The sequence below is a fragment of the Lineus longissimus genome, chromosome 6, assembly GCF_910592395.1.
Source record: "Lineus longissimus chromosome 6, tnLinLong1.2, whole genome shotgun sequence".
NCBI lineage: Eukaryota > Metazoa > Nemertea > Pilidiophora > Heteronemertea > Lineidae > Lineus > Lineus longissimus.
In genome coordinates, this window is record NC_088313.1 from 1,014,077 (window position 1) to 1,299,162 (window position 285,086).

Here is a 285,086-nt window from a genome sequence, read left to right on the forward strand (position 1 = left end):
TGTCAGTTCCGTGTGAATGTCGCGGTTGAATAGTGGACAGGTTATAGGCAATCATCAATGGTCAGGCCCGGACTTAACCGCGGTATTTACTATCATAAAACATGATCTCACCTCCGCGTAATTGGCTGGACGCGAGTTGGTAGGCTGAGTGAGATAAAGCAGGGAGGATTATTTCAGACACGCCTTGGCAACGACCACCAGGAATGTTGCTGATGATACGGTAAATGTTTCAAGTGAAATACCATACGCCTCGAAGATTTGCCCTGATATTCCTCTCATAAGCTAGAACAACGGGCATTTCTAGAGCTTTAACGTGCGAGCGGGCTTTGTATAAATACAAAATATCGTATTGGGCTCGGCCTGAATTCTTTAAACGGCGACGTCCGGGGAAAATAACGTACTGGAAACATCTTTGTTTACATCAGTTACATGAAATATATCATATGATAATACAATTCAGTGAGATAATGTAAAAATAATTCAACATTAGTCAAAATGGTCTGTAAACGGTATGGCTTTCAGTTGCTTTTTTAAGTGTTTGTGCTTATGAGATCACGCAAACTCCTTCGAAAAAGATATTTAAACAAAAAACTAAAACTGACCCCTTTTTCTGGACAACCCTGTATAATAAACTTCATTATCTCTATTGATTACCGATCCTATCCAAGCGTTTGACTACGTGTCGCCACAATATGATACCCGTCAGCACAATAGGTAACACTTCAAATCTAATTAGAAATTACAAACAATCACTAGAATATCACTTGACGATTTTCCGCCAAATGTTCATCAAACTGTTCGCACTTGAACCAGTATCCCGCGGCCTGCCCCGTGAGGTTGGTTCGCGCTGTTGCCCAGAGTCAAGCCTCAAGATGTAAAAGCCCATCCTCCCCGTTAGGCGGCACTGAGGGGCCCATTATGCCCACAATGTAAAACATCGACCAGCCTTTTTTACCTTATTTTGCACGCCCCTTACATGGCAGTTAAAAGAATTCAGGCCTAGCCTAATACACGGTCCATTGTCTGTAAACAAAGCCCGTTCGCACCTACATTTAGGCCTAAATTCCATTGTTCTACTGTCTAATCGAAATGTTGTCAGGAAAGATATTGATAACATCGACCCCGCGAAACAGCTTTCGAGGGGGTCGTTAGGCCTAAAGCGGCAAGAGTTAATCAAGATTTGCCCTGATAACCCGTTAATAAGAAGTGGAACAATGGCCTAGCTGCGAGCGGGCTTTGTATAAAGACAATAGACCGGGTATTGGGCTAGGCCTAAATTCGTCTAACTGCGAGGAAGGGGGCGTACAAAAACGTAATGGAATCCATTGTAATGGTAAACGGTAAGTCCATTCTGTGCGCCATAAACTCACTTTCATGACTGAGGGCTCGAAGCCGTTGATTTCGTCAGTCATTTTTTCTCGTCAAAACAAAGTATGAAGTGATTGACCGTTAGCTTTCGCTCCTCATGGCAGTTGGAACAGGCCCGGGAATGCCCCTGAAACACATAACACGCGGCGGCATTGTCTAACTCAGACAAAACTTGGCCACCATCCCCTATCTTCCCTCGCCTCCCTTAATACGTTTAACAACATAATCTAATTTTAATCAGCATATCCCCAACGACGCATCCTGGTTAAAAATCCCCGAATTTCAAGGCAATGATGTCAGGATAAAATGACGTGTAATTTCAGTACAAACATGACAAATTGTACACTAAAGTTAAGACGTTTTCCTTGGAACGGACAGCCATTTTTCTTTCTTATTTTCATAGATTAGAATTCAATTTCTCGGAGCGTTGATTTAGTATTGTTCTATCGTTGTCTTTGAGGCATATGCTGAGGGTTTTGTGCCCTAAGGGTGACGAGGGGGTATTTCATAATGGCTGATTTAACTAAACTATAGTCTCGCTGCAGTCTGCGCCAGACGGGCTGTTGTTCTTAACGATGAATACCCCTCCCTGCAACCATTGGCCTCGGGGGACGGCCGCGATCACAGTGGTCAAACTTTTCATAGTCTGTCCTTCATTAAACTATTAACTGAAAATATCAATTATCTGAAATGTTAGCTTGAGCGATATAAAATGATCATTACACGGAGAAACATTTCGTTAATGAGTCTATATAAAAAAATGACCAATGCAAAATCAAGTATCTGTAGATTAAAACTCAAATGCATTGATCTATCTGTTTCGCCTCGGATGCTTCTTGCCGAACACCCGATGGCGAATATGTTTGTCATATTTGACGCCAGGGCGCGATCCAACCAATTCTCACACAACTCCAATCATACCAGTGACTCTTCCCCGGTCATCAAGTGCAAACTTGTTGTTATTATTTTTTATGTTTACGTTTCCTCAAAGGTTCCTTATTCCCAATTCTAGTGGCCTTTGTCAAGTTGTGAGTGATATTTAGAGTCGCCGGGGTCACACGGTACACTTTCTTAAGACATGGTATCGAATCTGTCAATCCGTTCTGGAAATCGATGGGGCGTCTTTACACCAACTTCTCTAAACCACAGGCATTCATAATTAATCCTACGCCTAACGCATCTAACTCATCGAAAACAAAGCAGCTTTTCTCCTTGAAGACGTAGGGTGGGACAAAATAGATAACATAATAATGATGGTAATAGTGTTGCGATGTTACTTTTCACAGAAAACAGCATGCACCTTGCCTGCCAGCCAATCAGTGTCAATCAAACTATTCACGTGACCACAATAATAGATTTGCGCTGTCAATCATTCGCGGCGCCACGTCAGGAAGTATGGTCTTCCCGTTTCATTTTAAATGTTGGAATGACTTGTGGGTTTCTAAATCGAGGTCGTGTTTTTGTTTCACGGTAGGGTTTCCGATCTTCGACGGTGGTCGCCAGATGACGGGGAGGGCTCCGCCCAATGGCTGTCATCGAAGACACTCTCAGTGAAAGCATCGCGTGAAAAACAATCGTCACTCATCAAGGAGGAACTTAAGACCAAGACGGTTCCGTCGTGTCGCACTTACATTCTTATCCCAGTGGCCGAAGGAGCGTTACAGGATCACTCAGAAGCAATATTTCTCATGTTCAGTGGAATACAAGGATATCGTGTGTCAACAATACATCACAATTCATGACATTTTTTTACATTATCTGGGTGTAAAATATCGTTTTTTATGACTCGACGGAAACTCTCTGCCTAAATGATAGTCATTCCGAGGAAAGGATCGCTTGTCATACATGCATTTTATAGTTTTTTCGTCTGTTATGTATTTTGACAGATAGCATAGGATAGGAGGTTCCAATATATCACACGAGTTTTCTACTTTGGTCAAAGGTTGATCATATCACACTTAAAGAGACCCTAATCGTTTCTTCACACGGTCTGGGCCTCGTGGCTGCGATCCGATCGAGTGACAGCCCGATCGCTCTCCAATAGCAGGTTGATTTAAACTATCATCATTCGGTTGAAGTGGTGTCATCGGGCGAGACGACACGACACTTCACATAGTTTGAGAGGCGACCGTGACGCTGGAAGACTGATCAAGGCGCCATCGCTGGTGGGAAACTATCGGAAAAACTATCCACGAATAAACAGTTTGAAAGTAAGTCTTTGAGAGGGTCTTCGTAGATATTTTTATCCTATTGAAGTATGGGATGTGGATACACAGGCCGCTGAAACGTATGAATGTTTGTTTAGTATTCCAATTCAAAACCTGGAAAAGGAGGTTGTGTATTTTCTGGATGTTGTAACAAGTTGTCAGGACTTCGATACTCGGGAAAGTTCGATTCCTATCACCAGAATAATACCCGGATGTGATCAAAGGACAGACTTAATGTTATTCAAATATACTTCATCGTCTCTGAAATACAAACTTTTATCACAGCATAACACATCGAAAAGACAAACAATGGCGACGAAACACAATTTCAGAAATAGTACTTAAAAGTGTCAAATCGATTTCTTCGACCAGGTAGACATTCCTCTTGCATGTCAAGTCCCAGAGTGGATTGGCAGTTACACAGGGATAATTGATCATAAAATAAGTCACGATATTGATAAGTTTCCATTACGATTTAAGAAACATTTCGTTAAAAAATGTCCAGAGGAAATATTGAAACGGAGTGCCATAAAGATATGGCAGAGTCAGAAAGCTTTCCTAACTTTATGTTCGGCGTGCGTGGGAGAGTGGGGAATGACGCTGAGGTGATGAAACAGGTGTCTAGGGAAAGACAGGTGAAAGGTTATGATGATGAACTGGCCAAGGACAGCGAGGATAACGAAAACTCCATAGACGCCTCAGACGGCGAGGGTGACAAGAAATACCCTGATTACTGCCGGACGCTTAAAATAACCGGTGAGTATGAAATCCAACGTTTTACCTGTTACCAAGAAAAAATAAAGACTTCCATTTGTTCTGAGAACAGTCTTCATTTACTCTTGATGTTACGTGAAGTGGTTCGTTGAAAACTTAAAACTATCTATACGGATTGACATTACCTTTTCTGTCCCACACAGTCAAAGGAATTCAGGCCTAGCCCACGTTCTATTGTCTCTAAACAAAGCCGGTGTAATGTTTTTGAGTGTTTCTATTTTTGAGTGTTTCCCCTCATTGTTTGGGAACGCTAAAAGATAGATTGACAAGTTTTTCTGTGTTTCCCCCTATTGAAAAGTCATGGTCTCTCTAGCTGCCTATTGTTTGGAAACACTGACACATGGGAAACAACCACAGATGTTACACCGGCTCGCATCCAGGCCTTATTCCCATTGTAATCAAAGGGTGACCACGTCGAATCTGGATTACATCCACGAACCCCACCTAACAACGTCCATGGGGGTCGATTCGATAGGCTTAAACAGGCAAGGGCATGTCATGATCACAAAACTTAGAAAATATCTAAATTAATCACTGCCCTCCCCTCCAAAATAGTCAGATCTTTTAATTTCAGCTCAGTGGCGGTGTGACAGCGGATATAGTCCCCCTGGAGTCATAGTCCGTTGGCATTGTATTTGACCAATTAAGCAGCATGATCTATTGTACCGCTAACCCTAACCAAAACATTTAGCAATGCGGGCTATTGTTACACGGACTATCAGCCCAAGGACTACTATCCCTTGCACAGCGGATTACTTACAATGTATAATTGCCACAAAGAAGAAACGCGGATTTGGGAACACTTAGTTTGTTTGCTGCTGGTCTAAACGATGCTGGTCATCAAGTCATCGACAGGACTGATCATTTAACATTTGCAAATGAGACAAAGTGGGACAAAGTGGGACCTAAGGAAATTTAACAAATCATGAGCAAAAGATCGCCAGATGCATTAATAAAAAACAGTTTCACTATTTCGTCTGGCACTAGGGCTATTAAATAGTTATACTGTCACAAACACGTCAAGAGATGATTGCTCTATGTTATGTGTTATTAATGGTAAAATAGTATTTGCCACACTTCGGTCATTTACTTGGGTCAGGAAGGGGTTAGGTTCCATCAGTCATGTCAGTTCAAAGGAAAAAAACAACATAATCAAAACAAATCTTGGCTTGGGTTGAAGACCACACCGGATCGTCCAAAAAACGCATCGTACTTTAACAATATTGATATTTCAAAAAGCATAAGATGGCAGTGCTTGACATGTTAATATCTACTGGGTATTTATGACAGAAACTATAATCAGATAAGTCAAACAAAACACGAACAAACTGAATTAATTATATTAATCAGCTTAATTCTGTAATGATACTTTATATTGGATGAACTATTTTGAACTATTTACGTGATATAAATTAACTTTACCAACTCCATGATCAAACTTTGCAATATCCTACCATTGATGATGCGCCATTTCATAGTCAATCTAGACAACAAGGCAAGAGATAATGACATTTCTATCTCCAGAACAGGCCAGTCTCCTTCTCAGTTGGTGGTTAATTCGGACAAATCAATCCATTTAAGTCCTCTCTCGTCTGGGATGCTTTAATTGATACATAATTAATCATCTATTGGTGGTTAATTACTAATTAAGGTACTTCCGTCGCGTGTGGAATACACGCCATTTCTGTATTGTAACAAAATAGATAACAAAGAATTCACCATTCGTCCAGGGTGGCCGTCGTAACCGTTAGGTGACCATTTCTTCACATCTAACCTCCTCATATTTTTCGTGAAGCCGTTGACCAAGAAATTGACTATTCAATCTTTCAAACAACTGAACGCCGACATTCCGTTCATTTGCCTTTGTCGGTTTAGGCCTATCAACCCCCGATAAAGCTGTTCGTGGGGTCGATGTTATCAAGATTTATCTTGATACCATTTGATCAGACAGCTGAACAATGGGAATTTAGGCCTAGGTGCGAGCGGGCTTTGTTCAAAGACAATAGACCGTGTATTGGGCTCGGCCTGAATTCTTTTAACTGCGAATTAGGGGCAAGTAAACGTAATGACTTGGATGACGGATCTGAAGCAGTGTTTTCGATCACATTCTTTTTTCATATAAGGTGCTTACATCTCAAATTGTGTTAAGATTTCGCTCAAGATATCCGACAAAACGGTAATGTCCGGGATCAAAGTTGATTATGTTCACCGCGACCTGATCGCCCAGGAAACAATGGCCGACACTTAATGACACGAGAAAACTGACACATCATTTTAAAGGGAGCATGTAAAACAAGGACCGGACAGATGTGGCCGGTCGTCATATCTTGATTTCGCCGACAACTTGATCTCAACAGCCACCGGAAACATATGTTATAACATAGTCTTCCCGATCAAAACACCCGCCCCGAGACGCAGGTAGGCTCTGAATCAATCAAGCCCTTTGTCTTATTGCATCTACATAACCATGATAACCAAAAAGAACACATGGTCCTGGCATCGGTGGCGACAAAAAGCACAATTCGACAATAATGGTAAGATTGTGAGTAATTCAAACCTAAACTTTGGCCCCTGGGAAGACCATACCGTATGGAGCGATCGAAATAATTGTAGGTTTCTATAACTAACGGATCAAGTTTCCTTGTTTCATCCCGCGTGGATCGTTCGGCCGAGGGCAAATCTGGCGCGGACAGTCGTGAATTGGATTGTTTAATTCGACACTAGATCTCCGCCTGACAATGCGGTAAGTGCCGGCCTGGGTCACAGAAAGTGAGGCGCCGTGATTCATGTCATGAAGTGACTTCAGCGGCTGAGTGCTGCACGCTCCACAGTGCCAAAGGCGAAACGGTATCAACTCGCTAAAAGTGGCTCGTTCTGCGAGGAAAAATAACCAGATTATGTTGATACTTCACCCAGCACCATTACTTTTTTTATCCCTTACCTCGCATTCAGGCCTAGCCCCTACACGGTCCATTGTCTTCAAACAAAGCACGCTCGCACCAGGCCTAAATTCCCATTCTTCTACTGTCTTATCAAAGGATTATCGGAGCGAATCTTGCTAACATCGACCCCCGCGAAACAATTTTCATGGCGGTCGATAGGCCGAAACCGACGAAGGGAAAATAAACGTAAGGATTAGGTTTTGTTTGCCAAATGTTTGAAAAGGATTTTGCTCCCCACAAATTCGGCCTGTGTTGCTCAAACAGCCGACTCAAGCTCCAACTATGGTTGTTCTGCTTTAGCGTCTTTGAAACTTTTTAAAACTCTCATCAGGAAAACAATGCATTGGGATGTCAAGTGGCGACAGATGCAAACAGTCGGGTCCTCGAATCGATCTAAGAGATACGACCTTGGCAAATTAAAAAGATCATTTGCATTTTAGCGAATGTTGAAGTCGGTCCCACCAAGTTGATCACCACTGCTGCTGACAGACAGATGTCAGACACGCCGGAGATTTGTTTTGAGTTTTTTAAACATTAAAGCTGACATTCTTGCAAAAAAACCCTGACAGCCAAGTTAGAAAACACAAACGCCCGACCGCCCTGCACTTGAAATATGATAGACACCAGGCGACTGGTCTGACTGGACTGCACAAACAACACGTTCATTGATGAGACAGGTCACAGAGACGCTCTCGTGTAAAGAAAAAATGAAAAATATTTCTCGAGCGGATTCGAACTCGGAACCCTCGACACTAGATCCTTGCCGTCTTACCCACTATGCCATGAAGCCGTTGTTAGAAAACGTGATATTTATCAGTTTTTCATTTCACGTATAAGCTTGACAGAATGGCGTCTTTTTTGCCATCTGTACCATTTTCAGTTTCAAAGTGGCCTTTAAAATTTGCCCTTTCACAATGTTGGCAAAGTGAATTCATAAGATACATAATCAGGAGATGAACATGACACCCTCTGATGATTATAGAAGCACACAACTATTTTTCGAGTTTTAAAGATACAAAACAATTTCCCGCTTTGCTAATATTAAAACCATGCGTGTATTGAGGAACTGTCTGATGAGGTGGCAATGTTCGCGGGATGTCGCAATGGCCACTTTTAGTAAGATTTATGAACTGATGCTCATATCTGTGCTTTGTTTGTGAATACGGTAGCGCCACTGCGGCCTGCTGGTATCATATCTGAGGGCATTTGAAACATGGCTGACCAGTCGTTCAAAACATGGCGGACGAGCGTTAGTGTCTTCTAACTTGGCCTCTGATTAACTAAGCTACACTCATCAGAAACGTTCAAATGTTCCGAGCCCGCATCGTCGGAAAAGTCATTAACTGTACGCAAGTCGCTAATAGCACTAACAAGACCAATAAATGAGTTTGAGGTTGCTTTCTGTGCATACATATATATTTTAATAGCTCTTCCTTTCTTCACCGTGCAAGATAATCATCTGATAACTTTGAGTAATAATTATGATCCCATTCTTCATATATCATTCAAACTCAATTTGTTAAGTGCTACACACCTGCAGGTCTCTAAAGAATCAAAATGGCCGCCAAAGAAGCTATTATCATCAGTTTGTCGTGTGCTTAGTCTGCGAATCATTGACAGATACGATTATTCATGAAAGATGTTGATTATTATCTTAATCAGGAACAAGCAAAAGATTAATTTTTCTGGTAGGTCTGAATAAGCATGGCATGTAAAAATAAAGATATTAATGAAATATTTCCGATTTGTTTTCGTTAGAGTCACGCAGGTTCATCACGCGCAAACGTCTCATCAGTCTAGGCCTTCACCAGCCGAACCCTTCGGTAAAGAAATGGACATTGCGACAAGATTTCAACGCGAATTCACCGAGAATTGCCAAACATCAGTGTGATGGACGTAGACTTGGCTTCAAACAGGGGATCCAACAATATACATTTTTAAGTACTGAACTCGAACAGAAATTTGGTAAATCTATGATTGATGGGAGTTATAATGTATTTAAAATAAAAAATTACGTGTATCTGCCCTTGTCGATTTCGCCCTATCGACCGCCATGAAAGCTGTTCGTGGGGGTCGATGTTGTCAATATTTGTCTTTATACCCTTTGATAAGAGAGTAGAACAATATGAATTTAGGCCTGTTGCGAGCGGGCTTTGTTTAAAGACAATAGACTGTGTATTGGGTGAGCCCTGACTTCTTAAACTGTGAGGTAAAGGGCAAAATAACGTGATGAATAATCTTATTTGTGTCACTTCAAATGGAGTGACTGCGATAATCGAAGGGGAAAATATAGGAACATCACAAAGTTATTCAGTGGATGCAAGTAATCACATTGCGATAAAGTGGGAATTGACTCAATCGTTCGTGTGAGGAGTCAATGGGATATTAATAGGTAGGATGACTCTGATGCGGTCCGGCTATATCGAGACTTCTTGCCTGAAACTCGGCATATGGCCGGTGGTCGGCCGGGGCAGCATTATTCGCCTTAGCTCAGCATCGGTCGCGCATTATCAGTTGCAACTTAAAATAGAGTAACGCATGGCAAACCAATTAGGAGAACTGTATCAAAAACTAATGATTATTTAGGACGGGATGCGTCTTGGACAACAATGCCTCGCGAGCGCTGCTAGCGGGGCTTCAGCCGGAGTCGAACGCCCTCGAAGCGTTCACTCATTTATCAGTAGCCAGCGGCGTTGCCTCCGGTCCTCCGAGTGCCCGCGCTCGCCCGTGGCAGATGATACGTTTGAGGATCCGATAGGGGTCCGCAGCCTCATAGGGCTAAACCAACTCAAGCAAACCCTTCCAGGATACATAACTCCTATTTTGCCCCCGAGCGATGGCGTTTCTTTGGGGGAAATAGCCAATGGTGTATTCAATGGAGAAGGGGATGTTTCTTTAGGCGTAAAAACACCAGACTCGGTATTGTTTTTCAATGGCAACACTTGAACGCGGTGGGCATTACCACCCCCTCGGCTGATTGTCACCGAGAGTGTCGAGGTGCGAGTCAGTGATTGTTTGCCTTCTGTCCACGTCGCTTATAGCAATGTCAAAGCGATCTCAACATGCTTTTAATCTAATCGCATCGCTTAAACAATGATTTCCATCTTATTACTGAAGGAAATTCATCACTGGGCTGATTCTGAAGTGATGTCTTCAGAAGAGCTCGATAAGCGGAAAAAGAATGACCCATTATCATAACGTATAATGAGGCCATTGTTTAGAAATTCAAAATACAAAGATAATGGATTAGAAATGGTTTTGTCGGCGGGTAGGAAATATCTACCTACGTCGCAGTAGCATCATTGATGCGTTACCGCCGTGACACTGGTACACCTTGCTTCCACGAGGCATGGCCCGTCAAGCGTCAAACGTTCGATGTGTGAAAAGACCTAATTCGTTGATTTAAGTCATTATTCCGTTATTTTGCCCTTACCTCACAGTTAGAGAATTCAGGCCGAGCCCATTACACGGTCTATTGTCTTTAAACAAAGCCAACTAGGCCTAAATTCCTATTGTTACAACTGTCTTATCAAAGGGTTATCATAGCAAATCTTGATCACGTCGAATCCACGATCGAGGAAGTTGACTTCACTTCGCTGCGTGGAGAGAGAACTTGGTTAGATGCTGTTGCAAGCAATCCCAACCCCCGATAGACCCGTCACTGTCACGCGATCCGCCTTCTGCAATTAATCATGGATTATTACTCAACTAATGAAGTTACTGATCGATGTCATAAGCCACTGTAGCCACCAAGTCAAGTCGCGTGACCAAAAATCAAAGTTGAATCCAGCAAAGGACCATTTGAACTTTGATTATATTTGGCGGATCTGTGGTCGAGGCCATTTTCAGTCTGACGACACGTACACTAAGCAATCGCAATGTAAAAATGTACAGTGACAACATGTAAGCTGATTTGCTCGAATATTGTTATGTCTGCTTGAGAAAGGAAAACCCAAGACTCATCTTTGCATCTGCTGAGATTATCCATTTGCTCTTTTTCAGACGCCAACGGTGTGATAAAAGAACTAGTCTTCCCAAAAGCCCTCGACTTGGACCGCCCAAAGAGGGCGCGCACAACATTCTCTGCGGAGCAGCTGTACTATCTTGAGCGGGAGTTCCAGCGGAACCAATACCTGGTGGGCCGCGAGAGGACGGACCTCGCTCAGAGACTCAGCTTATCAGAAACACAAGTATGTATGGAGAGAAGCCATTTCAGGATGCTGCATTACGTTTTTACCCTTTACCCCGCAGTCAAAATAGATCAGGCCCAGTCAAATACATGTACATGGTTTTTTGTATTTGAACAAAGCCCGCTCGCACCTAGGCCTAAATTCCCATTGTTTTGCAGTCTTGTCAAAGGGTTATCGGGGCAAATCTTGATAGCACCTAGCCCCACGAAACAGCTTACATGGGGGTCCATTCTGACGCATTACTGCTGAACTCGGAATGGAATAAAACAAAATGAAATGAAATGAAGTTATCGGAATCGACGAAATGATCAAGATTCCTTTGTAGAACACTACATTTCAATGGGTGCACTTCACTCGTTTATATTTCGTTTTGTTTTGTTCCGGATTTCTTCAGTGATCATTCTGGAGTGAGAGAACTAAATTGATAGAATGATTGACAAGTTGGTAATTGTTTTCGGACTTCAATCATTAGTAATTGGATCATATTGAGACGTATGTCAATCACCCTCTGTACGTTCAATGACACTCGCCATATAAGAATTTGAACATCTTGGTAACTGCTATACTATGAGTGATAGGTCCCAGCTAATTTGGTCTCGTGACCCAAGCTGTAGAAGACCTGTTGCATTATTACACATAATACACTTGTCACAGAACACTCTCGAATGTTACGACATATTTAGAGGGGTCATCTGGACATGGTGATTCTATCGAGCAATCGATTAGTGCTTTGAATGAATATATTTGGGCCTATATTGGCCTGTAATATTTTGAAATCCCCTTTCTTTCTCCACTGGAGTTGGGTGCAACATTTGGCGATTGTTAAAATATTTTCAGTTTGTGCCAACCCTCAACATTCAATTGGCAAAAGACAGGTTTCGTACCCTAACGAATGACGTGCGAATTAAGGTACGAAGCATGATAGTTGGAAGAGGCCTGGGCCCGGTTGTTCAAAAGCACAAAAGTCACGTTATCCCTAACGGTTATGTTAAGTATCCTCAAGGACGTTATCTCTTTCAGTAAAACCCACTGAAATGTTCACGTTAAGACTTAACGTCTCATCAAAGCTAACGTGGTTTTGAACAACTCAGCCCTGGTTGATCACAACAAGTTTTACTACTAGCGCTGACGTCAACCTAACTAGGTTTTTCCTTCAGTTAAACCCATTAGACTTGAAACCAAGTGTATGCGTAGTTTAAGTCATTCGTATGCTTTCATGATCGGATGGGCCGATATAAGGTTAAGAACAAGATTGCCTTACAAAGGAAACGCGTATTGGGGGCGAAGAATGCGCCAACAGTTTCGGTCCATTCATGGAATTTACCACAATCTCTACCAAGATCACGTGAGACCAAGACGTCACGTATTGGTCACACAATATCATGATATGATAGTTTGTACCGAATGAACCCGAGAAAGTTGATTCCACCCTAAGCAGACTCAAATATGCGTTCAATATGGATGTAGTTCTAAGCAATTCTGGTGAACCACACTTCATTGTAAGGTCTAGTGTACAATTAAATGCTATTAAAAGAGAAATGATTTTTGCACAGGTGACTCCACAAACTTCTTAGGGATCCCTCAGACAGAGGTCGCGGCCCCGTCATTCAAAACCTGAGGTGGTAAACCGAAGTAAATATCTCATTCAGTAAAACCCGCTCTTGACATGGCCCCCCAGCCTGCGGCAGAATGGCCCCCACTTGTGGATGACATGGCGACATTGTCATCTCAATAGGAGGTGTGAAGCAGTAATATAAATGATTTTAGATCATATCCAAGCGCAGCGGGGAGAGCTTTTTTGTCCGCGTTTGAATTTTCTTGAGACTATCAGGTGGAACACCTCTCAGGGTAACACTTACCTAATGTGTCTCCGCCGTGCCGGGCTCGCACGGGCAGACATTGTTGTCAACACCGGGAGCCGGAGCCTCCCTTCCTGTTTTGGAACTCTCCTGTCACTGGAGTAGAATGTATGGGTTTTGGGGTGAGACTCCGCAGAAGACAAGATAAACAATACATTGAAGACAATCGGATGACAATTATAGAAATAACAGCGGTTTGGGCGGAGATTTTTATTTTGGGAAGATTCGCCTGTTTAACAACAACGGAATGCAAGTAAAAGCACTGTTCAAAGGTCAGTCGGCCAAAGGTATTTTGCTTTACTAAATTTGTTCTTCTACTGTTTCAATAATAGAAACCTATTCATCTATTCATTAAAATGGTGGGCATGACCGATCGTCTCAATTCGTCGTGCTGCCATCTGTGACGCGATTAGGTACCAATCTGATAAACAGGCTCATTTCATGTCTTTTCAGGTCAAAGTTTGGTTCCAAAATCGAAGAACGAAATTCAAGCGGGACAAAGCCAAAGACCAAGAAACAAAGAAAGCAAACGCCGAAAGTTTGGCCACGTGTAACATACTGCGCATGCTCCAACATACATCACCACAGCCGACGTATCTCCCGCCATTTTACCCGCCATTTCCTATGGACAATAACAACGGGACATACGAAAGCTAATACTCTGGTCGCAACAGCCAATAGACAATAGTGAGCTGTAGTTAGGCAAGGACCCCGAATGACGAATTTCGCTAGAAATTCCCATATTTGACCGATTTCACGCAGGTCAGTTGCAGCGCCATCTCATAACATATCTGGTTACTAGCGAAATCGGAAGTATCTGAATCGAAAATAAACTCCCGCAAAACTTTAGCAGTTTGCCGGGCACATTTTAATTTCGCCATTCGCATTATTACTGGTCGATTTGCATTATTACTGGTCGACCATATTCATTGTAAATTACCATTGATGTGTATTCGTTATATTTATATTCTAAACTGAATAAACCTACATGAAATGTGAAAGGTCGTCTCTGATTTAATAACTTAAGGCAGATTTCGCGACAAAGAAGAACGAAACACGACTGTCGCACCGTCAAGTCCTGTGCGAATTCACTTCGGCGAACACTCGTAAGATTATATCTGTAGTGCACATGGAGTAGAACATACAGGTCACAAAGGAATGTATTGTTTCAACATCAAAGCCACCGCTCGTTTCGAAAGACGCGCGTAGGGTCAGCTAGAGCTCTCTCGGGTCACGCATTCACCCAAGCCATTTCCGCACAACTGGCCTGTGGTGTGATTTCCACTCGCCTGTTATTGCACTTGCCTGTGAACGAGGTTTCCAAGAAACTTGCCTCTTGTGTCATGTTTCAGTTCAATGACGATACCAGGTACACTTTCGAAATATGATTATATCAACATGGACCATAGAGTTGATTTAAATGAATTCTTTTCAAACTGAATTAACAGAACTGAGAGACCAATACTCGACAATCAGGGAATTGTAAACCCTACACAACATGTTCATTTTAAGCATGACGTGATACCACGTGGCTTTCCGACCACACCCTCGGCTTACAGGCGAATTCGCTACTGCTCGGAGAGCGCCTGAACGGAGTCTTACGTTATTTCGAGAGACGGCGCTCGCATCTCGCTCGCGGTCGACGCCATGCAAGTCGTGTGAGCTCCGACATAACGGCAAACTATCGCTGTGAACAAATGTGTGAAAACCGGGCGGACTTGAATTCGTAAAGGACGTTTTGATCTGCCCGATGGAAAGACGACACAAGTGCAATGTTGATAACACGGATACCTCTCGATTTTTTTCAAAATAGGATAATACATTAAATTCGTTTTTTGGCGGACCTAATTGTCTACAGGTAAATATTTTATATTTCTTCTTAAAGGGGGCTTCGTATCGCATCCAAATATGCAAGTTCATGGGAATCCAAAGACTTCCTAAGAGTGATATCTCGGTCTCCAATCAAAGACAGAATTATATTATTCGTCCGTGATTTCGCTCAAGCCGAACTGATCGTGATGATTACTTTCGCAGTTGTTCAGGCAGGTAACAGGGGTAACAGCGTCTTATGTAATCACCCGCCAACCCTTCCATTTGCCTGATTAACTGCGAATACGACAACCCAAATTAGTTATGCATGAGCGATATCGCGTACGAATGAGTTTTGTTTTTGTTCGGACACCGTGGGTATCTTTACTTATGGCATTTCATGGTAGTTTCTTGATCGTGGCAGCTCTTTTTAAGACGCTATTTGCAAATCTCTGTTGATTGTAACGATGTTTTCCAAAGGGGTCGCCCGTAGCCCCCAATTCTCCTCCTCTGTCACGCCTATGACTGGGAAAAAATATAGCCACTGCATATTTTATGTGACCTTTACTGTCTCCAACACAATGCAGTGATTAAGAAGTCTCTGCCAATGGCAGTTACAAAAATCTGTAGGCCTATGTATTTTCTATCGGAATTTCCTATATTGATATATTTAAGAAAACTTAATCGATCCTAGATGTTTGTTTTATGAAATAAACTGTGAAGTTTTAAATTATACATTACAACCCTCATAATCTTTATATAGAATCTGTTGTTGAACTTTTATTTATATAGAATTTTTATACGACGATGTTGTGTGAATCATTCTTTCATAGATTTTACAAATGTTTCTAAATACATTATTCATCTAGACGTGTTCGCAAGTGACCCGAGGACATATTTTTTTCTGACAAAGTTCAGCATGAAGCATCAAAGCAGATCAACATTCAGTTTTTTACTTTTCTCCAAAAATGAATCATACCAAAATTCCAATATTGTTTAGACATTTTATAATTCCAAAATCAATTCCTTTATGATATTTAAAAAAGCCTTGAGCTATATCGGTCGCGTGTAGTTGATCTTCCAGAATGTTTCGTTTTCCAAAAATTACCTCAGTTTGAAATATTTCAATAAAATAATTCCTAAAATTAGATAGTTAAAGGTGTGTTTTTCTAATGTAGGCTGACTATCATTCGGTGCGATGCGAAATTCGTTCGGTATATTTACCAGAAAGAAGGTCAGCCGCAACAAATAAATCTATGTTTTTGGTCTATTCTGGAGAAAAAAACAGTGTAAAATATTTTGCACGGGAAGGAAAACATTACGTTATTCTTTCCTTCCTTTCGCATTTAAAGAATTCAGGCTGAGCCCAAAATACGGTCTATTGTCTTTGAACAAAGCCCGCTCGCACCAGGCCTAAATTCCCGGTCCATTGTCTTTGAACAAAGCCCGCTCGCACCAGGCCTAAATTCCCATTGTTCTGCTGTCTGATCGCAATGAGTAATTTGTATTGATTTGAAAACCAAATTGACCTATATTTACAAAGTATTCCCATTTGTATCTTCTTTTCCCTCTTGTCTTTGTTTATGTGTCATTTACCTTTTACGCAATTTTTTTTAATATTTCGTCAGAATTTTGAGTCTTATTGACCCACAATCGACTAGCCTCGTCATTGGTAACGGTTCCTTAGTGATACTAGCACCGTTTATAGCGTATATTATTTGGCATCTTCCGGTCGGTCTTTTGCGGTTTTCGAGAGGCAGCAACTTGGAAGCTCGATTGAAACATCTAGCCCCTCTCGTTTCTGAATTACCCCGACAACAAATGTCATGTTTGGAAAATCAAGCACCTGTAATTTCTATAATGATGACAAGATGTTTGGCTGTTGCGGCGGGAAACTGGCTAACAACATCAAACACGCGATGCACTAGCGCTAAACATCTTCTGTATGAAAAACTGTTAGGTGGTGTCAGCGATGGGGGGGGGGGGGGGGGGGGTGGAGGGTAGAATAGTGCATACTTTGACCCGGCGCAATGCTTCCGTGATGGCCTCTTTGATATTTCTTTTAGATCGAGTTATAACTCAAATGATTTTGATTCAGGCTGATGACTATGTCGAGTGTTTTGGATCATGATTTGATTTATCACCCATTTCCTGTACTTGATGCGGGTGTCAGAATACATGTTCTAATGGAGTAAACCGGTAGCACCTTTGATAATATTTAACCCTGATGACAATATTGATTAGTAAACATGAATCATTTGAATTTGATAAAACTTTAAAATTATAATGCCAAAGGGTATGACAGCTAGATCACAAAGGCTGGGGCTGACGGAAATTCTCAGGGAGAAATTATTCATGAAGATCTCTATCTCGGTGAAGCACTGCCGCATTACTTCGTGTTTAGGGGATGCTCTCAACTACCAGATGCAATCGTATTCAATTTGATATTAACAAATAGCTCATTTTTTAAAGAGAGTCATGCAGATGATTTCACACATCCCTGCAGGAGGATTTCACATATCCCTGCAGGAGGATTTCCCATATCCCTGCAGGAGGAGCCTGTAGTACGACGAGTGGGCATGGCAGTCTATCGTTTAAGGTGATTTACGCGGAATGCGAGAATACCAATTGGCTGGGGTGCTCTATGTACAGTCTTGTCACGCAAAACAGGACAGACAGTTAACAGTATTTACAGAACTCTGAAGGTCTAATTCCATTAGAGCAGACAGGTCAAATACTCCATGTGTACCCAGCGGTGCCTGCAAACAAAGTGCGCGCGCGGTTTCGCCGGGGCGACAACTCATCAATCAAAATTAATCGAACGCACGCGGTTTCCGCGGTCGCCGATAGTTCCCGCTAAAATGGCGGAAAACGAAGTTTTGATCGCCAAATCGGGCCATTTACAAACGTTTCGTCACCACGAATTAAGAATGCGCTGCATCTAAGATAGTTCAATAGATTGGCAAACTCACTTAACTTGTTGAATGACTCTTCACGATAAACTGACGTTGATCAGCTAAATAAACAATGATTGCTCCGTCATTTTCTCTGATAAATAGCAATGCGGAATGCCAAGTAGAATCTTTGCCATCAAAAAAAACAAATATCTGCTTATTTGGGAAGTCTCATTCTCCGCGACAAAAGACGGATTGCAAGTACGCATGCGACAGAAATGGTCCCAGTTAATGAAACCGTAGCAACAGCTGGAAGACGAGGCGCTGATCGGTGTGAAGGTCAGTGCTTCTGTCAAGCCATATACGGCGTACAGTTTATTATTTCCGTAACATTTTGTCACGATCTACATTACCTTCCTGGCCACTTGGCCGTCTTATCTATTTACCCATCAGTCACCTGTCCGGAAGTTCCCGGCGGGGCAGAAAGTGAGGTTGTTAAAGAACACATTCAATGCCCAAATCGATGACTGTCCCATTAGTGTATCGAGCAGGAGGTTGGGGACAGTGCATTCATTACGTGTATTTACCTTGCCAGTTTATGCATATCGACCACCATGAAAACTGTGTTTTTGGGCGTGGATCATTTTGCCCCCTGCCTTGCAGTTAAAAGAATTCAGCCCTCGCTCTATTATCTTTGAACAATGCCCGTTTGCACCTTTAGGCCTAAATTCCCATTGTTCTACAGTCTTATCAACAAAATTATCACGGTATATCTTGATGATAAACATCGACCCCCACGAGGCAGTGTCCCAGGGGGTCGATAAGCCAAAAACGCCAAGGCTAAATAAAGGTAATGATTAAAATTCCTGACGCACCTTACGGTCGGAGGAAATGACATCACTATCAGCTGCAAATTTTCTTGCCGAATTTCCGACATTTCATTTCGAGGGTGTGCATTCCGCAAGTTATATTTCGTTTCGTTTCGTTTCGATGATTTTATTTTGTTCCAGTGATTACATTCCGAGTTATTTCTGGACCCTAAGCTTATTTTTTTAACGCCTTCTTGGTAATCTTAGCATGCAGTGTGTCATTCTTATCACGCTCTCACCTCCTTGGAAAGAAGCCTCCGATAGCAAACAAAAATGGCGCGATAAATGACATTTCTCATTCCGCGGTATAATCTAGCGTGCGGTGTTTCACATGAAGTTTGTTCTCACCTTCTTTGAATGGTTCTTTCGATTGCAAATGCATGTTCCGTGCGTACCTGTCTGGAACGCGCCCCGGCCTCGCAATCGATTGGTTTAATGGGTAATTCTTGTCCCGCGTAATCACTCGACAAAGAGATATTATCCGGGTGGTGTGGGATCAGGAGTTCTTCATCAATTTCAAGAATCGATAAATATCCTATCGGGTCCTAGTAAGCCAAGATAATTGTACGGGTACGTACAGGTATTTGATTATAACTTCGATGCAAGTTGTCGGTTTCGAGGACCGAAAGATAAATTCTGCGAAAGCGGTAAAACTGCGGCGGTGAACTGGTGTAGTGGAGTCATACCGGAATTTCAGGGAAATACAAATAGAGAGTTTTTGCGAAACACCCAAAACGCAAACACGAACGCCTGCAAATCATGCTAACATCGCCCATCGAAACAGATTCGCATGGGGCTCCGCATCACTAATTGACCAATCAGCGTAGATCGCATAGAAAAGTAGTACTTTAAGTAATCAATGCGTGGTCTCACTGTCCAGTAGGGGTGCTATCTGTGCAATCAGAATGTAGTTTCTCTGATATCATGAATTAAAGTTGTTTCTGGCGAACATTCTGATGAACCTCTGAGCCTCATATGTTCACCGGCGTGGATTTGGGGATCGAATTAACCCGCTGAGCCGTGAAACGTGTTGGACGCGTGCAATTAAGACAAAAACGACCCCAAAAACTTCAGACCCCCAAACCCTGAAATTATCATGCTCATGACCTGTCAAAAATTATATGGATCTCTGTCCTGGGTGAGGACTTTCTGCCCTGCAAATATTAGGTTCGAGTGAGATATTGGGAAAAACTTATGGCGGTTGATGTCTAAAGGAAAATGGCTTAAAATCTATTAGTGGTGTGTAGCCATGGTAGTCGGTAGGCCTAAACTGGCAAGGGCAAATGAACGTGACAGACTTCGTACTTGGTCGTTCGTACGGCGGATGGCGAAACTGCTTTTGAGTTCTGGAGCCAAGGGGTTACGACGACGACGCGAACGAGGATGACGCACATCGTCGTTCGCAGCTCTTCGTACAGTTTGCGAATCCTTTCACGTTGATAAACATGGCCAAGTGAGAAATCAAATTCGCCTCACGATTCGGCCACGTTGTGACGCCGAATCTCGTTTGTCCTTGAGGAGGAGGCGATCTACAAGATATGAATTGTTTGCTGAGCGAAATGGAGTAGATAACAGACGATAAGAGGACTAATTAGAGCCAGCGATGTTTGATCAAGGGAGAAAAAACATTATCGCTGGCGAACCCTAGGCCGAAGATCCTCGATGTAGCGATCGTAGCCCGATCAAGCTATCACACACCGATTGCGCCCTGTAATTCTGTTAAGTTCTGTGGCACAGTGGCAGACTTTTGTTCGGAAGGTCGTGGGTTCGAGGCTCAGCCAGTGCCACTCGCATGAAAAAGCCACGTGCAGGGCAGTGGGTTGCTTGGTTTCTGGAATAGGCTGGGGAATGAATGTATCGAATGTTCAGTATAAAGCGCTTAGCCTAAGAGCTTATATCTCATTTCAATAGCTTATCATATCCGGCGCAGATTGATCATCGCCAAACAGCTCGATAGACCAGGGCCGTATGTAAAAACCTTTTGCACAAAAATCGCATCTTTGCATGTTCCTGACGATTTCAGTAACGTTTTCTCGATTGCTCGGTACAGGCGATCAAAAGGAATAGCTTGATTGGCCTTCCACCTGTCGATCGAGGGGAGTAGCTTGATCGCCCTACCACCTGTCGATCAAGAGGAATAGCTTGATTGGCCTACCACCTGTCGACCGAGGGGAATAGCTTGATCGCCCTACCGCCCGTCGCTCGCAGGAATAGCTGGATCGCCCTACCGCCCGTCGCTCGCAGGAATAGCTTGATCGCCCTACCGTCCGTCGCTCGCAGGAATAGCTTGATCGCCCTACCGCCCGTCGCTCGCAGGAATAGCTTGATCGCCCTACCGCCAGTCGCTCGCAGGAATAGCTTGATCGCCCTACCGGCCGTCGCTCGCAGGAATAGCTTGATCGCCCTACCGCCCGTCGCTCGCAGGAATAGCTCGATCAGCCTCCTATCGGGCGATGAAGGATTCTGCCTGACTGGTAACCACTGATGTTTGACAACAAAAGAAAAACAATCTCGCTGGTGAAGTCAGAGAGATTCTTTTCTGTTTTGGGGGAATAATCACGTTTTGGAAAGTAGCCATGGTAATAACAACCGATGGGAACGAATCGGAAGGAACAGATGGCAAATATGTAGAATCAATATTCTGCGGGTATCTGACATGATGAGGATTTTTAATCCATGTCAATCACTCTGATCGTAGTAATAAAACAATACCATGGTTTTGCTCCCAACTCTGGTTACAGTTGTCGAGGAGAAGCATTACTCGCTGGTCTGGTGTTTTTCATATCGTTCTGGCCAAAGGTTCTCAGTTAAACTCAGGAATGTGACCATCACAGTATCACTGGTATGATACTTGCTCCACTTTGATGGTCAGTTATAGGGCCTTTGAGAGTTGATGTTATCACGATTTTCCCTGATAACCCTCTGATAAGACCGCAGAACAATGAGAATTCAGGGCAAGGAGACCGTGTGTTGGGCTAGGCCTGAATTCTTTGAACTGCGAGGTAAGGGGTAAAAAACGCAATGGCAATGTTTTATTTGACGCCCTGTATACATGATATAAGGTTATGAGTGTAACATAGTCGAAAGTCTTTTCACTTGTGCACTGCCCTATTGTCCTGGTATGCCGATCTTTTGTGAGAGCATTTTTATCAAAGCCGCGAACAATGGAAAGTGAGACAACGTAATACTCTCAATCTAAATGGGAACAATGGGGTTCTTCCACTTAGGGCAAGCCTATTGTTGGGGTCATTGATTAGGAATATGACAGAGCTCCATAACACGACAATCGGGTTTTTTTCACTTTCCCCACATCTCACTCTGACCCTTATTCAGTGTAGGCTGATCCTTTGTGTTTCTGTTCTAATCGAATTCGTGGACAATAGGGCGTACCCTCAATGGAAAGACTCCATTGTCCGCTAGTTTTTAGGTCTTCGCCTCTCACGGCATAGCAATGGTTATAAAGCAGAATTTGTTGAAATTGCTGAATTGTAGAATCGGTGGAAACTGCGGCATCTTCGGAAATTGGACCGCGAAATAGTCTACGATAGTAAGAGAATGTCCATATTAAATATACAAGTAAACAAACAAATATTTATAACATTCGCTACATTTTGACTTCCCGATGAGGAAATGTTCTGACAGAAAAAAATACAGACCATTTGTGTTTTTTTTCAGAATGCTTAATATATATCGCGGTTGAAACTATTTGATACTTATGGAGATGTAAATATTTATTACATAGATGTATTCAATATCGATAAATTCGTACTGTTTTTAGACGGTTTCTGCCCCGTTTCGCCAGATTCCGTCATTTCAGCAATTTCTGCTGAGCCGCCCTGGTCTCCTCCACATACCTCATTATTCGTCTTAATGTAGCAGCCACCGACCCACTCCGGGGGGATGTTGATGCTGACTTGTTCCGGCTTTAGATCAATAAAGATGTCTGATGTATTTATTTGCAGGCAGATGATTTTGTAAGCGGAATGAGAAAGGGCGAGGCAATGGGCGAGTGATTCGATCTGTCTTGGCAGAGCAGCCCTATCTGGGGTATTGTGTTCACCAAGGCAAGTCAGTCGCCGCAGCCCCACCACGCTAACATCATATGCTTGCTTATTTACGTGTAATTGATCTGGTGGTCTCTCACTTCTCAGCGTTCGACGACGGCATCAAGTTCTTAAGGATAGCATCCCGCGAAGTTACTATTTATAGCTCACAAGGTCATTTGAATAAGATATTCATGACGTTTTAGTCACGTGACAGTCGGACATCGACACTTATTTCTACGCATTTGAGCTTATTTCAAACTCAATTTATCTTTGAGCCTGCATTGTTTTTAGCATGAATGATACCATAGAGTCAGAGAGAGAAATATTCAGAACAATTATGTAGTATTTCCAACACTCGGACATGTGCCAGATTGAATCTAACTGCCCTAGTTAGAAAGCCTGAATCCATTACGAAACCGCATGTTTGTCCGACATTGCCTGTAATTCAGCGTTAGGGAAATAGAGGGCAGCAGCTGCAGTGACGTCATCTTCGCGGAATGCTATTAGAACTGATTGCCAATTTCGAGGTTGGGAGTCTGTTCTTTGTTTTCCAGCAAACAGCCGTCCATTCTCTTCCTTTAAAAGGAGTGTTAATTGCTTCCAGTCAGACTGGTGGTGCCTACGATCAACCCCTTGCTTTATACTTTCAAGTTGCCTGAAACTGCTACGTGACAGGCGTATGTCGATCTGTGACCTGCTTTGAATATAAGACCTTTGGTGAACAGACACGAAAATACTATTGTGCATGAAAAGTAATATTTGAGATATGATATTCGCCTACGCTATATTGGAGTAACCCCGACAACTTTTGACCTGCTCTGTTGAACGTGTTACATATAAGCTCTTCAGTTAAAAGACACCAACAAATGAATAGTGCATGAACATGTATATGATATTTGATATTTGCCGAAGAGTTGATTGAGTTACAGACATCAGAACACGACATTTTCTTGATTTCATTTTATTTTTTCCTTCGTTTGAGAACTTCGAGTAAAGGCCATTAGTGACACTAATTACATGTCTTACTCGACTTTTATTACCTATCATACAGCTGAAAATCAAGTCAGTCGTACGACTTCATAAATTATTTTTCAAGAATACAAATGTCACAGATTTTGTTTTATTTGGCTCGCACTCTTTCTGTTATAAAAAAATGTCCGCGGATATTGCAGGCAGGGCGAGGCTTCAGGTCCACCCACCAAGTAATTGATACTAAACTCGACCAAAGGAGCAATGACCTTCTTTCGCCGTCATGGCGTGAGACGCATCCGTTCTCCTCCTTGCACTCTGATACATGCCCCAAACGACTCTACCTGTCAATTAAACTATGACAACTCATAATGTCGCTACATGCAGTAAAGTGTTTTTAAGATAGACCTGGCCAATAGTACTTGGCTGACCTCTTGTCAAACTGTAATAATGTGACCACAAATAGTTATGTTATTGTTACACAACCCTGTGCAGCCGGTGTCATAGTTGACTGGATTAAGAGTTGATACTGTGAAAGAACATTAGGATAATGTTGTTTTGTGCAACACCACAATGCTGAACAAGTAGCAATTGCGGTCACCCTGTCACAGGTTTGACCTTACATCAGCCTCGTGACTGGATGACCTTAAAGCCACGTCAATAGCAAAGGTCAGGTCACTCTGGTGGTTGTTTCCATGACTATGACACACGGCGCTGCCCTAGCGGCATGCCACCATAGTGGTAAGAAAGCTGTCGGCATTTACCTCTTAAGCGAACACAATTTATCTTAATGGCGGCGTTATTCTCAGACCAGCCATTCTTAAGAAGGTCGACCGGACACAGACCACAGTCATCGGTCTTCGATATCCTGTTATGCCTTTTATAGGTTTATAGGAAAAAGCAACAGTTGATACGTGCCTCCAGCCATACCAAGTCGACCACCCTGTTAAGTGTAAATAATGCTTAATATCGTATCGGCTTTCACGTGAGCCCCCCCCCCCGCAAAGGAGCATTTTCTGTCGCTGCGACCTGCGATAATTGTAATTATCGCCAAAAACCAATTATAGAAGGATAATATCTTCTGTGGGTAACTCGGTCACCGCTGATTTTGATATTTATGGGCAGGTCGCAGCCACCTGTGATGATCACCGCAAACGAGAGATAATGTCTCCTGCAATAATTATCGCAGATCGCTGCAATAAAACATCTCGTTTGTTGTTTGGCTACAGCAAGTTTGTGAGTAAAGTCTTGCAAGCCGGTCATAATACGTAGTCACACACTTCTTATGGACCTGTCTACTCCACATGATGGTAAAAATGCCGATAATGTCTTTTGTTATTCGGTAGAGTGTGTTTTTACATGTTTTACCTCATCTAATGGAATGAATCGCCAGTTGCAAGAACGAATTCATCGAAACGATACGAAACAAAATCGACGATAAAGTAACCTGGAAAATGGATTCCCCGAAATAAAGTAGTCGCGTCGAAACAGCAATCCATTAATGCTTCTACTGAAATGACAGTCTTTTTTATTTGCTGAGTGCATTGACATTTTAGTTTGCACATGTCACATGAGCATGAGAGATCATTGCAATATCGCAGTCTGCGGACGAGGTTGATTGTCGAGGTTGATTAGCCAACAGGGGTGCGACATTTTGCCCAAACAGCATCTGCACACCTGCGCGTACTGTTGAACCTGATCACAGAGGTTGCACACCGGAAGTTGGGGAGCGCATTGACCCCTGGGAATGGAGGTTGCAGACAAGTGTGCTACTTTGAGCGCCGTCTGGCGAGGCCATGGATTTTTGTAGACGTCTGTGGGATGTGGAATGGATGTCCGGCACATTCACAATAGATTGCGAAAGCTTCCTTCCCGTTCGTAGGAACCTGGTAAAGGTGGATAACAGGTGGTATCAACTATCGGTCTCCATTTCCTCTATGTCAATAAATCTTTCGGTAAAGGCTATGGGCTTACAGTAAAGTCGATTGTTCGTCACAATCTCTGCGCAGCTGAGACAAATTCCGATAGACCATTTACAATGTTTTCCCGGTGTCGCGGACGAAAACGTCTCCCCGGAAAAGGTGTCCGAGAGAGATTAAAAGCGCATATTAGAATACTTTGTTCTCCTGACATTAGAGAGATTAAAAGCGCATATTAGAATACTTTGTTCTCCTGACATTCTATCCTAGTACATGTACAGTTAAACTTTACTTCTGTGTAGCACTCTTAAAGCACCCTCCACATTTAGTCGAGACCTACTCTACTATTCACACGTGATGAATAGCTATGGAAACTGATGACGAATACGATCTTACAATTGTTCAGACCACAGAGTATATCCCAAAGAGTCGGAAGTAAGGCAGACTATGACAGAAGGGGGATCTAACGGTCCATATTCCTGCTTTTAGATATATATGACATTTGCCAATCATAGATGGGACATCAAGCTCGGCATCCAATCAAGTTTTATCAAATTTTAACCATCCAATCCTGAGATACAGCAAATTCAATGTTTTGTTTCTATGTTATACTGACAGTGAGGTATCAATTTCTGTTCTAAAGCGCCTCAAAGTAAACCGTCATTGAAATGTCATTTTGACTGTTGTTCGATACTTCCGTCAATATAATTATGTTGCTTTATACACTGTTAACAGGGATACATACAACCAAGGTGTTTTAGAGTGTCAAACCTACATTATTCTGACTTTCCCGATAACCTCGCCATGAGCGTATGTGATTATTGATCACCATCTACGGGTATCGATCACCAGTGGCATATTACCGATCTATCAAAGTGTTCAATCATCACGACGACATTATCCCTCCTTTACGTGGCAACTTCAATTACCCCAACTTGACAATGGGACGCTGGTCCTCAGAATAGTGGTATTGTCAACACAGTCTCTACTGCCGGATGCCATAATAAGAGGCCCATCAGTCAATGACGCGGACATGGTAAGTATCGTCCTGGTGACGAAGAACGTCAAGGGTTAGAGAAGTGCAAATGGTTTTACATGAAAACTTTTCGTACCGATCGCTGGAGTCACTATACGAGCCGCGGGATCACTGACTAGCAGTCAAGAGGTCCCTAGTGCGATCCCCACTGCCGGTGTGAGACTTAAGGCATGTATCTTTGCGTTACATGCCTTGCTCCAACCAGGGTTTTTAATGGATACCAGTCGGAAATGTTCAGGTTGTAGCGCTGATTGAGCAGCTCATCTGAGATCGGTTGAACGGTTTCAGCATAGACTGGTAAATAAATAGAATTCACTTTGAAAATGATGTACATTATAAAGCTATATAAGAACGTGCATTTATTTATTCATTTACGACGAGGAGTTTGCTTGGAGACAATGCCGCTGCTTGGAGACTGCCGTATTACTCCTCACACAGAAGACATGGGTTAGCCCTCGGAATATTTCGATGATTTCATTGATTTCGCCTTTTCATTTCGTTTCATTCCGGGTTCAATCAATAACCAACGAAGTGGTGTGATGCGGGTCGCATCCGGTGCAGTCATTTACTAATTGTAGCAACGAAACGGGAGACAATGAGAAGTAGGTGTGATATCCGGTCAAGACGAACTTTGCCGGAAGTATGGTCACACTGAAAAGGTACTCGCGTTGCATCCGGCATATCCGGGTGTTGCATGCCCGAGACATCTTACAGTGAGATATTTCTCCATCTCGTTTCTGGCGCGGCGAGGTCAACAAATGTTATAAAACTTCTTCATTCTCTCAGAGCGAATATCCATTGCTTCCTTTATTTTGTTTTATCTAGTCGCGGACAATATCCAGTTATTGCACCCTTAACTCTATCATATATTTTTGCTAAAAGCGGCTGGCTTGATCTAATGGTGTGCGGAGGGCCTGCCTTTGACAATCTTGCCATTACTCAGCCAGCGATGTCAATAACATGCGAACGACGATTGTTGATAAACGACAAAATCATAGCGGGTTATCCAGCGTACTGTCTAGACAATCCTGGCTATATTCTGTACTTTTTGTTTCATGTATTATATAGATAATCCAAAAACTCAGTGACCATCCGTTTGATATGATAGTCGCCTTTAGACTTTATCTAGACAACAGTGGAACCCCGATAACACGACAACTCATGGCACCGAGGCTTTTCAAATGTTCAAAGCCAAAAAATTGGGGGGAGGGGGCTGATGATGTTTCTTCATTTGGAGCAGAAAAAAAACAAGTGAAAAAAATATTTGGACTTAGAAATTTGTTCATCATTCAGAGTTGATTTTTTTTCATAAGTTTAAAATTCTGTTACCGGGGCGCATTCGCAGGCACTTCGTCAAGGTTGCCATTAATTCATCAGAGTTATGCCAGAGGGGCTGCGAGAAAACGGCTGTGACGTGGCGCAACGGATACAGGATCGAAAATATCGGGGAATGAATTAGGTGAAATACAGTAGTGCCATACGAATACCTATATAATTGGCAACTAATTGCAAAGTCAATAGTAGCCGACTGAACTCACAAGTTGCAAAGGTTGACATTAACTATAGCCTTTGGCAAAAATAAATGTCAACTTCATTTCAAGATATCATTCTGATATTAGAAGATCGTTGCTTGCTACATTAGACTTTGAAGATACTTCGCTGGAGTCTGTTGACGATTTGAGGGGTCTGTAATTTATAATACTCCATTGTTGGAACTTTTCCCGTGTTTCCAATTGCTGCGCATTTTATATGATACCATGTCATGCTGAAACCTCATATAATAACGCATGGGTTCCAAAATTAGATTTATCAAAACACAAACTTTGAATTACACACACCTCAGTTGTTTGTTCTCGAGGGCGGATAATAAGGACGTGGCATTTACTTCTGAAGCCGACTATCGCCTGCTCGTCTTCAAATGCCAAGATGGATGAGCTTCTCAGAGATGGCTATGTGTCTTCCTTACTGTGATAGCGGCGTTGTCGCGGAGGACTTGGCCATATTCTCATCCGTCACCAGCTTGTTTGGTGAGATTTCAGACATGATGACAAGTTGATATAGAATATTCTTAGCACAAAGTGTATAGTCTTTTGGATGTTTTTCTAAAATCGAATATTACGTCATTTTGACTCTTACTTCGAAGTTAAAAGAATTCAGGCCTAGTCCAATACGCGGTAACAAAGCCCGCGCCTAGGCCTAATTCCCATTGTTCTACTGTCTTATCTAAGCGTTATCAGAGCGAATCTTGCTAACATCGACCCATCGAAACAGCTTTCATGGCGGTCGATAGGCCGAAACCGACCAAGGCTAATAAACGTAGTAGTTTTCTTCGCATATAATCCCCAAGCATGGTTTCGTCATTCCCATTGCATTGATCGTCTACTCAACGAAGATACCTTTACACGTCACCATGGCACACTGAGTCAAGTGGGTGCAATTCGTTGGAAGGGGATTATATATCGAATCCTGCACGACATTAACAAGTAACATAAAACTAACGGTAAACATAGGTAAGAGCTGTATCAATATTAGGCGAAACAATTCCTTTCCCCGGTAGGTGCAGTATACATATCCCTATACCTGCAGATCATTCCGTGCCTACCTGTCCACCGGAGCAGACATTCTATTAATAAACCGAGCTCAGTTGATCACAGCGCACCAAGCGGTGCAGGAAAACAATACAAACTGCAAGCGCCGATCGCGATGATCGCGTCGGAGATTGAATTTGGCTTCAGGCGGATATCATAGAAGGGTGACGACATGTGACACCCCTGCCCTCACAATCCAAGAGAAACATTCACCTTATCCACACCTGCAGCCATAACTAATTTGCTCTCAGTTTTCCAAGGCGTTTTTCCAGCCGCGTGTTATCCTGCCTCAGCTATGACACTCAATAGACGACGGCAATATGTTTTATCACAGGAATCTGGACGCAATTACATTAATTTGCGGAATGACCGCATGCTGGAAAAAAATGTAGAAATAAGGCAACATCAAAGCAATGCATTTGAGAGATAATAAGGCGGCAGTGGGTGTCGCCTGCCTGGCGCGGTCAGAACAGCACACGCCTGTCTCTGTCAGTGCACTGGGTGGGATAAGCTATAAACAGCCTTCAAATCTAGGTCAACGTGACCAGGACGTCGCACTTGGTGTCAGCAACTTCTGTCGGGTAAGTGAGATCACGGCCACTGTCAATAGAATAGCAAAATGAACAGCAGACCAAAAGCTTGGCATTCCTTTCCTTAGGATTCTCAGTTTTCTCGATACCTTAAAGTCTTCTCACTTTAATTACATATGCCATAATGATTTACAACCAGGAGATTGACATACCTAAACGTTATTATCAGAATCCTGTTTTAGTCGTATCATATTTTAATAGGTTTTCCGATCAGTTTAGAGGTTTCAAAGAAACGCATAATTACTTCCACCGACAACGTATGATGGTATATTTATTGTCTGAATGGCGGATATAAGATTGGGCGGTAACGAAGCTAAAGCAAGGAAGACAGCACAAAGCTGATATCTCTTGACTTTGCATTCTTTGTCATCGTCTGCTTTGGCTATCCGTGTTTTGTTCTGTCTTTGTCTTTGTTTTCCTATGCCTCTGCTTCGCTTTAATTGTCTTTATTTGCGCTAATAATGCCCATACTAATCAGCTACAAAGAGCTCTAATACCCTCTATCACTGACATCAAGATTCTGTTATTGAAAGATCAAACAGATGCCACGTGGACTAGTAGTTAGTGCCGTGTGCACATGAGCTTGGCATTACTGATTCCAGGGCCATATTTTGCCAACAATGAAAAGCCTGTCGTCAATGTTTCGCCAGAATTTAACATTTTCTTCAAAGGCTTTAATTTGAAGTATGAAAAAGTTATACGTTTGACGATTCGCCACTCCGAACAGAAAAATAAGGGACCGGTTCGGAAGATGAAGCTACACCAGGTCGCCGATAGATGTCTCTTCTATCTAATACATTATTTTTTCTGCCCCTTTCTGCCCCTCGCAGTTAAAAGAAAGAATTCAGGTCTAGCCCAATACACGGTCCATTGTCTTTGAACAAAGCCCGCTCGCACCAGGCCTAAATTCCCATTGTTCTGCTGTCTTATCTAAGGGTTATCAGGGCAAATCTTGATAACATCGACCCCCACGAACAGCTTTCATGGCGGTCGATAGGCCTCCACCGACCAGGGCGATAAACGGAATGTAAGTCACGCATGTACGAGGAATCCTTCCGTCACCCATTTTCTCCGCTTATATCGACGTATGAACTTATCCCTGAGCATTAATCAGGCTGACAATTTATTATTAATTGGTGAAATATTTCCGGCTAATTTCAGAGGAAATACATTAATTTTGCGAACAAAATCGGAAACAGACAAATCGATTTCTGTCAATTTATATATAACATCCTCTGGCTGATATTATAGTGTTGCTCTAAAGGTTCTAACGCTGAGTGTCTTCTGCCAGACATAACTGTTAGCAGATGTAGTGGAGTCGAAGTAACGTTCAAGTGAAATCTATCAATTGTAGGGTAAGGGGCAAGATAACGTTATGGTAGCATGGGCATCTTAACCGACATCAAACCTGTATTGACGCCCGTGACAGTAGATTATGCTTGTGATGCTTCAGGCGATAATCGTTCATTATTTTCTACTTTCGGAAGCAATTTCGCTTTCTGACGGAAGTCAGAACATGGAGATTTCAGATATGAAAGGAACACACATATTGAACACTTATACACTGTGTACAGGCTGACCCAGAAAATGCAACCAATGAAAATGATGCCGATATATATCATGTCCATTCAGGATTCAGCCCTGGGTTTCGTGAACATTATATGCCTTGTCAGTGCGAGACCTATAGGAGTATTACTCCCCCTGGATAGGGTGCTAGTCTATCACAGGTTTACTTCCAAGGCAAGCCTGGTACCCATTTACTCCCAGGTGGAGAGAAGCAAGTGGCAATTTAGTTATAAGCAATAGCGTAAGACACACTTCACGGGGTGTTTTGGTAAGCTATCCTAAAAAGCCATGATAGTACATGTACCTTCAATAAAAACAAAACACAGTGTTCCTCTGTCAAGTAATATTGTCTAAGACCTGTACTTTTATTCTTGTGTAAGAGTTATTTGATGAATTGACACTGAAAGGTAGAAATGCCCCAAGGAACAAATCTGAAACTTCCGCCCCACGGGGACGAAGTATTGGTCTACCGCCCCACTCGCTCGTCACGTCTGCTGAACCGTGCTGAATATGTACCGGCTACCGCTCTCTCCATTCCAATTGTACTTTGGTGGCTCAGTGGTCTGAGGCGCTGACCCGATTGGTTATTCTTTTTGCGCTGGTTCGAATCCCACCAGACCCCGACTACGTGAAATCAAGCAACTTCAAAGTGTCAATACACGATTCTGATAAGACCGCCCAGGGATTTTATTATTGATTCCAAACATACATATGAAGTTCAGTTAGTACATGTTCATAGTTTATAAGCAATAGCGAAAGACATACTTGACGGGGTGTTTAGGTAAGCTATCTTAAAAAGCAAGACACTTCTACTTCGATGACAAATGGCATACATTGTCTTTTCATATTGGTGTACACGACTTTATATTGAATGCGTCGGAGTTTTTTTACCTAATAAGAAAATTTCAGATTTCATGTTAAGTTGATTAAATGTCAAATAAAGAACGACAGAAATCCTCCCCGAAGCAATTTTCAACTCAATTTCAACTTTTTATCGTTAAAATTTATTTTGGTATCTTAACTTTATTAACAGTTTAAGGTTATGGTTGACTTGAATTCGCGGGCGGATCAGAGCACGGCACGTTAGTTGATTAGAAAATAAACACTTTTTGTTTCTGACACTTAATTTGACATTAGAATCATATCATCATGACTTGATTCCATCGTCCCATCGCCCAGGTTTGTCTGGTTTTGGTATCTTTACGCACCTGTGCGCTTACCGATGAGCATTTTAATGAAGTTCCTAGCTCTGGTTACTTGATTAATAGATTGACGCCATTTAACACCATAATATTATTCAGATACCACCATAATCCCGCGAGACACGCGAAGTAGGCTGCATCTGCGGGGAGCGGTCCCCATAAACAGTGGGAAATCCAGCAGTAATGGTACTTCAGACACACTGCGCAGGCGGAAGCCAGGCTCCGTAATGTAATGTATGTTGCTATGTGATGTCTGGAGCTTTTTTATGAATGACTGTTTGGGGGGTGGGTCGACGATCACCGTGGTATTTTTGGCGATGACCGTGCGTGGGTGTGAAGTGTCAATTTCGACTTGCCGAATGAAAACTTCAATTCCGGCCTCATCTTTGATCTTATCTTGTAGATAGGGACGGGTTTGGGCGGTCTAGCCACCAATTGGCCGCCAATAATCCCCCTGTGCCAACCTCGTGGCTGACAATACAGGTATCTGATAATAAAGTCAACTAATTACTTATCAATTTAACGTGTGCAACATCCATCCCGGGCGTTCAAAAGATGCGTTAAATATATACCGTTTTATCTTGCTCGTCGGTTCATCGGTGGGTAATTAGAAAATGTGGCACGCCTGTCTATCAGCGATAAACCCGATGTCATTATCTGTCCTTTATTGGCTGGCTTTTAAAGGTGATAAATGTAGTCACGCTATGAACATGGCGAATAAACTCTTAAAGGGAAGCGAGGTGTTCGCATAAAAATTAAAACTACGAAGAACGCCGGTTGCCCGCATGCCATAGGTCCCCTTCGCCTCCCCTCTTTTATATGCCAAATCACTCAGGTGAGAAAAATGACATCAGGCTTTACGAGTCAGGCACCGTATATCAAGGATACTACCTGTACTTCGTGTTCCAAACGTACCCCTTACTCCTGCCTTCACCTCTGATGTGATCATTACAAATTACCCATAATGACTCCGCTACGATATGATCTTGCCATGCACTGTCAGGACATATTCTTGATACTTTATATGATGGGTGCCAAAGGTTGTTTCCCCTCATATGTCGAATCGTAATACGCCAATTTATGATGATGTCAGGTATAGAAGTCAATCCCATCGAGTCTTAAAGAATTGTTTCTACATACAAACGTCCTTTTGTCGCCTGGGAAAGAGACATAAGCCGCGCGTACACCACCTGAAAATGGACCACCAATCTTGGTTCGCGAACCAATGCCGCACCATCGAAAATCCACCAAGCGCGTACACCAGCGCTGCAGCTAGTTATAAAATCCGGCAACAGATGGCGCGCAAACAATAAGCAGAAAGCGCGCCATTTCGAAAGCGCCGCCTGTCGCCGAATCATCTAACTAGCTAATTGCCGATCCATTAGCGCGTACACCACGACAAAGCCGAGCTTTTAACAATTCGCCCGGCAATTTGTACCGGCAATGGATTGCCGAACAAATTTGTCGCGGCAATATTGGTCCACCAATATTTCGTGGTGTACGCGCAACTATAAAAGACGAAGGACAAGCCAGGTTATGTTTATCTGTCAGTTTTGGCCTATCAACCTCATTAAAGTTTTTTCTGGGGGGTCGATGTCATCAAGACTTGCCCTGATTGCCCTCTGATAAGACAGTAGAACAATGGGATTTAAGGTCAAGGTGTGAGCGGACTTTGTTTTAAGACAATAGACAGTGTATTGGGCTAGGCCTGAATCGATGTAAACTCAAAAACGAAACGATCGCATAAAGTTAATTTATCAATTCTGCAGTGTGATTCAATGTTCACGATGTGTATACACGAGGGTAATTACATGTACACGAATTTCGCATTTTCTCGACCAGTGTTTCTCATTTGCTTGTGCATTAATCTTGCAATGTTTGTACAGTTGAGCTTTGATCAAGAAACGAGAAAAATACATTTTTTTCATGAGTGCGTACGTGAACGTTGGGCTGTATGTACACGTACTTATTTCCTAACGTATGATGCTTCAAAGTGCATTATAACATGTCTTATCATACAATATCGAGATGTCACTAAGATAAGCTGGATTATGACAGCCCATGCACTGACTGGAACTTGCCTTAATCTTCCACAGAATTCGTTTTGTGATATTTGTGAATATTCGCCATTTGGTGACAAATTCGTCATCGTATTGTTCATTCACCCAAGGCATACAAGACAATTTAATTTAATCAGACTCAGAAGCCGCCACGAAACAGACGTGGTTATTTTTGAATCGCTTTATTCACTGAGTTAATCTCATGGGAGGTGTCTGCTTGTCATCACTTAGGTACATGTAAAAAAAGCTCTGCGTTTTAAGCTGGGAACGGATTTTACACCGCACTGGCGGGTTTCTACTAAAACAGGGACCGAGCTCCAAACTGAAATGTCTTTTTCAATCAGTTGTCAGCAAAAACCTGCTGAAAGATTTCGTCGGCCATGGCGCCGTTCCGTTCGATGATATCAGAGTCTTTCTAATAAATTTATTTGAAAGACTCTGATGATATCATCCTAGGTTTATCCGTAACCACACGTGACCTTGGAAACAACGATCCATTCTTGCGATCAACCTCTGATTAATTTCCCATCGCAAATTTGTCACCTCAATATCGGCGCGGCCTTTCCAAGTTAGATATGATGGCGTTGTGACGAGTATTCAATGGCAGTCAACAACGTACACATTCATGATTAGGCAGGTTAAGCAACCCATATCAAGAGTACGAACTACGTAAATGTACTTTATTGACAACCTTTGCTTTAAATTTCGCCGATTCCGTGTACAACCCTATGTAGGTTTAGAAGATGATTCACAAGTGTTGCGTACCTGAATTAACGGTGACAGGTCTTGATGACGCAACAGACATCCCTCCTTCGTCTTCGTAGAGTTGCGGAACCTGCCTAATGGCGGCAACTCGGCTTTGATTGGACAATTACCAGTGGCAGTGTTCAATCAGTTGGGAGTCGTGCTCGGGCATGAGATTGAAACAATGAATAAATTTACTCCAATTTTGTGCTCATCATTCACAGTGTTTAATCATATCGTATTAAATGAGGATAAGCATAACTGAGATAACAATGCATTATTCTGATGTCCGCGGTATGTGCACCTTTATGGATGTATCAACAGAATCCATCAATGATAAGCATATAAAGGAAGGATTTGAAAACCAAAAAGGCCAGCGAAGTTTTTTCCTCGGATAACATTTTACTGGCTAAGAGCAGTTATTTTAGTTCATCATTTCACTCCTAGGTGGCCAAACCTGCTTCCTTGAGTCCTATGTGGCAACTCTTGAACTGAAATATTTCTGAAATATATCTGGTTGGGAGCTATCATTTTTGCGGGAACTTTTCTTTTATGTGAAGTAAGGACCTAGATTCTGCCGCGGCCTATAACCTTTAGGCTTTCCAACTTGGCCCTCAGGCTCGCATCACTTTAATCAATGGGTCTTCAACTTGACATCTTATCGCGCTCTTACAGTGCGAGAAAAAGCCATCGTTGAGAACTTTCTCATGGTGCCATTTGTCTTCGCGCGAAGTAATCCTTACTTTGCGTGATACTGAGAAAAATCTATTCCGCTACTCAGAATGTGAACAGGTCTTCTCCATTGGTTTATCGGTAAGCGAATGATATTTCCTTAACCTTTACCATCGGCTGCCCTATTTATCAGATAGATCTGTCCAAAGATACTTGGCTGACCACTTCTCACTATAAACTGTTTATAATAATCCTTAGTTGCGCGGAGCGTGATCGGGAAAGCTTACATTCTTAAAAGGCGGATGGAGACTGTTGATGTTTTTATATCAATTTGATCATCCGGTTCCGTTAATATAATTATCCTGATTGCCACATCCAGCTAATCTGATCAAGTCAGGGTGACATCCTTGTTAGTATGACTTAATCTGTGATAACAGATTATAATAATATTTGTATAGCGCACATTTCAGCTTCATGTGTCTCGTTCAAATGCGCTTTGGAAAAGTTTTACAATAAAAATGCGCGGGGCTGTTATTATGTTGACGTTATAACCCAAACTCCTTACAGTGAATCTTTGCAGGAAAAAAGGAAGTACAATGTACTACTTGGGGCAATAGACTTGATCCTTGCCGACCCGTATCCATTTTAACACTCTGCAACTGCAGGGTACAAATGTCTTGTTCAAGGACACTGAGGCCGAATCCATGCCCCGACGTGGCGCAGAAATTAACAATACAAAACGCGGACACCGAAGGTCGCACGTCGGAGTTTGAATTCGGCTTTAATCAGTTGTTGTGACTTGTGTACAGCACATTCGTCAAATCGTCACCCGCGCATTGATATGGTCCTATAAACAAAGTTTCGAAATCTTTCTGAAGAATTAAGGCGCAGCCACACTCTAGGCCACACACAAGGACATTCAAGGACTGTTGAGATTTGTGCCACCGCGCTCAACCCAGAGTGCTCTTATTCTTTTTCGACTTGGCAGATATACCTCTTGATTTTCGATCGGACACCATCTCGGCTTGTAGCCAGGTCCCAGCTTCCCCTCGGAATGGCCCTGTTGTCCACCACTCCCTCACCGTAATCAAAATCCTGCTCGAAGTGGCGATGGAAATTCGTATAATCCACCGCGGTGTTGTCCGTCCACATCCACAGTCCATCAACACTTTCTCTGAACAACCCGAACCAGAATCTCGCCGGGGTCCGCTGAGTGACAATTCGTGCCAGAAGGCCTGCTTCCTCGGCAGTAGTTACGCAAGCCAAGTTGGGCCTGTAGTAAGGTAGAGAGAGGCAAGATGCCTCTGCAGTTTTCCAGTCAAGTCCAGTTTCATGTTCAAAGGTCTTGTAACACCTGCTAGTACCAGCATCCCGCCATCCTTCGGGGCAGGTGGCACCGTCAACCTTGCTGGGAACTGATTTTGTTTTTAGCGTTGTGTCATTGATCTTTCGTTTGCAGATAAATAATTTTAAGCCCATATCACAATTCAGCATTACTGTTTTGAGAGTAACGTTCTCCTTGCGATGAGACCACCTTTGAATGAACTGTGCGGCACATTTCTTGTTTCGATCACCGAGTCCTAGTTTCGAACCAAATCCTCGAACATCCGTTGTATTATCTGACCATTCCCAGCGGCTGTCATCTTCGAGTCTGTTCATTCCTATCCATACATAACCACCCGCTGAAAGTGCTTTGTCAAACCAACGGTGTCTGAGCCCATAGATTTCCTCACCGGGATACCTTAATGATATCAGATGACCACCATGCGACATGCAACGCCTCTCGCAGTAATGCCAGTGGACCTTTTCTCTGAAAATGAAAGGTAAATATTCGTAACCGGGAACCTTATCAATTAGACGAAACGTGAATGCCGCATCCAAATTTGTAGGAAAACACAAGAAAATGCTAATCACTCCAGCAAGTGCAGCTATCGCCATTGTCTTTCGTACTGCCATGTTCCAGACCGCGTCGAAAACTGATAATGCACACTTATCGATACTGATCATAGAATATTCTAACTAACCCTTATCATTCACGAAAATTTGGGTCAGTATTTAAATCAAACAGTTTAAGTTACACATCCAGTGTACAACCTGGGTCAAAACTTATACAAAATAGGCCAAAGTCAGCCTCGTTCTGGATTGACCTAGTTTGTGTACTATCTAGTGCATTCCAGTTTCAATGCACTATGATCTCAGATAGTGCTTTGATAGCTGGGGTCATTATTTGAAATGACTCTGACACAGCCCAAATCTTTTTTTACCTCAATAAACATGCTTAATATTGTTAGATACATACCACACTACAATCCTAATGCAACATGTATTCCATTTAAGCACTTTTGAGAGCATAAAATGCATTTCATTGTGAGTACTGTCCAACACACACCCCACCCCCAACTTCTAATTGGGATAGAAAAAGTTTATATGTATAAAACAAGAGACCATTGATGGGAGACCTTTGATTGACATCTTGGCTGTGGAATTCAACCACTTTTCTCAATGAATATGCACACCCCTTGATGTATGAGGCTTATGAATGGCTGGAGTCCACCCAGCACAGCCCCCTCCCCCTCAACTAAACTGTCAATAACATTCTTGGTGGTCAACTTGTGTATGGTATCATGATACAGCCTGGTACAGGGACCTTTCTGCTTGATGAATTACACACATTTGGGTTAATTTGTTTATACACTTGTCTGCTATAATCTCTCAAACTCAGCAGGCTGCTTGTTTGCAAGGCGGCATATTCCTTTGATCTTGTAATAGGGATAGATTTTGTTTCTGATACTTCAAGTGCAGAAGGTCAATTCCATGGTGTTGACCATGTCTTACTGTAGTGAATGAGTACAATTTACACCCTTTCTGGTCATCAACGAAGTGGCTATCACATTTTTGATGTTGCTTGTCCAGCTCATTATCAGCCGCTCATTAGCATATTGACCACAGTAACCATGATGAAACACGTGGTGGTGAAGATCAAGTGCTTCCTGCCTTGTCAATTTTGTTACATCTTTCCTGGTTCCAGTTCTTCTGAACAGGTTAAACTTATTTTGTTGTTCCTTTGGTGGATTATATTCTTACTTCTTTTGGATTATCAATGTTTCACCTTTGTAGGCCTATATTCATTCAGTGACCCTTACTTTGACTTATATTTTTCGACCAAAAAAGGAATATGGAATGAAATAATTGTTTGGATATTTGGATATTCTTGATTCAATGGATTAGGGATGTTGAGAGGGTGATTTTATTTATTGTACTGCAATAGTGAATTCAATGCACATTTCAGATGGACAAACTCCACTTTCCATGCATGGCACTATTATTGTTTACATTCCTAATATAGGTAAACTAGGACATATTATGCATGAATCTATGTCAGTGGGCGGCCAAGTTTATGCTAACCAGGTATACTAAACCGAGGCTATAATCTGCCAGCAACTGGGTCACTTTGGATATCAGTTACACTTTGGCTACCCAGAGCACTCACTGATCTGTAACCAGACACGGAAGTACTTAATCAGAAAACCGAGACAAAAGTATTAAATCATTTTTTTCTGGACTAATTGATTATAAGCACTTGACAAGCATGATTTGAATATGAGAACAAAAGTCCTTTATAATTAAGAGTCTAGGTTTTACCCCAACAGTGTGTGGTTAAGTGCTTTCCTCGAGCGTGCATCGTTAGAGAATAGTAATGTTACTTTTATTCCAATTACTGAATTATACTGGATAAAAACAAACACTCAATGAGGATGTGGACGACCAGATATTGGTTTTCTTGACCTCCACTCGAACAGTCTATAATTTCATCTTTTACATAAATCCGATATAAAGATTATTATATAAAATTTGGCTGTATGAAATTTGTATTATGGGATTTTTGGCATTTTAACGTCTTGAGATGACCCCCGAGTTGGCTATATGACAGATCAGGACTTTCTTCTCAAGCACTGTTGGGAAATGAGGGAATGGATATTGGTGTTGGTATCAAAGCTTCAAGTCTCTTCACTATTGCTGAGGCCTCAAAGCAATGCCATGAAATAAATCCATAATGAAGTTCTAACATCACATCACATAGAAACAGATTTAAACGAAAAACAAATGCTCGTTTTTGTATGGATAAAGTGGACCTTAAACTTTTATTCACATTTTCTCGCATCATAGAGTCAATTGGAGTCAGCGCCTTGGGATTTTGGAAAATTCCTTGTTTCTAGATTCCGTAAAATCTATATTGCGAAGATGCAATTGTAGTGATCCCCAACCTGTATGAAGATGAACGCAGTCTTCTCCTGTCTGTTGTGTAAATAGTCAAAGCGAGTCAAATACAAATATTGCTGACTGAGATTTTAATTTCCAATTTCCTATCTCAGTAATGTTATTTCCGAATGTGTTTGTAACAGACAATGAGCACCAGAAACCTGGTCCCGTTGTGTTCGTTATTACATGATTCTCATGTACACACAGCTGTAAGCAGCGGGCGCCTCCATTGTTTTTTTCCTTCATTCCAATACAAACGGGAATTGTTTGAAAACGAGTTTCTTTGCCCGCCGCCTATGTTGCGCTGTGTTTGTCATAATCTGAAAGTGGCCCAATATGGACATAAGGTTCTTTCATCATTGATTGATCAATACTAAGCCTTGTGACTTATTTCCTGATTTGGTGGGATCCCCATATGCAATGTATGTTGTTTGCGGGCATTGTCACGGTGTACACACGTACACTGCTATACCACGCCGGGGTCTATTGTCAATGTATACACACGTACACTGCTATACCACGCCGGGGTCTATTGTCAATGTATACACACGTACACTGCTATACCACGCCGGGGTCTATTGTCAATGTATACACACGTACACTGCTATACCACGCCGGAGTCTATTGTCAATGTATACACACGTACACTGCTATACCACGCCGGGGTCTATTGTCAATGTATACACACGTACACTGCTATACCACGCCGGGGTCTATTGTCAATGTATACACACGTACACTGCTATACCACGCCGGGGTCTATTGTCAATGTATACACACGTACACTGCTATACCACGCCGGAGTCTATTGTCAATGTATACACACGTACACTGCTATACCACGCCGGGGTCTATTGTCAATGTATACATACGTACACTGCTATACCACGCCGGGGTCTATTGTCAATGTATACACTCGTACACTGCTATACCACGCCGGGGTCTATTGTCAATGTATACACACGTACACTGCTATACCACGCCGGAGTCTATTGTCAATGTGTACACACGTATACTGCTACACCACGCCGGAGTATATTGCTATTGTCTATTGTTCCATCTCCACCTCCCATGGAAATTCTTCATCTATATCTAACAGTCTGTTAGCCAGATTTTTGGTTTCTTCTAACCCGTTCACCCTCGGACCTCGCTGGCAGCCTTGCGCAGGTGGCTTTCTTTCACCTGTTACTTGAAGCCGTCTGGTTGAAATCGGTCACCGCTCACCTAGCAGAGTGTGCCGCTGGTTGAAATCAGATGCACACCAAAATTGCCCGCCCATTATAGGCCAGGATTCATTATTCCTTCGACATATGAGGTATCAGCGATCGCCCATGGAATCGGTATCGCAGGGATATGCAAGGGTGTGTGATTGGTATCGTCGCCCAGGAGAAGCAGTTCCCAAGCTGACCGATCGATCGCAAGAATCTTATCTTAATCGTGTGTACTCCATGTAGGCTGTCCAACTTATCGAGCAGCCTGCCCTGGATGTGAAGAAGTTGAGGTGGCAAAAAAGGGATATTTGGAACTGAGGACTTGTTTTTTTCTTCAAAACGACTGAGTACTTGTTTGTTACACCCGCCGCTTTTCTGCGGCAACAACACTGGCAACAGGATGTGTCTGCAGACCAGAATACGCCACATGCAGGAGAGGCGTTTGTGGAGAGCTTCATTCTTGTCGTTTCTGCGTTTCTGTTTCGTTTCTGAGTTTCTTGTTTTGCAGCTACCGGGAGTGGCGTTGAGTGCTTCATTCTTTTCGTTTCTGCGTTTCTGTTTCGTTTCTGAGTTTCTTGTTTTGCAGCTATCGGGAGTGGCGTTGAGTGCTTCATTCTTTTCGTTTCTGCGTTTCTGTTTCGTTTCTGAGTTTCTTGTTTTGCACCTATCGGGAGTGGCGTTGAGTGCTACATTCTTTTCGTTTCTGTTTCGTATCCGTGTTTCTTATTTTGCAGCTACCCGTCATGACTACCTTCAGTTTTCAAATTGTTCAATTAAAGGCCATGTTTTGCACCAGGTGTTGTAAGTCTGCGATCACCATAAGAGGTTCTCATAAGATGTCTCAAAACGCTCTGATTGCTTTTTCGAGGGAAAACTGAAGTGGTGTTGCCTTTACGGATGTGAAGTTGTATAAGATGTGACAAATACACTGGAGCACGATTTTGCAGAGTTTTTTATCGGAGGCCTGAGATTCAAGATATCAAGAAGAGTGTCGCACTGTCATGGAGGATAAGAGGACGTTTCCGAGACGGGCGTTAAAATCTTCATCTTTAAGTATTTTGATGCAAGAGCAACGCGCTGCGCGGAGGCGTGTTATCAAGTCCCGCGTTAATACATTCTCGCAACACTGGGAATCACCACTCCTCTAAGTTGTACGAAGAATCGAGGAAATTTTCAAAAGAATTTTCAATAAAGTATATTTTACTTACTAAAAGTGCATGTACTTTGTACTTCGTCGTTTAAAGCTCTTCATCAAGTTTGCGAAACCTGCCTTGACTGTGAAAGCTTCACCAGGAACAATAAAAATACGACGCGACATGGAAGTCATCACCAGTCAGCAATGGAAGCAACCATCAGTCAGTAAATTGTCACAAAGAAACCTTACTTGTTTTATAGCAGTGATGAAGCTTGGGAGTTCTGCTTACTCAGTTGTGACTTTCATTCCCACTAATTGAATTTAAATCAGTGAATCAAAGGTCACCGAGAATACCCGGAATGAAGCAAAAAGGAATGAAATGAAATCGTCGAAAGGAAAATTGTCGTTTCCAATTGGATCAAAATACCAATCTCCGAATGGAAGTTCGTCGTTGACAAAGATGCTGTTGTGGACCTGATTGATGACGATCGTACTTTCTAATAATGTTAAAACCAGTCAGAGTTCCGAATTTCCTTACTTGCCATTTTCTTCAAGTTTTCCTTTCTCATTTTCAAGTCCCATAAATATTCCGATATCCGAAGTGAAGTTCGTATTTGACAAAGTTGCCGCTGCTCACCCTACGGACTGTACGAGTATCATATCGAAAAAAGTACATAATTGTTAGTTCCGAATTTTCTTACTTACAGTTTATACACTCTTCAGTTCGAGGGGTGCATTTCGTGGCTTCATATTACGTTGCGTTTCTAAGATTTCGTTTCGCTTCGTTGATTGTGTTCCGGAGTTAAACAGTTACCCGAATCCATTAGTATTCTGTCAGTGTTCTTTTGATCAGAGTCTTTCAAAAAATTATTTGAAAGACTCTGTTTTGATGTTGTGGAATGACGCACTGTCTTAGTTTTCAATACAAAAGTCGAACTGGCATGATTGGTTTGTGTCAAAGTTGAATCATTTGAAGAAATTTTCATTTGCAGACTATGATGGGAATAACAAATAACAAATGTGTTTTTAAAACAAAGCTGGTAAAAAAATGCCTTAGTATTTATGAGAATGATCTTTTGCTAATTTTAGATGGGGAAGTGGGTATGTTGTGGCACGATGGAAAAACGTCCAATCCGCGATCGGAAGGTCGTTAGTTCGAGGCCAGACCAGTGCCACTTTGTACTCTGAAACAGCCATTTGAAGACGCCATTTTGAAAGATTTGACATATCGCTACGCTCTTGTGACTAGGTTCATCGGCACGCGCAGGTATACAGGAGTTGTTTGGGAAAATATTGCAGTCCTGCTGACCATCCAACCTCAACAATAAGCCTCGTCCGCAGTCTGCAAGATTGCGATGTCATAAAGGAATGAAAAAAACGTTGTCCAGGTTCATGAGATTTGTATTTTATAATAAACCGGATGTCTTGAGACGGCCATTCAATGAGTGTCTGACAGTGTTTCCGGTAAAAAATGGTAAACTCGTCAAGCTGATAGCTTTTCCAGAACTGATATTGTCTCATATCGCAAAAGCCATGAACCGTTTTGTAATTCATCATCATTCCTGTCATAACATTGCCCTTAAACTGTCAAAGGAGGCTGGTTTATAAGCCGTTAGGAAAGACGAAAGAACTTCGTCCATTAAGTATCCATGAAGGCACAGTGGTCTCTGAGGGTATTATTTTCCTTACGTGATTGGAGGATTCGTATCATTCCAATACGCAGTCTGCAGACGAGGTTTATTGCCGAGGTTAGTTTGCTGACAGGACTGCGATATTTTGCCCGAAGAACTCATGTACACCTGCGCGTACCATTGAACTTGATCACAATGGCGAAACGATATATCAAAAAGATCCTTCAAATCCGGAATGAAATTGCCATCAAGATGATAAATATGGAATCCCAATCTTCTTAACTCACGAAAACAAAACATGTGTGGGTTTTATCCACAGTAATGTGATTTAGATGGCAGTTTTGATTAATTACAATCTCCAGGCAGGGAAAATCGGAGTGAAAATGTCCGTGAAGATACAAGTTTAAACGTTTTTGTTTAGCAATATGTTTTAGCAAAAAGTGCGTATGTAGATGATCGAAGTGCAGTCGCCAACCTGTTGATATCAAAGGTTTTTAAAGCAATATCCTAGCGAAAACATAGTGAGGACGGGGTGCCCTCCTCCCCGTGCTCCTCAGCTCTTGCCACTAAGTCTACTAAGTTTATGGTAAGCGCACGACTGGCTTCCACCAAGCCGATGACATGAAACATTGCATGTTCAATATGTTTAACTTTGAAGCAGCATGCGAGATCCCAATTAGTCTGTGAAGGTCAGGGGGCTTGACTTTCTACAAAGCTCAAAAACCAATATTTCTAAGAATGGTTGCTTCCCTTAATTGATAGCTTGATAGCTGCTTTCCCTCTACCCTCATCAACATTCAAATGGTGTCGTCTCGCACATTAGCTGAATGCGACCGCTGGGAATGAACATGTGATCGGCGTTGTTCCAATAACCACAGCGTCTTGCTGGCGATCACGATTGGGAAAGATTGCTCTCTCTGATCAAAGGCTACCTACTAATCAACTAGTCGTTTTGTTCGAGGATATTGGAGGGCGCCGGAGAAACTCTCCTTTTGTTATAAGCGAATGAGAGTAGAAAAAGTGTGAGATACTGGGCTGCATGGTAAAGTAACTGAGTAACAATCAACGCCTTTCCCTTTTTCATGATTATTTATTCAATTTTACCGGCTGAGTAAAACGTAACCCTTACCCTGGCACAGTCACTCGGGTACAAGGGAAAACGGCGCTTAGGCTAATCTGACAGGCCCTGGCACAGTCACTCGGGTACAAGGGAAAACGGCGCTTAGGCTGACCTGACAGGCCCTGGCACAGTCACTCGGGTACAAGGGAAAACGGCGCTTAGGCTGACCTGACAGGCCCTGGCACAGTCACTCAGGTACAAGGGAAAACGGCGCTTAGGCTGACCTGACAGGCCCTGGCACAGTCACTCAGGTACAAGGGAAAACGGCGCTTAGGCTGACCTGACAGGCCCTGGCACAGTCACTCGGGTACAAGGGAAAACGGCGCTTAGGCTGACCTGACAGGCCCTGGCACAGTCACTCGGGTACAAGGGAAAACGGCGCTTAGGCTGATCTGACAGGCCCTGGCACAGTCACTCGGGTACAAGAGAAAGCGGCGCTTAGGCTGACCTGACAGGCCTTGGCTCAGTCACTCGGGTACAAGGGAAAGCGGCGCTTAGGCTGACCTGACAGGCCTTGGCTCAGTCACTCGGGTACAAGAGAAAGCGGCTTTTAGGCTGACCTGACAGGCCCTGGCACAGTCACTCGGGTACAAGGGAAAACGGCGCTTAGGCTAATCTGACAGGCCCTCATCATTTCATCTTGTTGTGAAGCGCCAGGAATTTCAGTTCCTTGAAATCCTGCCGGGTTCTCCCCGGGATCGATCCCGGACCCTATTGCACGTCAGCTATCAGTGTTAGCCACTGAGCTATGAGGCTCCTCATAAATCGAACCCGGGCCCTATTGAGTGTCAGCCAGCAGAGTGTTGGCCACTAGGCTATGAAGCTCCTCAGAAATCCCGATGAAGAGCCTGCCTTGCGAACATCTATGACCTCGGTGACTGCCATCCCAAAGAGCCAAACAGGAGACTTCGCGACCGGTCATCAATTCACCTTCGAATTGATCTAATTACCTTATCAGTCGAGCAGAGCCATTGGAATATGAGGTTGTGTTGCCTGCCAATTACCGGGCACACAGGATCGACTGTAATTAGATTGCCAGAGTGGTACACGACTCAAAGACTGTCAGAATTCATGGATATGTTTAAACCATCCCTCATTATGACATGCAGATTCCCAGAGTTCATGGATCTGTGTTAACTATGAGAGTTCCCTCATCATGGCAAGCAAACATTAGCGTCGGTTGCCGCCGATTTCGCCCAGGTTCCTTAAGCATATCGATAAAACACTTCACACGTATAAGTTTTCATAGATTATACATCTCTCGATCTGTCGATACGTTTGGATTAGTTGTAGCTGCTGTCTCATCTGTGGCAGCGAGAAAACGTTCATGCTCCAAATCAAGTAGTGCCGAAAGTTGTTCCGTGGGGGTCGATGTGATCAGGGGTTGCCCTGATAACCCTTTGTTAAGACTGTTGAACAATGGGAATTTAGGCCGAGGTGCGAGCGGGCTTTGTTCAAAGACAATAGACCGTGTATTGGGCTCGGCATGAATTCTTTTGACTGCGAGGTCAGGGTAAAAAAAACGTAATAACCGCAAGCATAAATCCCCGAATGTGATAGTTAAGCCATAGTTTCCCGTTACTTAAATACATAACTTCATTTTATACTTTTTTTGTACTGCTAACATCGTTATGGCTGCAAGACACCTAAGTTGATTTGATTTGTGACATTTCTTCGAACGATTACCTGGAAAAGGTATTCTACAACTCTCCCCAGCGGCACATCACTTGAAGCATCCCCCGAATGAACGCGCCAGAACTCGTTAGGCACACACGAAATGAACGCACAAATTCCTGAGATTTCCCAACACGAGTAGAGATCACACGAGATCAGGCCAATCACTCAGCTGAGGTTATTTGTTCAAGAAGGATTCAAGAGAGGTTGAGATGACGTCAAATCCGCCTCAAGGTTCTTTAGTTAGTTTGTACAATGCATGCACACGCGGAGCTTTGGAGATATACACAGTGTGTCTCAAAAATGAAACACTTTTAAAATGGCGGTGTTTACTCACACTGTATACGAGATCTCTCAGCGTTCAGGCGGTATTTAAATGGTGTGTAGCTTGCCAAGGCATTCGCGGCTTGGCCATGGTCGCCGCAAGTCATTTAGAGTCATCACCAAGGGTGATCCATTAATTCAAGACTGTAATTAGTTTAAGAGTTGTTCGCTAAACCAACAACCTTTGTCAAAGATATATTGTTAACCCTCCAATTTTCGCGGATGTTACATTTCGCGAAAAACTCTCATTTGGCATTCGGACACCTTGGTGTCGGCAGTATATTGTAAACACTGTGTACAAGCTCGTCAAGCAGACCCAGTTATACCTATCATCATTATCATTGTTGAGTTCAGAGCCATTTTCGGCACTGGATTCTTCTTATAGGTCACAAACTGAGTGCATAAAGTTATGGGCGGAACCCCAAACTATACCCACAGCTTGTTCCCCGGCAGCAATGTTATTGCACCGGTTTGACGGCAGCCATGGCTTGTTTTGACCAACACCCGACAGGAACATCATTCAGCTCCACCTGCCCTCTCGACTTTAGTACAGAGACCAGCAGTTCGGTGTTAATTCCCCAAACCTAACCTCACTATCATAAAACCATTCTCCCTGCACGCAGTCCAGTTGGGAATAGATTTGGCCTTCTTGACACGTCTTAAAGATGATGGATTGAATAAAAGACGGTAGATTTCAGCAATATATGTATACATACATATCATGTGTCGAACGTTTCGTTCGTTCTTTTGACATGTGTCAAATAAGTCACTTTTAGGTCATCAAATTTCAATTAGATTTTCCAGAACTTTTTCGAGAGAGCAATTTGTCAAATGAAAATTATTACTATTATTATATCACTTTTCGACTTTGAGCGGCAGCCCAGACAGGAAATAGTCTATGCGTTCTAAGATCGGAAGACTCAGATAGAAAGTGAAATGTCACATTACGTTATTTTGCCCGTTGCAGTTAAAAGAATTCATGCCTCACCCAAAACATGGTGCATTGTCTGTGAACAAAGCCCGCTCGCACCAGGCCTAAATTCCCATTGTTCTACTGTCTTATCAAAGAGTATTAGTGCAATTCTTGCTGACATCGACCCCCACGAACAGCTTTCTCGGGGGTTACCAGGGCAAATCTTAATAACCGGCAAGGGAAAATATGACCATAAGACGCTTTTCCAAACGGCTTTTGGTGAATCCAATGCTTATGGATAACACTTCGTCCTTTGTAGAAAATGTGTTATATATCAGTGTGTCTATAAAACTTTGCCTCATCTCGAATCTTCTCCAATTACCGGGCGACGAGTGTAATTTCCTCCCGGGCGCTGGCGCTGGCGAACGGGATCATTTGTTAGTAACGCGTGATCTCTTCAAACAAGACTCCTTCTTGAAGTGTCCTTATCCCGGTCTTTTGGCTGTGAATATGTCCTCAAAAGACCAATTTTGAATGAATAGAAATTCACACTCTGCTATCTATCAACAGGCAAGGTTGGTATATCAAGCCAAAGTTATATAGAGGTCACGTTGTCACTTGTCATGTTTCACTTGTCACGAGTTAACCGACTTGGGTTTGAATACACGACATGAGGATGAAAAGTGACATCGTGAATCGTATGTAGCCCGCTCTTTGGAAATGACTTGTTCGTTCTCCATATCACTCATAAAAAGTGAACAGTGACACGTTACATGTGAAAACGTGAACCCTATACAATCGTTACGGTCCTTCTGGAAGCCATTTCGTATGAAAGACCAACGTATCTTATGCCAAAGTTGTCCCTTAAATGTTGCGAGCGCAGATTTTCTCAGCAAACGATCGAACGGACAATAATCACACGCTAATATGGCTGCCTTTTGTGCTTGACTGTGTGGATACTTATAAACTCTTGATCTTTTGTGAGGGAAGCATCCCTCGTGATTTGCCATTGAAATTCTGAGAATATGTATGGTTATGAGGAAAGTAGGAAATGGCTTTGATGTTCAGTGGTACAAAATGTCGCCTGCGTTGTAAAAGTGCTTTGGGCAACCTGTATGGAACGCTAAGTTTATATCTTGCGCCACGTTAATAGTTTAAAGCTGGAAGTGCCGTTAACGCTGCATTATCTTATAGGCCAACCCTGTTCGCAAAAGATGTGAAATTTGTAATACTGAATTTGGAAAGTCCCAATTGCGTAGATTCGTGCTAAATATAAATTTCAAGGATGTCTTTGTGTTGACAGATGTACATATGCCATAACTACCAATGGCTGATCGACCGGCGGTAGCTTCATTTGGCTACGATCGCCCGATCGAGGATTATTGTCCGACGGCTGCGGACAAATAGAACTGGCATTGCTACCAGGAGTCAATTGAGTTAGATCCATTATGTTAATGGCTTGATATCCGGATATGTCCACAAAAGACAGGATGTCACACGACAATACTGACAAAAGGTAATACGATACTACCAGCCAGATAAAAATCAAGTTCTTAGAGGAGCTCAGCCAGGAGAAGAAGGGTTTAGTTTTGTCTGGTAACGCCACGCTTGGGTTTTTGATGAGGATTTTGTGAGGATGGACTCATGTCAGATTTGAAGTCGACGAGTGATAATCAGAAGTAGCAAGAACAAATCCAAATGTTAATTCATTGTACCGGTGTAGAAGTTTAAAATGTCCTAGGATAGAATGCCCGGGAAACAAAGGATTCTATTATGCGCTTCAATCTCTGAGCTATTGACGGTCAGGGTCTCTATAGAACCATATTGCAGAATACAATAAGGCCGGACACTTTTTCCAGGGGGGCATTTGTTACTGTTACAGGGGTACTTTTTCAATCCCTTACAAAAATTCCCTGGGAGCGAAATAACTGGGGGCGAAAAGGTCAGGGAGCAAAACGACCGGATACCAGAGAACGGGATACTCATGTCTTACTATAAGTGGCCAATGCGACCGCGCGCGACTGTTGCCACCTCATCAGACAGTTCCTCAATACACGCATGGTTTTAATACTAGCAAAGCGGGAAATTGTTTTGCATCTTTAAAACTCGAAAAATAGCTGCGTGCTCCTATAATCATCACAGGGTGTCATGTTCATCTCCAGATTATGTATCTTATGAATTCACTTTGCCAATATTGTAAAAGGGCAAATATTAAAGGCCACTCTGAAACTAAATATGGTACAGATGGCACAAAAGACGCCATTCTGTCAAGCTTGTACGTGAAATGAAAACCTGAAAAATATGCCCATTCTCAACAACGGCCTCATGGCATTGTGGATAAGACGGCAAGGATCAAGTGCAAGGGTTCCGAGTTCGAATCCGCTCGAGGAATTCCTTTTCATTTTTTCTTTTCACGAGAGCGTCTCTGTGACCTGTCTCACCAATGAACTTGTTGGATGTGCAGTCCAGTGAGACCAGTCACGGGGTGTCTATCATGTTTCAAGTGCAGTTGGTCGTTTGGTGGTCGGGCGTTGGTGATTCTAACTTGGCCGTTAGGTTTTTATGCATGCATGTCAGCTTTAAGTTGGGCAACCCTGAACCAGGTCCAATTTGTCCTAGGGACGAGCAACAAGGATGGCTCTGACCCTGTCTTTTGTTCGGTTTGTGACAGCAGCCATATTGTTATGAGATCTTAGCAGAATCACCTCGTTCCAAGTGTCTTTAAGCAATAAATAAGTGAGGTTGACGGCAGGCCACTCCGAAGGATTGTTCGAATCGGTGCCTGGGTTCAGACGCCAGGCAAAGTACATTACAAGTGGCGTTAAGATAGACCTACTTTCGCAGACGTAGACTACGTAATTCGGCTCGGCGACTCATGACATGTTGACATCGATCAGCCTTATCGCCCGTGACATTCCCACAGGTCTGACAGAAGGAGTCAAAGATCACCATTCATGAAGCGAACAATCACCTATCCTCTTTTGATTAGGCCGTAAATAGATTGGTAGAATTCCAATTACAAACTGGCGGGAGACTTCATGAGACTCTCGGAGAGTTTGGGGGTTGTATATAAAACAATATTAAGACACGTCCCGAAGCCTCCGCATAAACTGTTAGCGCTGATCGAAATAACTATTAGAGATATACAGAGGTTTGGCGAAAACATCCGAATTACAACATTGATTCTTCACTGACAAAACAGTTAGTTCCCTCCCGTAACTTTGTCATTCACCATTATCTGTAACCAACAAAAAAACCTTTTAGCACTTACAACATCGCAAGGATGGTTCATCTTTCATGAAGAGGATGCCGTGTTCATCACAATACTACCTGTTTTTTCTGTTGCGCGTATCTGTGGATGCATTTAATAACAGTACACACGACAACTCGCTCAAGTTAGGGTGGAAAACATCATGGCAGCCCAGAACAGGATATCAACCCATCAATAATACCTTAGTCTCTCATCAATATACCTTAGTCTCAATGGCCCTTACCCACCATTCTTTGTGATTGATTGATTAATAGGTAATGGCGTTCTTCCGTATATTTGTCATTTCTTCCGCCACTCGAGCATTCTTATTGGTTGTTACTCTCAGTGCAGTGCAGCAGTGATGATTTCCCTATTGTTCAATACGTTGTCAGCCAGATAAGAGGTTGAAACCAAGAGATGATGTTCTGCATGTCGTTCTGCCCAAAGGAACTTAGTTGAATTCGGGAATGTGACCAGATCACATTTACCGAAAGATAGTCATAGTGGTGTTGCCCAACTTACACTAGATTATCCTCAGTCAAATGACAAGAGGTCAGCCAAGCACCGGGCACACTAACCTCGTTTTCAAACCGAGGCTTCGCCCGTTAACAAGTTCGCAGTGATGCGCAATAGGAATTGGTAGAGAAGACCATTGAAGCTGGCAATTTCAAATTGGTGGCCGGTAAGAAAAGAATCTTAGACATTTAGAAATTACTTGAATTTGACATATATTGTGTCGAGATAATGGTGAAAAAGCATTTGGAATTTGAAATTTTGCTTTGTAGAATGTATTCAAAGATAGCTGCCACTTTCAGTCCCGCAACGCTTTGCAAATCTCATCTGCAAACAGTCTGATTGGTTCAGCTCGGTGGATAATAACACGACTTGCTTCATGATTTTACGAGACGCTTTGACTCAAAATGTCACACTTTTAATGAGTCGAATCAGACCGCTTTATGGCATGCTGCTTCCCCAAATCCTTCTTTTGATGGAATTAAACGACTTTGCTAAATGCAATGGCATTGTATCACAGGAACGCAGAAAAAGTGTTACAACCGGTTGAATTGTATTCGATGATTTATGGCTTGGCGATACATGGAACGGTTGTGACGTTCAAAGCGTTTGAAAGGAAATTACACGGGAAGTTTTGCGTAATGCGAGGTAATCTTACCCATTTTGAGGCGCAGAATATCTGAATATCACTTCAGAAACATCTCGATTGGAGCCAGAAGAATATCTGTTGACTATGAGAGATTTTTTGATTTGCTGAAACTCGCTACGAATTAAACGATTTGCAGAGTTAGCGGCATACTGCCGGGGAAACATGGGGACAGTATTCGAATTTATTTCACGCATGTCTTCATTGAAAATATCTTTTTTCGTTACGAAGCGATTCATAAAAATGGATTTTTTGTTTTCAGCTATAAAACTACAAAAAAACATGTTCAGTTTCCAAGGTGGATTATTTGCGCAAAACACATTTCAGTAGTATTGATAATGTGCGCGGTGAGAGCAGCTCGTGCCTGAATCGGCGGCTGAGTGACGGATAAGTCAACATTTCGGTCTGTTGCTATGTCACGTGACGTTCTTCAATAAGCTTCATTTCGGTTTTGCTGACAATTTTCCCGACATGTGTCGTCTTTATGAACGCCCACTTTCTAATCTCCTTTTGCGTCAAAGATTTTTGATATAATCCCATCTATGTAACAAGGCCATAGCTGCCATTTGTAATAGGATCAAGTGTAATACTTTTCTTTTCCTTTTTTCGTTTGTTACACAAAGTGCGCGCACCATTTATGACTCAATTACAACGGCGAAGCTGCAGATCACGTACGCACATATACTGAACCTTTAAGCCATTTTCCATTAGCTCTAGTATTTACACGCTTATAACTTTTTTCCCAGGCGTGAGCGGAAGGAAAGCTTTTGCAGCCAAATTGATCTATCCCGGTCTGTCAAACCATTAAACGGCATTCTTTCGTAAGGAACCTGTCACACTATAATCGTCGTTTTAACAATCAATTAGCACGTAAAATCGACCCATTTACAGAAAATTGAACATTGAATATTCATATGCTTCACAGGAAGACAGCCAATTAATCATCTCCAGGCAGCGATCGTCTCTTTGTGTACCATACAAACCGACCATCGCTGTTTGGAGCTCAGTGAGTTACCTATCCTCATTCCACAATGAAACCTTAGATGAAACGATCCGATGCCAAACTAAGTAGCAATTTATTTATTAATTGCCCAATAATTGTTTATGCATTATTAATGTGAGGATGGTGGTGTGTATAAGGTTTATCCTGAGCGTTCACGTAATTAATTGAGATTGTCTGGAAAGATCGCGGGGCTAACAGTCTGGATGGAGGAACGGCCCCGCAATGTGGCGAAAAGCACTCGCACAGAGGCGCACTCTCATGAAAACTTGATCAACGATTTGCAATTGCCGATAAATACCATGGCATTTTAATGTATATTAAAATATACATGTACATGTACACAAAATAAACTACGCGGAGACTCCGCATAAACTGTTATCATCTGTTAGCTACCATATCATAGTGGGGAAGCAAAACGCGTAATTCAAAGTTCAAACAAAATAAAAAATAAATAAATTTGACTAAAACAACATCAGATACAAATTGTTGATGAAAATTTTGTCAATGAAAGGCGTATACTCTCACACTGCATTACTTTTGCCGTGAAGTCGTGTACTTATTGAAATATAGCCCCAGTCGATTCTGATAGAAGTCACTGAGGTGTCTCCTCAATGCGAGAGTATATCCGGAATCCTTTCTGTGACTTGATCAGCACCTCTATCAGTTGCAGTGTGTGTATAGCTGCCCCCAGCTACTAACGCTAGAGCTTTTCAAGATCTTTCTCGATGAAATTGCTAGTTCACGCGAGAAATGGAGATTATGTACCAGGGCGAGACCAGTCAACCGGTCTCGTCGCCGCGCCACCAGTTCAGGGTTGATGAAAAAAAACCTGTCTTTCCTATAGCATCTTTGGTATAGGCTGGGAATTTGCGAGTACTCTAGAACCTCTCTATTAAGGGCACCCTCGAGACTGACAAGTTGCTGTCCTTAATAATGAGGTGTCCTGATTGGAGAGGTAAAATTGAATGGAAACAACAAATTTGGGACCAAAACTCGAGTCGTTAATTGAGAGATTGTCCTTGATAGTCCTTAGTCGACAACCACGTAATAGCTTCGTGTGGTCCGCGATAGGCACTCGGTTTCATTGATATCTGCTAATGTAACTTGCCAGCGGCATAGGCTGATTGGAGCTTTCATAATGGTGTGTCTAAAAACTTCGTGTGGAGTATGTCGTCATCGTTTACATGTTCGCATCGTTTACGGCGTAAAATCATTCGTTTCGACAACTGGCCATTGTTTGTCAGTGATTCCGAGCGTCTCATATTTCATGCCGTGGTAAATTTGATGATCGGCTGCTAAAAAGTATTTAGTATTCTTAATAAAAAAATAGACGTGGCAGCAAAGGTGCAAAAAAGGTTTAAGCACCTTTCAACACATTCGGTAACTACACCAGTGTGTAAGTCATGTAAGTCTACTATCGTTCATTGCAGGTGCGGGACTCGTGATGGTTAGAGAACCAGTCAATGGAGCAACAGTAATGTCACGTGACCATATCAACATTGGTGACCATGGACAGTAGAATTCGAGATGAAGTGGGTCATAGCTACTTCCGGTATGCTAACGAGTCGAGTGTGGACAACCTCACGGAGTATATTGACGGGTTACGATCGAACCACACTACCGTTGAGAGTACGCCATTTTTCAAATACATCATCGGGTTCATCCTCGCGTTTATGATCCTGACGACTTTAGCCGGGAACTGCTTGGTGGTTCTGGCAGTTGTGAACTACCGACGGTTACGGACGGTGACAAATTGTTTGATAGTTTCCTTGGCAACGGCCGACATTGCTGTGGCTGTATTCGTCATGCCGTATTCCCTGATCTACGAGATGGTGGGCGAATGGAAATTCGGGTGGATATTTTGCTATTTTTGGATATCGTGTGACGTCATGTGTTGTACGGCGTCAATCTTGCATCTGGGGGTAATTTCTTTAGACCGGTATTGGGCAATCACAGAACCTTTGCAATATAAACGCCGAATGTCGAGGTGCCGGACTACATGTTTGATAACAGGCGTGTGGCTATGCAGTTGTACTATATCTTTCATTCCAATTTACCTCGGATGGTTCGCAGACGACGTCAGCATCCTTTACAAAAACCAGCCTAGTTGCGGTTTGGCAGTTAATAAAGTTTACGCGGTTATTTCCTCCGTTACGTCATTCTATGTGCCATTGATAGTGATGGTGTTTGCATATTTACGAATATTCCGAATTGCTCGGTACCAGGCCAAGGAGATTCATCGTATGGAGCGCTCTTTCAGGAATCATTGCGATGTTGGTAATAATGTCGGAGGCAAGAAGAAAAAACCATCTCACAAAGATAGTAAAGCGATCAAGACGCTGGGAACCATTATGGGTATTTTCATCATTTCGTGGCTTCCGTTCTTCCTCATGTACGTCATTTTGCCATTCTGCCAATCATGCTACCTCCCAAAGGAGGTGGAGTCCGCAATCACGTGGCTAGGCTACGCTAACAGCTTCATCAATCCCTGTGTTTACGCTTTCCTGAACAAGGACTTCAACGTGGCGTTTCGACGTCTACTCTCCTGTCCGAATCGGAGCTATGGAGATAAGAAAAAGATAATCATCCGGTACGACCGCCACGGGTGTCTGGATGGTAACTCCCGTTCCAACTCATCCATGAAAACCCCTAAGAGACTCTCGCCCGAAACGCCAGGGAGGTCGCCGGCTAGGTCACCTGTTATTCCAGAACAGCGCCGCAACTCCGTAGAAACAGCCGAGGTACTTTTAACGTCCGACCTTGGAATAAGTAAGACACATTATATCAATCCTAATTGGACACAGTCTGGCAGATAAGAAGAGGCTTAGAAACCAGAACCATGCCTTTATTAGAGAGGTTACGCAGCACGTGGAACATGTCACTTTTAGCTTGTCACGGGTGACGTGCGAAGTCGGGACAAGTAAGGCGTTCACTTCATACCTTTTCACCTTCTTGTCATGACATGTCAAGTCTGTCAAGTCGGTGACAAGTGACATTCGACTCGGGACAACTGACATATGACATCATGAAGTTTATGTAAACCCAGGCAATGCTATTACAGCGTTCAGTAGACTGCCGAATTCCATTTTTGAAATAGTAGTTATAGTTGTACAATAAAAGTCTGTTTTTAGTGATGACACGGTCGTCTTGATTGTCATTTACTATATCGGGGATTGCGCAATATTGGTCGCTGATATAGCCGCACATTGAGATATGGATAACTTGATTTCGTGGTTTATTCCATTCACTCGCATATGCATAAAAGCACGTTCTCGTGTTGACGATTACTCGAAACGGGAAGTTGACTAGAACGGACGGTAACATAACGCGAACTTGACGGGAACGTGTTCATTCTCCAAGCGTCGTCAATGGTGATCATCGTTGTCAAGCCTCACTCGACATACTGGCTTTTCAATCCATGTTACAAGCAGTGCACTGTACACATTGGATCTGTGGCAGAGGGAGTATGTGAGAATTTCAGCGGGTGCGTGTAAAATTCGACTGACGGACCGAAGACCAAGAGATTGGAACGTGTTGTTGGGGGAGCTTGGCGGGATCATAAGGCGAACTTGACGGGAACGCGTTGGGAGCTAGGCGGGAACATGACGGGAGGATCACCGACGACGGTGGAACGACTGGTTAAGAGTTTTCATCATCGCCGTGTTGTCTCCATTATATCAACAGAATCAAACAGCATGGGAACGACATACTCCGGCCCATGTTGATGTTCTTACTGGAGACACCTTGAGCTATATTCAATTCCCATTACGCTGTCAGAATAAGCTGATGTAATACAATCAAAGGCGGATTAGAATAGTAGCGACGAATCAGAAAGCATTTTCATCATCTGAGGCACCAGAGAGAGATCGAATTACAGTTCCGCCGTGTTGAGTGAATTAAACCTGTATAAATTTCATTTCGGGCTTTGAAGTTTGACCGTGCATGTTGTTAGGCTACCACCATTTTGGCGAGAACTTGGAATCCCACAGCAATCAAAACTCCTTCAAAATGAATTGAATGCCAATTTCACAAGGATGGGAGTCTGTTCTTTGTTTTCCAGAGAACCGCCTCCTGACATTGGCTTCGTGCAAATAGCCTCCCGCATAGCCGTCACACCCTATCACAGCCCCAGAGGCCATTTTATTAGCTAATACTTTGTCATACAGCCATCAAAGGGAAAATAACCACAATATCTCGGCCACAGGTGCTGTTATAATTACGCTCATAATTGCCTCCCTCCCGGCAGCCGTATTTGAATATTGCGGTAATGAATTCACCCCGCGTTTTGTTTTCCAAAAGGTTGCCTAGCACCCGAGGGGGTGGCGCTTATTTCCGAGCTTTCAAGTTTCATCACTTCCAAACGCTATACCGTAATTACTCAATTTCCAAACACGGCGACTAGCATCCGCTTGCTTTTGAGATAAACGCATTGTGAATGGCAGCACCCTCTTTCGGCGCATGTGAGTCCAATTGTTGCTTAAAGATGACGGGTCACTTGTACCTTCCCGAGTGCGACCGACGCCGGGCACTAATTAACCAAACTTATTTTAGCTTTGAAATTAGTCAACGAAAAGGTCACTCTAACTTCTTTGGTCTATTATCATCGTTTATTGATTTTGATACTGAAACTTCTCAATGTCAATCCACCAATCCCCTTGATCCCGCCTTTGCTTTGTCCTCACTTACTTTTAGTGGTAATTGCACCAAATTAGTACCCTGGTACTTGCATAGTAGCCTACTATTGTACCATAGTACATACTTTTAAACTCGAGGCGGTATATGTAAACTCGAGTTCTATAGGCCTTTTGCCTATCGGACTTCAGAGAATGCGGATACGTGGGCCTACATAAAGTTATCATAAAGATGAGTGTCTAAAAACAAAATACTTCTAACAGACCATTGATCAGCCCCATGATTTGCAAGCAAGTCATAGGCCTGATCATTGACCTATTAAAAAGGATTTCGGCTATTCACAATCAAATGTGGTAGAATAGAGGCCAAAAGAACGACATATCAACAATGTCGCGTGCGAACCAATCGATGGGATCACATGATAAACACGGAAGCATGCTGGTCATAAGACCAGCTCTATATACACTGCGTAGGCCTATCATTCCTATCTTGGCACTGTGTGAGTCCGGTGTGTGAGCTCCCGATAAGAGAGGATGATTCGGATACTTTTCGCCAGCCTCCTGGCTGTTGTCTCCCACGGAGACTTGGATGCAAGGCTAGGAGTCGCCTGGGACAAGACGACAGCCACACTCCAGACAGCCAAATTCGCCTTCTCCGTCAGTAACGGGAAGGTTCAGTGTTCAGACTGGACGGTTGGGAAAGACTGGTCCACCTGGACTGATGTGGCGAACCCGACGGGTGTGCTGCCGGTGTCTAATCCGTCACTGGTCCATGACCACAAGAACGCCACCCTTGTCTTCATCCAGGGGAATGACGGACAGGTCTACTTCAAGGAGCAAATCAAATCATCGTGCAGCGGCTTCTCCGCTTGGAACAGAGTCAGCCCGAAGACACAACTTCCTTTCAACAAGACAGCGCTGGCGCACATCATCGGGAAAGACAGCGTCACAGCCCTGCGGTCACATCAGGACAACACGCAGATTTACGTCTTCGCCAGGTCCTACGCGTCCCCGTCACAATTCTTCTACACGGTCTTCGATGGCGTGAACTTCACCCCTTGGTACAACCTCGGAGGGAGTCTGCTCTCTGACTTCAGTGTGGTGGGCAACCCCTACTCGCTCTGGTTCGAGGCGTTCTCGGTGCAGACGGACGGATACGTGCATCACATCTGGCAGCACAAGGGCACAATCTGGTCTTCATGGTCGTCATCATTTGGTGAGTTTCTGTTACACCTTATATATCTCCGTCACACCCTGTAGATGCCAGCTAAGATGATAGATCTTTCAAGTTCTCCAAAGGTAACATAAGAGTCACCAACCGTTAAAGGATTTTGACCAGTCCATTGAAAACTCGTCCATGCAGATTTCGATGTTTCCGCTATTTCACCATGGCAACATCGGTGACAACTTTGGGTTATTGATACAATCTTTACATTCACTCTGTGCCATTAGAGAGGTTCCGATTTTCATCCAAGAACAAGGTGGCATTTTGACGGAAGACTCTTGTCTGTTGTCATTCAAAAGACCACCTAGTTCTCGTTTTCTTATCAAAATCTCAACCTCTCTACTATTTTAGGTTCAGGGCAACCCGCAGTGGTACCGACCACCCGCCCAGTGTCGCACGCTATGAGTGGAAGCTTCTTCAATGGGCGGCTGGAAGTGTTCGCACTGGGGAAGGATGGCTTGCTGCATCATATCTGGCAGACGACGTGTGATGCTGTCCCGAATCTCTGGGGCTACTGTACCTGGTGGATCTGGTCCAAGATTGACAAACAGGTGCGTACAAACCCAAAAATCAATCCATCACTATCACCTTATTTTGCCCCTTATCTCGTGGTTAAAGAATTCACATTACGTTTTTCCCATTACCTCGCAGTTAAAGGAATTCACCTCTCGTTTTTTCTTCATTTCGCAGTCAAAAGAATTCAAGCCTAGCCCAATACACGGCAAAGCCCGCTCGCACCTAGGCCCAAATTCTCATTGTCCTACTGTCTTATCAAAGAGTATTTAGTGCAATTCTTGATAACATCGACCCCCACGAACAGCTTTCTCGGGGGTTGATAGGCCTCCACCGACAAGGGAAAATAAACATTAGCAACAGAATGTTGGTTTGATTTGTTGCAGGTGCCAGCGCCCCTGTCCTCAATCAATGGCTTCAGCATCGGTACCAACGTCCACCTTGGAAACGAAGCATTTGTTTTTGCAAAGGATTACAGGTAGGCCTGTTGCAAAATCAATGTGTATCCCCCACAGCGTGGGTTCGAAACCTTTATGTCTTCTTTCTCCATTCTTACTAAAAGGAGCGTACATCCGCGATCAAATGGGCATGTCCATGTGATTGCCAGGCAACGCTAAACAACCTTTTGCGCGCCTAACAACAACCGAAGATAATGATGTAGAATTAACAAGTATCGTGGTTAAGGCAGGTTCGCTCGTTCACACTGTTGACATGTGGCCCACTGGAAACTAGTATAAACATGGCCTCAGTAAACACCAGTGTGATAAAACTTGGAATGTATCATGATGGCGTTGTTTTAGATTACACTGTATCTTGAAATCTACGTTCACATAATCTCAAAATGAAAAAGCTATTTTTTCTCCCAGCGTGCACCACATATACCAGTTAGACCGCGGAGACAACTGGAGCGACTGGGCATCCATCGGCCGACCGCCTTCCTCAGTCGGATCATTGCCAAAAGTAACTGAATACGTAGCAGGATGGTGGGCTGTCAACTTCGCAACATCTTCGAAGGTAAGGTCTTCTTCTTTTTCTTCTCCTTCTTCTTCTTCTTGCTAGATTAGCTATTTTGGGAGAGATTTAAAATCAGGTTAAGGTCTGACGCAGATTTCGTTTCGTTCATATCGGTACTTTTGTCGGCCCCTTATGATAGGCACATTCTTACCTCAGCCATTTCACCACAATCATTCCAAAATTAAAACGATTGCTCCTTTAGAGTAGTGATTATATAGGGTTCACGTTTTCGAATGTAACGTCACTGTTCACGTTTCTTGCGTGACATTAAGAACGAATAGATCTTTTCAAAAGAGCGGGCTACATACGATTCACGATGTCTTTCATCCTCACGCGTCGTGTTCTCAAGCCTCAGTCAGTTATTTTGTGACAAGTGACACATAAATCTCCTATGTAGCTTCAGCCGTGTCAACCTCGACTTCCATTCGAAGCTTGGTGACCATTCAAAAAAGATCAAGGAGAAGTTTGGGCGGGATCTTTGGGAAAACGTTGGTTTTGAGAGAGAAAAAAAGGGACAAGTTTGGCCCTTTTGACTGATTCAGTGATTCAACTATCACCTCCCTTCCAGGTTATAACAATGACACAAAACCGGACCATCCGTCCCTCCGTGGCGAGCTTTCCCTACAAGACCAACACGACCGTGCAGTGGGACGCACCCGTGGACGAGGCAACTCATAAAGATTGGATCGGAGTATACCCCGCCGGAGTGGACAACGAAAGATATATCGACTTCAGGTATGGTATTGAAAAATGAGGAGAATATGTTTTTATTATGTTGTTGAAAGCCGGGCTTGCCAAACAGGTAAAAAATCTACCCCGTTTGGCGAGCTGGAGACTTTACTTTAATATTAATGAGTTCGGCTCTCCATTCAGGACAAGAAAAAGTCGCTGTTTGGTAAGCCGGGCTTGCCAAATAGTCACTTCCTTTATATTTTTCATTCCCGCAGCCTATACTTTTCAGTTTTAATTTATTTCATGTTCTATTTAAGTTTTGCACTTTTACCAATTTTTCTGGCAATCTCTTTCTCCAGATATGTGCAAGGAGGGCAGAACCCGCTGAAGGACCCCGTCCCTAAGGGGAATGTGACATTCAATCTCTTCCTTCCCAAGGGATATTATGATGTTCGATATCTAGTCAATAAGCAGTTTGTTGATGTCATGAGTACAGGTACTTTTTTTTTTTACATTATCGTCAAGACCCTGTAGGAGCACTGGCATATTGCAGTGTCTTCACAAAACTCAGCCTCTGCCTGTCATTTTAAAATCATTTCCCCTCCCTGGTTAATAAATTTCCTGAGAGCTTCTCAAAATAGCATTCCGCGAAGATGACGTCACTGCAGCTGCTGCCCTCTATTTCCCCATCGCTGAATTACAGGCAATGTCGGACAAACATGCGGTTTCGTAATGGATTCAGGCTTTCTTACCAGGGCAGTTGGATTCAATCTGGCACATGTCCGAGTGTTGGAAATACGACATAATTGTTCTGAATATTTCTCTCTCTGACTCTATGGTATCATTCATGCTAAAAACAATGCAGGGTCAAAGATAATTGACTTTGAAATAAGCTCAAATGCGTAGAAATAAGTGTCGATGTCCGACTGGCACGTGACTAAAACGTCATGAATATCTTATTCAAATGACCTTGTGAGCTATAAAAAGTAACGTCGCGGAATGCTATTACATTGCAAAGTAAAAATAACCAGCCTGGAGAAGAGATAACATTGTGTGAAATCTCATTAACTGAACATCACAGCATTATGGTTGTGACTTTGTCTTCAAATGTGATTTGCTCTGTGTATTTAACACAACTATACTAGGAGTCATGTTGGGGTATTCTTTATCTTGACAGAAATCAACATATATAGAGAAAGATAGCCAGGGCTTGGGCACAAAGCTTTAGTGGCCTTGGTAACAAAACAGAAGATAGTCCAAGAGTATTCAATGGCAACAATGGTGTACACTTTAAAAAGCATAATTCACAACAAAAGGAAAAGTGGCAAAATTATAGCCCTCATATTTCCCTAACAGTGTAGAAAACAGCAGGCAGTGCACCTTTATGCACACAGAAACTTATAATTGTAATCGTCCATTTTGTCAACTCTCCAGGTATTTCAAGCACATCGTCTTCCAAAGATCCCGAGTGGATTCAGGTGTTCCAGGGCCTGGTGACGGGGATGGGAAAGGAAGGCCTCAACATCACCGGCTGCGTCAAGGATGGAGAAGCTACAGTGGAGACAATTGAGAAAGCTGTGGATGCATTTGAGAATAGAGACGTACGTATAACTGCTGGGGACTGGTGGCTCCGAATTCCAGCTCACGGTAAAGAGGTCCCATGGTTCGAACCTCACATTACAGTCAATGAGCGACTTGAGGCAGGCCTTCTTTGTCAAACTTGCCTTACTCCACCAAGGTGTATAAATGATTCGCATTTGATTTTGGTCAATACTAACAAGATAACTCCATTTCAGATCTACAAAGGTCTCCAGCTGATAGGGCAAGCGTTAAAGGACTTGTACGATGCGTACATGGCCTGCGGTGAAACGGACATTGCCAACAAACTGATTGCATTCGTCAACGACCTCATTTCCTGCACCGAAGGCTCATGTATGAAGTTCGTCATCGACTTGGCGAAGGAGATCCTGGTCTTATACGAGGACATTTATGAAATCTTTGGCGACATCAAGGCCGCTGTGAACTCGATCAAGATTTTAAAGGCTTACGAGCAAGGCTGCGTTTGTATTGGCCGGGTTGTGGCAGCGTGCATCTCTCTTCCCAGGGTGCAATATTTGGAGACTGAGGCACCGCCAGTTAAGGTGCATGATGGGAAGTTAAGTTGGTGGAATGCATTTGGAAGTGTAACGGAGCATGAGCGCTTGTAAAGCGATTTGTTCAAGGACTAAAACAGCTGAACATGATCATGATTATTTATATGATTCGGTGATAATATGACCTGAAATTGATCTCGTTCTTTTCATTCAAAGGCAGATTCACAAAGAGACAAATTTTTTTGGCCGAGACCAACACTCTCCTGAAATAGGAGGAAGCAACTCGGGAATATCAGTACTTGTAAAGTGATTTTATTAAGGAGTTAAACTGCTGAATCTGCTCATGATCATCCATATGATTCTGTGATATGAAATCAAATGAAGCTCATCATGGTCCATCCTTTCGAAGAAGTGGGCGACAAAGGTGTAACACACGATGTTACTTATGACACATTGTGCCCACTGTCTTGTCATTTGTCAAGTCTGAGCACCGCACAAACATGTTTATGACAAGTGACAGCGGCATAACACACTCTATGTAAACCATGCTTTGACACATCATGAATTATATGTAAACACGGTGTTATTAGACAACTTGAATGATTAACTCAACACACTTCTGTAAACATTTTACATTTTATTTTCCTTCGCATTTGAAGTTCTGGAACGTAGCGTATATGTAAAGGTCATGAAAATAAACCAAACTTTATTGAAAGTGAACAGCTATCAAATAAATTATCAACAGTATCAGTAACAAACAAAATCTATCTACATGCTTTACAGAATATCATCAGATATAACAGTGGTAGACAGGCAATGGCTGCCGTCATAGAATTGATGACCGAGATTGATCATCATAGATTCTACCATGGGTCTTCAATGATTCTACCATGGGTCTTCAATGATTCTACCATGGGTCTTCAATGATTCTACCATGGGTCTTCAATGATTCTACCATGGGTCTTCAATGATTCTACCATGGGTCTTCAATGATTCTACCATGGGTCTTCAATGATTCTACAATAGAAAGTTTGGCCTACTTACAATCCAACTAACATTGGATTGGATATTGGGTGGTATGAATGAAGACAAGTAAACGCTTACTAAAAAACTCCTGTGCAATACACTAAGCTTTTCCGTACAAAACTGAAGTATAAGCATCAGGTGCTTACCAAATTGCAGCGCCAGTAGGCAAACGCGCTATTTGATTGGTAACACTAATGACAAATAACAGTTGGGCAGCAGGGAGAGGGGGTGGTTGCACATGAAAACCTTCCCCTGTCGGACTATAAATGTACTCATAGGTCACAACAACCTATCTGTTACAACCAAACAAGGAGTAAATGAACATTTACAGCAGCACATTAGAATTAGCCTTAGGAATGTTGGACGAAATCATTATCACAGTCAAACAAAACGATGCATATGAAAATATCAAAAATGAATTGAAAATATTGGCAATGAAACTGATGTGGTGGTGCATATTGAAATGACAAATGATGTGACATCCAGATATATAATGGCAGCCCTTTTAACAGAGGCAATTTATAAGTGTACAGAGGTGACATACTGACGACCAAAATGGCAATCCTAATGACGTCACTGACGCCCTCTATAAGCTTCTACATCTTGAGTGTCATGTTGGTCGCTAGCTTAACTCTTCGCTACCGCACCTGGTAAATACCGGGCCCAGACACAGCATTCTACTGCCTCGTAGTCATCCATACTCCTTAATTTTCCCCAATTTCTATCGTTCAAGCGCAGTCCCTGGAAGTTTTTGGTTGGTTACACATGAAAAAACAAGATGGCAGCACTGCACTCATTTCAATGCAGACCTTGTCCATAAGATTGGGTTATCCTAGCTATTTCATAATGAAACTTTTCCGAGGCCAAATTTGGATCCAGGCTGCCTGGTCTATGCGGGTGCGGGCAAGAGGTACGGTACAGCCAAAACCCTGCAGCAGCGAAGAGGGAGCTACAGTGGCAAGACCATTATTGATACTGCCACAAGTTCAAGCAAACATATCGGGGTACTCCTCAGCCTCGATCCTCTGATTGTACGAATCAATAGCTCTGTTCTTCACTGCCAGGAATTCCGAGATGAATGCGTCCAGGTTGGGATGTAGGTCGCTGCGGTCTCCTTCCAAACTGACGAACTGTGTGCCGTTATAGAACCAGCCTTCTGGAAGGGTGTCCAGGTGGTGCTCAGCCTAGAAGGGAGAGGGGATCAGTATAAATGGAGCTTCAACATGCATACACATTGCTTACACTGCAAATCGGTCAGCCTTGACATTAAACTAACAAGTAGGCCTACTCTCTTTCTTAACATATGGAAGGACACTTTCCGCTCTTACGAATGCCACCCTCGGGGCTAAAGGAGAAATATCCGAATTAAAGAGGTCAAATTTAGTGGAAATGACCAATATGACACCAAACTCTGTGTCCTTCATAACAGCATGGGTGTCCTTCATAACAGCATGGGTGTCCTTCATAACAGCATGGGTGTTCTTCATAACAGCATGGGTGTCCTTCATAACAGCATGGGTGTCCTTCATAACAGCATGGGTGTTCTGTTAACAGCATGGGTGTCCTTCATAACAGCATGGGTGTTCTGTTAACAGTGTGTTTGTTCAGTGTTTTGAGGCCAACTCGGGTCAATATGAAATCCACCAGCTGAGACTTACATGTATTTTCATCTTTTCTTCATTGGTCAGATTCTGTTTGGTTCTCCTCTCCTTTGAGGTAGGTTTCTACAAAACAGCGAGAAGATAACGTCATACAAAAGTGTCGCCTAAAATATTTTAGCAGGCAGACTTTGCAGTCCAACCTGCTAGTCTACAAGTAGACAGTAGCCTACAATGGACATCTTGTGCTTTATACTGTACAACTGTGCTGTCTCAAAGCACTTTACATTCAAACCCCATGCTAGTCCAGAAGCCTATCGGTTAAACCACGACGCACACATACACTCGTAAGTTATAATATCAGACCAGCTCAAAGTGATGAGGACACTGGCTGAGCCTCAGACCCACAACTACTTGATCACCAGTCAAGTGCTGTTTTGCTGTGCCACAGCGCATCCCGATCTCCCCGAAGTCAGCGTCACACGGCCAATAACCCCAACAGGCACGCATGCGGTCACACAGTCTATACTCATCCCTCCTGTGAAGAGAAACTCTTGGGAATAACTGCTCCAAGTGCAGAGCAAACAAACTCTTAAGAAGACGGAGGCTGCGCTGTTGATACTAAAGGACTTCAGGGCCAGGTTGTTCAAAGCAATTTGGTGACTAATGCTGGCGTTAACTGTGCGTAAGGTCTCAAGAAAACAACTGAACACTAGCACTAGTGACAAAACCTGTTTTGAACAACCGGGCTGAGGCAACCTGGAATAGAACTACTGTATACCTGTTTGCCACAAGACCTGAGCCAGTTTCTCATCTTGTTCTCATCGAGCCCACAACCAGTGAAGACTGGAATAGAACTACTATCTACCTGTTTGCCACAAGACCTGAGCCAGTTTCTCATCTTGTTCTCATCGAGCCCACAACCAGTGAAGACTGGAATAGAACTACTATCTACCTGTTTGCCACAAGACCTGAGCCAGTTTCTCATCTTGTTCTCATCGAGCCCACAACCAGTGAAGACAGGAATAGAACTACTATATACCTGTTTGCCACAAGACCTGAGCCAGTCTCTCATCTTGTTCTCATCGAGCCCAAAACCAGTGAAGACTGGAATAGAACTACTATCTACCTGTTTGCCACAAGACCTGAGCCAGTCTCTCATCTTGTTCTCATCGAGCCCACAACCAGTGAAGACTGGAATAAAACTACTATATACCTGTTTGCCACAAGACCTGAGCCAGTCTCTCATCTTGTTCTCATCGAGCCCACAACCAGTGAAGACTGGAATAGAACTACTATATACCTGTTTGCCACAAGACCTGAGCCAGTCTCTCATCTTGTTCTCATCGAGCCCACAACCAGTGAAGACTGGAATAGAACTACTATATACCTGTTTGCCACAAGACCTGAGCCAGTCTCTCATCTTGTTCTCATCGAGACCACAACCAGTGAAGACTGGAATAGAACTACTATATACCTGTTTGCCACAAGACCTGAGCCAGTCTCTCATCTTGTTCTCATCGAGCCCACAACCAGTGAAGACTGGAATAGAACTACTATATACCTGTTTGCCACAAGACCTGAGCCAGTCTCTCATCTTGTTCTCATCGAGCCCACAACCAGTGAAGACGACACAATGCTGATGACCATTCAACCTCGATGGTCCATTGCTACCTGGAGCTGAGGGTGGAGTTGGCTGCATGTCTGTCGGAGTGCTGCGGAAAATGCCTGTGTTGGTACAGTAGTCAATTTCAAACATCTTCGGGTTACCTTGAACATGAAATGGGAAGATGGTAGTATTGAGTATTGCAAAAAGCTTGGATTTGTAACATAACTGTCAAAGATAACTCCACCTACCAGTAAACCTGACTTTTCCCTTGATGAAGTAGACATTGCCGATGAAGGGGAACTTGCACAAGGAACTCTTTAGACCTGAGAAGCAAATGAAAACAGTTAGTATGTTTATTTATGATGGTTGGGCTTCAAGGACATCAGGACCTGCAGCTATGCAGCCATTTGGGTGACCCTGAGCTATCACGATGCAGCACCATACAGTTCTGTCCTCAGCAAGGCAGATCATGTCACAGTCTTTCTTCCAGTCCAGTCCACCAAAATTCTCTGGCTCAGCCACACCCGGAGAAAGCCTAGGAACAACATCACCAGGCATCCAAGATGGCAATTGCCAGCATTCCAAACCAAAAACTCTGCAGTGGAATCGGGTCTTATTGCCGCCTTACCTTTCAACCTTGAGACTAGCCTGGACCGTTCTAAGGGAAGAGCAAACTGGAGACAGACCATCTCCATCCTGGGAGTATCGGGCTGCGAGGTGGTGAGCAGGGACGACCATCCTGGACACAGAAGGTGGCGTGATCGGCTCATGTTACTCGATGTGAACGCAGACTCAGAAAGGACGAGATCAACATCTTGGGATCTGAATGTGGACAACGTATCACATGTAATCATTTCATTATCTTACAGATGCATTGAAATTATGAGCACCATTTTTATTATCTGTGCAGCTTTGGTGAGATTATCCCTAACAAATGATGGTGATTGACTCCCTGCGCTGGTTGATGTCTTTAACAGTCTTCACCTCCCATTGTACGCTGGAACTTGGACACTCATGGGCCCCCCTCCCCCCCCCGCAGCTATAAATGACAGCACACCTACCTGAGACTCTCGCCCTTATTCGCCAGAAGGAAGGCAACATCTGAGTTGGTAGCACGGATGAGTTCTTGGATGGAGGCAAGGTCACGGTTCTGGAAACAAGCCAACATCAACAGTTAGATCGCTTACGGCTGTGCCCCCGATTCTTACCAGCGAAGTCACATTCAGTTGTCACGTACGTGGGTGATGTCTCCCCTATGTCATGTTTATACATCGGCGATCAGGACACCCCAGGGTTTAGACATTGTGACGTCATCTATCTTAATCTTTGCTCAAACCTACCGAAATATCTCAACTCACCTTGGCATCTGTGGAGCTGGTGAACATGACGTTGTTGACGAAGCCTTGTGAGCATTGGTCGAGGAGTTTTGGAAAAGTAAACCTGGCAAAAGAAATACACACCATAGATGGATATACATTTCAAAAGGTCTCCCGAATAAGCTTACAGTAGCATCTAGCAAGTTTGCAGGAACTTTTGTAGAGAGCATGTAAACCACTGTCAGTAGATGACAATCAAATACACAATCCACAATATCATTACATTTATTCCTGATTCTCAGCTGAAATCTTTCAGTAGAACTCAGATGAGGCACTAAACCAGCCTTACCACCTGAGCATTTCTGACTGGTACCCATTCATACATCTGGCTGGAGTTAGGTAACGAAAGCAAAGGGGCCGGTTTAGAGTCACGCGATTATGGAGAAAGTCATTTTTGTTGGTCAGTAATACAATTTCAGCTAATCGACTGAAGCAGGCGATGTTTCATGACTCAAAAGTGAGAAAATTGACTGAAATAAAAAAGAAAATCAAGAAAATGATTATAACATCAACTCCACGCACCTGTCAGTCATGTAAACATTGAGAGGATCCACGCAGACGGTCACAGCACCAATTTTCAAATGTTCAGCGACCTCATGGTTAGGATGGCACATGATTGCTTGGACGACCTCGAGGACGTTAGTGAATCTGAAAGGAGATGGAAGGAATCAAGAACTTGCTAACTAGAGATGTTTTGGGGCGCAAAAACCACTCATCGGATTACTTCAAAGGTTGGTTTTCTTGAATCGGATTTGGACTTACCCAGGGGTACAGACTAGTGTTCTGAGCTGTTTGCGACCGACACCGGGACTTACCCAGGGGTACAGACTAGTGTTCTGAGCTGTTTGCGACCGACACCAGGACTTACCCAGGGGTACAGACTAGTGTTCTGAGCTGTTTGCGACCGACACCAGGACTTACCCAGGGGTACAGACTAGTGTTCTGAGCTGTTTGCGACCGACACCGGGACGTTTTCTCTTCTGAGCCTGGAGGGCTACGGCAAGTGAGTTTTGGAGGGATTCGGCGTTAAATGCATCGGTGTTTTCAATTGGCTGCCGGAAAACTAGCCACCTGGAGAAAGAATAGGAAAACCAATTACAAAGATTTCCGGGGGTACGCTAGAGTGATGCGTTGTTTGAAATTGACAAACAGTGGTTTTCTTACCTGCTTTCATCCTTGATCATATTGGTGAGTACATTGCACAGACTCTCCTTGTAGCTGCCAGGAATACCACTAACTATAGTCACCACAATCTGAAATCATTAAGTATTGACAAGTCTATTACAATTATCAACATAGGGCATGTTGGATAGAAAACGGTCAAATATGCAAAACTCCACCCTTTGACAGTAAAGCAGCTGGGGTGACCCTCAGCTAGGGTGACCCTCGCACTCATGGCTGAGGAAGCAAGCAAAATGTCACCTACCTCATCTGCATCTTTATCTTCGTGTATCTCTGCTGGTTGTTGAAGCAGTACCGGCAGGTCACTCGCATCAACAGGGACTCTTCCCACACTACTCACCAGGAAATGCCCAAGGAACCTGCAAGTGAATTCAACGTATGAAATAATCAAAAGCTCCGAAGATGTAACAGCACAGTGATCTTCTTCTTCTTCAGTGTTGCTCAAGTGACAGCTGTACTTACTCCATAAAGTCAGGTAATAATCCGCTCACTTTCTTCAACGGACTAGTTGATAACGGATGGTGGGACGACATCGAGTGATGAAGCTGCAGAAATGCATAGCTGAAAATACAAAAAGAATGGAATTTAGTATTGTAATGCTCCTTTCCAGGTTGCACTGCTTAAGCACTTCAATAATGCCAGAGTTATATTGAGCGTCACATTGTCACTTGTCATGTTTCACTTGTCACGAGTTGACCGACTTAGGCCTGAAAACACGACGTGAGCATGAAAAGTGACCTCGTGAATCGTATGTAGCCCGCTCTTTGGGAATGACTTGTTCGTTCTTCATAAGCCAAAAAGTTGGCTGTACATATTTATCAACTTACAGAGATTCCACATCTGTGTCTAACTTCTCCAGGTGCTTGAGCGAGATTTTCTGGTCCTCCTTCCTCCACAATGGCAACACCTGTACAGAAAATGATATGATATAAATGAAACGGCCAAGGGTGACAGTGGTGATCCTTCCTCACCTCAGTGAGTTCCTACCTTCCCCTAAATATGGTCTTCATGCTGTTTTAGCACTGAAGCTTTCAGATAACCAGCTGGAAGAGGGCTTTCGGTCCACATAGATCTACATGCTTGAGTGTTAAACATATGAATGTCCGCTCACCTCTGAGTAAAATGCTTTGGATGCCTTTGACTTGGGGCTCATCGTGATGACCAGTCTGTTGGTAGGCAGCAGCAGCCAGTCAGGTAGGTACGCTCGCAATGTCACCTCGTAGTTCACTATCATTAGGATCACGTTACTCGGAGAGTCCTGGCAAATAGAAGAAAAGCTTATATTTAAAAAGTTTATGAAATATGTAAGAGTTTTTTAGTGTTTCTTAAAGGAGCATGAATTTTAAAATTGACAAAATAGAAAGGAATAAATTCTATTTTGGTCACTTAACTATCGTCAAATTGAGAGTAGACTCACCCCGTCATAGAACTGCACATCTTTAATCTCATTATGAGGGATGACAACAGTATCGCCGTGGACGAGGTTGAATATGAGGCCGCCATCAAAGGCATACAGAGATCCTGCAAATATACGATTCATAAAAAAGTTTATTTGACGCAGTAGAAAGCCGTAGTAAACAGCATAGCACCACGTAGAGTCCGGTAACGAATGGCGAAACACTTTTTTCGGTGTAATATTTACCTTCTTGTTTTGTTGCGGTTGAATCCGCTCGGACCAGATCAGCAGTGTCTCCATTCATCAATAGGTGGCCAAACGTCTCACCGGTCGGTTCAGACAGGAATGAGTTGATATCAGCCTTCATCTCAACATCAGATTTCTCCATCTGCAAAACATACAAAAATATTTGACTCAGCCTTGCCGGAAATGAGTCAAGAATTTGAGAATTGTTTACCAACAATGCATGATATCCAGACAGGAACTCAAGAACTTCCTGTCAATGGAATGGATTCAGTTAAAAGCGAATGAATGCAGTGAAGAATCCCTTCATTTTGAGCTGATATTTTCTTGTACTTTTATAGCCAGAGGTCACATATTATTGTATATTACTTAAGTGGCTTACCATCCATGTGGCGTGATGAGGCACATGATGCGTGAGAACGGTCAGACTGGCATCACAAGACAACGAGCCGTCTGAAAGAAAGAAAATGCCACGTTTGACACGTTTGACACACTTTTTATTTTACAGATCACCTCGGCATGAAAAAATGAAAATTACAGAAACATTTTTGATGACCAGAAAAACAGAAAGAAACTTGAAATCTAAAAAATACAAATTGTGAATTTTTTTGTTTTTTTCATAAATTTTCACAAATTGCAAAAAATAAACAAATGTTGGAAAATGTAGCAGTTTGCAGTAATAAACAAGTTGTTTTCGTTAGATTGCCTTACCTTTGTTGAGCACTTGGATGTTGGACTCTAAGAATGACTCAGCAAACATGATCGAGCCGAGAGTTTGACCCGAGTGCTCTGTACTCGGCACGTCATAGATGGATATAGTGGCGCTCTTCACCATGGGGACACGCTCTCCATCTTTCAGGGGAATGGGACTGCAAGAAATAGTCAAATTTACAATTCAGGTCTCGTGACAGCAGTGTTTAAAGGGCCTGAAAAAAGTTACTAAATTTCCCCCCCGTATCAACATTAACGTCTGCAGTGACTCTCAAAATAAACAAGAATTCATGTTGATATGCCTCAGATTGCTTGTGGTGCCCCCATTTGACGAGAAGAGAAACAGCTGGAGTCTATCGTAGTTTGGCTGTAGTGACATCCAAAGTGGGAAAAGGCTTAAGTTGAAGTCTGTCCTTTATGCCGTATTGTAAGGATACTTTTCAGTATTAAGAACCACACCATGGATAACCTCGGTAATCCACACTTTTCAAGAGAACTCTCATATGATGACCTAAGACTCTTCCTACTAACCTGCCCAGGTTGTCAAATGCTTCTATCCTGAACTCAACATTATTGCTGGAAAAGAAACAAAGCCTTGTGAGAGGAATGAAGGTTTTTGTAAAACCACATTTTAGAGGTTTCCAGCTTAAACCTAATGGGGTCTATACCTTCACGAGTAGAGGCCAAAGCTGAGCTATCAGGAATATTTGTGATGTGTATTTGGATCTTCTTCTGAATATACCCGATATCCCAGTGTACGAATTGAAAGTGTGGCATTCTCTGCAGATTGTAGGGTGCACTTAGTGAAAGACCACTGGCCTCAGCACTGTGACTTCTCTTCTGTTGCTGCCAGAAATCACTATCAAAGTGTTGCATTTGTTCCAATACGCTCGACTCTCGCCATACCTGTTTGTGATGAAGTTCTTGCCGAGTTGCAGCTTGTGAGCTTCTGCCGCTGTCTGGAGATGGTTCAACACGTGTCGCTCCGCCTGAAAGAGACAACTCGTTCTTCAATGCCCTATACCACACAATGGGTGATATGAATAAAGAGTAGTAAATGCTTTTATCTAAAACTCCATGTACATTTACACTTGGCCTTTCTGTACAAAATTGAAGTAAAAGCATTTGCTAGCCTTTATTCATATCACCCATTGACCACAGAGTAGTTCACTCTGGAAATTATAGATGGCCCCACCATCTCAGATTGTCAGTGCCTCTTGATTCATTGCAGCAACTGAAATGCATATCGCACGGATATGAGAGTCTCTGATTATGACTGTGTCTTCAGGGCTATAGCAGAGATTATTGACAATGTTGATGCTCTCACAAAAAATAGAAGCTCTTCATTTTCTATATCTGTGTTCAAAGCCTTTTCCAGTGCCCTGGAGTTCTTCTGCCTGCCAATGAAGTCATCTCTGGCCAGACTGTTACATGAAGAGAGGACAAGCTGCCAGACTGTTACATGAAGAGAGGACAAGCTGCCAGACTATTACATGAAGAGAGGACAAGCTGCCAGACTGTTACATGAAGAGAGGACAAGCTGCCAGACTGTTACATGAAGAGAGGACAAGCTGCCAGACTGTTACATGAAGAGAGGACAAGCTGCCAGACTGTTACATGAAGAGAGGACAAGCTGCCAGACTGTTACATGAAGAGAGGACAAGCTGCCAGACTATTACATGAAGAGAGGACAAGCTGCCAGACTGTTACATGAAGAGAGGACAAGCTGCCAGACTGTTACATGAAGAGAGGACAAGCTGCCAGACTGTTACATGAAGAGAGGACAAGCTGCCAGACTATTACACGAAGAGAGGACAAGCTGCCAGACTGTTACATGAAGAGAGGACAAGCTGCCAGACTGTTACATGAAGAGAGGACAAGCTGCCAGACTGTTACATGAAGAGAGGACAAGCCCAGGGAGTGTTTAAGACTAGCATTTGGGTGTGGAGAGGGCTACCCCCGCCCTGCGGATGCCATACTTTTCTGATCTCTTTTTTCACTTACCTGTGTCTGACTGAAGGAAGCAGCGTAAACATCAAGGCCTGAGAGAAGGGCATCGACCGCCATCGTGTAGAGGATAGTCAACAACCTGCAGAGAAACATGTATCACAGGAGGTTTTCCAAGTCAAAGATTTATAATAATGCTTATATATTTGAATATCTGAAATCTTAAATCTTCTAATTTCAGTTATCTGCCAGGAAGAATTGAGAATGGAGAATGGAGAAACTGAAGTTCAGAAAAAAATTTCAGAAATTTTCACAAATCGCCAAAAAAAGTTTTTTATCCACTTTGGTCTTGGAGAGGCAAAACTTCTAGACTCAGTCACAAAAATATTTTTGAATCTAATTGATTGTGAGAGATGTGACTTACTTAGTGTCCTTGTGATGATCTTGTGGCTGTCTCATCTTCTCTGTCACTGCAAAACATAAACAAACAAACAAAATCAGCCACAAATGGAACAAACAACCATGACCACTCAAACCTCCCCTAAGACAGTAAAACCAAAACTTTGAACAAATCTGCCCTGTACTTTCTGTACATTCGCTCAAAAGGAAGTACATGTAGATATTCATTTACGACAGTGACTACAGAACTTCATCAGAGCTCCTCATTCTTTTTAGCTAAGAGTACACCGATTGTCTGACCAACCACCCATCAAATACCCGCTGCACTCAAGGATAGCTCTAGCCGTTAAGAATGATCAATATCAACTTGTTCAGTGCACTGACCATCTCATCGGCTGGCAGGATGTCGTTGGTTCATTGGAGATGCCAATGGATTTTCAAGATGCGCATAAATGAATCTGAAGTGGTTGTAATGAAATGTACCCTAGCATTTCTGGATCATAGAAAGAAGATGAGTTATGCAAGTATGTGTTCTATGTTATGGTAGGGTGGGGAAGGGAGCTAGTCTCTTGAGAAACGAGTTACCCTGCTGGTTCCTGGTCTATTATGGCAGGCTGGGGAAGGGAGCTAGTCTCTTGAGAAACGAGTTGCCCTGCTGGTGCCTGGTCTATTATGGCAGGCTGGGGAAGGGAGCTAGTCTCTTGAGAAACGAGTTGCCCTGCTGGTTCCTGGTCTATTATGGCAGGGTGGGGAAGGGAGCTAGTCTCTTGAGAAATGAGTTGCCCTGCTGGTTCCTGGTCTATTATGGCAGGGTGGGGAAGGGAGCTAGTCTCTTGAGAAATGAGTTGCCCTGCTGGTTCCTGGTCTATTATGGCAGGGTGGGGAAGGGAGCTAGTCTCTTGAGAAACGAGTTGCCCTGCTGGTGCCTGGTCTATTATGGCAGGCTGGGGAAGGGAGCTAGTCTCTTGAGAAACGAGTTGCCCTGCTGGTTCCTGGTCTATTATGGCAGGGTGGGGAAGGGAGCTAGTCTCTTGAGAAATGAGTTGCCCTGCTGGTTCCTGGTCTATTATGGCAGGGTGGGGAAGGGAGCTAGTCTCTTGAGAAATGAGTTGCCCTGCTGGTTCCTGGTCTATTATGGCAGGCTGGGGAAGGGAGCTAGTCTCTTGAGAAATGAGTTGCCCTGCTGGTTCCTGGTCTATTATGGCAGGCTGGGGAAGGGAGCTAGTCTCTTGAGAAATGAGTTGCCCTGCTGGTTCCTGGTCTATTATGGCAGGGTGGGGAAGGGAGCTAGTCTCTTGAGAAACGAGTTGCCCTGCTGGTTCCTGGTCTATTCTGGCAGGGTGGGGAAGGGAGCTAGTCTCTTGAGAAATGAGTTGCCCTGCTGGTTCCTGGTCTATTATGGCAGGGTGGGGAAGGGAGCTAGTCTCTTGAGAAACGAGTTGCCCTGCTGGTTCCTGGTCTATTATGGCAGGGTGGGGAAGGGAGCTAGTCTCTTGAGAAATGAGTTGCCCTGCTGGTTCCTGGTCTATTATGGCAGGGTGGGGAAGGGAGCTAGTCTCTTGAGAAACGAGTTGCCCTGCTGGTTCCTGGTCTATTATGGCAGGGTGGGGAAGGGAGCTAGTCTCTTGAGAAATGAGTTGCCCTGCTGGTTCCTTGTCTATTATGGCAGGGTGGGGAAGGGAGCTAGTCTCTTGAGAAACGAGTTGACCTGCTGGTTCCTGGTCTATTATGGCAGGGTGGGGAAGGGAGCTAGTCTCTTGAGAAACGAGTTGCCCTGCTGGTTCCTGGTCTATTCTGGCAGGGTGGGGAAGGGAGCTAGTCTCTTGAGAAATGAGTTGCCCTGTTGGTTCCTGGTCTATTATGGCAGGGTGGGGAAGGGAGCTAGTCTCTTGAGAAACGAGTTGCCCTGCTGGTTCCTGGTCTATTATGGCAGGGTGGGGAAGGGAGCTAGTCTCTTGAGAAACGAGTTGCCCTGCTGGTCCCTGGTCTATTCTGGCAGGCTGGGGAAGGCAGCTAGTCTCTTGAGAAACGAGTTGCCCTGCTGGTCCCTGGTCTATTCTGGCAGGCTGGGGAAGGCAGCTAGTCTCTTGAGAAATGAGTTGCCCTGCTGGTTCCTGGTCTATTATGGCAGGGTGGGGAAGGGAGCTAGTCTCTTGAGAAATGAGTTGCCCTGCTGGTTCCTGGTCTATTATGGCAGGGTGGGGAAGGGAGCTAGTCTCTTGAGAAATGAGTTGCCCTGCTGGTTCCTGGTCTATTATGGCAGGCTGGGGAAGGGAGCTAGTCTCTTGAGAAACGAGTTGCCCTGCTGGTTCCTGGTCTATTATGGCAGGGTGGGGAAGGGAGCTAGTCTCTTGAGAAACGAGTTGCCCTGCTGGTTCCTGGTCTATTATGGCAGGGTGGGGAAGGGAGCTAGTCTCTTGAGAAATGAGTTGCCCTGCTGGTTCCTGGTCTATTATGGCAGGGTGGGGAAGGGAGCTAGTCTCATGAGAAACGAGTTGCCCTGCTGGTCCCTGGTCTATTCTGGCAGGGTGGGGAAGGGAGCTAGTCTCTTGAGAAATGAGTTGCCCTGCTGGTTCCTGGCCTATTATGGCAGGGTGGGGAAGGGAGCTAGTCTCTTGAGAAATGAGTTGCCCTGCTGGTTCCTGGTCTATTATGGCAGGGTGGGGAAGGGAGCTAGTCTCTTGAGAAATGAGTTGCCCTGCTGGTTCCTGGTCTATTATGGCAGGCTGGGGAAGGGAGCTAGTCTCTTGAGAAATGAGTTGCCCTGCTGGTTCCTGGTCTATTATGGCAGGCTGGGGAAGGCAGCTAGTCTCTTGAGAAACGAGTTGCCCTGCTGGTTCCTGGTCTATTATGGCAGGCTGGGGAAGGGAGCTAGTCTCTTGAGAAACGAGTTGCCCTGCTGGTTCCTGGTCTATTATGGCAGGCTGGGGAAGGCAGCTAGTCTCTTGAGAAATGAGTTGCCCTGCTGGTTCCTGGTCTATTATGGCAGGGTGGGAAGGGAGCTAGTCTCTTGAGAAATGAGTTGCCCTGCTGGTTCCTGGTCTATTATGGCAGGCTGGGGAAGGGAGCTAGTCTCTTGAGAAATGAGTTGCCCTGCTGGTTCCTGGTCTATTATGGCAGGCTGGGGAAGGCAGCTAGTCTCTTGAGAAATGAGTTGCCCTGCTGGTTCCTGGTCTATTATGGCAGGGTGGGAAGGGAGCTAGTCTCTTGAGAAATGAGTTGCCCTGCTGGTTCCTGGTCTATTATGGCAGGGTGGGGAAGGGAGCTAGTCTCTTGAGAAACGAGTTGCCCTGCTGGTGCCTGGTCTATTATGGCAGGCTGGGGAAGGGAGCTAGTCTCTTGAGAAACGAGTTGCCCTGCTGGTTCCTGGTCTATTATGGCAGGGTGGGGAAGGGAGCTAGTCTCTTGAGAAACGAGTTGCCCTATTGGTTCCTGGTCTATTATGGCAGGGTGGGGAAGGGAGCTAGTCTCTTGAGAAATGAGTTGCCCTGCTGGTTCCTGGTCTATTATGGCAGGGTGGGGAAGGGAGCTAGTCTCATGAGAAACGAGTTGCCCTGCTGGTCCCTGGTCTATTCTGGCAGGGTGGGGAAGGGAGCTAGTCTCTTGAGAAATGAGTTGCCCTGCTGGTTCCTGGCCTATTATGGCAGGGTGGGGAAGGGAGCTAGTCTCTTGAGAAATGAGTTGCCCTGCTGGTTCCTGGTCTATTATGGCAGGGTGGGGAAGGGAGCTAGTCTCTTGAGAAATGAGTTGCCCTGCTGGTTCCTGGTCTATTATGGCAGGCTGGGGAAGGGAGCTAGTCTCTTGAGAAATGAGTTGCCCTGCTGGTTCCTGGTCTATTATGGCAGGCTGGGGAAGGCAGCTAGTCTCTTGAGAAACGAGTTGCCCTGCTGGTTCCTGGTCTATTATGGCAGGCTGGGGAAGGGAGCTAGTCTCTTGAGAAACGAGTTGCCCTGCTGGTTCCTGGTCTATTATGGCAGGCTGGGGAAGGCAGCTAGTCTCTTGAGAAATGAGTTGCCCTGCTGGTTCCTGGTCTATTATGGCAGGGTGGGAAGGGAGCTAGTCTCTTGAGAAATGAGTTGCCCTGCTGGTTCCTGGTCTATTATGGCAGGCTGGGGAAGGGAGCTAGTCTCTTGAGAAATGAGTTGCCCTGCTGGTTCCTGGTCTATTATGGCAGGCTGGGGAAGGCAGCTAGTCTCTTGAGAAATGAGTTGCCCTGCTGGTTCCTGGTCTATTATGGCAGGGTGGGAAGGGAGCTAGTCTCTTGAGAAATGAGTTGCCCTGCTGGTTCCTGGTCTATTATGGCAGGCTGGGGAAGGGAGCTAGTCTCTTGAGAAATGAGTTGCCCTGCTGGTTCCTGGTCTATTATGGCAGGCTGGGGAAGGGAGCTAGTCTCTTGAGAAACGAGTTGCCCTGCTGGTTCCTGGTCTATTATGGCAGGCTGGGGAAGGCAGCTAGTCTCTTGAGAAACGAGTTGCCCTGCTGGTTCCTGGTCTATTTCAACTATAGTCCATTTGTAAATGTTATGTCTGCATCAGATGGACTTTACTCTTCAGTGACATATCTTAAGTAAATTACCTACAGTAGCTGTTATGATGGCCATTATGAAGTGTTTTGAGCAGCTTAACAACAACAGGTCTAATCCATTTCCTACATCACCCCCCCCCCCCCCCTGTCATTGTTGTCCCACTGTCATGAATGGGGGATTACTCAGAGTCATAATGAATTTCCTAATTAACCACTTATCTCCCTTTGACCTCTTGAAACTGATCCTACCTAAGGACATCAAACAGTGCACACGTAGCCTTTACCTATGGACTAGTATTTTGAATTGAGGTCAAATGAAGAAGTTTTTTGCACCAATGACATCTTCACTACAGTTCAGCTCAATTCTTGGAATCAAATCGAAGTCTCCAATGTTCTCAAGGGGGGTGCTTTGATCCACAGCCGCCTGGGATAACAGGGCTAACAGATCAACTCATCCAGTTTGTTATTTGATCCTACCAAAGAAGACAACCATCCAATCTTCTTGGCTCTGATTTCCTATCAACTCTCTGCTAGATCAAACAAAGGTCAATCATGATGACCCACTGTCTTGTCAACTCATCCCCGACCCCCTGTCTGAGTCCTTCTTCAGACGACTTGGGTCTCTCATGTCAAAGTGACAAGAAAAACATGAGGCCATGTAAAAATTAAACATTGTTTCCAGCACCTCTTTGTGCCAATTTAGGCCACCAATCAAGAAGATCGCCGACACAGCTTGTCAGTGAGAAATGTCCAGAGATTGCTGGGAAAGTCCAGCTCTACCAGTGGTGTGCTTGTCTGTCAGCCTTAAGCGTAATGTAAACCAGCGATATTTAGTCACTTCGACCGATCAGCAGCTACATCTAAATCACAATTATTCCATATGGTTTCGTCACAGGTTGTGGCAACGAAAATCACTGGTTTGTGCACCATTTAGGTTTGTAGGTTTGAATACTGTCCGTAACAAGGTCTTCTCGACCGTAACACAATCAATTGATTTTGCATGGCCTCGGTGACATCCTTCTATGGGTAGGATTACCTTCCTTTGATGATATTGTCCTCATCAGGCCACCCGTTGAGCCAGGATAGATAAAGCGACATCCGTTTGTGAGGGAAATGACAGGGCTCTGAGATGGGAGAGCCTTCATGGATCCTCCACCTACAGGGAAGCAGACGTCAGGCTGTTGTTACAGTTTACCACATGTTAACATTTCATGGAGGTTTTGCGAGAACTCATCACAGCATCACATTCAAGACAAATCAGGGTTGAAAATCATACCAAACCCTAAATAGTAATCAGTGAATAATCAGGCACCTCATGACATTTCCAGATGACCAACTCTATAATCTGAACACCATTAGACCATTTCTGCAACGCACCACATCAAAGTTGTGAGGATTAATAATACTTCCAAAAGGTTTAACGCATCATGGCGTGCCTCACATTGTCGGCCATTGCACAAGATTGATGAGGACCAAGCCCTTTCTCTTCAAATATCACAGACTTTGCAATTATTTGCTGGAAGGATTCTTATCATGCCAGAGCAATATCATTTGAGCGTTCCCCCATTTATAACGAGAGACTTTCGCGGATGAACGCTATCATTTTATAACTTTTAGATCAGCAAACACTGATGACACTTTGTCGCGGCAATGTTTGTGTTTAACCCTTTCACTGCTGAAGTTTTTTCCGCCTGCGCCAGCTGATATGGATCAGTGGATAGCAATGCCAAGCATTCGAAAAATTTCGAAATTTTCATTTTGGCAGACTAGTCATTGCAATGAAACACCTCCACCCATCCACTGCAGAAGTCAGATTTGATTAACATTCTAAAATCCCAATATATACAATGCAACTTGGCCGATTTCGATCAAAACTGTACAAAGCGAGCCGATTGGCAGATCATGAATGAAGACATTCCCGTGGGTGCGATCTTGATGAAGTTGTCAGGTCTATTTCCCGCGGGTGCGATCTTGATGAAGTTGTCAGGTCTATTTCCCGTGGGTGCGATCTTGATGAAGTTGTCAGGTCTATTTCCCGCGGGTGCGATCTTGATGAAGTTGTCAGGCCTATTTCCCGCGGGTGCGATCTTGATGAAGTTGTCTGGTCTATTTCCCGTGGGTGCGATCTTGATGAAGTTGTCAGGTCTATTTCCCGTGGGTGCGATCTTGATGAAGTTGTCAGGTCTATTTCCCGTGGGTGCGATCTTGATGAAGTTGTCAGGTCTATTTCCCGTGGGTGCGATCTTGATGAAGTTGTCAGGTCTATTTCCCGTGGGTGCGATCTTGATGACCTGCCACAGGCGATCATCTGTAATCGCGTCCGGCCTAATCATATCAACATCTTAAAGAGGTACACCGTTCGTAATTACTGGTGGTCCCAGAAAATAGAAATGCGGTCACACTCAGTGCTGCAGTGCAGTTGTTATGCACACGAATTAGCTGAGACTTGGCAATTATGGCTTTTCTATCTGTCTAGACAACATGCTGTATTATTCCATCTGACCATTGATCATAACAAGCCACTGAGCCACAGGAAAGTTTCGAAAAACACGACCAGAGTCGTCTGAGATTAATAGACTCGATACGGAAAGAGACAGCCCAGGAGAATCATGACCGCAGTCACACACACAAGCGATATTTATCACTTTTATCTGGACAGAGTAGGTCGTAAGTCAGGATGAGGATGGCATGACGGCCCAAGTCTCATAGATCGAGACAAATGGTCAGTTTATGTGATCTAGTTTATCAAATGGTTTCAGCATCTGGTTGTCGTGTACACCCGTTGAGCTACCAGGCACGGATCAAAGGGGAAAGGGCACCAGACACACGCCCCCACACCTTGGCTGATCATGAAGAACATGTGGGTATTCAATATCACACCAAGACACATTTCTATTGTGCGATAGTGACACACTCGTATGTTAGGAAGTGCACCTCATCCAGCCGGGCTTACACAAGCTTACCAGAGCCGTCACTGCCACCTGAGTGTTTTGAGAGATCATTCCTATTTGTCATGACAGCTAATCCCAGGGGTGTCATAAACAGTATGATTACTGGGTGGAAGAAAGCTGGCTTTTTTTGTGACCATTTGTTTTTGCTGGATAAGAGCAACAGCGACAGATACCACATCTGGAAGTACAGAAAAGCCTCTGTAGTAAGGACATCATGCGACTGAAAAACGTTGTCCTTAAAGAGAGAGGTGTCCTGATTACAGAGGTCTATATCAATGGAAAATGATCATTTTAGGACAAAAATCAGTGTCTTCAATGTAGAGGGGTCCTGCTAAGAGGGGTGTCTGCTAAGGGAGGTTCCAGTGAATTCCTATTCCAGCTATTTCTTTCTGTTGACTACGCTCCAAGCACAACCAAGATTAATGGGCGTCTCGTGTCAATTAAAGCTCGCTGTCGTCTTCTAATGGATGCCATGATTCATTGGTTTAATCTTCTACGCATCAAAAATAAATAGCCATTTACTATCTTCGATAGTTTTTAACACACCGACTGGAAGCTGAGTTCAGTAGTGTGTGTAGCCCTGAGCTGCTCATGGTAATCAGGAGCAAACTTGCCAAGTGCCATGTTTTGACACCAGGTGTCACTCTCCAGCCAGCTGGGTGGTCTCTGTCGAAGACTCTTGGTGGTCTCCAGCAGTTCTTGCTGACAGCTAAACAAACTTGGTTTAGCATCCCAAACAAGCACTTCAAGTCACCAGATGATGAGAGTACAGTTACACACACGATGAGTACCACAACAGGCCAAGCTCCACCTATATAACTCAAGAAGGGGGGTGTGCAGGAGTTTTACACCAACTACCCAAAATTCATTCAGTTTGAAAGATTTTCTCTAGTGCACCACCCCAGGACCACTGGTGTATTCAAGCCAGGTATGTGGAATAGATGGTAGATGGGGGGGGGGATTTATCTCTGTAAGTGTCACCATTATGCTAATAGGTGGTCCCACTTCAAAATGTTCAAAACACACAAAACAACACACATGGTGTGGTCACAGACAAAGGGTCTTTTGAAATGTGACAAATCCTATATGAGTGAATGAAAGGATTAGATGCAAGGTGACCTTTTTGTGGTATTGGCTGTGTATGTTATGAATGTGCACCAACTAGGTCATCGATTTAATTGACAACAACTGAGGAAACAGTTTGAAACGTAATGAAAAAGAAAACTCCAGAGACTAAGTCACCAAAATAGTTAAATCCACCTCTGAAATGCCAATAAAGCAGTCCACGCAATAAGATGGTCACAATCGCCTTTTAATTCCAGGTAAACTTTAAGATTTTCATCAAAGAATCAGCATAAAGTGATAACAAAAACAAAAAGACAATTGTCAATTATTTCTGCACGGCTCTAACCCCAGCTCACAGCTTCGATCTCAAAACTGGAAATCCACTCCAAAGACAATCGATGAGTGCACACAGCCCACCCACCCCATACAAGTGGAGTAGTCTCCTCTTGAATACACGTTGAGCGGACGATCCATTTCTGCAGCAGACGTCAGCAGAGGTCCACAGCAGACGATCAGTTGAAGCAGACGTGTGGTCTGGACGAGTCTGAACGCGACTCAGGATTATCACAATGAGTCAGTGAGTCATATCGTATTCAAACAGTTTCGATCTACACGTTCATAATCTTCTACAACACGCCATTTCAAGTCAAAAGTAGAGTGATTTTTGTGCATGTTCGCTTGACGTTTACCAAGTTTTTAGCCGAGACAGACGCTCTCTGTTTCTTAAATGTTGCCATCTCGGACATTGGATTACAGTTACATGATCGTGTCATGATAACACGCCAAGGTGAGCTTCTCTCCTATACCTAATTCTTCTCACCAGTAGCCATTATGTTTGAGTGGGTGATATGAATAAAGACTAGGAAATGCTTTTACTTAAAACTTCACGTACATTTACACTGGGCATTTCTGTACAAAATAGAAGTAAAAGCATTTACTAGTCTTTATTCATATCACCCAATGTCTGAGTAACGCTTCCAACAACCGTTTATCCTCAATGCCTTTATTTGTAAAGACATTACCAACATCCATTAATCTAGAATCTCCATTTGTAAAACTTTTTACCAATGCCATTAATCTTGATACTCTTCTATATTACTGAAGCAATTTTCCAACATCCATTTATCTTCAATGTCTATATTTGTGAAGATTATTCCAACAGCAATTAATCTTACATGATATTGATGCACATTTACAATTCTGTTTGAATATTTCATCTGTTTTATTGACTCAGGAGGCAATGAAACCTGGGGGCATATCCATTAAAAAAATGATTAGGTAGTTCCACTTTTTTAAGCGTGCAGTGTCGTAGCTCACCTGATGTAAGACTTGTCTGATTTGCTCTGGGTTTCTCAATGGGTGGACTTCAAAATTGGTTTGCCAAATCAGATAAATCTTTGGTTTGGCGAGAAAAAAAACCAACTTGTGAAATGTGGGTTTGGTGGCAACTGGCCACTGACAGATGTCATTTCCTACTGGTTTCTACGACATCCTTCTCGGCAATGACCTGAAGTCATGCATAGCGTACAAAATCAAACACTGAATTGAAATACTGGGCCATCGTAGAAGAGATTACAGGCCAGGTTTGTCTCCTCAAATCATTCTTTTTTTTGGAAGTTTGGAAATCATAACTCAAAACTATTCAGTTCCTCTGCTGACCAGCATAAGATGAATCGGAGAGTAAAAGTGAACCAGAACTGATGCAAGACTTCATGAATAATATCATTTCTTGAGCGCTCTTCACACATATGCGCCTGGGGAAGCTGCCAATTCCTGCCTCTCAATACCACCAGAATATCAACACCAAGAAAATGTGTTGACATATTCAATGAGTGCTAAATCAATTGTGGCACTATGTCAACTATTGGAGTTACATTATGTCAACATGAGGACGTTGGATGCTGCCGGCTGCTCTGCTGTGATGACTGGTGTATAAGTCAGGGGAGACTGTGAGCAGCTTGGCACTGCCCAAGCCAGTCCTGCTGGGGTGGGCACCAGATTGCTGCCAAGCTTATGTGGGGTTCAGGCAGAGTGCTGACCTCAGCAGTTTGGGGCCTCAAATAAGTCTTTGACTTCCCAATCACATTGTTACCATCAAGTGCATGGTAAAAGAGTATAAACATCATGAGTCCACTTCAGCCTCAAAATCTCCCTAATTAGGGCTAAATAGTGCAAACAATCTATCCCTAAAAGCAATCATGGATTAATCTAAAATCTACTGAAAACAGTCCAGCATTCGACAACAAAAGGAGATTATCCATTCATGAGTAACCTGAGTCCACCCAATTCATTGTATTCACCAAAGCCTCATTGATTACTCTTATGTTACGTCATAATCCATGTCAAGTCATAAGCATTTTCGTGCATGGGTCAAGTTTGATTTGACTGACAAATTGAGGGATTATTCGGATACATGCATTCGGTCACTTCTTGAACATAACCCCTGTACGCAGCTGGCTTTGGCAACAACAACTCATCTGACTGAGTGCGTACTTTACATCCAGCCCTAACTGGCACACCCTGCAGGCAATCAAACTGTAGACTGCAGCAGAGGCAAGCTGAGAGTAAATATTTGTCTATCTTTGCCAGCCAACTTAAACAGGCCTAAACAACTCAGGAGTGGGGTCAAAAGCTATATAAGTATTTACAGTAGCAACTCAAGGTATATACACCAGGATACAGGGTGGTCCAAAAAAAGCCAAAAATAAAATGTCGGTAAAAGTTCACAATCACTTCTAGTTTTTGTGTGCATGAACTTGAGTGTATGCATGGCCCATCTTTATAACGGGACGTTAGAAAAGGTACCCCCTTCTCCCTCCTCTATGTTCGTACACCAATGCAGAATGAGAGGAGACCTAACCTATCAATAACAATTTGCATTGAAATACCACCCAAACCTGAGACACTTGTGCCAGCACTTCAAAACTCTCATCACAAAAGAATATTTTGACACAAATCTTTCGAGAGATGCCCATCCATAAACCCATTCAATCTCGGAGAAGTGTTTGAAATGAAACTGAAGTAGGCCTAGTCATTTCTCGAATGATAAATGGATGAATAATGCGATGACGTTTGCGTGATCTGGGGGGACAGCGAATGATCATGTGACCCAGCTGATGCCTCAGACCAGACAAACTCCACCAAATCCAAGAGAACCAAACCAAACGACAGGTTGTACAAACTGCTTTTGCATATTTGATGAATGATCTGATGACGTCTGCATGATGTTGCATTTGGCGTCTACCAGAACGGCAAATGATCAGCAGCCTGCTGGGAAATCAGAATCGGCAGATGGAACAAAAACCGAGGAGCGTGTATTAAAAGAGATACGGAACAATACACATACATGTACCGTATATAAAGATGTGCTCAGTAATACTCTTTACAGCTGGGGAGTGTATCACTGTGCGAGTGATTTGGTGCCCATTATGGTAGCCCATCCCCAGGCTTGGGTGCCTTTTGAAACCAATTTCGAGGCCAGAATTGGCAATCATAACTTTTCAACCTTTCCTATAAAGAGTTTGACACCATCCACCATCAGATTGACGTTGATGGCCACTTGTTGATTTCATGATGACCACTACTGCTCCCACAGAAGGAGCATCATGATATCAGTATCGCCAAGGGACGAACCGCCACACATGGTTTAAGAGGTATGAGCCACGTAAATCAACCTGACACATCTTATCAGTGTCGGACAGTGTCACAACATCTTATTGACTAAGCATTCACAAAGATTCAACATGTCTGGAGATTGCAAATGACCAAACTTGTTACTGAAGTCACTGTCCACTGGCCACACAATCGGATTAAACCCCTCTGAATCAGTCCTATGACATGTTATCAACATCAACCTCTCCGCGTGATAGATGACATCAGCGCCCGTCTGTTCCCTATGGTTTCGCTCGCCGTCAATGCACATATCGATGTGATGGGCCGGTCAGCCAAATATTACAGAATGAGAGCTGTCGTTACTCTGACATTGAGGACCCTTCAGTGAGCTCTTGTACCAGCCCAAGGAGCACATACTACAAGTGGCTGGGTTATCCATTCACTCAGGGCCATACGTGACATACAACATTCGGGCAACACCTCACTGCAATGCTAATCAAATTTTCACTGAAAAACACGATAATACAACAAAAAGGTGATTTTCATTGCAGTCTGCTAAAGCCCAAATAGTCTGCTAAAGCCAAAAGTCTGCTAAAGCCAAATGGTCTCTTCATCTTGTTGCTGAAGGTTTGTATATAGATAAACAACCTTTCCGATCTTGGTCCCTTCTCCGACCTCAGCACTTCTGAAACACCAAGTACAGCCTCATCCAACCATCCGATACATCTGGATCTTTAGTGCCACAATTCGCCTCGAGCTATCATTATTACAACAATAGACACCACCGATGGTAATCTATGCAATGCCTTTTTTCTTCCGAAGACAGAAGAACTCCAGGACTAAGTAACTCAGGTTCTAGATTCAAATCATGTCTCAGGTGGAGCCATTTTTGGGCCATATACATGTAGGGGGTACACCGTTCGTACTGGTGGTCCAGCTCCTAAAACATGGCCTCCTACCCATCTGTATCTAAGAAATATCTGATTGAAATTCGGTTGCCTGGTGACCCTAATATGTAGAACACGCTGCAGGCTATCTGGGAGACCATTACAGCTGAGGAAACTGCTGGTAAATTTCATTCTGGAATGTGTTGGCCCAGGAGGTCAGTGCTAAACTACACTATTTCTGTTTTGCATTTTGCTCACTAGCATGGAACAATAGACATTTACAAATTGACATGGGTGAAATAATTATTCTTTTATCCTTACAAATACAATCAGCTCTTATCTGACAATTCTCAAGAGGACGGCCACTACACTCAACCATTTCGATTGATTTACTGATGGTGTGCTAAAACTGTGCTCCCAATCCACTGCCCCTAAAAATGATGAATCATTGAATCATAACTTAGAGTTTTCTTCATATTCGTCATCATAACGACCAGTATCCTGCTAAGCATTACAGATGGTATCACTGCCTGTGCTCAGTATCTGTATTTGGTGATCGTGGTCAATACAGTCATCAACTACCAGGCAGACTGGTGTCCTGACAGGACGCAGATCCCTGATCGATCGTGAGTGAGATCATCGCCAATCGAGTATGAAATCGAGTTAATCGTTCTTTACACAACCAAGTGAGTCGCGATAGACCTAATAGCTTTATGAGTTAGTCATTATAACAGAGAATCAAATCTGTAGAATTAGGGCCCAGAAATCTTCTTCTCGGACTCAGATGAGGTGTTTCAAATAGAGAAGAGCTCGTGAGCTAACTTGGCTCATTATTGGCTCTTCAGCTCTATCGGCACCAATCCCACAACTCTGACAGAAAACCACTGCTTTTTGGTGAGGGAATCGCCCAGAATGTGCTGAGCTGTGCAACACCGCTATGACAAAACACTCAAGTATTGAGTATTGTTAACACCAGAATGTTGCAAACGGTATATCGTTTTCATATATCATGAGCTGATTTGAAAAGCAGTCAAGTGAGTATTGCCATTAAATATACATGTACATGTACTTTAACTGTGAGGCATGTTCAGTTGACAGCAGTTGACAGGAGTGGTGCGGGAAACCTTTGAGGTGGAGTGGCCACCAATGGAATAATCAATAAACAGATGCAACTGCCGGACTTCAAAACGTACATAGAGGGGGAGGGTCGATAAAAACAGTGCTAGCTGTGCCTGTGGTATTATGTTCCATTAAAATTGTGCAGAAGACTTTTGTCCGGAGTCCCGTACCGTCAAAAACCGACGTGACCTTACTGTCAGTCACCACCTGATCTTATCCCAACTCGATCAGTGATTAGTTTTAGAATTATCAAGTAAGGAATTTGAAAAAGTGCCATGCTTTCATCCTGTTACTTGTCCGACAGGATATTACAGCTACAAGCACTACGAAATCTACAAAATCTTAATTTCCCTCTCCTAACACAATATCCATACACCACTTTGATGTTGTGTACATATAAGACGACTGTATCCCCACTCAATATTCTCAACGGGAGGCTCCTCAACGCCCCGCGACAACGCTGCAGAATATCTCACAAGTTTGCAGTCGCTACAATGTTCTTTTATCATGTTTATGGAGGCTTGTTCTTGGCTCATTAGTGGCAAACACGTGTTGTGGGTTTGCTGAGAAGAGCACCATGGATTAACTCGATGTGCCCGATAGTTTAAGATAGTCTACATGTTTTATCTCATCGTGACCAGGAAGACAATCACATTTTCAATGGTAGGACTGTCCGTCTTGGATGCAGATTGACCTTAAACCTTTTGGTGCCTCGGACCCACACCGTGGAACATAAAATAACACAACCACCCCTTTTAGATTTAGTTCTCAGTTAGAGAGGATTGAAACCTGGTACGCATAGTTGGATTCATTTCATGGAGCAAAGCTTTTTAAACCTTGGACAATTAATAAGCTCCTCTGCTTGTTGCTGACATGGTTTTCATTATTTATACGGTTCATAAGACTAACACAGCCCTGTTATATCGTATATCATTCATACCTCATTAGCAACCACCCGGATATAATGTCAGGGGTTATCTTGAAGTTTAGCATCCGTTTTCTCATGGGGTCCTTGCTCGAATAGCAAGTTAGCTAGCTACCGTATCTATTATGGATGGTGAGGATACAAATGGACTGATAGCGACTATAACGTCTAAACTCAGGCTCCCTGGGATTCGTATCAGTATTATTCTATTGATAGTAGGAGCACATGGAACTTCTTGCCATGTCGAAGATTGCGTGGTCAAGATGAACGTCCAGTGACCAAGACTAAAGGCTAAATATCAAAAGGCATCTTCGTATTATATTAGCCCATCACTGTGAATGAGCAACAGTAAAGCTGAAAGGGTGGATGTCGTTCTGGGTGCCGACAAATGGTACCCAGGTTCGAGATCGACTGGACATAAGCACCCTGGGTGCCATTACACTAGACAAATAGCACCCAGCTTCTTTTTTGCCTGGCTTACGGATCTTAGGGACGACATTTCTGTACTGCCACTGGGTGCTGTTAGTCTAGTGTAATGGCACCCAGGGTGCTTATTGTCCAGTCGATCTCGAACCTGGGTACCATTTGTCGGCACCCAGGACGACATCCACCCTTTCAGCAACAGTAAAGGCCACAAGTGCCAAAGGTCTTTGTCCGTTTTTGTCCAGAGACAAAATCCAAGATGGTTGATCTGGCAGCGATGTGGCAGCCTGCTCGGCCTCCCACCATTCTATAGAGGATACTTGACTGGCTGATAGATGTAGGTGAGGCTCAGTGATTAAGAATTGATCACCTATGGGTAGCAGCAGCAAGATAGACTAATCAGCATCCCTCTCCACCTCAGGATACAGGTACTGATGATGATCATAGTGATAGAAAATGTGGTCTAAATTACTATTCTCATTGATCGGAAAGCTTTTTATTTTTTATGGCAGACGCGGCTGTCATTGATGGAGGTTAACAAGAGATGGATTGGGTGGAATCAGAGAAGGAAACAGTATCGCATGTTCTTATAGCAGGGGAACTTCAACGTTAACAGACCGGCCATCAAGCACTTCAGGCTGGCAGAAACCGCAGACCCCTCTACACTATGCAAGCATCAGGGGAACATCCAGGAGCCAGAAAAAGAGGGGCGTGCACTATATTTCTCATCAAAATTCCTGGTGTGTTCATGAAAAAGAGGGGCATGCGTCTGGTGCACCCCCCCCCCCCCCCTCTCCCCCATTGGATCAGCATCTGAGCATTGTCATGAAGGAAGGCTAAGTCTCGTTTACGACACACGCTATCACACAGAGGTTGCACACCATTTCCTCTCCAACCCAATTTCATCTCACAGGTTGATTCAAGTCATCTAGCGATATATTCCTCGCATCAGACCAACTGCAATGAAGACTCCAAACCCATCGACATGCTTTCTAGGTGTTCAATTCCTCGCATCAAACCAACTGCAATGAAGACTCCAAACCCATCGACATGCTTTCTAGGTGTTCAATTCCTCGCATCAAACCAACTGCAATGAAGACTCCAAACCCCTCGACATGCTTTCTAGGTGTTCAATTCCTCGCATCAAACCAACTGCAATGAAGACTCCAAACCCATCGACATGCTTTCTAGGTGTTCAATTCCTCGCATCAAACCAACTGCAATGAAGACTCCAAACCCATCGACATGCTTTCTAGGTGTTCAATTCCTCGCATCAAACCAACTGCAATGAAGACTCCAAACCCATCGACATGCTTTCTAGGTGTTCAATTCCTCGCATCAAACCAACTGCAATGAAGATTCCAAACCCATCGACATGCTTTCTAGGTGTTCAATTCCTCGCATCAAACCAACTGCAATGAAGACTCCAAACCCATCGACATGCTTTCTAGGTGTTCAATTCCTCGCATCAAACCAACTGCAATGAAGACTCCAAACCCATCGACATGCTTTCTAGGTGTTCAATTCCTCACATCAAACCACTTGACGCCAGGAGATTGGTTCATGTTTCACCCCTCATTCGCTAATTATCGCAGCTCGTTAATTGATTCGCCCAATCTTCAGCCATTGTTAATTCCCTCGCCCAATTGGTTTCCATGGCGATGATGCCATTCACCGATTGCAAAGGAGGCTGTCATAGGAACCGGACCTACCCTCATTATTCAAAAAACAGTGCACAACAATGACGGCCGTTCTCGAGAGGTAACATGTAGTTCTGATTAAAGACCAGTAGAGTGCCTGAATGAACATGCAGATTGATCCCATTCTCTTGAGAGACGACCGAAACTGAAGCTTAATGTGAACAAATAAAGAGTGCGGAACTACACATGCGCCCTGATAACTAAACTGAAAACTCACTACATTGTACAGGGTGTCCCAGATCTTAAAGTGCAATCATTATCAGGCTTGGACTCTTGGCGCTGCAGTTTTTTCTAACTTGTGTCATGTGACATGTTCAAATATAATGTTCCTTCACAAATTTTATTCTCAGTTTCTTAACTGTTTCCTTCATTTCTAAAATGTATCAACCGTTCTCCAAGACAGGTTACCATGGCGACCAGACAAATTTGTCACTGGATCACCTGCAGATGTAAAGTTGGGTCATGAATATTTTAAAGATCTTGATATGTGAAATATTACAACATAATGTCTTAACGATGTTGAGACTAAAGAACATTAAACAAAACTTGCTAACATAATACAATAATTTACCTAAAGGCTCAGGCTGTCTATACATGTAGTATTTATTAGTGGCTCAAGAAAGCAGAAAGGCAGTTATACCGATAAACAACCACGACAAAAAGTTGAACTTATGAAACGTTTAACCCATCAATGCAGACAACCTTAAACTACAACAGAACTATTGACGATGACTGATCAAGGGCAATAATTAACCTGATCTGCGCGAATAAACCCACCTCTCTTTGGTGAACACATCGTCGCTGACTCATTATCCTTCCGACATGGGTCTTAGCCTCATCATTATCTCCCAGCTACCGAGGAGAAAGGTTGCATTCAGCATCTCCTGGATATGGACTTAATATCTTGACGCGTAGTATGGACTTATCGCACACTGACGCTTCTATTTTAAAGTGTGATATCACTCGGACTATACTGCAAATTTCATTGGCACAAGTAAGTTTTAATCAAGCATTCTTCTTCATCACATCTTCTTGCTTAGAAACTACAGAAGTCTATACAAGTTATGAGTTAGAGATGTCCTCGGTTGAACTGGCACTTTCTGCAGTCTTTTTTACAACCATATTGCATATCTCATTTTGTCTGCGAATTATTCCCTCACCCAATATATTCAGGTTGCTGTTTAAAGACACAGCCTTTCCAAGCAATCACGTCAGGCAGCCGTATGATTCTGATAACAACCAACTCAGCAGCTCCTGATGTAACTTGAGCACTAACCCTGCCTAACCTCTCTCTCCCTGAATCAACTACTCCACTTCCAGCTTGAGCCTTTAGACTCAGTTCAAGATTTGTGCAAACCAAATGGAAAAAATGTGCTTGGTCTATTAGGGTAATGTTGCGCCCTGCGAGATAAATGAGAAAAAACCGCCAAGAAAACTAGCAATATAATGAAATTGAGAATGCGAGATGTGCCGTTGGGACTGGGGTGGTTTGGAATTGAATCATGGGATACATCGGGAATACTGATCATCTGACGCTTATACCAATTTGATTTTTACTCGGATTTCAGAATAGTTCACCATTCAGGGCTCATGTGACTGGATGTCGCTTCTTTGAACTTTTGGTAAAATGTGCTCAGGAATTTCACTGTTTAGGTATAAAATGCTATCGTGCCAAAGTGTTTTCTATGTAAATGATTAAAGAAGATTTGAATGGACAATGTGATGGACTTGGACTGTATGGAAATGGAAGAAATACCAGAGACTTGATCGACCTGAACCCAGCGGCACCAGAAACCACCTAGGGGGCTGCAAATTGTTCAGGTTTTTGACTCCCCAACAACATCACATATAGACATAAAACTGGTCTATTTCAGCCCAAATAGTGGCCATTCAATCTTTCCCTAAATGTGAGTAAGGCCATCACAGTTTTTTTGCATTACATCAGAGACCTTCACCAAGGAGCTGAGTCAAAGAGAAGTTGTAAGGCCCTGTACACCATACAATACACTAACAAGCCAAACAGTTCCTGTGTTACATCATAGGATCAAGCCCACAAGAGAAGTAGGAGCTAATTAAAGGAGTAATTAATCTCTTTAACAGAGTAATTAACATTGTTCTTCTGCAATCAGATTCCTTAGTGGTGCCAGAAACACGCAAGAATTTCCTGTTTATTCAAATATTTTCTCACTGCATGAATGTAGTGGTTGTACCATATCAACATTGTTGATGAAGGATTCCCAAGTGCAGTTGAGACATGTAATTTGTTTTTATACTCGCTATCAGATACCAGTTGGTCTGGGCTCAGGCTCAGCCTCCTCTGGAAATCAATTTGTTAATCACAGCTTACAACTATTACCTCAGGCGTGTTGGGCTAGAATAAACCTTGGTTATATCACACTCTACTCTGCTCAAGGCTTGGGTCTTCGCCAACAGACTATCTGTTGATGTAAGTTTGGCCATCTCTCTCATCGAGTTAGGGCTAGAATAAACCTTGGTTATATCACACTCTAGTCTGCTCGAGGCTTGCGACTATCTGTTGGTGAAAGTTTGGCCATCTCTCTCATCGAGATAGGTAGTTATATCACGCTGTAGTCTGCTCAAGGCTTCGGTCTCGTCCAACAGACTGCATGTTGGTGGAAGTTTCAGTGTTCTCCAATGAGAATTGCTCTGTAAAAACACGGCATTGCGTCGTGTGAAATCATGTCACCCGAAATGCCACCTTCAGCCAAATCATTGCTACTGCCAATCTTACAGTCTTCTCATACATTATCTTTGATGAAATTTCAAGGAGAAATGAACAAATGCTCCTCCCAGTGGAGCATGAAGACAAATAGTGATTGCCCTGTCTCTTTCTCTAATCTCCCAAGTGCCAATAGCGTTAGAGAGCTACAAATGTAATAGTGCCATTCTGATGGCCACGCTTAGACGCTTAGACCACGCTTCCATGACAATTCAATTTTCGAATCAAAGTGCCAGGAAAATTTATTGAGCAATGTGTTACTGTTATTGTATGTTGGATTTCCTCTACTGAACATAACAGCCAATGCTTAACCCGTGATCATAATCGCTGCAATGTGCAACAAAGAGATCTCCCATCTGCGGGATGGAACTTCGGTTGGAAACCTAACTTTTTTGTTTTTATTGATACTGAAAGGGTGAATTTGATTTGGTTATCAATGGATCCTGAACGTGTGATAGCCTATGTCGACCCAGTAACTCGATTGTATCAAATCTTGATGAATATTTATGATGGCAAGCTCCTTTTTGTAGTCTGCCACAGCTGACGATGATGCAGTGGCATGATGGGATTGATGAAGCGCTCCGATAATCACGTCTGCCATTCTCGTGTGGTGTCAAATGCAAGATTTGAAAGTCATAATGAACTGAAAGTGAATTTTCATTGAAAAGGTTGATGATTTCGATAGGTGCTTCACCGTAGTGGCATTCAAAAGTCAACAAATGCCACTATGGAGGAGGAAAAACTCTCAATAACCATCAATATCTGTAGAAAATTTGAAATCTTTAATTTGAAATCTAGACGCACTGAGAGGTGGTTCAGATCATTTTAGGTCATCAAATATCACTGGTGCAGACTACATTTAACAAAAACAATGAGAAGTTTTAAATTTTGGTTTTAAAAGATGCAATTGCAGGCCATTCCCGATGATAGAAATGGTGGAAACTTTATGGAGTTTGACCCCGCCTCCCCCGAACAACTCTCCTGTATCCAACCCTGAGCTATATTGAGCAGACATTGCTATATCGATTGACCACAAGGAGAATGATAACAGGTGTCCAGGCTCTTTAGCTGCGCGATAGCCGCCTGATCAAACATTGTATACTGTGGAGATGACCCGACCTGTGTCAATGGACGGAGATTCTATCGGGAGGTGGAGGAGCATGGTGCCGTTGAGCCGGAGTGGGGCAATTACCATGGTCATCTACAGATATAGCCAGATTGAATCAATGGAAAGTATCGTGCTGAAGTGGAGGTGACCAAGTCTTCTAACACGCCTGGTCTAACACCAGCATATATACAAGTGAATACATTGGCTTGGAATGGGATTGGGGATGCAATTACCATGGCCATTTACACTAAATAACAGATACAGCCAGATTGAATCATAGAACGTAGGTCTGCTCAGGTCCCAGTGACCAGTGTATTATATTTGTGTGCAAGGGATAAATATGGTATTGTTTTGGCCAATAGTGTCAGCAGTATTGAAGTTATACAATACAATAAAACCTCTCTAATAAGGACACCCTTGGGACTGACAAATGCTTTTCTTAATAGAGAGGTGTCCTGATTGGAGAGGTCAAATTGAATAGTAACAACCAGTTTGGGACCAAAACTAGCGTCCTTGATAGAGAGGTTGTCCTTAATAGAGAGGTGTCCGCTAAGGGAGGTTCTACTGTACAATACTGGTCTATTAAGTATGATACTGACATGGGACTGGCAGCTCCACTTTTTTCAATGGTGTTTGCAATGGCAACACCTGCTAATCCACAATGGCAAACAGAGAGTTCGTACAAAGTGGACTGAAGACCTGTTCTGGCATTATACAAGTGTTACATAAGGCTTGGGCTGAGCATAACGTGAAATATATAGCTTGCTGACTTTGAATAATGCAGAAATAGGAGCTTCATTGTCCAAGTGGCAAGGTTTTCAAATGAGCTGGGTGTGACATTCAAAAAGCTAACACTGTGGCCATTTTCAGGCATGGGCTAAAGACCCACCTTATAGATTTTTGAACAGTCGATCGAGACAAGGTGATACTTCCATCAAGGCCGTGCTAGTCAACACATTATTCTGGCGAACCGAAGTATCACTCTCAAGTCTCACTTATTGACAACAGCAATTGAAGTGTTGTTGTGGGACGCTACAAGTTTGATAACTCCGGCAGAAAGGCGCTGGGTAAACTTGCCATGTTTGCTCAGCTAATGGGCAAACTAGCTCTTCATGATTGTGCAGACGTGGGAATTGAACAGGATTTCCTCTCGGTAGTTGCTAAACTAGCAGCAGCACTGTATGCTAATGTGAATGTAGCTGATGTTGGAAAGGTACATGAGATCAGGAACGGTGATTTTACAAATGAGCTTTATGAAAAACATAAGACGTCTTTATTCTTATTTGATCATTGCCACAAAACCCCAGGCCAAATTGTTACAACAACTCCCTGAATGAAGGCAGGAGATACCAGAATGTCTCATTCATTCGGGCATGTTGGGGAGAAAATTGAGTTAGTATTTCCTTTTTCAGGTCAGCCTCAGAAGTGCTAAGGAGTGTAGACAGAGATGATCAGGTCGCATTCGCCAATCGCATTCCATCTGATTATCTGTTGTCACATTCTACCAATTCTCTCGTTTCAGACTGCAAGACATGCGTCACCAGCTTGCATCAGAGACATTCCAATGAGGAATCGCCCCCTCGTCTCAAGACAGATGAGCACTTTGTCTTCAGCATTATGAACCAGACTCAAAGGAACTTGAAGACTGCTCGCTGTGTTGAGTGTTCATACATGGAACCGTGACTTTGAATCACGGCCTGAGGAATAGACAGGATCGTATTTCAAAAGCAGATTGTTGTCTGTCTATCGCAGACTTGGTGATTTATAATAGTCTTAGAAACAAGGAGACACAACAATTTTGGAAAAGTTGGCAGGACTTTGTGATTTGCAACTATTTTGAAAACAAGGAGATACCATGATTTGAGAAAAGTGTAATTTGGACTATTCTGGGCAGAGAATATTTCACGAGAGGAGTACACTTAGAACGCTTCATTCTCTAATTGCTCATGTTGTAGTGCGACCTCGGGACTAAATCACGCAAAATCTGCCAATCGAAAAAATTCATGCAAATATTTTTTCTCAAAACGGATAAAACAGAAATATATTACGTGAGATTGATTGCGATTTGTCCAGGAGTGAATCAGGAAGTGTTTTGTGATTTGTTTGAATAAACTTAATCCAATTTCATTAAACATGTTCAGTGTTAATTAGATTGGCGCTCTTTTAAGCTCGTTAACGAGATCAGATACAGGATTATAGGATTACTGTCGCTCTTTGCAACAGACACAGGAGTCTGGTTTTTTTGTTTGAAGACAGGGAGGAAAGATAGCCAAGATGTTGGATTATCGGCTGCACGCCTCACACTGCCTTGGATGCGGCGAGAAGGCCATCTCACTAAAGTCTGCATCGACTTGGATGGAGATGCTACAACTGGTTCTTTACTACGCGTACCCGAGTATCTGTGGATTCGGAATATTGACGGGTTTACTAAACATTCTAATCATCGCCCGTCAAGTGAAAAGTTCCAACGATAGCTATTTGTTGGGTTTGATAGTCTCGAGCACGATGCTGATTATGTGCGGGATGTTCTTATGGCTGCCGTTATACATCGGCCATTACGACATCTATGAACAGATGCATGGATATTTCGTCAGCATCAATGATTGGTTCTGGTTTACGTCGCTATGGTTGATTCTCGTCATGAGTCTCGAGCGCTGCCTCTCGCTGACGCAGAATCGCACGCGCTCCATGTGCACGCCGATCCAAGCATGCGTCTGTACGGTCATGGTATACTGTGTATGCCTAGTCAGCGCTTTGCCGCGCTTCTGGGAATTCACCGTCACCGAGGTTGTCCATCCAGAGAACAAGAACAAAACAATCGTGATCTCTGAAACATCCGACACGGCCAGAACGCCTGAATACCGCGTCATGTATTTCTGGTACATCACCAGTATAACTGTGTTCTTGCCGCTGCCAGTATTACTCGTATTAACCTGCCTCCTAAGTCAGGCAACGAAAAACTCGCATCAGGTGAAAACAAAGCGCCGCCTGGCGGTGAACTCTTACACAAACCAGGGGACGAGTCAAGTTTTAACGCGCAAGGCGTGCGAAGAAATCAACCTCTCCCATCTGTTCATCGCATTCATCGTGTCTTACCTCCTATTCACCTGTCCGAAAGTGTTGGTGGAACTCATCCCCAGGATTACGGTAGGAATATTAGATACAGACACTGCTTTGTACCACACGTTACATGATCTCTTCGATCTGATATTTTATTTAAACTTTTCCATATATTTCTTGCTGTTTCTGGCATACCATGCCAAGTATAGGAAAGCCCTCAAGATCATCTGCTGCTGCCAGTGTAACAAATCAAAGAAGAAGAACTATTACGGATAGATTGATATCAATTACCTTGTTTGAAATGTAGCATTGTTTTCTATGTGACATTGCACCTCGTTTTGGCCCAAGCCGTTCAGGTGTCCCAACCGTATTGGCCCGGGTAAAGAAATGAGTAATTCATTGACTGATTGATTATTTGAAGGTTATAAAATGACTGATTCAGACCCCATAGGAACGAGGTCTTCACTGAACAGAAACTGGCATCTCATTTTGTTCAGGTGTAACCAACCTCGAACTTAAAGGGACTGTGCCTAATGATTATAGAACAAAGGGAAAATTGAACAGAAGGAATAAGTGGGCACCAATAGCATGCAGTGTACAATCGGTTACATCCCTGGTGTGGCAGCAAAAGGGTTAAGTTTAAACATTGGCTTTCTATTCATTCCTGCTTTCAAGAGCAGCCTGATGCTGATGACGACACCTCTCGTTAGCTGCAAGCGACCACAGAACTTTCCTGTCGTCGCGCATACTCCATCAGCAACATCAACAGCCTGATAGCCCACAGCAGAGTCTCTGATCAATGCACCAATTAAAGAACACAAATTCTCCATTTGAGTCAATTAAGACGCACAAGAGATATAAAACATTACAAGCTGCCCAACAACTCATGTACAGTAGAACCTCTCTATAAAGAACACCCTCTGGACTGTCCTTAGAGTTGGAGAGGTGTCCTGGGCCCGGTTGTTCAAAAGCACAAAAATCACGTTATCCCTAACAGTCACGTGAAGTATCATTGAGGACGTTATCTCTTTCAGTTAAATCCATTAAAATTTTCACGTCAAGACTTAACGTCTCCGTTAAAGCTAACAATACATTTGAACAACTCAGCCCTGATTAGAGAGGTCAAATTGAATGGAAACAACCAATTTTGGACCAAAACTAGTGTCCTTAATCGAGGTTGTCCTTAATAGAGAGGTGTCTGCTTTATATCTATTTAGCGTAAAGCTGATTTATTTATAAATGGTATTAAGCCAACTTTGTATTTATGGTGAAGCTGGTTTACGTGTCTTTTATATTACTTCCAATAAAATACCAAATATGAAAGTAACTGTCATCCCTTCTTTTGTTATGCATTTTGAAACTTCAAGTGTCAAAATTCACAAGTGTCAATCAAATTACTACAAACTGCCTGCGAATACTCATCTGTGTGCAACCTAACGCATCGCTAAACATCACATTCTCATGAAAACAAGGCACAGGAGCTAAAGGGTCAATACCCCAAAGTGAGACTCATAGCGGCAAATTCATTAATGCAACAAACTCGTTTTCCAAGTGGATAGCGAATCCTTAATATCGCGATATTAAATCTGTCACTTCAGATTCAAGAGAGTCCTTGACGAACCGACCTAATTGTTGTGCTGGTATCCTGGGTTGAATTTGCAGCATCGTATATGAAATATTGGAAAAATTGTAATGAAATTGTTTATCTACGTAATCATATACATGTATGACATGACTTAACCCTCTGTCACTCGACAACTGTCCAATGAAACGGAGACGGATTTTACGTGCTTTGTCGTCAAAGGATAATACCGTTGTGACTGACGGGGGCGTCAGATCGGGCGGAGTACCGTTGCAAAGTCCTTTACTTCCTGACGTCTCCACCTTGTTGGAGAGACGTATGGTGTCCCTCATGTCGTCACCTGTGGTGGTTGTGACGACCCCTTTGTTAACCTTGTTTGGTTATCAAGTGAGACCTGGAGCAGGGTGTTTTTGCGCTAAAATGGCATTGGGGTGTCATTTAGGTTCGGGAGAGGTTTTGGCAGTGCTTATACTGTCAAAATGAAACGGTTTCGGTGTAGTGATGACCTCATCAGTTATGTTTATTTGACTTTAGACGGAGTGGAGTAGGGCTGTGTGCCTACTTGGTCCTCGACGGCTGACTTTAGGGAGAGCCCAGTTCTCTCTGTGTGGTAAGAGAGAGCTGTGATGCGCCTGTGCGGACGAATAGCGAGGGGTTGTGGCTGTTTGGCTCGGCAATGTGAAATAAAATGGTTTCTAATTATTTCAGCATAGATGGACGTGGAGAGGTGGTTTGATGGACTGGGGTTCTGTGAGATACCCCTGCTGTGAGCGTGGTAACGGTACTTCATGATTAGTGACAACAGCAAGTGGTGTATTGATGCGAGAGTGGAGGTGACCTGGGCTCATACGGAAAATGAAATGATGGAAACGCCAGAAGAGTATGAGAGAGGTTACCAGGACGGGTTGTCCTTGATGTTGAGTCCTAACGGCGACATGGTGCGCAGCCGATGGATCCAGGAAGACTCTCTGGAGAGTCTTGTGGCCTTAGCGGTTGTGCCATCTGGAGCGATGTGCATAAAGTCAAGGACGTGGATGGAGATGTCCTGGAGGCCATGGTGGTCTGGGAGGTTGAAGTGGCCTCCAGGACATCTCCATCCACGTTCTTGACTTTATGCACATCGCTCTAGATGGCACAACCGCTAAGGCCACAAGACTCTCCAGAGAGTCTTCCTGGATCCATCGGCTGCGCACCATGTCGCCGTTAGGACTCATCATCAAGGACAACACATCCTGGTAACCTCCCTCATACTCTTGGCGTTTCCATCACAACTGTCCAATGACACAATGACAGGGCAACTGTCCAATGACTCGATGAGAAACTTAATTGCTAAAAGGTGGCAGTGATGTTTCGCAGTCCAATACAGTACAGAACCTTTGCGGATGAAATTGACAAGGGCTGTGAACCTACTGCCGCCTACTGGTAATATACCACACAGTATGGAGAACTTGCCCTGCAGGTAGCCGGGCAGAAAACCATAATATAACAACAACCACATACCTGGATAGGGGTTATGTCCACTCTGAAGGAAGTAAGTCCTTGTGCAGCTGAGAGGTCCACGGGGAGAGACAGACTGGCAAATCTGAAGAGGAGAGAATATCGGTCTGATCAGAGACATGATTGAGAAAACGTTCCCAATGGAACCAGATAAGGGATCATCTCAAAATAGATTCAAGTGAAACAGAACTAAATCTAAGCTCAACTTTCAGGGGCTGCTTTCTCGGGTCAGAGCGATGTATTCACTTACCATGTGGCTGGCTAGTTTCCCTCTGATTCCAGTCTCTTGAGGTGTATTCACTTACCATGTGGCTGGCTAGTTTCCCTCTGATTCCAGTCTCTTGAGGTGTATTCACTTACCATGTGGCTGGCTAGTTTCCCTCTGATTCCAGTCTCTTGAGGTGTATTCACTTCACTGATCAGCCCAGTAGAAGCAGCAGCTTTCAGAGGCCGCCTTCTCGTGTCCGTGCCGAAAAGCACAAACGGGTACCGGCTGACCTTCTTATCCTGCCCGACTCGGCCGTGGCTAAAGTAGCTTTTCAATGGCTGAAAAAGAAAAACAAACATCAAAGATCAGTGAAATGAGAGCAATGGGCTGATAATCAGGAGGTCATAGGTTCACCTCTTGAAAGGATCACCGCTTTCTAAGTGTCCTTGAGCAAGACACTCAATACTAATTTGCACAGCATTTGGAAAGGTTGAGTCTGTCTGATGTGGCGCAGACTTTCTCGTCTTTTTGACTGATGTCTCTTCTTCTTCTTGTGTTTGATAGACTGACGATGTCTCAATCTGTAACTCACCTCACAAGCCCTTTTCTCTGTCATATTGACCATGCCTGTAGCGCCCTCATTATCCATTGTATTCATCATCGTGTTGAACTGCCGTTCGAATAGTGGCAAATGCTGTAAAACAAGGGGATGTAGTGATTTGGGCAGCGAACTCCTAACCTGGAAGTCATTAGTTAGACTCTTGGAAGGAGCGACAATTATTCACTTTAGCGGGAAACAAACGTCAGAGGGAAACGCTATGCCGATTACTTTGCTGGACATTGGTGATATTGCTCATAGATTTTCTGTGCCCTTCATCCGACATAATGAATAGCAATGATTTACCCAGTGATGTGAGATTGGATAGATCAGCCTACCTCTGTTACTAGCCCTTCAACAGTGACGGGGTCCACAATGCTGTAGATCCGCTTCAACTGCTCACTCACATCAATGGTTTCATGCTGGAGCGTGAAGAACCCAAGCCTGAAATATATATACGCATACTTCATAACAAGTAGCAAGTGTTCAAGGCAGTTGACATCCCACAGCTGCAATCAGTCTTTCACGTCCTTGGCCAACTTGAGCGGTTAAATTGAACGCATTACCGGAGACAATGGGTTGTTTTGCTTCAGTGGTCAGTAGCCGGGCAGTCTGACTTTCTAAGTGAGCCAGTATGTGTGCGGGCCAAGTCTGGGGTCTTCTGAGCAAGTGTCTCAGAGCCCAGACAAAGGTGCTGACACATACCTGTAAGTGACGAGGTTGAGGCTGTGAAGGACACCCTCGTCAGTCTTTAAATCTGAATGTGAAAATGAGCTCGCAATCTTGTCAAATAGATAGCAGTGACCAGTACTGTACTCACTCCCCATATTCATCCAACGCATAGGCTTGTATTATCGGCCACTTCTCAATGGCCATCTTGTCAAACGGATAGCTGTGACAAGTACTGCTGAATGACACACCTACTCTCTTGCAGTCTCCAACCATCGCGATAAAGCTCTTGATCTTAAATTCTTCGGCGCTCTCTTCGTCTGCGTACTGAAAGAAATGAAAAGGAAACACTTGAAGAATTTCATCACGAAACGGGATAAATCTGTGTTTGTAATTCTGAGAAAAATAGCTTCAAGGTTGACTGAATATGCACTGAAAACTTGTTGACATTTTTTATCATGAAATTTGGAGGACAGATGCAGTCTTCATGTGGGGAACGAATGGAAACAGGACCTACATCATCTTCATTGAGGCAGTGGATGCGGAGGTTTGGCCAGCTGCCAATATAAGGTAGAAGGAATAGATAGTTGACTGGGTTACAATAGACGTGAACACTCCCTTTCTTCACCAACAACATCAGGTCTGAAAGATAAAACTATAATATAATTAAGGACGCGGGTGTATTTGGTGAAACTAGCTGACAACAAATTATCCAAACCAGCCACTTTCAACTGAGCCAGGCCTGGGAACAACCGTCCAAGTCATAGTACCATACATGTGGTAGTAGTTGATGCTCGAGTTTAAAGGGAACTGGAACCGCCAAGCGATTTATTCAACTTTTCGACTTTCACCGCCCGAGAAAGTCAAACTTCCAACTTCCTATTCGAGTTCAGATTTGTAGCCCCGCCCCCAGTGCCCGAGCATGCGCAGTTCAATTTGTTATTATTGAAAATCATGTGAGAATCACATGAGTCATGCGATCTTTCATTCATGAGTTTTCGTAGTAAATTCCATAGTAGTGACGTCACTCAATGATTGACAGCTAGGCGCCATGTTTCATTCATGCCTCGTTCTGATCACCCGATACGCGGGAAATGAAAACGAGGTCATACGAACTGGCTTGGCGGTTTCAGTTCCCTTTAAATCCAATCTTCTCCGTCCATTTCTTACCATCGATGACTTCCTCATCATAGCCCGACTTCTCAATCTCACTCTTCCTCGATTGGAACAAGTCAAACAGGAGATAGTTGATGAACTCGCCACTTCCTTCGTGGTATCTGCTGTCAATGCCTGTTAAAAATAAATACAAGTAAAACTACAATACTGGTATCGAAGCTCAATATATGTTCATTTGTTGTGAATAAAACCAAAACAACATCCACCGCTAAATCACCAATAGATTTGATGGTAAACAATAGGCCATGGATGGGAAGAAGGATTGGATCAATTGAACTGTGGTGGCCATATTGGATGCTCAACGATGCAGATTTTCTACAGCAACTCAACTGTCCCTAAGTTCATCAACACCTGACATGAAAAAATCATTCACCTCTAACGGATGACAACAACATTGCTGAGGATTGGAGACATATTACTAGTATTAGATACATGAACATGCTGATGGCGTGATGCCCATTTCTGATCCAACTTTCCCCTTATCCATGCATACCTGCTTGTGACCCTACTACACAAGAGTGGAGGTACTCTTTGACACTTTTCTTTTGTTCTGTTTACCTGATATTCCCAAGACTGCATCCGGACCATCCTCCCCGTCGGTAAGGATTGACTGCACCAGCCGAAGACGACTGCAACTGAAAACAAACAATTAGATGAGTAGAGTATGAGTTGAGTGACCCCTTCACCCATGGCCATGGGCTTTCAGCTGAGACTCACTCACTCTGTCGGTCAGTGACACTCCGCATGCTCAGCCTGCTCAGGAGTCAGGCAGCAGGCCCACACCCACATCACACTACCACTATCATTACCGGCGTCGTAACCCTATTTTGGATTTTTGCCAGAGGTATGGAGTCAACTCCAGTCCAGACTACTGTCGACCTGTCAACCAAATGCATGGAGAATGTGAACGGCGTCGTAGGCAACGCAACATTGAAGGGGCTTTTTGGCAAATATGAACTAATTTGCACCGTAATGTACCTCACAAACGGAGAAAACGTTTCCTGTCTTATACTTCTCCGACCGGAAGAAGGTCTTGTCAACTTTCTGTAACTCATTTTTCGGACACTTTGACACCAGCAGAGGACAAAATTCTGCTATGCAGCGGCCATACTGGTTCAGTCGAATTGCGGTTGTTTCGCTCCCTGATCTTTTCGCCCCCAGTCATTTCGCTCCCTTGGACTTTTGTTGAAAAGTGGTCATCTGCTGTGTGATCTTTGGCAGGTCACTTGCCTTTCATTATTTATCATTCGTCGGTCATCAAAAGTAGTGTGATCTTGGGAAAATCTATCTTCTCTTGCAGTCCCATCATGAGTGAGATCTGGGTTTTATTTTGGGAGTTGTTTTGACGTCTAGACATCAGTCATAAGCATCCATCTTTTGAAGAAAAAAAGGTTGAAGAAATCAGCTCAGTATTCTTTCACACTGCATTTTTTCAGACAGGCCCGGGTGTCAACAGTGTGGCAGCAAGGCTGTGACACTGTCTTCTCTGTGGGTACGTCGAGGTGTCTCAACCTCAGATAAGCCAGGTGTCAACATCTGTGGCAGCAAGGCTGTGACACTGTCTTCTCTGTGGTTACGTCGAGGTGTCTCAACCTCAGATAAGCCAGGTGTCAACATCTGTGGCAGCAAGGCTGTGACACTGTCTTCTCTGTGGGTACGTCGAGGTGTCTCACCCTCAGATAAGCCAGGTGTCAACATCTGTGGCAGCAAGGCTGTGACACTGTCTTCTCTGTGGTTACGTCGAGGTGTCTCAACCTCAGATAATTTAGCCGGGTGTCAACATCTGTGGCAGCAAGGCTGTGACACTCTCTTCTCTGTGGGTACGTCGAGGTGTCTCAACCTCAGATAAGCCAGGTGTCAACATCTGTGGCAGCAAGGCTGTGACACTGTCTTCTCTGTGGGTACGTCGAGGTCTCTCACCCTCAGATAGGCCAGGTGTCAACATCTGTGGCAGCAAGGCTGTGACACTCTCTTCTCTGTGGGTACGTCGAGGTGTCTCAACCTCAGATAAGCCAGGTGTCAACATCTGTGGCAGCAAGGCTGTGACACTGTCTTCTCTGTGGTTACGTCGAGGTGTCTCACCCTCAGATAAGCCAGGTGTCAACATCTGTGGCAGCAAGGCTGTGACACTGTCTTCTCTGTGGGTACGTCGAGGTCTCTCACCCTCAGATAAGCCAGGTGTCAACATCTGTGGCAGCAAGGCTGTGACACTGTCTTCTCTGTGGTTACGTCGAGGTGTCTCAACCTCAGATAATTTAGCCGGGTGTAAACATCTGTGGCAGCAAGGCTGTGACACTGTCTTCTCTGTGGGTACGTCGAGGTCTCTCACCCTCAGATAAGCCAGGTGTCAACATCTGTGGCAGCAAGGCTGTGACACTGTCTTCTCTGTGGGTACGTCGAGGTCTCTCACCCTCAGATAGGCCAGGTGTCAACATCTGTGGCAGCAAGGCTGTGACACTGTCTTCTCTGTGGTTACGTCGAGGTGTCTCAACCTCAGATAATTTAGCCGGGTGTCAACATCTGTGGCAGCAAGGCTGTGACACTCTCTTCTCTGTGGGTACGTCGAGGTGTCTCAACCTCAGATAAGCCAGGTGTCAACATCTGTGGCAGCAAGGCTGTGACACTGTCTTCTCTGTGGTTACGTCGAGGTGTCTCACCCTCAGATAAGCCAGGTGTCAACATCTGTGGCAGCAAGGCTGTGACACTGTCTTCTCTGTGGGTACGTCGAGGTGTCTCACCCTCAGATAAGCCAGGTGTCAACATCTGTGGCAGCAAGGCTGTGACACTGTCTTCTCTGTGGTTACGTCGAGGTGTCTCACCCTCAGATAGGCCAGGTGTCAACATCTGTGGCAGCAAGGCTGTGACACTGTCTTCTCTGTGGTTACGTCGAGGTGTCTCACCCTCAGATAGGCCAGGTGTCAACATCTGTGGCAGCAAGGCTGTGACACTGTCTTCTCTGTGGGTACGTCGAGGTCTCTCACCCTCAGATAAGCCGGGTGTAAACATATGTGGCAGCAAGGCTGTGACACTGTCTTCTCTGTGGGTACGTCGAGGTGTCTCAACCTCAGATAAGCCAGGTGTCAACATCTGTGGCAGCAAGGCTGTGACACTGTCTTCTCTGTGGGTACGTCGAGGTGTCTCACCCTCAGATAGGCCAGGTGTCAACATCTGTGGCAGCAAGGCTGTGACACTGTCTTCTCTGTGGTTACGTCGAGGTCTCTCACCCTCAGGTAGGCCAGGTTGTAACCTAATTGTCACAATGATAGTCAGGCTAAAAAACAAAAATGTCGGATAGGTGGGAGACAGACGTGCAAATAAACACAAGAATCTTTCAAACACACAAGACTCGATCTGAAGAAGACATACATCAACTGTCTTCTGTGGCAGAGTCGAGCTGTTGGGTCAGATCTACATTACACGTTTCTAGGATGTGACGGAGAATTCGATCGACCATGTTCTTATATTGAGTGTTGACTGGTTCGAGATATCAGAGTCTACTTGCTGACTTTGAGCTGGTAATCTGTGGGTCGGTCTCCGGTCATGTAATAATGAAGCAAAATACAATTTGAAGTGTCTCCTCCAGGGTTGTGACTGTCTTCGGAGTGTGTGTGACTGTGCAGACATAAGTTCGTCATAAAGATCTCCCCGATTTTCATGATCAAGACCCTAGCAGCGAACCCCCCCCCCCCCCCCCCCCGCTTGATGAGATGCAAACGTACTTAAGTTATGACCCAATTCAGTATTAGTGTCTTATTGACAGAGGTCATTTCTGAAGGACACGCCGGTACGTCCTCCAAGCTGATATATCCGTACGACACTCATCTTCTCTGGTGCTGCCATCTGAGCTAAGAAAATGGAACTAGGCAATGATGAAAAATTAAAAATATCGCCCGTTTTTAGGGCGGGGGACGATTTACAGCTGGAACCCCTGAACCAGCTCCCTCAGATCCGTCATTCATCAAGTCAAAGCAAGCATGAACCTGGTTTAATCTGTGGTTTATCTTATTAATACACTACCTAGCAAGACCGTTATATACTGTGCAAATTCTCTCGGCATTACATCCATGGTGTTAACCCCACTTACGTAGCAGGTGCGTTGCAGGTCAATGGTCTATGCTGCCACCTCATAGTGAGGACAATAACTAGTAGTCCCTGAGTAACAGTAACAAATGCCCCCCTGGAAAAAGTGTCCGGCCCTATTGTATTCTGCAATATGGTTCTATAGAGACCCTGACCGTCAATAGCTCAGAGATTGAAGCGCATAATAGAATGCTTTGTTTCCCGGGCATTCTATCCTAGGACATTTTAAACTTCTACACCGGCAAGAAATGTGGAAAATATTGACGTTGTTACTTCTTCACACATTTTGTACACGTTGTTGTGTCAGATCTCTATTGCTCGATTCTAGGATGAGACGGAGAATTCAACGACCATGTTCTTATTTTGAGTGTTGACTGGTTCAATATATCAGATCCTACTAGCTGACTTTGAGCTGGTGATCTGTGGGTCAGTTTCCTGTCATGTAATGATGAAGCAAAATGAAGCAAAATTTGTAGTGTCTCCTCCAGGGTTGTGACTGTCTTCGGAGAGTGTGTGACTAACAGATATAAAATTAGTTGGTCAATTTGACACATACATGTACAAATCTTTCCGATGAAACATGTCAGAATGCCGGTGACATAATGGGGCCGTGTATCCTGCCTGTGAGAGATTATCGGAAGGGATTTGCTGATTGATAAGTACAAGAGGACTGTCAATTCCAGAATCCCCGTGGCCTGATGGTAAAGGCACCTGCCTTCGATGCGAGCGTCCCGGGTTCGAATCTCGGTGTGATGGTTTTTTTATATTCTGATTCTTGTGCCCGTGGTTCTTATAATTTTCGAGGAAATATATATGCTATATATACATGTATTGCCGAATAATAACTGACTAATTACGGTCATAGCCAAGCCTCAAGGACAATTAAAATATGACAACTTTTTCCACAGTTAGGCCTATGATATCCAAACTACCCGATAGTCAAGTGGTGCGCACACAATCTCTCTCCAGCTCCAGATGACAATAGGCCTTCACCTCTGTTCACTGGGATAAAAGTTAACTTGCCTGAGATTTTATTTGATTATACAAGTATAAACACAGGTATCAATCTTGTGCCAATTCAGAATGCCAGCAAAACATTAAGATAGACAAGTGAATTGCCCAAGGTCTTGATCACAAAACAGACAAATGACCAGCTCAAGATGACCCATGTAACCAACAAATAGGTAGCCAAATCACTTGCCCGAGGTCGCACTGTAGACCACTCGTAGAAACTTAGACAATACTGATTGCCCAAAGTCACACACTAGATGACCAATCAATGAACTGGACAATTAGTGACCTGCCCAAGATCACAAATTCTTTGAAGCCCATTAACAATGTGTCAAGATTGAATGCCACAGGGCCACAAGAGGCTTCACTTTCTCGGTCAATCCCAACAAAAGTCCCTGGGAGCGAAACCACTGGCGGCGAAAAGGTCAGGGAGCGAAAGCCCTTCAGTCACGCGGTATGTGTTGCTGGATTTTGATTGGCCAGTTTTTTGTGTTTACATTTACCACGTGCTTTGGAGCTAAAAATAAATATTCATACTATTCACTTTTAACGATAAGAGGACAATAAAAATTTCACAACTAATGGGCAAATGAAAGTAAATTCAGTATTCAAAGTGTCTTTACCTCATTCGGTATAATATTAGCTTGTAGTTTTAAAACTGAGGACACCGAAATTGGCGGCTAAGGTGGAATTTGACAAGCGACATCAACAACGAGCAATGTCAACAAAAATCCAGAAAAGGTCTTCCAGGAATGTTGTCAAATGTATGTGAAATAAACCATCTTAGAAAGGTCTCACCGCTTGAAAACAGCGTTCATGCAATTCTGTTAACCTGTGTGATGTTTTAAAGTGTAAAGTTGGAACTTTTTCTTGACGTGAAATGGTGCAAAAGTAAGTGAGAAGTTTATATTATATAAAAACACACAATAAGGTCAGGATTACACAAACATGCTAATAAAATGTGAACTACTAGGCCTCTGCATCATTTGACATGATTGTGTAATCAATATAATCATCTACTTTTCCAGACTGTGATAACATCTGATAATACTCAACAAAGCAATCTTGTGATATGGCTCAGAACAAGAACACCAGTGAATTCATTCAGGAGTCGTCAAATATGACTATTGGATCAAGAGCAGAAGGAGTCGCCATGTCGGAGCCAAAAAAAGACAATTTCCGGATGGTTTTTATTGTGTTTATCTCGCTCTTGATTGACCTGCTGGGCTTCACAATGATTCTCCCGTTGCTGCCTTCCCTTCTTGAGTACTATGGAAGAGATGCAAATGTAAGTCAGTAGTTTGTCAATTTCTTTCATGTAATCATGCAATGGACATGTACATGTAATCATGCAATGTACATGTACATGTACATGTAATCATGCAATGTACATGTAATCATGCAATGTACATGTACATGTAATTTGGCAATTTTTGTGTTGTCTTCTTATTTCAGGATGTCACATATAACACTCTTCAACAATCTGTCCAAGGCTTCCGAGAGTTTGTGGGTGCCCCCGATACACCGCGATGGAACTCAGTCCTTTTTGGGGGGCTGATTGGCTCGCTGTTTTCCCTGCTGCAGTTCCTCTCATCACCACTAGTGGGCGCTGCATCAGACACATATGGAAGGAAATCTATGTTACTGCTTAGCTTGGTAAGTAATCCGTTTGTGCGAAGATGGTTCATCAAAAGAAATCTCAATGTCACCTGTATGTTGACTATCCAGCTGCAGCCAATTTCAAATGGCGAAGATTCCAAGAATGTCTGTAAAAAATGCACAACTCTCAAATCGCATTAACACTGAGTTGACTGTTGTAAGGATCTAATGCCCAAAGGTACTCAAACTCAAATTAGTGGTCACCTCTTTATTAAGGACACCCTCTCTCTTAAAGACATTGATTCAGTATAAACCTGTCATTTCCATTCAATCTGATCTATTTAATCAATAGAACCTCTATATTATGGACACCCTTGGGTCTGACCGATTCTGTCCTTAATAGAGAGGTGTCCTGATTCCAGAGGTCAATTTGGATCACCTCTTTACCGGATGTGTACATCCCTACCAAATAGATGTTAAGTGCAGAACCTCGTTCCCATCTCCTCAACGGTTTTAGTCCCAATCTTCACCTAATGAGGACATTTTTTCCATTTCAGTCTGGCCTGTGTGTTTCGTACATATTATGGGCTGTCTCCAGTAACTTTACATTGTTCGTGATAGCACGAATCATTGGGGGTATCAGTAAGGGTAATGTTAGCGTTAGCACCGCTGTCATTGCTGATGTCACCTCCAAGAAAAATCGTGGAAAAGGAATGGTATGTTTGTAATAATAGCCTTGACAACATCCTTTATATTAGGCCGCACGAAAAATATCATCTTCTTTTGATTATGTATGGGAAAGGTCTTGGTGGATCTAACGATTAGGGAGCAACCATCTATGTTACATAATCACGGCTAGAAGTTGAATCTGTAAAGAGCATCTACTGTGGAACCTCCCTCTATTAAGGACAGCATCTCTATTAAGAACTCTAGTTTTGGATCCAGATTAGTTGTTTCCATTCACAATCATGCTGACCTCTCTAATCAGGACGCCTCTCTATTGTGGGCAGAACTTTTCAGTCCTGTGGGTGTTCGTAATAGAGAGGTTCAACTGTAGTTTAACAGCAAAGAAGAAGATGAGAGGTTGTAAGTTAACTTAAGTCTTAATTGATCATTCTTATAATACGTCTTTTTCTTCTTAAGGCGACGGTTGGAATTGCTTTCTCAGTAGCGTTCATCATCGGGCCGATCCTTGGCGCAGGCTTTGCCAAGTTGGTACGCAGTGATCAAGACCTGTTCTTCCAGGCGCCAGCTCTTCTTGCCCTCACCCTCGCACTGGTTGATATCTTCGTCATCGTCGCTTTCTTCAAGGAGACTTTACCGCTGGAGAAACGGGTGAGTCTTTTTCCGTTGTTTCCATGTCATGTTTGGTAGCGATGCTTTTGAAAAGAATTGGTTGGAATACTTTCATTTCACCTTACCGTACCTACTGTATGTTAAGTGAAAAGTCAGCAAAATTGACCAGAAAAATTCAGCAGAGTGAAAAGTCTGCAAAGTGAAGAAGTCAGCAAAATGGTGATCAAAAAAATTCAGCAGAGTGAAAAGTCAGCAAAGTGAAGAAGTCAGCAAAATGGTGATAAAAAAATGCAGCAGAGTGAAAAGTCAGCAAAGTGAAGAAGTCGATCAGCAATATTGATCAAAAAAAATTCAACGGAGTGAAAAGTCAGCAAAGTGAAAAAGTCAGCAAAATTGGCCCAAAAAATTCAGCAGAGTGAAAAAGTAGGCAAAGTGAAAAGTCAGCATAATTGACCAAAAAAATTCAGCAGAGTGAAAAAGTCAGCAAAGTGAAGAAGTCAGCAAAATTGGCCCAAAAAATTCAGCAGAGTGAAAAAGTCAGCAAAGTGAAATAGTCAGCAAAGTGAAAAAGTCAGCAAAGTGAAAAAGTCAGCTAAATTGGCCCAAAAAATTCAGCAGAGTGAAAAAGTCAGCAAAATTGGCCAAATAGGCATGAAACCCAATAAGTTACAGTCAGACAGACATGTTGTCACCTAAGAAATGTACCCCTGCGATTACAGGTCGCAGCAATGACTTATTCTTCTCATCAACACAAGAGATGACCACTGCAGACAAGAGGTTTTTGTCGCAAGTGATCATTACAGGACATGGTGACAAAATATGTCATATAATGGATTCCCTTCTGAGCATTTCTCATTGGTTTTAAACTTCTCTAAATGTTGGTTGATTTTCAGGCTCCCTCGCTTGTGACAGGTTTAAGTGATTCAATGAAGTTCATCAATCCAGTGTCGCTATTCAAGTTTGCCGCTGTCAATAATATTGATACAAAAGGTATGTCATTGATATGCAGTTGAAGCCCCCCAAGAGACAAATGTCTGGCGTGGACGCAGTGAAATCACGGTTAGCTCAAATTAAGGACAGCTGGTTATGTCCCAAATGTTTTAAGTGAGAGGCCTGGTGTTGCAGAGCTCTGAATAGAGGTACATCATACCCCCTAAACCCTACAACAAACCAACCATCTCAAGGAAGGATTTGAAATATCACCTCTTTGTTTCTATTTCAGATCTGTCCTCCTTGAGGCGGTACGGCCTTGTCTATTTCCTCTACCTGTTTTTCTACTCGGGTCTTGAATTCACACTCACGTTCTTAGTCCACAATCGATTTCAATATGATAGGTAAGATTATTCATAGTTTGTTTGTTTACATTGGTTGTTCAAGGCTGTTGTCCTGTAACGAGTCATATTTTCCATTATAAACACAGATATCCAGGCCTCTGTGGAGACCGTCGAAGACCACCCGTAATTACAAACCGCATACCTCTTTAAATGTTAACCAACAGTTTCTGTTCCTGATTGTAGCATGCAACAAGGCAAGATGTTTTTCTACATCGGAGTGATCATGGTTCTGGTACAGGGTGGCTACGTGCGGCGACTCCCGCCGGGCAACGAGAGAAAGATCGCCTTCCAAGGAATGATGCTCCTCATACCCTCGTTCATTGTGATTGGCTGCACAACCAATACAATCGTATTTTACATCGGTTTACTCTTCTTTGCTTTCGGTAAGATTATCAGACGTATCAGGATAACTTACAATCTACCGGCAGTACTGAGCTAGTGGCTTATCAAGTCCCCAGTGGCTTATCGAGTCCCCAGTGGCTTATCGAGTCCCCAGTGGCTTATCAAGTCCCCAGTGGCTTATCGAGTCCCCAGTGGCTTATCAAGTCCCTAGTGGCTTATCAAGTCCCCAGTGGCTTATCAAGTCCCCAGTGGCTTATCAAGTCCCCAGTGGCTTATCAAGTCCCCAGTGGCTTATCAAGTCCCCAGTGGCTTATCGAGACCCCAGTGGCTTATCGAGTCCCCAGTGGCTTATCAAGTCCCCAGTGGCTTATCAAGTCCCCAGTGGCTTATCAAGACCCCAGTGGCTTATCGAGTCCCCAGTGGCTTATCAAGTCCCCAGTGGCTTATCAAGTCCCCAGTGGCTTATCGAGTCCCCAGTGGCTTATCGAGTCCCCAGTGGCTTATCAAGTCCCCAGTGGCTTATCAAGTCCCCAGTGGCTTATCGAGTCCCCAGTGGCTTATCGAGTCCCCAGTGGCTTATCAAGTCCCCAGTGGCTTATCAAGTCCCCAGTGGCTTATCGAGTCCCCAGTGGCTTATCGAGTCCCCAGTGGCTTATCAAGACCCCAGTGGCTTATCAAGTCCCCAGTGGCTTATCGAGTCCCCAGTGGCTTATCAAGTCCCCAGTGGCTTATCAAGTCCCCAGTGGCTTATCAAGTCCCCAGTGGCTTATCAAGTCCCCAGTGGCTTATCGAGTCCCCAGTGGCTTATCGAGTCCCCAGTGGCTTATCAAGTCCCCAGTGGCTTATCAAGACCCCAGTGGCTTATCAAGTCCCCAGTGGCTTATCAAGTCCCCAGTGGCTTATCGAGTCCCCAGTGGCTTATCAAGTCCCCAGTGGCTTATCGAGTCCCCAGTGGCTTATCAAGTCCCCAGTGGCTTATCAAGTCCCCAGTGGCTTATCGAGTCCCCAGTGGCTTATCAAGACCCCAGGGGCTTATCGAGACCCCCGCAGGCACTCCTACATCTGTTTTTACATATGTTCTCTGTAACTTGAAAAGCCCTGGAATCTTTCCGACTGTTATTTCCACCCATTGCAGCATCAGCCACGGTAGTGCCATGTCTCACGACGCTGGTCTCCTCGTTCGGTGATGAGAAACAGAAGGGCACCGTGCTTGGTATCTTCCGATCTCTTGGTGCTTTGGCAAGAGCCGCTGGGCCTGTGGTGGCATCTACAGGTAAGTGAGAAGTCTTCTGTCAGGAATGGAAACCAAGTGTCCTTTGTATTAGCAGTGATCTTTCCGAACCCATAAACTCGCCGATCTCACCTATGAAGTCAGGACACCTCTCCATTAAGAACAACAGGATGTCCTTTTAGAGAGGTTCGATTGTAGATACAAGACTGTGGCAAGGTGGTTCGTTTTAGAGTTTTAATGGCTGCTCATTTTGTTTTCAGTTTTCTGGAGTTTTGGTGCCGTGCCATGCTACATGATGGGAAGTGTCTTCCTCCTGCTCCCACTCGTCCTCCTGCAGAAGATGAAACCAACAACAATGAAAGAAAATTAGAAGAAATCTGTGAAAATATGCAGCAATCATTTAATATAGACCCTTGATAAGGTTTAATATGAGGTTGTGATGAAGTAGTTTTGTCTTAGAAGTATTATATTTCTAATATTTTATAACCTCTCTAGCTCATGCTTATTGTTAGTAGTTAGTTGTTTTAGTAATAGATGAAGGGATGCAAGGGAAAACGGCCCCAGTCAGAATAGACTTCGGTGGTTTTGCCCGGGACCCCTTCAAATGTAATACTCAATCCATTAGGGTGCTCCAGAGGCCATTCTAGCAATGGCTATTGTCTCTGAAAGTTGGTGCAACTGTTAACCCAAATATTGGGTCTCTGTAGCTGATTTGAAAATATTGTCAAATAAAGAACTCTGTATTTTATTGATATGATAAATGTAATATTTCTCTACTAAAAGCAGACACAATCTGTTTAATGATGACTATGATGTTAAAATAAGTTGTTACATTTTACTAAAGGTTATTGACAAGACAAGCTTCCATTGGGAACATTTATGATTTTGTAAACAAACTGATACGAGAGCTCAACGAATCAAATGTATGTTCTTATATTTGTCTATTTATCAAAATAAACGCATCCATATTTTCCTCAGATTATTTGGTTATGATTTCTTCTTCAGCACTTGCTCTGCACTAATTGGAGGAGTAATTCTCCAGGGCGTGTTCCTCCAAGGCAGAATGAGGGTCTTACATGCCACTACTGCGCCAATTGAGGTCGCAAGCCTAATGGCCAGGTTTTCTAATAAGGGAGATCAGGCAGTAACCCATCAAAACATCCCAGACATACGAGTCAAGACAGACCCACTTCATATTCTATCTGGAGCAGGGGGAGGGACGTCATGACTCCTGCTAATCCTGGGACGTAGTGACTGCTCTCTTTGGTCAGACAGTTTGGAGGGTTGGTTGGTCTAGACTCCATGCAGTGATTGTGACTGCTCCCTTTGGTCAGACAGTTTGGAGGGTTGGTTGGTCTAGACTCCATGCAGTGATTTGAACTGCTGTCTTTGGTCAGACAGTTTGGAGGGTTGGTTGGTCTAGACTCCATGCAGTGATTGTGACTGCTCTCTTTGGTCAGTTTGGAGGGTTGGTTGGTCTAGACTCCATGCAGTGATTGTAACTGCTCTCTTTGGTCAGTTTGGAGGGTTGGTTGGTCTAGACTCCATGCAGTGATTGTGACTGCTCTCTTTGGTCAGTTTGGAGGGTTGGTTGGTCTAGACTCCATGCAGTGATTGTGACTGCTCTCTTTGGTCAGGCGGTGTATCTAGACTCCATGCAGTGATTGTGACTGCTCTCTTTGGTCAGGCGGTGTATCTAGACTCCATGCAGTGATTGTAACTGCTCTCTTTGGTCAGACAGTTTGGAGGGTTGGTTGGTCTAGACTCCATGCAGTGATTGTAACTGCTCTCTTTGGTCAGACAGTTTGGAGGGTTGGGTGTATCTAGCTTGACTCCATGCAGTGATTGTAACTGCTCTCTTTGGTCAGACAGTTTGGAGGGTTGGTTGGTCTAGACTCCATGCAGTGATCGTGACTGCTGTTCCTAGACACAATGCAAATACCACAGTATCAGATGACATCTCTCAGCCAATCATATTCACAAAATCTCACCAGAGGTACGAGATGAGTGACAACCACATCACATGGTTTGCTGGCAGACGTCATAAAACTTGAAGAACAAAATCCTGTAATTGCAATACTCTATATTTGTAGAATGAATTTATTGATAGTTCATAGTTCTTGAACGCATACCAAGGTGTGATAGCGTTCAAATAAATATGATTATATATACATGTATATATAATCTAATACATTCATGAAAGGTGCATACGTAAGACATTAGTAATTTAAAAGGAGCATATCCACTAACATACTAGAGAAATAAACAACTCAGTCCTTGAGCAGACGATGGCTGATCGCCTGTCACAGACGATGGCTGACCTGCCTGTCACTACCTCCCCCTTACTGTACATATGCTAGAGCCCACACCACCAGCTGGTAACAAACGGAAAATGACTGTCAGTCAATACTGGTATTGTAAACAATGGCATCATTGAACGAAGCAGCCAAGCTGTATCAAACACAATGAAACCTCCTTACACTTAAATGATATTTCATCTAAAGTGTCATCAATTCTAACCTGAACACCTCATCTCTTTGTGACACGTTTGATAAAAATATTCAAATCATCTTTTTAACCCCTCCCGATATCAGATACACAATGATTATAAATGTAAAGAGAGAAAACACCTGGCTGTTTCAAAATCAAAATCCTGTTTTTCACCAAATAAACAATGTTGACGACAAAGATAAAGTAAGATGCATTATACATGTAACTTAATAAATCTAAGATCAGAAATGAATACTACTGATAGTATGAAACTGCCAAAAAAATGAAAGCTCTTGAAGTGGATAGTAACCAAGTAACCAAGTACTGTATTCTGCAGAGTGCGAACTGTACTTCACTGGTTTACCCATCAAATCACGTATAAACCATAGCCGAAGGTAGAAAACTGAGAGAAACAACTTGAGGAATTATATACAGTGAAGACAAAGTAGGTCGGCAAAATACTCCTTGAACGATTCTACAGTACGTGCACATGTACATACTGACCACCTGCACTACATGCTCCAAGTTGGCAGTATACCTCTTTCAATGCCCATTTCCACTTCAAAAGTTTGAGGGGAAGTTCCCATAGTAACCATACTGCATATACAACATACTGTTTGCTGCTGTGATGTATTCATGCTCAATAGGGGGTGGGGGTTGCGGCTGGGCGTTGGTCGTAACGACAGCCATCATCGGTGCCGGTGACTGGGTCTCTGAATGATGGGAGTTGGGGCTCGGTATATGAGGGGCAGTACTTTCTAACGCTTGCTTGAAGTCTATTGGGTTTGACTTGAAGTCAATGGGGTGAGTCAGATGATGAGGTAGTGATGGTGGTAACGGTGGGGGTGTTAGATCGGGTGGTGGCATGACCATATTCCGCTCCATGTTACGCTGGTGCTCCATGACCTGTTGTTCCATACTGTGTTGTTGAATGTTACGCTGCTTCGGTTGCGCAATCTGTTTCTTTTGAGACTGTAAAAGTTCCATGCCAATTTTAGATATCGTGCCACTGTCACCGTGTGTTTTCATATGAACACGTAAATTATCTGATCGAGAACACGCCTTACCACAAACATTGCATACAAATCGTTTGATGTCAGTATGGACTGTTCTCTTGTGTTTCGTTAACCCTCCTTTGTCCGGGAAGCAACGTGAACAGATTTCACAAGAAAATGGTTTCAAGCCCGAGTGGCGCTTCTCATGGGCTGCTAAGCGCTCCTTACTTTTGAATCCCTTATTACAAATGCAACAATTAAACGGTGTGTCCGTCTTGTGAACTAACTGATGCGAGTAGAGCGTGGCATTCGTCTTGAACGACTTACCACACGTGCTACACTGGTACTTACGATCGTCACCATGGGTCGCTGCGTGTGCGTCTAGATTGCTACGATACATAAACGTATGACCACAGATATCGCACATGAATCGCGCCCCATCGTCTGTATGGCGACGCCGATGTGCCCGTAACAACATCTCTGTTTTGTACGTCTTTTGACAGATGTCACATTGATACATCTTGCCGTACGTATGGGCTGATGCCTCATGTGTTTTGAGAGCACTCTTGCTAACGAACCCACGCTGACACACCTCACAGCTGTACGGCCGTTTGCCACTATGTAACATCATATGCATTTTCAAACTATTCTCGTATGGAAACGACTTGCCACACGTCGAGCAGGAGTATCGTTTATCCTGACGATGCACAGCTTCAACGTGACTGCGGAGATGGGTCGACGTGAGGTAGGTTTTGGAGCACTGCTGGCATTTGAACGGCCGTATGCCTTTGTGGCGGAGTATGTGAAGTTTGAGACTGTGGTGGAAATTGAATCCCATGCCACACTGCTCGCATTCGTACGGTTTCACGTCACCGTGGACACCGCGGCGATGATGATACAGAGTGCTCTGTGCAGTGAACGACTTGCCACAGATTTCACACTGGTGACGATTAGTGTCATTATGGCGATGGATATGCTTCCGCAGGGCAGATTTCGTTGGGCATTTCCGCCCACAGATCGTACAATTCAACGTTTCTTGCAAATGGACTGAGTTCCTGTGCTGTTTCAGCTTCATAATCTTTGAGAAGGATTCACCACAAATTGAACAAATATGATTATGTGCATCCTGGACGTGTTGGCGCATGTCTTGACGCGACTTGAAATACTGCTTGCACACTTCACACGGAATCAACTTCTTCTGATGAACAGTTCTGAAGTGCGATTTTAACTCAGATGTTTTAGCGAAGTCCTCGTCACATATGTCACAGTGTTGTTTCATGCCGTGACTCTTCATGTGACGTTTCAGATCGTCCTGGCGAACAAAACACTTGTCACATTTCAGACATTTGTGCTGCTTGTTTCCAGAATGGCGGTTTTTATGATCGCGGAAATGACCGCTATGGTTTGTACGATATGGACAGTCGGGACATTTGTGTTTTGCATCTTCTATTTTCACATCATCTTGATCTTTGTCCGAATCCATTTCCTCCTTAACCTTTTTAGTTTTGTTGGCTTTTTTAGTTGAAAGCCGAGTCACACGTCTTGAACCTGAAAAGGAAACAAAATTTGTTGATTTTCAACATATTGGGCTTTCCAACTCTATGCTGTCTGTTTGGGCTCAGGGGCCACCAGAAATCCGCCCATTTGTAAATGGGATTAATAAACATCAAGTTTCCCACTGTCTCTCGAGTTTTACGGCGAAGGTGCCGATTGGTTCCTGCTGCTGAGATGCTGGTACCAACCTTTGAGTTTCTTTTTGACAGGCTCCACTTCCTCTGCCACGTAATCTTCATCCTTGTCATCATCGTCAATCTCTGTGTCCCCCTCATCAATTTCATCACCAAGCAGATCTGCTTCCAAGTCTGATTCAACCTAAAATATTAAACACACTACGAGTTTGAAAACGAATCTGTGGTCTCGAGCTTTCAGGCAATAGAAAATCATCTTGTGCAATCTGGATACTCGGATCAGTCAATCTGGATACTTAGTTCAGCCAATCTGGATACTTAGTTCAGCCAATCTGGATACTTAGTTCAGCCAATCTGGATACTCTGATCAGCCAATCTGGATACTCTGATCAGCCAATCTGGATACTCTGATCAGTCAATCTGGATACTAAGTTCAGCCAATCTGGATACTCTGATCAGTCAATCTGGATGCTCAGATCAGCCAATCTGGATGCTTAGATCAGCCAATCGGCATACTTAGATCAGCCAATCGGCATACTTAGATCAGCCAATCTGGATACTCTGATCAGCCAATCTGGATGCTCAGATCAGCCAATCTGGATACTTAGATCAGCCAATCTGCATACTTAGATCAGCCAATCTGGATACTTAGATCAGCCAATTTGGATACTCTGATCAGTCAATCTGGATGCTCAGATCGGCCAATCTGGATAATTTTGCTGATAATTTGGAAACATTTTGTGGCCAGAGACACCGCAAAAACCACAGGATCAAAGTGGTACAAACCTGTGACGGTTCTGCTTCCTCATCATCTTTCTCCTCCTCTTCCCCATCATCACCATCCTCTTTCTTCATCGCGATACCAATTTTTTTCGACATCGTCGACATTGTCATCTTGACCTTTTCATAAAGTTCAGGGAACACGGACACATTCTCTCCACTTGAGTCAAGATCTGCTGATACATCGAGACCAGCAACAACAGAAACACCAAGATCGGCCGTGGTATTTGGCAGACCAGCCGAGGCATTTGGTTGACTCACGTCTGGCGTCCCAACAGCAACATTCTGATTCTGATGATTATCCTGATTCAAAGTCTGTTGGACGTCGGTCGCACTGACCGTCTTTAATGGATCTCCACACATATACTGTTGAACTAACTCGTGACCGATTTGTGACGTCAAAAAACTCGTGCCCTGCATGTTGACGTTATTGTCCGGTTGATTTGTCACAGTCGATGATTGAGGTAGACCAATGTTGTTTTGTGTCTCTGCTGTCTGATTATGATAGTTACCAACGCTCGGAGGGCGGCCTTTCCGACTGAGGGTCACATTTGGAGGAATATGATCCACAGAGTTATTGAGGTCAATCTTGACGTAGTCCTTATTATCAATGTTTAATTTGATGCTCCCGGTCACGTGAACAAAATGAATGAACTTGACATAATCACGACATAGTTTGGATATGTTCCTGATTAGAAGCTTCTGCAGTATATCCGAGAGATTAGGTTGAGATACGACATGGAGGCTTGTCCCGGTGTTCTGTGCCGGCAGGAGCGGCATCTGCGGTATTTGGAGATCCATCTGAAATGACACAATACAGTTAGTTTGTGCACTGAACGGATGTAACAATTTCGGACTCACCAGTCACCACTGACCGCATCGTATGTTTTCAAAGTTGTGACATGCTTGCCGACAGGCGATACGCTGAAGAAAAGCCTACGTCTACGACACTTTCGTTCCTGTTTAGAGTCTGAACACAAGCCCACATCACATGAAAATTGATATACGAAAAGTCCGACTTTGTTTGTGATATCTGTACGTGAGCCTTCGCATACCAGTCGGTCAGACTCAGAGCATGCATGCATGTGGCTGTGCTGTGCATGCATGCATGGATGTACAGGAGGTATGTACATTGATTGTCACCGATTGTGTTTTGTTTTGGAAATGGACAGTATGAAGACCCATCTCTTGGCCCGATTATTGTCCTTTGGCGGGATAAAAATTACAAACAACTCTAATATTTTGGTAGTTAGATATCTTTTTATACGTAAGAATTGATTTAAATGAAAATCGCACTTCAGTAAAGTACCTTATGAGTTGAACCAAGCAGTTGAAAATACGAAAATTCCTTGTGCACCGGCAGCCATTGAGGATCCCTGCGCATGCGCATTCACAGCGAAATTGGGAAAATGACGTCACGTATCAAAATGGAGGTCGTTGTGTTGACATTTCTTGTTTTGCTCTAAAAAGGTCCAGCAAAACCCCAATAATTCTCGGATTCTAGATGTAATAAGGGTTTATTTTGTATTTCATTACTTAGTACACTTGTTAATTGTTGTGCATGTTAAGTTTCAGGCGGAATTAACTATCCCAAATGGTGCAAGTTTGTCCTTGAATGTTGTGTTTATATTTTGCTGGATTAGAAATTTTCTCATGAAAAATCAATCATGCATAACAAAACAAGACCTGAACATTATTTTGGATGGGCAGAGTCAAGCCTTTTAGTTCTGCTGGAATCTGGTAATTAGCTAAATTGTGCCGTTAATGAATGAAGAATAAACAAGAAGAAGTGTGGACTGCAGATTGATCGATGATCGAGGTCTCTGAACCGTAAACCTCTCATGCGACCTTTCAAGAATCAGTCATGAACGTTTTCATGTTATCATTTTAACGTCCTCTGTTTGTGACGCACAATGTCGTCTTGCATCGTGAGCAATGACGTGTCATGAACCAGGACCCAAACGGCCGAACAAAACAAATGCGCATTGTCGGACAGAACACGTCAGAAGGCCTAAGCCAACAATGCAATAAGCCGCTGCCATGATGCAAACCATGGGAAAGGAAAGCAAGAAAATAGCCAATGAGTGGCAACATTTATGTAAACGTCGTTGTTCTCAATTAAGAGTGTGGACCTTTCGTAGTAAAGGACGTCCTTGCGAACTAGTAGATAAAACTAAATTTTGTTTTCTATCCTTTCATTCGGTCAACAGGACTCAGTCATGATGTTGTCTGTTAATTTTCAGGGTGAATAACTGGAACATTTTGAATACAGATCAATGACATTGAACAATTTGAATACAGATCTATGACATTGATCAGGCAGTCAAGGACTTGTAAATCTTGACACAGAATTTGGCTGCACCATTCAAGGCTGGTGCTGAGGATTAACCAGGTAGGTGAAGTCTCAATTACGCTACACACCGTTTAACAGTCATGCTGTTTATGGTGTATGTAGTGGGCGCCCAATACAGGATCGAGTCGAGACTTGTTCTTGTTTGGTTGGTGTTTGACCCTTCTGCAGCATTTTCTGGAGGTTAGGATTGCCAAGTATGCTCCTTAACATCTTTAAATGATGTTCAGAGATTAAGTTACTCACTGATTATACCAAATAGTCTGATTTTTGGCGGCAAAGACTGTTTTTTTGCACAATCTCGATGAAATCACAGTTGGATACGGATTAGTCTTTTGAGCACAAATTAAGGAAAGCAGGGTTCAAAATCTTCCTTTCCTTTTTTGCAGGTGGTGCAGTCAATGATATCAAGATTTCAAAGTGATAAGATAGGAGATTGTGACTGTTCTTCATTGCGACCAGTCGTCTAAATCAGCTAAACTAGCGCAGGAGAAGAACTCTCAAAATGGAACCAGAAGGTGAAAAGTGGTCATGCGATTATTGCACGTATGAAAATTGGCCGGCATCGAAGAAATGTGTGCTTTGTCAGGCGCCGAGGCCACCAAAGTTGATTTCGCAGGCCGCCATGGATAGTGATAAGGACATCTATAAGATGGCGCCATTGGTTAGTCCGGCAGCTTCTAGTAGTTCATCCAGGGCGTCTCCAACGAGCGGCACGTCATCTCCGACTGGGTGCTCGACGAGTTCTAGTGCGATACCTTCGTGTAATAGCTTTGATCCGACTCGCAAGTGGTCATGTTCGGTTTGTACATACCTAAACTGGCCAAGGACACAGCGATGTGTCCAATGCATGACGCCAAGATTAAAGATGTCGCCGATGGCATCGCCCTCTCAGGAGCGCCAGCTGTCTCCCTTGAGTGTGAATGTGAACATCGCTGAGGGGTCGCACAAAGCTTCGGCAAGAAAACCCTCGCCAACGTCACCAGAGTCGGCGAAGGAAATTAACAATGGGAAAAATCGTATTGTCGCCAGTAAACAGGGCAAATGGACCTGTAAGTCTTGCACTTACGACAACTGGCCTAAATCGCAAAAATGTGTCATATGCGCAGCTTCTAAACCCAAACTGTTTGAATTAGGTGCGACGGGAGGCCATAGTCCTCAGATCATTTCACCGGATGATGATAGGAACTCGAACAAACGTGGCAGCACACCTAATTTATCGTCGCCAAGTTCGGCTCACGCGGAAAGCATTGAACAACTGGCAGGGGCGACAGCCTCACTAAAAGGCCATGAAGAGAACAATCGCGTCGGCGACAGAAAGTTAAAACAGATACGTAATCGAATGCGTGAATCTGATTGGCTGTGGCTGAATGCGTGTCAGGGCATCGTGGACGGTGACGCTCGTCCTGTTGAGGCCTACCTGTCGTCGGAGGGTGATACGAGCCGCCAACTCACTCAAGAGGAAGTGATCGTCTTAAATCGCCCGAGCGCATTTGAACGCGGGTATACGTTAGTTCATATCGCAGTGAGATTTCAACGGGAGGATATATTGGCGTTGTTGTTGACACAGACAGAGGCGCCATGTAAAGCCGTCAAGCGAGTGCCATCCCATATTAGTCCTGATCTGGCGGCTGAAGTGCGGCGGGATGTTGCCGCGTCGATGAGGCAGCGAAAGGGAGACTTCCCGTGTTACTTCCTCACCGAGTGTGTCACGTTTGCACTGCCAGCAGGTGAAGTAGAAACCATATAATAATACAATCTATTCTTGGTGTGGGTGTGTTTTAAAAACATTGGTCAGTTGAAATAACATCCATAGTAAACACAACAGGAGACAAGCAAAGATTTCTTCCCTGAAAATTGATGTGACAGATATGCTATACAATACATGTATGTGGTACTTACTCTTCTCTGTGTTCATTTCAGAAATAGAAGATTTGCCACGACCTGTCCAGAAGCAATTGTTTGATGAGCTGTTGGATGGAGATGTACAGAAAGGCAAGTGTTGGCATCCATATTGCATTCTTCTTTTTGAGCACATACATGTACACTACAATGAGCTGCCTTCAAGTGTTGAACCTAGAACCTCCTGATAATGAGCTTTGCCCTCAAACAACTTTGCCACTTATCTCCCTAATCCCTTACTCTTATCAAGATTGATCCATTATAGATCTCTTATCAAGGCTGATCCATTATAGATCTCATCAAGGCTGATCCATTATAGATCTCTCATCAAGGCTGATCCATTATAGATCTCTTATCAAGGCTGATCCATTATAGATCTCCCTTACCTTTCAGAACTTGAAGTGGAGGAGCCCATCATCAACTGGAGTCATGAGTTGACAACGCGTCTCGGCAGTCGTCTTTATTCACTGTGGAATCGCACGGCCGGAGACTGTTTACTCGACTCGGTCTTCCAGGCCACGTGGGGCATTTTCGACCGTGACAATGCGCTGCGCCGAGCGCTCAGTGACAGTCTCAGCGAGGGCGTAAACATGTAAGTCAACAGCAATCATTCCAGCACCAGTTTCATTCAAAGTTTCACCAAAATGTCTAGACAGAACCTTCCTCAACTGATTCTTCAAGGTGGGGAACTTTCTCTGGCAGGGACCACAGATTTCAAGGAGTTTAACAGAAGATTGATAATTCATCCGTCATCAAGTCAAGTCAGCCAATTTACATTTGTCTCTTTCAGGTTTTATCCTCGATGGAAAGAATTTGAATCTATGCAGGCTCAATCTCTGTATTCACTTGATGAGAGCCAGTGGCAGAAAGACTGGGCCATCCTGCTCAGTCTTGCCAGCCAACCAGGTATATCAATCAGGTTTTTTCATCATTTCCTCTGCTATTGACCTATTGTCCACTTGGATGAGAGTCTTATGTTTGCCTTGGCACTTGCAACTTTCATTTTCTAATGACATCCAGGAAGGACGAAGAGGGTGTCTTGCTCAAGGATTCTTCAGAGTGATCTTTCTGTGATTTGAACCGACGAGCTCCCACTCCTGACACTCTAACCATCATGATATTATCTTCCGATGCATGTTTATACCGAGCAGACACTGTATTCTGACGGTTCTATTCCAGGTGCTTCACTTGAGCAGACGCATATCTTTGCGCTGGCTCACATTCTGCGCCGGCCGATCATAGTCTATGGAGTCAAATTTGTGAAGAGTTTCAGAGGAGAGACTTTGGGGTATGCACGATTTCAAGGTGAGGACAGCAATTCTAAAACACGTTGGTTGTAATTGAGTTTTCTTCTTAATGTCGAACGCATCAGGTGTTGTGGCCTCCCCTGTTTCAGTGTTTCAGCTATCCTGCCTGCTTTAAGCATCCGAAATCTTGATGTCATCGAGAGTGATGGTATGTCTCTCCGACTGTCAATGGAGGTGACTGGAGACCTCTGAAGGGACAAAACTCAGTTTGTGTTGTTCACAGGAGAGGTGCCTTAGAAAGTTGAAAACGAATGTTAATCTGAATGTCCAGAACTTTTATCAAATGTATGTGTTTGTATTGCAGGTGTCTATTTGCCATTACTCTGGGAGGCAAGCTTCTGTTACAAGTCTCCCATCGCTCTTGGCTACACCAGGGGTCACTTCTCTGCCCTTGTTCCCATGGAGACGGACAACGACCGGAACATCGGGGCTAGCTCCAACATCGAGAGCAGCAACGATACACAGATCACCTATCTACCACTCATCGACAGCGAGGGGAAACTACTGCCTGTCAACTTCCTGTCTCCAGCTCAGGTAAGATTCACACATCGCCTCGGCAAGTCAAATACTGAAACATGCAGACCACTTGCTAAACGCCTGGTCAAACACCAATAGGACCCAAAATCAGCAGCCGATGAAAACAAAATAACAGGTGACATTCAGTCTATTGGGTTGAAGTCATAATACTAAACATACGATTAGAAAAAGACTGATTGAGGCTGTACACATGAAGATTAGGCCTCTCTGAACTCATACCAACAGCTTACCTGTACTTTGACCTTACCTTTGATTAATGCAAGTATCAATTCGTTTCTTGTCCCCCCCCCCCCCCCCTCCTCAAGGGTAGTTAAGCTATCACCACTAATCTTTGCCGATGCTTGAGTAGTATTTATTTTTCCTTTAGTGAAAATTTGGCGAAGCTGGAAAGAATAAGGATGCTAATGTGTCGATGTCTTGTCGAACATACAGCCTTACCCAGTAAAATTAGTTCGGTTACTTTATATGACAGTGATAACTGATATATTGTTGATGGTGATGTCTTGACGAAAGAAAAAGTAGCATTGGTGAAAAAAGGGTGATGCTTGAGCCTTAAGATGTCGTTATAGGGTGATAAGGTGTCGTACCCTTTAGGAGGGGGGGGTACAAGACACGAATTGATACTTGCATAACTCTCAACATTGAGGTGTTCTGTGTCAATGACTAATTCCTTCTTTGTGTGATACTTGTATGTCCTCAGGACTGTGGATCATTTAGACACTTGACAAAGTATAGTGTAGACTGAAACGTCATGAACAAAGACGATTGGCACGAGCTACTGTTCAGAGTACATTGTATATAACAACTTGTTTTCTTCCTCTCCAGATTGGAAAGGAGGAAGCGATTCTCAAAGAATGGTTAGACTGTTGCGTGACAGACGGTGGCCACCTAGTGGCCAAGATGAAGATTGCACGGCGCCCAGTCCTCGTACGACAAATGGTCGATGAGTGGTTGGACTTCTATCGGCGCATGGCGCAGAATATGCGCAGCAGCCCACCGCATCCCGTGCAGGCTCTCGACAGCGACGGTGAATCAGATGAGGACTGAGGCGTATCTATTGACAATCTCCGTTTAAGAAACTGGTCAAAAGACAATGCTGTGTTGGGAAACATCTGGTGGACATCTGTTTGACATCTGGCTGGTTCAGGATCTGGGATGTGTTATACAATATGAATAGAGTGGATTAGATGTATCCTGAGTGTGAACCTGTTTTCTGATTTTGGAATGAGTTTCCCCGATCTCCGCCGAAAAAAGGTCATCAAACGTAAGTGCCATTGTTCAATGGATTTATGGTTGAATTCGATCAAACTACAGTAGAACCTCTCTATTAAGGACACCCTCGGGACTGACAAGTGCTGTCCTCAATAGAGAGGTGTCCTGATTAGAGAGGTCAAGTTGAATGGAAACAACCTATTTTGGACCAAAACTAGTGTCCTTAATTGAGAGGTTGTCCTTAATAGAGAGGTGTCCGCTAAGGGAGGTTCCACTGTACATTATTTCTGATCGGGAAGGGTAAACTTTAAACCCGATTTTGTTGAAAAACTTTCTCCTCTCCCAAGGTGGACAAGAAAAGGCCAACTCGTCAACTTGGAAGGCCAGTCTGATTCTTGGCAAGTTGGGAAACAGAGTCAAAGTGTGATGTGTCTGATCCATTCTAATACTATCAGGTATTAATCACTGTTGATAAACTATGTCATATTTTCAAATTATAATTCCCAGGGTTATAATTATATACGTGTATATTATAAATCTCTATATATATCGGTATGTGTATTGTGAATATACGAATGTGTCTTGTGTGAATGTTGGCTGCCAAACAAGTTCCACATCGAGGTTGAATAAACTCACTTCAGACATGCGTACAGTGCCATACAGACAGCAAGAATAGTCCAATGGTATCATTCTGTGTTAGGGTGGACAGGGGACGAGGTTGAGACTAGAGTTCGGGAGCAGTGGCCCACTGCCCTGCTAAATCAACTCTGGACCCGTATTGAAAGAATTCAAAATAGAGTATATTACTTCTCAGTAGTGAGTGGCCATGATATTGGGATAAATAAATGCCTATGATCTAGTGCTAGTTTGGTGCAGTAGCTCCGTGTGATAGTGTGTACAGCTGGGGGTTTTAACTTGGAACCCATGATGGCCCAGTGTATAAAGTTCTGTTGCAAAACAAATACGACAATAACTTTCATCCGTGCGAAAAAGTGTTGCCAATTTGTTTTGCTGCAAAGTTTCATTTGGTCGTGTCTGATTGTATTGTAGAGAAGTTTTATGAATGTAATTGGACCTGTGTCAGTAGATCTTTGACTGAAAATTTCATTTCTCAGATGTCTACATGTTATTCATATTCCTTTATGAGGCAGCTCTATAGTGCTCATGAAATAATCACTCACAATATATCTGTAGTATTGGAGTATGAAATGTGAAAGCAGCTGTCAGTTGAATTCTGTACCCCACGACTGAAGTGTGGCCATCAATTTTGGGTGAAATCTGGACGAACAGTTTCTCTCTGCTGTTGAGTGTCTGATGTTAAAGGGGATTTCGCACAACCAGCATCTCGGCTGTCTTTTTACATTTTCTCGGGTGGTGAAGATGAACCTTGTCATTTCCTGTTTATAAGTCTGGTGAAGATCAGTAAGCTGGCCTGATGAACATGTGGGCAATAGGGCCTGTGATGGTTCCTATCAGCACCTCACTTGATGATGCATCAGTTGCTCTGATACCGACTGATGCGGGAGCATTGTATTGCTTGTACAACGTTCACTTTAAGACAAATGTGTCGTATGCCTGTTGTACCCTTCACTATGAGGAGCAGCTCTATATGAGGAAGACTTTAAAATGTTATTTTCGTAAGGCTTGATTCTTCAACAGAGGGCGAATGCTGCTGTACATGGCAATCAAAATATACCAAACTCAAGCGGCAAATCATCGCTTCTTTTACTAAATCACTCTGGTGGAGTTTATAATTGTTGAAGAAAACGTCAGTTTGAGATAAATAAGTTTGTCTGTCCTATAATGATAGAAGCCTCAGTTGTTGACTTTATACAGTTGTTTTAAATATAAACTTCTCAATCATTAGTCAGGTGTAGTAGGCCTCGAGGCAAACGCAGACTGATTGGCTGGCGATAGCTTGATCAGGCTACGATTTCTCTGTCAAGGATGGGTCTTTGCCCGACTGATCACAACATGTATGAAATGTACAAAGATACTGAATGGGATGAATGTATTGGTATGTCACCTGTCCAGTTACAGGTCGGTTATGAAATAGATAGAAGGGAAGTAATATTTGTGGGAACAATTTTAGATATGAAATAGAAGGCCTACGGTATGCCTGTTTAGAAATTATGGTGTGATACAAATGTTGATTTTCAGATAATTCTATTTTGGGTTTCTTATTGCAAAACAGTGAAGTGCTAGAGTGGTGTGATTTTCACCACGAAAACATTTTATTTCAATGTGCAAATCTAGTCAGAACAATTTCAAATAATTTGGGGTGTTTCGTAAATATGTCTTATTTTGACAATTCCCTCCTGGGGCTTATCAATGGATTACTGGTATTTTTCTCTAGATTTTGATATGTATGACGAATGGTATGTGATGTTGTGATGTCACGAGCACGGATCCCAGACGTTGGAGAGGGCGGGGGCGGGGGCATAATGTCAAATACAGTGTTGTTCTTTTACTGAAAAAAACTGTTTGAAAACTTCATCTCTCTGGATCTGTGTCTTGATGATTTTAGCCCCTCGGAAATATGCTGGGGACAACCGGTTCAATGTCCTGTTAGATCCCTTACAGTAGGCTTGCCGGAATGCATTCTCTAAGCCCTTCTTATAAGATCTCTAAGTATTTCTGGGGTAGGCCTATATAGAACTGGGCATTTTTACTGAATGAAGGTAGCATTGTTATGTAAACTATGAATGGTGATATCAATACCAAACGCGCAACCTTTTATTGTTCATCATATAATTGACATTTTGTGTGCTGTTGTACCTTGTGGATTTAGAACATAATTTTGTCTCAAAAAGCTACTTAGCAAGGAGGTAGAATGCAGGCCTTTCGATTACATCATTTTCACACCGCTATACGGTGTAGGAAATTTGGCATGTCCCCAAATTAGGCCCTGAAAATGTCCCAAAAATAGAAAAATGTCCCAAAAATAGAAAAAAAAAAAAAATTTTTTTTTTTTTTTTTAAAGGTGTAATTTGACCCCTGAAGCGTTTTTGACACCTTAAATGACCAAATATCATCCTAAATGGCCTAATTTGATACTTTTCATCCTAAAATTATGAGTTTTCAGGTGCACGTGACAATGTCAGTCAATAAGGACGTCAATGTTCAGGCAAATTGGCACGACGAAATGTCCCCAAATTAAGCTAAAAAGAAATAAAAACATGTCCCCAAAATAGGCTAAAAAAATACAGGGTGTAGAGGTCTCCATGTAATTGAAAGGCTTGGAATGAGTAGGGCATGTTGCTAGATTTGACATTTTTCAGATGTAGCTGTTTTGATTGAGCAACTAGTCTGTATCGAGTAGCGGCAGGGAGGTGGAGAAAGTGGCATAATTAGGCAATCAACTGCGTTGTTTTGTGACATGTACGTCGTGGACGTCGTTGATGTGACTCTGGTGAAAGAGAAGCGCTTGCGAAGTCAGTAACATTGGATTTCTCCACATCTCTAATACCGATTAAAAACATGATCAATCTTAGTGTCAAAAGCAAGCTGCACATAATTTGAGTGAAAAAGATAGCTGGTATTTATTTTATCTTTTTGCGTCTGATTTAGTTAGAGATAAGCACAAAATCAGTAGATTTTATATCGAGGGGTGTTTGATTTTCATATTCTTATATAAAGTTTGCATTGAATTATATGATACTGCGTTTGCTTATCTCAGTTTCTGTCCGTTGTTTCTCCGATGTTCATCTGGAGAAAGCGACATGAAACATTGGTTCCATGCGTGTATTCACTGAGGGAGATAGACCTGTTCGTAAACTGCCCCATATTTCTTCCGCATGAGTTACATTCTGAGAAACAATGGATAGAAAAGAAAGTGACATGCAATGTAGGGTAAAGTGGTACAGTTCTAGCCCTGGTACAATTAGATTCCTTACAGTGTAGGAAACAGCTGGTAGTACAAATTTCTACACACAGATGCTGTAGTTATAGCTCCTATAACGGTGTGAAGAACAGCTGGTAGTACTCATTTCTACACACAGATGCTGTAGTTATAGCTCCTATAACGGTGTGAAGAACAGCTGGTAGTACTCATTTCTACACACAGATGCTGTAGTTATAGCTCCTATAACGGTGTGAAGAACAGCTGGTAGTACACATTTCTACACACAGATGCTGTAGTTATAGCTCCTATAACGGTGTGAAGAACAGCTGGTAGTACACATTTCTACACACAGATGCTGTAGTTATAGCTCCTATAACGGTGTGAAGAACAGCTGGCAGTTTCTGCACATCTAGTCCAGGATTGTACTGGGGCCACTATGTATAACATTACCTTATTTGTTTGCAAAATCTTGTCTTGTAGGCCAGAAATGTTTGAATATTTTGTACAGTAAGTCTTTGCATTTTAGGCTAATAAAGGTACATGTTTGAATATTTATCCAAGAATGTATTTTCCCTAGTAGACATTGAATGTAGTTGGCTAATAGGTTTCGTTTTATTTGAAGAAAATTCTTGTTTCAGTATGATTGATGTATGGGGGAAAACGGGCTAGAATGTCTGAGGAATGTCGCTCTTAAAGACCTAGTTCATTTGTAAGCATTGTTTACGACTCACAGGTAGTTAAACACAGCCATAGAGAGGTTATTATGCATGCAAACTCCATGAAACCTGGCATGAATAGTATTTGTATATCAGTTTACGCAACAGCACTGAAATTTATATTTGGCACATGTTTTCATTAATGGTAATTCTCAAATTCAAGTTTAATTTTCAAACTAACGAAAATAAGCGAGTGTATAGGTTGTCTGCCCGTACGATGCGAGTGTTAGTGAGGTTGTGTGTGGTTAACCCTTTGAGCACACGCTCTTCTTCAAACAGAATATACAATTTTATCAGTTTTGTAAATTATGGCATGAAATAAAGGAGAATAATTAGATGAAGTTTTCTCTTCTTTTATTGTCATCTCACAGGTTTGATTTGATAAGAATACTTCTGTTTGCCAAAAAATATTCATAAGGCCGTTTCTGGACTTTATAGCAATTCTAGTGGACACGGCCGATGCACTGCGAGAACCTCTAGCGCTAGCAGTGATTCTATAGAAGTGAATGATTGTGGAGTACATGTCTTGCCAACTTATCAGCGGTGAATATCAGTCCTAAAGTCTCCTCCATTCACCGCCGACATCAAGGGCCAGGAAATCCATCGAACACACCATCATAAACGAGTGGCCAATCAAATTGCTCGACACAAATAAAATTGAATGACGGCCTGAATTGATCGTGCCAACCTCCGGATCAGGTTACCCTTCTTCTATACAACATGCACTGTGCATTTGGGTCAGGTCAGCATCCCTGGAACCGTTACTCATTGAACACCTGGTCTTCAATTATGATGGCTTTCAGTGCGTGTCTCGTGCGACAACCACGAGTGAGTGTAATGTTAGTGTTGTCGCGTGGGAAAGGAAGGGAATGCAGGGAGACTACCGATAAAGTAACCGCCCTTCTGACGGCCGATCAGGGGGAGTTATCGGCGGTGAAGGATGGATCAACGACGGTGGATCGGTACATGTATGCTAAGCCTCATTTTCCATGGAAGGGCATCCCCTTGCCATATCAACAGCCCTTCTGACGGTAGATCAGGGGGAGTTCATCTCCTTGCCATATCAACAGCCCTTCTGACGGTCGATCAGGGGAGTTCATCCCCTTGCGATATCTATGATCATGAATAGAGAGAACAAAACTACAGCTTCTCTGAGACAAGTTCTTTTATTTAAGAAGTCATGAATCTTATTTACAACGAACAAAATAAATACTAACAAAATGGACACTTTTAATTAAAGTTTAAAATCTATTGTACTAGGAACTGTAAAATGCATTTGCGCTTTAAAGAAAAAGTCTCTCGCTTGGCACCAGAGACGTCAAGACAAAGCATGCACACGTTGTATTCATGCAACCTTGAAATCTGATTCATGCTCTACATTTACTAGCTGTTTCTCATTTTAAAATTGGACTGTGACAACAGTGTACCTTGCCCCCACTTGTCAGAAACATCCAGTAAATAGTCCTGATAAAACAGTCTGCGCGCCCTACAATCCATTGGCATTGAATTGGCTGAATATATCTTTAGTTGGTAAAACTATAATCCTTGGCAATAAATAATAACTACATATTATTTCTACAATCTTTTAACACCTACTCCTGTGTCAAATGACAGTTAGAAGGTTAGGTAGAGCATTTCCCCGTCAATCCCACTCAAAGTGCTTTTGGCATCCCCGAATGATCCAGGGGTGTTAAGAGCATCTACTATACCAAGTCCTCGCTTCACCATCGAACAGGAAGGAAATAAGTGCCCGAGGAGTGATTCGAAACTCACAACCTCTCGGTCAGAAGTCCAGCATTCTAAGCACTACACCACCTACGTGGATCTCTCTAGGACAGGAGATGGACTGACAGTCTCGTGTGCATCTCAAAGATGCTGAACGCAGAACAAGAAGAATGATGATGAGCAACTAATGGTCACGTCTCATCCATGGCACATTTATCAATTGTCCCGTCCCAAGCATCCTGTTTCTGCTTTGCCGCCAGACGTTTCTTTTCCCGCGCATCTTTTAGTTGTTTACGTTCCTGTTCCCGCTGTTCCCTGCTCACGCGTGTGTTCAGACCCAGAGCTCCTGTCACTAGGCGGCGGGCACATGAGGCATTCGTCTCTGGACGTGGCTTATATGGGAGCATGAATTCTGAAATAAGACAGGTTCTTGTTAGAAAACAGGAGAACCAATACAAGTGTCTATTTGTAAACATTATGTCTGTATTGTTTGGGGCTCAGTTTCTTGTTGATCTTCTTGGTCATCTTAGAGAAAGAAACTGGACACTTTCCAAACGAAGTGCCTGAGGAGAATCCGAGGCATCTACTGGCCAAGGACAATCAGTAACGAAGACCTACTGAGAGACGCTAACCTGAAGCCCATATCAGAATTGGTGAAGGAACGAAGATGGCAATGGTTGGGCCATGTGCTCCGAATGCCTGCAAACGCATTGCCAAGGAGAGCACTCACATGGACACCACAAGGGAGACGGAATAGAGGCAGACCAAGAGAGACCTGGCGGCGTTCCATGGCAAAGGAACTTCAAGAGAAGGGCCTAACGTGGGAGGCAGCCAGACAGCGAGCAGCCAACAGACTTGAGTGGAGGACCCTGGGGAACGCCCCATGTGCCACCTAGGGCACGAAGGGTCCTAAGTAAGTAAGTAAGTTTGGGGCTCTCATAGGTGAACTACTGTTCAGTTTTTAAATTTGGGTTTTTATTGATCTATGAAGGTGTTCACGTGAACCAGAAGGTTTCTTATTTACCTGAACATCTCTTAGCTTTGAGCTTGGTCTGGCGAGTGGCCTCGCTGATTGGACGGACTTTGAGTAACGGGTGTTTCAGGGTGAGTGCATCCTTCGCTGCAAAACAAACACGACTTTGAAAACAACTCATCACCGCAAACTTTTGGTCGGGTACATTGATGGCCAAGAACCTCTGGTGGGCACACCAGAGAGCTTTTCAACACGTGCAGATAGCGTCGACAAAATGAAAAGTTTTCAGTTTTTCTAAGAATATAGACGTCTCTCATCTTACCGGCAATGGTACTTGAGAAGACACCAACTGCATGCGTATCATCCACCCACTTAATGTCAAACCCTCGCGACCTGAAAAAGAAAAAGAAATCAATGACTGGTTTCTGGGCCAATACATACATTAATGAGAAGAATCAAGCCAACCCTTTGAAGTACAGTGGAACCTCCCTTAGCGGACACCTCTCTATTAAGGACAACCTCTCTATTAAGGACACTAGTTTTAGTCCCAAATTGGTTGTTTCCATTCAATTTGACCTCTCTTATCAGGACACCTCTCTATTAAGGACATCACTTGTCAGTCCTGAGGGTGTCCGTAATAGAGAGGTTCTACTGTATTTCACCCCAGTTATTACTGACGCACACACCGATCATGGCTTGAATGATCAACTTGGTAAGAAAGTCATCCATAGAAGATGCTGCTCCTCGGCACTGAAACATTGACACGAGAGCTCAGTCACACGACGTGACGATCAACTTACGTGAAATCTCTGAAAATCGCTATCAGATCTCTTGTGAGGAGTTCAGACGGGAAGTCGTAAATCTCAACAAGATGAGTGTACGCTGGAAATAACAATAATAATAATAATGTGACGCATTTATATAGCGCTCCTCAGTAGCGTAACTGTTAAAGCGCTGTGGGATATCAAATTATTACCCCGGTCTCCACAGAAATCAATCAGGGGTTTCAAGGAGCAACCAGAAGGCGCTCACTTGAACTTGACCAGTCGGGGAACCAAGGAGTGACTCGGCCGGGAGTCGAACCCACGACCTCCTGAGGCCGACTCTCTTCCACTGCGCTACCGCTGCCCCAAGTGCAAGAATAACCTATCTTCAGGATGAATAAAGACACTTAGAGGATAGAAAGTCATCTTGCAAATCACCAAACAATTTAAAAAAACATTGGTACCGTTGAAATGTCGTCGTTCATGACAACAGCTTTTTCTTCATAAAGTTCCATTTGAAGTTTGCACTTCTCTACCCACCTTCATAATCTCCATCCAGATCTTTTGGTGAAAATTCACTGTAGTCATGGCCCGGTTTCTCGACTTTCACTTCGCCAACCGCCCGCGCCAGCTGGAAACAAAACGCTGGCCAATTTTAGAACTTTGCAGAACTTTGCATCCGTCAGATCGAGACGGAGATTTGAAAACACACATTAATTGATTCAGCAAAAGCAGACGAGAACTGACCCAGATGAAGGACCAGCTGCAGAATGTGGATTATTCAAAGGACAATCAAAGATCAAATAGTTAAAAAATAGTTACCTCATCCATCAAGTGACTGTCGAGACATTCGCCGCTGTCATCAAACAACGCATCCCAAGAATCCTCGTCATCTGCATTGACGGAGCCAGCATCCTCATCACGAGTTCTACCAACATCAGCAGACTTTCCCCGACTGTTTCGTGTTGCCTTAGAATGCGGATCACACTCAGGCTCAACAGGCATTACATCGTCTCCCTTGACTTTGAGGCGATTTGCCGACATGCCAGAATCACTGAGTTCTCCAATAGAGCCAGCACCTTCGGGTGTTTTGACATTATCAGAATCCTGTGTATTAGGAATCTCTTCTGAATAAGGTGCAGTTTCTGCTCCATCTATCTCAGATACGGACAAGGACACGGGCAAATCCTCACATTCGGGCAAGTCAGATACGGGCAAGTCTGCAGATACGGGCAAATCCTTAGCTTTATCAACTTCCAAAGAAGAATGATCCATAACAGAACTCGTCACTGTATCTATATTTGTGTCAGGCATCGAGACCACATCAGTTACAGTCTGACTGCAACATTGTGTAGCTCCAGCCTTCTCGTCAGTCGTTAAGACTAAATCACTCTGACTTGAACACAAGGTAACTTCATTCTTAATACTATCACAAGCAACAATCTCCGATTTCATCTCAGTAATCAGTTCGTCAGATATTTTGTATTTTTCCTTGAATTCATCGCCAGGAAGATTTTGATTATCATCAGGGACATATTTAATCCCCTTTTGCTCAGATTCAAATTCATCACAGTCAGAATCCAATCTCTTGACCACAGATTCAAGGCCACTGGACCTAGCTTCTGCAGCTTTACTTGACAATACAGACACATTGACAATATCTTCCGAAACCGATTGATCAGAGCTTTGAACTGATTTTTGGACACCTTCAGGGCAGTTTATACCGACAATTTCAGTTTCAGAGCCATCCTTCCTAGGAATTTCAAAGCTCGTTTCAGGACTATTTGGCCCAACCCCTTCAACCAGAGAATTTGTAGTAGAGAAACCTTCCGCACATTTCTCTGCTTTATTCCGTGAACTTTGTGGCAAGATCTCGGACTCCATTTCATGCAAGTCGGCGAGAGCTTCGGGAGATCGTTTAAATTTAACGCCGAATGACTCGGCTGCCATCTCCCATGATGCTTCTTCATCTGAACTTTCGTTTAGTTGAGTTTCATCTTTTAATTCTCTGACAGTTCTGTTCTGGATATCGGTACAAGAATCACTGGCGGGACCTGTACTAGTTGGAGAAGCAGCGTACCTCTCATTTTCTCTAGGACCATTATCAGCAAACATGTCACTTTCTATAAACCCGGTACCAGCACACCTGTCACTTTCTATAGGATCGGCATCATACGCACCTGAGAAATCATCAAACTGTTCACTCTGCAAAACAGATTCATCGTTTCGACTATTTCTAAATTGAGCATCAGTGTTTTCAGGTCTTTGGTCAGAGCGACTGCTTTTTTTTCGTTTGTTCTGAAAAGAGCTTTTGACATTTTCCTTCAACATGAATTCTTCTTGATTGAGCACACTAGACTTATCCCACGAATCAAAGCATTCAGTTTGTTTACAAGAGACGTTGTCTGTTTGTACATCCATCGCCAGAGCATCATTATCATAATGATCACTAGGAGGAGCTGGAGGAGCAATCGCACCAATATCATCGTCATCTGGATTGCCACCACCTTGACTCAACAAAAGCTGCTTGCACATATTTTCATTGTTTTCGTTATCGGCTGCCGACATGTGATACTGCATCCGGCGCGCTCTCGGGACGTAAGGTTCTGCGCCGGCCCGAACACGGCGCCCCCTAGATGTTGATGCAGAACCAGGTCGAGAGCTATTCTCGTCTTGATTCGATGGACTTTCATCACTTCCTCTCCTGGCAGGTTCATCCTCAGTATCCCTCGTCTGTGAAGATCCAGACGCACCCAACTGACGTCTTCCCCTCGGAACGTAGACTTGCATTTCAGGGCGACGTTGCCGCGATCTGAAGACAAAGGAATATAGAAGGACATGAGTCGAAGTGGATTCTACCAATGATTTCTTAGTGAGACACTGAGCTGCAAGGGGGATAAAGAACAAACAATGAACGAATGGAAGCATGGTTGGTTGGTTCATGTCCAACTGGCCTGAACATATGACATTTTAGTTATCTAAGCTGTTGATTACCTTCGGTGACAGCAAGAAACATTTTGATTTAGGCAAAGATCAACAGGGATCAAATTGCTGATGATGATGATAATATTTGAATGATACAAACTTTTTCTTCTCAGAGGTGATCCCACTGTTGTAACTATTGTCACTTGTTCTTGATCGCGATGAGATGGCACTGCCCGATGATGGTCCGTTCCGAGCTGACCTCCCACTCGGCGATACTCTGTCATCTCTCGTCTCATTCAAGTCACCAGGCCTCAGCGGCTGGAACGGTGAACTCCGGCCTTCTCTCCAGTCATGGCAGTCTCCAGACCTTGGCTGCCAGTGTGATGACCTTGGAGGTTGGTAACTGTCTCGTTCTAGAAGAGAAAATATCAAATGAACCACTGTGTAATGCATGCCTACACAAAGTCTTAGTTTGTCTGAGAATGAAACCAATGAGAATATGAGTATGGAATCGTTCATGGGATATAGGGGATATACCTCAGCCACGTTTAAAGGGAGTATATGACTCTGAGGTTAAGGATGCTCAAGCACTGACCTCCATCACAATCTCTGTCCTCGAAAGCATCATATCTCCTTGCGCGTCCCCTTCCTCTTGCCGCCTTAATTTTATTTGGACCATACGACTGGGCCATTTCCTCGTCACTAAACCTGGAAAGCACAAAATAAGGTTTCTACATGTATCACATACAGCTTTAAAAACAGTCTTGGGACTGGCAGGTAAACAGTCTTGAGACTGGCAGGTACCGTCCTTAGTTGAGAGATGTCCAGATTACAGTCTATGTCAATTGAAATGACCAATATGGGACCCAATTAGTGTCCTTAATAGAGAGGTGTCAGCTATGGGAAGTTCCACTGTACATGTATTAAACTTAAAGGCTTCTGCAACAAAAGCTTTTCCTTCTCACCTTAGTATACTCTTCAAGCAAACAGTTGTGCGTCTGCTGTCTCCCTCACCAATAGAGAAACTCTTCAAGCTCGGGAAGTCTTCGATGACCTTGTGGATGAGCAGACGGTGGAAGCTGTCTATCGGCGGAAAGATCAGGACTCTGAAAGGAAATAGATAGTTATAATCACTGTCATCAAATAGAGTCTGTGGAATCTTTTACTAGCCCTGGCATAGACACTCTGGTATATGGGGCCTCAGCTCATCCCAACAGACCCTCATGTTGAGCCTCAAACTTGTTATGTTGTGAAGAGCCAGGAACTTTTGTTCCTTGAATGCCACTCATCCAAAAATACAAACCTGGTTTCTACTGCCTAGTCGTCAGTCGTTTTAACCACTCGGCCACGAGACTCCTCATCCAACTCATTCTACAACTTATTTTCAGTTTGACACGATCAGGCTCATAATTTATCGGGTGGCCATATTGTCTCCTTATTCTTTTTTAACACGGAATCGTGGCCTACCTTTTGGTGAGACTGTTTGACAGGAAGTGCTCTATGTCAAGGGTCACATTAGTCACAAAGTCGATATCCTCAAGGCTGAGGTATCGATCGTCCACGTAGAAAGCCACTGTGCTCAAGATTCACCATCAAAACACAAGGCCTTCAGCGCTTTCAAGCCAACGTCGGTGGCAGTCATTAGGAAGTCTGAAAAAGGAAGGAGACATTCACGAAATGAGAGCAAAAAAGTGGCAGTGCATTCTTCATGAGCATATGAGGCTTGATAGAGTCATGGAGGTATTAATACCTCCATGATAAGAGTGCTGGGCTGAGACCAAGTGGTCAGTGGACAGTTGCGACTTATGGCTGCTTGGCACGCACACTCCATTGCTGATTAAGAAACAGGGCCACATACGATATAGCTACCGTCATTGGACATTTGTTACGTCATTTTCTTTCATCATCCAGCGGCCCTATCATGCCCAAGCCTTTTTCTCGATGGGAATTTTTCTCCTGACTCTCACTCTCAGCATCAAGACTGTAGGCCTATAGGCTAGCATGATGATGATAGGCCTATAATTATAACATTTTGGGACTTGACCTTTTTTAGGTTCACACTCTCATCCGTTTGATCTAATCCAGGCCAACAGTGTGTGACTGACTTTTTCTCATTGAATGTAACTTACAATATAAGCAGACGAAAATTGGAGCAAAAATATCGTAAATTCGGGGAGCAGCGAGGTAGAAATGATGCCCTTTCGAAGAAGATTCTGGTCAGCTGGCTGGCTGCGGTATCCGGTCGTTTCGCTCCCTGGCTTTTTCGCCCCCACTCGTTTCGCTCCCTGGGAGTCTGCTGTTTAGATCAAACCGCAGGGCCAAGTTCCCACACTCCACTCAAAGAGAAGGTCTTACGCAATAACGTTAGTAAGAGCTACCCTTTAAGATGGCACAATCTATCTGAAGTGGAGATCCCACTGCTTTAACTTCAGTGCGACCTACACTCCAAGTTCCCAAACTCCACTCAAAGAGAAGGTCTCACGCAATAATGTTAGTAAGAGCTACCCTTTAAGATGGCACAATCTATCTGAAGTGAAGACCCCACTGCTTTAACTTCAGTGCGACCTACACTCCAAGTTCCCAAACTCCACTCAAAGAGAAGGTCTCACGCAATAACGTTAGTAAGAGCTACCCTTTAAGATGGCACAATCTATCTGAAGTGAAGACCCCACTGCTTTAACTTCAGTGCGACCTGCACTCCAAGTTCCCAAACTCCACTCAAAGAGAAGGTCTCACGCAATAACGTTAGTAAGAGCTACCCTTTAAGATGGCACAATCTATCTGAAGTGAAGACCCCACTGCTTTAACTTCAGTGCGACCTACACTCCAAGTTCCCACACTCCACTCGAAGAGAAGGTCTCACGCAATAACGTTAGTAAGAGCTAGCCTTTAAGATGGCACAATCTATCTGAAGTGAAGACCCCACTGCTTTAACTTCAGTGCGACCTACACTCCAAGTTCCCAAACTCCACTCAAAGAGAAGGTCTCACGCAATAACGTTAGTAAGAGCTACCCTTTAAGATGGCACAATCTACCTGAAGTGAAGACCCCACTGCTTTAACTTCAGTGCGACCTGCACTCCAAGTTCCCAAACTCCACTCAAAGAGAAGGTCTCACGCAATAACGTTAGTAAGAGCTACCCTTTAAGATGGCAAAATCTACCTGAAGTGAAGACTCCACTGCTTTAACTTCAGTACGACCTACACTCCAAGTTCCCAAACTCCACTCAAAGAGAAGGTCTCACGCAATAACGTTAGTAAGAGCTACCCTTTAAGATGGCACAATCTACCTGAAGTGAAGGCTCCACTGCTTTAACTTCAGTACGACCTCACTCGAAGTTCCCAAACTCCACTCAAAGAGAAGGTCTCACGCAATAATGTTAGTAAGAGCTACCTTTTAAGATGGCACAATCTACCTGAAGTGAAGATCCCACTGCGTTAACTTCAGTGCGACCTACACTCCAAGTTCTCAAACTCCACTCAAAGAGAAGGTCTCACGCAATAACGTTAGTAAGAGCTACCCTTTAAGATGGCACAATCTACCTGAAGTGAAGACCCCACTGCTTTAACTTCAGTGCGACCTGCACTCCAAGTTCCCAAACTCCACTGAAAGAGAAGGTCTCACGCAATAACGTTAGTAAGAGCTACCCTTTAAGATGGCAAAATCTACCTGAAGTGAAGACTCCACTGCTTTAACTTCAGTGCGACCTACACTCCAAGTTCCCAAACTCCACTCGAAGAGAAGGTCTCACGCAATAATGTTAGTAAGAGCTACCCTTTAAGATGGCACAATCTACCTGAAGTGAAGGCTCCACTGCTTTAACTTCAGTGCGACCTACACTCCAAGTTCCCAAACTCCACTCAAAGAGAAGGTCTCACGCAATAACGTTAGTAAGAGCTACCCTTTAAGATGGCAAAATCTACCTGAAGTGAAGGCTCCACTGCTTTAACTTCAGTACGACCTCACTCGAAGTTCCCAAACTCCACTCAAAGAGAAGGTCTCACGCAATAATGTTAGTAAGAGCTACCTTTTAAGATGGCACAATCTACCTGAAGTGAAGATCCCACTGCGTTAACTTCAGTGCGACCTACACTCCAAGTTCTCAAACTCCACTCAAAGAGAAGGTCTCACGCAATAACGTTAGTAAGAGCTACCCTTTAAGATGGCACAATCTACCTGAAGTGAAGACCCCACTGCTTTAACTTCAGTGCGACCTGCACTCCAAGTTCCCAAACTCCACTCAAAGAGAAGGTCTCACGCAATAACGTTAGTAAGAGCTACCCTTTAAGATGGCACAATCTACCTGAAGTGAAGACCCCACTGCTTTAACTTCAGTGCGACCTGCACTCCAAGTTCCCAAACTCCACTGAAAGAGAAGGTCTCACGCAATAATGTTAGTAAGAGCTACCCTTTAAGATGGCACAATCTACCTGAAGTGAAGACCCCACTGCTTTAACTTCAGTGCGACCTACACTCCAAGTTCCCAAACTCCACTCAAAGAGAAGGTCTCACGCAATAACGTTAGTAAGAGCTACCCTTTAAGATGACACAATCTACCTGAAGTGAAGACCCCACTGCTTTAACTTCAGTGCGACCTACACTCCAAGTTCCCACACTCCACTCAAAGAGAAGGTCTCACGCAATAATGTTAGTAAGAGCTAACCTATAAGATGGCAAAATCTACCTGAAGTGAAGACTCCACTGCTTTAACTTCAGTACGACCTACACTCCAAGTTCCCAAACTCCACTCAAAGGGAAGGTCTCACGCAATAATGTTAGTAAGAGCTACCCTTTAAGATGGCACAATCTATCTGAAGTGAAGATCCCACTGCTTTAACTTCAGTGCGACCTACACTCCAAGTTCCCACACTCCACTCAAAGAGAAGGTCTCACGCAATAATGTTAGTAAGAGCTAACCTATAAGATGGCACAATCTATCTGAAGTGGAGATCTCATTACAATCTGAAGTGAAACCTAAAATATTAAACGAACTATACATGTACATGTAAATGGGTGATGCCACGTCTGCACAAAGGTTCTGGTCTTGGCATTGCGAGGGCAATGTGGGCCGGCCAAAGGATAATCCGGGGGGTAGGGAATCATTCCGAACTTCAGTTCAACACTCAGCAAAACTGATGAACAAGGGAAGAGCACACGACTGACTCTGGTATTGAGGGGCAATGTGGCTATTCTTACGACTGGTCAAAACGATTAGGGAGATAAGACTAGCGTAAGGAAAGGGTTTGGGTTAGGGTTAGTGCCAGGAATGAGGGTTAGGGTCAGGGTAAGCCTTAGGGTTAGGATTAAGGCTCTGAGGTGAAAATGATCGTCGTAAGAATAGCCAGTAGTTTGAATGTAAAATACATTAAGGATCGTCGTGAGAATAGGCGCGGTCATTGAGGTGCTTCACGATTTTGGCGAACAAAATGAGGGGACGACTTCGTGCCATTGGCAATCGGGACAAAGGCAAATAGTTCTGCGATCTGTTCTGGTCTGGAACGATCATAAGAATAATCATCTTGATCGTACTTATACATCTATTCATGCTCAAATGTAAGTCATCTCGTCACGTGCCGGTCAGCGGAAAAGTCCCAAAGCATTAGCCCCTTTTGGCGCTCCCTTGAAGACCGTGGCGCGTGCCATAATTTAGAAAACAATTGAAGACAAAGCTTTATTCTTATACCACGAGGTGTAAAATATGTTGAGGAGTTTTGTTTGACCTTTTGACATTGGAATATTATGACTTGTTTAAAGGCTTACACTTCTTCTCCTTCAATCTACCTATACTACACGCTAAACTGCCTTTCGAATGGTTTTTCCTCGACATTGATGTCTGCCGGCCAGAATTTCTGTGGTAAATCATCATGGTGCAGGGGACACTGTTGCGGGATTTACCCTGGTGCTTACACAATATTTCGTCTTGGGCAATCTCTGCCACAATCACCAACCAACTTCGCTTTAGATGTGTCTTTCATCGAAAGGCGACCGGGATATTGAAAATAACTGGTGCGAGGATGGTGATATCCAAACCCCAGATGAATAGTCAATGTCGGGATAGTCAAGTGACTAGCCCACAATATCCCTCTAGATGACAAATACACTGGGATAAAAGTTAACTTGCTTGATATTTTATTTGACTAGATACACATGTATAGAGTGACTTGTGCAAATCCAAAATTCAAAATGCCAGCCAATCAATAAAATAGACAAGTGAATTGCCTGAGGTCTTGATCACAAAACAGACAAATGACTTGCCCAATATTCCAAGATGACGCATGTGACCAATTAATAGATAGCCAAATTACTTGCCCGATGTCACACTGTAGGCTTATAGGCCTTATACTAGACGACTTGTAAAAACCAAGACAAGGCTGAATCAAGGACTTATATTCGAGTCGAGTTGGACCCACCAATAAGATGGACAAGTCACTTTAATAGTGCCTGAAGTCACACACTAGATGACCAATCAATGAATTGTACAGTTAGTGACCTACCCGAGATCACAAGTTCTAAAGCCCATTAGATATGTGTCAAGATTGAATGCCCCTGCTGGACCACAAGATAGACAAGAGGCTTTAGGGCCTACCCGGCCCTGATCTCACTCGTAATGACTACAAGAAAATACTTTCTCAAGATCATACTCTTGATGACTGACGAATGATAAAGAAAGACAAGTGACCTGCCAAAGATCACACAGAAGATGGCCAAACGAATTTGACAATAGAAAAGCACATCTCGGCTTTCTTTCCCGGGGTACTTTCTCAATCCAACAAAAAGTCCCAGGCAAGTCCATTTCGTCAACCTATTCATACTGTCTCAAAGGGTGTTGGGGTGAACGGCGTCCGGAGTGTCTGGCACCGCAGCAGCATTCATTCCAAGTTATTTTTTCAGAGTCATTTCAGAGTCTTTCAATAAAGTTATATCAAGAACGAAACGACTGGGGCGAAAGGGTCAGGGAGCGAAACGACCGCTATGAAGTACACCAAGTACACCTGTTTTGATGACGTCATGTGTTTTGGAGTATGAATTCATCATGGCCGACGAAGGTGGGATATTTGACTTTTCTCTCGAAATTTCGCTTGAATATGTCTTAATTATGCATCAATTAGTATTGTTTTCCAGTTCAGTTTATCAGTAATATAGTGTGGAAGAGAAATAGTCTTACTTCGATGGGATATTGGTCTGTGTTAGTTTGTTTTTTTTCCATTTGAATCGCAATTGTCAAATCTAACTCTTCCTGTACATTTTGTACAGTCTAACAGTGTGCATTTGTACAGTGCAATATATGTCTTCGCACAAATCACAGATGTCAGCGCCTCGGTCTGTGGAAGACGTTGAGGATAACAAGAGTCATGATCGAACAGCCACCTCTCGCGCCTCTCTGACTGCAAGGATCTGCAAGTGGCTCCACTGCTTCGCCAGCATCAAAATGGCTCTATTATTATTACACGTAATTGGCCAAAATTGTCTTTGTTTTAGAATTGATCATTTTCCAGGTCAAGGGCCTTCTTCTGTAGTATGGATAAGACCGGGGGTGGGCAAGGGTTGTGTGTCACTCTACCCGATTGGTGATGCCATCAAGCCCTTAAACATTTAAGACCTGTCTGCCTGGTGCTCATGGCACCTCTTCGAACAGAATGGCAGAATGCGAATGGTCTATGAAAGTTGGTAGGACCAGGTGGCACTGTGACTCATATTCAATCATGAGGAGCCACCTTTTTGAATAAAAAAACCCTGTGCGTTGCCACATACTGAATAAAACAGAAATTATTTCCCTTGGCCTGACCAGTGACCACTTTCAATATCATGACCTAATTTCTTTGGTCTATTTTTAGTGCATAGTCCAAGTTCCTTGCTGTTTACATGACTGTTCATCAATGAGGTTTGCCCCAAAATAGTCCTAAGTGTTTCTGACATGCTTGTGTCGATTATTCAACCGTTAAGCCCATACAATTTTGTATCATAGATGTCATACTTTGAGAATTACTGGCATTCTGATAAGTTGTAGCAATGTCAGGCCTACATGTGGGATTGACATCAAGTCTGTGCTATTCCGGTTTAGGATTTATCATAGGGCTCCGACAGCTTTAGGTAGCATGGGACAAACATTTGTAAAGAAGTGTCCTTGTATCTTTCCCAATCATATTCTGCCGGCGCGCGGCCCTGTCTATCTCTCGAGTGATGACATCAAAGCCCTCAACGGGTGTCATCTCGAACATGTGGGTATGTGGAATATCGAAATTCAAAATTCAAAATTGGAGTCCGTATTTAGCGATATGTATTTCTTCTTCCGTATTTGGATTGATTTCATTGTTGCACCTTGTACCATTCAGTGAAGGCCAAGAAAAGGCAACAATCCTAAATAGAGCCCCATAAGTCCACGTGATCTGCAGCCACGCAGTCTTATGTTCCTAGCGAGTTTGTTGTGGGTTTGCAATGCGAATGGTCACCTTTGCTCTGAACGATTTGACCATCCTTGTCTTTTACAAGTATGGCTCTCATTGACTCGCGGTGTGTAGTTAGATTGACTACTCCCTCATTTTAAAGTGTGTTCTTTCTTCAGATGTGGCGGACGACATGTCTGGGACCCTCATTGGTATCAACTTGACCCACGAGACAGGCGCCGCGGCCACACCAGGAATAAACTTAGGCTTCGTTACCGTCAAAGGGGCGACATCCTTGTCGGCTGCAACATTTCGGAGTACGTTAAAATCTGAGTTGATAACAGTGCCGGTGACATATGGATTTCTTACAAAACAAGGGTAAGCTTTTCAGATTCGGCTGTTGATCTTTGATGATTCCTGATCCGATTCCAGTGCTGTTTTCACGGACTGCAGGTGTCTAAAGATTTCGAAGTAGTGGCAAAACCTCCAAGGACATGCAAGTCATGAGTGCACATGATTTGCTTTTGAATTTTTGAGATTGGAAATATTTGATAATTTTGGCACAAACTTCTTTTAATTTTCAAACCAAATACCATTTTACAGTAATATGAATGTTACTTGTACTTACAGATGGCCAGTCTCACTCTCACAAGAATCAACGCTCGATTTAAAACACTTGATACGAGATGATGGCTCGATTTATATTCAAAAACTATATGGTAAGTATCCCTTCTCTCTTGGTGTAAGGCCTTGTGTCAATTACAGTTTCCCTTCTCTCTTGGTGTAAGGCCTTGTGTCAATTACAGTATCCCTTCTCTCTTGGTGTAAGGTCTTGTGTCAATTACAGTATCCCTTCTCTCTTGGTGTAAGGCCTTGTGTCAATTACAGTATCCCTTCTCTCTTGGTGTAAGGCCTTGTATCAATTACAGTATCCCTTCTCTCTTGGTGTAAGGCCTTGTGTCAATTACAGTATCCCTTCTCTCTTGGTGTAAGGCCTTGTGTCAATTACAATTTGCAAATCACATCAAAATTAATGAAGTGCTTGTCACCGCCTGTATCATTTGTCGCTGTACTGTTGTGTAAACTAGCCTTGGCGGGGAGTTGACAGTTCAGCGCCTGTTTGATGTCAACCCCAACCAGACGTTATCATGTTCCATCATGTGGTGTTTGTCTAATGTTGACTTTCTTTCGGGCCGTAAGTGCCTTCGCTGGTGAACATGTATTGCAATGAACAGCTACTATCTGTGATGTCAACTGCTAACACAAATAGCAATTCCACCTCCCAGAGGGAAGGTCTGATTAAAACAACTTTATCATATCCCGATCAGGATGGCCTAGTGGTTGGAGCTAGCGGTGGTATGGTGTAAGGAAGGTAAAGGTTTGAGGTCAGCAGGAAGCCTGTTTTGCTGGGCTAGTTGGTGAGTTGTCAGCTTGTTAAGTAATAGGGTACAAACTCCCTTCTTATCAGGCCCCAAGCATTCAGGGCCCATGTTCATTCAGCCAAGACTGCAGTGACAATGACCACTCATGGTTAATTGTGATGAATAGAATCTATTATAGGATCCCAGTGTAAACATTGTTTGTCATCATGCATTGTGAAGTGTATTCAGATAGATCTTGCCAGAGGTACTAGGCTGATCTCTTGTCACTAATCTGAAACATTGTAATATGACACAGCTTTATATGACACCATGATGAAAGAGCAATACATTGGTTAGGCCTACCCTAATCTAGTGTTGTGCAACACCACTATCTTTTGGTAAATGTGTTATGTCTGGTTACATTCCTGAGTTCAACTTAGTACCTTTCGCCAGAACGCTATGAAAAACAGTATACCATTCATTGCCACTGGCCCGTGAATGATTCTATGAAGGAAAGTTTAGCCTGTGAATGATACTGCCAAGGCTGTGGCATAATGATGATGATTTACCTGTAAACATACCTCAACAACAACTGTTGGTGAACATCTGAACATGATTAGCTCTGACAACAACTTCGTGAATATGTTGTTTAGGTGAGCATCGAGCTTTTGGTATGTTAATGTTTCCTTCAACATGTTAACTCTTTGCTACTAATTGCCCTATTTCGTCCGCTCTATGACATCATAATCAGATATCACGCCTGATGTAAATCGTTGGTCAGGAAAATAGAAATGCAGTTATACACAATGCCGTAGTGCAGTTCTCATGTTTCCAACTTTGCTGGAGTGGACCGTGGCATCTATAGCATGTGTGTATCTGTCTAGACAACGGCAATGTGGACATTATAAGTTAAATAGGATACATTTTTTAGGTCAACTACCATCAAAAAGATATTCAAAATAATCGGGTGAATTTGATACAACCTCGGCCAGGATATTTATACATCAGCTGCCATGACAACCAGCAATATTTAGTATATTGCAATATAAATATCTGTTTTCAATAAAGAGATTGCGCGCAGTGACACTAGAATTACTGATGACAAGTTATTTTTAGCTCCCGTCTGCAAATTTCCATCCAAATACTTTAGCGATATCGCAAACGCGCTGCCAAGGAGCACCGAATAAAAAGCGCTATCATGTGGTATTGTTGTTGAGAGCTAACGTTGAAGAAGAAGAAGCTATGCATGGGACCTCAGGAACTGCCTTCCTAACAGGCTGGTGCCGTCCATCCAACCACACAGTTTGGCATCTTTTCACCCCACAACACATGCCCAAGTGGGGATGTGAACAGTTGGTCTGGTGGAAAGACCAGGCTGGTGTAAACAGTGTTTCTCAGTCAGCCCAATACTTGTCTCTAAACATTAAAACTCCACTGTGTCTCCAGCCAATAATGTTACGAAATATACTGTATTTTCAGATAAACCACGTATTGGAGTTAAAACTGGGAAAGGATTCGCTATCGGATTTGTATTTGTGGAGTACCTTTGTTCCCTGCGGCAAGCAAGGCATGATATACAAGATCAGGTAATGGGTGTCTTTGTTGCTGCCTCATCTATCTTTGTAATGGCCCTATCCACGGGTAGAGAAGGAGGTAATACCTTTGTTCCCTGCGTCACCAATGGTGAAACATACAGGATCGTATGGGAGCGCGTCTATGCTGTGGTCAGTTCGTGGGTGGATGGCAAACAAAAGCAATGTTGGCAGTTGGCTTCCATCTGTGATATAACCCTGTTGTCTGTGTGGTCTGGATATACACTTTGTATCTGGCCATTCATATGGTTCTCCCCTGAGACGACCGTGAATGGAATGGTGAAAACAATAACATACGAGCAGACGCTATGGGTCGTGTATTGATTGATTGATGATGGTGTCTGACATCTCCGTGCTAATTATCTCGGTGGATGATGGGATATCTGTATTCGATGTTTGCATGGCTTACCGGCTGTGTCAATAGCAATGCATTACCAAGCAACAAGTGTATTTCTCAGACACAGTTGAAGCACAGCGCAGAGTTAATACTACTCTTTTCAAGTGCTCCCAAAGGTTCTTTTTGGTGCCTGTGGGGTAGTATAATAAACCAGGCCTTTATTTTAGAACCAGTCAAGCAGTACTTGTGAAAGAAAAGGGCCTAGACACAATCACTGTAAATTCAATCTTCACTGTTCTCACGACAAGATTCCTCAGCACATGCTAATTAATCTCAGACACCAGTGGGTTAATATAGCATTGTTGATGCTGGAATTCATGCAGAGACATGTAACAAGTGTTGAAGGTATAGAGTGGATACCGGATACTCACTGTTGCGTCTCCGGTGTTCAATCAATACTCGTATCCGGTTCTCAGCATTGTGTCATATTCGCGTCTTTTTCATTTTCATCAGAAAAATATCATCTCAGATTCTGATGAATTTGATCATCTTATGAAAATATTTTGTTGCTGCAGTGGAACTTCTCTATCAAGGACACCCCTGGACTGACGTGTGCTGTCCTTAATAGAGAGGTGTCCTGATTAGAGAGGTCAATTGAAGAGAATTCAAACTACGTGTACCACTCTGGGACCGAGATCACTGTCCATGATAGAGAGGGTGTCCTCAACCGAGGTGTCTGCAATAGGGAGGGGGGGGGGTTCCACAGTAAACCTACAAGTGCCAGCAGTGACCAACTTGTGGTTTCCCCAGGATCTCTGTGAGGCACTCATTGAATGTGTGTGATATCGGGTATTCTGTCAGACTTATTGATTGAATTGAAGTGCTTTTCCATCCACTGGCTCAACCCACAGCTACATGAATGAGAGTGTCTGACGAGTGGTCATGAGGTCCCTGGTGTTGGCATGAGGCTCCAGGCGGGTGTCTGTTGTGCATGCCTCAGTCCACCCAGCAGGTGTAGAAATGGGGACCAGTTTGAAAGGGTCACATTGTAAAGTGTTTTTCATGTCATCCTGGCCAAAGGTATCGAGTTGAACTCAGGAATGTGACCGGATCACATTTACCAAAGGATAGTGGTGTGGCACAACAGTTGAGTATCATCAGGGTAGGCCTAACTAATGCTCTTTCACTGTGTCAACTGAAGCCAGTCAACATTACCATTTTGTGATCAGATTATAACATGTAAGATACTAGTGACAAGAGGTCAGCCAAGTACCTTGGGCCAGATCTCTCTGAAAAACACTTTACCACTTATTAAGCAGCTCTTCCAAGCTCACCTGAAAGCTTTCAGTGTAGACTGGGGTCAAAGTCACATACCAATACCACAGTTGATATCAGACGACAAACCAAAACTTTGAACTTTTTATTTTTGACCATTGCAGCTTGGTCACATTGGGGGTAGTATCTACACGTCGTATCAGTTCATCGACAGCAACGGCTGGCCGGTTAGTCTCGAGCAAGAGACCTTACTCATGGTACAGGACATTGTGAAAGACTCTGTGATTCACGTGTGCAGCGAGGTGTTCTCGCTCGAGGATCTCACAAACAGCTCGGATGAAAGCGGAGCAGCGAAAGCATTACAGCCGGGAAAAAAGAAAAGGTATTTTTTAACAACTTGAGAAAAACGTTGCATGAGATATTGTGATTGTGATATTGGAAGTTGACATCAAACGGTCTTTGTGAATTACTGCACGTCTCGTTATTTCAAAGGGCTGCCTGTTCACCCTTTGTTAGTGAATAGACTGTGCCAAAACATTGGGGGAAAGTACCAATATGACATTTAGAGGGGGTGTTGAACTGCATGTCTATGCTCCCATAGCAGTGCTATTGTCAGTGATTTTGTGTACGAAACGTACAGCGTGGTCCAAAAAGATTTTGCCAATAGAAAGACAAAAATGAAATTCAGTCAAAGCTTATTAGGTATGTCTTTTTATTGGTGTTGTTTTTATGGACCACCCTTGATAGTGGTGAATACTGTGGACGGTTTATGTGACACTCAGCCTTACACACCTAAATTATCTAACACTGAACAATTTCTAATCTTAAAATAGATACTAGATAGCCCTGTAATCTGGATGCGTTGTTTTCATTCCGTATTTTAGGCATATTGGGTAAGTTGGTGTGTGTTGTCCCTTAGCCCTTGATGAGGTAATCCAAACTGTGCCATTGTTCAGTAGTCCATTCTCCACCATTGTTCAGTAGTCCATTCTCCACCATGGTTCAGTAGTCCATTCTGCACCATGGTTCAGTAGTCCATTCTGCACCATGGTTCAGTAGTCCATTCTCCACCATGGTTCAGTAGTCCATTCTGCACCATGGTTCAGTAGTCCATTCTCCACCATGGTTCAGTAGTCCATTCTCCACCATGGTTCAGTAGTCCATTCTCCACCATGGTTCAGTAGTCCATTCTCCACCATGGTTCAGTAGTCCATTCTGCACCATGGTTCAGTAGTCCATTCTCCACCATGGTTCAGTAGTCTATTCTCCACCATGGTTCAGTAGTCCATTCTCCACCATGGTTCGGTAGTCTATTCTCCACCATGGTTCGGTAGTCCATTCTCCACCATGGTTCGGTAGTCCATTCTCCACCATGGTTCAGTAGTCCATTCTCCACCATGGTTCAGTAGTCTATTCTCCACCATGGTTCAGTAGTCCATTCTCCACCATGGTTCAGTAGTCTATTCTCCACCATGGTTCAGTAGTCCATTCTCCACCATGGTTCAGTAGTCCATTCTCCACCATGGTTCAGTAGTCCATTCTCCACCATGGTTCGGTAGTCCATTCTCCACCATGGTTCAATAGTCCATTCTCCACCATGGTTCAGTAGTCCATTCTCCACCATGGTTCAGTAGTCCATTCTCCATATTTGGAAATCACTTTGCCATGAGGTGTAGTTTTGACCACAAAAATATAGAAAAATCCATCAATATTTTAGATTTTTTCCAGGCGGATAACCTCATGTGAACAACCTGAGTAAGTTTTTATCTCTGAATTTCATAATTTATAAAATTATTCATTTTAAATTCATGTTATGGTTTTGACTCAGCAAGATGGCGTGCTAGTTGTGAAAAACTAGAAAAATTGCAATTTGATAAATGTTTCTCAGATATGTGACATATGCACCTGTGAGTTACGCCACCCCCCTTTTTCCAAAAAAAGTTCAAAATGGACAAGGACTTTGAGTGAAGTAACAAAGCTCCCTCTTTTTCCGAGTCCTGGATACACCCTTGTATCGAACCCTACTGTAACAATGGCACAGTTTGTCGATATACCAGGATATTTACATCAGCGCTCACATTAACCTTATTTTTAGCTTAGATCGCTCTAATTATGTGTTGAATTTTATATAAAAGCAGAGTTTCTCGGCTTGTTTTGGTTCATAGAGTGATTTCACGGTCAGCCATGTTGGAGGGCAGAACAATGATTTGTATGGTCATTTGTGACTCGCTCTACCAAAACTAGGCGCTTGTCACATCTGAACTTGACAGGTTGATACGGACTTGTTGTTCATTTCCCTATTGTAGACCTTTTGTGAAATCTATTACAAACTGATTTGGTCACATTTCACAAAAGGTCTACAATAGGGAAATGAACAACAAGTCCGTATCAACCTGTCAAGTTCAGATGCGACAAGCGCCTAGTTTTGGTAGAGCGGGTCACATTTGGACTTGCTTTCTTCTGTCTGTCCCTCCAGCATGGCAGATGACGTTGTCACGTGAAACCACTCTATATTTGGTGCCTTCTTACTTTGATTGTGGTCGTTCTCAATGAATGCACTCCTGTGGCTATTCATAAGGGAGCACATGAACATTATTTTGAAGATAGACATCGTTCATCTCTCCCTGTTTGAATCGATCATATATTCATAGGAATTAGAGAACATGGCAATGAGGAACCGGCGTTAAGATAAATGCCAGTGGCGGCGCCACAATCGATCATACCTTCTGACGCCATGACGTCATTTTCTGGTCTGTTGACGTCGCATGAGGTCAATCACGGGAAACCATTGCGTACATTTTTGCACAGGACTTCAACAACAGAAAACGTGCCCAATAACTGGCATCGCGCATATTTTCCGCAAAATTATCTTAAGAAACTGATAGCTCAAAAGATCTAAAACAGGAAGATGCAAACGTTGTCGAAAATAAGCGATCGTTTTCGGCCTCAGAAAAAACATGATAACGCATTGGAAATGGAGAGTTTTGGTATGATCGATTGCAGCGCCACCCGGCGGATAAATCGCGCCGGTTCCTCATTATTTGGCTTCAAAATCATTTTGGCATGCTCCCCAAGTAAGTAGACAAGAAACACATGTGTGTCTATTACAAACGTTTTGCACCTTTTCTTTTTATATAAATTTTTGCAATTCGTGAAAATTTCTAAAAATTTTATTTGGGAAATTTCAGTTTTGATTATTCCAATGAAAAAAAAAAATTTAAATTTTTTTCTCGCAAACTGAGGTTCTTGCAAAATCTGCCAAAATAAAGTGCTGGCCAAAAATTTGGTGGTTTAGGGTAAATACTAATTCTTGACCCATTATCCAAACCTCTGTATTTTGTGGCTTCAACTTTCAAGCAATCTCACAGATTTAAATATTCGACTTTGAACACAGCCTTGCAAAAGATGCTGGTAATATCCTGGGGTAAGTCTTGATAACACTTCCACAAATAAACCTTGAAGCTACCAACCGATCAACTAAAAACCTCTTCATTTATCCCTCGGGTCAGCAGTTGCCTTGGTTTGCTTTTGTGAAGATAGCTTAGGACTTCATGCTACTCACACTGACTGACCAACTGGAACCTGGCTTCTATTCCATAGCTTGTTTTAAGTTTATCTTCATAGCCCCCCCCCCTCCCCCCCGCCCAGAAAAAAACCTGAGTTACATACTCAAAATAGGCCTCAACGATACAACCCCCCCCCACCTTCAGAGCATGGGTACCAGATTAACTGGTCATTATTAGAAGTTGATGTAAACACAGTCACCTTAAGCTCAAGATATAAAATGCATTGGTTTGGATAAGTTTCAAGTTTTGCCAAAATGGTTTACAGTGGGTAGGGTTAGAATGTCCTTCTTTATAAAAGCCCTCTCACATCTTTCACGAAATCTTCTTTTACCTTTTGAAAGACCCTTCAAATGACTCCACCTCCCACCATAACTCTCTGATGACCATTTTGTATACATGTTTGTTGGCTTGGTATAAAACGGTAGCTTAGATCTTGTCCTGCGGTGAAGGGTTCCACACTCCTCCACCAGTTCTTTATCTGACTCACTGTTTCATTACACTCATACTTTATAGGGACGAGACATTTCAAATTTTTTGAGATGAGAATGAACGTTTTTCTCCTTCTCAAGGGGGTTGAATCAGACAGCAGAAATGGCAGGATTGATTCTGTTCTTTCATAAACAATCAAGGTTTGATCTTCGCTGGATGTTTCAAATGCTTGACTGCATGCGCCTCACATAAATATAGTGCCTCACAATGTCTTCATCTATTCTAAATCTATCGATAATTTCAATCAATCGTTTGTTGTCCGTATCCAATTATTTAAAAATCAACTGAAGAGAAAATTGAAAGTTTAACAGCCTTTATAATAGTCCACCTGCAGTTGTATACATGGCAATTGTATTCAGATAGATCTGGACAAAGGTTCTTGGCTGATCTGTTGTCACTAATCTGTAATAGTGTGATCACAAATAGTAATGGGCAGCCAGTGTCACAGTTGGCCGGCTTTAGTTGACACCGTGAGCTAAACATTGATCAAGGCCTGCCCACTCATGTTTTAAAAGTGTCTGGTTTCTATTTCAGGCATTGACTCCTTAAAGGGGGATAATCAGCATTGTTGACTATTTTGCATCAGATTCCTGTTTGTTTTGTAGACCTCCGTTAGTTCGTCAGTTGACGTACCACTCGAGCAAAGATGTCGGTCGGCGCACGAGTCAGGAAGTTGAGGTGGAGAATCATGGGAAAATGCATCAGATACTCATTAGTTATGTGAGGGCTGAGGCAGCACAGCATGCACTCGATCTTAAGAAGGCTTTAACGGATATAGGATACACAGTATACTTGGTAAGGTCATCGATACATCAGATGGCTCTATTTCGCTTGTTCAAAAGATAATGTTGTAGGCACCTTTTCCCGAGACTGGGACTGTTTCCAGTCATCGTGTGTGCAAAGTTCAAAGTAGTTCACTTGATCTTCTCTGTCAGGGTCAGCCTGGGGACTGACAAGTGCTGTCCTTGATAGAGAGGTGTCCTGATTAGAGAGGTGTCCCTTGGAGGTTACAGTGTGGTATCAATCAGTGAATGAAAGATGGCGCTATCTGGACTGTTCCGTAAACGTTTTCATCTAGTTGTAGTGTGTTACGAAACAAACTTGATGTTGACTCTTCTTGGAGTGTTATTATGTGTTTTCACTTTCAGGACATTCATGAGATAAAGACAGGCATTGACTGGCAAGATGCATTGAATTACGCCGTCAGTAATGCAGAGGTATTCGTTCCACTAGTGTCGGCGCGTTATGGACAGACACAGTGGACAAATCGTGAGGTAAGGCACCGTCCTCAGAGCAGTGACACCTGGGAAGGGGGACCAAAACCTGGCAACATGTACAAACCAACCAAAATTAACACAAGATTTCCACATGTTATCCCTTCAAGTTTGAAAAAGCTTGGCAAAGAATCTCTTTCGTTCATTTCACAAAAAATCCTACTCTGATTTTTTGGTCAAAACTGAATAATTGACTGAACACAATGATTGATATTGACTGTTTATCTGTCATAATACTAGGGAGGGGATCGAAGGTCAAAGGTCAAGTTTGCACAAAATTCAGTTCTTTGTTTTTTTCCAGGTGAAATTGGCTGATTTCCTCGGCAAGTTCATCATCCCGGTGAGTTTTCTCGACTTTTGGCCACCGCGGTGCCTGGCCATTCAGTTCGCCACAACACAGTATGTCCAGTGGAAAGCAGACAAGGACATTGAGGAAGGTGAGAAAATAAACAACACCCCCTCCCCTCATCAGTTCAGCTGAGCCATGAGATGAGTTCTAGAAAATGCATTTGTGACCCGTCACACCTAATTAGATGGGTATTCCACTCCCTCCTGCCATGTGACATGTCTGTGTGAGCTGTGCCAGCCCATCCCTCAAGGTATGACGGTCCTGAGCCATCTTGCACAGCGAGACACAACATCTATCCATGTCGGACATCGATTCCTGGTTAGCCCCGATATATTTCCTTCCAAAGCGTAGGTTTTCTCCTACAATACAATACAAGTTTATGAAAATCAACTATCTAAGTATTTCTGCTTTGTTAGTGCCACAGCCTTGGGACTCTGGGACTGGGGAGGTTGATAAGAAAGGTAAGATGTCATCACTCTCTGTGTATGTCATCATCATTAAGTGTTAGTGACATCATCACATTCTGTGTTAGACATCATCACTTGTGGAGTAGGTGCTGTGTTTTTGGTGTGGTAACTTGGATAACTTTACAAAGGGTTATCTGGTCTTGGTTTGTTCTCAATCAATTGCTGGTATTGCCAATGGTGAAAAAACGCTCCTTAAAACATTCCACATCTGCACGTGAGAAAATGCCGCTCATCTCTGGGTGAGAGAAATTGTGATGTCATTCCTGGCATCATGTCAATTGAGTTCAAAACGGAGCAATATCTCAAGGCTATGTATCTTTATTATCAAGAGTTGTTGACCCCTTGTCTATTAAGAGTTGAGACACTAAAGCCACTAAATCTGCTCGAGTTTGAAAAATCTTCCGTTTTTGCAAGAAATAGGAAGCTTATTGAATGAGTTTATGATAAGATCTCACTTGTTTTGCATAGAAATGGTTGGGTGTTTAGATCAAAGGTAGTTTCAAGTGTGTTTAGCCCGGATTACTGGTGTGTTTTCGGACTGGCTTTTTCATCTGAACTCTTCTCTTGCATATGTTGTAAACGGAAAAATAAATGTGTCGTCTTCTTAATCATTCAGGGCATGAGGAATGTTTTCTAACAGGTAATCATCATCATATTTCCCCTATTAGCAGTGACAGAAGACTTATTTTTAGACATTATAGATATTAGATTTGTCAATTGATAACCAATAATCTTTATCAGTTCTAAGATTCGTATATATATAATCCTTTTTGTGTGCTTTTTGTCATACTTTCTCAAAAAACCATGCTCAATTTGCAAACTTTTTAAATTTTTTTTTAGCTTTTTGCACAGTACATTTGTTTAAAATGGAATGTTTAAAACATTTTTTATCTACATGTAAATTTGTTTATTTCCCACCACCATCTATGAGTATAAGTGTACCCCCCCCCACCCCCCTACACCCAGGTGTGTATAACTAAGATGGTCTTCATGCATGTACCCTGGTCTAAACCCTTAACTTCCAGATTCGCACACTGTCTATGTTCTCCAATGGTTTTCATCCGTATTAGTGCAGCAACTGACTCTGTGAAGTGTGCCACTCTAACAGAGGAAAACACTCCATTCTGGTCAAATGTCCTGGTCACCCAGAATAGCTCATTGCAGCTAAAGCCCGCAGCACACTAGCTGCCAACTTTGGCGACAAGAAGTGTTCGGCGGACGCCTCTTGACGCCAAAGTTGGCGGCCAGTGGATCCCGGTCAGAGCACACCTGCCCAAAACTGCCGTCCAGTAGGGTCTTTTCCGCCACTTTAGGCTGCCATTTTGAAATCATGTGACATCAAGACGCAAGCTGATTGGCCATAGCCTCGCCGCCGACGCCAATTCAGGCGGCCATCCGTAGCACACCTGGCTTCTTCTTGCGTTCAAACGCGGCGACACGCGTCAAAAATCAAACGTGTTAGATATTTGGCATTTAGTTGCGGCAAGTGGCGTCAAGTCGCATTCGCCGACGCCGTTCATAGCAGACTAGGGATTTTTCAGGCGTTCAGGACTCTTGTGGCAAAAAATGCCTGTGGACGCCGAAGTTGGCGGCTAGTGTGCTGCGGGCTTAAGGGAGATCTCTATGATTTTCATCGCAAAGATGGACCAGTCAGAATTGAGTTGAAGTAGCATTTCAAGGAATGCGAGAATCACGCTTTCTTTGCAAGTTCCAGAACATCAATCCCAACAATATTTCGGTGAGAACTTGATGGAAATTAACTTATTTTTGGGAGCCAACTCTATCTTTTTGTACCGTGTGTCTTCCAGAGGTGCGACAGGGTCATGGCTCGAAGGTGCGAGACGTCAAGAACTGGGACAAGAAGTATGTGCGCAACGTGGCCAAGGATATCGATGAGAGGTTCAATATGAGGATGAAAAACAATGCGACTCTCTCGAAAAAGGTAAGGCAGCATCCAAACATGGCGAGTTGGGAGATACTCAGCATCTGTTTTCATGACGTCACCATCGCATTGTTGTTCGATGCTCTGTTCTTGAACCATGCTCTTGTTTCTATTTTCACAGTGGGGCTATCACTCATCATTGGCAGCTGAGAAACGGCTCTAGTTGACCAAATATTAGACATCAGTCATGGAGCATTAAACTTAGTTGACTAGGAGCCCATTTGTTGGTTTACAAGTAGCCCATCTACTGAGTTAACACTAACAACTATTTCATCGTTACAGCCATCCATAGGTGCCCGTCTGCGGCCCACATTCAGTGTGCCCGAGGCGGGCGCGTCCTCCACCGATACTGGTCAGGCCATGAACGATGGCAGACAACTCATTGTAATCAGCGTACATCCTAAACAGAAGGACTTTGTAAGTACATGTCTGCTCATGTCGGAGGCAGCCGTCATTAGAGCAGATCTGAGCTCGACCTGGTTTCCCTTCATCCTTGTCATACTGGTCAGGCCAGTCAACCGAAGATTGTCAACACAGCATTTTTTATCAGTGCCTCCCACTGACCTGGTTCTGTACCCAACCACATCACATCAACGCCAGTGGTAGTTTTGACCACTGGGATCAAAAACATGCTTGACCTGATTTTCCTTGAAATGATATTCGTTGATCTCCTTTGTCCAGGGTGCTACAGTGAAAAGCTGGTTTGAAGCAGACGGCTACGAGACTTGGTGCTCGACAGAGATGTTGGATGACCCTGCGGTGATCTCTGCATCTCAAGGCAGTGAGGGGGGAAAGAGTCCCACGTCCACGATCAGTCTAAGTCAGGAGTATGAGAGTATGTATTCACCCTTTGTACACTCACCCTTTTGTTGGCAATCGTCACTCAAGCAGTGATCGATACTCCATGTCCTGTATTGTTACCAGGAGGAAGATCTACCCCTGCATTCATACAGGAGAAATCAGTGGTGTATTTCTCCTGTAGGTCTAATTGATCATACTATGATGTATCGTTTCAGCGTTACTATTATCTCAGATCAGCCAGTCGTCGATGATCGGTGAGGACGGTGGGGGCGCCGCAATGCAACTCAAGCGATTACTTTTCCAGCAGAAGGCAGATGAGGCGACCGTCATCATCTTCATTCTCTCGGAGGTGTTTGCGCATTCCAAGACATGCCAGCAACAGGTAGGGTGTTGAGGATTGAGGGGCAACTGGTGGTATTGGTTGTCTCATGAAATACCGTGAGTGTGGAGCTAACATGAAGGCTAAAACCTAAAGGAGTTTAACTGGTGGTATAAGTGAATGGGTACTGGTCAGACGTTCTCAGGTTGCAGTCCAGATTAGGTTTCAGGATAAGACTTTGGAATAAATGTAGAGCGCTTTGAGAATGGTGCACATTGAACATACTTTGAAATAAAAGAGAAATCTGTTTTTAGGTATACTATTGTGAGCAGAGGAAGAGGTTTGTGCCGCTGAAGTCTGAGGGCTTCTGTATGCCCGGCTGGATGAGTATGCTGATTGGGACGAGCCCGTTTGAGGATGCCCGGAGGGACGGCTACAAGGAGTTGCTAGTGGCGAGAGTGAAGCGGGCGCTGGACCCCGGCGCGGGTGACATGAGTGAGGAGATTAATGAAGCCAAGATCACAATGGCGGTGAGTTGAATGGTATATTCATTTGAGCATGAAAATGCCTTTGCTGAAATATGTGTATGTCTGAATGGCTTGGTAGTAGAGTAAACAATTCCTGATATTCATTTTGTCTCTTTCCCTGCAGGTGTCGTTACTAAAGAAAACCATTCCAAGTGAAGGCTGTGTATACATTTCGGGTAGTACACAGTTCTACTGTGAGAAGTCTGAAGCGCTATGCAGGTAAGGAAAGGCCCGGAACCACTACTTCAGCGAATGTCAGACTGTTTAAATGTTGATGTCAATTATTGGCTCGGCAACTGTAACTGACCACGTATCCTGAAAAATGTGGAAAAACTATGACAGGAAAGTGATGTAGTGGAATCAGAAAGTTGGGTGTGATTTCAGAATGAACTGGTATGATCACAATATTGGGAACTTCAGCAACTGTGGATAAGGTGTTACAGCTGTCAAAATCCGTTGAGAATGTCACAGTTTTGGTCCTTTGTTGATTTTATACTGAAAAGACCCGTATTATATTTGACAGGTCTCTAGCACTCTCCTGTAAACAGAGGCAATGAAGTCAGTTATTGGAGAAGTGTATTCTTCTATTTCAGGGCCATTGGGAAAAGTTTAGCACTGCTTGACTCGGTTACCATAGTCACGGGTGGTTTCTATGGCGTTGGTGACTCTGTTGCTAAGGCTTTCGTGGAAGCAAGAGAAGCGCTGGGGAAACCATCAAATGTTTGGCATATTCTGCCGACGAGGGACGATTTGGTGAGTTGATGAAACGCGCCTGCATTGAGCTGCAAGCCCCGTCATGTTTGGAGTATGTCCTACACAGTGTTTGGCCAGTTCAGACCAGTCTACACTTTCCTTTGGCCATTTTACACGTCAAATGTAGGCATTAAGACTTAATGCACATCTCTGTAGGGATTAGCCTTGAGACATGTATTGTAGCACCATACAATGAGTACAGTGTTATTATGTTATATAAGGCATTCTTGTATGTGTCACGTCTCCATTGTCAACCTGTCAGTCGTACTCACTAATTGCACTGGCACATTTCCCCCAATAAAGAACCACGGCTAATCCAGTTATGGTTGGCAGTTTGATTTGTAAAAAGCTCTCTTTTGTGAAAGTTGGATTAGGTCAGTGAAATGGGTGTTGATGGGTGTTGGTCCTGGGGTTTCATATTTCCCCCCCCCCCCCCCCCTGGTTGGTAACCAGAGGATATTCTTCCAGGATAATCAAACATGCCTGTTGATTTTCCATGACTCTCATTGATAGAGCTGGTCTCTGCTTCCAGGATCGTCAGCATCAAGCACGGCAGAACCGTGACCGAACATTCCAGACGGTGCCGTATGGGATGACGGTATTCAGCGGTGACAGCGTCCGTGAGCGTGAGACCATTGTGTCCCGTGTGATTGACATATGTCTGCTTGTCGAAGGTGCGTATTCACAGAAACACAACATATCATCCGCTCTCATTACGCGTCGGTGTGTTGAGTGTTTCGGTCTACAAGGGTTCCTCTAAGGCCGAAGTTACATAGACCTCATTCGTTCATTTCCCAGGACTCATTTTCCCCTTTTGCTTTCTTTCCCCTGTGAATGCACGGCCTTGTGGAATGCAAGGCGTGCATTCACCGAGGAATGAAAGAAAAACCCGGAAAGTGACTCGTGGTAAATGAACGAATGAGGTCTATGTAACTTCGGCCTTACAGATTCCAAACTGATTGCACAATACACCGGTGTGTGGTAACCAGGGTAATCAGTGAGCCTAAGACAGGTCTCAGATGGACCTGCTGAGTCCCTACATGGCATCTAAGCTAGACCAGTTGGATTGACTTACCATCTAACCTCAAACTTTGAGCCTCGGAAATTCATTTCTAGCCTGTTTTGCAGGAGGGCCTGGTGCAGCACACGAGGTTGAGCAGTTTGCGTGGTGCGATCATCATGTGATTCCAGTCAAGTGTACAGGGGGCGCTGCTGGTGGAAAGTTCAATGTCCCTGACAAGATATTTGAGGTAAGGGAGTTTTTGAAAGCAATTTTTTTTTTCGTTTTGGGGCAAGTCATGTGAAAATAATCAGGTGCCTCATATGCAAGAAAGTTTACGGGTTGTAACTATTATCGCTGCGATGTGCCATAAATAGGTCACTTGTCTGCGGGTAAAACTTGTTTATTTGTGGTTTGGTATTGACTGCAGATGACGGTGATCATCAATTCAAAAACCATACCAACCATATGCGACCTGATATCCTCTCGCAAGTTTTTGGTCATTTCAAATGCTCACTGCGACCACAGAACTGAAGAGCTGTGTCTAATCTAGTAACCCTTATAAGTGAGAAAATGTCCAACTTTATGTCCAGGTGCCGCAGGGTGTCTCAGCAGAGGATTGGTTATTACTTGACAACAAGATGGCAGCACCCGAGGACATCAGCTCTGCCGTGACAAGGATCGTATCCGGTCTCCAGACGACGATCCGCCTGTACAAAGATGGCGCTGCGACCATTCGCAAGAGGAAGTACAGTTCATTGAAGAAGATCAAGAGACGCGGCCAGACACTGCCCACGTATCGCAGTTTCATCATGACAGAATGACTAGTCCGAATCTGGAAGGATAAACTGAAATGATCTCCGTTTCAATCTATGATAGAATCTGCCATCACTGATATAAAGTGAACGGGTTCCTGTAAAAAAGGCATTGGAAAATATTTGTGTACAGTTTTGGATGTAGCCTGGTTCTGCTTGTTTAACTCGACTTTAGTGACGGCTCGACCAGGTGATTCTGACTGAGGTTGAAAGATTTAATGCTTCCTAATACTAATGTGCAAGCGTTTGGTACTTTTAAAGAGGGGCTATAGGCAAGAGCTATGAGGGGCAAATTGTTGTTGTGACTCTGAACTAGTAATGACACCTGTTTGCGACTTCTTGTATCTTAACCACTTAATGTCATGAGACGTATATATACGCGAACTCTATCTGAACCGCTCTGCCGTAAGACGTATATATACGTCAGCCAGCCACAGTATTGTCCCATGTAAAATCCTGTACTCAAACCCCTATTCAAACAATCGTGGGAAACCCCAGCGTAAACTGAAACTGGGGACTCTTCGTTCTTCACAAGAACACCAGCTGGCAGCACTTGATCGATGGCCATTGCGAAGACGAAAAATTACATTTTCCTGCAATTAATTCCGGCAGAGCGGGAAAGCAAGAAAAACTTGATTGCGGCATTAAGTGGTTAATCTGGCCTCCTAGATCTAGCCTGTAGCTTCCTTGCAATAGGTCCTCTGTTTGTTTCATTGATTCTTTTGTTGCCATGGATGTTGTTGTCAACTTTGTCACATTCCTGTCTTGTTACAGATCTGTAAAAGATTAAGTATAAGATATTTGTTATGACGTGACTGCGACTAGATGTATGAGCCAGTCAACTGTGGTGTGGACACCCTACATGATTGTAGCAAATTATGACGTGACTGCGACTATATGTATAAGCCAGTCAATTGTGGTGTGGACACCCTACATGATTGTAGCAAATTATGACGTGACTGCAACTATATGTATAAGCCAGTCAACTGTGGTGTGGACACCCTACATGATTGTAGCAAATTAGCTACTTTACACAAATACTATGGATACACCCAGTGTTAAAGGAGGCTATAGACTTGGATACACCCAGTGTTAAGGGGGCTGTAGACTTGGATACACCCAGTGTTAAAGGAGGCTATAGACTTGGATTCACCCAGTGTTAAAGGAGGCTATAGACTTGGATTCACCCAGTGTTAAAGGAGGCTATAGACTTGGATACACCCAGTGTTAAAGGAGGCTATAGACTTGGATACACCCAGTGTTAAAGGGGGCTATAGACTTGGGCTTGACCTTGGGGTCCAAGTGGTAGTCTCTAGGTAATTGATGTGCACAGTTTAATAACTGTGTCTGGACGGTGTGATTTCACAATGATAATATTTGCTCAATAAGTAAGAGACGTACTGTTAGGTGCAAGAGACATCAATTGGTGACCTCATTAACTTAATCAGGCCTGTCAGTCTCTCATATCTGCCATTTTTGCTGTGTGTTTTGTGAAATTCAGATGCAATTTAAGAGCAATTTGAGTGAAATTGCTGCATTTTGGGAAGAAAGTTAATTGATGATACAATGTAGTGGGGGTGTCCTACTAAGAGAGGTGTCCTACTAAGAGAGATGTCCTACTAAGAGAGGTGTCCTATTAAGAGAGGTGTCCTACTAAGAGAGGTGTCCTATTAAGAGAGGTGTCCTACTAAGAGAGGTGTCCTACTAAGAGAGGTGTCCTGTAGGACGTGCCACTGTCTCTGTTTTGTTAGTTAAAGAAAAGTTTGTCTTCTGTTTGAAGGAGCATTTTTTGTTAGGGAATTGTTTTGATTAAAAATCATGTTGTATAAACCTAAAAACAGTTAGGCTCTTATAGGCCTAATAATTGTGAAAAGTTGAATTAATTATTTTTTGTAAATTTATTATACTGGTGCCAGTAATTGTTTTGTTGTAAAAAATCATCCGAGTGATTGAATTATATGCAGTACAGTTTCGTTGCCAGGGGGCCATCTCAAAATCAATGGAAGCCTCATTCAGCTTTACATGTGATCGTCTACACCAGTACTGGAGTTTTCTCTGTGATTGCCATTTTCACCCAAAAAGGAGGCTATTCAATTCTTGATGTACTTGTAAGGGGTGTCAAATAAACAGAATTTAACCAAATCAGAGCCTGAGGTTTTGGCATTCTGGAATCTGGATGGTATCTTCTTCATGTAGTTTCTGCGTATATGTCTTTATCCTCCTAAATATTGTGTCATATATGCAACCAGCTTCCTGTCATGATGTAAGAATCAAGCCAGAAACACATGCAATTAATTTCCCCAGAAAATTGGACGAAACAAAAGAGTTCTTCAGAATGGAACAACTGCAGTTTTTGCAAGGTGGGGAAAGTGTTGCAGTTGTCACACTTTAAACTCAAATCATGTATTGTGCGCCTGTATAATGCTTATGGTTGAATTAAATCGCTTTGAAATATATTTTTCTGTTGGGTCAATTTTTAGTGCATCTCCAAGATAACTCAGGTGCTCTCGTTCAGAAGTGGTCACTACCTTGTGGATGTTAAGTATGTCGTCTCTTCTTTGATGTAGCAACACATTCACAAAAGTTCTCGGCAGGAACCACAAGACAGTTGGAAGACACGTCACACCCAAGTGCCATGACATTCTAGTCAAAACCTGTGGAGACGTTCAGTCATGTGATGGACTCAAGCTATCAACAGAATGTGTATTCCCACAGCTGGAAGGCCTCCTCGAAACTCTGATGAGGATGATGTTTTAGTTTCTGCTGTGGTGGACAGCGGAGATTTTGCTGGTGGTCACAATTGTCCCTGGAGTGCTCTGCAAACAAGCGAGTTCTGTCGCTGCGGCCTGCAAGCAAGCCATGACATCACGATGACTGATTGCAATCTAGCCATTCACCGACTGCTTTCCAATCACAATTGTCACAAGTCGCACTGCTTGAACAAAATGAATGAACTCGGCATATTACAGACATAAATAGTTATATTTCTAAATCTCTATACATTGCAAATAGTGTCTTCTAACCACAATACACATTCCTCTGATCACTGGCTGTGCTTGTGGATGTCCAGGAGGACACATCACCTATTGAATATGTTTTCTGCTAGATGCAAGTCACACTCTCAAACTATACACATTATACTACCCACAGCTCAAAAAGATGCTCCCCAGTTGATAGCTGGTTCCCTCTTACCACATGACTATTCAATGGTGATGTCGTCTCACAGATACTTGTGTGAGCGAGTTCCACAGATGTAAACACTGCGATAGTAGGTTTGCAACAATAAACAATCAACTTGTGGACGGTGAATTCAACAGATTCGTCAGATCTTTCTCCTCCTGATCACTCACTGATTACTTCAACTTTACAGGTCAACACAATTCATCAGCTGTGGCTGAGGCTAGTCCCATAAAGTTCCATGCCGACTGTCTGAGAAAAGCTGCGTGTCTCGTCAAAATGGAATGTTAGCGAAGCATCGGAATGTGTCGATACGAGTGATAAAGACTGTATGAGGCCAGGATGTCGTCGAGCTGCCGCATGTCACTTGTCACAAGCATGTTTATCCATCTGCTTGAAAAAATAACAAGGGTGAAAAGTGACAAGGTGTACGATCATCCCTCTCTTTGAAAATATCTGATTCGTTATTCATGTTACAAACGACATTTGAAATCTGTCGCATTAACAACGTCAACTCGATGTAAACAAAGCCTCATGTGTAACAAAGGTTTTAAAACAATGCCGTAAAAATACACTTCGAGCTTGCTTTGCCAGAATAACATCACTGTCAGATCATCAACAACCCAATCATATTGACATAACATGAATAAAAGTTTTTGTTTTCTACAAAATCCTGTGCGACGGAGTACGGTATATAGAACAGCTGTGAGTGTACGAGGCAGTTGTAAATGAATAGACTCCATAAAGTCCAGGAACAAACGTCACAATGATCATAAATGCTGCGATCTGGCCCGTTCAGCTGTCAATAACGCTTTCTGTATTATTGGCTGGCACTTTTCTCTCTTTGTAAGTTTGTTTCCATCGAATGTCCCCTCGTTCCTCGGCAAACCGTTTGTTCCATCAGCAAATGTTAGAAGTCCTGAAACAAAACAAAATGCACGAGTACTTTTAAAATGTACCTGACACTTTCCCGATAACCTCTCTTGAGACTGTATCATCTGAGAAGTCATCCTTACAATCGCTGTGCAGCATGAAGAGAGATTCCTTGGTATTTGACTAATTTTTCCATCAACCCCATCGTGGTCTTTTATGAGGACAAAGTCACAACCAGGGGAAGGTCTTTAGATAGGAACTCTTCAACCACGTCGGTGCCAGATGTATTTTGGAGGGGTAATTTTTGTACTTGAATTACTATGTCATTTGCAAGAAATGCATTAGCCAAAGGCAACCAAAAATGCCACCTTAGAAGGCCTCTGGCTCCAAATGGAGACACGAGGACAAATATTCTTAAATGCCCTGCCAAATCAGCATCTCCGAACACCCATTCATTGTGGAAACAATGACCCACGGAGGAACCTAGCTTTTCAAGTTGTTGTCCAATCTGCCTGGCCCATCGTTATCATGGAGAACACCACTCACCAGATCCAAAGATCTTCCCATTCTTAAATTCTCCTTCGAACTTCATGCCGTCACACCTTGTGAACACACCCACACCATTGTACTTTCCCATCATGAATTCACCTTCATATCTGAAAAAGAGAGTCAATCATAAGACAAAGAGACTCCTAGTTCTATAGCGCTATATCGAATGCGGTTCCATCGCTCAAAGTGCTTCACATCATTACCCCAGCTGATAGCCTGTACATTCCAGATTTGAGCTCAACTCCCTTATCTCTGCAAGCTTGGCTCCCAATCAAACCACTATGTCACTGTCACTGACGTTAAGAGAGGGAGTGTCAATCGATCTTTGGCATCAGTATCCCCCCCAAAAACAAGACGTTTGTCTGTTCTCGGGGCATGCTGTGGGGTTCTTACCGTGAACCATCCGCAAACACCATGACACCAAGCCCAGAACATAAGCCAGCATCAAATCGTCCTGTGTACATCGACCCATCGAGGAATGTCATGTGACCGAGACCATGTCGCATGCCGACCTCGCTCCACTCTCCAGCGTATTCACTACCATCAGGGTACTTGTACGTCCCGGTTGTTGTCATGACTGAAAAAGACAACAGACAAGTTTTAAAGTTTTTAAACGGTTCAATTTCAATAAGAGTTTGTTGTGACATTTCAAGATGACTAAGTGAAATAGAGTGAGGTGGCACTGTCAATAACGGGTTCTTGTGCGAACATGACGGGCGGTTATCGGGAACATGACAGTCTTGGGATGACGGGAACATGATGGGAACTTGGTGACGAGAACCTGACAGGAGCTACTCGCCAGTTAGGCAGGAAAATGATGGGTAACGGACAAGTTGGTGGAACGCCTGACTCGAGTCAGTGACAGATGTTGATCAACTTGAACTAATGAACATCATCAATCATCTCATGAATACATGATGATGATGATGAGAGACAGGATCAGGATGAGGCCTACCTCTTCCTGCCAGTGTACCGGTACGGCTTGTATGAACTGCAACCTCTTCTTATATTTCAAGCTAGCTGCTTACCTGCTATGCTATGCGATGATAAACTGCTGCAATGTATTTTGCTACTCCACCCCAAAATTGGGCTTCTTTACTTCCTGGTGCGAACTACGTCATCAGTTTGTGTGTTGACCTGGGTGACGTTTCATTTTCTGAGTGGGCATCATGGTGGATTGTGGCAGTGCCCGATGTGTGCAAGAAAGACGAACATTTAAGAAAGAATTACTGTCATGGAGCAAAAAAGTACCTTACACCGTCGGTGAGTAGCTGCACATTATCATTCTGAGCAATCTGCCCGAGTTTGGACGGAATCGGTGCTCCCGTTTCACCAAAATTCAAGAATTATTATTGTCAAAATTTGCCCCATTTTCGGCTTTTCAACCCAGTGACGTACCCCCTCCGCGATGTATCATTTTACAAAATTAAATTTTGAAAATTTCATTTTTTCACTGTCCTAGAAATGTCATTCTGCACTTTTCCCTGGTTTATTAGATAATGAACCTACTTGTTTTACCTGTCACTGTTTGTCACTGGGTAATAACCAAGTTAAAATTATCGATTTTTTAAGATCGTCGATTTGTAAACAAGTGACAACACGAAAAGTAAATGGAAGAGCCCAAACCATATTGTGTTGAGCATAGAAAATTTTCACTGCATCCACATCGCCATATTTTTCGATGGTTGAAATTATGGTGCTGATATAGGCTTTGTTTCTCTCAACAAAATGATGTCTTAGATAGTGTCTTTGGTTTCATGTCTTAAGAAATGTACATGGCTTGTTGATTTCACCTGGTGGGCGAGTTTTGTGGGCCAGCTTGGCTCTTTAAATTTTCAGCTGGGCCAAAGGTCACATGACCCTCTCTCCACAAAAAGATGCACCCTCATTAGCATTTTGAGCATTAGTAATCACTGTTATTTGATGCTGTTAAGGATGTTATTTTTGATGATGGGAATGAATGAAAGTTCCATTCGCTTGAATAGATGATATGTTTTCATTCAATAGTGTAATAAGTTTGTGTACTTTCATTTTCAGCTGGTGGGGGGGGGATTCTTTATTTTTGTTAACCTTTGATTAATTTAGGCTCCCAGTGATATTGACTTATTGTTTTAATTCATGTGAATTTGACCTCTCTAAATATTTGTCTTCATGTCGGGGGGGGGGGGGGTTGTGACATGACCACCGTCTCCTCCCATACCCATCTTATCTTCATGTCTGAGGGGGGATTGTGACACGACCACCGTCTCCTCCCAACCCATCTTATCTTCATGTCTGAGGGGGGATTGTGACATGACCACCGTCTCCTCCCAAACCCATCTTGTCTTCATGTCTGAGGGGGGATTGTGACATGACCACCGTCTCCTCCCAAACCCATCTTGTCTTCATGTCTGAGGGGGGATTGTGACACGACCACCATCTCCTCCCAAACCCATCTTATCTTCATGTCTGAGGGGGGATTGTGACATGACCACCGTCTCCTCCTGAACCCATCTTGTCTTCATGTCTGAGGGGGGATTGTGACACGACCACCGTCTCCTCCCAAACCCATCTTGTCTTCATGTCTGAGGGGGGATTGTGACACGACCACCGTCTCCTCCTGAACCCATCTTGTCTTCATGTCTGAGGGGGGATTGTGACACGACCACCGTCTCCTCCCGAACCCATCTTATCTTCATGTCTGAGGGGGGATTGTGACACGACCACCGTCTCCTCCCAAACCCATCTTATCTTCATGTCTGAGGGGGGATTGTGACATGACCACCGTCTCCTCCTGAACCCATCTTGTCTTCATGTCTGAGGGGGGATTGTGACACGACCACCGTCTCCTCCTGAACCCATCTTGTCTTCATGTCTGAGGGGGGATTGTGACATGACCACCGTCTCCTCCTGAACCCATCTTGTCTTCATGTCTGAGGGGGGATTGTGACATGACCACCGTCTCCTCCTGAACCCATCTTGTCTTCATGTCTGAGGGGGGATTGTGACATGACCACCGTCTCCTCCTGAACCCATCTTGTCTTCATGTGTGAGGGGGATTGTGACATGACCACCGTCTCCTCCCATACCCATCTTGTCTTCATGTCTGAGGGGGGATTGTGACTCGACCACCATCTCCTCCTAAACCCATCTTGTCTTCATGTCTGAGGGGTGATTGTGACACGACCACCGTCTCCTCACAAACCCATCTTGTCTTCATGTCTGAGGGGTGATTGTGACAAGCGATTATCTGATTTCTCTTTTCAGGGCTGGAACTCATTGCAGAGCAGTTGTTTGGGAAACGCCTCATGGGACATTTACTGGAACCGTACAATAGTAAGTATACGACGTAACAATGATGCCATGTCAGGTGTCAGGTGACGTGGAGAGCTTTTTGAGCACCGAGCACATCAGCAAGTTTAGTTGCTGGGACCAAAAAATGACAACTTAATGAGGCGCATTTCATCAACAATTGTATAGGCATTTTAGGTTGTGAATGCGTGCATACCCGGTTAGACGCCAGTATGGCCGGTGCGCTCCGTCTTCGGTCAGGTTTTATATCAGAGTTTCCGTCTCCTAGTCTGGTTGCCATAACCCGGCTGAAGAGCCCAGACTACCCGGTGCTTTTTGAGCACCGAGCACATCAGCAAGTTTAGTTGCTGGGACCAAAGAATGACAACTTGATGAGGTGCATTTCATCAACTATTGTCATGTCGCGGCAACTTAAATTGCTTGTGCAGCATTCAATAAGGATTGTGCAACATCAAACTGTTCTTACATTGCGTCTTACAAAATGTATCATATACAGTACATCTCTGAATTGTTCCCTTTCTGGTTTCCTTGCACTTGGTTCATGTTTAAAGGGTTAAATTAAACATCTTTCCAAATTTTGCATCAAGCACTGACTGTCAGATGTGAAGCATTCTGTTCTGAAGCACATACCACCCGTTGCCATGGGAACAGGACTATGCAGAGTCAAGAATCAATCATAAAGCTAATTGGATTGCAAAATAAGGGGCAAAATGATGGGATTGTTCCCCGTCGTTAGATGTTGTACCTCCTTTGTTGATGGTGTTTATTATTATTATTTTGCTCAGTATTCTTCCATCTGGCATGAACATAGCGCTCATTGTCACAATTATAGAGTGACTGGCCCTGTAATCATTTCAGCCAAAATATTGGCACTTTTAAAGACGATTGATTGTGACTCCCATTGAGTCGTTAGCATGCCAAGGGAATTCAGGATTCACAGTTTGTGATGTCAGAGATGTTTTCGTAAACTCTTTCACCTTGCATTGAGCCATTGTATGTCATTGTCCTCGGGCGTTTCAGTGGTGGATTTTTTCTCTCGTGTTTTTAGATCTTGAACCCGAAGATGAGGAGGTCAGCGATTGGACACCAGCAAATGAGTGCTTTTACTGCCAAAACAAACTGGTAAGTTCATAAAAAGGTCTTTTACATGAATTGTCAGTAATTCCTCATCAAAGTACTTCACCAGTACTGATTGGGCGCCATCGTGATTCATATCGAGATGACTGCGTCATATTCATATGGACTATAATGTAAATGCGATCACTGTGTTCATTTTAACAGCTGAAAATTTCATCATCTCGACCTCAAGTATCTTCTGTTGCCACGGCAACCACTATTCTTAAGCATACTTTTGTCCGTATGATAAAAATGTAATGAGACGAAGAACAAAACGACTGGTTGATATCGCGGGGCGGAGGTTGATCGCCAGCGTGTTTGTGGTACGTTATTGATTTTATTGCGGAAGTGACATTCATAAAGTTGCCGTGCTGCTTGTGAGAGATTTGATGTCTGTAGTATGCATGAAGTTGAACGTGTGTGCATCAAATTATTTACAAATTGGGTAAGTGTTCATTTGAAAATGTGGCCATTTTCGATTGTATTTTCTCCTTGGTTTATTTCAAAACAGCAGTTTGGAAGTGACCTTAGATTTGTTGAGGTCCGAGGATACCCTCAATATGTGGTGATGTTCAGTCACTATGTGTGTCATTCTCAGCGACACCCCGACTTCGCCAATGGACAATTAGTCTACACTTTTCTTTCTCAAGATTCGAGACTATTCCAACCGAGACTTGGAGATTTTTGGTGCAAATACTCATACAGCCGTACTCTCATCCCTGCTGGCATCAGGAAGATCATTCAGTTGCTAGGGAACAAGTTTTATGAAATGGACCCCAAGCTGCTGGATTTGTGTATGCAAATTAGATAAAGAATGCCGTAAAATGTGGATTATGTCTTGATGATTCATAATCCTTGTTCAAAATGAATCACGCTGCAAGCAACTTGTTGTAGAAGTGAGTGGTTTCTATTGATGATATCACGTGACTTCTGTAAGCACTCTGTGTACATGCGACCTGCAATGAAGCCGTGAGAACAAGATGACATTTTGAGCATTATGTTACGTCTAAATACATAAAAACCTGTCAATTTGATGATTGATTTTAACAATAACAATAGCCATGCTTAATCGGGGCTGCTGTGTCCCCGTAGATGCTCAATGGGCTGTGGTCCAGCTGGACCAATGGCAAGATTCTATCTCGTTCATATCATAGTGAAGTCTACGGCCACTGTGCACAGTGTCAGGTGCCTGTCATCAATGTCCATGGAAGTCACCAATCAGTGGAATCCCTATTTGTATCGTTTCTTCACCGGCCTGGGAGCTGAGCTGAATCACATGGTGTGCATCATTTTCATCATATCGCCAAATATTCTGTCTTACGTTGTGAATTTTAGTTTAGATTACAGATTTCATCGGCATTGCCGCCAATATACCAGCTGGTGCGTGGTTTTAGAAATGCCTAAATCTGACTATCGCAAGGGTGTAGCTATAATACAGACAAAAATCTGAGGCACAAGCCAAAAAGGCTTTTTGGTCGTAATTTGAGGTCCAGCTGAGTGGTTTTGAATGATCATCATTCCAAGTGTTTCATTTCTCCCTTATTTCTGTTTCACAGGGAGATAATTTGACCTTGACCCTTATTGACCTTGAACCTTACCACTGTTTTCTCTCTTCTCCAGGATGGCTCTTCCACAGATACACATGATCACGGTAAGCGTTATTGACCGCCTTCTCCTCAAAATCATAACACGCCCCTGATAGCTGTTGATCTGTTCAAAACAATGTTGTCTTTCACAGCCAACTTGTTCGGTAATCGGCAAACAGTGACTTCTGCTGCTGCGACCACAGCACCCGAGAGAACCCATGATATCGGGCATTGTGCTTGAAAATCGCCCCCTATTGGTTAAATCAAAATCGAAGCAATCGTCATGTTGTCATGGCCGCCGTGTTGCAGGTCAATGCAACACAAATTTCCTCGCCCAGCTTTTATTCCAATATTGCAACAAAATCGTGATTTGTGAAAGTGAAAGGTGTAATGTTTCACATCAGCTGTGCTTGTCCAAACACAGGATACACAATATTTCATTTCAATCTTTATAGAGGTGTCCTTATGAATCCTGCCCATTTTTCTTGTATAGGAAATCAATAAATTTGTCTGTGTGTATTTATAATTTTCATTTAGTTAAATAATCGATGCCTTGGGGCATTGTGTAGATTTGGTTGTATATTACTAGGGAAAGTTTGGTTCTGGAGGGTTAGCAAGGAAAATAATAATCATGATGTTTTAAATACTGGGCTTTATTGGCTAAACCACCAAATTCTTTGGTGACTTTTTTTACAGATTTATTTGCAAAGGTGAGATTTTTTTATTCCTTGGTTAGCATGCTTTTTCATCCAAGGACAAGCTGAGGAGGGTTGAATAAAAATTTAAAAAATTTTTTTTTTGGCTCTGTTGCAGGGAGCGTCCCACCAATATTCTTCCTCGAGAATGGCGATGGCCCATTAGATCTGAGTGCTACTGGATCCCCATTGGTCGATGATGTCAACATCCCACAGCCAAAGGTTCACATTGAACTGAAGGTTCCGCAGATCAAGAAAACAGAGTAGGTCGTCGCGATAACCATGCTCAATACTTCTCTCGACAGACAAGCTTAAGCTTGCCTCAGACCAGCCATTTTTGTGACCTGCAATTACAGTTGCATGCGACATAAATCCCTGTTTCAGTGGTCATGTTCGGTGCCTGCAACAAGAATCTGCAGACAGGATATCTTTTTCTCACAGCGATAATCATCGCAGGTCACCACAGCGACAGATATCACTCATTGTAGTTACTGATCAAAGAAATTTACAAATCGTGGCATTACTTACTTCCGTACACAGGAAGAGAAAGGGTTAATGAAAAGATTATGATAGAGCAAATGGCAATAAATCTCCGGGAAAGTGAAAGTGTGTGAAAAGACATCTACAAAAAAAAAAAAAAAAAAAAAAAAAAAGTTAAAGTGTTTTTCCGTCTTGTTTCCAGGAAGATCAAGCGTGATGGTGGCAAGAGACATTACACAGAAGACGAACTCTACTCAGCAGTGCAGGAGATCCGCGACGGCAAGATCGGCACGCGGCGTGCGGCCGTGCTCTACGGGATTCCACGATCGACACTCAGGAACAAGATCTATAAAATGGACGTCGAAGACGCCAATCCTAACAAGGCCCTAACGATGGGTGACTTACTACAGAACGGACACACCGCACTAGCCTTTGGCCTTACTAATGGAAACTTTATGGAATTTGATTCGTGGGAGCAAAAACTTGAAATGATTCGCCGCAAACACAACTTGCAATCCTTTGGTGGTATAGACTTGGCAGAATATGGATTATTACCCGAGGAAATGGATTTCAGTAAACTGCCATTTGCCAACGAATTGAAATTGCCGTTTTTGCCGGAGTTAGTGCGTAAAATGGCTGAACAACGTATGCAGATGGAGAGAGAGAAAGTCACTAATGATGACAACGTTGATGACGACGACCATTTGGCCGATTTATCCCAGGGTGCATCTGGTAACACGCAGCACGTTAGTCTGAAGATTCCGTCCTATAAACCGTCTCGAGGTGACGATGGTTCGGAGGCAATACCAGCGATGGGTTACAATGATGTGTTGGACAGTAGTCTCGCACAGGATGTGGCTTCATCGAATCGTATCGGTGAAACACTCAAGGAAATAATCACTAAGACTATTACTGAAAAGATTCGCTCGCGTTTCACAATGGGTTCTTACAGCCCATTGGCTGGTTACATGAACGGCCACGAGGAGGCACCAGTTCAGAAATTGCAGCCTCAAGCTACGCCATCCCCTGCCAAACGTATCAGGCCAAAGCCGATGTCGGCCCATAAATCATCGAGTTCCTCATCCAACTCTGGATCGCCGGAAAAACCGGAAAAGAAAACCCGTCCAAAACGTGGACAATATCGAAAATACAACAATCAGTTGTTGATGGAAGCGGTGCGCGCTGTTCAGCGCGGTGAAATGAGTGTTCATCGCGCGGGGAGCTATTTCGGTGTCCCACATTCCACACTGGAGTACAAGGTGAAGGAGCGCCACCTTTTAAGAAAGAAGAAAAAGGAACAGGAGAAACTAGCGCAGATGGGGACAGGTAGCGATGCACCTTCTAGTCAGTCACCCAAGCCGCAAGCCAGCACACCGCCTACAGCCGTAGCTACTCCACATCAAGTGCAATATCACGCATCTAGTCAGGCGGTGTTTCCAAGTCCACTGCCGTTTCTCGCGTGGCCGATGGAGGCCACCACGTTCTTACCAACTCCTAGTCTAGTCATTCAGAACGGTCTGACCTTAGCCGACCAGTCAGACATGATTCAGCAATCAGGTTTCGCCCTCAGTACCCCAGCGTCGGAGTTACTCAAGAAGTTGCAACAGAAGGTCCAGGCTGGTGTCGTGTTCCCCGGGCAAACAGAAAATGGTGAAACGTACAACGAAACTGAGAGCGGCACGAAAGATGAGTGAACGCTCGATGGCATTGTGTCTGGTTGAGATGTATCGTAAGAATGCATGCTTTTATCTGTAGTCGTAGCGTGTGGTTTGGTCGACACTTTTCTATCACCCGTTTTTGTGGTCGAACACTTGTAGGTGCCTTCACATTTTGTAAACAAACCCTTCCATGCCTTCTCGACATCGTCACATTTACCCTGGAGATTTACAAGTATTTTCACAAGACGTCGCTAATATTCTGGTCCCTGTGGATTGTACGTGCGAGGGCCGAGGTCAGGTTTGGTAAATAACTTGTCGCTGGTTGCATTTTCACTAACGTCATTGCTCTTCGTGATAAAGGCTCATATCTAATCAGTGTTCATTGCAAATAATCAAGAGTGGCTCCCTCTGTATGTGGCTCATGAAGCAATTTAGTTGATCCTTTAACTTGGCCCTTGATGTAACGTGGCGTTCTAAGCTTCGGAGGAAAGTTGTAATTTTTTACTAGAAAAGAATGCTTGTTGAAATCTTGTGGGGCTGAACAATGACAAGTGTGTGTTTTTCCATCTGAAATTGGAAATTCTACTTTTGAGGGGTTTAATCAAACGTTTTGTTTTGAAAAGATATTGGATGACCTTTCGTTTTCTAGTCATTTATGCATCAAATGTATGCAAAACATGGAAGAGACAAGCTATTTTCTAAAATATACACATTTTCCATAATTTGTGGAAAATTCCTAAAAAAGCATGACTGATATTGCGTCGTATTTATATGAAAATTCGTACCAATTGTAATATTTGTAATATTTGTGGATGAATATGATGAAGATGATATGATTTTGATTTGATAAGCGATTTATATGGTTCATATTTTTAAAATGCTGTGCTGTCGAAATGTGCATTTCTATGTGCAATACAGGACAAGAATATTGGTGGAAACGTGGTTCCATTTCTATCCTCGTCCCCATCCGTGCTGTAACCTAGTCTATTATTGCCATTTTGAAAATTCACGACATGTAGACTCAGAGACTGATTGGCTGGCAAAATGCATGAAATTGAGAATAACCCGTATAATATGTTAATGAGATATTTGCTCTGCATACATTTTACGTATACAAAGTTTTGATAGTACATGGTGTACCCTCTATGATTGATGAATGTCTTTAAAGGGGTACTATAGGCAGGAACCAGCGGGACCATTCGGTCCTCTTAAGGTAGCTATGTGTGCCTCGTTAGGACACCAGGTGTGGTTTGACTTGGTGATATTGTCATTATAGGACCGTTAGATTGTACAGGCACTTTCTGTGTTGGGGCGACGTCATGTAACGTAATATGGCCGGGCGGGCTCCTGCTTTTAGTCTCCCTTTAAGTTTGCCAAGCCGTGAAGTACTCTTACCCAGTTTTCAGTCCATAATGATCAATGCTAGCAATGGTAATTTATCTATAAGTATCCCTAACGCGCTAATTAGTGGACTATTTTTAGAGATAATTGGAATGGAGGTTTTAGAAATTTGATTAGAATTCAAAAGGCTAAATGTCCATTGACCATCATTACTCATGCTGCTATTTATTATTTTCATATTCTTCATGTTTCCATTTTTTTCTTGCATCTGTGGGGAAGGAGATAAAAATAGATGTTTCGGTTTAAATCTGGATGACTCAAGTCAATGGGAGGTGTATCTATAAAAGGTCAGAGATTTGTATTTAACAACATGTCATCATTTATGGTCTTATAATGACTCATGTGGGATGGATTTAGCAAGATATTTTGATGTTTTCTCACATTGTGTGATGTTTTTTAGTTGCCCTGAGGCATTTGTCGCTGGGCGCTGTATGGTATTTGAACTTGCCGGCGAACAATGGCTTCACAAATTGTTCAAGAAACCATTGCGAGTATAAGCCTAAATTCTTTCTCAAGATATGGCACACTTTGGAAAACGAGATATCGCATCACAATTAAAGAATCATATAATATATAATGTGAAATGTTGCGACAGTGTCGTTCCCGTGATATGAATTACATAACTAACTGCCAACTGGACACTCTCGATCTCTTTTTCTCGGATCTCTAATTATGTTTTCTATCTCTAGCCCCAACTACTTCATGCTTTTTAGCTCAGCTGACAAAGTCAGCGGAGCTAGTAGAATAGCTGTTCAAATGGTGTCCGTCCTGCAATCCATCCATCCATCTAGGGACCCATCTGTGGACAAAATTGGACATTTCTGATTGGGAAGGCCTAGCCACTTCGTTGACGGTGCTAAATTAGGAGTTGCCCAAGGTGAACTCAAAACACGAAAAATCAGCGCGATCCGACCTGTATTAAGAGAATGAGGTCATTTCGCGTTTAGATTTCTTTCCCTTTTTACCTCGGTCCACAGAGCAAATATTGTTTTCAAATGTGGCTGAATATTTTTTAATATTTTTAATTTTTTTACTTTTAATGGAATTAATATAGTTTTCACCGCCAGTTGGCGCTGCAGGCACATTGACTGAATTTTGGCGATTTCAAATTTGGCGGTGGCTCAACTTTTTGCAAGCAGTGCCGCTGATTGGCCGATCGATAGAAGAGATGCCATCATTTAAAAATGGCGGTAGTCGCTGCTTCAATGAAGATGAGTGAACTTTCTCATGTTCAATCAGTTGATACTCTTTTAATCAACATGACCATGTACCTGAAATTTGTTTAGGTACTGAAAAGAGTCTATATAATTCAGATTTATCGATAGTTTTTTATAATATTGCGGAAATTTTGTGCACAAATTAGCGAAAGTTGGTGCTCGTCTCATGTCATTTTAGAGCGAGAAATTTGTTTCCGTCGATCTCTACCACTGAAAAATCGCTTGCATAGCTTCGAATTTTTGTGAAAATAAGTATCTGAACTTGGTTTCAAATAGTCTAGAGAGTTACCTTTGTGGTGATACATATGGTATGTGATAAATATTTGTAGAATTTGTAAAATTCGGTTTTCAAACGTGCCGATGAAGCAAGCGATCTCGCGTGAATTTTGCAAGTCCTGATATGTCGACCGGGTGTCAAAAATCACTCGCCTAAATTCAATTCAAAGATCAAAAATAATATCTGAACTTAGTTTCAAATAGCCTACGCAATTATCATTTCGGTGATATATAATGCATGCATGTAATAATTGATTAATCTGCCTAAAACGCGCAATTAAAACGGCGAAAGATCGTGATAAACACTCTGGTGGCGGTCGCACTAAATAACGACCGGTAGGGCCCGGCGTCTGGCGGAGAAAAAAAGGTAGCGCCCGGAGGTTGAAACGGGATTTTTATGCACTTTTAACTGTATATATATATGTTGTTTGGATGTATTTCTAACAGTTCTGTAACTTTGATGACCAAGCTTGCGCCCAAAGTTGGTAAAATTGATGCTTGTTTATGGACTGCGCTAGCGACCGGAGAATTCGCCGTCGGCCATTTTGGCTACGGTCCCTGAGTTGTTATGGATGGCAATTTTGCAACAAATTTCGCCATTTACGTTTGTTTACAATTATTTTGAAAGTCACATTATGACATCGTAGTATGAATCCCACTGCAGTTTCGTTACGCAGCAATGCTCATGTTTTTGGTTTGCAATCCTGTACTGTCTGTACACTGCGCTGTGCATGGCTGTACTGTAGCTGTAAAAAAGACAAAAACCATAGCCAAGCCCTATAGGACAGGCTTAGAGTATAACTCAACAGGCCCTCATGATTCATTTGATGGACACCTTATTTGATAGTACCTCATCATTAAGTCCACTAGATCCTGTTCTGTCACATGTCGTAGACGATAGACAATTTTCAAAATGTAGTACACCACTCGCTCATCTTTAAGCCCAGCTCTCGGCTCACATCATATGGGCACGGTTGGCTGTTGAGTGTTATGGTTCAGTCTGTGAGACTAATTTAAAGAGGTTACACTTTTATTTTGAATTGGAAAACAGCCCACAGGACTGACTTTTCACTGAGTAATAAGTGTGCCCTTCGAAGGTTAAGTCTCTTTCTGGATTTGCTTCCATAGATGCCTTGTTCAGGATATCATCTGACCGATGCCTGATCAAGCACAGACTGTATCCGGTGGTGTACATTTCCCCGTCTATGTCACCCTTTTTTATTCAGTCAGTGTTAATTTCTCTTCTCTTTTTTTACAGATCAACTGTTGTTGGTTATTGCAAGAGGAGTCGTTGGCACATTTCAAGTCCAGGAAAGCACTTGCTGTTCCCACATTCAGAGTAAGGTGTGCTTACTCGTTTTACTGCTTTCCATTCCCGGAGAGCGTTATCAAATATCTGCCGCAAGGCGCTTCAAATATCTGCCGAAAGGCATCAAATATCTGCCGCACCAATAAAGTTCATTTTGTTAACCAACTCTTTATCTTCTTTTCTTCACATACAAAAAAGACCGTCCCAAACATTTGGCTGCATCCACTTCATAAATGTCCAGACAACAGTCGGTTCATTTGACCATTGTAAAGCACCAGGCCCCACCTCACAAAATACACTGTAATAATTATGTACCTTGTGTCCATGTGCATGTTATTAGTTCCACCTACGCTGCATGAAGACAAGGACTCCACTCTTTGACGTCACCACACAACTCCTTGACGTCATCACACACCCCACTACTGCAACGGCAATAGAAATGACTTTACGTCATAATACCAGGGTGACGTCAACTCAGTACTTCAGCATGCACTGATATAGCAAGAAGGTCTTTCGCATCAGCACTTCTGCGTGCTAGACGTTATAGCTTCACGTTGCCTCATAATAACGGTACCGACACACACTTGGCCCTTGCCTTCACCTATCCATTTCAGCTGAGCGCCAGGCCCTTGGGCCTCTTGTTGCTCGTACCAGTGCTAAACATCTGTTTTTAGCCTCGGTATGCGATCATTGGAATCTCGAGGTGCCGGCCAGGTCTTTTTGGATGTGACATTCTCACATGGGGTTAGTACCATGACTTGCCATCTCAGACATTTAAGAGAAGATTTCCCCAAAAAGAATTCCCATTTATTTTTAATGTGACCAGGCACTCGCATGCGTGATGGCAATGTGTGATGGCCATGCATGTGTGCTCAAATCCTAACTCATCTCACAGACAAGTTTAAATAGTTTTATCTTTATTTCACTGCCAGCAATTTTATGACAAACTATTCGAATCTGATCGTTAAATGGTTTTGTGCAATCTCCAGCATTGATCATGACTGTCCATTGTAGGATTAAGTTCGCTTTTGCCAGGTTTATTTTTGAATTTTCCTTTTAAGGTAAATCAGTGCATTTCTTCGCCTGGCGACGTGATGATATTTATTTACCCCGAATCACTAGTCACAGGCGTCAGTTTTTTATTTGGATTCATTCAACTTGTATCTCTAAATGTCACAGTATTTTCATCACTTCGGCCTGCTTGTCTCCATATCTAGTCCATACTGCGTCATTTTTACCTTTTTTGCTGTCGTTGCTGGAATAAGTGATATTTTTGAACAGTATGTCGTCTGATCTAAGAAAATCAGCACAAAAGAAAATGCAAACATCTATCAACGTCAAAAGATTACGCTGTTGTATCCTCCTTTGAATCTAACGAGCCGCCCAGTTGATGAAGCTACATGTAATTATTCGCCAAGACCGGCAGTAATTCATATTTTATTTGAGACGATAGGGGTTGCCATGGCGACATATTAGATTTAATTCAATTAGTCTAGTTGTGTGGATATGAGATCTGTGGGCTGTATGCAATTCACAAACATTTGCAAGTCATCATATTAGAGATGTGTTATTACAGGGTGAACCCAAAAAATGCTGCACATGAATATGATGATAAAATCCACAATCCCTTAACCCTTTTAGCGCCATTTTTTGGTCACCCTGTATTAAGATGCAGACGGTTTGAATCTTTTTTCTTCTGCTATTTTCATTTTGCAACATGTTTCTGTCAAATTCTATTTGTTTTATTTCAAAGTTTCCTTTTTTTATGTTAGTGCAATAACTTGTATGGATCTAAGTCAACGAAATGATTGTGATAGAAATCATTTAACATTTTTGTTTTTTCTGTCAGGAATACCGGTCTGAAGCGGGATGTTGTAGGCGTGGGTATCCATACCAAAAAGCTAGGTATGGAAATCGATCCCCTTCAAGACTGATTGTCAACAGTCCGTTGAGCATTTTTAAAATCATACAACACTACATTAGGTAGTATTCAGTTTCCATGATGAAATTGTTCAATTAAGCTACGAAGGTTAATCTGTGTTGGTATGTTCATAATTGGGATTACGCAGATCAGGAAAACAAAAAACATACAATTTGAACACTGCAGTTGCTTTCAATGGTGGTTGATTCCAACAGATCTTTGATCTGTCGCTCTTGTGTTTGATTTGAAAACATGGCTATGTTTGTTTCTTTCAAGTGTGTAATTGTCAGAAGCTCTTCCAGTCAAAACATGTTGCAATATCTCCAAGGCCAACGTTTCCTACAACCTCGTTCCCTCTTACACATCTGAACAAGTATCGTTGTACTTCCAGTAACCATGGTGACAGGCCATATTCTCGCCAATTTCTTCGCCTGGACATATCAATCTCAGGCCTTTCACTGACCGTGTTAGATTTTGGTGCAGTCTTTCTCTGTCCATTGCAGTACAGTGATGTCTACCATAACGTGAACCACTCACTGCCAACTTTTCTGCCGAAGTTAGCTGGTGACATCATAATCATTTAGCTCTCGAGCTAACGAAGTCTACAACTTTATGTCAACGCACCCTGAAGTCAGATTTGTTAGTGGAATGTTAACTCGAGGTATTTCTAAGCCAGCTCTTTCATTTGGCGTCTACCTGTTTTAAAGGCCTGGTTCACCTTGTGTCACAAGTCTCTGTTGTGGTGTGTTTCGATGGTTTGCACAGTGTTGCTGTACATAATATGAATATCTGACTATTTATTATTGTGTTTCTGCCGATTATGTTGTGTGATGCAATAGGATGCATGTGCTATTATAAGTTCTCTGACGAGAGAACTGGTGAGGATGTGGACCCACGGAGTGACAAGTCTTCAGACTCTTGGTCAAGGGCGACACGAGGGTGGCACAAAGATAGAAATAGATAATGGAATAATGTAACAATGTTCAACCCAAAGGATACATCTCGTTGTAGACGTTATGTCAGGTCACATCACGATGATGACACAGATGTAAGGCAGAGTCGAAAATGATGTGATTGACATTATGTGTTTTAACGTCTAATGACATAACAAATAATACCTTGGCGCCGCCCTATTGATTCCTTCAGAAATCATAATCCTGTTCGGAATTGGGAACATCTTCATTGGCGATAGTTATCTGAAATGAATTCACGGCATGTGATGTTACGACACAAGTCCCACATATCTTTTGCATTTCCAGCCACCGCTCATCTTAATGAAATTCGAACCAGTGGGTTGACATCTTGTCCAGTTCTCCGTCAACTGTGAAAAATTATAAATATCTTATTTATATGGAGATTGCCCGTGTGTCTTTATAACAGAAAAGAATTAAATGTATGACCTTTCACCCCTGTAATTTATGTAGATTTATGTAGATTTGATGGTATGGGTTGTACCATGTCTGATACAGGGGGGGAATATTATAATGTCCCAAGATCTTGCCACAGTTAGTGGCCTGTTTAGAAACTCTCGCTACGGTTTGGGAGTTGGAAGCATTTATTTGTGGAGAGGATGCATCGATGTGTTTTGAGTGTTGAATCATCTGTTCAGTACCCGTACTTTCTGCTTGTTGTTGTGGTGTTTGTCATGGTTGCCGTGACAACAGCCTTTTGGCCCTCTGTCTAAACGTTCCTGCCACTTTTCTGCGGGAAGTCATCAAGTACGATTGAGAAGTCGTCGATTTTGTACCGGTGTCACTTATCATTGCCAACTGCAGACAACTAAAATCTCTGGTCATTTTTGCATTGAAATGAGCACAAATTAGGTTCATTTTGATGCCAAATTTGTACGGAAATTTTAGTTGTCAGTCGGAAAAATAATAAAGTAGACTGTTGTTGTCTGCAGTTGTCGGTTGTTAGTAGGACCATTTTCTACTGCTGACTCAGCTGTTTGGAGACTTGTTGAAACCTCACAGGAGATTTTGCCGATTCATTTCAATTTTCATCGAATATGGTTAGAAAAGGTACACAATAATTTTTTTTATTATTCAGGTTCAAAGCATTGAAAACATCATAGATAAAATAGTAAAAAATAGAAACCAGGAGATGTAGTAAAAAGTTGAAGGAAATAATATTTGTTGCCTATTAGACTGGGTTTACATAGAGTTAAGCTGGTTTACATACAGTTCACATTGTCACTTGTAACCTATCACTTTCAGATTGAAGAGGTCATTTCCAAAGAGCGGGCTACATAGGCACTTTTTACCCGGGTGTCAAGTCTGTGAATGCTCGGCATGCATAATATGTGACATCGTAAATGGCTGGTTTGGTATTGGTGTTTTTGGTGTTGTGTGTGACATGATGAAAATGATGACGTGAACTCTATGTAAGACCACCTTCTGCTAATCAAAAGCAAGTTTAGAAAACTAGAATGACTGTGTGTGTTGTTAGACCTGCCTCAATTCCTAAAGATTGTCATATTAACCCTTAACATACCTGTAACCTAAGTATGTGACATGTTCAGTTCATCTTACCTAAAATGTTATGCCACTTTTATATTTGTACACAAAATTCATATCAGTGTCTCGTCTATGACATAATGACTACAAATGTTTCATCATTTCCAAACCAGACTGCACCATGGAGAATCTGTTTCCCAGCCTGCTGAGACTAATGTAGTTTCAGTCAGGTGTCCTATCTTACTGAGATGGTCTCCCTTGCTACGTTGTGTGCATCACAATCATAAGCAGCTAAAAGGCGTGCATTTTCTATGGCATCCCAGGTAGGCCTACTCAGTAAGTTGGGATATTTGCCTGATTCTCGGCAAGTTGAGACACTCATTCTCCTCAGTGAGCTGGCAAACTTGTTTGTGTTTTATATGATGTCTCACCCTTGGGTGTCTATGTCCATGCCATGTATTATATACCGGTATATATCAATGTCCTGCACAAAGGCAATCAGTCTCGCACATTATATCAGAAAGTTGTTGTCAAATTGATTTGCCACTCTGTTGGTCACCAAATCTTGGCGACATTTTTTCTATTTGTGGAGTTTTCGGAAAAACTTTTGGATGATTTTTTGGCAAAATTACGAAATTTCTTCCAGTTTGCCTTTCAGAAAATATTTTCGGGATTTTAAATTTCTGTAAATCGGGTTTTTTTGCAAAATGCACAAAACAAAAATTGTCACGGAAATTAGGCGGTTTGCAGTAATAATTAGGCGTTGGAATATTCTCTTGTTTATATCTGACAATTATGAGTTCGCCAATTTGTGCTGGTATTTCATATCATAGAAAATGAGTTGAATTATACAGTTAGGGTTGACAAACTCGACCACTTAAAGGCTGGGGTACATCACGGGGAAGAGTGATTAAATGACTACTTAGTAAGAGCGTTATGAGATTTTCGAATTTGGGGGTGATTTGTGTAGCATACAAAATGACGTAAAGAATGGAAATATCTGTAAAACACTGCTCAAAAGGGAGATTATCATTGCTGCGACCTTTGTGCTGCAATAAGCAATAAAATGATTGCTTGTCTGTAGATTAAACTTGCAGTCACTTTCATGATGAAATGTTACCTCAGCCTCGAGTTGGTTCGGTTCGCTTGGAGTCTGTCGGCATTGACATTTTGGCCTTCACACCTATACGTCCACACTGTGTCTATTAAACCTCTATTTATACTTGGAATTGGTGTGGTTGATTTGACAGAAGCTGCGAGGGTTTGCATTTAATAGAACATGTATTTATCGATGTTAGGCTATTTGATTTCGTTTTGAAACAAGTTGGAGGGTTTTATGAATGCATTTATTATGGTCAATGCACTTGAGTTGAAGTTTTCCTGTTGCATTTGATAGTGCATTTGTAACAAATCTAGGAATCAAAACACTCACGAAATTTCTTGATTTGCAGCAATGTAGACTTAGTGCAGATTCTAGAAGTAATAATCGTCCAAAAATCTACACAAATCCCGGTTCCTAGTTCCTAGTTAGTCTACAAAAAATCTCGTCCCCATATCATTTTAAAAACTTTTCAGACAGTTTTATATGTGAGTTAACTCGAGAAAAGATGGCACCTTTTTCTATTCTTTATAGTTTCCTAAACGTCTTTGTGGATCCGTAAGTTGCTTAACACTCTCAACTTTCTACCATGTCTTGATTTTGAGGCCCAACACTTTGGTTTTCAAGTTTCTCTGCACTTGAAATATCTGAGCAGTTAAAGTTCCATAAATTCATTCCCACTTCAGAAAGGTGGTTAGTTGTTACATGTTAAGCAGTGAATCCTTAAAGTTGCATGAGGTTAGCTAACCTATCCTAGATGATATTCAGCGCTGAATATTATCCCAGTAGCATGCTACCAGTTGGTAACCTTTGCCTACTCTCCAACATTTACGTATATATTTCTGAGCGTCAGAATACGCCTTATTGTTCTGTATTGGGACATTATACAATGTAATCACACCAACTGAAGCCGCTGATTCGCGTGGCGTTAGGCTTGATCACGATCAACTATATTGGTTTTATTGAAAACACAGTTGAGACGACTTGTCAACACAACCCACTGTATTTTGTGTTGCCCTATGTTCATCCCAGTTGCAAACCTTTAGTGACCCCCCCCCCTGACAATGCACCTGTGTGTGAGGAGATTGTCTAAATGTGTATTTATATGTTCAGTATAGAACAGGAACTGCATATCACTGCATGTTATCGGAGTTGTTTCTGTAATAAGTATTGTTTATTTGACATTGGTAGTTACAGTTGAGACCACAAGGTGGCCTGGCTTGTATACCGAAAACGATAGCATATTTTTAGTGTTGTAGTAATGATTGAGTAAGCATGACGACCTTGTTTAAAGTGTCAGACAGAAGGCTGTGTTTATCATTATCGTTTGTGGGAGTGCACAGCTCTTGGTGTTTCATTGGGCTCCATTGGTGAGGATTACATTAGTTCAGTGGTACAAAGGCCAGGAAGTCTCTCCTTTTCAGCCTTATATAAGGTATTGTGTTTTTCCTAATATAGATTCTTTGACAAGGTCACAAAAATAGTCAATGTGCATTTACAATTGAGCATCCTAGTCTCGATTCTGTCAACTACAAGCAGAGGTGCTCCAAAATCTCACTAAATGATACTGCCAATTTCTTTCAACTGGTTCATTGATTTATAAAATCATGCATGACAAACTTTAGTTCTGCTCATATAACTTAGATGGCAGCACCTACATGACCACCTATGGCCCTCTTGTGTCAATCACCTGAACTTGTTTGTGTTTTCAGAACCTTGAGTGTTAAAGGCTTACTCCGTTGTGTTCAAAATTATTAAAACTGAACTCAAATTTGAATATTTATAATAAATTGTGTAAACACGCACTCAATATGAATTTCAACCACACCATTGTGTTGACAGATACAGAAACTCTAAATTGTAAGTTTCAGTGACATTGCTCACATGATATTAACTTCACTATGGCATTGTAGGAGCCACATGTTAGTACAGAGAACACGGACAGTGTTTGCCTTTAAGTATGGTTCTTTTAGATTATATGATTATACTGAATGTGTGACAGCTCTTACTTGGTGGAATTCGACATAAATTTGGATTAATATGCTTGCAAATGACTTTAGCAACACTTGACTCGGTTCCTTTGCGCCATTTCAGTTTTAGAGTCCCCAATTCAAAATGTTTAAAACATGCTGTTATTCAGTATAAACTTAGGTATCTTGAATATATCTCCTATTGCTACACAAGACTGTATAACAAGAATGATGTATATTTTAAAGCGAATTGGTGGCTTGAATATAAATGCAGGTGTCTTTGGAGTTTTTCTCACAAGAGGGCAGCACTGCAGTGAGCTTCATGGACACGTCAATGGCATCGTTTTGGATAGCCTCGCTCCCTCATTTTCTACCCTTTTCGTAGCGTGCACCAAATTAGGTGGATTTTTTAGACTAGAAAATGTCTTAAAGACGCAAGAATTATTTATGCTGGTGTGGTTTTTGGGTATTTTGTGGTTGTTTCTTTAGAAAAATGGACAATTCTCACTGACTCAGTAGTGCAGTAATAATATACATCACAGTCAGGACGTGTGTTTCCTCCATGTTGTCAGTTGGAATAAAATAATATGAAAAAAATCATTCATTGTCGTATTTCCTTTCCATTATCAACTGTTCCAGTGAGACTGCGCCAGTTCAGTCATAACATGCAGTCCGCTGAGTTCCACTGGAGGCCAGTTTAGTCAGTAGTAGCCAGTTCAGTTCCACTGGTAGACAGTCGAGTGCCAGTGTTTGCTGGCTGAGTCCCAATGGTGCAGCCACTTCCGTCCCACTGATAGCCAGTTGAGATCACTGGAACTGGATGCCAGTTGGCTGCCAGTGGTAGCCAGTCTTGTTCTTAATTCCTCGCCACCTTCGTTCAAGAAAATTGGAATCGGAGATCGCCCGATTGTTTCCGATCATTACCGACGATATGTGCCGGTGCGGGTGATGATGACGACGCTGTTTCATGCCGTCATCCCAAAGGGAATCGGATAGAGATTGCCCGAACGTTTTACGATTAATGCCGAATGAAATCTATCTGGTGTCACCGATACCGGTGTAGAAGTTTAAAATGTCCTAGGATAGAAATGCCCGGGAAACAAAGGATTCTATTATGCGCTTCAATCTCTGAGCTTTTGACGGTCAGGGTCTCTATAGAACCATATTGCAGAATAAAATAGGGCCGGGCAATTTTTCCAGGGGGGCATTTGTTACTGTTACACCGGTACGTCCTCCAAGCTGATATATCCGTACGACACGCATCTTCTCTGGTGCTGCCATCTGAACTAAGAAAATGGAACTAGGCAATGACGAAAAATTAAAAATATCACCCGTTTTAGGGCGGGGGACGATTTACAGCTGGAACCCCTGAACCAGCTCCCTCAGATCCGTCATTCATCAAGTCAAAGCAAGCATGAACCTGGTTTAATCTGTGGTTTATCTTATAATACACTACCTAGCAAGACCGTTATACACTGTGCAAATTCTCAAGGCATTACATCCATGGTTTTACCCCACTTACGTAGCAGGTGCGTTGCAGGTCAATGGTCTATGCTGCCACCTCCTAGTGAGGACAATAACTAGTAGTCCCGGTGTAACATCTGTGGTTGTTCCCCATGTGTCAGTGTTTCAAAACAATAGGCAGCTAGAGAGACCATGACTTTTCAATAGGGGGGATACACAGAAAAACTCGTCAATCTATTTTTGAGCGTTCCCAAACAATGAGGGGAAACACTCAAAAACAGAAACACTCAAAAACATTACACCGGCATGAAATGTGGAACATATTGACGCTGTTTACTTCTTCGCACATTTCGTGCACGTTGTAGTGAGTTTGCCACTGATGAGAATTTGGGGACCGAGGAAGAGGGAAATTTGATAAAATTAATCGGGATGTCTACTTTCAGTCAGGCCAGGTGTCAACATTGTCTCAGTGGCAGCAAGGCTGTGAACTGTCTTCTCTGTGGTCACATCGAGGTGTCTCTCCCTCAGATAGGCCAGGAGTCAACATTGTCTCAGTGGCAGCAAGGCTGTGAACTGTCTTCTCTGTGGTCACGTCGAGGTGTCTCTCCCTCAGATAGGCCAGGTGTCAACATTGTCTCTGTGGCAGCAAGGCTGTGAACTGTCTTCTCTGTGGTCACATCGAGGTGTCTCTCCCTCAGATAGGCCAGGAGTCAACATTGTCTCTGTGGCAGCAAGGCTGTGAACTGTCTTCTCTGTGGTCACGTCGAGGTGTCTCTCCCTCAGATAGGCCAGGAGTCAACATTGTCTCTGTGGCAGCAAGGCTGTGAACTGTCTTCTCTGTGGTCACGTCGAGGTGTCTCTCCCTCAGATAGGCCAGGTGTCAACATTGTCTCTGTGGCAGCAAGGCTGTGAACTGTCTTCTCTGTGGTCACGTCGAGGTGTCTCTCCCTCAGATAGGCCAGGTGTCAACATTGTCTCTGTGGCAGCAAGGCTGTGAACTGTCTTCTCTGTGGTCACGTCACGTCACGTCACGTCCATATGCCACTTTCTCCAAAAGCATCCAATGGCCGCTAAATCGTCCATATATAAAACTTAGTCTGTTTGAATCTGGTGTGACGGACGCTGCCGTCAAATGGACGCTAAATCGTCCGCAGGATCTCTTGAAAACTCATATATAAATCTCCCAACGAGGCCTGACGGTTTTCTCCCCAAGAGGCCTGATCAGCTAGCATTGGCTGTTGTTGTTCATCACTTTAGACGAGGGCTGTCCAATGGAAGCTAAATCGTCCGAAGACTGATTGAGAAATAAACTGTCTTCTCCCAAAGTATCCAATGGACCCTAAGTCATCCATTGAGGTCTTATCGCTCCAAATCGAAACAGTGGTTTTGCATCAGAGGAAAGACTTTTCTCCTAAGGCCGGCCCCTGCAGGTAAATTTACTAATCATTTGCCAGGAACCCAAAAACAAAAGTTGCCCCCTTTCTCGCAGGTCCAGACCTCCCTTATGGATCAGAGAGGAACTATTAAAGGGATGCCACGTTCGTCACCGGAAAACGGATGTTCAGATACACAATGCGGTAGTGATTGTGTATATATAAACCAGCGTCCCAACTGTAGTACGGTCGTCATGTCGTTCGGAGGCCGTGAAATCTTCACCTCACACCGTGAATAGAGACTAACAAATTGGAGAGATGACATCACTTTCATGTAAAATTATATATTTATTTCAAAATGTTAGACCCATGACAGGCCAAACATATTTTGACATAACAAACCATTTTCTGAGATGTTCATTATTGTGGTGAAGTACATAGAATCTAGATTCTAACATGCAATTTCCACGCAAAGTCAGACGGCTCATGGGAGCTACCTAAAATGATTGCCACCTGGCAAAGCGAGGATGTCTAACATGGACCATCAAACACACGAGTTGCTATGCGACATGTCATGATGTCTACCACCGGTGTACCGCCCAATTCCCAATGAGCACATTTTTTAGGGAAGAGCTCTGCAGTCACATAGGTTCGTATTGGCAAGCTCATCTCTCTCGCATCATAGAGTCCACAAGTTCCCTTTCACGAGTGATACACCCCAGTTGCTATGGAGATCGCTTCCCTGCCATTTGCTATGGAAGCAGCTTCCCTGCCAACGTCGATTTCCTCCTCACGGAAATGCTCGTCATCGGAACTTTGACAGTCGTCTTCGGAGGAGGTTCGGCAATGTTCGGCGTTATCGTCTGCTTCGTCGTGTTTCATCGGAGATTTCTCGTCGTCTGGCATTTCCTGTTTCAATCGTCGCCATTTTGCCCGTCTGTTTTGAAACCAGGTTTTCACCTGAAAATTGTATAAAAAGTATGATTACCTAATTTCAGGGGATATTAATGCAGGTGTTACGTTCTTTAGTGTGCCCGTTTCTGAGTGTTTTCCTTCAGGGTTTTGGAAACACTTGAGAACAAAGATCCTGTATGGCATGGTGCTATGCGTCTGTGGTATTGTAGCCGACAAACGATTTGGAGCATTATAATGTGCGCGTACAACAACTTATGCAAAAGTTGCGCAACACCACTATCTTTTGGTAAATATGATCTGGTCACACTCTAAGAGATCAACATCTTGACAATATCAGGCCATTTCACTCGATACATACTTACTCCCTCAATGGAAACATGCGTAAAGAGAAGTCGTGTGCAAGAGGATGAGAGTGCAACTACCTGTCTTTCTGTAAGTTGCAGCGACTTTGCCAGCCTCTTGCGTTCCTGTGGTGAGAGATATTTCTGATTCTCAAATTTCTTTTCCAATTCCAGCGTCTGCTCGTTTGAGAATCTTACTTGGCCTCCTTTCCGTTTGTGGACGGGTCTTTGTAAATAGGGACCCCAGAACCAGGGCTTTGGGTCAACTGGAACAAAAAAATGACTTGATTTTGAAGCGATGCATCCTACAGGTAGTTGTTTAAAAGGGGCAAGAAGGGTGTGAGAATATCCAAAAAGCTTCCAGCAGGGCCGTAGGTTTTCCTTATATGATTCCAAATGAACATCGTCGCACTGCAATAAACTGGACATTGAAATGAACCTTTGCCATGCAGGAAGCCTAACGGACAAAAGCAAATATTTTCGCAAACATCTCGCAAACATTGGTGAAAGCCCTGAATATGAGTTCCTGCCTCCAACCAGGTGATCCCATGTCTCGCACTTTGGAGATCTAGTGGGGCTATTCGTGTTACTATACAACTCGGGCTCTCTGGACTTCTATTTGTTGTATATAGCCGTCCAAGACTGCATCGTTGATATGAAGAAATGTCTTTCTGCTTTTATATTTCCTGGATATTTTAGTGGTGGTGGTCCGATAGCCCAAAAATATTTGTAGGGCGGAAGAGCGCCACCTTACCCCACATTCAAAGCAGTTAAACGTGTCATCTGTTGTCATTTATCATGTCTTTCATAAGGTCAATATACCAGATATATTTCATTTTTATCCAATATAATCCAAGTCAATAGAAGTTAAAAACAACCACTAATGCATTTTCCATTTATTCGAGTGTCCTATTCAATTAATATCCAATTTTATTATGTTTTCAATGGGTCACAAGATAATTCTAATCTTTCAAAATAAATACTGGTCAATTTAACTCTGATAAAAAACTCGAAATCAAATGTTCGATTAAAGTTAAAACCAACGATCGATAAACTGCAGACACTAGGCTAGGTAGGCCCAAGTTATCTGTCCGCCTTCTCGTCGCGGGTCCTTGCTACGAATTCTTTGAGTAATTTCGGGGGGTTTTGCTTGCTCACTGGATATTAATTTAACATGATAAGAAAATATTGGCGACTAAGGATTTAGGAAAGAAAGATCAAAGATATCATAGTCGCGACAGAGTTTGCGTTCTGCTGTTGTATGTGGCCAGGATGAGTTTGGAGATATGACTCCTGTCGCCCGAAGGACGGGCAGAGACACAAACGAATGGCACATTTAAGATTGAATCTGTAGCGTATTCTAATCTCTACAAAATCTGTTATTTGGTGAAGGAAATAATTGAAATAATTCCAACCAACTCAAAAAGGGGGTTGAACGAGAAATACAAAAAAGAGTAAAAGTCAAAAGGTGCATCCCATTCGAGCGGTATTTTCTTGTCATTTGGTATGTCCGTGACTGACGAATTTGTCTCGATGCAGTCTGGTCTTATCAGGATGGCAACTTCACATACCTCGTAATTGACAACCAATTAGATACTTAATAACTAATAGCTATTCGAGACGTTAAGATGAGCAGTGCTCCTAACTTGTCCGGATCCCAATCAATCTCGTCTCTAAACAAACAAGCTCTTGTGAACGTGTAGACTGTGTGTACATAGATATGTTATTCGGCCACTTGAATGAGGTTTGTGTAGTTGTTGACACGGTTTTCAGCCTTGTCTATAATTCTAATACTGTCAAATAATGGCGATTTGCTATTATATGATTTTAGTATTAGATTATTAATATACTCAGTGATAATGCATAGAACAAATTGAATGTTGAATATTATGACATCTTTAATCATGTTTAATCGCTAATAACCGACCATATCAAAGGTATCAATTTCAGACGATGATAATGGTCGCCTGTCTTTCTAATCGCACAGCCGTCGGAGCAAATATTTCGTGTCCGTGAAAGCTTGTACTTGTTTGAAGGGAGGGAAAAGATGACCAGATAATATGGGGGGGGGGGGGGGCAATGTAACCTGATTGTTGGTTTAGAGGACTTCTTTGCAGACAGTGTTCTGAGTAAACGATGGTCCCTGACGATTCGCCCAGATTGATCGTATGCCTGTCCCTCTGTCGCGATGAGAACAACGATAAATGACATCTGACGACGACCTTCATCTCCTTGGGTCGGTCCCAGGCCTGAGGAGCGCGTGATAAAGTACGGCCGAAGGTGTTGGAACATGTTACAAATACAATGTAGGTTTATCCAGTTCATTTTGAAATAATATTCTGTTTTCTATGTAATTATTGTGCTGCATGCCCGACGGTCGTTTGAATTGGAATGGGTGTTTTCCGAAAGCTACATTTTGGGTCAGACCCGCTTGATTGTCCAATCAAAAGTGCCCAATATCTCATCCCGGCGCAATGAATAGTATCGATCCAATCAGAAGGTTCCTCTATAATTTGAAGGGATTTTGTTGTTATCATTTTTAGTTTGATATTTCAGAAATCGGCGAATGGTTAGATTTATTTGAGAATTCGGCGAATTATTGAATTTATGAAATTCAAAATGTATTATCTATTATCGAATTGTTTGGCATTTATATTTCAAATGAGTACGGGACGGAACGACTTCATGAAATCGACCTGTTTCTCGTTCTTATCATAGGCCTACATGTGATATTGTAGTATTCATAGGAAATTAAAGTGCTTGTTGCGGAATTGTGGCGGGTTGAAATACTATCCAGGAAGTTGGTATTGTGTGAAGAAATCATGAATGAGTGTGATAATGGAGATCCAGGTCTGAATTCTGGGAAGAGGAATGGGAAACGGATGCCGCAAATGAAAGATAACCCAAACCACATGCCGTCAAGCTATAACATATATGTACAATATGTAGGCCTCATTTTGTCATATGCAAATGTCACTCTCCTTTTGGGCCGCTGCGCAAAAACAACTGGGCCGATTTCTTCAAAGTTTGGTTTTTCTCAAATCTGATTTTGGGACCCAAGATGATTTTCGTATTTCGGAACCCATGGTAACGAAACATTTTGTTTGTATATATTCGTGTACATTGGCATAGTGCAATCGCATCTAAAAATTGCATCGATGCCATGGTCGGGGACAACTGAGTGATAAAGCATCAGGCTTGCACTAAATTGGACGAACTTGGCTCGGAGTGCAGACATTCCCGGACAATTAAAGCCACAATCGTGAGAAGGGGATGCACTTGAACCAATCAATCGGACCATTCGCCTCTAATTACACATCCGCCCTCGAACAATAGGAAGCGATCATCTTACATTGAAAGTCGTCTTACACTGAAAGTCACGCTGACTGTTCTTTGGCATTACCAGCCTTTTCCACACACAAGTCGCATGGAAAAATAGAAAAATATTCCTAAAAAAAGGAAAATGCATAAAAGCACACGATGTGGTTTATAAAATTTATCGGAAAATTTTTTTCAACAGCAACCTGTTTTTAAAAATGTTGATATTAGAGATGAAAAAATCTAATTTAGAAACGTAACCGTTCAGAGTTGGAAATTTTCAAATCAAAGTTCAATTTTCAATTGTTTTAGCAAAACGACGTAGCCTTTTAATAACAGGGGGTCTTGTAGCTCGTTTAAAGGAGACTGCGATCTTGGATCATTGTGTGCCGGATGATGAAGACATACAGCGCCACCATTGTCAACTACAGAAACTATCACTCGGATATCGGAGTACTGAGGGCAGTGCATTTGGATAGTCGACTTTCCAATGATTTCATATCATTTCGGTTTTTTTTCATTTTGAGTTTCATTGGTAACCTTTTTATCTTCGTTGCCTGCTGATTGCATCTATCGTTTCATGCATTAACACATTCATCAGACGCAGGCAGACGATCTTGAAATTGTTCATAATTGGATGCCTCGGCTCTAATTACACATCCGGCCCTCAAACCAGAGGAAGTTATCGGTTTTCACGTTTTCATAATTGCATGTCATGATCTTAATACTACGAAAAACCATTCAAGTTCATTCTGTTTTGACTTCGACTCTGGTACTTCAAATTCAAATTTCATATCAATCGTTCATTAGACTACATACACATACAGTTATAACCACAGCTAATCAAGGGAAAACTGAACAAAGTGACAAGATCAAACAGTGACGGACAATAAAGCGGAGGCCGAACGCCCCGCGATTGGGTTGCAATGCAGTTAAATAGCTTGATCGGCCTACCGCCCGTCGATCGAGGAACATTGTCAACAAAATATTGTCAAAATGTGAAAATCGCAAGTTTTAGTACTCAGTATACTAGTATAACTGATTGACTCAGTCTTGTTTATTTTCCAATTGACAATATCGTTTCCCAGCTGGGCAAACCGTATACTGAAGCCAGCCATGTGCCCCCAGGGTACTGCCAAACCCTCCAACAAGTCTCAGGGGCCAGCAGCATGTGTGTTGTGCGTTCACCGTGAGAAGTCAAGTGTTGTCCCTCCACTCGAGCGGGGACTTGAAGGAGCCTGCTTCCCGCTATCGCGAGAGAACCCCTGAGGTATGGGCTTGGTAGATAAATACTTTAGGCGATCCGAAGAGGTTTCTGTCGTTTGAATCTTGCAGGGCCGTAAGCTGGAGGGGGGGGGCAAAATATTCTGGCTGATTTTAGCTGATTTTCACACTAAGGGAGGGCAAAAGAGGTTCCCCCATGACATAAAAGCTTACTACGGGCCTGTAAAGGGACTTTTCATCTCTGCATGGCGCAACCAATTGCAATATTGCACTCACCTTTCGAGTAGAAGCCGTGTCGTTGCAGAAGAGGGTGGACCCCAAACTCGGCCGCTCCGCTCATATACGGGTAGGAATTCATGGGCTGGATGGGCAGTAACTCGGCGGGGTTCCCCTGGGGCAGATAGTTGAGGTAGGTCGGTACGTACGGACTGGTTAAACCTGGGTCGTATATGGTTGGCAACATAGCTGGTTCTGGGGAGAGTTGATACGGGTCTGAGCCGTGTGGCTGCTGCGGGGTCATGTGGAGCGGCAGGGGCTTGGGCGGGGGAGAGCGCGGTACGGCTCTCCCCTCCGTCTCCGGGGTGCGGCGCTCTTGGGGCGAGCGCACCGGCGGTGAGTGTCTATCCGCCTTCGTCTTGTCGCCGAGAATGTCTTCGATGAGAAATGACCTCCTCGCTGCGTGGACTGGCTGTGCCTTGTTCGGCCCGACAGGTGCTGGCAATGACCCCTGGTGCACTGGTTGCAGCATTTTAGGGAATTATTCAAACAGTGTCAAAACCGCTCGTATCATAAACTCCAAAATACGGTTAAGATATTGTCCAATTGTCCTGTGGTGATGAAAATCGATATGCTCTCCTCCGTTTTCTTCGCTTCCGTTCGAAAAAGAGAGAAAATTCCGCTGCGTTTAGAGCGCGAGTGTCATCGACTTGCTCTTCTAATCGACACCGGACAGTGTGAATGAGTAGGCCTCATACTAATCTAGGCGATATAATCAAGTTGGTCTTATCAGACGAGTATCAATCACTCTATCAAAAAGGTGAGATTTTGAACGAGTTGGTGTCGCGAAGTAAGACTTCAGAAAAAAAAACAAGGCAGGGAAGTCGTAGAAAACCGCGTTGGAAATATCTCACATCGACATTGGCGAGATGCCGAAAAGTTTTCTCTTATCACGTTGTCCCAGGTTCAATGAATGAGAGTTTCACGACTGTCCCGTAACACTGCGTACTATCACTTGTAGAAACTCCTCTCAAACGCTTCCTCCCGGGCCAATAAGTCCTCGTTTAATTGGTTTTGTATTACGGCGACTTCCTCCGCTCATAGACGCTCCAACACGTTATCTGACCTCTCCACGCTTCCGAACGAAAACAAAATAGCAACACGCGTTATTACTCGTCCAAAGTCATGATTTGTTTAATGCTATTTAATTGGCTGATTGTGTTTTATTGGCTTTGTATTGAGAGGGTGTAACTGTACATGATATCGGACTGTCAATCAAAGTCACGTGTTGATGGTGACCCGCCCACTTCTAATTGTCCCGGTGTTTGGCGAAAACAGGTTGGTTGCGATTTATCAATACCAACTACATTTTTCACAACACTGACATACAAATCTGTCTCGCATCTTTTAACCGTGACTTCTTGGTCAATTTACCACTGTCTGAGAGTGTTTCTCAAAGAGCAACAGCCCTCAAACGCACGGACATTCTCTGCTATCCTGAGATGGACCGGCAACTGGTTCCACAGAAACTGCGGACCTCGCGCCGGCCGAAAGACGTCTGTCCCAAGTATTCAGTCGTGCGCTTGACCAGGCTGAGGCATACCACCAGACTTATATTTTACTGGGGTGGGGGTGGGGGTGGGTCGCATTGTCAAAAGCTCGGAGTCGCCGCAGTAGCCTGACGGGACACGATAATTACGATGATGTCTTGCAAGTCACTTGACGGAAAGTCGATGTTTCTTAGATTAAAAAGAGATTCTAAAAAAAACACGCGAATTATCATCATCGTCATAAGATGCAACTTGCGAAAAGCGGGGTGTAAACAAATAGTGAAGATGGCACAGTCCCGGGGCCATGGTGCGGCCATTGAACCGGGCGAGACGGCGCGTCTCCAGAGGCAAACTCGAGGACAGAAAAACCTCGGCTCAATATTTGCCCGAGTTTAAGTCAAGGGTTTATTGAGTAAACGTAGAAGAGATTATTGCGACCGGCAGCTCTTCTCGGCATTATCGATAAATTTACACAAGGGGACACTTAAGTCCCTTTTAATAAAGCCTATTCGGAGTCTTTCAATACCCTAACCGATTTTATTGACGAAGAAAAGTAACGCCCCCAATCAAAGGAAGAATAAGCTGCGTTAGTTGGTGAGTGACCGCTAAGATTTGTTGTGTTGGAGATTTTTTGCGTTTTTAAAACAAATCATTGGGTTTAGGAAAACAGGGGAGCATAACCTAAGAAAAGGGGAGAAAATGTCGGCCTTTTTCCCGTCGCTTTGGGAAGAAGATTTGCATTCTCGGCGACATGAAATCTCTTTGATAAAGTTACGATTTAAAAAAAGGCAAACATAGCCAGTTCAAAGGTGATAAAAGACCACCTAGGTTGTTGTTGGAGCCTCTTCATCTTGACATACAGGGCTTCTAGATCGCAAAGTCCCTTAAGAACTGCCTAAGTCCTTGACTCGGAGAGTCTTGCTTTCTCATCTTCTTCCTATTGAATCTTATTCTCACTTTTGGCGACTTTCTACTTTTCTCCACAATATAAACAAACACCTGCGACATGTCTGATACGATAGCCAAGCTTTTATTGCCGCTCGTTTCCTTTTCTTCTTCCTCTAATTCTCCTTCACAATCAATTGTTTTATTTACAGCTACGGGCGTCTCGGTGCAGAGAGAGCAGAGAAATACTCCGAAATCAAAATACGTTTTGTAAATGCCTTTCTCCGTTCCAAGGTGTCGTGTCCTATTGTTACCACCAACAAGGACCTTTTAGAAAACGTAACGTTTGTATATAAAACTCATAAACACACCAATTATCATTTCTCACGTCTCGCGTACATCAGTAATGCCGCCATCTTGGCGAGAGTTTGTTGTCAGTCTTCAAGCACCGTGTCTTTCGCACGTTTTGGGCCAAAATCCTAAACGCTGTCTTCTATCTTACCGCTCTCGGCCAAACTCGGCTATTAGCGGGCAATTATTTCACGGCGATCGTGTGTAATTTGGCCATCCAAATGAGTTGTTCTCAGGTAAGGCCAGATTCGAGACGCTTTAGGCGCAAACCGGCACTATTTCTCGTCTCGCAGGGTGTGAATAAACCCTACCGATTACGTCATCGTTGTGCCTGCATGGTGACGTCACTCCTGGGCCTCTTTTAATTGATGTGAGAGCCATGTCGTGATTTGGATCAAAACAATCATCTACGGTGGCCCATTAGGGACATCATGTTTTTTTTTAGATTCAAATACGATTTTTTTTTCTCGAATTTTCTCCACGGAATTAAGTATTTTCTCCACGGAATTAAGTATTTTCTCCACGGAAATAAATACTTTTCTCCACGGAAATAACATTTATCTCCACGGAAATAACATTTATCTCCACGGAAATAAATACTTTTCTCCACGGAAATAAATACTTTTCTCCACGGAAATAACATTTATCTCCACGGAAATAACATTTATCTCCACGGAAATAAATACTTTTCTCCACGGAAATAAATATTTTTCTCCACGGAAATAACATTTATCTCCACGGAAATAAATACTTTTCTCCACGGAATTAAGTATTTTCTCCGCGGAAATAACATTTATCTCCACGGAAATAAATACTTTTCTCCACGGAAATAAATACTTTTCTCCACGGAAATAAATACTTTTCTCCACGGAAATAACATTTATCTCCACGGAAATAACATTTATCTCCACGGAAATAAATACTTTTCTCCACGGAAATAAATATTTTTCTCCACGGAAATAACATTTATCTCCACGGAAATAAATACTTTTCTCCACGGAATTAAGTATTTTCTCCGCGGAAATAACATTTATCTCCACGGAAATAAATACTTTTCTCCACGGAAATAAATACTTTTCTCCACGGAATTAAGTATTTTCTCCGCGGAAATAAATAATTGATTCCGCTGATATGATTGGTCCTGCATTTTAGAGGACGAGGTCAAGGTGAAACTATTAACCCTTAAACCCCAACCTTGCGGTAGGCTCGGGAACCAAGCTGTACAGGCGCTGCCCGCTGGAACACGAGGCCGCTTGTCAATCCCGTTTGACATTGTCAGATCTGACTATACGTGTATAGTGTTGGCATGAAGACTGTGGAAGATGTAAGTAACACGATGATTGTCAGATTTGATACGTTTTGAATCATAAAAATGCAGTTGGTAGCATCTTTGTAGAGTGGCCTAGTATCAGTGAAGAAAACGGTACGTGGAGACCCACTGCCGATGTTATGTATAGCTAGCTACTGCGCGCGATAGCTAGCTATACATAACATCGGCAGTGGGTCTCCACGTACCGTTTTCTTCACTGATACTAGGCCACTCTACAAAGATGCTACCAACTGCATTTTTATGATTCAAAACGTATCAAATCTGACAATCATCGTGTTACTTACATCTTCCACAGTCTTCATGCCAACACTATACACGTATAGTCAGATCTGACAATGTCAAACGGGATTGACAAGCGGCCTCGTGTTCCAGCGGGCAGCGCCTGTACAGCTTGGTTCCCGAGCCTACCGCAAGGTTGGGGTTTAAGGGTTAATAGTTTCACCTTGACCTCGTCCTCTAAAATGCAGGACCAATCATATCAGCGGAATCAATTATTTATTTCCGCGGAGAAAATACTTAATTCCGTGGAGAAAAGTATTTATTTCCGTGGAGAAAAGTATTTATTTCCGTGGAGATAAATGTTATTTCCGCGGAGAAAATACTTAATTCCGTGGAGAAAAGTATTTATTTCCGTGGAGAAAAGTATTTATTTCCGTGGAGATAAATGTTATTTCCGCGGAGAAAATACTTAATTCCGTGGAGAAAAGTATTTATTTCCGTGGAGAAAAGTATTTATTTCCGTGGAGATAAATGTTATTTCCGTGGAGATAAATGTTATTTCCGTGGAGAAAAGTATTTATTTCCGTGGAGAAAAGTATTTATTTCCGTGGAGATAAATGTTATTTCCGTGGAGAAAAATATTTATTTCCGTGGAGAAAAGTATTTATTTCCGTGGAGATAAATGTTATTTCCGTGGAGATAAATGTTATTTCCGTGGAGAAAAGTATTTATTTCCGTGGAGAAAAGTATTTATTTCCGTGGAGATAAATGTTATTTCCGTGGAGAAAAATATTTATTTCCGTGGAGAAAAGTATTTATTTCCGTGGAGATAAATGTTATTTCCGTGGAGATAAATGTTATTTCCGTGGAGAAAAGTATTTATTTCCGTGGAGAAAAGTATTTATTTCCGTGGAGATAAATGTTATTTCCGTGGAGATAAATGTTATTTCCGTGGAGAAAAGTATTTATTTCCGTGGAGAAAATACTTAATTCCGTGGAGAAAATACTTAATTCCGTGGAGAAAATTCGAGAAAAAAAAATCGTATTTGAATCTAAAAAAAAACATGATGTCCCTAATGGGCCACCGTAATCATCTGATCCGTCGGACTTAAAATCCACTCGGACATTTTTAGAGTCGGTTGAGTCTAATATGAACTGCAAATAGCATTGCACGATGAGTCAGTCCTTCGGCCATTATACAAGAAGGCGGAGGGGAAGGAAAATGTGACCGCCCCCTCCGCCGATAGGATTCTCCTCTGCCGCGGCCGACTGAGGTCTTAACTTCGATCTCCTGATGATCATGTTTACACAATCGCTCTAGAAAAAGAGTTATACGAAGTAACACGTGCGCCACCAATTAGATAGAAAAACTAAGTCTCGTGCAACTCTAATTAGCCTTTTCTCATGAATAGGCCTGATATCTGGAAGCTGTTTGAAATCGATTCGCACGAATCGTGTCAGAGGAACAGCACTCGCATGTTAACATGCATTGTTTTCGAACTCTTCTTTTCAATTACATTTTGAAAGTTCTGCTGCCTTCTCTGTCAGATAATGCAGTAATCTAGATGTTACGTCCATGGTCAGATCAAACATGGTCGTAATATGGAATCAAGCCTATTACTTCAGGATCAACCCAGCACTACTTTACCACCAAGTCATTTCCCTTCGATATACCGGTATGCCTTATATCTTTTCTGAAAAATAATGCTTTCATGAGCTTATTTCTTATATATTTACCACTCCTTATACCAACCTCTTTGCTATCTTCAAACGCCTTCCTTCGACCAACAGAGCGCACAACCGTGAGGACTATAGTGTCTCAATCATATTGACAAATATCAAGTCCCAATGACCCAAGATAAAACGACAAATTGGCCTGATAAAGTGTCGGCTGGCGCCAACGGGTCCCCGATCACCGGCTGCCCACTTGAGGCCAATAGTCTTGTCAAATATCCTCATCGACGCTAATATACAACCTCTTGACATCCTTATTGTCATAATATGGGCCTTTGATAGCGTTCAATAGGGGTATCAAATTCTTGAGCACCGTGTAATACCGTTGTTAAATGATGACAAATTAATGCCTTGGGTTCAACTACTTGAACTCACCTCGCTTCCAGGTGGTTTCCAATCACCTGTTGAGAGGTCTCTCCTCGGTGTAATAGTTGAACATGTCACACTGGTTTATTATGCAGCGGTGATCCGGCTTCCGTCAAGTTCCCGCCAAAAGAGACTTGGCGGGAACGTAACGGGAGTCGGCGGCAGACCTGCTGCATTAGGCCTACTCATATTAAAGCAAATGCGAATTTTTTCCGTTCAGCAATGCTGACCTTCCGTCTAGTACTCGCGGTTGTCAAGCACAGCCTGTCTCCGAGGTTGACATATCTGTTTATCTACACATCAAATGTCAATATTGAGCATCATATGAAAATAGGTGGAATTTAATAGACCGCAGTATAAGGTTTATAAAGTAATCATATTAAAAACTCAAGAGCAGATACTAACAGAAACACGACTTTGCGTCTGCGGGGTTTGTCGGGTGTCGGTGAAAAATGGAGAAAAGACGGCGAAATGACGAATGAAATAGTAACGAAATGGAAATTAACCCATGTGGCAGATTGTGGTCTGCAGATTTTGGTTCGAATGGATGGAACTAAATCAGAACAGCAATTGATGGGCAGCGTGTTATAATGGTCGACTTAATGGCTTTATTTGCTAAAAAACAGCAATAGCATCCTGAGAATCAGGGCTTTTCCACTCCTACATCAAGAGGCGGAATACAGTACATGTATATCGGAAACCCCTTCTACACGAGGATGCAGCCATCCTTGCTAATGTTACTGCTAGGCCTCGTCCAAAGTCTGCAAGGTCGACATTTCAGCCAGGGCCGACCGCCATTCATTTCTATTTCACATCTGTTTCATTTCTAGACTTCATTTCTTGTTTTACAGGCGCCCGTTTTTCTTTCACGTGTAACGGCACGTATTGTGCAGTGCCTCCATCATTGGACACTGCTAAACACGCCTTATCAAAAGGAATCGTGCTCCCTTTGATGAGTTACAAGTATTCACATATTTCAAGGTGTGCCGATCTTCGAATATTTCTTACTAAACGAAAATCGATTTCGATATCAGCACGGGAACAATCCTCTTCAGTTCTTCTGTCGAGTTATAATTGAAACCGCGTTACAACACCACGTGATCCAATTAAATCAAGTACGATCAATTAACGCCTAATCTAATCAATTAAATTATAGTGATAGGTTTTCAGCAATGCTGTCGGTGGCCTGATTTGAAGTGTCAATGTTTTCCAATACTCAAGTGATAAGGACACAGTACTCGCAATTGTACGAGACAGACTGGAAGAGGACCATACCCGGTTTCAACTCCAAAATACCGAATGAACTGTAATTTTGGTAGACTACTAGATCAATATATTGGTTCTAGTTACCTTGAGCATAAGGATGCAACACGTAACGATATTTCACCCTGCTCGACCACTGTCAGCAGTACTTTGAATGCGTCATTCTCACAACAGTTCCGATAACTCAGGAGAACGCTTATTTCGTCCTTAAAAAAAGACAGTTGCCCTAACATGGCCGGTGCTATTGTACTGTTACCCGAGATGTAATCTGGGTCTTTTTGGGTTGATACCGACTCTGTGGACAGTAGAGATCAGCCTGGTGCCAGCGAACGCCGAGGACAAACTCGGCCCTGGTTTATATCAAATACGGGCTTTCATGCTACACGGAAGGTTGCGTAAGTCAGGGGGATTCGTTTGTCTAACGTCCTCGGGGCAAACACACAGGACTCCCTCCCAGCCTATAATTGGTCTATAATTGCACAATAAAGACATGTATATACAATCATTGTCGGTACTTTAATGTTCCTAATAACTGCCGAAAGTGGCTATAGATTGAGTTAGTTAAACTTGCTGCTTTTGTCGCCAACAATAGATATTGACATGGTTGTGTCGTTCACGAGGCTTTGTCAATTTGTGTTCGGCCTGGCCGGGGTTCCGAATGCGCCGTGGCGCTGGCTGGGCCCCACAACCGCCTCGCAGAAAGGCGCTAAAACATTTTACACGTAATTTGCCGCAATTAAAGGAAACGTCACTCAAAGACAAACGAATCGTGCATGACTTAAACAATGCCGCCACTGATTTTCACAAAATAGCGCGTAAACTATAAAAACGAATTGGTGGACGACAGTCTATCAGATTGTATACAATATTGTGTGCGTAACAGGTTAGCAGGGGTGTGTCAATGGGCCGAGTTTGCTGTTTTAGCATTTTCCCATGGCTTAGGCCGAATACACCTCTTGTTATTGTTAGATGCCCGCCTTTGGAAGACTGACAAGTGAATTTGCTGCCCCAATTGACCGTAAACTGCGCGTTTATATCTCCAATAAATAAACAATGGTCAATATATTGTTCACGTTGGACGCTGCGTGGCTGCCAAGGTAACGAACAAAAATAAAAGTTAATTATGCTTTATTCTTCTAAAAATAACATATTTGTAATTGTATTTTTCATCAAGAGTGACATTCTGACCTACTCCAGGCTTCTATAAAGTATTTTCGTTTGCCAATGGGGAGAAGTTGCAACTTCATCAAGACCAAGGAAGTTTTATTGAAAAGCCTGGCCAAACCTCCGCAAGGCGGCGCAGTAGCCGCACATGGCTGTTGTCGTTGTTGAGGTGTACACTACTGCCCCGGTGACGACCTTTCTAATAATGAAGAGCCCGCCACACAAAGAATTGATAAAGACACCACAGTAACTAATGCTGGTGGACAGGAGATCAAACATCGATCACGTGACACCTGGCAGAATGTTTGGCGAATAGAACATTTTGAGAGTTATGTGTTAATCTTCTCTGTGTCACCACTTAAAAACGGATGTCTGAATGATCTCGGGATAGATGGCGCTAATTGATTGGTCGAGATAGCAGCCAATCGAGACATCCGAGACAGATAAACCGTGGAGTCGGACAGGTTGTGAAGAGCAGCTTGATTGGACGATTACGCTCATTGACCAAATTTGGATTCCGAGTAGGCCTACCGCCGATTGAATTGACAATAGGCAGGTTTCGCAGCTCCAAAACGACGAGCTACGAACGTCGAAGGTCTTTATCATACCTCATTAGTATGCGGGCCAATCACGTCGCGTCATTCGCTGTCACGTGCCATGCGATAATTTTTATTATTTTATGGCATTATTCTACTGATTACGTCATCGCGTCATTGTCGCGTTACTGATGGCTGATTCTTGATTTTAGTAACACTTGGCCACCCAGGCTCGCTGTTGAGTTAACTCTGAGTTAATTGTTAAAACCTCGGAAAACTAAGACATTCTTCAAACGGACAATCAAGTGTGCGTATTTGAGATAATTAATAATAGGCCTTTAATGGTAAACCAAGCAAAATAGGTATCGTGTATGTGTTATGTTAAGTGATTGTTGACCGCGGTTTGAAATGGCTGTAAAGGACAATGAAGTTACCCCTTCCATTTCGACCAAAGGAGGGATAAACATTGCATATTACTGATTCAACAATGGCCAAATTCAACAACAAACACTCGCGGGTTTTTGCATCAAATAACAAAAAGATTGGTTATTAATGCTCCATAACAAGTCAGGTCCGAAACAGGTGAATTACGGAAAGGAAGCGCAGCCGACCCATAGAGAGTACTGAAGGTCAAATCTTGGAAATGAGGGAATCCCGAGCGTTTCCCGGTCATCTGAGGGCTAGAACTAGAAGATAGGCCTACGCAATCATTTGCTTACTGGGGAGAGGCGCCCTGAAAAACCGTTCTTGTCCGACTCTATGCTCCTCCCTCAAGCCGCCTCTGCCAGGGTGGTTTCATCGTCAAAATTTACGGTCCCTGGTCGAAAGTACAGAGAAAGAGTAGGCCATCGCATGAGCTGTGAGCTAATTTCGATCCTTGGCTTGGTTGTGACCGGTTGGTTGTCTTGGTGATGGCGAATTCGAACTGCGAACACCAGCTAGGAGAGTGAAATTCAGACATTTTTGATGTTACTGCTCTATTCACTCTGGATAACCAGCTGACAGAAGGAGAATAGGTACATGTACAAGTTGTGACTTCCTCATCTCTCTCATCATGTTGTCAACACGGTGGAGCAGCCAGGACTGATTCGGCCTGGCTGTGACTTCCTCATCTCTCTCACCATGTTGACAACTTGGCAGAGCAGCCAAGACTGATTTGGCCTGGCTGTGACTGTCTCTCATCTCTCTCACCATGTAGACAACTTGGCAGAGCAGCCGAGACTGATTTGGCCTGGCTGTGATTGTCTCATCTCTCTCGCCATATTAACAACTAGGCAGTGCGGCGAAGATTGATGCGGCCTGGCTGTGACTGTCTCATCACTCGCATCATGTTGTCAACACGGTGGAGCAGCCAGGACTGATTCGGCCTGGTTGTGACTTCCTCATCTCTCTCACCATATTAACAACTAGACAGTGCGGCGAAGATTGATGTGGCCTGGCTGTGACTGTCTCATCACTCGCATCATGTTGTCAGTACGGTGGAGCAGCCAGGATTGATTCGGCCTGGCTGTGACTTCCTCACCTCTCTCATCATGTTGTCAGCACGGTGGAGCAGCCAGGATTGATTCGGCCTGGCTGTGACTGTCTCATTACTCTCATCATGTTGTCAACACGGTGGAGCAGCCAGGACTGATTCGGCCTGGTTGTGACTTCCTCATCTCTCTCATCATGTTGTCAACACGGTGGAGCAGCCAGGACTGATTCGGCCTGGCTGTGACTTCCTCATCTCTCTCACCATATTAACAACTAGACAGTGCGGCGAAGATTGATGTGGCCTGGCTGTGACTGTCTCATCACTCGCATCATGTTGTCAGTACGGTGGAGCAGCCAGGATTGATTCGGCCTGGCTGTGACTTCCTCACCTCTCTCATCATGTTGTCAGCACGGTGGAGCAGCCAGGATTGATTCGGCCTGGCTGTGACTTCCTCATCTCTCTCATCATGTTGTCAACACGGTGGAGCAGCCAGGACTGATTCGGCCTGGCTGTGACTGCCTCATCTCTCTCACCATGTTGACAACTTGGCAGAGCAGCCAAGACTGATTTGGCCTGGCTGTGACTGTCTCATCTCTCTCACCATAATTATTGTCAACACGGTGGAGCAGCCAGAACTGATTCGGCCTGGCTCTGACTGTCTCATCTCTCGCCTTATTAACAACTAGGCAGTGCGGCGAAGATTGATGCGGCCTGGCTGTGACTGTCTCATCACTCGCATCATGTTGTCAACGCGGTGGAGCAGCCAGGACTGATTCGGCCTGGTTGTGACTTCCTCATCTCTCTCATCATGTTGTCAACACGGTGGAGCACCCAGGACTGATTCGGCCTGGCTGTGACTTCCTCATCTCTCTCTCACCATGTTGACAACTTGGCAGAGCAGCCAAGACTAATTTGGCCTGGCTGTGACTGTCTCATCTCTCTCACCATATTAACAACTAGGCAGTGCGGCGAAGACTGATGCCACCTGGCTGTGACTGTCTCATCTCTCACACCATATAGACAACTTGGCAGAGCAGCCAAGACTGATTTGGCCTGGCTGTGACTGTCTCTCATCTCTTTCACCATGTAGACAACTTGGCAGAGCAGCCGAGACTGATTTGGCCTGGCTGTGATTGTCTCATCTCTCTCGCCATATTAACAACTAAGCAGTGCGGCGAAGATTGATGCGGCCTGGCTGTGACTGTCTCATCACTCTCATCATGTTGTCAACACGGTGGAGCAGCCAGGACTGATTCGGCCTGGTCACGGCTATACTACACAACCAGGCCTGTCTCTTATAAACCTGGTTGTCTTCTCTTGTTCCTCCGTTGATCACGGAGCTTGGTCTCCAACGATACACCTTGCGGCTCAGTGTCCCAGAGGGCAGTTCTGGCCATGGAGTACATGGTCTGGTGTCTGATCAGATGTGTTGCACTAGCACCACCTGGACACTGCCATGTTCATCTTCTCGAGGTGGGCTTGTAGTCTGCTAATGGCCAGTCCAAAGGTGGTGCTAGCCTCTTTTCTGTCCATGTCAAGGAGAGTGTTATTTGCTTTGTGAATGGAAGACTTCAGTGACATTTCCAAGTACAACATTCTTGAGTCAGCTGCTCTGACCCAGTCTTGGAGTTGGTCAGGTAGTGGACCAGATTGAACAACACTAAGTGGTTTATAAAGACAATCTTTATTTTCATGAGCTCTGTCTATTCTTCATAAAGTTAGTCATGACCTATAAAATATCTGCGGAATATGTCCCCAGAAACCAGGTCAAAGAGTTGCAAACAGTCAGAGTGAGATGATTACATTGTGCAATACATGTACATGTACGCCTGCAATACATGTACGCCTGCAATACATGTACATGTACACCTGCAATACATGTACGCCTGCAATACATGTACATGTACGCCTGCAATACATGTACGCCTGCAATACATGTACGCCTGCAATACATGTACATGTACGCCTGCAATACATGTACGCCTGCAATACATGTACATGTACGCCTGCAATACATGTACATGTACGCCTGCAATACATGTACGCCTGCAATACATGTACATGTACGCCTGCAATACATGTACATCTGTGATGAGTTAATAACATTAGCATCTAAAATCCCAACAACCAGCATGAATATCACAGTGAAATGAAAGTTGTGTCTTTTCATGAGTAAAGTTGCTTGATGTGAAAAACAATGCTCACTACTGGAAAAGGAGCCGATTTCAAGCAATCTTGAGGGAGTTTTTTCAACCATTTTATAGGAATCCTCAACTATATCTTACCAGCAATTGCACACAAGCCAATTGTATTAAGATAAGTTTGCCTACACCAGTATTAATGCGAGTCGTGAGATCATAATCTCAATCAACAAATGCCTGAAACCTGCAGCTCACTCTCACTGACCGAGGCAGAGTTTAGAACATTGCAACACTTGTCAGATTTTCACACACCTCCCACATGCGCAAACACATTGTACTAAAAATGTGCAGGCATATACTTTCACTTCAAAATGCCCCGCCCCCTCAGAGTCAGATGTGAACTTGGAGAATGATCCCTAAGGTCCAACACAGAAGTGCTCTTATCAGCACGGCTGATCTCACGTGATGTTTACCATCTCTGATGACACATGATTCATATAAATAATAAATTCAGTAATTAGTACAGTATCTCTAACTCTTCCTTAGATGAGACTTTTTATGAATTTACTTTGTAATACTATAACACAAAATGTTGTAAGATTTGTGCTTGGACAATTCACACTTGATTCATTCCCAATATACAGTTTGGCATGGAAACAATATATACATGAAACAAAGTATTTATATAGGTTAAAAGACACCTTAAAACTGAATATTGATAAACAACTGTTTTGTCACAAAAATATAATGCCTCAAATAAAAATACTAAAGGTTCTAGTTGGCATTCTCCCTCAGAGATTAAAAAAAAATCTACCACAGCCAATTTTGAAATTAAAAGAGTTTCATCACAATGTAACATCTCCAAGATTTTGAAGTTCATCACCCCACAGCACTATCCATATGATGTCTCATCACAGCACTGCCCATATGATGTCTCATCACAGCACTGCCCATATGATGTCTCATCACAGCACTGCCCATATGATGTTTCATCAAAGCACTGCCCATATGATGTCTCATCACAGCACTGCCCATATGATGTTTCATCAAAGCACTGCCCATATGATGTCTCATCACAGCACTGCCCATATGATGTCTCATCACAGCACTGCCCATATGATGTCTCATCACAGCACTGCCCATATGATGTTTCATCAAAGCACTGCCCATATGATGTCTCATCACAGCACTGCCCATATGATGTTTCATCAAAGCACTGCCCATATGATGTCTCATCACAGCACTGCCCATATGATGTCTCATCACAGCACTGCCCATATGATGTCTCATCACAGCACTGCCCATATGATGTCTCATCACAGCACTGCCCATATGATGTCTCATCACAGCACTGCCCATATGATGTCTCATCACAGCACTGCCCATATGATGTCTCATCACAGCACTGCCCATATGATGTCTCATCACAGCACTGCCCATATGATGTCTCATCACAGCACTGCCCATATGATGTCTCATCACAGCACTGCCCATATGATGTCTCATCACAGCACTGCCCATATGATGTCTCATCACAGCACTGCCCATATGATGTCTCATCACAGCACTGCCCATATGATGTCTCATCACAGCACTGCCCATATGATGTCTCATCACAGCACTGCCCATATGATGTCTCATCACAGCAATGCCCATATGATGTTTCATCACAGCACTGCCCATATGATGTCTCATCACAGCACTGCCCATATGATGTCTGTAGTGTGGTCTGTACACTCCATGGTTTCTACAGTATGCTGGGGAATGAATGTACACACTTTGAGACTGTTACACATTATAAAGAATTTACATCACATTGTATTGAATTTGGTATTGAGGTGGACAAGGTCTTGACTGTGACGTGACGCTCTGTTTGTAAGTTGCTCCCAAAATGGGAGAAAGCAGCAACGAATGTTGCCGAAGGATACCAGAATTGTTCGCGAGGAATCTGACATGTCCAGTTAAAGCACGATATCGGCACACGGTAGAAAGCTGATAACGAATGCATCTTCAAAACAAGTGTTGGGCTATGACGTGGCATTCACAGTGAAAGGAGTCACTTGAAACATAAAACAACGATTGCATACACGCACTGGCTTGGTGTGGCCGAAATGAGGTAATGGGACCAAGTTGGGCGAACAGCGGGAGCAGAAAATCTGAAATGAAATCGATGGGGAAAATATGAACATATGTCTGAGGACGACTTTGGTCAGCACCTACTCTCAAGTTAGAATAGGAAATGCTGGGTTGATTTATCTTGTCACAGACTTGAAGACTATTCACTATTGTAAATAGCATGTGTGTACTTGAGGCGTAACGTGGTATTCTGAAACCCTGAGGGCCGCATTAGGAAAAGCATCATTCATCAAATATGATTCAAGCTTGCAAGTGTAAGACTGTATTCCAGAAAGTCCATTTCACAGCACGACATATGATTACCAGGTTGTCTGCTGACAGCTGGAGTCTACACTCACCTGCTATTTGTAGTCACAAGGTTCACTGGTTATTCTATTATTGGTCACGTATTGTATTATGTAAGACACACCCGATACCTTCCGGTGTGTCTAAGGCCGAAGTTACATAGACCTCATTCGTTCATTTCCCAGGACTCATTTTCCCCTTTTGCTTTCATTCCCCTGTGAATGCACGGCCTTGTGGCGTGCATTCACCGAGGAATGAAAGAAAAACCCGGAAAGTGACTCGTGGTAAATGAACGAATGAGGTCTATGTAACTTCGGCCTAATATTCTGTTGTGGCTGGAAGAAGGCCTTGAAACTTGCTGCTCTGTATATCTACATTACCACTGTACACACATGAAGAGTTTGTGAATTCAACATATTCGTATGTTTGTGTGAACCTCAAAACCTGCTGACTAACCTTCCCACAGTTCCTACAGTGGTGTCTACGCCTGACTAGAGTGAATGGCATCTTGCATGATGTACAGAGAAGAGAGTCACTGTCTGGCACCCACATTGGAGGCTCTGAAAACATAACCATCATTATTTGGGGTTATCAACTGAGAGTGTTGACAGCGTCAACAATGCCATCTTATTGGACAAAAGAAACAAGAGTGCTAAAAACCCGAGACCTGACATGGTGACGAAGGAGCAGATCCGCTTTCCTTGCTTCCTGTTGTTGTGGAGTGCTGTGTACAAATGTAACTGTTCAGTCTACTTTGATCCAAATTCAAGACAAACCAAGTTATTTTTGGACAACAGACTATACTTTTATTTACTCCAGTGTCCATGTCAGGGGCGTGAATGAGCCGACACATGGCTGTGGGTTTTAACAACCAATGGAATGACTGGGTCAACTCAGCCAGAAGAGGTGCGAAATAGACACAGACTCACACACATGACTTGTGACAGAGAAGAAAAGGTTTTACCCATTGATGTAATGGGGCCTCTTCGTATTGAAGCAGGAGGCCCCTTCCTTGGCTGGTCACTATGGGTGATAGGTTCTGAGCTATGTATCTCAAACACACTCCGTAGGATGTTGCGCAGATCACTCGCGTAGTTAGTTTGCAGCTGATCAGCAACACCTGTAAAGTCAACATGAAGTCTTGGCATAACAGTTTCGACAAGCTTGATATCAAGAGTGTTTCAGGTTGTAGTGGTTAAGCCTGAAGATTCAACAACGAATTGACTTGAATGTCCTTCTGCTCTTCCTCAGACAAACCACCAAGTACTAAAGGTACACGTTAGCCCTCTATTGAGCAGTACCAATTAACTGGTTCTTCTGGAGTTGACCTCCCATTGTTGCCACATGCCTCATTCTTGTATTCTATATTATATTGGTCCGACACATAAACTGTTCAGTGTAAGTAAGCTGATTTTGGCTGAATCAATGCACTTCATCACTGAGACATGCAGACATACCAGACACACAAACAAACAATCTGTGGATAAGATCACTGCTGCTCCTGAACCTCGACCGCGCTTCATTCCTGGAGGCAACCTCTGCAGCCTGTATCGCCAGAGCTATCTCCTCGTCATCGTGACAGTCCGAGTTATACGAGCTGGTGTCGCTGCTGTCACAGCTGAGCATGGAACAAGATAGGATTAAGTATACAGTTGGCCCAACAGGTGTCTGCTTGATGCAAACCAGCACCAGAGCTGTTCTGTTCAAAACCGAGAGTCCTTGCGCTCTGAGGGGATTAACTGTAAGAGATGATGTCTTTAAAGGGGGACACTGTTCATAAAACACACAATGTCGTAATGCAGTTGTTATGGATACCAATTTGCTGAAACTTTGTACTTAAGCTAGTATTTGTATATCTGTTAACACAACACCAATGGCAATGCTGAATTTGTAGAAAAACGTGATTTCTTGACCTGCTAAACTGAAACTAGAATAGTGTTTCACTAGATCAAACCATTTCATCGCTTGGGAATCTTACCTCTCATGATCCAGATCACTATCGCTGGCACAAGTTGAACAAGATGAACTCACGCTCTCTGTGAATTTGACGCCCGATGGCCGATAGCGATCCTCTCGGTGTCCTACAAGATCACGTACCCGACGCCGATAAAAACTCTCCTTTGAAGACCGCAGTAAACCACGATGACTTTTTGAACTTTTCAGTTTTGGCATAACACCTGTGCAAGTCTTGTCCGACGGTTCAGGATTCTCAAAGTGATTGACGTTCATCCGTAACGGTGATGGTGCCTGATTCAGTGCAGCCTCATTCTGACTTCGAGCATCAGACCTGGCGGCAGATGTATCGCCACAAGTATTATCACATTTCATCTCAGGAACGTTATCCTCCATGTTATGATTCCTCTGATGAAGACTTGTATCCAAATCATCTGAAGCCGTCGCTGGCACTTCTGATGCGTCGAAATAAGTGTCCGATTCACTTGCTACTTCAGAATAGATGGATTTACTTGGTGAGGTGTTTGTACTACCACAGGCTGATGAGCCTGCGTCCTCCACCTGTAACAAGTTACTATCACGCAAATCTAAACACGCACCGTGTGATTCCCGGTCTGAACACGCACCATGTAAGTCTAACACAGGCATCAAAACCTGGTCACTTTCAACTACAATCTCATGGCCGGTAATTTCACTTGATCTTTCATTGTCATTTCCTGCTGAATATTCAATCTCCAATTTTGTGTCTGCATCATCGGCATCACTGATCACAGGGTTCAAATCATTCTCCTCCTCCAAGTCGTCCCCCAAACTCACCGATCCGGAACACTTGCTACTCATACTCTCCGACATCAGCTCCTCAATCGGTGAGATACGATTACAATCGGGTGAAAAGCGAGCACCTTCTGATTTATAATCTGTGTGTTGTGGCACGAGACGAACATCACAAACACTTGAGCACTTCTCCTCGGTACTTTCACCGCCTGATGAAAGAGTCGCTAGCGTCAAGTCGCTAGGCGGTAAACTCTCATGTGACACAGCACGCTGATCACAGATGCCAGAATCGCGGCTATCCTGGTGCTTTATAGGCCAGGTGTCGTTACCGTCCAACACATAATCAGGGTTTCCCATGATTGTATTTGCAGATGTTGATTGGCTCATTCTGCCGCTGAATGCATCGGAGTCGTCTTCCTCCACACTGTGTTTCTGTTTGACATCACCGTCTTTAGCGTCCCTCCTCGGTTGACCTGGCTCTGCATCGTGCTGACTACACAAAGCTCTCTCCAGCATCACCAGTTCCTCCTCAGATAGCGTCAGCAGCAGTTGCCTGAAAAGAGGACAAGCTTCATGGTTGGAAACACTGCACGTTTTGTGGCCCTTAAGTTCAGAGCACAATAAATCGAGCAACAAATTTGTATCACTGCGAACCATTTTCGTGATGAATTTCTCGGCGACAACTGATCACTCTGTAGCAGTCTATAAGATTATTTATACCTAATGCATGAAATGACACTCTCTACTGCATGTGATGACATCATCATGTGGTCAGATGTGACCAGAGTGTGTGACACCATCCACTACAAAGGCGGCCATCGTATCTATGGTCAAACTTTTTAAAGTCAATTTTCTGTCGCTGAACACACTGTCAGCATCATCTGAAGATCAAAACAGTTATTCTTGCATGACTTCATGATCTGCTGAAGAAAGGGATGTGTTCTAGGGGCAAGATATGTTAATGTTATGCAAATCCATATGGATTCGAACATTCTTCACAACTCAACTCAGTGTCTGATTTTATGGGTTTTTTTTCACCATTGCCAGCACGGCAAGTGAAGTGGCAAATGGAAAGCTAACCTCGGAATAAATCGCTCACCTTATTTTGAACAATAGGGTCTGGAATGGCCTGAACATCTCTGTGAGTGCCTCGGAGTCATTGTCTGGGTTGAGAGGGCCTTCCCCATAGATCAGCAGACCACTGCAAGGAAACAAACAAACCAAGGGTTTTCACTTATCTCGCCTTACAAGTTTCTTTCACACTCAGAGTGCCCAACTGGTCACACTGAGATCACAGTGCCCAACTAACACAACCATATTGCCTGGGGACTAGATTTCAGGTCACAATATTCAACCCGATCTTTTGTGACTGGTGAAAATGTGGGATGTAAGGAGTGCACTTTTCCCCTCTTGGCAAGTCTAGCTAGACTCATATCTGGTATATTCATTCGAGTGGGCACTGTAGACATGGTCTATGATAGGTTTTGAACCCATGACCACGAGCCCGCTAAAGCGAGACTTTTATACCTTGGTTAGCGTTCTTTTTCATCTAAGGACGAGCAGAGGGGGTGGTATAAAAATAAAACTTTTTGCTCTCACGGAAGACGGAGACAGCTCAAAGGAGGAAATTCTTTTTTTTTTTTGAAAATAAAAGTTTCCGTTTCCATCTTGGCGTGGCATTGTGGGTAGATCTCGGTCGGGATAATCTTTTTTTCTTCTGGTTTTTGGCAATTTTGGCTGCTGGCGGGCGGGCTTGCTTAATGTTATAATCACATTTTCAATTAAACGCCTAGCGGCGGGCAAGCTAACCGAGGTATCAAACAAGTCTCACCTAGCCACTAGAAAACAACGCCTCCCTAATGCACGATACGTACCATACGATAGCCAGCCTGGGGATTGTGAACATGAGAGCAGGGTCATAATCATCTATCATCTCCTGACTGATGAGATTATTCTTGAGGGCCCTGAAACAGAGATACAATCACTATCATCATAATCAAACTGCTATCCAAGGATTCAGGTAGCGCACTGATAACAATGTCGTGCAGTGCTGAATTTATCTGGGGGAGGGGGGTTGTTGCTGAAATTTCAGCACAAAAAATGATATTGATCAATCCAGTTTCGCACATTTTATTGATTAGCATTCATAGTCTCTATCTATCTAGATTGCAAAAAGGGCCAGCCAGATTTTGGCTTATGAGACACTCTGTACTCCAAATCTCTAATGGCAGGCTTCTGGCTAGAAGGTAGTTAGTACCCTATATTCAACCAACTGGGGGGTTCTAGAGATACCAGCAGGGCTCAAACTTCCACTCACGAGGTGGATTAGGCCATTGGGAGCATCAGTATTTAGCAGAGTTCATCATCAATGTTGACCATACCTGTGAACTGTCTCTGAAAACAGCACAATCACATCCTGCATGGCATCATACTCTCTCATGGACTTCACGGGAACCATCGCACTCACATAACTGAAACAAAAGAAGATTTATTATGAAACATCAATGACACTACTTTAACCAAAATGACCCCAGCAACTTTTCTCAACAACTTCTCACAGACACTTCAAAAATAACCTTCAGGCCTCATTAACACTTGGCCACCAGCAATTATTCATCCCAAAGGTATCTCTTCCTGTAGACATGCACTTGTTCATGAGAAACACCAGTGTTACAGGCCGTGTCAAACAACTTCTCACCTCAGTGAGAAACACCAGTGTTACAGGCCCTGTCAAACAACTTCTCACCTCGGTGAGAAACACCAGTGTTACAGGCCCTGCCAAACAACTTCTTACCTCGGTGAGAAACACCAGTGTTACAGGCCGTGTCAAACAACTTCTTACCTCGGTGAGAAACACCAGTGTTACAGGCCCTGTCAAACAACTGCTTACCTCGGTGAGAAACACCAGTGTTACAGGCTCTGTCAAACAACTGCTTACCTCAGTGAGAAACACCAGTGTTACAGGCCCCGTCAAACAACTGCTTACCTCAGTGAGAAACACCAGTGTTACAGGCCCCGTCAAACAACTGCTTACCTCAGTGAGAAACACCAGTGTTACAGGCCCTGTCAAACAACTGCTTACCTCGGTGAGAAACACCAGTGTTACAGGCCCTGTCAAACAACTGCTTACCTCGGTGAGAAACACCAGTGTTACAGGCCCTGCCAAACAACTTCTTACCTCGGTGAGAAACACCAGTGTTACAGGCCGTGTCAAACAACTTCTTACCTCGGTGAAAAACACCAGTGTTACAGGCCCTGTCAAACAACTGCTTACCTCGGTGAGAAACACCAGTGTTACAGGCCCTGTCAAACAACTGCTTACCTCGGTGAGAAACACCAGTGTTACAGGCCCTGTCAAACAACTGCTTACCTCAGTGAGAAAGACCAGTGTTACAGGCCCTGTCAAACAACTGCTTACCTCAGTGAGAAACACCAGTGTTACAGGCCCTGCCAAACAACTGCTTACCTCAGTGAGAAACACCAGTGTTACAGGCCCTGTCAAACAACTGCTTACCTCAGTGAGAAACACCAGTGTTACAGGCCCTGTCAAAAAACTGCTTACCTCAGTTCAAATTCTGCAAACAGCTGATCAAACATTGTCAACGCATCCTTAATCTGAAAGAACATTACATTCTGAATTAACATACATGTACATGAATGTAACTGCCTCATCCAAGTTCTTCTAATCAGTAAACTATCATTCTATGGCAATAACTCTGAAATTGTTGCACTGCACTCTTGCACAACTCATCTCTAATATCTCACAAGGAAAACTCATCTCTAATATCTCACAAGGATCTCTTTTCGTTATTCTTCAAAATGTGCTTTTTCTTGATTGCTTTCATTTGAAGTGAACCCCTTTTTCTCAAAACTGCCAAAAGTGCCTTTTTTCCAGGAACAATTGCTGTGCACTTTACAACGAACCGTGCGCTTTGAATAGGACAAATGCACCATCTATTAATATAACTCTACAGCAAATTCTTTTCAACATGATACCTAGGAGGAGTGAAAAATACCTTTTCTGTGTATTGGCTGCTATTCCTGAGACACTGGTCACGGATCATACTGCGCAGATTGTCGAGTGTTCTCGTGAGAGCTCTCGCTAGGGGGCGCATGCTGGCGCTCTCAATCTCATGGTTCATGATGCTCGAACCAGCTGCCAGACACTGGAAGTGGATCAACGACTACACTGGTCACTTGATAACACAAATTACTCAAATTCAGAACATTTTCCAGTCACGCGCACCAAAACAATCAAATAAAATGGCCAGGTGCCATGTGCTCACCTGTGGTCAGTGCCAGGAATAAGGTTTCTGTTTGGGAAATATTTCAATCACCATGTTAAGCCTGATCTGATTAACCATGACACAAACTATATTAGCCACACAGTGAATGATTCTTGTGATACGACTCCGATAGGATTCTATGACCTTGACCTATTTACACCAGAAAGGTTAGTCACATTGACCTAAAACTTTGCCAATATGTAGACCAGGCCAATCAAATCACACACGCTGGCACCAGTGAGACCAAGGTTGACCTCTGTGACCATGGAAATTAGGTCAAGGTCAAAACGCTTCAAGCACAATGTTAGAGTTGTTCGATAAGACAATGCTAGAACTTCAGCAAGACCAACCAATTTTAAAATGAATGCATACCTCAGCACCAAACCAGAGCTGCCCAGAGAGATTCTCATGGACCACATCATCGGGAAACTTGACCCTGAAATCGCGGTTTGCTCGCTGGTTCGGGATGGCATCTTCCATGATCACTTGGATGTTATTGAGCACCTTATCCTGACAAGCTCTCAGCTGGTTCACCAGCGCTGTACATCGCTCAGGATCCTTACGACCATCGAAGCTGTCCAACTCCGTGGCAATCACATTCAAGTCTTCGTCAGCGTAGAAGAACTGCGCCAAAAGGGAAGGATCGTTTTTCTGCAAATTTAAGATTGAAAATGATATACCGGTAGTAAACAATTCATAGAAACTGAAAAGACAATCAACAGGAATGCAGGCAGTGCTCAAGACTGTGCTGCTTCCGAACCCATGCTGAAGGTAGCTCTTCGGACTCAAAATAAATCCAAGGCCACAGGGTCTTTGTTTGCTGTTAAGTGTAGCCTGCTGACCATAGGTACCACCATTTTGGCTAGACCTCAAAATCCTAAAAGCAATTATTAACTCCAGCCCTTGAAATGAGCATTCAGTTCACTACGTTTTGAAAAAGGAGTGTGGATACCGTGGATATTCTGCTAGTCATTTTATTTCGTCAGTCACCAGTCACCAGTCACCAGTCACTTTAAAATTATACACTGGCCTATTATTGCGCATATGATGGCATATTCGAAGAATTTTAAAGCTTTCGATAAGCAAGGGAATAAACTTGGCATCTAACATATAGGCCTAGTTAAGCTGGCAATTAATAAAATCCCACACTACAGATTTATTTCATTTCCGACAGACAATCAGTATCTATCTTCAAAAATACAACCTCGTAAGTAAGTAAAGTTCTTTTTCTCAATCTTACGATGAGACAATGCGTTATCGTTCTCGGATCAGATTCTTAACCTCTCTATTTTCAGGACTCTAACATGCAAAGTCATAAAGACGTTAAAGACTTTGAAGACCCAAGTTACCAAAGTTTGGTGACTTCGGTCTTTTTGGACGATCTTTCTGCATAACTTCTCCCAATTTAATGCATTACCTTGGGCTTATAAAGCCACTTTCTGATTGAATACATTCTGAACATTCTAATTCATTTAAAGTTGTCTATAAGCAACGCGTCAGATTGTCAATATTATGGCATTTTAAAGAAATATCAAAGAAGAAATCGTCCGAAAACACTCTCAAAACATTCTTGCAAATTGTCTGTCTTCCTCCATGTCATCGAACATGTCGAATGATTTCGCTACGGTATCCAGTCGTTTCGCTCCCTGACCTTTTCGCCCCCAGACGTTTCGCTCCAAATTCTTGGGAGTATCCAAACTCGCCCCAGTGCCGCTGGTGTCAAGAGAGAGTATCGGGCATGATCGTGTATCATCGGCATCAGACGCATCAACTCATCACCTTGAGAAAGCCAACAATCCGGACCTGATCACTGGCTAGTGAGGCCTAACCCGACTGGTCCAAGTAACCTCGACCCGTTATATCCGCCGCGCAGCGGATGGTCGAGGCACATGGCTTGGATAGCTCCTGGGAGAGTTTACAGTAGTAGGACTTACACGTAGGATAGGTCCCAATGGTCAGCTGGTGCTGCAACATCAAATGTCAGACAGCTCCGGGGTGATTTTACAGTGGGGGGGGGGGGGGCTAGCCTATACTAATGACATATCCGGCAAGTGCTGCCATCTGAAGGTTAGGACAGCTCCTGGGCGGGTGAGTTTACAGTAGGGGACTAAGAATATGACAGATCCAGCAGGTGCTGGCATTTGAAGTTCGGAAAGCTCCTGAGTGAGTTTACAGTAAGGGCCTGTAATTCATTTTAAGCTAAGAGTGTTTGACTGTGGATCGACTGGTCCCGGTGTAACATCTGTGGTTGTTTCCCATGTGTCAGTGTTTCCAAACAATAGGCAGCTAGAGAGACCATGACTTTTCAATAGGGGGGATACACAGAAAAACTCGTCAATCTATTTTTGAGCGTTCTCAAACAATGAGGGGAAACACTCAAAAACAGAAACACTCAAAAACATTACACCGGGTTCGACTCCCGGTGAATCTGCCGTAGTTTTCTCTTTTTTTCTCTTCCTTTTCTTGTTATCTAATCATTCATGTACAGATGTCGAAATTTTCATTTTCATTATTATCATTATCATACCCCACACCCAAACTTTTCGAACTGCATACTGATTTCGGGCGTTCGAGTACTACCGAGGATGGTTCGAATCGGCAGCTGGTATTTTCGAGGATACATTGGGGCAAAAAAGTATCAGTGTCGGGCCATGTCTTTTTCCATTCTAGGGGTTCGAATCATGTTAACTGACTTTCTGCAATCGATCAGGTGAGGTACTGCCCAGTGAAGTTGGGAATACCGAGCCTATAGGTAACCAAGGTTTCAAACACAGGACACTCCGATAGGACCAATTCAAGAATCTGAGTAAGCTCACGACACCGCTACAGCAAGTGTCCTGTGAATTGGGGGGGGGGGGGGGGAGGAGGGGTCAATACTTTCAGTCACAGCCAAGAAGCAGGAAAGTACATCATTATAACACAAATGGACTTCAATCAAACCATACAAGAAAGCCGGGCTATGTATCCCAAACAAGCCTCTGCCATTCAGTACTGGGTACAGTCCGGGGGACTTGGAGAATGTACCCTGTCGGCAGAGTCAACATGAATTCATCAAACATGTAAGCCTCGGTCAGTTGAGATTAGCTTTCCAATCCAAACCCGTGAAAGAATTTAAACAATACAACATTCAAAATAACATATCAAGAATTGATTAAGCCTTTATTATTTGTTGATCTAATTTAATAACTCGGAATGATAATCAACATATTTACAATTTGGCAATGAGTGAGCCTGCGTAGACAACTTTTGTTGCATGCATAACACATGCTGGCCGTGGTAGTGAAACATTCTTACTAGTTTGTTTATCAGCTGATTGAAGGAAATACTTCCACTTTGATTTGAGCAAGGCTGGTCACAGATCACAACACATGAGCGAGACTACTTTTGCTGATCAAAGGAAAACAATGATTCATTGACTAAAACAAATAAGATTGGACTCTATCGTGCCATCATGGAGGAGACCATGTGAGCCAATCAAGAGCATTCTTGAATTCTTACGTTAAACGATCGTTGGTCAATATGTGGGACGCTGATGGCCACTTTCATTGTAAATTAATGAATGGCATGGACAACCAATAGTCTACACCATTCATAAGCTGCATAACCCGCCCCTCAGGCTTATGACATTAACATAAGCCTACAAACATGGCTATTACCCACTTAGTGACCGATGACTCGCAGTATTTACTATAATTATAGGTAGTCTAGAACACAGGGGTTCATAGTACGGGTAGGCAATTTGAGGAGAAAAGGAAAAATAATACAATGAAACTAATGAAAAGTAAATTTAAAACTTGAATGAAGAAAAAAACTCAAGTGTCTTTTCCTGCACTGACATATCAGACACTTCCATGCAAAGCACATACTGTCTCCATACCTCAAGCTGAAAATGGGTCTGACCATAGAACTGATGGTCTGAAGATTTGTTCCTCTCCATCTGAGATAACAATGTAGTCACATTTCATAATTCATGGCCACCTGTGAAGCCACAATTTTGGAATGACAATGTACATTCTTATGTCCACATGTGAATCAAGAGTAAACCTTTGACAGGGCCACGAGTTCACTGACTCCCATTCAGTTTGGAGAAGATTTGAACAAACAATTGAGATTCAATGTGACTAGTTTTCCTTCAGTTCTGCATCACTGACAGCAGTGAGAGACAAGATCAACACTTGCCAACTTGCTATGCACGGATAGTGAAACCGGGAATAGCAGGGATACACACACTGTCTACCAAACGAATCACGACGTGATTATGAACTTTGATTAGCTTCCATTTACTGTCTTTATTAAAATCCAAGAAATACCGGATGAGTTTGAGAAAGGGTTAATTTCTTGCGACACGTTGGACACCTGTGTTGAGATCGGATAGCAACCTTGATACATTCATTGCAGAAAATGTGTCCACAGACTGTTGAATAGACCTTCCGATGACTCGCTCGGATCTGGAAACAAGAACAAAACACTAAAGGTTTCGAAAAAAAGCATTGTTTATCTTCCTCTGTGATAGCTCGTTGATGGGACTGTGTACCACAGTATCAAATAGGTCCAGTGCCTGATCTTATTGTGAGCAGGTCACATACCTCCTGCTGCATGTTTAGCTTTGACTCCAATAGACACTCAATTACCGATTCAGAGTCGAAGTTCTTATCCAGAGATACAAATCAGAATGCTTGGAAATAGTGATATTGCATGTTCCACCAAGTGTTAAAATTCACTCCTCAAGAGTATCATGTGATTGGTCAGCCAAGTTGGGTCACAGCCAAGTGACGCCTTCTTCAGCCAAGGAGAGGAATTTCTCACATTAATGGGGTCCATTGCTAGGCACCGGGTACAAGAGATGTGGCTTCCCCAAAAGATACCAGCAACTTACCGCTTGATAGTTGTCAAAGCAAATGGGGCAGATTGCCATTTGATCAAATGGTGACTCTTCAGGTCGACTTCTTGTGGATCTTGATGCCGCGTCTCCTACTTTTGGTTTCCTGAAAATGATGTTCAATGTTATCAGCTGTAAAAATGTGCCAAGACAAACCTTTCCAACTCTAGTTCCCTTGTTATATTTACTCCACATGCACAGCAAACCTTTGGATTTCTTTAATTTTTTTTAATCAGATGAGATCCACTAGTGGATTCTTGGCAGAGCTTTGTTGAAGTTTTTTCATCCGATTGTCAACATTCATTGAAATTCATGAAAAACAATATGAGACCATGTCCTTACTCACTCAGCAGGGGTAACAAGTGAAAGATCAGGGGAGCCAGCACGTGAATCACTTCTGTTGTAGCTGTGGTTTAAGTCGGGGAGCTCGTCACTGTCAGAGTCTGAGCTGATGATGCGAGCAACGTTTCGGCGATTTCTTGGCGATCTGCGTGATGGAGTCGGTTGTCCTATAACCTACAATGTAAAGATGTCCTTGAAACTGTTTTCCATGTTTAGAACAATGAATATGACATCGTTCCACCAGCCATCCGATACCAGACTGATGCTGGTGATACCAGACTGATGCTGGTGACACCGGACTGATGCTGGTGACACCGGACTGATGCTGGTGACACCAGACTGATGCTGGTGACACCAGACTGATGCTGGTGACACCAGACTGATGCTGGTGACACCAGACTGATGCTGGTGATACCAGACTGATGCTGGTCATACCAGACTGATGCTGGTCATACCAGACTGATGCTGGTCATACCAGACTGATGCTGGTCATACCAGACTGATGCTGGTGACACCGGACTGATGCTGGTGATACCAGACTGATGCTGGTGATACCAGACTGATGCTGGTCATACCAGACTTATGCTGGTGATACTAGACTGATGCTGGTGACACCACACTGATGCTGGTGATACCAGACTGATGCTGGTGATACCAGACTGATGCTGGTGATACCAGACTGATGCTGGTGATACCAGACTGATGCTGGTGATACCAGACTGATGCTGGTGATACCAGACTGATGCTGGTGACACAAGACTGATGCTGGTGACACCAGACTCGTGCTGGTGACACCAGACTGATGCTGGTGACACCAGACTCGTGCTGGTGACACCAGACTCATGCTGGTGATACCAGACTCAAGCTGGTGACACCACACTGATGCTAGTGATACCGAGTGATGCTGGCACTGATCATTCATTAGAGTTTTGCCAGAGGCCAAAGCCAAAAGCTTCGTGGTCAGGGTGGTGTCCTTCAGCCAGTATTACTCTCCTTTCTTAGCAATCTGCCTATTAACTCAGCAGTAGTTGTCAATGACAATCTGCTTTGGCAACGAACTGAATTCCAATAACTTTACTTACTACTGGCAAATGTGAGTTTGGACTTGTTAAGTCGATCACCCCATTGTTTCTGTAGGTTTTCCTTTGAGGAGTGTCATCAGATGTCAAGTCGATGGTCGTGCGATCTGAACGAAAATCAGTTTTTCATATTAATTTTTCGTCTTTTCTGCAATCAGGGTTTTCATGACCATTCAAATCCTCAAAACATTATTTGAGGGAGGCACTGATTGTGAAAAGTGCAAGGTAGAAGGTGGGGAAGAGATGCTTACTTGAGAAGCAATCTTCAAGGGATCACTCCCCGTTCGGAAGAGACATGGCCCACTAACAGGAGTCTGTGAATCGGAGTGATGCCTTACGGCATAGTCTGAATGGCTGCTTCAAGGCAAAGGATAGTTGGCGCCTGTTCACCTCCAACAAATCTACTGGCTCCACCTGGCGCTATCAGGCAAAAGTACTCTTAGGTTGACTGTTACAAGTATCCAACTATAACCGGATATCATTCATAGATCATGTAGGCTACATCAGAGAAACATATTTTTTCCAATAAATTTTCATTGACCTGTATTTTGACTATAAACATATAATTTATTCATACCATCGTCATCATCATCAATGATGATAATACTGCCACTATCGCCATGAGGAGCAGCAGGAGCAGGAGGGTGGCTAGGCCTAGGCCTACGTCTCGTAGCTGGGCGTCTCACATTGCCGAGTGGAGTACGGCCGCCTCGACGATACATCTGAAATTGGAAATAGCACAATATCAACTATGCACATGCACATGAGATATTAGACATGTTCTCTCCGAAGCCGAAATCTACCAAAGTTGTCGAGGACTGAGTTTCGTCCGAAAATAGATGACCGATTTACACACACGTGCACATGTACACGCCGACGGGTCATTGTCGGACGTCAGTTCGTCGCCAAGAAAATCAAAGGATTTGCAGAATTCATTGGACTCATCAACACACCATTAGTTTTCAGTGAAGTTGAAACGTATTCCTAGATAAATTCTTTTGGTATGTCGAGATTGCAATTGACTTACGTTAATTAAAGTAGGACAACGTTGTGAGAAGTTTTTATGCGCGACACCTCGCGATCAATGAGTACACCAATATTTAGGTGAGTGCGAAACGACTGGGGGCGAAAAGGTCAATGTTTTAGGTAAAACGTCAAGGCTTTCGTTCTGAAATGGAGATTTTGTTTACACTTTATATACATACGTAACCATTACACTCACTACGTTGTGTAAGTTACTAAATTTGGAGCGAAACTCCTGGGGGCGAAAAGGTCATGGAGCGAAACGACCGGCTACCCATGCTACCCCGGTGTAAACAAACATTTCAACCACCAAGCATGACAAGTCTCAACATGACTTGTAAACACTCATTTTACACATGCTCTGGCACATATACCCAGTTAACATGCCGAGTGGATAGGAATTTTGTTCATGGACAAGGAAATGCTGTAAGATTTTGAAATTTGGTCACTTTAAGACACCTTTTTAAAACAGATTTGATCACAGAAAACTAGTATTCACTTTGCCCTGTGCCCATGCACCATGCCTACCATCCTACATTGTAATACCTGTGACTGTAAGTGTTATGGTAATCGATGGTCATTTGTAATGCAGTGTACCAGTGTGGTAAGTTACAGTAAGTGTGCTGCTGGGCTTGGCGTTCCAGTGCTGCGGAGATGTAAAGAAGTTGATGAACCTCTCGGGATGGTTTGATCATGGAGGTATTAGTAAGAATACCTCCATGGTTTGATAGAGAGCAACCTCCATGGTTTGATAGAGAGCGAAAGACTTCTCCAGCAACACCGTCTGGCATAACTGGTGAGATCTACAACAACCAGCAAGGCCAGCTCTGTTGGCATGAAGATGCCGCATCAACATCAATACATTATAATTCTAATTTGACCAAATTTCTAAAACAATGAAGTTGACTTTCAGGGTGCAACACTGATGAGACATGATGTCTGATCAATGTGAAGAATTAAATAAGAAGATGGACATGACCCATGCCAATGGTGAGAATGGGGAGAAGATGCAGAGACAGAGAGAGGCCAAGGATGGGGACGGAGAGGAGCACGGCAATCCGGAGGATGCAGGGGTGAAACAAGAAGACGAGGATGAGAGCCGAGAGGATGTGACTGAGGAGGACAGCTATGAGAGTGATGGTATAGGTCTAACATTGACAGTGAAAGCCTTAGGTGAGGCTGGGCCTGAAACTGATTTCAATCGGGTAGAATTTGGTCATGATAATGGTGCTGAGGATGATGATGATGATGATAACAGTTATAGTGAGGATGATGAAGAAGAAATTGCTGATGATGATGATATGTTCCATGATGATGTTGATAATCTCTACGATGCTTACCAATCAGTTCTAGCAACCGACAGCAATGATCTTGATCCTTTGGACACTTCAGTGATAGAAGATCCCTTCGCTGACCTGCCTCCTATCAGTGAAGATGACGAGCTAGGCAGTAGTGAATTTTCCAAATCAGTTGGAGAAAGCAAGGAAGAATCGCTTGGTTTTGAAGACAGCAGTGTACAAACTGTTCTGCCAGCTTTTTTGAAAGGAAAGCTGGCGGTGCAGAGCTCTGGAAGTGAGTTAGCGACTGATCAACTTATTAGCAAAGAGATTGTGGTCAGTGGTTCCACAGAGAAAGAGGTTTCTGATTCTGATGAAGTTGTAACTGGGAAACTTTTCGAGGCGACAGGTGAGATGGTGGTTACTGAGGGGAAAGTCTCTCCATTGGAGGAAGTGGCAACTGGTGCGGCTTTGAAGGAAACTGGTGATAACATGGACGGTGGAGGACGAGGGGAGGACATATCAGAAGAAAATCCATCTGACTTGACCGCACCAAGGGAAGATGTCCCAGTCCCTAGAACTAGCTCTGTCAGTCACGATGCTGTTGCCATGAATACAGTATCCAAGGGAAGACAACAGAAAATAATAGAAACGAAAGACACTGTTATTGTTACAGCTACTAAGGAGGAAGTCACAGTCATATCAAAAGGAGGGAAGAATGATTCTAGGGAGGATGATGTTGTGGATTGTGGTGATGGGGATGCACCCTGCATGCCCTGCAAAGACAAGCATGGGGTGACTGGCATGGTAGAACAGCACGGTGAAACAGCCGCAGAATCACAAGACATTTTACCTGACAATGCAGTGGAGTTGAGAGGCTTGTCATCAAGGGAGGACAAAGATGTTGTGGAGCATGGTCAGTATCAAATCATTATCACTATCAGTTATCATCTTACAGAAAAGTTGTTGACTAGGTTTTGAATTGCATTGGTTGGTCCCCTGATATGCCAGAGTTCCCAGTTGATATATGATTCCGTGAGACCAGGAAAGTGGTGATTATGTGAGCTTAAACAGAAAGTTCTGTGCTCATTGTTATGGTTAGTTCTGGGCCAAGACGGGCCGGCTCATATGGTTTTCATATTTGAGTAAATGGCACAGCGATAGTAGATTGTGGTGTACAATAACATGGCTTTTTTGAAAGATCTGATCAGTTTTCTTTTGAATATCACTGCTTACATTGGGCCTACTATTTACAAACCTTTCTGTTGGTTTGTTCGTGTTGTTATGAATCAGGTGATTGTGATGGTCATCGTATGTTCCCCATTGTTCCCTTTGTCGACTGTGCTTTTCACTTTTGTCAGGATAAATAGGAACCGCTGGGATGAGCCAGACGGAACATGTCAGATAGGCCTAGGTTTGGAGAGCTTTCCTTGCTTGGTCTACCAGCGGAAGCCCTTCTCTTGTTTTTGTAATAGGATTAGTGATTGTGTGATGATGTTTTGAAGACAGTGCTGCATTCTTGAGTTATCAAAAATGGGTAAGAAGACTACAAGTTTGGTTGTTGGCTTGAATGGTCTGAACTGAAAAGATCAGTCTCTATTATGGGCAATGCAATGGTATCTTTTATTGCATTCTCTTTAAACGTTCTTATAAGAATTTTGATCTTTTTGCTTAACAGCAGGAGTTGCATTCAATTTTGGAATTTTGTAAGTAATACTATGTACGTGGTTGTAATGTAATGTTCGTCATGCATGCTATTGATGTGTGATTATGATATCTTATGGACAAATAGAAATTTTAAAATGTCATGAAGTTGACCTGATTGATTTCAGATGAAAGTGAGGCAGCCACTCAAGACCAAAACATTGAAGAAAAGCATGTTGAGGAAGCTACTGAAACACTTGAAACCACAGTAACCGAACCTGGCGATTCTGTGGATTATGATGAATTAGCTGGATGTCAAGATGACGAGGCTGTCGGCCATGTCAGCACAGACTCCCAATCTGAGGAATATGGCCCGCTAGCAGGGAATGAAGCTGCAGACGGTCAGATCGAAGATTCACAACAAGGACTCGTCTCGTCTCTTGACAGCGAAGCTGAAGCTGTGGGCGATGAGGAAGAAGAAGCAAAGCATGACGGCCAACTCCAAACTGAGGCTAAATATGACAGCGGGTGTGAGTCGGAGAGGTCTGAGCAGACTGTGTCCTGCCCGGTGGAGGGCGGACAGGTGTCGGACTCACAGCGGCCTGAGGCTGGTCATGGACATGATGAAGAGATAGAGGAGGAGCAGATACAGTCATCCAAAAATTGTAAGTATCATCAAGTCTTCTCTGATGTTGGAATAGTTTCATTTTAGTAGGGGATATGCTTTTCATGTCCTACTGCAAGAAACGGTGAACTTAATCTTATTCTCCAAATGATTGCCGTTGATACATGTCTGTCTCGGCTTTGAGCTTTATTCTTCTCCCATAGAGCTGTGCACTGCAGTAGCACGTTGGCTTTCTCCACCCTGTGATTTCCAGTGTGGTGATTGAAATGACCGTTAGTGTACCTTTCAGTGCTGATGAAATTGAGGGTTGAAGGGCACTGCTGTTCCTTTCGCTCCTCAGATTCACAAGCCCACCAACCAACATTTCCGCCGAGTCTATCTTTCTTGGGGCCAACAACAAGTATGTTATCCGCGATATCTGAATCTCCATACTGGTTTCACTGTGGAAGTTAGAATGAATGAACTTCTCAGACTGCGCGTGCGTTTCATGCAGCCCTCTCCCATTTATATCATGGTCGTTGTTTCTCCTGCAGCTTGACACTTAGTGGGGGAGGTGTGGAAGGAGGGGTCCGTGGGGGACACTTAGTGGGGGTCAGGGTGAGTAGTGTCTTGGTCATCATCATCATCATCATCATCATCTAGTCCACACCTCGGTTATTCATAAAGGGAGACTACAGTCGGGCGCTACGTGGAGCAGTTAAAGTTTCATAAAGTCAACAATAGGTGTCTCAGCTAGTGCTGTCTCTCCTGGTAGTAGGAATGTTTTAAGACAAAATAGAACCAGTTCCCTGATGGAGCATATCACCTTAAGACTCCACCCCCTACTTCCTTTCTCCTCTCCTTTTTATCTGCTACAGAAGAGCAAGTCTATTGTCACCTGTAACAGGAATGGCTCAGTCATGACAGTCTTGCCCGCTCAAATGCAACAAAGCTTGAAATATTGCATATTGCTGAATGAAAAATACTTGTCTTTACCAGTGTAGTAGATGAGCCGTTATTTGGTGATCTCTGCTCACCTATTATTTCCTCTTGCAGACCCGGACTTCATCAACACGTGTGAAGAGAAACTAAAGGTGCATTACGTGAGCTGCTATGCGAAGGAAGCGCCACTAGACTGGTTCCACGTCCCCAACAAACCAACACATCGTATCTTCACCAACGTCAACCTGATGGAACGAAACGGCAGCCGGCATAATCAAGTATTGACCTTTGACCTTTTGAACTTTAAGCCTGGTTTGAGGATACTAATTGAGGGTCGTGCTGGTATGGGCAAGAGTACTTTAATCCATCGCATTGCATATGATTATGGTCTAGGTATTTTGGCGACCTTGCAGCGGTTTAAGCTGGTCTTTGTTCTCGATGTTTTGAAATGGTCACGTGCGCAAGAGTTGCATGATGTTATTTTGGAACAAGCTGTACAAGCAGATGCGTGGGGATTAGAAGCAGATGATCTCTTTGACTGGATGCAGAACAATCCAGAAGATATCATCTTCTTCATTGATGGATTGGATGAGCATCCCGGTTTCCCCGCCAGTCACAGTCTCCTCAGCCTCGCACAGGGACAACTCTACCCAAACAGTACTGTTGTCTTCACAACCCAACCAAACCGTGTTTTTGAAATCACCGATTGTTGCCAAAAGTTCTACGTCATGCAGAAATTCACAGAAAAACAGATGCAAGGTTTCATGGAGAGTTTTGTTGAGGGAAAAGATAGCGAGCTTGATGCGCTGAAACTTGATCTCCTCTGTGAGAGACATGTGGCCGACTTCTACAAGGTCCCGCTCCATCTTGCTCTGCTTTGTACACTCTTTCAGAATGGTGAGATCATTGAGAATGACCCAATCCCGTTCACCCTGACAGAGTTGTTTGACAGAGTCTTCGTGTACACGCTGCGTCAGCTGGTAGCAGATCGGCACGTTGATACTCAAAAAGAGCTCGAGTTGTCCATGTTTGAAGATATGGCATTTGTGTTGACCCGATTGGCACTGTCATGTTTGCAAGAAGATATTGTCTGTTTGTCCAAAAGTCAACTTGCATCAGGGCATGAAATCGACGACGACCTTCTTGATGCATTCATCCAATATGGCCTCCTGGAAAAAGTCATTTGTCGTGATGCATACTTCTTCCCGTACAAACTCTTTCAAGAATTCCTTGCTGCAAAATTCATTGCGATTGAGTATTTCAGCGCAGCCAACTCCGGCCAGATTGGTGTTGTCCAGGACATGAATCACGTGCGTGAGCTGTTTGAGATGTGCTGGTCATGTTACATCGATGGTTACAAGTATGAAGATCTGTGTGTCTTCACGTCTGGTCTCCTCAGCCGGGACTATAATCAGTTTGTTGATGCATTATGTAAACAGTACAGCCAGGCGCCTGATGACTCGGCACGGGAAATGTGTCTGAACGTGGCGTGTGCTTGCATCAGTGAGAACGCCTCCAATCGTGGTTTCATCAGCTTGGTTGTTGACAGTCTTTCACCAAAGGGTGATTTGTGCCTTGACATCTCCACAGATGATGCCAGTGGGGCGCACCTGTTGGGCATCGCTCACATGCTGGCCGCGGACAAACTGCCCAAACTGAGTCTGGTCAACTACAACGTGAGTGATGTGGAAGCCTTGCATAGCATCGCAGATGCCCTTGCCGACACTGAGAGGCTGCGATCATTGGAGATTGACTTCACTAACTTAGATCCAACCTATAACGGCATGCCCAAGATGAAAGGTGGCGAAGAAGATTTCTCGCTATTGAAACGGTTTGTTAAGGCGCTCTCTGTGAATTCATCAATTCGCGACTTGGCATTCCGACTCAATGTTGATATGATGAGTTTACAAGGTGTTGAAGTCGTATCAGCGTTGTTCCTCAATGTGCTCGGTGATCTCAAATCACTCGGGGTGCATGTCTATTTTGATAAGACGTCATCGTATTTCCAAGATTGCCCAATCATCAAGGAGAGCATCACATCCTACGAAAACCTGAACCTGCTGATTTCTCGGTTCACCGTCTTCCTCCAGAACAACTCCATATTGGAGAAACTGGAACTAAATGGCTGCTTCCTGCATCGCGATGCCCTCCCTGAACTCAAACACAACATCATCAACCATAAGTATCTCCGCGCCATCTCACTCGCCGGTCAGAATGAGGGCGCTCCGATACACCGTGAAGGTACAAATGCACTTGCCGAGATTCTGTTACAGAAGAACTTTGATGAAGTCTCGCTCGACCTGAACAGCTTCCTCACGCACCAACCCGACAAGTACAGCCTCAAAGACAGCCGCGTCAAATTCGACACAATGCAGTTTGAAAACGAGCTGATCATTGCGAAGCTTTTGAAGGCGATGCAGGGCAATGGCAAGTTGAAGCAGGTGAAGCTGGTGTGTCGCCAGATCGATTGTGATCTACTTGACCACATGGCTGACTTTGTCGAGGACTGCCTGTCATTGACCTCGCTTGAGATTTCCTGCGAGGAAATGGATGACTTGTTTATGTTGTTCCTTGGTTGCGGAATCTTATGTTCTTGGATGTTAGAAAGCCTGACGCTCCGGGGCAAGTTTGATTCAGGGGGTGCCACCTTTCTCTTGGTTCAGTCGTGTGTTATGAGCCTTTCATTGAAATCAGTCACACTCTCCGGGTCATTTTCTCAGGACTGCATTGATTGGTTGGCTGTTTCCTTGCCTAATTTGAATATTCAGTGCACTCACCCAATGACCTTGACCCTTCAAGGTCGGGTAGATGAAGGTGAGACCGATTCTGTCCTTGAATCGATTGAACAGCTGAAAGAGTGTGTCCTCCCTCTTGATCTGCTCTTAGAGACCGAGTTCAATTGATCACAATCAAGTTAGAGACTGACTTTTATTGTTGTGGGGAGACATTTAGTGTTGCCTGATTCCGATGTCTCAACAATTTAATGTTGTGGGGATGTCCAAGGTTAACTTATTTCCGAAACATGACAGGATAAGTTCAAGAAGAAGAATTGTTTGCTCGGTGGTAATGTTCTCATCATCATGTGCATCTTTGGACAGTCCAGGCAAAACTGGTTTGTTACCAATTCATTATACAAAGTTTCGTTGCTCGAGGTGGAGGTGGGCTGTTTGGGCTGATGCATTAAGAATGTGGAGGACAAAGCTTTACAACAGTATCCACACGAGTCTGTCTATCATTGCTTGTCTTTCTCTCCATTCTCTTCAGAATGTTCCAAATCGACAAGGAATCCGACCCATTTTGGTTTGCCCCTCTTGCTTGGTCAATCGTAGCTGTAGTTGATGCTAGTGCCATGTGCTAGGTGCAGGTTGAAAACCTCCACCAGTTGATTGGCGCACAATGAATGTGCACGTATCTCAATAGGTGCTTGGAGGATCTTTGGTAATTTTTGCATTTTTCTAAACGTAGAAATGATTGTACTGTACTTACATTGTAGAGAAACCTAGTTTGGTTGCTATGGTTACAGTGTTTCCTCCAGAAATAGATTCAAGGGTGGACAGCAGTGGTGAAATTTGTAGTCCAGTTTAATTTCTTGGTCAAAATCCATATATTTCCATCTTTCGGGTTTTTTAGGGGAAGACATACCCCCTGCCTGCCCCTTTGGAGGGAGAAACCCTGTAGCATACATTTTAGATTTTCTATGTTTTACAAATGGTGTCGTGTCAAATATCTGTAAATACTTGTAATTTAGATACATACGTGTACATGTTTAGCTTTTATAGAAAACATGATGTCCATGTGTCAACTTGCCGAGATTTTGTTTCATACAAACTTTATGAAATACGTATGACGTGTTTGACTGTGGCCAACTCCACAGCTGCAGGTAACAGTGATGTCAATACAGTGTCAAGGTGCATGCATTTCATGTCTGCTTCAGATGACAGGTAAAATAGGTCTTTTGTACAGGTGCCACTCTACCGGGCTAATCATGTTGTAATAGTATAATTATGTTGCTCTGTATTCAGTTCAATTCTGATGTAACTGTGTGTATATGACTTGTACATGCAGATGCCCCCTGGCTTGTGTTTTAGGTACTTCCCTTGATGAGCTTGTGTTTAGGTACTTCCCTTGATGACTTATACATGCAGCCATGCCCCTGGCTTTCGCATGGACATTGGTGTATTACTGCATTCAAATCCCAGTGAACTTCAGTAAGTTGTAAAAGTTAAACATTGAGGAGAGTGAGACTATATTTCAGTTTTAATTTGTGTTTATTCCAAAACCTACCTTCAATAATTCATGTATCATTTACCTTTTCTTCCAAGACATACATGTATTGAGACTTTTGCTGCGGGCCGGAAAAGTTGGATAAGATTATTTTGTAACTGGTAGATTTGTAAAGAAATTTTTACTTTCAAAATAAAATCTATTTTGATGAAAAATACCAAAGTGTAATTTCAGTTTCTCTTTGCTCTCAAAGACAGGACCAGTCTGACCATTCGTGAATGTCGGGTAGCTCCTGTACCTGTGGATTTACTAGATACAACCCATGTACCTGAGATAACTTATGTACCTGGGACTGGCTCAACCTGACCATGGATACAACCCATGTACCTGAGGTACCTTATGTACCCGGGACTGGCTCAACCTGACCATGGATACAACCCATGTACCTGAGGTACCTTATGTACCCGGGACTGGCTCAACCTGACCATGGATACAACCCATGTACCTGAGGTACCTTATGTACCCGGGACTGGCTCAACCTGACCATGGATACAACCCATGTACCTGAGGTACCTTATGTACCCGGGACTGGCTCAACCTGACCATGGATACAACCCATGTACCTGAGGTACCTTATGTACCCGGGACTGGCTCAACCTGACCATGGATACAACCCATGTACCTGAGGTACCTTATGTACCTGGGACTGGCTCAACCTGACCATGGATACAACCCATGTACCTGAGATAACTTATGTACCCGGGACTGGCACAACCTGACCATGGATACAACCCATGTACCTGAGGTACCTTATGTACCTGGGACTGGCTCAACCTGACCATGGATACAACCCATGCACCTGGGGTTCCTTATGTACCTGGGACTGGCTCAACCTGACCATGGATACAACCCATGCACCTGGGGTACCTTATGTACCTGGGACAGGCTCAACCTGACCATGGATACAACCCATGCACCTGGGGTTCCTTATGTACCTGGGACTGGCTCAACCTGACCATGGATACAACCCATGCACCTGAGGTACCTTATGTACCTGGGACTGGCTCAACCTGACCATGGATACAACCCATGCACCTGGGGTATCTTGTACCTGGGACTGGCTCAACCTGACCATGGATACAACTCGTGCAACTCAAGTAGGGCCTAGCTCCTGTACTGCTGGGATGTACTAGAGACATGGGGTCAGCTCGTTTATCAGTCCACTGTTCTTCAGTTTATAAAGTTCGGGTTCAGGGGGTTTCAGGATGAAAATCATATTTATGATAATGATGATAATAATAATAATATTACTATATGTACATTTCTGGAAGAATAAAAGAAGTGACTGAAGAGAAAAAGATACTCGGGGCCAAACGACCACGAGACTACGATTTTGAACGAAACGACTGGGGGCGAAAAGGTCATGGAGCGAAACGACCGGCTATCCTTTGGAACGCGCCTATTGATTGGTTGTTCGTTTCAAAACTCAATCATGTCAATGGCTGGCCGCGAATTGCATGAATTGTAAACATTTTTAGTATTTTACTGAAATGCGCTCGTTAGGGTGAATATAAATGCGCAACAATTAAATGACACAACAGAAGGCCTAAGCCGAGTTCGGACAATGCCTAGAGACACGACGATCCTTTGTTGAAGGTGAAAAGCATTGGTTGGCACCAAAATAAACTTCTTCAAATTCGCGTTTAAGACCTCATCATCAGTTTATGCCTGCATACATTTGTAGGCTACATTTGATAAGACAAGATGTCAGATCACAACCTGTAGTTGAACTGTCATTACTTGTATACGTAGTCAGTTGACGCCATGACGGGTTGTGGGGAGCTTGAGTTGAAATTAAGTTCGAACTAAGACTATATTCATTCTCGTTTTAGTTTTTCTTGGGTTCCAAGATGTCTGAGACAACGCAACCAGTTTATGATGATGCCGACATGATTGTGGAAATTCCTCTTACTCCCGGTGGTTTGGGGGACATAAGGAAGAACTTGGCATTGGACTTCACACATCAACCCGCTGTCAACATGGTAAAGGAGACAAAGCCAGACCTGCCCGGACATGAGCATATGAAAGTTTATCTCCGTGTTCGCCCTTTCATGGAACACGAGTTAGAAAACAATGAAAATCAGGTAAATTAAAGTTGTGTACATCTTAAGAGTAGATCTTCTCTTTTCTATGCATCTCTCCATATGTTGAACTTGAAGTGATGGTTCAATCATGATTGCTTTAGTAATATAGGGAGGACAGATCCACACAACAAAAGAACACAAATACTGATGATAGAGAAGAACATGGAATTCTTCGGTGGTTTATGTTGGGTATTCAAGAAATCGTACCATATTTTTGTTGCCAATTCTCATAAAAATATGTTTTGACAATCTTTGTATACATGCAATTGCAACTGTACACAAGCTTTCTTGAACTGTTTTCTGAATATGTTTTGGTGGTTTGAAATTCAGATAAACAGAAAATATCAATTAAACATTGAGGTACTGATTGAGGATATTCATATCACTTCAGAACACCATCCACCAAGACACAGAGCATACTCTGACTGTACATGCACCGAAGGACTCTGTCACTTTCAAGAACACGGCTCATGGTTGCGCCAAGCAGACAAATAACTTCACCTTTTCAAAGATCTTCAATGACACTGTGCAGCAGAAGGGTTTCTTTGAAGAGACGATGCTCGGCACCGTTAAGGATTTTGTCGATGGACAGAACTGTCTCATGTTTACATATGGTGTCACTGGGTCTGGAAAGACTTATACTATTTTGGGTAAGTACACGCACAGAACTCTCGCAATCTCGTAAGTCATTCTGGTTTGCTTCAAATTACTATTGTTGAAATAAGTTTTAATTTTTTTCATCTGTCTTAGAAATGTGGCCAAAGTGGCATGACTTTCCTGATTTACTTGTGAAAAAGGCCCACTCTTTTTATCCTTTTAAACCATGGAGCCTTCCTACGGTGTAAGGTTTTTGATGAGTTGAAACACTCAGATTTGAATGATTTTGGAGATTTCAAGACATGTAAGATGTGTTTGACCTTCTCTCTTTAGGCAAACCAAATGATAGCGGTATCTTACCGCGAAGCCTGGATGTCGTCTTCAACAGCATCGAGGGCAAACAATGGGGGTCCATGTCTCTCAAGCCGCACATGTTCTGTGATGTGATCACCTTGAGTGAGACCCAGCAGGAAATCGAACAGAAAGTGAAAGATAAAGTGTTTAGGCTATCGATTGAGGAGGTGAGTAGCCATACAAGTTATGTCATGTTTTTATCGGCTCAGGAAGGCTGACACCAGCCAATTGCTTTGTGGTAAGTAAGGCCAGGTTTAACAGAAACCATGAACTGGGAATGAAAAGTAGGCTGCTGTTTGCCCTCTGGCTGTACAAGAACACTTATGTGACATTCACCCTCAAATGTCAAGTCATATCAATGTTCAACAAGTAGTTGCTCATCTGCCAGGATCTGCGGACATCTCACCACAACAAGAATAAGGACTCTACCTTACTTCTCCCACTAAAGCCTTGCCAGTCTATGCCGAGTGAAATCTTAAATCACACTTTCCAGTGCCCACGGCCAAAATGGGCACCCTGTTGATTTTTCAATTCAAGGCCTATAGCTGAAGTAATGCTTGCCTTATGTTTGCTTTTTGCAAACTTATATGGTGTATTGTACATGAAGACGTGAAACAGAATTTGTTTGTTGGTTGCAGCTCTGGTTGTGTTTGTTCGAAGCAATATTTTCTTGAATCATGGGAAGCTAAACATGTTCCTGTTGTTGACAATTTGTGTCTTTGCCTAGGATGTAGATATGTCGACGATGATGGGTGAGGAGATGTCAGAAGTTTCCCGCTCAACAGTCAACATGACGACAGGCTCCCTACCTTCACTCACCGGGGAGTCGACTGCTAAATCGCTCAACGCATCAGGTAAACTAAAGATGATTGTCACTAGCAGTAAACATGTTAAAGAGGTCAACCCGGCTGAATGTAATGCAGAAGAGTCAGCGACTTGCCATCTTTTACCATGAAGTTGTATTATCTATTACTTCTCCTGTTCGAATGGTTTGACCTCAATGTTCCAGAGTGTGACGTCTGCTTCTGCTGTCCACAGACTACAATCTAACAGAATTTGACCAGACCTTGGCCAGGCTTTCTATCGGGTGGTGATTGAGTGACAGTCTTCCTGGTCAGACTAGGAGCCACTTTCCCATCTACAACAAAGAAAAAACGTTGTGCCTTTTGTATACTTGGGTGTGGCAGAGCTGAGACAGAGGGGTTTTTTAGAACCCAGCAATACATAGCTCTCTGTGTTTGATGGGTGCGTACAGCACCCAGGAGCAGTGCTGCTACCTGCCATTTACACCAAAACTGCACTCAAACCTGACGTCGATAATCCTCACCATGATGTGGCTGATCACTCGTCTCTATTTTGCAGATGACAACACACAGGTGCAGCTTGAGCAGTTATTTGAAGATGCAAAACATCGTGACCGTGAACAAGCGGCCATTGATGTGGAGGCGCAGGGTCAGATCCGCTTTTCCATCTGGGTGTCATTTGCCGAGATCTACAACGAATACATCTATGACCTCCTCGATCCAATCCCCAAGAAGAAGACATCGAGGAGAGCCGTCCTGAAACTTGCCTCAGATAAGACAGGTGCTCCGTATATAAAAGGTAGGAACCGACTTGCAAGAATTCTCAGATGAGTATTATGTCATTATCATTATCATAGTCATTTTGGTCTCCACACTACAGTGGAGACTATATTGATATTACTCAGGTACTAGGTTCTTGTTTCTTATTCTTCTTCCCATGAACATTTATGGAGGTAGTCCAGCGAAACTGCTGAATATACCAAAAATCAATCACCCCAGTTCCATCAAACTCAACTTGATCCATGGAATATCGCAAAACGATTTTCAAAATTTGGATCATTTCGATGACTTTGAAGCATTTTTATGCTCCGATTTTCTGATTTGTTTGAAAATCTCCTAAGCGATTCTGGTGACGTCACGGAACACAAGTTCGATTCGATGACATCACTTAAACCCGAGTTCAATCCGTGTGTTGGCATTCTCATATAAAACAGTTAACTCGGCTTATAACTCGGCTTACTCGGTTCACGCATGCGCATTTGAAGCCAAGGCAGACCGTTGATAGATTGGTTCCCTATCAACTCACTAGGGCGTATGAGACTCCCTGTAGTCCTGGTAGTCCTTATATCAATGTGTTTGGTCGCCTGACGCTTGTAGCGAGTAGTGTTTTGGGGTTTCTAACGTTAGTGCATTTCTATAGACTTTAGTATAGGCCTAGTACATGCCCATTGACGTCGGGCCTCGAGGCTTCGTAAAAATGATATACTTTCGATTGTCGGATGATCTATTTCCGGACATAGTAATTTCTCTGCTCTCGTCGTATCCCCCTCCCCCTCTACGCATATGGATACCATCATCAGGTACCACTGCTTCCTCCACAATCCTGGGGCCCATCAAATTTGCTGGTAAGCAAATTTCTCAGTCTAATTCTGTTGTTGTTTTTTACGATCACATTTCTAATAGCTTCCTCAATCACCTGCTGGCCAGGCCAATCATTCAGTGCAATAAATAAATATTACATCAACAATATCTCTTCATTTCGATTTAGTTCTTTAAAAGGCCTGCTCATGAATGCCCATCCCTTTATATACAATCAGGTGACTCTTGATATCAATTGGCTCTTATCAAAATACAGACGACAGTTTGTATTCATAAGCAAACCTCTTTTTAACTTTCACCTAAAGTACCAGCTCACCCCATTTTAGAAGCCAACTGATGAAATGGAATAGAACACCTCCAACATTCACATCAACTCAGATTCTCATTTGGTAACAATTCAACACAGAGATGGATGGTCCCTTACAAATCGAATAAAATCTTCCCACATTTCCATCCTTGACCTCTTCACTGAACTTTCCCTTTCCATGTGGAGACCATCAAATTTGCTGTCAAGCAAATTTCACAAGTCTAGTTTAAATAATCATTGCTGTCGTTGTCTTTAATAATCATCATCATTGACATCATCAGTCCTATTTCAGGATTAGCTGTTTCAGTATTTCAATTGATAGAAGTTGTAAATGTGATCTGTTTGTTTCCTAGGCCTGAAGTGGATCCATGTGACCACTGCTGATGAAGCTTATAAACTTCTAACTATTGGTCAGAGGAATCTCCAAACAGCCTGCACCAAACTCAATCAGAACTCTTCACGATCTCACTGTATCTTCACCATGAAGTTGTTACGTGTTGTTGACAAGGAGAATCCCTATGTTGCTCGCGTCAGCATGTAAGTATCGATGGTTGCTTGTGGAGGCCCGAGGAACCACAAAATACACACATCTGTTGCCTTTCAGTGGGCTGTATGTTTGCAGTGATGCAAAGTTAGAAAGTGTGGAACCTTGACATTAGGTTGTGTGGTCATTGATTGTGAATGAATTGAAGAGAAATAACCTTGTGCAGTGAAGAAAGTTGTGTGAATCACAAAATCCTGTGTATACTTTCTTCCATGATCTCCAGAAAGTGATGGCATATTGTATGTGAGGCATGAATGAACCGTGTACCTTTGGACTGCTATCGTTCTGGCCAACATTGAATCACTGACAATAGCCTAATGTTACTAATCAGTACGATTTGATTGCAGGTTATCGTTCTGTGATCTCGCTGGCTCCGAGAGATATAGCAAGACTCGAAGCAGCGGTGAACGTTTACGAGAAGCAGGCTCAATCAATCGATCTCTGTTGACGCTTGGTCAATGCATCGACATCCTGCGCCACAATCAGACTCACAAGTAAGCAGCATCCTTTTCAATCTTTCTAATGGAAATCTTGGTTGGGATTTATCGTGACAACTGACGCAAATAACTTATGTATGTCCAATTATCACTGAGTAACTCAAAACTCGCCCAATGTGACCGTTGTAAAAGAGAAAGGTCTCATTTGAATTAGAGAATCTGACAAAGGAAACTTTGTCATTGAGTTGAGCATCTAATTGCAGAACGAGCCAGAGGATTGTGCCATTCCGTGAAAGCAAGCTCACCCGCCTCTTCCAGAACTTCTTCTCGGGTAAAGGTCGTGCCTCGATGGTGGTTAATATCAACCAGAATGCAAGCATGTTTGACGAAACCCTTCATGTGCTCAAGTTCTCGGCGATCGCCAAACAGGTAGGTTAGGAATGCGAGGTCAGTGACTGATGTGGTGAAGAATGGCATGGAGTGTGATGGTCACATGGCTCTCTTGGCGCCAATGACATGAATAGCTGTGTAACATGGCCAAACCCAGCCCTGGGTGGAGAATTCTGGCCATCTGCACCTGGATTGAGGAGAAGTTATTCATTGACGAGAATCAACTTGGACAGAAGACGCAGTCAATGGCACACACAGCCCTGATAGATCTCCAAATCTCACAGTGCAGAAGGAGCACCCATTCATTTCTTAAGGTCTTCCTCAAGTGTTATAGAGCATGTCTGTCTCCTAGGTGACCAGTGTTCAGAAGGAAGAGAAGAAACCCAAGAAGTTGATGTCTCTGTCCATGGGTCCTGATGGTCGTGCATCTGTCGCATGGGCAACTCCAGGTGAGTAAACCTAGTTTACAGAACATAAACCCACCAAACCCTTTCATTGGATATGTAGTGCCCAAGAAGGTGGGTAAACCTAGTTTACAGAACATAAACCCACCAAACCCTTTCATTGGATATGTAGTGCCCAAGAAGGTGGGTAAACCTAGTTTACAGAACATATACCCACCAAACCCTTTCATTGGATATGTAGTGCCCAAGAAGGTGGGTAAACCTAGTTTACAGAACATAAACCCACCAAACCCTTTCATTGGATATGTAGTGCCCAAGAAGGTGGGTAAACCTAGTTTACAGAACATAAACCCACCAAACCCTTTCATTGGATATGTAGTGCCCAAGAAGGTGAGTAAACCTAGTTTACAGAACATAAACCCACCAAACCCTTTCATTGGATATGTAGTGCCCAAGAAGGTGGGTAAACCTAGTTTACAGAACATAAACCCACCAAACCCTTTCATTGGATATGTAGTGCCCAAGAAGGTGGGTAAACCTAGTTTACAGAACATATACCCACCAAACCCAAGAAGGCTGTCAAAGTGTGTTTTTGTGTTGATTCGGCTCAAAGCATTGGTCATGGCGATAGTGCATTAAGGAATGCATTGAGCCTCCTTCATCTCAATAACACACTGGGGCAGTGTTTGGTGGCTCAACACAACTCAGAATGAGTACATTAGATGTTGGAGCAATGCATGTTTGACCTCAGCAGGTTATGGAGTTGACCATGATTTGGTGTTTGTTTGTCAGGTTCGATGCAGCGTTGGATCGAGGAGGAGGATGAGGAGAAGCTGCAGACAGTGGATGAAGAGGAGGAGAGTCAGTTTGAAGAGGTTGCTGAGGAGAACAATCAGGTGAATCAGGTACAGTTAGCAATTCATAACCTAAGAGACCCACTTAAGTAAACATACAGTATCTCGACTCCAGCATTATCCTTAACTATACATGTTTGGTCGGTTCTCATCTTCAGAAACTCATGGATATCATTGAGAAGCTGCGAGACCAACTGAAGCAGGATCGGATGAAGATGGCTATGATGGAGTTGGAAATCCGTGAGGAAGTCTGCAATGAGATGGCATCGCAACTCGTGAAGATTGAACAGGATTACAGGTGAGGTGGACACGTTACGGCTCACTCAAAGCAACGAGTGTCCTGAGGTGGACACGTTACGGCTCAGTCGAAGCAACGAGTGTCCTGAGGTGGACACATTACGGCTCAGTTAAAGCAACGAGTGTCCTGAGGTGGACACGTTACGGCTCAGTTAAAGCAACGAGTGTCCTGAGGTGGACACGTTATGGCTCAGTCAAAGCAACGAGTGTCCTGAGGTGGACACGTTACGGCTCAGTCGAAGCAACGAGTGTCCTGAGGTGGACACGTTACGGCTCAGTCAAAGCAACGAGTGTCCTGAGGTGGACATGTTACGGCTCAGTTAAAGCAACGAGTGTCCTGAGGTGGACACGTTACGGCTCAGTCAAAGCAACGAGTGTCCTGAGGTGGACACATTACGGCTCAGTTAAAGCAACGAGTGTCCTGCAGTTGTTCACCGTGCATGGATCAAACTTTCTGCTGTTTAGACCCACTTGCCATGTGATTGGCATTTACGAGTTGTTGGGTTTTTTTGGGGGGGGGGTTAGCAGAGGGAAAGCCGTGTGTTAGGCATGAGTTTCTGATCATGACATATGAAATGACTTGGTTCCAGTGATCGCATGGAGGAGCAGCGATACCAAGCAGAGGAACGCGCTGATCAGAAGCTCACGCTCTACATGGCCTCCATCAAGAAGACACGCAAACGAGCCAGACTCGACCGCTTCCAGGACGATGACGATGAATATGTCTCCACTGTCATACTCCATCAAGAAAAGGTCAAAGTTCAGGTAAGGTCATATTACGGGGGTTTTTGCTGGGAATGGGGAATTGGACCTGTTCAAAAGTGTTTCTATGACTCTCAAGGAATGGTAATGTGTATTACTCAGTAATACACATTACCATTCCTTGAGAGTTATAGAAACACTTACTGTAATGTGTTGATATATGTATAATTGCTTTTGTGGTGTTTACAACTTTATGTTATTTGTGTTTCAATTGATTATGGACATATCTCAGTGTGCATTGTTGTATTAAAATCTCTAAAAATGGCATTCAGATGACTAAATTTGGAATTCCAGGATGAGCACAAGACTGTGATCAACGTGAGTGCACGTTGCTATGCATGGTATGCTGAATGATCAGACCTTGTTACCTCGCTTTCCCCATCTGTGCTGTTGTAGATGGGCTTCTTGTTTATTTTATGTTTGTTGATATGTCGAGTTGAAATCTTAGGTTGCATGGTTTAAAGTATTGTAGCTCAACCTGTTTAAAGGAAGTTTGCTGCACTGAGATATAACTGAAATACATGTTTAGACCATTCAACTTAAAAATGCTCATGCTGTGGTGTTCTGGGCCTTGCTAACAAGGTAAGTTATACCAATGGTGTGGCGAGAACCCTGTGTTCAGAAGGGACATGTTGATTTCACCTCAAGTGCCTTGTGGATGGTTAGCTGTCTGACTTTGCAGCATGGTATCCGCCCACTAACAACAACTCATTTGTCACATATTCTAGGATCTTGAAAACGAAAAGAAGTCTCTCCAGGAGCAGTTGACGAAGACACGCTTTGAACTTTCAGCGGTCAAGCAACAGTTAGAGAAAGGGGTCACGGTGAGTTGTCTATACTAGCATAATACCCGTGGCGCGGGTTGTTTTAGGGTGTTGGCTTACTGTAGGGTCGGGGCAATTTGGGTGAAATGAAATTATTTGTCTGGGGGTTGTGATGTTGTCTTGATTTTGATATGCGTAAAATAGGTCGATGTGTGATGTGGAGCACTCTGCGCCGACCCAAGTGTTTACAAATCGAACATGATGATTTGGGGGGATGATTTTCCTCCAAATTACTTACACTATACGCGTTTTTGGCCAAAACGACCGGAAAAATCAAACACTACCACTCTTCAAAGTGGTCTCGACTTATTTTGATGAACTATTTCGCGAATGGTGAAGAGTTGGCGTGTTACGAACTTAGTACAACAAATGCCGCGAGAATAGTGGGTGGCAGCACTAGACGGGGGGAGTAGTTCGCCTAGGGTTTTTTCGTCACCCTCCGCACGGACTCCACTCGTTCCAGAACACTCACTTACTTGTTAATCTGCAGTGGTTAGCCTGTTTTTATTGCAGTAAAGTAATGTTAATCGGGATTTTATATTATATTTTATATTTGCCCCGGGTATTCATATAGGGAGCTGTGCGCTATTTTGCGCCCAGTGCTTGGGTCGGGTGAGGCGCTTTTGTTATTATGTGACGTGTATCACGTGATTAATTCCCATACGGTACTTAGAAAAATTAGGAGCGATTAACAACGTAAGGTGAAAGAGTATGACCAAAATAAAGGGAGAAAATTGCAGAAATGGATGAATGCTTTCAGTATAGCGGCCCCAATACTTTCACGGCTTATTTTTGTATAATCCCACACTTTTGATTTAATAGATGGCCCCAAATGCAAATCAGACCTGCTGAAAAGGCCCCTTATGTTAATGAGTATGCCCATATTAGAAAGAACAAAAAATGCTATTTCTCCGAGATCGCTGCAAAGTTTACCCATTTAACCCGGCGAGGACCATCTCCATATCAACGACGACTTTCAGGAAAAGTTTCGAGGTCATCCGATCTGAACTGACGGAGGAGATGTGTGATAAACTATTTCAGCTCTACGTCCATTATAGTAGTGATTATCAGCCTTGTTTACACTCATTGTAATCAGCTATCTGATCCCTTGTTATCACTCATTGTTATCAGCTATCTGATCCCTTGTTATCACTCATTGTAATCAGCTATCTGATCCCTTGTTATCACTCATTGTTATCAGCTATCTGATCCCCCGTCAAGTACACCAGGGTTATACATGGATATACTTTATAGCGTCAGATTATAATAAACATGTCTGACTCTGAACCACATGGATATGTGCTCAAAATCTCCTGGGCAGGAATGGCTCTGCTAGGCTGTGACAGGTTCCATCATGCTATCATCCACTGAATGAATGTGTACCTTTGCCCACAATGAACAAGAGAAATATGGTAGCCACCAGCTCCAAGGCTTTTTTCCTCATCTCTTTCTTCGATTTGTCTTCAAGTACACAAGTGACCTTCTCTCAGGATGAACCTAAATACTCTATATTGCAGTTTGAGAAGTCTGTCTTGCTCAACGACAGTTCCGACATCACCAACAATGAACTCATGGAAAACATGGCTCAACAATTGGAAGACAGCAAGTCGAAACTATCTCAGCAGGTAGGCACTCATAGACCATGGAGTGTGCCCTTTTGAAATGAGCTGTGAGTGCTGACGGTTTGGCAGATAAGAGAGCATAGCAAAATCTGCCAAAATGAAGCTTTTAACAGTGGTTCAGAGAAAGTGACGTTCCATTCACTTATGGTGTTCCATGTGCTTATGTCAGTTCTAGTTTAATTGCTGCTTTAATTGATTGATTGATTGATTGATTGATTGATTGATTGATTGATTGATTGATTGATTGATTGATTGATTGATTGATTGATTGATTGATTGATTGATTGATTGATTGATGGATAGTGCTGATGTAACTGTTATTAACTTCCAGGAGGAGCAGATGATGCAGCTCAATGACATGCTAACAGAGGCTGGAGACATGTTTGAGATGAAGGAGATCGAGATCGAGAAACTCAAGACAGTCATCCATGATAATGAGAGAAGGATAGAGTCTCTGGTATGTAGCCTTGATTGATGGATCTGTCATCCATGATGATGAGAGAAGGATAGAGTCTCTGGTATGTGGCCTTGATTGATGGATCTGTCATCCATGATGATGAGAGAAGGATAGAGTCTCTGGTATGTGGCCTTGATTGATTGATTGATTGATTGACACCTGTCATCCATTATCCTTATAAGCCATGTTACCCCTGCTTCTTCTTCCAGAATGAGACGATGGAAGACCTGAGGCAAGTGGCTGTTGACAGCAAACAGGCCATTGAGGAAGCTGAGGTGAAGATGAAGGCTCAAGACGATACGATCAGAAGACTCCAAGCTGAGCTGACGGAGCGGGACAATCAAGGTAGTACCCATAATGCATTGGTGGTGTCAGGTGAGGCGATGACGTCAGATGAATGCCGTGTGACGTCCTCACAGGATTTCATGCCATTTCAGAGTGAAGCTTATGCCTGTCTAACCGGGGGCTCTAGGAATGTTAAGACAGAGAAGACTGCCCATACAGACATTGCCAGTCGGCCAATTCTGGCCAGTCCATGTGCCCATACAGACATTGCCAGTCAGCCAATTCTGGCCAGTCCATGTGCCCATACAGACATTGCCAGTCAGCCAATTCTGGCCAGTCCATGTGCCCATACAGACATTGCCAGTCAGCCAATTCTGGCCAGTCCATGTGCCCATACAGACATTGCCAGTCAGATGCTACCAAGTAAAACATCGAGAAAGTCTAGTGTCACAACACAGTCAACACTGTCGCGAAAAATCTCAAAGAAATTCCGTGTGTTGACTTCACGACGGAGGAGTAGTAGTCAACATTTGAAATCGTGCAAGTCACAGCGCTCTCTATTGCTAGCGCAGATAACCAAAAAGGCGTATAATACACGGAAGGCATACAATATGCGGTCAAAAGAAAAACAGCTGCTGAGGGTTTAGTCGGAACTCTTTCTGAACAAACATGGATAGAAGTTGGTGCTACCCCATGTTGTTTGTGTTGACCACTGGTCCGTCTGTCATGACATGACATTGCTCCACTCACTATCATGCACAATCTTATAATTCATTTAAAATCATGAGAGCAAAATTTGAGATTCATTGATATGGTTTTATACTTGCCACAGTACCATTTTTGGTCTAATTCATCAGATCATTTTGTGATGGTTTTTCAGTTAGTAAGTTATCAGGCATTGGAATCTATGGTGTGTTTAGTTTCGGAAAACTTAGTTAACATCTGCTGTGTTGATTGAGTACGACAAGATATTTTTAAGAAGTGGATTGACTCTGTATCTACATGTCACTAGCTGCAGTATAATTTCAGCAGATTTTGGATGAAAGGCTGGGCGAACTTGGTGAATACTGTAACCTCCAACACTTATTGCAATAAGGCACACACACCCCCCCCCCCCCCCCATGTTGACGGCACGGCTAATCATCTGACATCAAGTTATCACCTGTTGTTATCACCTTCATTTTGTTGTCTAACCTTGTTTCTTTCTTATATCAAGCACTTATAATATAAACTTTAAGACTGTCTGGCAAAATGTATATTTTGTGGCATCATGATCATTATGGTTTCTTATCCCAAAGTGGTTCTGTTATCTGTGACTTGCTGTTCAGGAGTTGCAAAGTTTCATCGATGCTAATCAGCTATGGCTTCATGGAAAAACAACTGGGCTGTTTTGCCAGAATGGGTCTCATTTTATCACTATTTTGTTGGCTCACTCTCACATTAATTAAATCACCAAATCTCTCAACCATCTGAAGTCGAACAATTGGATGATGATGCCAATATTTGACTTGATGTAATGTTTCTAATAACATGCTTCTGAGATGTTTGACTTGAAGTGATGTTTCTAATAACATGCTTCTGAGATGTTTGACTTGATGTGATGTTTCTAATAACTTGCTTCTGAGGTGTTTGGCCTTGAAGTGATGCTTCTGAGATGTTTGACTTGATGTGATGTTTCTAATAACATGCTTCTGAGATGTTTGACTTGATGTGATGTTTCTAATAACAAGTCAAAAAGTTTCTAATAACATGCTTCTGAGATGTTTGGCCTTGAAGTGATGTTTCTAATGACTTGCTTCTGAGATGTTTGGCCTTGAAGTGATGTTTCTAATGACTTGCTTCTGAGATGTTTGACTTGATGTGATGTTTCTAATAACTTGCTTCTGAGGTGTTTGGCGTTGAAGTGATGTTTCTAATAACATGCTTCTGAGATGTTTGACTTGATGTGATGTTTCTAATAACATGCTTCTGAGATGTTTGACTTGATGTGATGTTTCTAATAACATGCTTCTGAGATGTTTGGCCTTGAAGTGATGTTTCTAATAACTTGCTTCTGAGATGTTTGGCCTTGAAGTGATGTTTCTAATAGCTTGCTTCTGAGATGTTTGACTTGATGTGATGTTTCTAATAACTTGCTTCTGAGATGTTTGACTTGATGTGATGTTTCTAATAACATGCTTCTGAGATGTTTGGCCTTGAAGTGATGTTTCTAATAACTTGCTTCTGAGATGTTTGGCATTGAAGTGATGTTTCCAATAACTTGCTTCTGAGATGTTTGACTTGATGTGATGTTTCTAATAACTTGCTTCTGAGATGTTTGACTTGATGTGATGTTTCTAATAACATGCTTCTGAGATGTTTGGCCTTGAAGTGATGTTTCTAATAACATGCTTCTGAGATGTTTGACTTGATGTGATGTTTCTAATAACATGCTTCTGAGATGTTTGACTTGATGTGATGTTTCTAATAACTTGCTTCTGAGGTGTTTGGCCTTGAAGTGATGTTTCTAATAACATGCTTCTGAGATGTTTGACTTGATGTGATGTTTCTGATAACATGCTTCTGAGATGTTTGACTTGATGTGATGTTTCTAATAACATGCTTCTGAGATGTTTGGCCTTGAAGTGATGTTTCTAATAACTTGCTTCTGAGATGTTTGGCCTTGAAGTGATGTTTCTAATAACTTGCTTCTGAGATGTTTGGCCTTGATGTGATGTTTCTAATAACTTGCTTCTGAGATGTTTGACTTGAAGTGATGTTTCTAATAACATGCTTCTGAGATGTTTGACTTGATGTGATGTTTCTAATAACATGCTTCTGAGATGTTTGACTTGATGTGATGTTTCTAATAACATGCTTCTGAGATGTTTGACTTGATGTGATGTTTCTAATAACATGCTTCTGAGATGTTTGACTTGATGTGATGTTTCTAATAACTTGCTTCTGAGATGTTTGACTTGATGTGATGTTTCTAATAACTTGCTTCTGAGATGTTTGACTTGATGTGATGTTTCTAATAACATGCTTCTGAGACGTTTGACTTGATGTGATGTTTCTAATAACATGCTTCTGAGATGTTTGGCCTTGAAGTGATGTTTCAATAACCTGCTTCTGAGATGTTTGGACTTGAAGTGATGTTTCTAATAACTTGCTTCTGAGATGTTTGACTTGATGTGATGTTTCTAATAACATGCTTCTGAGATGTTTGGCCTTGAAGTGATGTATCTAATAACATGCTTCTGAGATGTTTGACTTCATGTGATGTTCCTCATAACTTGCTTCTGAGATGTTTGACTTGATGTGATGTTTCTAATAACATGCTTCTGAGATGTTTGGCCTTGAAGTGATGTTTCTAATAACTTGCTTCTGAGATGTTTGGCCTTGAAGTGATGTTTCTAATAACTTGCTTCTGAGATGTTTGACTTGAAGTGATGTTTCTAATAACTTGCTTCTGAGATGTTTGGCCTTGAAGTGATGTTTCTAATAACTTGCTTCTGAGATGTTTGACTTGATGTGATGTTTCTAATAACATGCTTCTGAGATGTTTGACTTGATGTGATGTTTCTAATAACATGCTTCTGAGATTTGAGAATATTTTTATTTAACGTGTCTTTCTTCAAAATGTTACAAAAGCAAAGTCTGTTTTGATCAAACAGTGTAATCGATGACCTGTTGATCGAGGTTTTCACAAACATCCCCTGTAGGTTGAAGTGGATACGGAGAAATGTTCAAGAGCGTTTAATCGTCGCCAAAACTTCTGGGTTTAGACGTGACGGTTACTTTGTCAACAGTGATTGAGTCTCAATCGCAAAATAATCACATGAAGAGATTGGATGCTGTGATAAAGATGTAACCAATGTTTAGTAATATTATTTAATATTTCCTGGACAAAGCCCCTTAAACAATTATAGCCTGTAAAAAAAGTAGGACTTGGTGAGTATGTTGTTTGTTTTCTGTAACAGCCTGCTTTCCATTGATCACCAGATGATGAGTTGAGGACAGATCTTCTCAAGATCATCTGGTCATCCTTGACTGCAGCCAGCAACGCTCCACTTTGAACACATTTATTCCTATTTTTAATTGAGCTGAAGCATTTCCATCCTTTTCTTCTTTTTTAGTGTCAAAACTTCAGAAAGCATCCTCAGCTAACGAAACACAAATAAGCGACCTCCAATGTACGATAGATGCCTTGGCAGTCAATTGTGAAGACCTCCGATCACAAATAGAAATAGAAAAATGTGACTATGAGTATGCCAAAGCCAAGTCGTCAGATTCTGATGCACAAGTGTCGGAAACGTTGAGGAAACACGAAGCTGAGAAGCTGCAGCACTCTGAGGCGACTAGGAGGATCAAGGAGTTAGAGGCCAGGCTTGAGAAACCTGAGGGCGTGCTGTCGATTACTTTCATGGAGGTAAAGCGAGAAGATCTAGAGAACGAGTTGTTCCAGGAACGTGAGGAGCGCAGCCACGCAGAGGAGAAGATGGGACAGTTGGAGCAAAAGATTGCTGAGTTAGAGGCTGTGACACGAGCTCCTGTAGGAACTGGAGCGGAAGTGGATGCGATGATTGAGAAACTTCGACAGGAGTTAAGTGGTGAGGTGAGGCAGGCAAATATCGAAAAGGCTAATATGCTCACTAAGTTGGAAATGTTTGAGGAAGATTTTGAGAAATGTGATGAAAGATTGACGATAGAGATGAAGCAGAACACAGAGTTGCAGACGTCATTGGAAGGATTGAAAGCAGAACTAAATGCGGTGAATGAGAAGTTTGCGAGGGAGGTGAACTTGAAGGAACAAGTGGAGCGTGGGTTTGAGAAGTTGAAAGAGTGTCAGGAGCAGACGGAGAATAAACTCTTGTCGATGGAAGATCTTCTTGCTGATGATAGGAAACATGATGAACAGGCGAGAAGTGAACTTGAAGCAGCTAATAATAGGAATGCACGGTTAGAACAGGAGGCACATGATCGGGGCATTCAGAGCTTGCAACATGAAGAGGAGGCTGCTGTTAAGATTTCTATCCTCCAGGCTGAACTAGAGAAAGCTGGGACTGAGATGGAAAAACTGGTGGGAAAGGAGGCCGAAAGGGTCAAAGGATTGAAGAAAAATATCAAAAAGCTGAAAGCAGAGTCGGAATGCATTCCAGTGCTGGAGAAGGAGCTTGAAGATGCTCGTGTGCAGCTTGCAGTGTTGCAGGGACAAATTGATGATGCAAAGACAGAGAATGCAACAATGCGATTGGCAACAATGCAGCAGGTGAGATTGGAGTCTGACAAGGCTGCTGGGCTACAGAGTGAGGTCGAGGAGATACGGATGCGAACTGGAAGGCTGGCAGACTTGGAGAAGGAACTGGAAGACTCGTCAGGCAAAGTTGTTGAACTCGAGGAAGAATTGAAGATTGAGCTTGGTAATGCGAGTCGACTTGAGCAGGAGTTGAAAGCCTTGCAAGTGGAAGTGGAGAGATTGAGAAATGTAAACGAGGATCTTGAAGGGGCGAATAAAACGATCCAAGGGCTGAAGAAAGATTTGAATGATGCTAATCAGAAAGTGAAGGTAATCGAGCAAGAGTTAGAGACGGCATCGTCGCAGAGCTGCAAGGTGATGGAGTTGGAGAGTGAGTTGGAGGGCCTCAGGACTGATACTCGTAAAGTGGAGCGCATGGAGGTGCAGTTGGGTGAGATACGGGTCCAGGCAGAGCGGTCAGAACATTTGGAAGAGGAGCTCCGATTGGTGAAGGAACAAAATGAAAAGTTCAAAAACTTGGAAGGTGAATTAGATACAGTGAGAACACAGTTGCAAACATTTGAAAAAACGAAAGGGGAATTGCGGTTTGCATTGAGTGAGTTGATGAGTCTGGAGGATGAGTTGAAGAGCATGCAGGCAGAGTTGAAAGATGTTAAACAGGAGTTGAAGTTGAGTGTAGAGTCTGCTGGTAACCTGGAGCAGACGCTAACCGATGTGAGAAAGGAGAAGGAAGCCATGTTGGCAGACGCACAGAAGAATTCCCAAATACAGGAGGAGTTATTGGTGACGCAGGTTGGAGACTTGAAGAGCACTAATGCGGCCTTGGAAAGAGAGAAGGAGGACTTGTTGGTGAAAGTAAGGGAATCAAAGAGGAGGATTGATGACTTACAAACTGATATGGACTCTGATGCTAAACAACACTTGGAAAGTACGGAAGTGATACGGAGGGAGAATGAGTTGTTGCTGAATTCCATTGAGAGTCTCAAGAAAGAATTTGAAGGTACTCATGCGGGGCTCATGACAAGAATTGCAGAGTTAGAGTCATCGCTGGAAGAAACCTACGAGGAATTGTCATTGCAGTCGATGAGTAAAGAACGTGCGGAGGAACAGCGTGCTCAGATGGAGGCTCGTTTGAAGAAGTCACAGTCACGACTTGAGAAGGCCGAGATGACCGTAGTTGACGTCATCAAACATCGTGAAAAAGCCGAGGAGAATGTTGAAAAGTTACAAAAAAAAGTCAGCGGGTTAACTGAAGAATGCAATGAGTTGAAAGGTCAGATTTCTGAGGCAGAGGTGCTTGAACAAAAGGTGCAAGATTTAGAGGCAGAGGTGGAAAAACAGATAGCGCAGTTGGGAGCGGAGATCGGTGACAAGTCGTCAGAGGTGGAGTGTCTTCAAGAAAAGGTCAAGGAATTAGAGGCCGCTGCAAATAAGCACACAATGCTAAGAGAGGAATTAGAGGCCAATGTGGAGGAGCAAAGAGCAATGAAGTCAGAGGGTGTGCTGGCAATTGCTAACCTGAGACAGACCCTAGAGGAACAGATATCACTGCAGTCAGAACTTAAACAGAATCTGGCAGAAAAGGTTGGAGAAGTTGAGGGTTATCGGGTGCGGATTGGTGATGTAGAAGCAAGTTTGGCGAAAGAGAAATCGCAGATCCAGGATTTGGAGTCGAAAGTGGCAGAGGAAGAATCACAGAAGAAGATGTCAACTGAGGAGTTAGAAAATGTACGTAGAGAAGTTTCAGTCCTGAAAGAAACAATAACAGATCTGGAGACAAAATTAGACGGTCAGAAGATTGATAAAGCTAATGAAGAGGATGGCAATAGGGTAGGTTCTTAGTTTTCTAGCTTCATTCATGATAGAGCCACTAGGGGACAGCACATGAGAGGTATGAGTGGTGTCTTTGTATAAGATGATGGACCAAAAAGCTCCTGTTGTCATCTATTCAGAGATGATATCAAAGTCACTCAAACGACTCCAAAAGCTCCTAATGAATTTTTCAAAATTTCAAAATTCTGAAAAAATGTCAAAGTCAAAAATATTTTTGGACAGACCATGTGTCTTCATTTTGAAATTTTTTTTCATCGTTCGTTGTTGAATTTTTTCATAAGTTCAAAACCAGTCGAAGCATTTTGAATTTTCCCTTTGCCTTATTCCATTCCAATGATTCCAAAATCTGGTACACTCCTACAGTAGGCTCATTCTCCTCTCCCTCTAGGCTCTCGAGACCATCGCCGCCTTGAAGCAGGATCTGCAAGAGGCCAACTCGTATATCACAGAACAGAACAGTCGCCTCGACTCTCTCGAGGTCAAGTTCAACTCGCGAGAAAACAAGAAGGATGCTAGTCTCCAGGAGATGCGTGAGAAACTCAAGGTGAATCATTCATGCTCAATAAGAGGTCCCATGAAAACACCTTTTCAAAGCACTTCGAGCTATTATCAAAGCGCTTGGGAATGGTGATATTTAGTGCTGCAAAGCACCCAGCTTTGGCCAAGGTCAAGGGACGCATGAACAGCAAGCTCGAACAGTCTCGACTTGTCATCAAGAGAGCCTGTGTAGATGATGTCATGAGAGGAAACTCAGATGGTCACTGACTCCTGTGGCACAGTCTGATGACGTTGGCCATGACGTGATCCACACATGCAAGATGTTGTTGCACAGGTTGACAAAGTGGATTGCTGGTCAAAAAAGACATCAGAATCATTCACTGCACAAGCTCTAGAGGCTGCAGACCTTCTTTCCTGCAGAAGTCTCTCAGAGATCTCTCAAGCAGACCTGCACACATGGTTTAATATCCTAGCGTATGCCTGTGCAAGATATAATGTCATCAATACTGTACAACTTTCAGTGCGAAACAGTCTCGATGCAAAGTCAAAGTGGAGGCATTGAGAACATTGACCCTGCAGCATCAGGCATTGACCTCTCAATCCTCAACATTCCAATGGAGAGTTTCAGCGGTCAGGTGAATATACCATCACCATCTCCCGAGCCGGTGAAGCGCAAGGCACGCGGCAGGCCCAAGAAGAAGCGGATTAATGAGAGTGAGGTAAGCAGACACTTCGTAAAGTGTTTACTTCTGGCCCAACTCCTGCACTGTCTGACCAATATTCCTTGGTTGGCTCGTTTAGGTCAGGCAGACAGTTTAGCTGAAGCATGTGTTGTCAGAGTGGCAGATCTCTCGGCACCAACACCTCCTGTCTTCTAGCTGTCACTGTGACTGTCATCACAAGATGCTCGCATCACCTTGCCTTGGACCTCTCTAGGCCTCCCATGTAGTGACATCACATATTCCTTTCACTCTCCTACATCTCACCCTACTGCCTCTACCCTCTCTCTCTCTCTCTCTCTCTCTCTCTCTCCTAGACCTCTCAGCACCATGCCTATGCCTGTGCAAGATATAATGTCATCAGTACTGTACAACTTTCAGTGCAAACCAGTCTCGATGCAAAGTCGAAGTGGAGGCATTGAGAACATTGACCCTGCAGCGTCAGGCATTGACCTCTCAATCCTCAACATTCCAATGGAGAGTTTCAGCGGTCAGGTGAATATACCATCACCATCTCCTGAGCCGGTGAAGCGCAAGGCATGCCGCAGGCCCAAGAAGAAGCGGAGTAATGAGAGTGAGGTAAGCAGACACTTCGTAAAGTGTTTACATCTGGCCCAACTCCTGCACTGTCTGACCAATATTCCTTGGTTGGCTCGTTTAGGTCAGGCAGACAGTTTAGCTGAAGCATGTGTTGTCAGTGTGGCAGATCTCTCGGCACCAACACCTCCTGTCTTCTAGCTGTCACTGTGACTGTCATCACAAGATGCTTGCATCACCTTGCCTTGGACCTCTCTAGGCCTCCCATGTAGTGACATCACATATTCCTTTCACTCTCCTACATCTCCCCCTACTGCCTCTACCCCCCCTCTCTCTCCTAGACCTCTCGGCACCATGCCTATGCCTGTGCAAGATATAATGTCATCAATACTGTACAACTTTCAGTGCAAACCAGTCTCGATGCAAAGTCAAAGTGGAGGCATTGAAAACATTGACCCTGCAGCGTCAGGCATTGACTTCTCTATCCTCAACATTCCAATGGAGAGTTTCAGCGGTCAGGTGAATATACCATCACCATCTCCCGAGCCGGTGAAGCGCAAGGCACGCGGCAGGCCCAAGAAGAAGCGGAGTAATGAGAGTGAGGTAAGCAGACACTTCGTAAAGTGTTTACTTCTGGCCCAACTCCTGCACTGTCTGACCAATATTCCTTGGTTGGCTCGTTTAGGTCAGGCAGACAGTTTAGCTGAAGCATGTGTTGTTAGTGTGGCAGACCTCTCGGCACCAACACCTCCTGTCTTCTAGCTGTCACTGTGACTGTCATCACAAGATGCTCGCATCACCTTGCCTTAGACCTCTCTAGGCCTCCCATGTAGTGACATCACATATTCCTTTCACTCTCCTACATCTCACCCTACTGCCTCTACCCCCTCTCTCTCTCTCTCTCCTAGACCTCTCAGCACCATGCCTATGCCTGTGCAAGATATAATGTCATCAGTACTGTACAACTTTCAGTGCAAACCAGTCTCGATGCAAAGTCAAAGTGGAGGCATTGAGAACATTGACCCTGCAGCATCAGGCATTGACCTCTCAATCCTCAACATTCCAATGGAGAGTTTCAGCGGTCAGGTGAATATACCGTCACCATCTCCCGGGCCGGTGAAGCGCAAGGCACGCGGCAGGCCCAAGAAGAAGCGGAGTAATGAGAGTGAGGTAAGCAGACACTTCATAAAGTGTTTACATCTGGCCCAACTCCTGCACTGTCTGACCAATATTCCTTGGTTGGCTCGTTTAGGTCAGGCAGACAGTTTAGCTGAAGCATGTGTTGTCAGTGTGGCAGACCTCTCGGCACCAACACCTCCTGTCTTCTAGCTGTCACTGTGACTGTCATCACAAGATGCTCGCATCACCTTGCCAAAGGCGTTGCTGTAAACGGTGCACCCAGAAGGCAAGTTAATCTGGTGCATTGTTCAATATCTCTTCAAAGTGAACATTCATAACAAGTCAAAAACCAACCAAATCATCGTAATAAAGAGATTTCCTGATCCATGAAAATACCGAGTAAATCAAGGCGTCACTTGCTTCTCTGCTATTCATCTCATTCTTTCTTTACAGCAGGGGGAGGAGGAACCAACTAAAACAACAGCCATACGGAGAACACTCCGCACGATTACCACACCGCGCCATTAGTCGTTGGATGAGTCTCGGTCAATGCAACTCAAGATATTGATATCTTTCAAGGAGGTTTTTGTTCACATTACAACATGACATTGGGTCTAGGACATGTTCCGTGACATTGGGTTTAGGACATGTTCCGTGACATTGGGTTTAGGACATGTTCCGTGACATTGGGTTTAGGACATGTTCCGTGACATTGGGTCTAGGACATGTTCCGTGACATTGGGTTTAGGACATGTTCCGTGACATTGGGTCTAGGTCATGTTCCGTGACATTGGGTCTAGGACATGTTCAGTGACATTGGGTCTAGGACATGTTCCGTGACATTGGGTCTAGGACATGTTCAGTGACATTGGGTCTAAGACATGTTCTGTGACATTGGGTCTAGGTCATGTTCCGTGACATTGGGTCAAAGACATGTTCAGTGACATTGGGTCTAGGATATGTTCCGTGACATTGGGTCTAGGTCATGTTCCGTGACATTGGGTCTAGGACATGTTCAGTGACATTGGGTCTAGGACATGTTCCGTGACATTGGGTCTAAGACATGTTCTGTGACATTGGGTCTAGGACATGTTCCATGACATTTAGGACATGTTCCGTGACATTGGGTCTAGGTCATGTTCCGTGACATTGGGTCTAGGACATGTTCAGTGACATTGGGTCTAGGTCATGTTCCGTGACATTGGGTCTAGGTCATGTTCCGTGACATTGGGTCTAGGACATGTTCAGTGACATTGGGTCTAGGACATGTTCCATGACATTAGGTCTAAGACATGTTCAGTGACATTGGGCCTAGGACATGTTCCGTGATATTCGGTCTAGGACATGTTCCGTGACATTGGGTCTAGGACATGTTCCATGACATTAGGTCTAAGACATGTTCTGTGACATTGGGATGCATTGCATTGTACCTCAGACTGCATTTAACTGAAAGTCTTCGAGGAAGCTTTTAAACTATTGGTTTGTTTTATCGAGCCCGTTTTCATTTCAAACTCTGTTAATGTAAATATTTCATCTCTGTGCGAGACTGCATTTTAACTGTAAATCTTGTATAGAACTTTGTAGATGTAATCATGTATGTTAGGGAGCGTCCATTAAGTACGTACGCACGAAAATGCCAATTTTGAGACCCCCCTCCCCCTGTATGCACCTTGTACGCATTGCCTCATACCCCCCCTCCCCCCTGTACGAGCGTACGCCTATAGAACCTTGAATTCCCTAGCAGACGAACAGACATAGTACCTGATTTTGCTACATTGTGGCGCCACAATCGGATTCGCGGCGTATTGGCAAGTCAACTGTGCAATTTTTCTCCGACAGCGACAAGCATTACTGGGAAATTAAACGGCGCTGGAAATTGCTAAACATTGTAGTCGGGTAACATCCGAACCCAGAAGCGTATGAGTTCACACATCTTGTGAAGAACAAGTATGATTATCCAAATAAGAATAAGAAAGAGGAGAAAATTATTATGATAATATTTATTTTTTATTTGTTCAAAAAATGGTTCTTGGCCTGCGTACGTACGCAAGACCATTAACCCCCCCTCCCCCCTGTACGCATTGTGTACGGATTTCATAGACCCCCTCCCCCCTCAGTGCGTACGTACTTAATGGATGCTCCCTTATAATGAATGATTGCTTGAGCTCGCATGCCTAGTTGTAACTAATTGCCAAATCTACTCGAACCTTTCAAACATGCTAACCTTCAGCTAGATACAGATTTCTTGTTAGTGTTTGAAAGGGCGGGCCTATCAATTACATATTTGGGACACACCCTGCTAAACCTCCAGAAAACACTTCAGGGGGCCAGAAATTTATTTTTTTGGGGGGGGGTATTTTTGACTCTCATAACATTGAACGGTGTATACTTTCTGTTATTGAGAGGCCTGAAGGGTTCAATGAGAGCTGTCCAGTTCCTTTGTGTGAAATTGAGTAAACTAGCCTCTGGCATTTTGTAAATCATGTGGTGTATTGTGTCATCTTTGCATGACGTCACCAGCATATTGTCCTTCGCTACTTGTCGTGTTTTATTCATCTCGTCATGATGCTAATCACCTCAGCTAAAATAGCCCTTACTTGGAGGAATCACGCTATACAGCCTGGGTACAATAGACTATTGGGTGGTGAAGATATGCATTCAAATTCTGTATTGAGGCGGTGCACTCATTAACGGTTTATGAGGGGTTGTTTGACAAAAGGTGGAATATGTTGAATGATTGTATGCTGCATGCTGCATGCCTTTTGCTTACCAAGTTTTCATTGTGTTTTGCAGTAACTGTGACATTGGTGGGGGAGGAGGATAAGGCTGTATGATGGGTGTACTGTGGGCCATTCACAAGTAGGCGTTGTCAATAAGTTGTCCAGGCAGATCATTTGGATATATAATGCCTTGTTATTATTGTTTCCGTGGATACATTATTCCAAGCGCTGTCATAGCTTTGATGCATTCTGTAGTGTGTTTGGTTCACAACAAGAGCCAATCTCTTTGAAGACAACGAGTTTGAAAAGTGTAAATAGAATTTGAAACTAGTCGCTTCTTTGCCAACTGTCCATCACTGTGTTCAGATGAATCATGTTTTGTGCAATGATTAGATTTTACTACAATAATGAGTCACATCAATAATATAGCATCTTTGCACTGAAACTTTTGTCCTGTTGTTTCCTTGACATGGAGAAGTGTCTTCAGAATAATCGCTCCAAAAGACGAAAAGATTACCATCTCATGTCATTCTGGACGATGACCGATGCTCAAATGAAACTGCCTTCTATGGCCATAAAGCATCTAGCATTCAGGATCTTGTTTGTGATAGCCCATTGCTCAGGGCGTGGTTGCTTGTAATCAGTGACGGCATGGAGTCCCAAGGCTAATGTTACATTTACTGGTGGAGATTATTTTCGCCAACGCTGTAATGCTGATTGAACTGGGTTCAGAGTATCAACCCAGCTTAAAAGGGGTAGGTGTAAACTGTGGACGAAAGTGTGGACAGCGGCCCTCTAAGTTTGGTGGGCTGGCATTTCTTTGTCTTTCAATATATTTAAAAGAAATTGCAGTATATTATGCATTATAATCTTTTTAATGGGTCAGCGAAAGAAAAAAAGAAAAAAAATTATTCTGATGGGTGATTTTGATCATTGAGTGGACGGGCTTTTTTGCCCCTTTTTTGAAGGTTTTCGAAGTGGCCTTTGACTTTGTGGACGGGGGAAATGCGAGGTCTAGTGTCCAAATGTGGACTAATTATCAAAGAATTTGTTGAAACTGTGATATTTCTAACTAGTCCAAATAATATTCTTTCACAAAAACTACTTTTATTTGAATGACAATGACAATATCATTCAGTTGTAGGCAAAAATAGTTGGCCCTCTCTCAGCTGCTCAGAGCCATTTTCTTTGATCCAAGATGGCGGCTCTCCTCGGACTTCTTCAAAAATGCGTTTTTGTCAGAGGACAACCTATTGTCTTTTGAGACAGCCTGAATAGGGAGTTCTTCATCCAGTACATCATGTCCTTGTCAGAGGACAACCTATTGTCTTTTGAGACACCCTGAATAGGGAGTTCTTTATCCAGTACACCATGTCCTTGTTGGAGGACAACCTACTGTCTTTTGAGACACCCTGAATAGGGAGTTCTTCATCCAGTATATCATGTCCTTGTTGGAGGACAACCTACTGTCTTTTGAGACACCCTGAATAGGGCGTTCTTCATCCAGTACATCATGTCCTTGTCAGAGGACAACCTATTGTCTATTGTGACAGCCTGAATAGGGAGTCCTTCACCCAGTACATCATATCCTTGTTGGAGGACAACCTACTGTCTTTTGAGACACCCTGAATAGGGAGTTCTTCATCCAGTACATCATGTCCTTGTTGGAGGACAACCTACTGTCTTTTGAGACACCCTGAATAGGGCGTTCTTCATCCAGTACATCATGTCCTTGTCAGAGGACAACCTATTGTCTATTGTGACAGCCTGAATAGGGAGCCCTTCATCCAGTACATCATGTCCTTGTCAGAGGACAACCTGCTGTCTTTTGAGACACCCTGAATAGGGAGTTCTTCATAACCCGATATGTAAGAATGACTATAAAAAAATAGGCCATAATTCATTAGTTACAAATGGTGACAATGATATAGCATCAGTGAATGTACATTGGCCCCTAATCGGAGGAAATAACATATCCTGATCTGTTTTACAGTATGACTTGTCTCAGTGAAACTGACTAGTATAGCTCCTGACTGATTTACAGTAACCTTTCAACAGGGCTTCAGTTGTGCCGCCATCTTGGATCAACGAAAGTTGGTCTGAGAGAGGGCCAACTATTTTTGCCTACAACTGAATGATATTGTCATTGTCATTCAAATAAAAGTTAGAAATATCACAGTTTCAACAAATTCTTTGATAATTAGTCCACATTTGGACACTAGACCTCGCATTTCCCCGTCCACAAAGTCAAAGGCCACTTCGAAAACCTTCAAAAAAGGGGCAAAAAAGCCCGTCCACTCATTGATCAAAATCACCCATCAAAATATTTTTTTTTCATTTTTCTTTCGCTGACCCATTAAAAAGATTATAATGCATAATATCCTGCAATTTCTTTTAAATATATTGAAAGACAAAGAAATGCCAGCCCACCAAACTTAGAGGGCCACTGTCCACACTTTCGTCCACACTTTCGTCCACAGTTTACACCTACCCGCTGGTACAAGTTAATTGCCTCATTAAATATCTCGCGATCCTTTCTGTTGTGGTAAAGTGTCAATAAAGCTAAGTAGCCAAGCTTGCTTTTCACAAATCGTAACAAGTGGTATGACACGTGCAATGAATATCATTGCGCGAAGTTACTATTTATAGCTCACAAGGTCATTTGCATAAGATATTGATGACGTTTTAGTCTCGTGACAGTCGGACATCGACACTTATTTCTACGCTTTTGAGCTTATTTCAAAGTCAATTATCTTTGACCCTGCATTGTTTTTAGCATGAATGATACCATAGAGTCAGAGAGAGAAATATTCAGAACAATTATGTAGTATTTCCAACACTCGGACATGTGCCAGATTGAATCTAACTGCCCTAGTTAGAAAGCCTGAATCCATTACGAAACCGCATGTTTGTCCGACATTGCCTGTAATTCAGCGATGGGGAAATAGAGGGCAGCAGCTGCAGAGACGTCATCTTCGCGGAATGCTATTGCGAACTTATAAAATTGGCTCAACTGAGAGCAAGTGAATGCTGTTAGAGCTAAACCATAAAGCTTTCAAAATTAGGAACGTAAATGTTGAATACGTTCCTAAATATTTCTAGTCCTGTAAATAATCATAGCACTTACTACAATTTTTTGGTTTGTTTGAAATTACATGTACATGCAGTTGCCGCATTATTTGTGTGTTTACTGTCACTGTGTCTTCATAATGCATATGTCTCTGTTTTCTTCAGAAAACTAGAGCGCTTTTAGACATCTGAATAGCTGTGCTGTAACGATAGCAACGTGAGATTGTGGTTATATTGTAAATTTATTGTTTTGATATTCTGATAGTAATGTACATTTGTATTTGTGTTTCGTGCCTTATATGCAAAGATTGTGTTTTGGCCAATAACTTTTATTTCATTTCATTTCATTTCATTATAGACTTCAACCTAAAATCAACCCCAAAGTATGAAAAACGAAGACAATTGCCCAAGCCAAAAAACTGCCCAATGATAATCCGATCAATGTAGAACTGTTTCAATTCAAGTTAAATTTTCGAGTAGCCCTTATGCTTCAGGTATCCCCGCAACGGATCATTGGCGACCGTCGCTAGGCAAAAGACAAGTTGACTCTGAGCAGTTTTTCTTTCAGCCATTGGGACCCAATTTATTTCGCCGGTATAGACACAAGCAGTTTAAACCAAATGGATATCAATGTATCATAGTTTTCACGCAAACAATTATTTGGAATTAAAAGTTTTTTTCGATTTGACGGTAATTGAAACACGAAGACAAACCGGAGCAATGTCGAAATTCATTTTGTGGTTGCTTTGCTTGCTAATGTTGGAGAGCGCTTTCTCAGGTAAATCATGCCATTCGGAACCTCATGGTCTTATACTTCATAGGTTTTATATCCGATTTATGACAATATTGAAGTTAGAAATGGCTGCTACTGACCTTATCTACCATAAACTGGACATTTTAAGATCTCGGTGCTCTGATAGGCGATACCCGAGGGTAAAGATGTCTAAGAGTATACCCCCTATACCTGCCTCAGGCGGCACATTTTGTGCCCCTCGAAAAAGCAATTGCCAACTTTGGAAAAACAATTTCCACTAAAGAATATGGGATGACTAGGCGGGGACAGTCGTCCGCCTGCCCTGTCCGCCGTCCGCCCCTCCCCTGTCCCCGACGCACTTCCGCCTCAAGCGCTTCGGATGAACCCATTCTGGACAACATTCATATCATTTGCTTATTTCATGATTTCTTGACCTCTCGGGTTCAATTTTCATACCATTAATGTCGTCTTTATGACTGTTCGCAGGAAACCATTCTTCTGATTTACAGATTTGCCGCGTGGATTTGGTTTAGTCTTTTCTCACAACTCTCCGGATTACAACCACCTTATTTATGAACTGGTACACCTTATTTATGAACAGCTGTCCCCGATAACTTCTTCATTCCCACTTGCAGCTCACCCTACAAATCTCTTTTTTCCCTAGCTGCAACCATCATCGATACTAATCAATTCTTAATTTTATTCATCTATTCATCAGGATAAACAATTCATGATACATTGGGTGACAGGTTTCTTGTCTAACAGTGGCAGTGGAGAATTCGCGGCCGTATTGTGCGAAATTGTTAATATCGCACGTAATCAATCAACGCGAGTCTCCGACGACGGACGTTGATTAATCTTTAGAATGTCACCCTCCAGTCCGGGGAATAAAATGTCTAACCCTTTGAGTGTGTTGTATATACGATATAAATAACGCCATGAGACCTTCGGGCCGGGAAGAAATTACAATAAGTTTGGATATTTTGGCTACTGATACTTAAGACCATCATCGGCGTGCCAGTGGTATGAAGGAGTGGCTAAATTTACATTCAAAAACAGTCTCGCACGTTTAGTTAAAGAGCTGTTGTATGCTTGTAAAATTACTTATAGCTACTCATTGTGTTTTAGGTCCAGGCTCTAACTTCGGTCGACAGTTCCTTATATCCCTGAACGCCGACTTTGTTCCAAGTGGCGTCAAAATAGTAATCTACGCCAAAAATGATGTAACGTCAGCAGCGACGGTCAAAGTTTCGTGGCCGAATAATCATGGCTCTCTATCGCGAACATTCACACTTCAAGTTGGGGAAAAGACTATATTGGGAGTAAAAGATATTTCGATGTGCGGTGCTACGGAAATGTGTGACAAAGGTAAAATCTGTTCCTTAGCTTAGTTTAAAGCAAGTCACTGTAAAATCGGACAGGAGCCGTAACGGCTATTTATCACTACAAATCCCACAGAATTATCAATTACATGCAGCAGCATAATCGTTTTGAGAGTAAAGCCTTCCAGACTTACTTACTCCGCATCAATGGTCTATTTACAGGTACTCTCGTGGAGTCCACACAGGACGTAGCGGTCGTTGTAGCCGCCACGCCGAGCCACTACTACACGCCAGTCCTGCCCGCCGATGCCCTCGGACTCCGCCACATAGTCCTGACCAATATGAAGTACCCGAAGTCCAAAACGCTTTACTCTGTCATGGCACTTTATGATTGTACCAAAGTGAAGATTCATGGGGAGAGTTCCGTTGACATTTCTACAGAAAAACAAATTAATGCTTATGAGATATTCCAGGTGAGAGAATTAGAGAGATTACGTTTGGCAAGATATACCCAGTGATTTAGATTTTATAATTTTCTTCTTCCCCTTCTTCCTCTCCTCCTCCCCTCGTTCCTCTCCTAGACGTTCCCATATTTCGAAAGTAAGAATTTCATTGTGCCGAGAGCAGCATCATTAGAGAGTTCAAGAGCTTGTTTGGGGAGTTTCGGCAGGTGCGGATTTTTACGCCCGTATGACGTATACGTATTGCCGCGTCACAAATTACGTTATGTACGTCATACGTACATGTAAATCGACAGAGATATCGATACGGCCCATTCGTCATACGAGAGCGATTGTTTTCGCGAAATTCGCACATGGTAGCACTGTTTTTGTTCCTTCAGCGAGTTTTTCTTCCAAATAAAAAATTATTACCCAACCCCTTCTCCATACACGTTCTCTTCTTCAAAACACCGCTTGTTGTGCAAATTAGCATGTTATTTTAGACCTTTAGCATTGCTTTTATTGACATTTAGCAATGCTTTTATCAATGGCGTTGCTCAGCTTTCAGACAATGCGGCGTATGCGGTCAGGGTACGGAGGGACCACCGCTTGAAAATCAGAATGCGAATTGTTCTCATTGGCCAAGTCCAAGAAACATTGGTTGGGGTTTCGGCACTCCACCACGTCATTCACAGATAGTGTATACACTATGTTCTATCAGCGTCTGGTTCTATGCTATATTTCAGGTGATTAAGGCATTGGACCTGACTGGGACGCAGATTCTGGCAGATAAGCCCGTAGCTGTCTTCGCAGGGGACTCAGATTCCACCTGGCAGATTCTACCCGTCGAACAGTGGGGCCAGACCTACGTCTTTTACTCGACACAGAAAAACGTTGGAAAGAGATACTTCAAAGTTTTGTGTAAGTGGTCACAACGCGTAATCCTAAAACGATGTTACTGGTCATTCGATGAATTGCAAGCTTTTTATCAGTCTTGGTGACTGTAGCGAACGCTCCTCAGAAGAAGGTGGGAGTAGGCTGGTGGTTACTCTAAGGAATAAGACGCTGATAATATCAGCGTTGACAATATCAGCGTTGACTTTCTCTTGGCAGGCTAAAGCTAAACCATCTGTCAATCATTTAAAGAAAGATGACTAGCAAATTTGCTTGCAGGATCAAACACGGACTAAACATACTCACGTCGGTCCTTACCGCGAGCGATTCTCGGTTGCCAAAAGTGACTAATAAAGACTGGCTTTTACTTACTCTTAGTACCACTGGAGGGGTTCAGAAATCCTAACGTCAACGATAGATATGTGAGAGAGAGGGACTTAAGCAGCATGTGGTAGGACGCTGATATAATTGTCTCTAAAGTGGTCATATGATAGAAATGTAGAAGACTATCGCGCGCCAGTAAACCATCTTGTTGCTTCTTTTTTTCAGCAGCAAAGGGCGACACGGTTTGCACGAACGTTATGAGGAGTGGCGCCACCATCAGCAAGCTGGGAACGATCATTGCTGTATCCCAAATCACCAAGATGGAGTGCACAGATGAAGTTTTGGTTGCCGAACTGAGAGGCAACCGTGAGGTGTTGGTCTCAGAAACGAGAGACACTGGTCTGAGCATATTGTCTCTCTTCCCTGCCACTGCGCTCTTTCTGGACAATTTTCAGCTCGTGTTTTGGACTTTTCAATACGCTGTCACAATTTGCATTCCGAGTGACACTATCGGAAATGTACAGGTGGATGGGAAGTCAGAAGCCACACCCGCCAAAATAGGAACAATCAGTGGATATGATATATTTTCGCTTGGAACTTTTGAGGGAAAACATTGGTTTTCTCACCCGACAGTGAAATTTGGTCTGACTGTTACTTTTTATGACACAAACAGTGAGGCAAGAGAGTATGTTTCTCATTCGAACACAATGATTGGTCTTCAGAAAAATACACTGAAAAGCGCGACGGATAATTTTTGTCAAGACCAAACGACGACCACAACATCAGCAGCACCGACATTTGGAGAGTCGGGTGGATCCGGAGGTGGAGGTGCTTCTGTCTCCACCGCGATTACTGTGATGGAGGCAGACCCCCTCGTTAAGACAAAATACCTTGCCGTTATATTAGGCGTGTGTGGTGGCGTTCCATTCCTTATCGTTGGGTGTGTTGCCTTGCATGCCATGATTGCTAGTCGTCTGTCGCGAGGAAAGAAAAAGCGGACGGTGAACCCGGCGGCGGACCTCTCGGAATAAAATATTGTGCTCGATCTGTATTTGAAAGATTCTGGTATGACCAACTGTGCCAGATAATGAGGGACTAGGATCAGTGACCTGGGCGCGGTCGTTCAAAACAAGTGTTGTCCTAAAGGTTGGCGTTCATTTAACTTTTGGCGTTCACTCAATGAACTTGAGTGAAGGAGACAGCGCGAAGATAAGTTTAACGCTAGCGTTGGTGACAAAGGTTGTTTTGGACAACTAGGCGCTGATGACAAATACAGACACAAAAAACGCGACTTTTCCCACTGACGTTCTTCTCACATGAATGTTGTTGTTGAATGTAAATAATGTATAATAAAAGATTATTTCTTGTAAAAGGAAAGAAAATCGTTTTTGAAATTTATTTTATTTTTTCAACGACAAATGACGAATAAACTGATGTCGTCGAAACCACGCTTCCCGAAACTGATGACATTTCAAGACGGTATTTCCCATCGGTCGTCAGTTATCATCTAGCTGCACTTTTCAAATAATGCGCCGAACCATGCCTTCCATTCAATAGCCTGATGGATCAATGGCTATTGGACAGCATGGTTATAGAATACCTGTCAATGGTGCAGATCTAGAGCAGCCTTCATGAATAACAATACAGCCGATCCAGGATGTCAACAAATATGACAATGGCGGCTGGAGTGATTGTGGTGGGGACAAGATAGCACTTCAATACAACCATTTCCTTGTGTTTTGCCTGCTGCCTTAGTCCAACATGGGCAACCTCCCCCCGGATCAGCCACGATTGGATGAGAGGATCGATACCGGTTCTACTGATTGTAGATTGTAGGTGAGTGTGACTTTGTGTGATAAGGTGGTTGTGACTTTTTGATATCGTTGATGACCTACTTGTTTTGGCTGTTACCATCTGCATTGTGGAACAACCTGCTGATGGCGGAGATGTCGTCGAATACACATATATAGTTATATCCATGTAGTCGTCGTCTGCCTGCTTTTTAGCAAGATAGTCAGTGGAATAATGGCATAGTCAGTTCTCAATAAAACAAGATATTTGGTCGGTTTTTATGTACTTATCAGTCATAAGCCAACGGGAGACCGTGAAGTAATGGGACAAGTCATACGTCTTCTAATAGTCCGAAGTTGTTAAAATTCGACTGTCACCAAGAAGTGCTGTTCTGGTAAAAACACCGGCCAATTTGGCCAAGATAATATATACACAAAATATATTAAAAAAGGTAGGAATGTCATGATACTATATAATGTAACTTCATTCACACTTGTACCTGGTAATTCCACTGCTGTAAAACGGTCAGGGGCCGTTTGATATTTTAAGTTCCTGTCCTTGGGGGTTGTGACGGTTCCTGGCTCAGTTTGCAGCATTTTATTTTCTTATTATATACATTTAAAATGCATTATGTATATAATGTACTTCATAGTTTTTGACGCTGTAGCCCAATATCATGTTTGAAGTCAATAAAATGATTTAAATTTGAATTTGACGATGGCTTTCTAGATGAAACCCCAGTAGGCCTTACTATACATAACCAGCTGTATGATGATGATGCTAGAAAATCATTACTGGGGCTGATAAAGGCCTTCACCCCTCGCGTATATCAGCACCATGTTGGCGAATATAATACCATATGTTTATCACATCTATGCATGAACAACTATTGTGACGAAGGAGTGAAAAAAGCCTAGTCTCATGGCACGAATTGTCTGCTGCAAGTCAGTGGATATTTGATTTTTATCATAGCATGATCATAGTATAATGTCATCGATCGATTTTCACTTTGACTGTGTTTTATGAACTTCTGAAGCCTGGACATGGCAGGTAGGAAGGATGCACTTAGATGAGACGATGTTGGTTGAAATAGAGCGAGGGCCTATTCCTATGGATGTAGAGAGTTAGGACCCTGGCTAGTAAGACCCCTTGTACCAAGTACCAGCAATGTTAAGGTCTACAAGAGTTGTATCACCGCGATCTCGATGCCCACAATCTGAAAGTGAAAGTAGTATATATAGGCCTAATAGGCCAAGACGTTCCGTCCTTGGATATGCCCAGTGTAATTACGTCTGTCCACTACTCGAAGGACAATGGGACAACCTGGTTCAAAGGACTGTCATGGGCTTGCAGGAACACCTCGTTTCTGCACTCATATCCACAATGTGTGCGAGGGAAGGAGCATACGACTGACTGTGATATTCGAGGATGGAATAATGTCTGAAAGACTGAAACAGAGAAACTGGTGTGGGTGTGTGTGTGTGTGTGGGGGGGGGACTCCTTCGGTACAGCATGGTCGTCACTGAATGGGGGCTCTGAATGGGTTACTATTCAGGTTTGTCTTGCCAGCATATTCAACAATTTTACCATGTTGATGACCCTCAAAATGGCCTTCATGCCCTCTCTTCTTCCATATTTTCCAGTTCCCAAGGCCAAATTCAAGGCCTGGGACACAGGTGTATGCAATGATAGACAGTAGTATGGCACTGGGCTTTTGGTGTTAAATCTTCGCATCCATCAGCATCGTCATCACGACATTAGTTAAGGCTGCAGTACTGCCCCTTCTTAATCCTTTTTCGATTCATGTTTTCGATCCTTTTTTCAGGTTATTCACAAAACAGTTTGAAGTCGTTATTACAAGGAGGTAACCCGACAATGTCGTCGGATATGGCCTTTCGAAACCCTGCCTTCGTCCGTACGGACAGTGTACTTATGACGAACACGACAGCTACCCCATCAGAGGCTTCCGTCCAGATGCGACCGGTCATCGTCCAGCCAAAGAAATTGGATATCTGTGGACTAACACACGGGGAGTTCAACTCCCAGCGCGGGGCGAGGACCTGCGCCTGGGTGGTTATGATAAGTAGCATCATCGTCTTCGGGTGCTGCATCGTCCTGGGTGTGAATGACGCACCTACCGGTTGGTCCGCCGTAATCGGGGTCGTATACTTCGTCGCCGGAATTCTCTGCCACTTGTCTTGCTGGTATAAGTTAACTTTGTGCATTACTCTTGCGACTGTAGGAGTGCTCCTCTCTGCAGCATTCGGATTAGTCCAGGTCGTATGGGCTGTAATAGCCATTGTGGAATATTCGGAACTCAACACGAATCTTTTGAGTAGGACGTCTAAGTTTGTTTTGACAGCCAATATCTTGTTAGGGCTAATGGCAATTGCTACCATAGCCAGTGCAATTGTCTTCTCCATTAAAGGATGCAAGGTGCTTTTTTCACACAAGGACAAACGCTCTCATGCAAAGTATAGAGCGACGCAGAGATACCCAAAACCGACTCACGATGAAGTTTTCATTTAGTCATATTTGTTTTGCTTTCGCAACCCTTTCATAAATCTATCTAGAGGTGAATGGTCATGATGTCTAGTTGAACGGCCATCACACGCATGCTACAGTGTTAAAAATGAATGACGCTTTCGCATTCTCTAAGTTTTTGGAAGGCACGAATAAGCTCTCTGCGGTGTCTTCGTTCGAAGAACCGTGCCGTTTATGCACACGGACATCTCACCAGTCGTGCAAGTTATAGTTAAAAAAGTGGTCATGACATCAATCGATTATAATCAAAAATCAACATACATGTACTCAAGTCACTCCTGTCCCTGATAGAGAGGTGTCCTGATTAGAGTGGTCAAAGTGGATAGAATAAACCAATTTTGTACCAAAACTAGTGTCCTTATCAGAGAGGTTGTCCTTAATGGAGAGGTGTCTGCTATGGGAGGTTCTACGGCATCGGTATAGGCCTATGGTTGACTTATGGAGTCTAATTAAAAAATGACTGATTACCAATGAATACGAAACAAATGTAATACTTCGACTATGATTGATGAAGTCTTATTGTCTTCCTTTTCATGTTTTCTTTCTGATAAGGAACTTCTTTTTTTCACTCAGCCAATGTTGGAATTGTATACAAAGGAGTAAACTTGGACTATATGTCAAAGGGCGGGGTTGTTTTGACTTATTTTGACTCAAAGTCATTTTGCACCGAAAGAGAGCATTATGCCCCCAGCCAGGACTGATCATGATTTGGCGTGGCTATGACCGTCTCATCTCTCTCACCATGATGCCAACACGGTGGAGCAGCCAGGACTGATTTGGCCTGGCTGTGACTGTCTCATCTCTCTCACCATATTGACAACTTGGCAATGCGGCGAAGACTGATGTGGCCTGGCAGTGACCGTCTCATCTCCCTCACCATGTTGGCAACACAGTGGAGCAGCCAGGACTGATTCGGCCTCGCTGTGACCGTCTCATCTCCCTCACCATGTTGACAACACGTTGAAGCAGCCGGGACAGATTTGGCCTGGCTGTGACCGTCTCATCTCTCTCACCATGCTGTCAACACAGTGGAGCAGCCAAGACTGATTCGGCCTGGCTGTGACTGTCTCATCTCCCTCACCATGTTGACAACTTGGCAGAGCAGCAGAGACTGATTTGACCTGGCTGTGACTGTCTCATCTCTCTCATCATGTTGTCAACACGGTGGAGCAGCCAGGACTGATTCGGCCTAGCTGTGACCGCCTCATCTCTCTCACCATGTTGTCACAGTGGAGCAGCCAAGACTGATTCGGCCTGGCTGTGACTGTCTCATCTCTCTCACCATGTTGACAACTTGGCAGATCGAGCAGCAGAGACTGATTTGGCCTGGCTGTGACTGTCTCATCTCTCTCATCATGTTGCAAATAAACACGGTGGAGCAGCCAGGACGGATTCTCACCATGTTGACAACTTGACAGAGCAGCCATGACTGATGTGGCAATGCTGTGACCGTCTCATCTCTCTTACCTTGTCAACACGGTGCAGCCAGGTGGAGCAGCCATGACTGTCAAACAGTTGTGCGAGCTCACTAGTATAGCCAAGTGCGCTTATCTATTATGTTCACCTTTTGCCCTTTGCGGAGCAAGAGCCACCAATAGTATTATTCTGTGTCTTGTATGCTGATTTTGGGGCGAGCCGTTTTATCTTCGATCTCGTTCTCGGATCAAAATCTTAACCTCTCTATTATGTTGTCTTCGGGGTAATTTCCACGGCCAATACGGAGGAGTAATGTACTTAAAACTATCATTGTTAAAAAAAAACAAACGTAGTGCATTTAGTACATATCATGTACATATTTGCAGGTAAACAAACCAGAAAGAGATAATCTTTGACATGTTTCCTGGTCATTTCATCTAAATAACAGGTTATTTCGTTATCCAGGCTGCGGAAGATGGGGTTATTTGGTAAAACACCGCAGAAGGATCCAAAGGAACAGGTAAACGTTGTTTATGACTCTATCAATCCAAACAAACTTGGCTGCATTTAAATTTTGTAATTTGTAATTTGTGTCTGTATATTTTTACTCTGTAAAGACTGTTACTGTATGCTGATGAGCATGTCGCTGTCAGTCATCTGATAAATCTAGTATCGTATCGTATCGTTCATTTTTGATTTGTGATCTCGCAGCTTTGATCATGCCAGGCTGCTGCACAGGGTCCTGAAGCCTAGTTAGTGGGATTATCAGGCTAAACTGAATGGGATAAGCCAGGAACTATGAGAAGAGTACTTTCCAGGCTTATCCCATTGTTTAGCCCAATAATCCCACTAACTAGGCTTCAGGGGCCTTTGGCTGCTGCAAGAAGCAAAGTATAGGTTTGTTTGGCTGAGCTGGGACCTTTTCGACAAAGATGAACCAGGGGCAGGTCCCAAACAAATGTCATGAAGAATGTCATGAATCGTTCAGGAAATGTGGAAGATGTCCTGCTTATTTCGTTTACCATCATTAGATTTTATTTTGATGACTTCAATATGCTTTTAAACCTGGTGGACGCTGTTTAATGTGACCCAACTCTAAGGCCATAGGAATGATTAATCCTGTTTACCGTCCGAGAGATTTAAAAAGATGATAAGGCTTTTTTTCATTTTTCCTTATTCATTATCGGTTTACAGTCTGATTTACTGGTCAAAACACGCGATTCAGCAAGTTCCATTAAATGGAAATCAGGTCGGTCATCAACATGAGGCATTGAAAAAATGTCATTATTATGATGAAGAGCCTACCCTGCTAAGTTTTATTGTGTTTTTCAATCATTTAAGGTAAAGATGAACCACTGGAAAGATTATTTAAATGAAAAAATGATGTCAACAATAAAATAAGTATATTTTTTAAAAAATAATGAAAATATTTCATGTTCGATCAGAACCCATGCGGGAGGTGGACGGTAAACAGGATTAATAATTCCCATGGCCTAATGTCTGACACTTATATTGCCAAATCATCAGCAAGGGAAATTTGCCACAGTTTCAATGTGGTGGTCTTCAGAAGATAATCATAGTTGAAAGTATTTAGTTGAAAGTAAGCCAGCTTGCTTTGGCCTGGGGTGGTTCCAAGTCATGGTTTGAGCTTGTTGTGAAGTTACTTCCTCAGCAATTGTTCTTGCTTTCATTTCAGTGCCGTACCTGGTGTTCCGCCGTCAGGAAAGAAGGAAGAGGACTCGACAGGCAAATTCGAGGTTGGTATTAGTTTTGTTACTGTCTTCAATGAACATGGTAAATGTTAAACTAAACACTGACTAAAACTGAAAGGGTGGATGTTGTCCTGGGTGCCGACAAATGGTACCCAGGTTCGAGATCGACTGGACAATAAGCACCCTGGGTGCCATTACACTAGACAAACAGCACCCAGTGGCAGTACAGAAACATTGTCCCTAAGATCCGTAAGCCAGGCAAAAAGAAGCTGGGTGCTGTTTGTCTAGTGTAATGGCACCCAGGGTGCTTATTGTCCAGTCGATCTCGAACCTGGGTACCATTTGTCGGCACCCAGGACGACATCCACCCTTTTAGCCTGACTAAACCAGCTTTCAATTTTGCAAAGGCACATTATGATTCTCTTCATTATGCAAAATACTTTATTGTAAAACAGGAGCTCTGGTACATCTAAGTCGGCATTTAAACAACAGTGTAATATAACAGTTATTTCACAGTTAGATTTTCACTTTTTCTGCGATACATTTTTGCGATTATCTGGGATCACTAGACTAATAATAGACGAGCAAACTTTTACAGCGTTTCAGTCTAGTTGTATTCAGATGTTTTAAAAAAAAATATTTTACTCTTTATTAACAACAGAACATACATATACAGGTACAACAGTACAATGATACAAAAGCTGTTTTTATTTATTTTACAATCCTGCCCTGCCCTATTACCCCCCACCCACCCACCCACTACCACCAATAACACCATCTTTCAGTCTGTCCTACTCAAATCTGGCTGTCCTGTCCATATTTATCAGTCCAAGTTTTAAAGGAAATCGAATGTTGGGTCCCATTTTTCAGAAAATGATTGTATTCAGATGTTGATACAGTTTTAGTTTCTATTTTCAGCCATTCAAAATGAAGAAGCAAAGGTTGTTAAGCAGATCAAAGCTGCAGCCAAGAAGGGAGACAATGATGTATGCAGAATCTTAGCCAAGGAGGTGGTCAATTCCAGAAAAGCTGTCAACAAGATTTATTGCACCAAGGCACATTTGAGTTCTGTCGAGATGCAAATGAAAAGTCAACTAGGTAAGTTACAGAACTTTTCTAAGAATAATTTCTTTCGCATTCACTGCTAAGATGCAGCTATCATTCAGTACTGGAATACACTAAGCAAGAGCAGTGCATGCCCTGACTTGTCTGTGAGATGAATCCATGTTGGCCAACTGAAAATGTTTGAAAAAAGCAGACATGTGACTTCTCATCGAATGTTTCTTTCTTTTAGCAACACTCCGGGTGGCTGGCAGCTTATCCAAGAGTACTGAAGTGATGAAGAGTATGCAGGCTTTGATAAAGGTCCCAGAAGTAATGGCAACAATGCAAGCTATGTCCAAAGAGATGATGAAGGTAAGAGAATGGAGATGTTTTATCGAGCGCTTTTTACACCCCAAGATCTGTCTCAAAGCCAGCCATAGCTACACTGAAGGAGCTGCAGCCAATACTCCTTAAACTCAGGACTTCGATTCAGCTTAATCATACTTAACCAAGATCACCTATCAGTAACCAAGGTACAGACCTCAAGAACCTCATCTTGTTAGAGCAGGTCATATAAGGTAAACCTGTGTGACCTACTTTGAGCAAGAGATTTATACCAGTTACGCTGTGAAGAAAAGTCTCTAACTCTTCAGACAATCTGGTTTCCAGGCGGGTATTTTGGAAGAGATGATTGATGATACATTTGAGAGTCTCGAGGACGATGACCTCGAAGATGATGCTGATGCGGAGGTGGAGAGGATTCTTAATGAAGTTGTTAAAGGTACACTGTCGTTTGTCACATATTCTGATGGAGGTTTGGGCAGTTCACTCTCTTCAGTCAGTGCCAGGCAAACCCTTCCTCATATCTGGCACTGTCTTAAACAGTAAGTTCCGACATGGCTGGAGGGTGTTGGGGATTGTCCTCTACTGTTAAACCACTGAATCTTCACAGTGACCTATATTACTAGGCCCTTTGTGTTGATTGTTACCAATTTGTCTCTTGAATATTCTCCGTTATCTTTCCACAGGTGTCATCGATACAGCACCAGCAGCTGGAGCCCATTCATTGGCTGAGCCAGAAGGTGCTACTGCCGATTTTGCATCAGATGAGGAGGAGGATGTTTCAGACATGCAACAGCGATTGGCCGCGCTCAAGAGTTAACTTGTGTGTGTCTGGATGGACAATATGACTATTTTTGTTGAGACTCCTGTTAAGTTTTTGCCCCTGCCGGTTTCGACCCGTGGAAGCTGTTTCGTGGCGGTTGATGTAATCAGGATTTTCCCTGATAATCCTTTGATAAGACAGTAGAACAATTGGAATTTAGGCCAAGGTGCGAGCGGGCTTTGTTCAGAGACAGCATACGATGTATTGTGCTTGGCCTAAATTCTTCTAACTGCGAGGTAAGGGGCAAACAGTGATGTAAATATTTTGACTAACTTATGAATAAAGCAAGGTAGGCCTACTTCTGGATGTCACTTGTGGGTACATTCTGTCAGTATACATGGTGTGTTACGAGATGCATGAAAAACTTTTCAAATGTTTTGCCAACTGTCTTCACCTTGAACTTTCATGTATATATTAAATGGGTACACCCTTTGTACTTACTGGTGGTCCAGGAAAATAGAAAGGCAGTTCTGCACAATGCCATAGTGCAGTTGTCATACATACGAATTCGGTGAAATTTGGTATAAATATATATATATATATCTGTCTACCCAACGGCAATGCTTAATTTATATTTAGCGCGTGTATACCCATTATAAGAAGTTTTCGAATTCAGTTACAAATTTCAAATTTTTACCAATGGCATCGGCCTTTTAAGTGATTTACTTTGTCCCCAGTCTTTGAATTCTGAAAACACTTTGCGATTGGTGTTCATGTATAAATGCATTATTCTTATGAATATGCTCTAGCCCATACCATTTGGTTGAAATGTAAATAAATGGTCAACTGGTTCAATCAGGAAAGAGGTACCCCCGACACGGACTACCCAAGCAAGTTTATATTAGAGGTGGCCAGTTGTTATTCATATATAGTTCATCAGTGGTTCGCAACTCTACATGTATGTTTATGTACATTCAATATTCATCATGTTCATAATTGTTTATAAATAAACTCTCAATAGTTAGAACTAAGTCTTCCGTTACTGTGTATTAATATTATGAGTTGACCCCTTGTAATGTGAAGCCTCTTGTTTGTGTAGGCCATCTGCACATTCTTGGGTTCAATACCCTTCAAGATTCTTGGCTTTTGAACACTGCCAAATCACTTTACTGTGATTGCCAGGTGAGGCGTCTCATATGCCTAGCATGGTCTCTTCACAGGCCCTGTATGCATTGTAGCCGTTTGTGCAATTTAATCATCAGTTGACATAGTTTTCCCATCCTCCAAAAATGCAATCGTGAGGGCGACTATTTACGGAAATTACGTAGATGGATTGATTCAGCTTTAAATCCATTGAACTATGGTGTCAATATGGAGTAAAAACGACTTGATCACCTTGATGTCTTAGGCAACTTCCCACTTGGTGCCTCATGCGTCATTTCACATCATATTTGTTGGGATTGTGTCCTACGTTGGGTGATGCTCAGTCACAAGAGTATCACGCCACTTCAAGTGATTTTTCGTGGGATGTGTGCAATCGGCTTTTCGACATCCGCACTCCCAGTTTGACACGGAGTGAAATTCAGGTCAATGCGCCACCTCTCTGATAGTGTGTGTACTACTCCCAAGCATGCCGACGTCACGGCGGTGATAATCAGTCCTAAAGTCTCCTCCTTTCAGCAGGACGGAAATATGCACTATGACGGCGGATCATCAAGCTGTCCAAGTAGCCCCAGTTAAGATCTTTAGAATCATTTCTATTCACAGCCAGTTGTGCTTTCTTGACCTGAGGTACCATTTAAAACCTCGGGTTTAGACCAGCTCAACAACTGAATATGTTTAAGAAAGACTTGAAACAGAGTTTAAATGATAAGATCATTTTATTAAGATAAATAATCACTGCGATAGGCAACACCTCATTCAAGCACTGCTATACATTGCACACGGGGGTATGGTTTAATATTTTAATGTGTAAAGAAAATTCAATGTACTTACAAGGCACTTGATATAAGACAAAATACTAGCATAAACATGTAACAATGATAAAATGGGACGTCTAAAGACAAAATGGGATGTTATGGTTCTAAGAAATCTCAACCACAAATTCACATCACAGACATTCATCACAGATCAATCGCGACAACCACTAGTTGGTTAATTAAGCATTCATTTCAATCATCTAATTAGGCATGGCATGGCATACAAATGTATAGACCCTTGAGAAGCAAATGCTGAAATCTGGGCTCAGGTTGATTTGTCTCGTATTCCTGTATTCAGAGTTCCATTTTCTCAAAAATTAATAGCACTATACTCCAGTTTTGAGAACTTTTTGGCGATTTCGCACGGAAAATGAAATATTTGAAGAAAATATTGTATTGCATCGGAAAAATCCAAAGTACCACTCTACTCTGACAGAATTGAACAAAGCATTTATCTTTCCTGTCTGCTGCCTAATATTCTCCCTTTGAGTGTAACATTGACAAATTTTCCAAGCCATTTTTTCGAGACATGGAGTATAGTTTTAAGGCAAGAACAAACGACACAATTCATATACATGTATTGTACATATCCGGTGATCTTGAGTAATTTTAGAATGCTACATACTAACATTTGCAAAACTAGACTACAGACTATGCAAAGTACAGCAGCAGATTAATCACAATGACGAACACCTGTAACCTTGAGTCATTACTTGGTCTGATCCTATACCATCCCGGGATTTCAATGTTGCATCTAGCCACGTACACCCTACTGGGCCACGGAGACAACAATCTGATTTCAGCTGGGAAAGAAAATAAGGCACAGGAAAGTGGCAAAAGACACACATGTCAGAAGTCAACTTGGAACTGCACGATTAAGTGCAAGAACTTTCACGGTCATGAGTCAACTATACAGTTCAAATCACAATTGATATCCCTTAAATCGCGTCTGTGGTTCGCCCCAGCGCGTAGGTTGTGCCTAAGTCACGTGTCATATAAACGAAACCAGAGAAATAAGCTCATCACTGGCGCCTCCGAAGGGATGTTGATTGTGACTTGGGCTGTAGTTCATATGTGAATCTTCGTCATTTCAACATCAGCTGTGTTAGACTTTCATCTTTCTACATGTTCTACTCCAATGCTTTCCGAGCTGCCTGCACGAGATCCGCAGGGTCCTTCCCTTCCAGTGCTTCCCCTTGTCCCTTCAACCAGCTGTATGCCTTGTCGTACAGCATCTCCCAATCATCCTTGCTCTCGCTCCAATTCATATCAAGCCAAGCCAGAACCAACGCAGTGGCCCACACTGACAAATCCTGAAAAGTGGAATTTGAAAATAAACTACCATAAGATTGGCCTATGAAAGTGGGGTAAAATTGTAACTATACATTATCCAGCTTGAATTATACATGGTTACTCTTTTATTTCATATGATTCACTATACAAAAAGATGTTAAAAGATAGCCTAGTGGGCTGTACTTGTTATAGCTTTGCCATCCCGGGTTTTGGGTGGAGGGGCTATTTCACCCCCAGGGCCAATTTCACCCCAGTTTACAGTACTGAAGATGCTTTGTAAGATTTTACATAATCCTCTTGGGTCTGTAAGATTTCCTATATTTCCCTTTACGTGCAGCAACTCTGCAGGTTTTACTCAAAAAAATCCAAAATGGTTTAAAAGCATCATTGAAGTCCGAGTAGGCAGTTGGTCATTCATGACAAAATTTCGTTGCGAAGAAAAATGCTCTTATCATAATGATAAATGAGATGATAACACCACATGATTATAAAGTTTCCACAAAAAAAAGCTGCACCTTACTGACTTTCATCGGAGAACATCCAAACCTTTCGATAAGTCACAGGAAGTTTAGATGTCAGACTCAGTCCATGTCACATTCGGACTGTGAGCAAGGCCTCAGAGCAGACACAGGTAATCTAGTCAACCGAAACGAGATGAACTTACTGAATTCCAGGCGCATGAGATCAGCACTACCATGATGCAAGCAATATGCATTTATTCTAGGTCAAGTTTGATTGCAATAGACTGATTTGCCGCCACAGTTTTCCGAGGTATGTCATCAGATTTGATTTGGTTAAATTACTCACGTTCAAAGGAGATGACGATTTCAAATCGATGGCGTCTTTGCCAAGCAAGTTAACAACAGCCTCACTCAGCTCCCAGTGTCCATCAAAGGTTTGCTGGTCTACCATTCCCATTAACGTATCAGGGTCAACTTTAAATGAAAAGAATGACGATGGTGATTTCCGCAGTATGAAAAAAACACAACATAATTAACACAAAGACTTCCTCTGGCAGATGACCAGAAAATCATGGAAGAAATTAACAATGTATCCAGAACAGAGCATGAAGGATTCTGGGTCTTTATCAAAGTCATGGAAGGGTAAGCCAACCAGTAGTTGGCGCTCCAGAGCCACAAACGATGGGGAAGTAACGTTTACGAATGGACTAAAGATTTAAAGACTTGTCGAACATCCTTTCTGCATCGCTTCTTGAAAACCGATTTACAGGAATAAATGGTATTTCATATTTGAAAACACTTACCCTTTTTATATAGAGGGCTGTCCTTTGCCAACACGTTTCGAGATTCTGGGGGACCCGCCTTCACTGTAAGAGAGTCTGAAAAGCCAAGAATACAGAGCATGTGCCATTTGACCCATTGTACATGTACTGTACCCCCAGTTATATAGCATGGCTTAACCCGCTGCCCATGGAGGTCTTCCTTTGTGGCCGAATGGTTGGCGTGTTGTCTCCAGGTTATAAGTAAAACCACCGCGGGCTGTGGTCATAACTTGGATTGGCGACCAGCACATGGTCGCCAATTTACTCTCCATCATTGTGGACTGTGAGAATGATATTTCTCGAGCTTTAGGATTGGTGTGAAGTTACTACAAAGGACTTAAAAGGTAAATTATGATGTCTTTGTCACCCTATACTGAACTTCCAGTGGTACTGCCTCTGACCATACGTGGCGTCTGGAAGCTGAGCAATGTCAATATTACACTGTGGGTCAAGCTGTTGGCAACCAGGTCCCATTAATTTTGATAATAGGCTTATGACAATTCGGGCCAGATGTGGTATGAGGTAATGATCAATAAAAAAACAAACTTCAAAGAAATCCAACCAGTAGTTG

At 43.2% G+C, this 285,086-nt stretch overlaps 20 protein-coding genes and 1 long non-coding RNA gene across 44 annotated transcripts in view; 12 read left to right on the forward strand and 9 right to left on the reverse strand.

Annotated features, from left to right (window-relative positions):
- The first annotated feature begins 2,881 nt into the window (after positions 1–2,881).
- Positions 2,882–14,234, forward strand: LOC135489532 (ventral anterior homeobox 1-like). The gene is made up of 3 exons (XM_064774924.1): positions 2,882–4,331; positions 11,294–11,481; positions 13,794–14,234. The coding sequence occupies exons 1-3, from the start codon at positions 4,073–4,075 to the stop codon at positions 13,995–13,997; spliced, it is 651 nt and encodes a 216-aa protein (XP_064630994.1). The 5' UTR covers positions 2,882–4,072; the 3' UTR covers positions 13,998–14,234.
- A 798-nt stretch (positions 14,235–15,032) lies between these two features.
- On the forward strand, positions 15,033–58,732 carry LOC135489878 (beta-2 adrenergic receptor-like). The gene is made up of 2 exons (XM_064775487.1): positions 15,033–15,198; positions 55,415–58,732. The coding sequence occupies exon 2, from the start codon at positions 55,493–55,495 to the stop codon at positions 56,798–56,800; it is 1,308 nt and encodes a 435-aa protein (XP_064631557.1). The 5' UTR covers positions 15,033–15,198; positions 55,415–55,492; the 3' UTR covers positions 56,801–58,732.
- A 328-nt stretch (positions 58,733–59,060) lies between these two features.
- LOC135489877 (uncharacterized) lies at positions 59,061–64,848 on the forward strand. Its single transcript, XM_064775486.1, has 8 exons — positions 59,061–59,831; positions 60,192–60,391; positions 60,740–60,831; positions 61,220–61,367; positions 61,936–62,102; positions 62,399–62,535; positions 63,474–63,640; positions 63,836–64,848. The coding sequence occupies exons 1-8, from the start codon at positions 59,150–59,152 to the stop codon at positions 64,244–64,246; spliced, it is 2,004 nt and encodes a 667-aa protein (XP_064631556.1). The 5' UTR covers positions 59,061–59,149; the 3' UTR covers positions 64,247–64,848.
- A 1,296-nt stretch (positions 64,849–66,144) lies between these two features.
- LOC135489876 (dynein axonemal assembly factor 9-like) lies at positions 66,145–106,569 on the reverse strand. Its single transcript, XM_064775485.1, has 31 exons — positions 106,442–106,569; positions 106,022–106,098; positions 105,458–105,577; positions 104,805–104,929; positions 104,439–104,614; positions 103,957–104,062; positions 103,613–103,714; positions 103,173–103,358; positions 102,816–102,897; positions 75,645–75,690; positions 75,278–75,362; positions 74,180–74,262; positions 73,805–73,849; positions 73,274–73,431; positions 72,945–73,015; positions 72,566–72,707; positions 72,341–72,444; positions 72,035–72,181; positions 71,751–71,830; positions 71,386–71,484; positions 71,168–71,282; positions 70,906–70,994; positions 70,663–70,812; positions 70,264–70,389; positions 69,724–69,805; positions 69,427–69,515; positions 68,994–69,187; positions 68,614–68,688; positions 68,321–68,526; positions 66,817–66,882; positions 66,145–66,342 (listed from the first exon to the last, which is right to left on the reverse strand). Exons 1-31 carry the CDS (start codon positions 106,516–106,518, stop codon positions 66,145–66,147), a joined length of 3,501 nt encoding a protein of 1,166 aa, XP_064631555.1. The 5' UTR covers positions 106,519–106,569.
- A 4,689-nt stretch (positions 106,570–111,258) lies between these two features.
- LOC135489127 (major facilitator superfamily domain-containing protein 10-like) lies at positions 111,259–117,333 on the forward strand. Of its 2 annotated transcripts, none has more exons than XM_064774316.1 (10): positions 111,259–111,318; positions 111,583–111,842; positions 112,010–112,210; positions 112,711–112,869; positions 113,297–113,488; positions 114,343–114,439; positions 114,672–114,783; positions 114,967–115,166; positions 116,261–116,398; positions 116,617–117,333. In XM_064774316.1, exons 2-10 carry the CDS (start codon positions 111,627–111,629, stop codon positions 116,724–116,726), a joined length of 1,425 nt encoding a protein of 474 aa, XP_064630386.1. In that variant the 5' UTR covers positions 111,259–111,318; positions 111,583–111,626; the 3' UTR covers positions 116,727–117,333. The 2 variants fall into 2 exon arrangements, with proteins under 2 accessions (XP_064630386.1, XP_064630387.1); XM_064774317.1 differs by lacking the exon at positions 111,259–111,318 and adding an exon at positions 111,325–111,445.
- Positions 117,334–118,424: 1,091 nt separating this feature from the next.
- LOC135489549 (zinc finger protein 84-like) lies at positions 118,425–123,683 on the reverse strand. The gene is made up of 4 exons (XM_064774947.1): positions 123,619–123,683; positions 122,316–123,110; positions 121,584–121,713; positions 118,425–121,389 (listed from the first exon to the last, which is right to left on the reverse strand). Exons 2-4 carry the CDS (start codon positions 123,108–123,110, stop codon positions 119,408–119,410), a joined length of 2,907 nt encoding a protein of 968 aa, XP_064631017.1. The 5' UTR covers positions 123,619–123,683; the 3' UTR covers positions 118,425–119,407.
- A 49-nt stretch (positions 123,684–123,732) lies between these two features.
- Positions 123,733–132,529, forward strand: LOC135489346 (ubiquitin thioesterase ZRANB1-like). Its single transcript, XM_064774659.1, has 9 exons — positions 123,733–123,815; positions 124,553–124,701; positions 125,049–126,389; positions 126,583–126,654; positions 126,955–127,153; positions 127,352–127,467; positions 127,741–127,866; positions 128,173–128,402; positions 129,231–132,529. Exons 3-9 carry the CDS (start codon positions 125,165–125,167, stop codon positions 129,450–129,452), a joined length of 2,190 nt encoding a protein of 729 aa, XP_064630729.1. The 5' UTR covers positions 123,733–123,815; positions 124,553–124,701; positions 125,049–125,164; the 3' UTR covers positions 129,453–132,529.
- Positions 132,530–135,331: 2,802 nt separating this feature from the next.
- Positions 135,332–142,799, reverse strand: LOC135489438 (coiled-coil domain-containing protein R3HCC1L-like). Its single transcript, XM_064774795.1, has 11 exons — positions 142,694–142,799; positions 142,032–142,214; positions 141,530–141,670; positions 141,160–141,272; positions 140,725–140,977; positions 138,462–140,451; positions 138,180–138,270; positions 137,676–137,757; positions 137,198–137,268; positions 136,927–137,022; positions 135,332–136,314 (listed from the first exon to the last, which is right to left on the reverse strand). Exons 4-11 carry the CDS (start codon positions 141,254–141,256, stop codon positions 136,094–136,096), a joined length of 2,901 nt encoding a protein of 966 aa, XP_064630865.1. The 5' UTR covers positions 141,257–141,272; positions 141,530–141,670; positions 142,032–142,214; positions 142,694–142,799; the 3' UTR covers positions 135,332–136,093.
- Positions 142,800–148,520: 5,721 nt separating this feature from the next.
- LOC135489044 (uncharacterized) lies at positions 148,521–168,255 on the forward strand. Of its 8 annotated transcripts, none has more exons than XR_010447091.1 (22): positions 148,521–148,787; positions 149,128–149,326; positions 149,579–149,667; positions 151,789–151,895; positions 153,678–153,895; positions 156,908–156,937; positions 158,174–158,363; positions 158,717–158,842; positions 159,144–159,279; positions 159,608–159,652; positions 160,275–160,298; positions 161,467–161,600; positions 161,883–162,017; positions 162,282–162,435; positions 162,617–162,783; positions 163,035–163,250; positions 163,372–163,466; positions 163,841–164,000; positions 164,533–164,674; positions 165,129–165,250; positions 165,594–167,392; positions 167,495–168,255. XR_010447091.1 is itself a non-coding variant. In XM_064774135.1 (21 exons), the coding sequence occupies exons 1-21, from the start codon at positions 148,661–148,663 to the stop codon at positions 165,822–165,824; spliced, it is 2,847 nt and encodes a 948-aa protein (XP_064630205.1). In that variant the 5' UTR covers positions 148,534–148,660; the 3' UTR covers positions 165,825–168,255. The 8 variants fall into 8 exon arrangements, 6 of the variants coding, with proteins under 6 accessions (XP_064630200.1, XP_064630202.1, XP_064630201.1 ...); XR_010447092.1 differs by having other exon boundaries at positions 167,512–168,255; XM_064774135.1 differs by having other exon boundaries at positions 148,534–148,787; positions 165,594–168,255.
- A 532-nt stretch (positions 168,256–168,787) lies between these two features.
- On the reverse strand, positions 168,788–171,537 carry LOC135489129 (MORN repeat-containing protein 4-like). Of its 2 annotated transcripts, none has more exons than XM_064774322.1 (4): positions 171,443–171,537; positions 170,808–170,991; positions 170,412–170,521; positions 168,788–169,911 (listed from the first exon to the last, which is right to left on the reverse strand). In XM_064774322.1, the coding sequence occupies exons 2-4, from the start codon at positions 170,987–170,989 to the stop codon at positions 169,763–169,765; spliced, it is 441 nt and encodes a 146-aa protein (XP_064630392.1). In that variant the 5' UTR covers positions 170,990–170,991; positions 171,443–171,537; the 3' UTR covers positions 168,788–169,762. The 2 variants fall into 2 exon arrangements, with proteins under 2 accessions (XP_064630392.1, XP_064630393.1); XM_064774323.1 differs by having other exon boundaries at positions 171,370–171,501.
- Positions 171,538–171,583: 46 nt separating this feature from the next.
- LOC135490040 (mushroom body large-type Kenyon cell-specific protein 1-like) lies at positions 171,584–181,346 on the forward strand. 3 transcript variants are annotated; one of them, XM_064775703.1, is made up of 6 exons: positions 171,584–171,677; positions 173,661–173,729; positions 174,754–174,827; positions 176,442–176,472; positions 177,221–177,365; positions 177,785–181,346. In XM_064775703.1, the coding sequence occupies exons 1-6, from the start codon at positions 171,584–171,586 to the stop codon at positions 179,274–179,276; spliced, it is 1,905 nt and encodes a 634-aa protein (XP_064631773.1). In that variant the 3' UTR covers positions 179,277–181,346. The 3 variants fall into 3 exon arrangements, with proteins under 3 accessions (XP_064631773.1, XP_064631775.1, XP_064631774.1); XM_064775705.1 differs by lacking the exons at positions 171,584–171,677; positions 173,661–173,729; positions 174,754–174,827 and adding an exon at positions 175,221–175,266; XM_064775704.1 differs by lacking the exons at positions 171,584–171,677; positions 173,661–173,729; positions 174,754–174,827 and adding an exon at positions 176,024–176,100.
- Positions 181,347–194,066: 12,720 nt separating this feature from the next.
- LOC135489125 (hematopoietically-expressed homeobox protein hhex-like) lies at positions 194,067–201,053 on the reverse strand. Of its 2 annotated transcripts, none has more exons than XM_064774315.1 (3): positions 199,801–201,053; positions 195,064–195,248; positions 194,067–194,686 (listed from the first exon to the last, which is right to left on the reverse strand). In XM_064774315.1, exons 1-3 carry the CDS (start codon positions 200,270–200,272, stop codon positions 194,429–194,431), a joined length of 915 nt encoding a protein of 304 aa, XP_064630385.1. In that variant the 5' UTR covers positions 200,273–201,053; the 3' UTR covers positions 194,067–194,428. The 2 variants fall into 2 exon arrangements, with proteins under 2 accessions (XP_064630385.1, XP_064630384.1); XM_064774314.1 differs by having other exon boundaries at positions 195,004–195,248.
- Positions 201,054–212,525: 11,472 nt separating this feature from the next.
- Positions 212,526–223,786, reverse strand: LOC135489209 (lateral signaling target protein 2 homolog). Of its 2 annotated transcripts, XM_064774450.1 has the most exons (12): positions 223,605–223,786; positions 222,560–222,838; positions 221,918–222,067; positions 221,464–221,516; positions 220,283–220,372; positions 219,776–219,865; positions 219,001–219,102; positions 217,153–218,454; positions 216,632–216,792; positions 216,139–216,294; positions 215,631–215,734; positions 212,526–214,909 (listed from the first exon to the last, which is right to left on the reverse strand). In XM_064774450.1, exons 1-12 carry the CDS (start codon positions 223,647–223,649, stop codon positions 214,781–214,783), a joined length of 2,661 nt encoding a protein of 886 aa, XP_064630520.1. In that variant the 5' UTR covers positions 223,650–223,786; the 3' UTR covers positions 212,526–214,780. The 2 variants fall into 2 exon arrangements, with proteins under 2 accessions (XP_064630520.1, XP_064630519.1); XM_064774449.1 differs by having other exon boundaries at positions 214,794–215,734.
- On the reverse strand, positions 213,633–214,463 carry LOC135489397 (uncharacterized). The gene has a single exon (XM_064774740.1). It carries the CDS (start codon positions 214,461–214,463, stop codon positions 213,633–213,635), a length of 831 nt encoding a protein of 276 aa, XP_064630810.1.
- A 1,527-nt stretch (positions 223,787–225,313) lies between the features above and the next one.
- LOC135489300 (E3 ubiquitin-protein ligase RNF4-like) lies at positions 225,314–229,576 on the reverse strand. 2 transcript variants are annotated; one of them, XM_064774595.1, is made up of 6 exons: positions 229,515–229,576; positions 229,065–229,209; positions 228,491–228,594; positions 227,413–227,582; positions 227,064–227,172; positions 225,314–226,635 (listed from the first exon to the last, which is right to left on the reverse strand). In XM_064774595.1, the coding sequence occupies exons 2-6, from the start codon at positions 229,207–229,209 to the stop codon at positions 226,480–226,482; spliced, it is 684 nt and encodes a 227-aa protein (XP_064630665.1). In that variant the 5' UTR covers positions 229,515–229,576; the 3' UTR covers positions 225,314–226,479. The 2 variants fall into 2 exon arrangements, with proteins under 2 accessions (XP_064630665.1, XP_064630664.1); XM_064774594.1 differs by having other exon boundaries at positions 229,441–229,523.
- A 229-nt stretch (positions 229,577–229,805) lies between these two features.
- On the forward strand, positions 229,806–238,418 carry LOC135489794 (uncharacterized). The gene is made up of 4 exons (XM_064775345.1): positions 229,806–229,936; positions 230,424–231,703; positions 232,620–233,096; positions 234,092–238,418. The coding sequence occupies exons 2-4, from the start codon at positions 230,443–230,445 to the stop codon at positions 236,878–236,880; spliced, it is 4,527 nt and encodes a 1,508-aa protein (XP_064631415.1). The 5' UTR covers positions 229,806–229,936; positions 230,424–230,442; the 3' UTR covers positions 236,881–238,418.
- A 1,367-nt stretch (positions 238,419–239,785) lies between these two features.
- LOC135489793 (kinesin-like protein KIF20B) lies at positions 239,786–263,967 on the forward strand. 5 transcript variants are annotated; one of them, XM_064775339.1, is made up of 24 exons: positions 239,786–239,857; positions 240,094–240,345; positions 240,737–240,995; positions 241,276–241,463; positions 242,024–242,150; positions 242,659–242,898; positions 244,359–244,542; positions 244,897–245,043; positions 245,250–245,415; positions 245,729–245,825; positions 246,573–246,685; positions 246,793–246,932; positions 247,522–247,696; positions 248,422–248,517; positions 250,035–250,142; positions 250,471–250,596; positions 250,806–250,941; positions 255,000–257,950; positions 258,342–258,497; positions 258,973–259,170; positions 259,552–259,749; positions 260,113–260,310; positions 260,680–260,877; positions 261,280–263,967. In XM_064775339.1, exons 2-24 carry the CDS (start codon positions 240,112–240,114, stop codon positions 261,352–261,354), a joined length of 6,510 nt encoding a protein of 2,169 aa, XP_064631409.1. In that variant the 5' UTR covers positions 239,786–239,857; positions 240,094–240,111; the 3' UTR covers positions 261,355–263,967. The 5 variants fall into 5 exon arrangements, with proteins under 5 accessions (XP_064631409.1, XP_064631410.1, XP_064631413.1 ...); XM_064775340.1 differs by having other exon boundaries at positions 255,000–257,848; XM_064775343.1 differs by lacking the exon at positions 260,680–260,877.
- A 3,209-nt stretch (positions 263,968–267,176) lies between these two features.
- On the forward strand, positions 267,177–271,643 carry LOC135489680 (uncharacterized). 2 transcript variants are annotated; one of them, XM_064775158.1, is made up of 4 exons: positions 267,177–267,393; positions 268,914–269,164; positions 269,878–270,052; positions 270,575–271,643. In XM_064775158.1, the coding sequence occupies exons 1-4, from the start codon at positions 267,246–267,248 to the stop codon at positions 271,378–271,380; spliced, it is 1,380 nt and encodes a 459-aa protein (XP_064631228.1). In that variant the 5' UTR covers positions 267,177–267,245; the 3' UTR covers positions 271,381–271,643. The 2 variants fall into 2 exon arrangements, with proteins under 2 accessions (XP_064631228.1, XP_064631227.1); XM_064775157.1 differs by lacking the exon at positions 267,177–267,393 and adding an exon at positions 268,372–268,737.
- Positions 271,644–271,976: 333 nt separating this feature from the next.
- Positions 271,977–275,306, forward strand: LOC135489239 (uncharacterized). Its single transcript, XR_010447111.1, has 2 exons — positions 271,977–272,185; positions 273,966–275,306. It is a non-coding gene; the product is annotated as an uncharacterized LOC135489239 (long non-coding RNA).
- A 1,155-nt stretch (positions 275,307–276,461) lies between these two features.
- LOC135489138 (charged multivesicular body protein 3-like) lies at positions 276,462–280,988 on the forward strand. Its single transcript, XM_064774336.1, has 6 exons — positions 276,462–276,620; positions 277,797–277,857; positions 278,731–278,910; positions 279,107–279,228; positions 279,526–279,637; positions 279,885–280,988. Exons 1-6 carry the CDS (start codon positions 276,576–276,578, stop codon positions 280,016–280,018), a joined length of 654 nt encoding a protein of 217 aa, XP_064630406.1. The 5' UTR covers positions 276,462–276,575; the 3' UTR covers positions 280,019–280,988.
- An 834-nt stretch (positions 280,989–281,822) lies between these two features.
- The window catches only part of LOC135489779 (von Willebrand factor A domain-containing protein 5A-like), a 23,655-nt gene continuing 20,391 nt past the window's right edge, over positions 281,823–285,086 (reverse strand). For all 5 annotated transcript variants that reach the window (XM_064775316.1, XM_064775315.1, XM_064775314.1 and 2 more), the window contains 3 exons: positions 284,498–284,572; positions 284,041–284,168; positions 281,823–283,253 (listed from right to left, as the gene is read on the reverse strand). In XM_064775316.1, the coding sequence (XP_064631386.1) occupies positions 283,071–283,253; positions 284,041–284,168; positions 284,498–284,572 (386 nt within the window). In that variant the 3' untranslated portion in view covers positions 281,823–283,070. The remainder of the gene's footprint in view (positions 283,254–284,040; positions 284,169–284,497; positions 284,573–285,086) is intronic.

Bases quoted from the DNA above. Each gene is read 5' to 3' on its own strand.
- LOC135489532 (XM_064774924.1), top strand. From the start codon at position 4,073: ATGTCCAGAGGAAATATTGAAACGGAGTGCCATAAAGATATGGCAGAG. The intron at 4,332-11,293 runs GTGAGTATGAAA...GCTCTTTTTCAG, and splicing joins CCGGACGCTTAAAATAACCG to ACGCCAACGGTGTGATAAAA. The intron at 11,482-13,793 runs GTATGTATGGAG...ATGTCTTTTCAG, and splicing joins TCAGCTTATCAGAAACACAA to GTCAAAGTTTGGTTCCAAAA.
- LOC135489878 (XM_064775487.1), top strand. From the start codon at position 55,493: ATGGACAGTAGAATTCGAGATGAAGTGGGTCATAGCTACTTCCGGTAT.
- LOC135489877 (XM_064775486.1), top strand. From the start codon at position 59,150: ATGATTCGGATACTTTTCGCCAGCCTCCTGGCTGTTGTCTCCCACGGA. The intron at 59,832-60,191 runs GTGAGTTTCTGT...CTACTATTTTAG, and splicing joins TTCATGGTCGTCATCATTTG to GTTCAGGGCAACCCGCAGTG. The intron at 61,368-61,935 runs GTAAGGTCTTCT...CCTCCCTTCCAG, and splicing joins ACTTCGCAACATCTTCGAAG to GTTATAACAATGACACAAAA.
- LOC135489876 (XM_064775485.1), bottom strand. From the start codon at position 106,518: ATGAGTTACAGAAAGTTGACAAGACCTTCTTCCGGTCGGAGAAGTATA. The intron at 73,016-73,273 runs GTAAGGCAATCT...TCTTTCTTTCAG, and splicing joins CATCCAAGTGCTCAACAAAG to ACGGCTCGTTGTCTTGTGAT. The intron at 72,708-72,944 runs GTAAGCCACTTA...TATGTTTTGCAG, and splicing joins CTCATCACGCCACATGGATG to ATGGAGAAATCTGATGTTGA.
- LOC135489127 (XM_064774316.1), top strand. From the start codon at position 111,627: ATGGCTCAGAACAAGAACACCAGTGAATTCATTCAGGAGTCGTCAAAT. The intron at 114,784-114,966 runs GTAAGATTATTC...TCCTGATTGTAG, and splicing joins AATCGATTTCAATATGATAG to CATGCAACAAGGCAAGATGT. The intron at 115,167-116,260 runs GTAAGATTATCA...CACCCATTGCAG, and splicing joins TTTACTCTTCTTTGCTTTCG to CATCAGCCACGGTAGTGCCA.
- LOC135489549 (XM_064774947.1), bottom strand. From the start codon at position 123,110: ATGGATCTCCAAATACCGCAGATGCCGCTCCTGCCGGCACAGAACACC. The intron at 121,714-122,315 runs GTTTGTACCACT...TTAATATTTTAG, and splicing joins AGGAAGCAGAACCGTCACAG to GTTGAATCAGACTTGGAAGC. The intron at 121,390-121,583 runs GTTGGTACCAGC...TTTCCTTTTCAG, and splicing joins TGTCAAAAAGAAACTCAAAG to GTTCAAGACGTGTGACTCGG.
- LOC135489346 (XM_064774659.1), top strand. From the start codon at position 125,165: ATGGAACCAGAAGGTGAAAAGTGGTCATGCGATTATTGCACGTATGAA. The intron at 126,390-126,582 runs GTGAAGTAGAAA...TGTTCATTTCAG, and splicing joins CACGTTTGCACTGCCAGCAG to AAATAGAAGATTTGCCACGA. The intron at 127,867-128,172 runs GTGAGGACAGCA...TTTGTATTGCAG, and splicing joins GGGGTATGCACGATTTCAAG to GTGTCTATTTGCCATTACTC.
- LOC135489438 (XM_064774795.1), bottom strand. From the start codon at position 141,256: ATGGCCCAGTCGTATGGTCCAAATAAAATTAAGGCGGCAAGAGGAAGG. The intron at 140,978-141,159 runs GTCAGTGCTTGA...TTTCTCTTCTAG, and splicing joins GGACAGAGATTGTGATGGAG to AACGAGACAGTTACCAACCT. The intron at 140,452-140,724 runs GTTTGTATCATT...CTTTGTCTTCAG, and splicing joins ATCACCTCTGAGAAGAAAAA to ATCGCGGCAACGTCGCCCTG.
- LOC135489044 (XM_064774135.1), top strand. From the start codon at position 148,661: ATGGGACAAACATTTGTAAAGAAGTGTCCTTGTATCTTTCCCAATCAT. The intron at 149,668-151,788 runs GTAAGTATCCCT...CTGTATTTTCAG, and splicing joins TTATATTCAAAAACTATATG to ATAAACCACGTATTGGAGTT. The intron at 159,653-160,274 runs GTAAGATGTCAT...TTAATCATTCAG, and splicing joins TGGGGAGGTTGATAAGAAAG to GGCATGAGGAATGTTTTCTA.
- LOC135489129 (XM_064774322.1), bottom strand. From the start codon at position 170,989: ATGACAACAACCGGGACGTACAAGTACCCTGATGGTAGTGAATACGCT. The intron at 170,522-170,807 runs GTAAGAACCCCA...TCTCTTTTTCAG, and splicing joins GTGTTTGCGGATGGTTCACG to ATATGAAGGTGAATTCATGA. The intron at 169,912-170,411 runs GTGAGTGGTGTT...GTTTTGTTTCAG, and splicing joins TGGGAAGATCTTTGGATCTG to GACTTCTAACATTTGCTGAT.
- LOC135490040 (XM_064775703.1), top strand. From the start codon at position 171,584: ATGGTGGATTGTGGCAGTGCCCGATGTGTGCAAGAAAGACGAACATTT. The intron at 171,678-173,660 runs GTGAGTAGCTGC...TTCTCTTTTCAG, and splicing joins AAAAGTACCTTACACCGTCG to GGCTGGAACTCATTGCAGAG. The intron at 173,730-174,753 runs GTAAGTATACGA...TCGTGTTTTTAG, and splicing joins TTTACTGGAACCGTACAATA to ATCTTGAACCCGAAGATGAG.
- LOC135489125 (XM_064774314.1), bottom strand. From the start codon at position 200,272: ATGCTGCAACCAGTGCACCAGGGGTCATTGCCAGCACCTGTCGGGCCG. The intron at 195,249-199,800 runs GTGAGTGCAATA...TTTTTGTTCCAG, and splicing joins ACACGGCTTCTACTCGAAAG to TTGACCCAAAGCCCTGGTTC. The intron at 194,687-195,003 runs GTAAGTATGTAT...TACAATTTTCAG, and splicing joins CGCATGTTTCCATTGAGGGA to GTGAAAACCTGGTTTCAAAA.
- LOC135489397 (XM_064774740.1), bottom strand. From the start codon at position 214,463: ATGGGCAGTGCTGTGATGAGACATCATATGGGCAGTGCTGTGATGAAA.
- LOC135489209 (XM_064774449.1), bottom strand. From the start codon at position 223,649: ATGTTCAGAATGTATTCAATCAGAAAGTGGCTTTATAAGCCCAAG. The intron at 221,517-221,917 runs GTATTTTTCACT...ATGTTCTTTCAG, and splicing joins GCAGCCAATACACAGAAAAG to ATTAAGGATGCGTTGACAAT. The intron at 216,793-217,152 runs GTAAGATTCCCA...TTCCATGCTCAG, and splicing joins AGTGATCTGGATCATGAGAG to CTGTGACAGCAGCGACACCA.
- LOC135489300 (XM_064774594.1), bottom strand. The intron at 227,173-227,412 runs GTGAGTAAGGAC...CATCATTTTCAG, and splicing joins TCACTTGTTACCCCTGCTGA to GAAACCAAAAGTAGGAGACG. The intron at 226,636-227,063 runs GTAAGTTGCTGG...TCTTGTTTCCAG, and splicing joins GCTTTGACAACTATCAAGCG to ATCCGAGCGAGTCATCGGAA.
- LOC135489794 (XM_064775345.1), top strand. From the start codon at position 230,443: ATGATGTCTGATCAATGTGAAGAATTAAATAAGAAGATGGACATGACC. The intron at 231,704-232,619 runs GTCAGTATCAAA...GATTGATTTCAG, and splicing joins CAAAGATGTTGTGGAGCATG to ATGAAAGTGAGGCAGCCACT. The intron at 233,097-234,091 runs GTAAGTATCATC...TTCCTCTTGCAG, and splicing joins GATACAGTCATCCAAAAATT to ACCCGGACTTCATCAACACG.
- LOC135489793 (XM_064775339.1), top strand. From the start codon at position 240,112: ATGTCTGAGACAACGCAACCAGTTTATGATGATGCCGACATGATTGTG. The intron at 240,346-240,736 runs GTAAATTAAAGT...ATATCACTTCAG, and splicing joins TAGAAAACAATGAAAATCAG to AACACCATCCACCAAGACAC. The intron at 250,597-250,805 runs GTATGTAGCCTT...TTCTTCTTCCAG, and splicing joins AGAGAAGGATAGAGTCTCTG to AATGAGACGATGGAAGACCT.
- LOC135489680 (XM_064775157.1), top strand. From the start codon at position 268,458: ATGCTTGTAAAATTACTTATAGCTACTCATTGTGTTTTAGGTCCAGGC. The intron at 269,165-269,877 runs GTGAGAGAATTA...GCTATATTTCAG, and splicing joins ATGCTTATGAGATATTCCAG to GTGATTAAGGCATTGGACCT. The intron at 270,053-270,574 runs GTAAGTGGTCAC...TCTTTTTTTCAG, and splicing joins GAGATACTTCAAAGTTTTGT to CAGCAAAGGGCGACACGGTT.
- LOC135489138 (XM_064774336.1), top strand. From the start codon at position 276,576: ATGGGGTTATTTGGTAAAACACCGCAGAAGGATCCAAAGGAACAG. The intron at 277,858-278,730 runs GTTGGTATTAGT...TTCTATTTTCAG, and splicing joins ACTCGACAGGCAAATTCGAG to CCATTCAAAATGAAGAAGCA. The intron at 278,911-279,106 runs GTAAGTTACAGA...TCTTTCTTTTAG, and splicing joins GCAAATGAAAAGTCAACTAG to CAACACTCCGGGTGGCTGGC.